Source organism: Elgaria multicarinata, chromosome 4 (genome assembly GCF_023053635.1).
Source record: "Elgaria multicarinata webbii isolate HBS135686 ecotype San Diego chromosome 4, rElgMul1.1.pri, whole genome shotgun sequence".
NCBI classification, from domain to species: Eukaryota; Metazoa; Chordata; class Lepidosauria; order Squamata; family Anguidae; genus Elgaria; species Elgaria multicarinata.
In genome coordinates, this window is record NC_086174.1 from 276,530 (window position 1) to 535,097 (window position 258,568).

General features: G+C 58.7%; 17 protein-coding genes across 26 annotated transcripts in view; 8 read left to right on the forward strand and 9 right to left on the reverse strand.

The window, feature by feature from the left end:
* The window catches only part of GCKR (glucokinase regulator), a 17,056-nt gene extending 7,551 nt beyond the window's left edge, over positions 1 to 9,505 (reverse strand). For 3 of the 4 annotated variants that reach the window (XM_063123648.1, XM_063123646.1, XM_063123647.1), the window contains exons 1-9: positions 9,378 to 9,505; positions 7,800 to 7,955; positions 6,894 to 6,962; positions 5,638 to 5,706; positions 5,198 to 5,271; positions 2,713 to 2,779; positions 2,078 to 2,131; positions 1,775 to 1,869; positions 1,162 to 1,267 (exon numbers count right to left, since the gene is read on the reverse strand). In XM_063123648.1, the coding sequence (XP_062979718.1) occupies positions 1,162 to 1,267; positions 1,775 to 1,869; positions 2,078 to 2,131; positions 2,713 to 2,779; positions 5,198 to 5,271; positions 5,638 to 5,706; positions 6,894 to 6,962; positions 7,800 to 7,955; positions 9,378 to 9,437 (750 nt within the window). In that variant the 5' untranslated portion in view covers positions 9,438 to 9,505. The remainder of the gene's footprint in view (positions 1 to 1,161; positions 1,268 to 1,774; positions 1,870 to 2,077; positions 2,132 to 2,712; positions 2,780 to 5,197; positions 5,272 to 5,637; positions 5,707 to 6,893; positions 6,963 to 7,799; positions 7,956 to 9,377) is intronic. The other variant, XM_063123650.1, reaches the window with a different exon arrangement.
* A 16,004-nt stretch (positions 9,506 to 25,509) lies between these two features.
* Positions 25,510 to 31,494, reverse strand: LOC134398248 (low density lipoprotein receptor adapter protein 1-like). 3 transcript variants are annotated; one of them, XM_063125500.1, is made up of 8 exons: positions 31,390 to 31,494; positions 30,432 to 30,574; positions 29,038 to 29,150; positions 28,425 to 28,536; positions 28,227 to 28,299; positions 26,718 to 26,818; positions 26,297 to 26,559; positions 25,510 to 26,130 (listed from the first exon to the last, which is right to left on the reverse strand). In XM_063125500.1, the coding sequence occupies exons 1-7, from the start codon at positions 31,490 to 31,492 to the stop codon at positions 26,494 to 26,496; spliced, it is 711 nt and encodes a 236-aa protein (XP_062981570.1). In that variant the 5' UTR covers positions 31,493 to 31,494; the 3' UTR covers positions 25,510 to 26,130; positions 26,297 to 26,493. The 3 variants fall into 3 exon arrangements, with proteins under 3 accessions (XP_062981570.1, XP_062981569.1, XP_062981571.1); XM_063125499.1 differs by having other exon boundaries at positions 28,422 to 28,536; XM_063125501.1 differs by lacking the exon at positions 26,718 to 26,818 and having other exon boundaries at positions 28,422 to 28,536.
* A 454-nt stretch (positions 31,495 to 31,948) lies between these two features.
* Positions 31,949 to 61,915, forward strand: IFT172 (intraflagellar transport 172). Its single transcript, XM_063123651.1, has 48 exons — positions 31,949 to 32,021; positions 32,307 to 32,450; positions 33,103 to 33,215; positions 34,263 to 34,302; positions 34,797 to 34,862; positions 35,130 to 35,209; positions 35,580 to 35,667; positions 38,140 to 38,354; positions 38,460 to 38,583; positions 38,755 to 38,850; positions 39,287 to 39,448; positions 40,431 to 40,484; positions 40,787 to 40,890; positions 40,973 to 41,058; positions 41,139 to 41,251; positions 41,356 to 41,523; positions 41,695 to 41,831; positions 42,071 to 42,178; positions 42,519 to 42,603; positions 42,840 to 42,932; positions 43,042 to 43,119; positions 43,247 to 43,495; positions 44,939 to 45,017; positions 45,320 to 45,440; positions 45,587 to 45,731; positions 46,741 to 46,830; positions 47,273 to 47,370; positions 47,493 to 47,628; positions 47,709 to 47,825; positions 47,986 to 48,128; positions 48,818 to 48,911; positions 49,018 to 49,082; positions 49,202 to 49,382; positions 54,307 to 54,416; positions 54,559 to 54,691; positions 54,931 to 55,029; positions 55,226 to 55,335; positions 55,624 to 55,687; positions 56,316 to 56,402; positions 56,881 to 56,997; positions 57,101 to 57,211; positions 58,284 to 58,403; positions 58,685 to 58,780; positions 60,071 to 60,130; positions 60,247 to 60,345; positions 60,557 to 60,710; positions 61,589 to 61,680; positions 61,761 to 61,915. The coding sequence occupies exons 1-48, from the start codon at positions 31,983 to 31,985 to the stop codon at positions 61,848 to 61,850; spliced, it is 5,253 nt and encodes a 1,750-aa protein (XP_062979721.1). The 5' UTR covers positions 31,949 to 31,982; the 3' UTR covers positions 61,851 to 61,915.
* Positions 61,916 to 62,249: 334 nt separating this feature from the next.
* KRTCAP3 (keratinocyte associated protein 3) lies at positions 62,250 to 64,621 on the reverse strand. Its single transcript, XM_063125031.1, has 8 exons — positions 64,600 to 64,621; positions 64,161 to 64,534; positions 63,794 to 63,853; positions 63,385 to 63,582; positions 63,167 to 63,301; positions 62,695 to 62,839; positions 62,363 to 62,451; positions 62,250 to 62,267 (listed from the first exon to the last, which is right to left on the reverse strand). Exons 1-8 carry the CDS (start codon positions 64,619 to 64,621, stop codon positions 62,250 to 62,252), a joined length of 1,041 nt encoding a protein of 346 aa, XP_062981101.1.
* Positions 64,622 to 69,353: 4,732 nt separating this feature from the next.
* Positions 69,354 to 93,838, reverse strand: NRBP1 (nuclear receptor binding protein 1). Its single transcript, XM_063123655.1, has 17 exons — positions 93,569 to 93,838; positions 81,825 to 81,947; positions 81,556 to 81,657; positions 81,369 to 81,458; positions 80,971 to 81,011; positions 80,448 to 80,542; positions 73,162 to 73,245; positions 72,717 to 72,775; positions 72,301 to 72,399; positions 72,060 to 72,192; positions 70,946 to 71,048; positions 70,696 to 70,746; positions 70,413 to 70,548; positions 70,238 to 70,291; positions 70,022 to 70,085; positions 69,870 to 69,925; positions 69,354 to 69,748 (listed from the first exon to the last, which is right to left on the reverse strand). Exons 1-17 carry the CDS (start codon positions 93,809 to 93,811, stop codon positions 69,650 to 69,652), a joined length of 1,632 nt encoding a protein of 543 aa, XP_062979725.1. The 5' UTR covers positions 93,812 to 93,838; the 3' UTR covers positions 69,354 to 69,649.
* Positions 93,839 to 96,473: 2,635 nt separating this feature from the next.
* On the forward strand, positions 96,474 to 102,334 carry PPM1G (protein phosphatase, Mg2+/Mn2+ dependent 1G). The gene is made up of 10 exons (XM_063123656.1): positions 96,474 to 96,699; positions 96,822 to 96,891; positions 97,299 to 97,384; positions 98,362 to 98,497; positions 98,834 to 99,309; positions 99,514 to 99,651; positions 99,853 to 100,087; positions 100,698 to 100,827; positions 101,075 to 101,177; positions 101,608 to 102,334. Exons 1-10 carry the CDS (start codon positions 96,580 to 96,582, stop codon positions 101,848 to 101,850), a joined length of 1,737 nt encoding a protein of 578 aa, XP_062979726.1. The 5' UTR covers positions 96,474 to 96,579; the 3' UTR covers positions 101,851 to 102,334.
* An 826-nt stretch (positions 102,335 to 103,160) lies between these two features.
* On the reverse strand, positions 103,161 to 116,453 carry LOC134397969 (E3 ubiquitin-protein ligase RNF19B-like). The gene is made up of 11 exons (XM_063125063.1): positions 116,410 to 116,453; positions 116,185 to 116,311; positions 115,718 to 116,004; positions 115,016 to 115,576; positions 109,272 to 109,516; positions 108,999 to 109,146; positions 108,327 to 108,489; positions 108,090 to 108,204; positions 107,780 to 107,917; positions 103,927 to 104,122; positions 103,161 to 103,498 (listed from the first exon to the last, which is right to left on the reverse strand). Exons 1-11 carry the CDS (start codon positions 116,451 to 116,453, stop codon positions 103,339 to 103,341), a joined length of 2,184 nt encoding a protein of 727 aa, XP_062981133.1. The 3' UTR covers positions 103,161 to 103,338.
* On the forward strand, positions 115,003 to 126,998 carry ZNF513 (zinc finger protein 513). 3 transcript variants are annotated; one of them, XM_063123659.1, is made up of 4 exons: positions 115,003 to 115,077; positions 124,196 to 124,417; positions 124,740 to 125,413; positions 125,802 to 126,998. In XM_063123659.1, exons 3-4 carry the CDS (start codon positions 125,075 to 125,077, stop codon positions 126,465 to 126,467), a joined length of 1,005 nt encoding a protein of 334 aa, XP_062979729.1. In that variant the 5' UTR covers positions 115,003 to 115,077; positions 124,196 to 124,417; positions 124,740 to 125,074; the 3' UTR covers positions 126,468 to 126,998. The 3 variants fall into 3 exon arrangements, with proteins under 3 accessions (XP_062979729.1, XP_062979727.1, XP_062979728.1); XM_063123657.1 differs by lacking the exon at positions 115,003 to 115,077 and adding an exon at positions 123,763 to 123,895; XM_063123658.1 differs by lacking the exon at positions 115,003 to 115,077 and adding an exon at positions 123,764 to 123,895 and having other exon boundaries at positions 124,740 to 125,399; positions 125,791 to 126,998.
* Positions 126,999 to 127,273: 275 nt separating this feature from the next.
* Positions 127,274 to 132,192, reverse strand: SNX17 (sorting nexin 17). Its single transcript, XM_063123660.1, has 15 exons — positions 132,025 to 132,192; positions 130,918 to 130,992; positions 130,618 to 130,735; positions 130,417 to 130,481; positions 130,222 to 130,332; positions 129,869 to 129,959; positions 129,681 to 129,768; positions 129,512 to 129,581; positions 129,309 to 129,401; positions 128,925 to 129,128; positions 128,580 to 128,702; positions 128,196 to 128,273; positions 127,970 to 128,044; positions 127,829 to 127,870; positions 127,274 to 127,713 (listed from the first exon to the last, which is right to left on the reverse strand). The coding sequence occupies exons 1-15, from the start codon at positions 132,100 to 132,102 to the stop codon at positions 127,594 to 127,596; spliced, it is 1,431 nt and encodes a 476-aa protein (XP_062979730.1). The 5' UTR covers positions 132,103 to 132,192; the 3' UTR covers positions 127,274 to 127,593.
* A 508-nt stretch (positions 132,193 to 132,700) lies between these two features.
* Positions 132,701 to 144,741, forward strand: EIF2B4 (eukaryotic translation initiation factor 2B subunit delta). Its single transcript, XM_063123661.1, has 12 exons — positions 132,701 to 132,761; positions 132,887 to 133,046; positions 133,185 to 133,400; positions 133,495 to 133,577; positions 134,596 to 134,687; positions 136,669 to 136,783; positions 141,370 to 141,446; positions 141,544 to 141,646; positions 141,983 to 142,110; positions 142,376 to 142,553; positions 142,998 to 143,178; positions 144,501 to 144,741. Exons 1-12 carry the CDS (start codon positions 132,708 to 132,710, stop codon positions 144,698 to 144,700), a joined length of 1,587 nt encoding a protein of 528 aa, XP_062979731.1. The 5' UTR covers positions 132,701 to 132,707; the 3' UTR covers positions 144,701 to 144,741.
* Positions 144,742 to 146,209: 1,468 nt separating this feature from the next.
* GTF3C2 (general transcription factor IIIC subunit 2) lies at positions 146,210 to 165,448 on the forward strand. The gene is made up of 19 exons (XM_063123662.1): positions 146,210 to 146,280; positions 151,427 to 151,851; positions 152,279 to 152,654; positions 153,074 to 153,353; positions 153,505 to 153,599; positions 155,227 to 155,304; positions 155,601 to 155,702; positions 157,128 to 157,355; positions 158,395 to 158,506; positions 158,650 to 158,767; positions 161,133 to 161,164; positions 161,595 to 161,724; positions 161,815 to 161,959; positions 162,529 to 162,690; positions 162,992 to 163,079; positions 163,193 to 163,321; positions 163,859 to 164,005; positions 164,463 to 164,570; positions 164,764 to 165,448. The coding sequence occupies exons 2-19, from the start codon at positions 151,497 to 151,499 to the stop codon at positions 164,980 to 164,982; spliced, it is 2,904 nt and encodes a 967-aa protein (XP_062979732.1). The 5' UTR covers positions 146,210 to 146,280; positions 151,427 to 151,496; the 3' UTR covers positions 164,983 to 165,448.
* A 2,029-nt stretch (positions 165,449 to 167,477) lies between these two features.
* On the reverse strand, positions 167,478 to 177,190 carry SLC30A3 (solute carrier family 30 member 3). Its single transcript, XM_063123663.1, has 7 exons — positions 176,997 to 177,190; positions 175,119 to 175,265; positions 172,943 to 173,096; positions 171,800 to 172,004; positions 171,186 to 171,291; positions 168,707 to 168,841; positions 167,478 to 167,660 (listed from the first exon to the last, which is right to left on the reverse strand). The coding sequence occupies exons 1-7, from the start codon at positions 177,130 to 177,132 to the stop codon at positions 167,515 to 167,517; spliced, it is 1,029 nt and encodes a 342-aa protein (XP_062979733.1). The 5' UTR covers positions 177,133 to 177,190; the 3' UTR covers positions 167,478 to 167,514.
* A 16,574-nt stretch (positions 177,191 to 193,764) lies between these two features.
* LOC134397210 (uridine-cytidine kinase-like 1) lies at positions 193,765 to 200,252 on the forward strand. The gene is made up of 11 exons (XM_063123664.1): positions 193,765 to 193,865; positions 194,036 to 194,206; positions 195,717 to 195,788; positions 195,975 to 196,164; positions 197,313 to 197,374; positions 198,615 to 198,713; positions 198,851 to 198,944; positions 199,104 to 199,166; positions 199,577 to 199,699; positions 199,820 to 199,927; positions 200,165 to 200,252. Exons 1-10 carry the CDS (start codon positions 193,848 to 193,850, stop codon positions 199,852 to 199,854), a joined length of 927 nt encoding a protein of 308 aa, XP_062979734.1. The 5' UTR covers positions 193,765 to 193,847; the 3' UTR covers positions 199,855 to 199,927; positions 200,165 to 200,252.
* A 5,071-nt stretch (positions 200,253 to 205,323) lies between these two features.
* On the forward strand, positions 205,324 to 210,647 carry DNAJC5G (DnaJ heat shock protein family (Hsp40) member C5 gamma). Its single transcript, XM_063123666.1, has 6 exons — positions 205,324 to 205,422; positions 206,981 to 207,099; positions 208,347 to 208,560; positions 208,725 to 208,878; positions 208,998 to 209,081; positions 209,935 to 210,647. The coding sequence occupies exons 2-5, from the start codon at positions 206,987 to 206,989 to the stop codon at positions 209,075 to 209,077; spliced, it is 561 nt and encodes a 186-aa protein (XP_062979736.1). The 5' UTR covers positions 205,324 to 205,422; positions 206,981 to 206,986; the 3' UTR covers positions 209,078 to 209,081; positions 209,935 to 210,647.
* A 6,888-nt stretch (positions 210,648 to 217,535) lies between these two features.
* On the forward strand, positions 217,536 to 232,955 carry TRIM54 (tripartite motif containing 54). 2 transcript variants are annotated; one of them, XM_063125503.1, is made up of 10 exons: positions 217,536 to 217,775; positions 224,743 to 224,915; positions 225,789 to 225,960; positions 226,105 to 226,200; positions 226,518 to 226,751; positions 227,055 to 227,077; positions 228,262 to 228,386; positions 230,832 to 230,939; positions 232,247 to 232,297; positions 232,818 to 232,955. In XM_063125503.1, exons 1-10 carry the CDS (start codon positions 217,608 to 217,610, stop codon positions 232,826 to 232,828), a joined length of 1,161 nt encoding a protein of 386 aa, XP_062981573.1. In that variant the 5' UTR covers positions 217,536 to 217,607; the 3' UTR covers positions 232,829 to 232,955. The 2 variants fall into 2 exon arrangements, with proteins under 2 accessions (XP_062981573.1, XP_062981572.1); XM_063125502.1 differs by having other exon boundaries at positions 225,789 to 226,200.
* A 1,477-nt stretch (positions 232,956 to 234,432) lies between these two features.
* Positions 234,433 to 235,250, reverse strand: UCN (urocortin). The gene is made up of 2 exons (XM_063125137.1): positions 235,165 to 235,250; positions 234,433 to 234,817 (listed from the first exon to the last, which is right to left on the reverse strand). Exons 1-2 carry the CDS (start codon positions 235,248 to 235,250, stop codon positions 234,433 to 234,435), a joined length of 471 nt encoding a protein of 156 aa, XP_062981207.1.
* Positions 235,251 to 239,154: 3,904 nt separating this feature from the next.
* On the reverse strand, positions 239,155 to 251,366 carry MPV17 (mitochondrial inner membrane protein MPV17). 2 transcript variants are annotated; one of them, XM_063125505.1, is made up of 7 exons: positions 251,283 to 251,366; positions 244,688 to 244,803; positions 244,386 to 244,478; positions 243,821 to 243,916; positions 240,586 to 240,618; positions 240,172 to 240,224; positions 239,155 to 240,057 (listed from the first exon to the last, which is right to left on the reverse strand). In XM_063125505.1, the coding sequence occupies exons 1-7, from the start codon at positions 251,359 to 251,361 to the stop codon at positions 239,988 to 239,990; spliced, it is 540 nt and encodes a 179-aa protein (XP_062981575.1). In that variant the 5' UTR covers positions 251,362 to 251,366; the 3' UTR covers positions 239,155 to 239,987. The 2 variants fall into 2 exon arrangements, with proteins under 2 accessions (XP_062981575.1, XP_062981576.1); XM_063125506.1 differs by lacking the exon at positions 243,821 to 243,916.
* Between the last annotated feature and the right edge of the window lie 7,202 nt (positions 251,367 to 258,568).

Consider the following 258,568-nt stretch of genomic DNA (forward strand, 5'->3'; position numbering starts at 1 on the left):
GGCTGAGGGGAGACCTGGTAGAGGAGGGACAAAGGGAGCATAGCTGGCAGGCGGCTCGCTCCCACTCGGCTGTGAACTGGCTTTCTCCTACACTGAATAAAGCTTTTGTATCGGACCTGCCTGCCTGGACGCTGTTTCATCTCAGCTTCAGTTAATTTCCCTGACGCTTAACCTGCCACCAAAAGATGACAATGTTGGTGCCAGGCGGACCTTGCTGGGAAGCGGATACCACAGCTGAGGGGCCACCACTGAAAAGGCCCTTTCCCTGGAGGACCTCGGATCTTGCCACACTGTGTGGCCACTTCACTCACCCAACACTTCTCCAGAGCCTCATCAATGAAATGAAATAAACACATTTTGAGGTAAATAACACTTTTTAAGTTTAGGCAATCTAACGACCCTCCCAGGGGGGACCCCCCCACCTGCCATGTTCAGTCTCCCCCTCCCCTGCCATTTATAGGTCATCAAGTTTCAGAGATAATTTTAAGAAGACAATTTTAAAATGCCATGGGCTGGGGTTAGAATTCATAGTAAATGCATTGTAACAGGACTGCATTGCATCATGGCCACCTATCAATGGCTATTAGTCCTGATGGCTGTATGATGCCTCCGGTATCCGAGGCAGTGTGTGCACCAGTGGCTGCTGGGGAACATGGGTGGGCGGGTGCTGTTGCACCGTGTCCTACTTTGTGGGTCCCTGACCGATGGCTGGTTGGCCACTGTGAGACGAGAGCGCTGGACTGGATGGACCCTCCGACCGATCCAGCATCAGGGCTCTTCTTTGCTTCACCCTCTCTGGAGCCAAAGCCAGTGGGCACAGCCTGCAGCTGGGAGGTCCAGGCTGGAAGGGACGGGCGGGGGTTGGGGGGAGGGATGCCTGCTCAGGTCCGTGGAATCTCTCTTCGGGGTGGGGGGAGGGAGCTGGCTGAGCCGTAGAGGGCTCGTCGCTCAGCCTGGGGGGTATGATTTCAAGGGCTGTTCGCCTCTCCCCCACCCGAAGTCCTTCCCCAAAAATCCCCGCCAGGGCTCCCGCTCTACACCTTTCAATCTCATCCAAAGCGCTGCTTTAGGCAGAAAGGCGGCGCTGACGGAAGCTCAGGGCAGGCGATCCGGCTCCGACCCACCGCCCCACCCCGGGCCTCCCTCCCCCGCCCCACTTGCCCCCACAGCAGGGTTGAGGACGAACGCCCGTTGCCTCAGCTGCAGCTTCTCCATCCGCTCGGCCACTTGCCGGAAGGTGCCGTGGAAGCCCTCAATCGCCTCGGCCCTGCGGGGAGACACACGGAGCGGGAGGCAGGCCGGGAGGGAGGGGGCTAGCTAGAGGCCGCGGGCCGGGGTCCCTTTCCCGGTGCTCCACAGAGCCCCGAGGGACGGAGGCATCCCGGACCTGACCCGGCCGCAATCCAACACCTGTTCAAGGCAGGCCGAGAGCAGGCCGCGCCCTCGATGTCTTGGGCCTGGAGATGCTCTTCCACGGGACGGGGAAGCGCCTCTGCCTTTGGGCGGAGCGGGGAGGGGGGCAGGGGAGGGCTCCACCAGGCGAGGGCCGCTCCGGCGCCAGCAGCACCGGCCTCGGGCCGGCTGGCTGAAGGGGGCCGATGGAGCGGACGTGGACCCCTCCGAGTCCGGGCCAAGGAAGCGGTGCCGTCGGGCCCCGGATCGCCCCCCCCCCACGAGCGGCCGCAGGGTCACCGCACCCCCCGCGGCACCGGCTTTCCGGGAAGGGCTTTTCAGCCCTACCCGGAGAGGCTGCCTAGTCCTCCCCGGCCAATACCTGGCCATGGAGACCGGGTTGAAGCCCACCAGCACCGGGATGTAGATGTCCAGGTTGTTCATGCAGAAGTCCAGCTGCCCGGCGACGTACGGAGCCTGTTGCGAGGAAGCCCCGTGAGGCCTCGGCCAGGCGCACGTACACGCGCGCGCCAAGCCAGGGTTGGCGGCTGGTTCCAAGCCGCGCCCCGCCAGGGCCGAGCCCACGGGGGGCCCTGGCGTGGAAGACGGGGGTGGGGCAGAGAAGGCGGGAAGGAGACAAGGCAGGCCCTTGGGGCTCTCCCCCAGCCCTACACGACGTACTCACAGACAAGCCGCAGGAGATCCCAAAGAAGACGACCCTCTTCTTCCCTTCACAGACCTGGGGAGAACGGGGGTCAGGGAGGGGGGCGTCATTCGTCCCTGGGGTTGCTGCAGGCGTTGTGCTGCTGCCTGCCTCCCTCCCTAAGGGCATCCAGGGCACCGCGCCATGCGGATGCCTCCTTGAAGTGAGGGAATCCCCCTCCCCTTCCGTGGCCATCAGTCCAGGGCGGGTGCAGCTCCACTGCTACTCTGGCCCAGGCCCGGGGAAAAGGGGCGCCGGGCGGGGCGGGGGGGGTTCTGCCAGGGACGCTGGGGCCGTAGCTCAGGGCATCTTCCAGAGGTAGCTGTGTCTCCCTTCAGCCCTCTGTCTATCTCCACAGAGCCCATGGTGGCAGGGCTCTTCTGGCTGTGAGGCCTAATGGGCCTGGGTGCCTAGACGCAGTCATCCTGCTCCATCCTGTGACTCCCAGAGTGCTGTGGGCTCATACTACTACTGGGGAAACTGAGGCAGAGGTAGCTGTTTTCCATGTAGAGGGGTCGTAGCTAGTATTGGCTCAGCATGTCAGATTTTTGGGAGGAGTGGAGGGACAGTTCCTGGCCAGGCTGCATGCGCCCAAGCCCCCCGCCACACACACACACCTTGTTCATATCCTCGACGCCTCGGTGCGCGCTGTCCTCGACTCCTTCTTGGCTTGCCACAAGAGACCTGTGAGAAGGAGCAGGTTCATGTTTAGGAGGCCTTCCAGTCAGATTTTAATAAACTCAGAACTATAATAAGTAAGGTCCCGTGGCAAGGGAGCCTAATGAGAAAAGGAGTGCAGGATGGGTGGGAGTATTTAAAAGATGAAATTTTAAAGGCACAGTTACAAACAATTCCAACAAGGAGAAAAGATAGCAGACAACAGAGGAAACCAATGTGGCTCCACAAAAAGCTTAGAGATGACCTGAAAACAAAAAGGGATACATATAGGAAGTGGAAGGAAGGCCAGGCTACAAAAGAAGAGTACAGACAAGTGGCGCAGAAGTGCCGAAATGGCGTCAGGAAGGCTAAAGCTGTGAATGAGCTGAGATTAGCGAGGGACACAAAAAGCAATAAAAAGGCTTTCTTCAGATACGTGAGTAGTAAAAGACAGAGGAAAGAAATGGTGGTTCAACTGCTTAATGAGGATGGCAAATTGATAACAGATGACAAAGAAAAGGCTGAAGTGCTCAATTCCTACTTTGCCTCAGTCTTCTCCCAAAACCTGGTCTATGACCCCCCTGGAAAAAGTGAAGCAGAAGTTGAGGGGGCAGGATTGCAGTTTGAGATTGATAAACAAATGGTCAAAGAACACCTAATTTCCTTGAATGAGTTCAAATCTCCGGGGCCCGATGAACTGCATCCTAGAGTAATGAAGGAGCTAGCGGAAGAACTCTCAGAACCTTTGTCTATTATCTTTGCAAAATCATGGAAGACGGGTGAGGTGCCAGATGACTGGAGGAGGGTTAACGTTGTCCCTATCTTCAAAAAGGGCAAAAAGGAGGAACCTGGGAACTACAGACCAGTCAGTCTGACATCCATCCCTGGGAAAATTCTGGAGCAGATTATAAAGAAGTCAATCTGTAAACACCTTGAAATCAATGCAGTGATTACTAGAAGCCAACATGGATTTGTCAGGAACAAATCCTGTCAGACTAATTTGATCTCATTTTTTGATAGGATAACCTCCCTTGTGGACTGTGGGAATGCTGTGGACGTCATATATCTTGACTTCAGCAAAGCTTTTGACAAAGTACCACATGACATTCTGATTAACAAACTAGCTAAAAGTGGGCTAGATGGAACAACTATTAGGTGGATCCACAGTTGGCTACAGAATCGGACTCAAAGAGTACTTATCAATGGAACCTTCTCAAACTGGGGAGAGGCAACGAGTGGGGTGCCGCAGGGCTCAGTCCTGGGCCCAGTGCTCTTCAACATTTTTATTAATGATTTGGACGAGGAGGTGCAGGGAACGCTGATCAGATTTGCAGATGACACCAAATTGGGTGGGATAGCTAATACCCTGGAAGACAGAAACAAACTTCAGAGTGATCTTGATAGGCTGGAGTGCTGGGCTGAAAACAACAGAATGAAATTTAATAGGGATAAATGCCAAGTTCTACATTTAGGGAATAGAAACCAAATGCACAGTTACAAGATGGGGGAACTTGGCTCAGCAATACTACAAACGAGAAAGATCTTGGAATTGTTGTAGATCACAAGCTGAATATGAGCCAACAGTGCGATATGGCTGCAAGAAAGGCCAATGCTATTTTGGGCTGCATTAATAGAAGTATAGCTTCCAAATCATGTGAGGTACTGGTTCCTCTCTATTCGGCCCTGGTTAGGCCTCATCTAGAGTATTGCGTCCAGTTCTGGGCTCCACAATTCAAGAAGGATGCAGACAAGCTGGAGCGTGTTCAGAAGAGGGCAACGAGGATGATCAGAGGTCTAGAAACAAAGCCCTATGAAGAGAGACTGAAAGAACTGGGCATGTTTAGCCTGGAGAAGAGAAGATTGAGGGGAGACATGATAGCACTCTTCAAATACTTAAAAGGTTGTCCCACAGAGGAGGGCCAGGATCTCTTCTCGATCCTCCCAGAGTGCAGGACACGGAATAACGGGCTCAAGTTAAAGGAAGCCAGATTCCGGCTGGACATCAGGAAAAACTTCCTAACTGTTAGAGCAGTGCGACGGTGGAATCAGTTACCTAGGGAGGTTATGGGCTCTCCCACACTAGAGGCCTTCAAGAGGCAGCTGGACAACCCTTTGTCAGGGATGCTTTAGGGTGGATTCCTGCATTGAGCAGGGGGTTGGACTCGATGGCCTTGTAGGCCCCTTCCAACTCTGCTGTTCTATGATTCTATAAGAACCCCCACAGCTCCGAGTCCCAATCAGCCCCCCTACACACACACACACAAAACCCTTCTGCCTCCACACACACCCCCATAGCATCCCTACATCGACAGGCCCCAGGGAGGGTGGGATGCCAGGTACTCTATGCACCAGACTAATAGCCCAGCTGCCCCCACCCACCCCCGGCAGCTGCTCCCACGATATGCCCATACCATTTGGGCAGCTGCTCCCACGATATGCCCATACCTGTCTCCCCCCGCAATGAGGTATGTATATTGTGGCTGTTGCCCCAGGCCCCTCAGAAGTTTGTTGAAGGACACCTGGAGAGACACAGGAGACAGTAAGAGGCCTGGACTATGACTGCCCCCCCTCCATGCAGCCCCCCCTCCACCAGTGAAAAGAGACCATTGAGAAGGAGACAATTAGGAGTCCAGGCCAGCACTGCAGCATCCTGGGTAGGAGCCCCTCTCTACACCACCACCCCCTGAACCAGGGCTAGCTATGGCCTCTGCAGTGTCCCCTTGCAAGAGGGTAGCCCCACAAATGGACCTCCATCCATGGGGCAGCCCCTCCTCCCCCCCAGTGCAGTTTCTGATGGCACCTGAGCCCCTAGAGCTGACCTTCACCAGGACAACCTTGACTCACAGACAGGAGGAGGAGGAGGAGGAGGAGGAGGTAGGACTCACAGCCATGAGGAAGGCCATGCGGCCAGAGGCTCCACCACCACTCAGCACAATGAGTGTGTTGTCTGGCTCCTGAGGAAGGAAGGGAGGAAGGAAGGAAGGAAGGGAGGGAGGGAGGAAGGAAGGGAGGGAGGAAGGAAGGAAGGAAGGAAGGAAGGGACATAAAGCTGGACCGCAGCAGCAGCAGCAGCAGCAGCAGCAGGATTCAGCCTGTGGCCTCAGCCAGCAGGCCAGAGCCCTCCCCCCAATTACCCACAGGTTCACTCCTGGAGCACAACAGCTCTTGAGCATGTGCTGAGTGCATTTCCCTCCTTGCTGAGTGCAAGCAGCCAGCCTCTCCAGTGGGGTTTCAGTTGAGAGAGCCCCGCTCACCCCACTCCACCCCCAGGAAACGTGGGCCCCAGCACCCATGCTCCTCTGGCCCCTGGCCTATTTCTCATGGTGCCTCCTCTGGCGGCCCCATCAAAGTGCCATTTTCACAGCTCTCCAGCTGTAGGAGCGAGGGGGGGGAGTCCACGTGGTCGGCGCCACTTCCCACATGTTGCATTTTGTAAGCCACATGTGGGCAACCCATAGCCCATAGCTGCATGTGGCCCTGGAAGGCCAGCAGGGTGACTCCACACGGGGCCCTGAGTCCCACCAGCACAGGCCCACCACTCAGAGATTCAGCGGGGGGGGGGACACAATTGTGAAGGGGAGGACAGTGGGGGAAGGGAGCTGACCTTCCCGGTGCACTAGCCCTCCCCATGAAGGGGTGTCTGTGAGAGAGAAAGGAGGGACAAGGCACGTATGACTGGAAGGGAGGAAGGCTCTGTGCCTGCCTGTGCACAAGGGGGAGAGGGACGCCAGCCCTGGTATGCGGCCCCTGGCCCCCTCCTCCCATGCTACAGGGGCCCCTGGCTGAGCCACGGCCCCACCACGGGTATCCCTGGCTGCTCAAGGGCACCGACTTTGTCTCGGGGTTGACCATCTGTGAGGCGGCCCTTTCCAGAGCAATGGGCTCGTGCAGGAATGGGCAAGTTTTATTCACGCCTTGACGTATTTAAACGGATCCCTAGGCCGCCTTTAAAGGTAGAGCCTTTGGGTCTGCCACTTAACCAGTGGGCTGAGCTCATGGGAGCATTGCTGCAGCAGCACTTCTGCTTCCTGGGAAAGGAAGGGGCCATGTTCAATTCGGGCCACCCCAAGAGCCCTGCGGGGCCCAACACAGCCATCTTCACATGCACCCCTCCCATCCCTGCCAACAACAGCTACCATACCTTTAGCACCTCCTGAACCTTCCCAATGATCTCCATCATGGTCTTCAGCATCGACTCACTATAGACCCTCTAAGGGAGGGAATAATAATAATAATAATAATAATAATAATAATAATAATAATAATTTATTTCTCACCCACCTCTTCCTCTGGATTGAGGCAGGGAACAACGTTAAATACAATATAATACATAAAACTGGTTAAAAGAGCATATAAAACCAATACAATATTAAAATAACAACCACAGCATCTTAAAATTCTTAGGTTTAAAATTCATCTGGGTAGGCGTGCTGGAAGAGACTAGTCTTTACGGCTGTCTTAAACTCAGAGAGAGCTTTAAGCTGACAAATCTCCTCCGTCAGGCCGTTCCACAGTCTGGGGGCAATAGAAGAAAAGGTCCTCTGGGTAACAGTTGTCAGCCTAGTTGTGGAGTCAGGCTGGGGAGAGGCTCAGTCACTGGACATCTGTCCCAGCCTGTGCCCAAAGGTGCCTAGGGCACAAGATGGGCAAAGATCCTCCGTTGACGGGGCCTCCATTCCCCATAGACCAAGAAGAGACCTTACTGGTCCATAGACCTTTTTGATCCAGGGTGGTCTGGGGGGCAGGTCAACACCTTCCAAGGGGAGGGCCGCCCCCACCATGCTAGTACAGCCACACACAACACAAAGGCATCTTCACCACAACGTGCCAAGCAAGATGGAAGAGTGTCTTCTGGGATTCAATCCAGACTAGATCCTGATTTGTGGGCAACTATTCACTGGTCCCTGGTGGAAGGATCCTGGCTCCTCCACCAATTGCTCAGGGTATGGTCCCAAGAAGAGGCTGCTCAGTCTAGACTCTAGAGCCTTGGATCCAGGCTGTGGGCCAAATCCAGACCACCCCTCAGGCAAATGGGAAGCAAAGTCACCTTGTAGTTGACCACGGCCTCATCCTCTTCCTGGAAGATCTCAGCATCACAGTCCCTCAGGAGCTGCACAATCTGTATTGGGTCTGCCCTGTCCAGCGCCCTGGTGAGGGGATTTGACTTCTCTGTGATGGGCAACGCTGCCTCATACCCTGCCAACTGGGAGACAAAGGCAACAAGGGAGCCTGGTCGTGCAAGGCCTGGGCTAGAGGGAGATGCCAGCTGGCCCACAAGGGCCACTCTCTGGCCGGTCACTGCAGGATGGGGCTGTGTAGTCTCCAACAAGGCCTTCAGGAGCTCCAAACGGCCCCTCTGCCCTATGGCTTGCACTTCTCGGACCATTTTTGCTGCCCTGTTTCTGGGGTTTTGGATAACGCAATTCCCTCCAGCAAAGCAGCCAGGCATGTTGAGACACACACCAGCTCCCAATTAGCACAGGCTTTGACTAAAGTTGTGTGCTCCTATGCTCAATGCTGCTGTGGTAGCATTGTCCAGAACCTGTAGCAAAGCAGCAGCGGCAACAGCAGCATTTCTTCTGGGATTGTTTGATGTTTTGAACAATGGGAGAAGAGCTCCGTCCCCACTGTAACTATTGGCCAGCCTAAGGGAGGGGGGGCTGCCTCCCCTTGGGAGTGTCTCTTATTCTCCAGGATCTGGCAGATGCTCCTCACCCAGCCTGTGTGCAGTTATGCACCAGTAGAGGACACAGACGGCCCACTGATGTTGTGCATCCAAGCACCTGGGCATCATAGTAATGATCCAATGAATCAATTCACTTTCTATCTTTATTCCGTTTCCTGTGCTATCGGTCCACTGTATCGGAGTGGCATACAAATATAGTCAGGTACATCAATATTGTACAATGCAACCATAAAAAATAATAGTAAACTGGTGTAAAATGAAACGAGAAAAGCAACGCATTTCCAAGCAAAAGTCTCAGGAAGACATGGAGAGACGGGGATCAGGCTGACCCCTGGGGATGGAATACTGCCCTGTACATGCTGCCGTGTCCAGCCAAAAGAGACAACCGGCCCATCCGTCTAGCCCAGATTTCTCTCTCTTGACAGGCAGCAACTCTCCAGCGAGGCAGGAGGCATATCTCTGATTCTCAGCTAGCAGGAGAGGCTAGTGGGGAGAGGGCCTCCTCTCCACTCAGCTAGTGGGGAGAGGGCCTCCTCTCCACTCAGCTAGTGGGGAGAGGGCCTCCTGCATGCCAGGCAGGCGCTCGGTGACTGACCAATGCCTGCCCACCCCTTAGAGAGACCTATGGACTAGGTGTCATTCCCGGAGTGTATGCTTCCCCCCCCTCCTCCCCCCTTCATTCCCTCAGTCATGCCACAGAAAGAAAGGAAACTTCCTTCCAGATCATAAAGGCTGTCCGGAATGCACACACACACCTGCCAATCAAGCCTGGCTTCCTTTCACAAAAGCAGCACAGCTGGGAGCCCCCATTCCACACATATCCCCTTTGTCAAAGCCACCCCTTCGCACCTGGCCTTGGATACAATGGCTTCAGCCTTTCATCATCTGTCTGAAGCTAGCACCCACGATTCCCTCCCCAGCTCCTGCTTCCCTTCTTACCTCCCATTTGCCTGGATCTGGGGTGTCAATGACATGAGGGTATTTCTTGGTGCCCGGCATGGTGGCTCGTGCCTCAGAAGCGGCTCTGAGCTCCAGGTGGTCACAGCTGTCTTTGCAGCCTTATCAGGTCTGTGCTGTAATGATTAATCTGGCCAGCTGCATTTGATATTGGCACTCTGTGTCCCACCAGTGGGCAGACCTCCCTCACCCCCGCTTATCTCCAGAGGGGCCCCAGACTCTGCCCCACCAGCTCCCAGGGGGCCGGGCGGGATGCTTGCGTCCCTCCTGGCTCAGCCTGAGGAAGCAGGCATTCCAGTCACGGCTGCGCAGATGCACCACTCTCAGGGCCGCAGGGGCTCCAGTGTGAGGCCCACCTGTGTGGGAGTGAGGCCCAAAGAGCCCTGTCCTCTGCACCTTCACCCAGGTATCTCTGGGCAGGCATGGAAATGGAGATGGTTTTCCTGAAATGAGAATGTCACACACACACACACACACACACACACACACACCTGAATGCCAAGGGGGTTCAGGGCCCAGATGACACCCCTGGGAATAAAATCATAAACTCTGGGAGGCGTGGAGCTGAGGTTGGGCAAAGACAGCACAGGGACGTCAGCAGCAGCAGCAGCAGCAGCAGCAGCGTGCACACTTGAGGGACGGAGATAAGCCAGGATTTATGTATGTATTGCGTTTCAATAGCCAAAGCTCTCTGGGTGATTCTTTGGGTGCTGATGTTTACAGCTTTGGCTTGTGGTGGCTTTCACGGTTTCCCTGGCTGTCTGGATTAGTTCCATGGAGGCTGGCGGGAGGGGCATTCCCTCAGTCAAAGGCAGGCATGGCGCCACACGCCCCCTGGGTGCATGCAGGGGGGGCTGGGACAGGTTGTTCAAAGGCAGCGCCTGCTCTGGCATGTGCACTGAGAACCAGAGCCAACATGGCACACGGCTAAGCGGGTTTGTTTGCAGCCAGCCGGCCAGGGTCAAAGGCCCCCTGCTGCTGTCGCATGATCACCTCAGGGGCCCTCATCTCCCAGCCGGGCCAGAGCAGAAGACAAGGGCGGGCTGGGCAGCTCCCTGTGCATTCAAATGGCCACTGCTCATCTTACCGGTTTCAACAAGAGGCCCCTTGAATTCTTTTTTCTTTTCTTTTTTGCTTGCCTCACCATCAACCTGCATTTGTTTTGCCAGAGTTTGTATTCAGAGTTTGTACTTTGAGCAACTTGTTTTGATTTACACACTTTCAAGGAAGCTTCCTTGACTCTGTTCATTAATCATGCTGATACTTTGTGGATTTCAGAACTATATTGAGGGGGAGGGGTCTGAATTGCCCCCTCCCAGGTCCTCTCTATGGGTGTGGCTGAGCTCACTGGCATCATTACCCCATCCTGCCCATTCCGCTCACTGGCATCATTGCCCCATCCTGCCCATTCTGCGGGGAGAGGCAAAGGGGCATGGCACCCTGTGCCTCTCCCCGCAAGGAGAAAGGGGCTCAGCTGGCTGCATCATGCAGCGTGTGTTGCCCCCATAGGGGTGGCAACTGCTGCACACAGCCCCTCAGCCCACACCGGGGGAATTGGCCACTGCCCGCAGCACCAGCCGAGTTCCCTGCCACTGGCCCAGATCCCTGGGGTTATTCCCACTTCCAGATCAGAGATAACAAGGGTGATTCCTCCATTGGGCAGGTCTTGGATGCTAAGCCCCCCAACCCCACCCCAGAGGAACTCCATGGGCCAGATGCAGAACCAGGTTAGACCTGCATCCTGAACGGCCCCCTTGGCTAATCTCTGGTTCTTACCCTGGATGAGCTTCTGTGATCCCCCCCCCTTGACTCTCTCCTTTGTAGGGGATTTTAAGCAGTCTTGCTGTTTTTTCAGAGCTTCTTCTAGCCGTGCTAAAGTCTCATGTTAGCAATGGATCAGGTGTTTGGTGTTTGGTGGTCCTGAGCATAAGCAGAACACTCCAGACACAGAAGACACAGGACACAAAAGGCAGCTTTTTACTCTGTGTGTCATAATACAAAGTAACATTCAAGCCTGGCAACAGTATCAGGTGAGACCTTTTATACCAATCAGTGTAACACTCAAATAAGGCCCCCCAGCAACACAAGCCAAACACACACATATCACTGCACCCTGGGCGCCGTTTCAATGTGTTCCCCTGGAGAGCAACAGTATGGCTGCAAGAAAGGCCAATGCTATTTTGGGCTGCATTAATAGAAGTATAGCTTCCAAATCACGTGAGGTCCTGGTTCCTCTCTATTCGGCCCTGGTTAGGCCTCATCTAGAGTATTGTGTCCAGTTCAGGGCGCCACAATTCAAGAAGGATGCAGACAAGCTGGAGCGTGTTCAGAGGAGGGCAACCAGGATGATCAGGGGTCTGGAAACAAAGCCCTACGAAGAGAGACTGAAAGAACTGGGCATGTTTAGCCTGGAGAAGAGAAGATGGAGGGGAGACATGAGAGCACTCTTCAAATACTTGAAAGGTTGTCACACAGAGGAGGGCCAGGATCTCTTCTCGATCCTCCCAGGGTGCAGGACACGGAATAACGGGCTCAAGTGAAAGGAAGCCAGATTCCAGCTGGACATCAGGAAAAACTTCCTGACTGTTAGAGCAGTACGACAATGGAATCAGTTCCCTAGGGAGGTTGTGGGCTCTCCCACACTAGAGGCATTCAAGAGGCAGCTGGACAACCCTCTGTCAGGGATGCTTTAGGGTGGATTCCTGCATTGAGCAGGGGGTTGGACTCGATGGCCTTGTAGGCCCCTTTCAACTCTGCTATTCAATGATTCTATTCCTTGTGCCACCATCGTCCACAGGCAGTGGTGGTGGGAGGGGGGAGCTGGTCTTGCGGCCAAAGACAGCCTGCCCTTTGCCAATCCAATGTGCTGCCAGGGGATGAGAGAGTCTGAGGAACGGGAGCACCCCAGCAATGTTGGGGTGCTGTGGTGGGGCAGTGCAGGGGTGACATGTCCACCCTGGGAAACACGACGCAAGTCTACTCCTTTTTAAAAGAGGGAAAGCCAAAGATGGTGTGGGCCCAGGGAGGAGGAAACGGTCACCAGTGCAGACACCCAGCAGCAGCAGTGATCCCTGACTGGCTATGCAATGCTGGGCTCCCATGCTGGTTGCCTCCTAAGGAAGCCTCTGCAGCAGCCCACAGAAGTGGCCATTTTCTCTCCTGCCAGCAGAGGGCTCAGCAGACCCGGTTTGCTGCTTCCCAAACAACAAGGGATCCACACACAGCAGCAGCACCAAAAGGGTTGTGCGCTGGTGCGGTGTGGGTGTGTGGGAGAGAGAGAGAGAGAGAGAGAGAAACAGGAGAGAATAGAGGTAATGTGAGCAATTGCGGATCTACCGATGAAGGAGCAGAGAACTATCCTGACTGTTAGAGCAGTACGGCAATGGAATCAGTTCCCTAGGGAGGCTGTGGTCTCTCCCACACTAGAGGCCTTCAAGAGGCAGCTGGACAAGCATCTGTCAGGGAGGCTTTAGGGTGGATTGAGCAGGGGGTTGTACTCGATGGCCTTGTAGGCCCCTTCCAGCTCTGCTATTCTATGATTCTATGATTCATTGCTTTTGGAAGAACGCCCAGGGGCAGCGCAGAGGCTGCCCTCGCACTGGCTCTGCCATGGACAGCATTTCCTCTGCTCCAGCCAGCATCCAAGGGGCAAAGACTCCAGCCACTGAGTCACTCCTGGCACTGCTGAAAGACCTTGGTGCCAGAGGCCGAGGCTGGGCCTGCTCCAGGGTCCAGCAGCCATGTTCTTTGAGGCCTCCCTTAGAGAATGGGACGGGCAGGAAAAAGGCTATGCTGAAGCGCACATACGCACACCCATTCTTGCTCCAGCAAGGTATCGAGGGCTCAGGCTGCTTATTTGGTATTAGTCTGGTGATGACTATCAGCTGCTCAACTACCAGGGACATTTGCAATGAGCCCAGTTGATACCTATTACACAATTTGGCTCCAATTGACCACCTAAAATCCAATTGTGACTTTTCTGAGATAAAGGCTGTCGGGCGTCTTGGCTTGTAGACGGTCGCAGGTTCAGTCCCCAGGCAGCATCTCCAGGTCAGGATGGGAACGGCTCTTGCCTGACAACCAGACGAGCATTGCTGCCAGTCAGTGTCAGCAATACTGGCCCAGCTGGGTTCCTGGGTTCTGCTCCCTCCCTACCCAGACACCCACATGCTTTGCCCAAGCCCAGAGGCAGCACTGAGTGACAGCTGGCCTGTAGGGTTTCAGAAAAGGGGCCAGCTAGCCCCGGCTTCTGCCTCCCAGAACGCTTTGCTAGGTGTAACCAGATAGTTGCAAGGCCTCCCAGGGACTACTCAGTCAATTGGACTGCAAGACCCATTTTGAGAGCAGTTCTGAACTGCAGAGTTCACAGCTCATTTGGGGACCTTTCTGTTTTCCCCACACATACGCGCACATGCATGCGCACCTGTCTCTCTGTACCGCTTAGACTGATAAAGAGCCCTGGAGCAGCTTTTGGGGAATTTGGGTTGGTGCTAGTAAAGGTATGGGGTTTGGAACCCCCTGCGCTGTGGGGTTTGGATTCTTCCCCCCTTCTCCCCCCCCCCCACACACACATGGACCAGCAGGCCTACGTGGTACAGCCCTTCCTTCTGCACCTTTGCCCGTTTTCCTCTCTTTGCTTCTAATATTCCTGTAACTGTTTTACAGGCCGCCCCACCCCGCAGGTGAAATAGGGGGCAGCCGCCAGGCAGGTGGGCAGGGAAAGCAGGCTTCCCTGGGCCGGCGCACGCCCTCAGATGTGCTGCTGCCAGCATTCGCTGCCGCCGGCTGCCGTGGACGCTGCCCGGGGCGGGGAGCTCGAAGCCCTGGCCCCGGCTGCTCCACAGGCCATCCCTTGGGGGACAGGCGGCAGGAGCCATCCCGCGCAGGAGGGCAGGAGCCGGCGGGCGCCTCGGCAGCCCCTCCCCAGAGCGCTCCCAGCTGAGGCCGCCCGCCCCCCGCAGGGCTGGCTGGCTGGCGGAGGGCCCGTCGCGGCTCGGCGGGCTGCCCTGCGGCTGGGACGGAGGGCAAGGCGGAGCCGGCGCGGCAGCGGAGCAGCAGCAGCAGGAGGAGGAGCCCAGGGGCGGCGCTGGGCGGAGGAGGCCGGCCGCGGCTTGGCTGGCCAGCCGGAGGACGCTGCCGACGCCGTTCCCGGTCCCCGCGCGGCGTTCGCTCGCAGCAGCAGCAGCAGCGGCAGCGGCAGCGGCAGCGCAGCAGGGCTCGGCTGGCGGGCTCCGGGCCGGGCCCGCCTGCATGGAGCAGCCCGCCGGTGGCGGCGGCGGCGGCGGCGGCGGGGCTTCCGCCCCGGGATGTGGCGCCGCCGTCGCGGGTGCTGAGCGGGCGGCGAGCTCGGCCCGCCCTCGCCCTCGCCTGCCCGGCCGCCGCTGCGGCTGAGACTGCGGCGGCGCCCGCTCTCAGCCCGCGAAGTCGCGCCGCCGCGCGCAGGAGCTGCTGCGCCGGCCGCCTCTCCATCCCGCCTGGCCCGGCTCCGGGGCCGCGTTTGGCCGCGGCCATGGCTCCGATCCCCGCGTACCTCAACCCGGCCGCCGTCCTGGTGCTGGTCAGCTGCGACCTCTGCTTCGTGCGTGCAAGTAAGTGCCGGGGCGCGAGGGGGGAGCGGGAGACAAGCCCCCGCGCCTCTGGGCCGCTCGGCCGCCTCACGCTGCGGGCTCCGCGGCCGCTGCCCTTGGTGCTGAACCGGCTCCTCCGTTGGCGCGCGGCGGCCGGGCCTTCCCCTTGCGCTTGCCTCGGGGACGCTCGGGGCCAGAGGCGGCCAGCCAGCACCGGCGCCGGGGGAGGGAGGGACGGAGGGAGAGAGGGAGGGAGGGGGGCTTCCTTTCCGGCCCCAGCCCCGCTCCCAGGCAGCCCCGCCGAGAGGGCCGCGAGTTCGGGGAGCAGCCGGCGCCAGCCTCAGCCCCGGGTCCCCGGCGAGGCTCCCCGGCCAGGAGCGGACCAACGGCCAGCCAAGTCCGTCAGCGGGGAAGCCCGAGTCCGGGGGGGTGGGCGCCGCCGCCACTTGGCCTTTCCCGAGCGTGCCGCCGCCGTCGCCTTCGGCCTGCTCCTCCTCCTCCTCCTCCAGTTGCAAAGTTCTTCAGGAACTCGGCACCTGGCCCCCTGCATGCTACACGCGTACACGCACTCACACGGGCGCTCACCGAAGTCCTTGACCGGCAAGGAGGAGGCGAATCCCGAGCGTGGAAAACACTCGGTCCACCTGAGATCTGAAGCTAGCTCCAGCCCCCAACCCCAGAGACACGGGGGGGGCACACACGTGAAGCAACAGGCGCACACACGCACGCGCGCCATGGGTGCGGCCATACATGCGCACGCACTCCTCCGTCCTTGCCTGATTTGCCGGTGAGCACGGCCAGAAACGGAGGCGGGAGGGATTTCTTTGCTCACTTCGAGGGGCCCAAGCCAGGGGGCGGAGGGGCGCACAGGCCTCGGCACCCCTGAGCAGCCGTGGGCCTGAAGGGCGCCGCCAGCGCTGCCGAGACACGTGTCCCGGAGCTGCCCGCCCTGCGGCCTCCTCCTCGCCTGCTTAACGGGTGTCATAGAATCATAGAATAGCAGAGTTGGAAGGGGCCTACAAGGCCATCGAGTCCAGCCCCCGGCTCAATGCAGGAATCCACACTAAAGCATCCCTAAAGTGTCCTGTGCTGGAGGCATGAAAGCGTAGGTCCGTTCGCACGCAACTTGCTGGGCGAGGGAAGAGCTGCTTTTTCGGGGGGAGGTAGGTGGGGGTCTGGAACAAGTGGGCCCGGAGCTGAGGCTCGCAGAGGAAAACCAGCCCTGCGCCTCGGCGAAGAGGCGCGGCCGAGCGCGGGCCAGGAATGTTCTCGTGTTCTTAATGGGTGAGATTGATCTTACGAGCGCCACATCCTGTTCCGAGCGGTGTCCTCCGCAGCCGTGTCTAAAAAAAACACCAGCCACTCAAATGAAATCAACGCGAACCGCCGCCCAGCCCCGCCCCCCTCCGGAGCAGGAAGACGAGCCGCTGCCTGGCCAGGCTTGGCCTGCCGCCCCCACCCCCACCCCCCGCGGCGCACTCCGGGATCCGTCCTACATGGCAGCGGATGAGCAAGGCTCGGCTTGCAGGAACAGCCGGAGCAGGGAACCACATGGCCGGCAGCTGAGCCGGACCGCGTGGCGGGGTCCAAACGTGGTGTTCGGGGGCGCTTCTCCTCAGGGGTAGCTGGGACTGGAAGGCTCCCGCGGGAAAAGCAGCGGCGGAGAGGCGTCTCTAGCCAGCTCAGCCCCACCCCCCCAACACCCACACCCACCCCACCACCCCCGAGCCCGTCCCTCGGGATGCCCGAACAAGGCAGGACAGCCCCCCCCCTTGGCCCCTTCAAGTAACCTGTGGACGAGGGGGGTCGCCTAGGCGCACGGAAAGCCCCCGGGGTGGCTGCGCGGGGTGCGGCGACGCAGCAGCCCCCTCGGGGCTTTCCTGCAGAGCTGTGAAGAAGAAATGCCGGGGGCTTCGCCCGGACTCAGCTTCCTCCGGAGCGAGGCGAGTACAGGGCCTCCGCCGTCCATCCCCGCTGCGGAGCGGAGGCGCGGCCGGGCGGGTGGCGACCCCTGATCAGTCCCCCTCAGGCCTGGGCTTGGCCCGGCCGCCGGAACCCCCGCGATCCTGCTGCTGTGTCGGGATGAACAGCCGCTGCCGGCCGCCCAGAAGCACCAAACGAGCGGGCGGGCGAGGGGCTTTTTGCTTACGAACATAGATGCAGCCCCAAGGAAACACGACGACTCTGTAGTAAAAGGTGGACGCCTTTTCAGATGACCATGAACAGATCTTATTTATTTATTTATTTATTTATTTATTTATTACATTTCTATACCGCCCAATAGCCGAAGCTCTCTGGGCGGTTCACAAAAATTAAAACCACAGCAAAACACCCAACAGTTTAAAACACAATTACGAAATACAGTATAAAAAGCGCAACCAGGATAAAACCACACAGCAAAGTTGATATAGGATTAAAATACAGAGTTAAAACAGTAAAATTTAAATTTAAGTTAAAATTAAGTGTTAAAATACTGAGTGAATAAAAAGGTCTTCAGCTGGCGACGAAAGCAGTACAGTGTAGGCGCCAAGCGGACCTCTCTGGGGAGCTCGTTCCACAACCGGGGTGCCACAGCGGAGAAAGCTGGAACAGCCGGAGCTGTTCTCTGGAACTCACTCCTACTGGATGGTCTGTAGAGCAGCCATCGCCAACCTGGTGCCCTCTGGATGTTTTGGACTTCCATCATCCCCAGCCAGTACGATGGTCAGGAATGATGAGAGTTACAGTCCAAAGCATCTGGAGGGCCCCAGTTGGGGAGAGGTGGTTTCGAGGATCAACAACAGGACTTGCAGCTTGAAATACACTCTCCCCTACCCCACCCCCAGCCCCGCTGCTGCTGCTGCTTTTCGTACCACCTCGCCTGATGAAGAGTCCTGGAGAACTTGAAAGCTTGCACATGTCTGTGGAATTTTGGTTGGTCCTAAGTAAGGTGCCGCTCAACTGTGGATTTTAAACGCCCATTTAATTAGAGTTCCTCTCACAGCGTCCAGCCAAGCAAGCCTCAGGTACAATGAAATGAGAGCGCCCCCCTCTGGCAGCCCCCTTCCAGGCAGCAGCTTCTTAAAAGGACCCCAAGCCGGGGAGGGCAGAGCAGGTGGAGAAGTTCACTTTTGATGGCTCCACGCAGGGCCCCTCCCCTCCCCTCCCTCTCCCCTCTCCCTTCTCCCTCTCCCCCTCCCCCCTAGTTCTAGCTGAGGAATGGCTGCTGCTGCTGCTGCTGCTGCTGCTGCACTCTCCTTGGAAACAAGGCAGCAGGGGCAGCAGCGAATAGACCAACCCTTGAGGTCCTGAACCAGCAGGTGGCAAAACAAACCAACAAACCCCTTCCAACGGGAAGGCTTGGCGGGGGCTGGGCGGGGGCTTGAGGAGTGCCCTGGAGCCGGTCCAGAGCCAAGGGGCCTCTGTAGCCAAACAGGCGCCTCCAGGGAAGCCCACAGGCAGGACAGAAACACCCGCAGGGGCACGTCCGCCCTGGAAGGGCAGAGAGGCTGCTGCTCAGCACCAGCATGCGGCTCATCCCGGGGCGAAGCAGGCAGCGTGACCGAGGCTGGAGCAGCGGGCCAAGCCAGGCACAAGCCGTCAGTGGAAGTGGGCTGCCAACACTGCTGCGTGCCTGGCTGGGGCGCCCGGGACTGCAGGCGGCCTTCAATTAGCAAATTAACACTCCCTGGGTGGTGGCAGCAGAGCGGCTCCTCACCAGAGGGCTGCTGGATGCTCCCAGCCAGGCCGGGGGGGCGGGGGGGGAGTTGGAACTGGAGAAGGTATTTCCTAGCCCTGCTGAGGGGCCCACCAGGGTCAGATGGGGGCGGGCAGGGCCCTGGGCTTTCTCCAGCATTGACGTTGTGCTGCCTCCTCTCTGCTTGTCCCCCAGATCGTCCCCCGTCCCCCGTCAATGTCACCGTCACGCAGCTCAAGGCAAACTCTGCCACCGTCTCCTGGGATGTGCCCGAGGGAGACGTCGTCATTGGGTATGCCATCTCACAGCAGGTGAGTGGGCCTGGGGAACACCTGGGCACAGCAGGAGGACAGCAAGACCATTGCCCCTCTGTCCCACAGCCCCTTGCACCCTGAGAGAGACCCCCCAGCCAATCCCAGCCCCACCCCATGAGAACACCTCCCTCCCAAATGCAAACTGGGGCCCTGGAGGAGGGCAGCAGGAGGGCCTCCTCATCTCCCCCCCCACGAGCTTTCCCCTCCCCTTCACCTGGTTGTCCGAGCTCACGGTCAGTCGGCTGGCCCTCTCTCTCCCGGCAGCGGCAAGATGGGCAAATGCAGCGGTTCATCCGGGAAGTGAACACCACGAATCGGGCCTGCGTCCTCTGGGACCTGGCCGAGGATGCGGACTACATCATCCAGGTGCAAAGCATCGGTCTCCATGGAGAGAGCCAAGCCAGCAAGAGGGTCCATTTCCGCACCCTGAAGCAGAGCGACCGGCTCCCCTCCAACAGCTCCAACCAAGGTAGGCAGAGCAGTGCCCGGCCATCCATCCGCCCCCCCCCCCGGGCCATTCCTTCAGAGAGCTGCTGCAGCTCAAGGAGGGCCTGTCTGGCGGGTGGGGTGGGGAAGGGAGGGGAGGGGAGGGAGATCAGGGCAGTGGCTGGCGGGGTGGGGGTCCATTGCGTTTCTCCCCCCTCCAGCCACTGGTCCCATCTGGATGCGCAGCAAGATCCCCGCATCAGTGCCCCCTCTCGCTCTGCCTGCCACCGCCTCCTCCTTCTCCTCTGCAATGTTCCCTCCCTCACCCCTGCCCCCCCCTCACCCCAGCGGGAGCCCCAGCCCTGCCCAGGCAGGTCTCTCGCAAGCCAGCCAAGGATGGCTGGTGAAAGAGGCACCTCCCAGCGTGCACCTTGCACAGTGGCCCATAGCCTCCGAGGGGCACCCAACTGACCCGCAGCCCCCTCGTGCCTCCACAGGAGACATCACCATGGAGGGGCTGGACAAGGAGCGGCAGCTGCAGACGGGCGAGATCGTCATCATCGTGGCCGTGCTGCTCATGTGGGCAGGTGAGTCCTGCCAGGGGCTCCGGCGGGAGGTGAGTGGGCGGCTTCCCAGGACACCCCCAGGCCGTGAGAGAGGAAACAAATCCTCCTCTAGAATACGCTCAGGGCAAGTCATGTCCTCCTTAATAAGGCTTTCCATCAAGTTACCTGGAAAAGACACTAAGCGGCTTGCAGTTCCCCGGGACACAGCCAGGCCGGGCCCCTTTGTAAAAAACAGCACCGCACCAGCCGCCCTCTGGTCTTCTGATCTTAGGGACAAATTGCGTATTTTTGTTAGACTATCAACATTTTCATCTTTGAGTTCTTTAAGAACTCTGAAAGCCCAGAGAGTTTCCAGGTGAAACTGCTGGCCATGCTGGCTGGGGATGATGGGGATTGCAGTCCTACACACCTGGAGAACATGAGCCCAGTGGAGCCCTACAGAGCCCTGGGGCTGCCATGACATGCAAGCGGAAGGAAGCACGCGTGGCCCGTCCCTCCTTCCCCTGAGGAGCAGCTTCAGCAAGGGGCCCTTGGTTCTTTCCAACCTGCTTTTTTTCTGGTCAAAACTGTAAAGGAAGCACGCCCCAGCAAAAGCTGGCCCTTAGACTGGATTTAGCACAGATCCCCAGAACGGACACACACAGCTCACAATTTGGAGGTTTAAGACCTTTATTTCAGGATAGGGGTAGGTTACATGGGATTAGCAACTAAAACTATTAACACATGCATATATATAAGAACCCAGAAAAAGCAAGCCAGAAACTAAGTTACATCTCATACATCACCCAACCTTGGAGTCAGCCAGTCCAGCCCCGCTCCCCCCACTAAGTATGCTTTATAGTTTCTTTTTCCAACTCCTTCCCCCCTGCCTTTGGCTTTCCAGGCGAAGATCTTTCACACCTCCGCCTGAGATGTTAATTTCTCTCAAGGCCGGCCGGACTTGCCCCAGGTGGTTCCTAGCTTCGCCCGACTCCCCCATGCCATGCAGCTGGGCTGTTTATCTCCCAGTTCCTATGAACCATAATAAAATTAACACATTAAAAAAACAGGCCATTCCCAGTACCATTCACACTGGTACTGGGAATGGCCTGTTTCCATTCCCTACCATTCACAAAAACCACAACTCATGTAAGAACAGAAGTGGGGCCCTGCTGGATCAGACCAAGGGTCCATCACACAGCAGCCCACCAGCTGTCAGCCAGGGACCAATGAAGCAGGACACGGTGTAACAGCACCCAACTACCCATGTTCCCCAGCAGCAGGGGCACACAGGCTCACTGCCTTGGATACTGGAGGTAGCCCATAACCAGTGGGGCTTGTAGCCATTGATGGCCTCAGCCCCTAAGCTGGCCGGAGTTTTGAGGCCAATTGCACAAGGGGCCAGGGCTTTTCCGGGTAAGGGAAACATTGCTGCAGCTGGGCCAAGAGAGTGTTGGGGGAGACTCTCAAGGGCAGGTGGGTGGGTGGGCAGGCAGGCAGGCGCCGGACGGCCCAAGACGCTCTCCCCAGGGCACCCTCCTTTCCCTTCCTTCCTTCCTTCCTTCTTTCCCTCCCAGCGGTCATTGCCCTCTTCTGCAAGCAATACGACATCATCAAGGACAACGACTCCAACAACAACAAGGAGAAGACCAAGCCGTCTTCGGAACACAGCACTCCAGAGCGGCCAGTGGGGGGGCTGCTACGCAGCAAGGTCGGTCCGGCCACTCAGGGCTTGAGCGGGAGGGCCAGGGGTGGAGGCAGGGAGTGGTGCCCATGGGGCTGTCCAGGGGAGCATGTGCCCTGGGCCAGCAGAGGGGGCTCGTTTGAGACAAAGCAGGGGAGGGGAGTTGACCTGAGGGGGCTCACCCCACCCCCACCCCCACCCGGCCCAGAGGCTTTGAGAGGAAGCCTCCATTGTGCAGGCAGGGCTGGCCTTCCCGGGAAGCAGGGCGAGGCTCCAGCATCAGGCAGAGGAGCGGCAGCGGTGGCCAATGGCACTGCTCCCCTCGCCCTGTCAGGAGGGCACACGCCACCTCCGGCCCCTGCTCTGGAGACCCCCGCCCGCCGCTCTCCCACCAGGCCGTTTGCAGCGGTGAGAAAGCGGGTCATGGGGCTGTCACAGGCTGCCGCCCCTACTTTTTCTGATGCTGCATTGGCTCTGTGGACAACCACATGACCAGAAGCAGCCGCTGCACAGCTCTCGTGGGTCCCAGAAGTGAGGAGAAATTTGGGGGGGGGGGAGTGATGCAGAGGTGCATTTTCTCTCCTCCTCCTCCCCCCCCCGGCTCAGTTGCCATCTAGATGCTTCAGTGCCTGCAACCTTATAGAGTAAATTGCAGTTCATAATAAAAATATTAACAACTAATAATTAACACTACTGAGATGCTCACAGGAACATCGGAAGCGCCATTAACAGGAAGCACAAGGCAGAAGCAAAGTCTGTGTGGGCTCCCCTTATCATTTCACAATGCTCAGAAATTAGGGAGCAGTGCAGGCCTCCAGCCCCTTGGGAAGGGGTGCTGTGCTATTTATTTATTTATTTATTTATTTATTAAATTTATATACCGCCCCATAACTGAAGCTCTCTGGGCGGTTTACAAAAGTTAAAAACAGTGTACATTAAAAAGTATACCAAATTTAAAACCATCAAAAATATAACAACAACAGTATAAAACAGCAGTATCCATTTAATCAACAACAGTTCTGGGGTCCATTAAAAACAAACAAATTTAGCAGATGTTGTTAAATGCTGTTAAATGCCTGGGAGAAGAGAAAAGTCTTGACCTGGCGCTGAAAAGATAACAATGTTGGCGCCAAGTGAGCCTCATCGGGGAGATCATTCCACAGTCGGGGCCACCACTGAGAAGGCCCTTGTTGCCATCCGCCGAGCTTCCCTCGGAATAGGCACTCTGAGGAGGACCTTAGATGTTGAGCGCAGTGTACGGGTAGGTTCATGTCGGGAGAACCGTTCCATCAGGTATTGCGGTCCCAAGCTTATGAAAAGACCGCAGCCAACGGTGCCCTCCACCCGCAGAACTGACGTTACCATTAGGCCAGGGTGCAGACCTCAGAGGGGCACAGCACTGACCTTGAAGGGTCACATTGTTATACAAATTAGCTATTTTAGGGGAAAAACATCATGAAAGGAAAATATAATAATAGTTCAGAAATTCTTCTTGAACAGCTGAATTGAAGTTGGCAATTCTTGGGCGGGGGTGTCTGCAATTAGCTCGCCTTGCCTAGGGCGCAAAATAGTCTGGCACCAGCCCTGCCCCCTCCCCACCAGGAACACAGCCAGAGGTGTGGTGAGCTGCAGGCGCAGGCTCAGCAGCAGAAGGAAACCTCCCCCACCCCCACCCCCACCCCCACCCCCACCCCCACCCCCCGTGTCACTCTGCCTGGGCAAAGCCGGGGCCTGGGAGCCCTTGGTGGGGGGCCGCTGAACCACGCAAATAATCAGAAACGGCCACGCGCACTGCCCACATGCAGGGATGCGCATGCCATCCACACAACCTAAAGCCACACAGGGGAGTCAGGGATCCTTTCCTGTAGACAGAACCACCTGATACCTTAAAGCGGGGCTGGGCAGAAGGCCGACCGGGCGATCGCTCCAGTGGGTAGCTTTACAGCAGTGACAGGCCGCCCCGCCCTGCCCTGATTTGGCTGCCTACATGGAAAGCAGTTTGGGGTGAAAAGCAAAAACGGACGTGGGCGCAACAGGACGGACCACTCAGTTCCGGTACTCAATCGTGTCCTCTTTCTCTGTCGTGCAGAAGAAATCACCGTCCGTCAATATCATTGAAGTGTAGCTGTTGCCACAGCCCAGGAGCATGCAGGGCGGCTGCCAGGACTTTGCTGGGCTCCTGGCCGGTCTCTTCACCTGCATGCAAAGCACACTCTCGCTTCTTGCCCCGAAGGGAAAGACCCGCATGGAGCCAGCTGCCGGACACGTGCATGCAGAAGCTGGCGTCTAGCTAACCCCTTGCCCGGCGGGAGACCGAGGCCAGGACAGGCCGCCTGCCTGGAGAACCCTGCAAAAGAAGTGTGGCCCCCCCAACAGCTGCTCTGGGGACAGGCAGGGCAGGGCCTCCAGAGCCCCTCTGGGCTGCCCCTCCCTTTCCCCTGACGGAGCAGGAGCTGAAGGACGGAGGGGAGGCGCTGTGCAGCAGCAGGGCAGGCCTGCGCCACCGCAGTTTTTCAGGACACAGCAGCCCTCTGAACACCTCCACTCAGGAGCAGGAAACAAAGCGAAGATCCCTGGTCTGGCCCCAGATCCACTGTTTCCCCATGAGTGGAGGGGGAAGGGCACGTGGGGGCCTGGAGGGGGGGGAATCCCACTGTTCCTCTCCACCTACCAGGCTTGCCACAAGCCCCCCCCCCCCCCCGCTGAGTAAACTGGGTTCCCACTGATCCCTCTCTTGCACGAAAGCTTCTGGGGCAGCCAGCGTGTTCCACCCATCCACCCTCCAGGCAAAGCCCTGCAGAGCCCTCCACCCACCCCATCAGGGTGGAGAGTTGGGCCCTGCCTGCTGTCGGGAGCAGTGACCCATGTCCCCCGTGGCTTGCCGACCAGCATGCCCTGGCTGCACCAGGCTCCCCTAGCAAAGTCGCTGACGCCGGGGGGGGGGCAGGCAGGGAGCCCCACACCAGCCAGCTGAAGTTGCTTGGCCCCCTCCTTCGGCACTGAGCACCAGCAGTACCACGGTCTTCCAGGAGCAATCCCGCTCTTCCAGCCTCAGCTCAGATTACGGGGCGTGGGGGGGGGGGGGGGCTGTGGTGAGGCCCTCCTCAAGGAAGAGAAAACGGTGCAGCCCACCAGCAGCTGGCACCTTCCCTCGAGCCCGGACCAGAGCAGACGCCCTCGCAGGTGGTGGCCAGCCAGGGAGCCACCAGGGCCAACGCAGGACGTTACAGCCACCCGGGGGCACCTTCCAATGCACAGTGCGCACATAGGCCCTTCCCCACAACCGTCAAGCAGGGGGGCGTCTGGAGCCCCGCCCCACCCCTATCTCTGCATCAACAGCTGCTCTCAGGGCAAAAGGCTGACAGCCCCAAGGCAGGAAGCAAGCCCCACCGGCTCCAGGACAGCAACAGCCCTGGCTCAAGAGGGCTTCTGCAAAGGAAGCTGGGTGAGGGGATCCCCCCCTGCTCTTCCCTGACTGCACAGCAGCCAGCAGAGGAGAGCAAGGCCAGCCTTCCTCCCCGCGGGGCTGGCTGGCTGGCTGGCTGGCTGGCTGGCCGGCCTCCTTGAAAGAATCTGGTCGTGCTGGAGGGTGGGGCGGCAGCAGCTCCGGCAGCTTGGAGAAGCAAGAGACGCCCCACGGGCACAGCACCAGCTCCATGCCAGCCGCTCCCCCAGTGCAGCCTGTGAGGAGCAGAGGCCCAAATGCTGCTGCCTCCCCACCTGGGTGAGGGGCAGCAGAGGGCAGGGCATCGCCCCGGCCTGGGGAGAAGACAGAAGCTGCAACGCCGACAACAAAGGCACACCGGCTCCCCAAGAGCAAGCCTTGCTACCCCACCCCGCTGCCGGCTCCGCTCCTTCCCCTGCGCCCTGCCCGGCCTGGGCCAAGGAAGACACCCAAATACAACAGTAGAAATGGTTTATTTCCCTCTAGAAAAGGACATTAAAAACTAGTCTTTTGCTACAAAGCTGTGATTTGGCAGTGATGCACGACGGGGTGGGGGGTGAGGTGGGGAAGAGGCCCATGGGAGGCAGGGCGGCAAAGTCCAGGCTGCCTCAGCGCCCCCCAGACCCCCCCCAAATACAGTGGAGCAGGAGAACTGGAAGTGCCACGGCTTCTTCTCACGCAGGGTCGCCCCTCACGGATTGGGGCTCACAGAGCTGACCTGGCTGGCGCCTGCCCAGCCCCCCGCCCGCCCCACGGGAGTTCTGGACCCGCTGCAGGAGGCAGCATCAGGCCCAGCACAGGTCCCCCTAAGTGCCTGGAGTGCTGCCGGGGCAGAGGCTGAGGAAGGCAATGAGGCGGTATGTGGGGGGGGGGATGTGGGGCTGGAGAGCAGACGGGGAGCCTGGCTGGTCCTTTGTGCAACGAGGGGCTGGAGACAGGCGGCGGCAGCAACACCAGCAGGAGCCTTAGAAAAGCGTCCCTGGAGGCAGGCAGCTGGTGTGGGGGCTGCAGCCCCAGGCCGCCACGGAGTGGAACGCTGCGGCTGGGGAGCCCCCCAGAGGAAGCCGCCCCAGAGCACCTGAAACACACAAGGGCATCAGCAGAGGCCCCCCACCCCACCCCCGGAGCAGGGCCATCAGCATCTCACAGAGACAAGGGGAGGGTGGGGCAGCCCAGCCCCGAGCCCCTTCAAGGCCCCCCAGGAGGTGGAGAAGCCGTCGCCACGGAGGGAGGGGGCTTGTTACCTGCGCCGGTGGGGCGGGGGCCCTCCTCCATGCAGCTTGAAGCAGAGAACAGAGATAGGTCAGAGGAGCACCTCTACTCACTCCACAAGGCCAGCAGCCATTTGGGGGCCAAAAATGAACTCCCGCCCCTCCAGGGGCAGCGGAAATCCTCGGCCCCACAGGCACCAAGGGCGGGGGCTGGCAGGGCCTTCGGAAGCCTACCGGGAGAAGGCCTCCCCGAGATCACCTTCCTCCTCCTCCTCCTCCTCCTCGTCCTCTTCCTCCTGGAGCCAGAGAAAGCCATGAAGGGTGGGTGCCTGGAGCGCCATGGCGGCTTCTGCCCACGGACCCTCAGCCACGCCCACATCCCATTTCTGAGGCAGCGTAAAGCACTAACAGGGCAGAGGGAGAAGGAAGCAGGGGCAGATGCCCAATGCAGTACCTCAAATTCTGTCTTGAGCGGGGGGCTGCCCACAGGGGGCCTGGCCAGCTGGCGGGTGCTTTCCATGGGGTGCCTCACCGCCTCCCCCTCCTCCCTGGAGCCTGGAAAGAAGAGCGGGTTCAGAGGAGGGCAACCAGGAGGATCAGGGGTCTGGAAACAAAGCCTTGTGAAGAGAGACTGAAAGAACTGGGCATGTTTAGCCTGGAGAAGAGGAGATTGAGGGGAGACATAGAATCATAGAATCATATAGAATAGCAGAGTTGGAAGGGGCCTACAAGGCCATCGAGTCCAACCCCCTGCTCAATGCAGAAATCCACCCTAAAGCATCCGACAGATGGTTGTCCAGCTGCCTCTTGAAGGCCTCGAGTGTGGGAGAGCCCACAACCTCCCTAGGTAGCTGATTCCACCGTCGCACTGCACTAACAGTCAGGAAGTTTTCCCTGATGTCCAGCCGGAATCTGGCTTCCTTTAACTTGAGACCGTTATTCCGTGTCCTGCACTCTGGGAGGATCGAGAAGAGATCCTGGCCCTCCTCTGTGTGACAACCTTTTAAGTATTTGAAGAGTGCTATCATGTCTCCCCTCAATCTTCTCTTCTCCAGGCTAAACATGCCCAGTTCTTTCAGTCTCTCTCCATAGGGCTTTGTTTCCAGACCCCTGATCATCCTGGTTGCCCTCTTCTGAACACGCTCCAGCTTGTCTGCGTCCTTCTTGAATTGTGGAGCCCAGAACTGGACGCAATACTCTAGATGAGGCCTAACCAGGGCCGAATAGAGAGGAACCAGTACCTCACGTGATTTGGAAGCTATACTTCTATTAATGCAGCCCAAAATAGCAGTTGCCTTTCTTGCAACATGATGGCACTCTTCAAATACTTAAAAGGTTGTCCCACAGAGGAGGGCCAGGATCTCTTCTCGATCCTCCCAGAGTGCAGGACACGGAATAACGGGCTCAAATTAAAGGAAGCCAGATTCCGGCTGGACATCAGGAAAAACTTCCTGACTGTTAGAGCAGTGCGACGGTGGAATCAGTTCCCTAGGGAGGTGGTGGGCTCTCCCTCACTAGAGGCCTTCAAGAGGCAGCTGGACAGCCATCTGTCAGGGATGCTTTAGGGTGGATTCCTGCATTGAGCAGGGGGTTGGACTCGATGGCCTTGTAGGCCCCTTCCAACTCTGCTATTCTATGATTCTATGATTCTAAGAGAGGCCCTGAGGCGGACCAGCCTGCTTGCCTGCCCCCTTCCAACTTGCTCATAAGAAAGCTAAAAATGCCTCTGAGCACGTGAGAACAGCTTTCCATGTATCGCTTCATAAACCATCCTCTGCGCACTAAACACGTACACACATTCCATCCTGGAAATTGAGCCCCTGGACTTTGCTCCTCCCTGACCCCCATCCCCAGGAAAGAAGGGCAGGCTCAGGAGGCTCAGCAGCAGGGGAGGGAGCGCTAGCTGGCCAGCCTCAGGGGTGCTTGCATGTGTGTTGGGGGCATTCCGTGAGGCTCGCCATACCTGCCTGTGCAGCTTCCCAGAGGTCCAGGGCCACCTGGAAGGCCTGTGCCACCGTGAGAGTCACCGCCTGGGCCTACGAGGAGGAGAGGCAGGAGGTGAGGAAGGGAAGGAAACACACACACACCCCAGCAAGAGCCCCTGGCCTTGGCCCAGCTGTGGGCCCTCTGCCCTCCCTGCCAGGAAGGGGAGTCTTACCACCTTCTTCTTCGGTGACAGGAAAGCGTGGCATTCCAGGGCTCCACTCTGTGGGTTCTGGGCCACGTAGGCAAAGACTTTGTTCTGCAGCTTGTCTGTGGTGCAATAGGAAATCCTGGACAGGGCAAGAAAAGGCCTCAGCCGCTGCTCCCTCGCCCAGGCCATCGCGAGGGGCAGTGGGGGCCGGGAGCAGGAGGGTCCCTAGGGGCATGGCACGGGCAGGCGCCCTGAGGGCGGAACCAGGGACAAAGCACCACAGGGCCCAGGCGGAGGCCCACTCGCTCCCAGGCCTAAGCCACGAGGCAGGCGACACGGAGCGACAATGGGGAGAGCAGTGTGGGTGTGGGCGTCCCCCCGTCCCCCCAGGCCATCTGAGCAGGAAGGGAAGGAGGCAGAACCACCCAGCAAGACCCCCTCCCCATCTCAAGAGGGGCCCTGAGCTGACCCAAGCACGGCGTCCAGCCTGTGTGCGGTTCACACCAGAACCTGCTCGGCCAACCAGCGGTGCTTTAAGGCCACACAGGGGACCGTCAGGCCAGGCTGGAGGGGCAGCTCCCTCCTCCTCCACTGGCAACGTCCTCCCAGGGGCGCCTTCTTCCCCTAACCCCCCTCCCACCTGTAAATAGAGATGGTCTCAATGGTCTCCTTGGTGTCCGCGTCTTGCAGAGAAAGCCCCCGCGGGGAGACGGTCAGCAGCACCTTCTGGAACTTCTTGGGCCCCACGCGAGCCTGAGGGCAGGAAGAGAGGAGAGGCTGGGCAGGGGGAGCAACACCCTGTGCCAGGCCAGAGCCCCCCCCCAAGGCCGGCATTCAGTTTGGGGCAGCAGCTTTCAAGAACCTCCCTAACAGGCCGGGACGTCAGGCACCCTCCCACACTCAGCGGGCTGCCTGGGCCGAGCCCACCCAACCCGATTCAGCCAGCAAGGCCAACGACCCACAGCAAGCGCTCTCCTCCTCCTCCTCCTCCTCCTCCAACCTTCGGAAGGCCAACAGCTCTTGTGGGAGCTCACCCTGTGCCCCGTGTGCAGCAGCCCTCCACCCTCTCGCCTGTCCTGAGGCGAGAAAGCCCCCACTCCCTTCATGGCACGGCCTGTTCCTCAGCCTCTAGGTGGTCGCCCTCAATCACCTAAACGAGAAGGCCCCAGGCCCTGATCCGTGGAACTGCCAATGGCTGCACCTTTCCCTGGGCCACAACTCCACTGGGAAGAGGAGCAGTAGTCAAAAGGGGCCCGGAGTGCTCAGCCTGGGCCTCTAAATACCCAGCAGCCCTAGAGCTGCACTCTCTGCCCCAAGGGCGAGGCTGTCGGTGGCCCCCCTGCCCCCCCTGCCTTTCAGGCAGATGAAGAGAACAGTTGCAGCCAGGGATGGAGGGACTGGATGAAATCCCTCCCGTCTGTACTGCACGGATTGTCAAACGCTTTCTGTTCCGCCATCTAGCTATTGACAGAACTGGACTTTTCTTTGTTTCCAAATTTGCGCAAAATTTCCGCTGGGTTAGGAACACAGCCTGCACGTCCGCGGCCTCCAGCTGACAGGGGGAAAAGCCCTTTCTGCTGCGGAATCCATCAGTCGGATTCATAAAAACCCAAACTCCTTTGATTCCGTTGTAGGTTCCTCCAACCTCCCCAGGTGCAGCCAAGCAAGGCGTCTTGCGCCACGTCTGCCTTTCACGGCCGCTGTTTGTAACGGCCATTTGTTTCAAATCCGGTTTTAATGCTGCATGTCAGGACGGACAGCGCCATCCTTTGCTTTTCTGTAAGCCATTCTGAGCGTTCGCTGAATGGCAAACCGTGGCAAGAGGCCGCAAGGCCGAACGGAAAAGCACCGGGACCTGCCACTGCCTGTGTGCTCCTTGAGAGTCAGAAGAATCAGGGCTTCAATCACGCCAGCACCCATGACCACAGGCGGCTGCCCAGACACCCTTTCCGAGCTGCCTTCGCCAGGCCTTGTTTTTATTCCGGGAGGGAGAAAGACCACCACCGGGTGGGGTGGGGAGGAAGGATCTCCTACCATGGCGATGATCCGGTGGATGGCTGCCGCTGCCATGTCCTCCCCTTTGGGCTTCTCCACCAGCGTCATGCCCAGGTACTTGAGGGCAAAGCCCATGCCCTCCAGGAGGGGCTCACGCATGTCGGCCCAACTCTCAGGCAGCTCTGCAAGGCAAGGGGAGGGGGGCTTGGCTCAGCGGGGCAGGGGGGCACGGCCGCCTCCAGGGCCAGCCTGGGGGGGGGGGGTGTTCAGAGAGCTTTCGCCTCCCCAGCAACGAAGGAAGAAGTTCTCCTAAAGAGTTCCTCCCCCTCCCCTTTTCGTCTCTTCTGCAAACCTTGGAATTGCCCCCAGCTGGGCCTTCCAACGCCCCCGGCCGGTGTGCGGGTGGTGCCGTTTGGGCTACAAACGCCACGGCCCCATCCACAGGTGACAGGCAGCCCGCTTGCAAACGCCGCCGTGCCAAGCGGGGGGGGGGTCGGAGTGGGGGGGTCGGACCAAGGGCCTCCTCCAGCGGGCGTCTGCGGGGCTGCCTGGCGGGGCTCCCGACCCCCGCGACCCCCCCCCCCGCCTTCGCGGAAGACAGACGTGGTGCTGCGGGGGGCGACCTCTTCCGCGCGCCCCCTCCGCTCGATAAGGGGGAAAGGTCGAGGGGGCCTGTCCCGAGGGGGGGTCTGCCCTCCTCCAACCCACCCCCCCGGAGCCCGTCTGGATCGTCCCTGGGGCTCAGCCGGGGGTGGGGTGGGCGCCGCCGTTCTTGGGCTCCCTTCTGCCGGGGGGGGAGGCGGGGAAGGCGAGAGGGGGGGGGGGCAGACCTCGCTCAGCAACGGCCCTGCTGGGCCACGGGAGGGCAGGGCAGGGGGGAGGGGGCGCCCAGGAAACCCCCTCCCCTCCGCAGCAGCAGCAGCAGCAGCGGCGCCTCTCCCCGGGGGGGGGGCGGGGGCCGTCTCCTAGCAACGGCCTGGCCCGGGCGCGGACTCACGGTGGCGGTGCGGGTGGCGGCGCAGGCGGGAGACGCCCAGGCGGTGGCGGGCGAGGCCGGGGCTCCGGAGCACGGCGCGTCCCGCCGCCCGCAGCGCCTCCATGGCCGCCGACGGGGGGGCGGGGCTCCGCGCTGCCGCCGGGGCAGCCGAGGAACACAGAGATAGGGCGGGCGGAGCTCGCCGCCCGCGCCGCGAGCCTTGGTTCCGGCAGACCGGGGGAGGAAGCGAGCGCTGCCGCAGGCCCAGAGGGGGAAGGCCGGGCTCTTCGCAGCGCTCCAGTTGAGCTCCGGAGTGACGCCGGCGCCCCTCCGCCCGCCCCGTCAGCCTGCCATATGCTGCGGGCGACTCCCGAGCTCCGCCAATCGAAACCCCCCCGCAGCAGATCTTAAAATGGCTTCTCCAAGGAGAGCCCGGAAACTCGCCATCCAGACGGCACGTGGCGTCGCTCTACCCCTTTTAACGTAGCTCTGCGGCTTCGCGCACGCGCGCTCCCCCTCCTTTCGGTTCCGCGCGGTGCCGGAGTCGTCATCACCGGTGGCCGAGCCGTTGCTGGGGAAACGGGCGGCGACGCGGCCTGCGGGAGGCGGTGGCGATGCAGCTGCGGCACGTTCGCACCCTGCTCGCCCCCCAGGTGGGCCCGGGAGGGAGGGAGGGAGGGAGGCCCCCGAGGCCGAGTGTCACCGGGGCTCACGGCCTTCGGGGATCCCGCGGACGGGGGCACGGGCTGCTCTGGGCCCGGCAGCGGCCAGACGGGTCCCCGGCAGCAGTGACGGGCGGCTCCAGCGCGGGCCCCGCTCCGCCCGGCAGGGGAGGCGTCGTCTCGGCCCCTGGCCCGTGGCGGTGGGGGCTGCCCGCCCCCTCCCTCTCCGCTCCCCCTCCCCCCCCGCCTCACGCTTCTGCTTCCTCTGCCCGGCAGGATGGAGCGGCCAAGGTCACGTGCATGGCCTGGGCCCCCAACAACGCCAAGTTCGCGGTCTGCACCGTGGACCGGGTGGTCCTCCTGTACGACGAGCACGGCGAGCGCAGGGACAAGTTCTCCACCAAGCCGGCGGAGGCCAAGGTAGCGGCGCCCGGGAGGGGGGAGGGGGTCCCGCCGGTCCGGGAGCGCGAGACCGGGAGCCCTGAGCCGCTTCCTCGGGTGGGGGGGAGGGAGGGACACTCTGCCAGGTTCGAGGAAGGCCATCTGCCCAGCCACGCCCCCACCCCCCCCACCCCCGGCAGGCAGGCAGGCAGGCAGGCAACAGCCCCTCTCCGCCGGCCCGGTCCCTTAGGGAGAGCGCGGCCGCCTCCTCCTCCTCCGCCTCTTCCTCCAGGGCAGGTTGGAGCACCGCTCAGCGGGGACGTTATCAGTGTGCTGCTGATCCTTTCTTGTTCGTGATGCTCATCCTAAGCGAAAACACCGGTTCCTCAGTCCTGCTTTGTGGGCCTCCGTTTCTGCCCCAAGAGAAATCCCGTTCTCGAAACTGACTAGACCCTGTGCTACTCTGGGTGTGAAGGGGGGGGGGGCATCTCTGATATTCACACGCAGCAGCAGCAGCAGCGCACAGAGCAATTGCCAGGCCAAACAGGGGAGGAGGTTCATCCCGCCACATGCAGGAGAGGAGCCTTTGCCATGGCCAGGGACCTGGTGGGCCCCCACCTTGGCAGTGAGCCTGCTCCTGGCTTCCTTCAGGCCCCTGCCCCAGCCGCTGGTGTTCCTTTTCTCTCTGCAGTATGGCAGGAAGAGCTATGTGGTGAAAGGCATGGCGTTCTCCCCAGATTCCACGAAGATTGCAGTCGGGCAGACAGACAACATCATTTTTGTCTACAAGATTGGGGAGGAATGGTAAGGCCCTTTGTGTGGGCAAGAGGCACCCCTGGAGCAGGTACCAGGCCACCTCCCTCCCCCCTGCATCTCCATCCTGAGATGGGGGACACTTGGCTCAGCAGTACTACAAACAAGAAGGATCTTGGGATCATTGTAGATCACAAGCTGAATATAGAAGCCAACAGTGTGATGTGGCTGGGGGAGGGGGGGGAAGCAAATGCTATTTTGGGCTGCACTAATAGAAAAATGGCTTCCAAATCACACAAGGTACTGGTTCCCCTCTATTCAGCCCTGGTTAGGCCTCATCTTGAGTATTGTGTCCAGTTCTGCGCACCACACTTCAAGAAGCATTGGGCAAAAGGCGGGATACAAATAAATATAATAATAATAATAAGGATGCAGCCAAGCTGGAGGGGGGGAGTGCAACGAGGATGATCAGGGATCTGGAAACAAAGCCCTATGAAGAGAGACGGAAAGGACTGGGCATGTTTAGCCTGGAGAAGAGAAGACTGAGGGGAGACCTGAGAGCACTCTTCAAATACTTAAAAGGTTGTCCCACAGAGGAGGGCCAGGATCTCTTCTCCATCCCCCCAGAGTGCAGGACACGGAATAACGGGCTCAAGTTAAAGGAAGCCAAATTTTAGCTGCATATCAGGAAAAAACTTCCTGATTGTTGGAGAAGTACAACAACATAACCAACAACCTAGGGAGGTTGTGGGCTCTCCCACCCTCGAGGCATTCAAGAGGCAACTGATCAGCCATCTGTCAGGGATGCTTTAGGGTGGATTCCTGCATTGAGCAGGGGGTTGGACTCGATGGCCTTGTAGGCCCCTTCCAATGCTACTAATAGTAGAGTTGGAAGGGGCCTATAAGGCCATCGAGCCCAATCCCCTGCTCAATGCAGGAATCCAACTTCCATAGTTCTATTCCATTCCTGTCCTGCTTGTACATTTCCTGAGGCCATTTGGTTGAGGAGAATGCTGGACTAGGTGGACCTTGGTCTGATACAGCCTGGTTCTTTTTATGTCCTTATTCTGCTCTCTGTCTCTTCTTACTCTGGTTCAGGGGCGACAAGAAGGTGATCTGCAACAAATTCATTCAGACGGTAAGGAGGAGCCGCCTTCTTCATAGGGGGCTCTCGGGGCTGCTCTTCTCCACGTTTTCCAGGGAATAAGTGCTGGGCCCTTGAGCTGGTCTACAGCCCTGTAGCTCCCAAGCTGCTCCCCAAAGCACGTGTTGAGCAAAACAGCCCTGTGTGCCTGTGGCTGGGGTGGGGAAAGGAGCTGTGGGTCGGAGCAGCGGTCCATTTCCGGCTTGAGCAGAGCTGAGGTCTGGGAGGGCAGGCGGCAGGTCCAGCCAGTATTAGCTTGGCTTGGCTGGAGACTCACTTTCCTCATGTGCCCGGTGTGTGTGTGTGTGTGGGGGGGTGTTCAGAGACAGGGAAGTCCTTTCTCTGGCCCCCTTCAGAGCCAGGCTGCTCTGTGCAGCTCCCTCTTATTGAGCAGCCCATCTGGTTGAGCCCAGCTTCTCTGTCGGCCTCGCATGGAGGGTTGTTCTCTCTTACCCCCAACGCTTCCCGTCTCCACCGTTCTCCGCTAGAGCGCTGTGACGTGTTTGCTATGGCCAGAGGAGAACACCATTGTCTTTGGGCTCGTTGAAGGCAAGGTAAGGGAGGGCGGCTGGCTGGCTGGCTGGCTGGCTTGTGGGCCTTTCCTTCAGGACCGGGGTTCCGGAGCTGGCAAACAGCACAGCCAAGTGCTGCTGCTTCAGGGTGGCCCGTCTCAGCTGGTGCTGGCTGGTGCCTCTCCCTCTCCCCTCTGATCCCAGTTCTCCGTGGCTCATTGTCTGGGGGGGTGGGGCTGGGCTTCTGGGCTCACCCCCTCCCTTTCCCCTCGCAGGCTGCTAGGCTGACCAGCGTTCTCTCCCTTAAAGGTTCGTTTGGCAAACACCAAAACCAACAAATCCTCTACCATTTATGGGACGGAGTCCTATGTGGTATCCTTGGCCTCCAAGTGAGTATAGGAAGAGGAGAAGTCCCCACTTCTTTCCCCGAGGGTGGGAAGCCCCGATTCCTGCCCTGGGCCCCTGCCCCCCCCCAATGGGCAGCTGTGCCCTGAGAGAGAAAGCCCAGCACCCGCCTACCTTCACAGCCCCTCCTCTTCTGAGCACCAATAGCCCAGCCTTAGCAGAGGGGCTTGTGAGCTGCACCCTCTCCCCTTGGGATCCTGGGCCCTGCTGCCCTGGCCGGCTTTGTCACTCTCCTCTCCGCAAGCTGGGGAGCCTGGGAAGAAGGCAGCTGTGGGGGGTGGGGTGGGCTTCAGGCTGACCCCTTCTTGCTTGCTTCCTCCTCCTCCTCCTCCTCCTCCTCCTCTGCTGCTGCAGCATCTCAGGGAAGGGGATCCTGTCTGGGCATGCGGATGGAACCATCGTGCGCTACTTCTTTGATGATGAAGGCTCCGGGGAGTCCCAGGTGCGGAGTGCCCCCCTTCCTTTCCCTAGCCAGGCCAGGCCTGTCAAGCACACATGTGGCTCCCCCAGGCAGGCCACCTGTTCTGGGAGGGGCAGGTTCTCAGACCTGAATGGAGGAAAGATGGATTCGTCTCCTGAGAGGAAGAGCGTGAGATGGTCAAGGTTAGGGTTAGGCTTGGTTGGCTAGGAGGCTTGGTTGGCTAGGGGGCTTGCTGTGATAGGTCTCCCCATGCTCCCCCCCCCGCCCTGTGAAGGATGTCAGATAATAATAATAATAGGTTTGCACACACTGCCTACGGCGTCCTCACACTTCAGTGCCCCCCCTTGCACACAGTCCTTGGGCAGCTCTGGAAATGAAGCAGAGCGTGTAGGGTGCCTCTGGCAAAACCCTCCCTCCACCACCACCCCCGCCATTCCATTAGCTCTTTTTCTTTCATTCGCCCTCCGCCCATCCCCGGCACCCCAGTCATGTAGCACAGGCCTCTCCCAGCATGTAAAGAAGGACATCATCTCATCCCGGGCCAGGCCTCCCCTCTGCAGCAACGCGCCCAGCAGGAACCCGGAGCGCGCTGCTGCTCATGGCAGCTGTGACTTCTGTGCTAGGAGCAGGGGCCTCTCCCTCGGCGCTGGGGAGAGGGTTTCTCTGCTGTTTTACCACGGCTTTCTTGGCAAGAGAACAGTCCCACTGTGCTTTGTAAATGGAAGGGCACCGAGCCTCAAAGGGGGCGGGTGGGGATGGGGCGTCGTTATTAACTTCCTTTGTGGACTGTGGGAGTGCTGTGGATGTCATATATCTTGACTTCAAAGCTTTTGACAAAGTACCACATGACATTCTGATTAACAAACTAGCTAAAAGGGGGCTAGATGGAACAACTATTAGGTGGATTCACAGTTGGCTACAGAATCGGACTCAAAGAGTGCTTATCAATGGAACCTTCTCAAACTGGGGAGAGGCAACGAGTGGGGTGCCGCAGGGCTCAGTCCTGGGCCCAGTGCTCTTCAACATTTTTATGAATGATTTGGACGAGGAGGTGCAGGGGATGCTTATCAAATTTGCAGATGACACAAAATTGGATGGGATAGCTAATACCCTGGAAGACAGAAACAAACTTCAAAGTGATCTTGATAGGCTGGAGTGCTGGGCTGAAAACAACAGAATGAAATTTAATAGGGATAAATGCCAACTGCTACATTTAGGAAATAGAAACCAAATGCACAGTTACAAGATGGGGGATACTTGGCTCAGCAATACTTCAAGCGAGAAGGATCTTGGAATTCTTGTAGATCGCAAGCTGAATAGGAGCCAACAGTGCGATACGGCTGCAAGAAAGGCCAATGCTATTTTGGGCTGCATTAATAGAAGTATAGCTTCCAAATCACGTGAGGTACTGGTTCCTCTCTATTCGGCACTGGTTAGGCCTCATCTAGAGTATTGCGTCCAGTTCTGGGCTCCACAATTCAAGAAGGATGCAGACAAGCTGGAGCCTGTTCAGAAGAGGGCAACCAGGATGATCAGAAGTCTAGAAACAAAGCCCTATGAAGAGAGACTGAAAGAACTGGGCATGTTTAGCCTGGAGAAGAGAAGATGGAGGGGAGACATGAGAGCACTCTTCAAATACTTAAAAGGTTGTCTCACAGAGGAGGGCCAGGATCTCTTCTCGATCCTCCCAGAGTGCAGGACGCAGAATAACGGGCTCAAGTTTCAGGAAGCCAGATTCCGGCTAGACATCAGGAAAAACTTCCTGACTGTTAGAGCAGTACGACAATGGAACCAGTTCCCTAGGGAGGTTGTGGGCTCTCCCACCCTTGAGGCCTTCAAGAGGCAGCTGGGCAGCCCTCTATCAGGGATGCTTTAGCGTGGGTTCCTGCATTGAGCAGGGGGTTGGACTCGATGGCCTTGTCGGCCCCTTCCAACTCTGCTGTTCTGTGATTCTGTGATATATTCCCTCTGAGCAGATCTCTCCGCTCCGTAGTTTCGCCAGCAGCCCTTCCAGCACAACTCCCCACACGGAGCCCCAAACTAAGTCTGGCTGCTGAAGCACCCCTGGCAAATCGAGCCCCGCCCCCACCCTGCCGCTTCTCATGCGGACTGATGAGCATGCGCCCCTGAGGACGGCGTGGGGGAATTGGGGGGCCCTTTTAGGGCGCTCTGTGGTCAGAGGTTGCGAGAGGGGGGGGCGGCTGAGAGGGTGTAGGCGGCTTGAAAGTGCCTCTCGAACCAGGCTGCTGCTGGAGGAGGCTGGCCCTGCCTGGGCCATGCCGGAGGTCTTAGGGAGAGGGGGCTCCCTGCATGCCAGCAGGTGCAGAGGGGGGCTCAGGCCAGGGCAATAGGCACAGCCCCACCTGCTCTGGCTTGGAATGGGGCAATGGCTGTCCTGCTCACCCACCCACCCCTGCGCTTCCGCTCAGTCCTGGCCAGACCAGCCCCCCCCATGCCCCATTCTGGCTCTTGACGACGCTGTGCTTTGGCCAGGGCAAGCTGGTGATGCACGCCTGCCCCCCGTACGCCCTGGCCTGGGCCTCCAGCAGCATCGTGGCCGCTGGCTGCGACAAGAAGATTGTGGCCTACGGGAAGGAGGGCCACGTGATCCAAGCCTTCGACTACAGTAGAGACGCATCAGAGAAGGAGTTTGCGGTGGCGGCCGCCAGCCCCGGGGGTCAGTCCGTGGTCATCGGCAGCTTCGACAGGTGTGGTTCCCGGGGGGTGGGGTGCTGTGCTGTGCTGTGCTGTGCTGACGGTCCAGCCAGCCGGCTCCTCCTTTGACTGCTCACTGCCCTCCTTGGTCCCCGCAGGCTGAGGGTGCTGAACTGGAGCCCCCGCCGGAGCGCCTGGGAGGAAGCCAAGCCCAAGGAGATCCCGCACCTGTACACCGTCACGGCCTTGGCCTGGAAGCGGGATGGCTCCCGGCTCTGCGCGGTGCGTTTGTGGCAAGTTCCTTTTCTCGGATTGGGCCCACTGGGTGGAGCCCCCCTGGGAGGCCTCCTGCTCCCCGCTGGGCATGTTGGGGGCAGACGGGCTGGAGGCATCCAAGTGTTTGTGGGAGGGGGGGCAGGCGGGGCCTGAAGGTGACCTTTGCTCCTCCCACAGGGCACCCTCTGCGGTGGAGTGGAGCAGTTTGACTGCTGCCTTCGCAGGAGCATTTACAAGAACAAGTTTGAGATGACCTACGTGGGGCCTAGCCAGGTAGGGTGGGGGGGTGCGCGTGTGCAAAGGGAGGGGGGGCTAAGTGCTCTGGCCCGGAATCTGGCTTCCTGTAATTATGTGGTTCTGCATTTTCCCTCATGAGCCAAACTGAGAAAATCCCTCTGTCTCTACTTACTTGTCCTCGGAGAAGAAAGGGATGCGTCCACCCTGGACCGCAGGTGGCCTCCTCCTAGCCCTGAAGGGCCTATGGGGTGAGCTCCCGGCCCCTCCCAGAAGCCAGCAGGGCATTCCTCTGGGAGCAGCTGGAGCAGTCAAGGGCCGCCGCTGCGTCCTCTTCCTCCTCGCTTCTGTTGCATCTGTGCATGCCTTGTGGGGGCAGGGCAGCCCCCCCTTTCTCCAGGGGGCTGCCTTGACCGGCTCGGCCTCTACCTCTGAGCGGCCAAGACGCGGCATGCCACCTGGTGTTCCCTCCCAGGTCATTGTGAAGAATCTCTCCACCGGCATGCGAGTCGTCTTGAAATCCCACTACGGCTACGAAATCGACGAGGTGAAAATCCTGGGCAAAGAGCGCTACCTGGTAGCCCACACCTCAGACACGCTGCTCCTGGGCGACCTTGGTTCCACCAAGCTCAGCGAGGTGTGTGCGGAGCGGGGGAGGGGGGCAATTGTCACGCCCAGGGCCCTGGGCCCTTGGGCGCGGCTGGCTCAGAATGGGCCGCCGGCTGGGTGCACCAAGGCCCCTGCTGAGAGACCCGAAGGTGGGTGGGTGATCTGTGAACGACACCCCCCCACCCACCCCGAGGCCTCTTGGGCCCTTTGAGGCCCCTTCCTTCCTTCCTTCCGTCCTTCCTTCCCTCCCTCACCATGTGGCCCCACCATTCTGCTTTTTATTCTTCCAGTATTTTAACAGTCTATAAATTAATTTTAACTTTGCTGTTTTAAATTTGCATTTTAAATTTGTATTTTTGCATTGCTGCTGTTTTTATCTTGATTGTGCTTTTATATTGTATTTTATATTATGTTTTTATACTGTTGTTTTATACTTTGAATTGTCATAATTTTGTAAAACGCCCAGAGAGCCTCAGCTATTGGGCGGTATAGAACTACAATAAATAAATAAATTGGGGAGGCTCAGGAGATCCCGGTTGTCCCTGGCTGCCCTCCAGAGCGCTCCGTTCGCTTCTCCAGCCCTGTGGCTCAGCCACCGCCTCTTCTCGCCAGGAACGGGGCTGCGCCTTCCCACCCTTTTTGATTTCGCAGCCAACCCTCCTTTGCACCCCTGTGCTCCCCACCCTGCCGCTTGAGCCTCCACCCTTCCGGGGGCAGTTCACACACACCCTTCCCTGCTGCCCCTGGCCCAGCACACTGCAGCCATTTCGGGGGGCCCAGGTGGGAGACCTTGCTGGGCCGGGGGGAGTCGGCCGCCAGGGGCGCCATGAGGGAGGGTCGGGGGTCTCCGGGGCCTGAGTGAGCAGCACGGCTAGGGAGGAGCGCCCAGGCAGGGGGCGTGCTGGGCAACAGGGCAGCCTGGCCCCCACGGCAGGCCCTCGCCCCCACCCTGGTGGGGTGAGCCGGACACGGCCGGCCTGGAGCTCAAGTGCCCTGCCCCTCTCCCCCAGGTGGCCTGGCAAGGTTCGGGCGGGAACGAGAAGTTTTTCTTTGACAACGAGAACGTAAGTGGGCCGAGGAGGGCGAGGCGGGGCAGGCGGGTGCCACACTGCTCTCTTTCTCTCTTGCCGTGGCTTCCCAGAACAGCCCTGATCTGCTCCTGCCCAAGGGGAGGCTGCGGAATCTCCCCAGGCCCGCTTGGCTTCCCCCTCCCCTGTGACCAGGGCCCTTAGGTGGGAGGGTGGGTGGGTGGGGAGGATTCGGCCGGCTGCCCCCCTGGAGGCTGCCCCTGCCCTCGCCCTCGCTTCTCTCCCTCCTTTGGGGCAGGCGGTGGCACCTGCCTCCCCCCTCGCCTTGCTTCCTCTAGGTCTGCATGATCTTCAACGCAGGGGAGCTGACTCTGGTGGAGTACGGGAGCAATGAGATTCTGGGCTCTGTGCGCACCGAGTTCATGAACCCCCATCTCATCAGGTGAGTGCGGGGGCCTCTGGCACGGGGGGGGGGAGCCCCGTCCTGACCGCCCCACCCTGACCGGCCTGATCCATCCCTGCAGTGTCCGCATCAACGAGAGGAGGCAGCGGGGCAGCGAGGACAGCAAGCGGCTGGCCTATCTGGTGGACATCAAGACCATCGCAGCGGGTGAGCGCGGCCCCTCCCCCCTCCCCCACCTGGGCGTTCGTCCCGAGCCCCCTGACCTCCCCCCCACCTCTTCTCTGCAGTGGACCTTGTGGGGAGCTATAATATCAGCACCATCAGCCACGACAGCAGGATTGACTGGCTGGAGCTAAACGAGACAGGTCGCAAGTTGCTCTTCCGGGACAAGAAGATGAAGGTCAGTCTTGGAGGCGGAGGGGAGGGGGTTGGGGGGGCAGGGGGGAGGCCCACCCCCGACCTACCCACCCCCGTCGATCCTGCGCTCCTTCTCTCCGCCTCCAGCTGCACCTCTATGACATTGAGACAGCCACCAAGACCACCATCCTGAGCTACTGCTCCTACGTGCAGTGGGTCCCCGGGAGTGACGTGGTCGTGGCCCAGAACCGGAACAGCCTCTGCGTCTGGTACAACATCGACACCCCCGAGCGAGTAACCATGTTCCCCATGAAGGTACTGCTGGCCCTCCAACCCCTGCACCACAGCCAGGCGAGCGGCTGCCCTCTCGGGCTGGTGAAGGGGACCAGTGGCTTGGTTTTCCGGGGGGGGGGGGGATTGGACTGAGCGCCCCCCTAGGTGAAGAGAAGGGCGGAGCCACGCTGAGGGGCTTTCCTCTCCTGGCAGGGCGACATTGTGGACCTTGAGAGGAGCAGCGGGAAGACGGAGGTGATTGTGACCGAGGGCGTGAACACCGTCTCGTACACCCTGGACGAGGGGCTCATTGAGTTTGGCACCGCCATTGACGACGGGGACCACCACCGGTGAGGGGCCGGGCAGCTCAGGGAGGGGAGTCCAGCCACAGCAGCAGCAGCAGCAGAGGGGTGAGGCAGGGAGCCTCCCCCAAGGAGCCTCCGGGTGGGCTCTCCAGGCAGCCAGTAGGGCTCAGGGCTCGCACGGCAGGCCCTGGTGGAGCGCGAGGCAGGCTTCTCCCTGCCCCCGCCCCCGCCCCCGCCACCCCTGCCGGGTGCTGGTCCTCAGCCCTTTTGCCTTGGACTCTCAGGGCTGTTGCCTTCCTGGAGACGTTGGAGATGTCTGCTGAGACGGAGGCCATGTGGAAGACACTGAGCCGGCTGGCGCTGGAGGCCAAGCAGCTGCACATTGCGGAGAGGTGGGCCGGGGGAAGGGTCTAGCTGGCCCGAGGGGGAGGCCCTAGAGCTGGCTGCTCGCCCAGAGCGCTGCGTGCATGCGGCCCTCCTGGACCGTGGGACTGGCCAGGGTTCGGTCGGCCGCCTTGTTTGAAAGGACGCCCGTGGCTCAAGCGCCCTCCCATGGGCGGCCCGGGAGAAGCGTGGCTCCTCGCGTCGCCCGGCAGTTACGCTTCTGCTGAGCCTTGTGCAGGCGGAGCCTCCCCCCCTCTTTCTCAGGCGGGGGCCTCTGGGCGACGTTTCCAAGCCCCGCCGAGACTTCCCAAAGCACCGCCTCCCCCTGACGCCTGGGCCTCTCCCCAGGTGCTTTGCTGCTCTCGGGCATGTGGCCAAGGCCCGATTCCTCCGTGAGACCAATGAGATTGCAGGCCAAGTGTCCAAGGAATATGTGAGTGGAACGCCGGGCAAGTGGGTGCTGCCTCCCCCAGCCTTGATGTCCCTCCTTGTCTTCCAGAGGGGGACGCGCCCTGCCCTGCCCTGCCCTGCTGTGCCAGCCTCGGGCCTCGGCCCTGCTCCCAAGCAGAGGCTGCCTGCAGGAGGTGGAAGCCTGCTCTCCTCCTCACAGCCCAGCAGTGGGGTGAGGGGAACAGGGGGCCCTGCCCTCTCTGACCCACTTTTTCCTAGGGAGGGGACGCCACAGACTACTACCAAGTCCGAGTCCGCTTGGCCATGCTGGAGAAGAACTACAAGCTGGCCGAGATGATCTTCCTGGAGCAGGTGAGGCCAGGAGCTGTGGTCGCCAGCCGCCCCGTCCGCCCCTGCCCCGTCCGCCCCTGCCCCATCTGCCCCACGCCCACCTTTGTTCTCTTCCCTGCTTCCCCTGTAGAACGCCGTGGAGGAGGCCATGGAGATGTACCAAGAGCTGCACCTGTGGGATGAGTGCATCTCGGTGGCGGAGGCCAAAGTAAGCGGGGCGGGGGGGAGTGCGCGCTGAGCGCGGGTGGTGGCTGGGGGGCGGGGGCCTGCAGGCAGGCGGGCGGGCTGCCTGGCTGCGCCCACTAGGCTACCTTTGCTGCCGTCCCGCCCTCCAGAGCCACCCTGCGCTGGAGAAGTTGCGCCACGGCTACTACGAGTGGCTGCTGCAGACCCAGCAGGAGGAGCGAGCGGCTGAAGTGCAGGAGACCCGCGGGGACCTGCAAGCCGCCGTCGGCCTTTACCTGAAGGCGGGGCTGCCGGCCAAAGCGGCGCGGCTGGCCATGAGCCGAGAGGAGCTGCTGGGCAACGCGGACCTGGTCAACCGCGTGGCCACGGCCCTCGTCCGAGGGGAGCTCTTCGAGCAGGTGAGGCCGTGTCCGGGGTGGGGGCGAGCAAGCGAGCGAGGAGGGCCGGGCCGCTTGACCTGTCCACGGCGCCTTTCCTGCCGAAGCCGCCTCGCGGTGTGCGGGACCGGCAGCCTGGGCTCCGGCAGGCCGTTCCTTCCGGGCTTGCAAGGAGGGCTCTCGTAGGCCACCGGAACCTGAATGCCGCGGCCTCCGCTTGTTTCCTCCGGCAGCGAGGGCCTCTGCCGACCTCTTGCCGCTTTCCCTTCTCCTAGCGCTCCTTTTCCCTTTCTCCTGATCAGGCGAAAGTGTTGCTGGCTAGGTGCAGAGGCTATCCTCACATGCCCCACCCAGCCATCCCCCAAGGGCTCTGGGTGCTGTGGTGGCTTCCCAGGAGTCAGGGCCCCAGGGCCTCTGCTGTTGCCCAGGAGCAGCTCACGTTCAGAGTTGCAGTGCCCCCCCTCCCACTCCCACTCCTAGGCTGGCCGAGGGGGGAAAGAATCTCCATCCCCCCCCAACCCCCCGTGCAGTGCTGGTTTTTCTCCTAACCTTGGGGCTTGTAATTGCTAGTTAGGGTTAGACATTTGCCCTCCCCCACCAAGGATGCCTGTTAAATTCAAATTCTGCTGGGCAAAGCCATTTCCACACACACCCCTCCCAAGTCATGGGCAGATGTTAGCAGTCTGACGTGTTGTTTCAACCGTTCATTGTAGTCCCCCGAGCACAGCTCACCCTCACGCCTTTGCCAAAGGCTTCAAAGGCAGACGTGGGCGCTTCCAAAGCAACCTTGGGCCATCTACGATGCGCTTGGGCCCGCCCCATTGTGATTGGGATGCCTTTCCAGCCCAACGAGTCGGGGTTCAGCTTGGGAGGCTGCAGGGTCAGGCTTTCACCTGGATTCTACTCGTGTTCTGGCTCCAGTGGTTGAGTTGGAGCCGTCTTCCACCCCTGCGCTGTAGGCCTGTGTCTGGGAAAGCCACGCTCCTTTCGGAGCTCACACGGTGCAGCCGTGGGCTTCTCGTCACTCTCACGCAGCGGTGTTGTGCCTTTAAGCAGTGCCAAATCCATCGCTTTGCGCCCTACTTTCCGCTTGCCACCTTTTGCTTGCATGGCAGCTCTTCTGCCGGATTTGCTCTTCTGTCCGAGCATCCAAACCACTTGCCTCGCGAGCAAAGCTGCCTGTGAAGGCACCACACAGAAGCCTGGTCCCTGAACCCTGCTAGAGTGAAAAGCGTTGCCCTGAACCTCGGCCGCTGCCCAGCCCCTGCCACGTCACGCCAGGCCTGTGCCATCATTGCCTTCCCCCAACCCATCATCGCATTCAGTAAGCAGCACATAGGGCAGTGGGGGGCAGGCCAACGCCTGGCCTGATGTGTCCGGTGTCAAGCCCACCGCAGGCGGCTCGCCAGTTCCTCCCCCTCCGGAGAACTTGCCAGTGACGCCCGCCCCTTCTCTGTGTCTCAGGCTGGGGAGCTCTTTGAGAAGATGCGGAACCCGCAGCGGGCGCTGGAGTGCTATCGCAAGGGCAGCTCGTTTCTGAAAGGTAGGGGGCGGGGGCTCCTGCGACTCTTCTGTTCTGGCTGCATGGAGCCTCCTGAGTCCAGGGCTTGGGGCGTCTCTGTCTCTCCTGTTCCCTGAAACCGCCTTGGTCTCCTTGATTCAAAGCCAGGCCCCGGAGGGGAAGAGGGGAATGGGCCTGCCTGCCTTGCCTCTCCAGCCCGGGAGCGGCATCCCTGGGATCTGAGCTGCTTTCCCAGGCCTTGGTGGTCTTGTCCCGGGCCCAGAAGGGACCGCCAGGTTGCTCCAGTAGCCTTGAGGCACTGCCTGTGTCTCCTCCCCCTGCAGCGGTGGATCTGGCACGTGCGGTCTTCCCAGCAGAGGTGGTGAAGCTGGAGGAGGGCTGGGGGGACCATCTTGTGCAGCAGAAGCAGCTGGATGCTGCCATCAACCACTACATTGAGGCCAGGTACATTGAGGCCCGGGAGAGCGGGGGAAGGGGGCACACCTGCCCAGCTGGGGGGGGTGCGGGGGGGGCCCTCTTGCTGGCTCGTGGCCTCCAAAACCTGGGTGGGGCCTGTGGGAGTCTTCCCTAAGGCATGCCCCCTGTTCCAGGTGTGCTGTCAAGGCCATCGAAGCGGCCCTGGGGGCGCGGCAGTGGAAGAAGGCCATTTACATCCTGGACATGCAGGACAGGAACACAGCGGCCAAGTATTACCCCAAGATTGCCCAGCACTACGCAGCGCTGCAAGAGTATGAGGTAAAGCCCGGCGTGCCCCCGCCCTGCCCTGCCCCATGGCGGGCCTTTGTAGTGCAGGCGCTGGTAACTTCGAGGCTCGACTCCTGCAATGCGCTGTACATAGGGCTACCTTTGTGCCTAGTCCGGAAACTTCAACTAGTGCAAAATAGGGCAGCCAGGTTTATTATTTATTACATTTCTATACCGCCCAATAGCTGGAGCTCTCTGGGCGGTTCACAACCTGGGTCACCGGTACACCTAGGGGGGATCACATCACACCAGTCTTAAAATCTCTTCACTGGCTGCCAATTAGTTTCCGGGCAAAGTATAAAGTGTTGGTCATTACCTGTCAGCTTGACAGTCTTTTAGCATTCAAGAAAGCTAACAAGACTGTTCTCTTCCAGCCGGCCTACCCAGTAGACTTTTAGGATGCTTTTAGGATCTTTTTAACAGTGTATACTATGTTTTTAACCAGTAATTTAAGTATTTTATGCTTCTTGTTGCTCCCCTCCTCAATCCAATCGTAGAGGCGGATAAGAAATATTATTATTGTTGTTGTTGTTGTTGTTGTTGTTGTTGTTATTCCTTTGCGGTTTGGGTGCAGGCTACCTGCGGGATCGCCTTCTCCCGTACAATCCACCCCGCACACTCAGGTCCTCGGGGAAGAATTTACTCCAGCCAACAAAAACAAGGCTGACAATGACAGCCGTTACCCAGAGGACCTTTTCTTCTGCCCCTCCCAGATTGTGGAACGGCCTGCCGGGAGACATTCGTCAACTTAAGAGTCTTCCAGAATTTAAGAAACCCGTCAAGACTGATCTCTTCTGGCAGGCCTGCCCAGTTGAATTTTAAGACGCCTTTTAATAACGTGCTGCTTTTAATAATGTATTAGTTTTATATGTTTCACTCAATCATATGTATTTTAGGAGGTTTGCATTTGTATTGTACCCCGCCTCGATCCAGAGGGAGAGGCAGGTAACAAATAAACATGTTGTTGTTGTAGTTGTTGTTATTATTATTGTCCCTGCAGATAGCAGAGGAGTTGTATGTCAAAGGAGACCACACCAAGGAGGCCATTGACATGTACACGCAGGCCGGGCGCTGGGAGCAGGCACACAAGGTACATGTGGGCCAGCCGCTGGGAGCGAGGCCCGCCCCCCCCATGCCACCCCTTTGAGGGGCACAGTAGCACTTTGGGCTCATTCTTCTGCCATTCTCTGGCTCCAGAGGTGGCCAACAGCAACCGAGCTGTTCCAGGCCTTCTGTTCCCGGCCTCTGCGGGGGGAGGGGGGTGGGGGGCCGTGGGAATCTCATCTGTGCCTGTCTCAGTCAGGTGGCGTTAAGGAGCCCACGTGCTAGCTGAGCTCTAACGGATTGTGGCCCCTGGCCTCCACCTCAGGGTAGATCTCCTGGTCTCTGGAGGCTGCTCCCAGAGCAAGGGCTTCCCCCGTTCATGGCAGCCTTCCCAGAGCTCTCCTTGCCCCGGGGGAGGCGGGAGGCGGAGGGCGGAGCTGTAGCCTTGGTCACCCTGAGCGGTGTCCAGCCCTGTCCTCTCCCTGCAGCTGGCGTCCAAGTGCATGAGGCCGGAAGACGTGTCCGTGCTGTACATCACCCAGGCCCAGGAGATGGAGCGGCAGGGCAAATACAAAGAGGCCGAGAGGTGGGTGTGGACCCCCGCCTTGGGCTGGGGGACCCCGTGGGGAGAAGGAGGGAACGGCGGGGGGCTCCAGGGCCGCACCCAGCCAGCCCCCCCCCCTCAGCGCCTGGCTGTGCCTCTCCCAGGCTCTACATCGCGGTGGACGAAGCAGACTTGGCCATCACCATGTACAAGAAGTGCAAGATGCACGGAGACATGATCCGCCTGCTGGCCAAGTACCACGAGGACCTGCTCAGCGACACACACCTGCACCTGGGCAAGGTAGGGCGGGCGGGGCGGGGCGAGGGGAGGCAAGGCGGGGCAGGAGGGGCTGTGTGGTGACCGGCTCACTTGGGCTGCAGGAGCTGGAAGCCGACGGGCACCTGCAGGAGGCCGAATATCATTACCTGGAAGCCAAGGACTGGAAGGCGGCCGTGAACATGTTCCGCGCAAACAACATGTGGGACGAGGCCTACAGGGTAAGGAGAGGCGCCCGGATGCTGCCCACGGGGGCGGGGAGGGGGGCGACGCCGAAGGACTGGCCTGCTGACCAGGATCGTGCGCGGGGAGGGGGGAGCTGCCTGGACGTGGCCCCCAGGCTCATCCCTCCCTCCCTCCCTCTGTTTTGGTCTGAGGCAGGTGGCCAAGGCTCACGGCGGAGCAAATTCCCACAAGCACGTGGCCTTCTTGTGGGCAAAGAGCCTCGGCGGAGAAGCTGCTGTGAAGCTCCTCAGCAAGTTCGGACTTCTAGAGACGGCTGTTGACCACGCAGCCGACAACAAGTGAGGAGAGGCGCAGGGATGGGTCCGGAGCGGGGCCGCGGGGCTTCTCTCTCTCTCTCTCTCTCTCTCTCACACACACACACACACACACACACACACAGGCATACAGTGGGATCCCACAAGTTCAATTGCAGCTTTTAAAGCTCAGCTAAAAACTTTTCTTTTTCCTAAAGCCTTTAAAACTTGATGCTGTTTGGACTTTATACTGTTAGTTTTACTCTCCCCTGTGCCTGCTTACCCTACCCAGTGCCTGTTTGCATTCTCTTCCCCTCCTTATCGCTTTACTATGATTTTATTAGAATGTAAGCCTATGCGGCAGAGTCTTGCTATTTACTGTTTTACTCTCTACAGCACCATGCACATAGATGGTGCTATATAAATAAATAAATAAATAATAATAATAATAATAATAATGCCTTGCTCCAACCCCAGTCCCAGAGTTCCCTGAGGGGCAAGATGCACCCCTGGTTTCCCACAAGGCCTGGAGGGATGAGAGCAGCCACGGCATGGCCCAGAGGGGTGGTTCTTGCCGTGGTATCCCCAGGGCCCAACACCTACCTTGCTGCCATCCCCAGCAGGGCCTGTGGCTTGTAATGTTCACTCTTCTGGAGATGGGAGGGTAGCATGCTCCCTCCCTCCCTCCAACTGTGCCGCCTCTTCCTCCTCCTCCTCCTCTTCTTCCTCTGTAGCATCTTTGACTTTGCCTTTGAGCTGGCCAGACTCTCACTGAAGCAGAAGCTGCCTGAGATCCACTTCAAGTACGGCTCCTTCCTGGAAGACGAGGTCAGGGCCCTTGCTGGGTGGGTGACTGAGGTGGGGTGGGGTGGGGTGGGGTGGGGTGGCTCTCTTGCGCAGTGGTGGTTGACACACACACCCCCGTTGCATGCAGGGCAAGTTTGAGGAGGCAGAAGTGGAGTTTGTGAAGGCCGGGAAGCCAAAGGAAGCAGTGCTGATGTGAGTTCTCCTGCCCGCCCACCCGCCCACCCGCCTGCCCCCCACTTCCTTGGGCCCTCTCCCCTGCGGGATGGCCTGGCCTGTGCCCACAGCTGGCCACCCTCTCTGTGCCCACCCAGGTTCGCCCACGCCCAGAACTGGGCCGCTGCCCAGCGTGTCGCCGAGGCTCACGACCCCGACAGTGTGGTGATTGTGCTGGTGGGTCAGGCCGATGCGGCCTTCAAGCAGAAGGAGTTCCAGAAAGCCGAGGCCCTGCTGCTGCGTGCTCAGCGCCTTGACCTGGCTGTGAAGCACTACAAGGTAGCGGGAGGGGAGGGGAGGGGAGGGGAAGGGTGGTTTCCCAGCAGCCTCAGCCCTCCCAGCGGCCTCCGGAGACTGAAGCCCCTGCCCAGCGCCGAAGGGCCTTGTCCTGGGTCGTCCACTCCAGGGCCTTGTGGGAGGCACCGTGGCACAAAACGGAAAGGGGCTGTGTCTGGCGGCAGCTGAATCCAGGTGGGGCCAAGAAGTGGGGAGTGGTGAGAGAACAGGAGTGTCCAGCTCAAGAGGAGGGGCGGGGCCTGGGCACACCCTCCAGCTGTGCAGCTGCTGCGGAAGAGCCAGGGCCTGTCGTCCCGTCCCCGTTCTCCCCACATGAGCCCGCTGACGCCCTCCGCACTGCCTGAGTGGCGTGGAGCAGGCCTGGGCAGGTGAGGCTCTAGAGACGAGAGGCCAATGGTTCACGTGGGGTTGTGGTGGTGCAATGCAGAGACACCCTAGAATCATCGGATCGTAGAACTGTGGAGTTGGAAGGGACCAGAAGTATCATCTAGTCCAACCCTCTGCAATGTGCAGAAAACCCACTTAAACCACCCATGGAAGGTGGCTGTCCAGCTTCTTCTTAAAAACCTCCAGAGATGAAGAGCCCACAAACTCTGTAGGAAGACCGTTCCACTATTGTACAGATCTGACTGACAGGTTTTCCTTACATTTAATCACAATCTAGGTAGCTTTAATTTAGACCCATTATTTCAGGTTCTAATTTCTGTGGCCATGGAAAATAGTTCTTCCCTGCGGCATCCTTTTATGTACCTGAACACTGCTCACATGTCTCCCCTCAGTCTTCTTTTCTCCAGATTGAGCATCCCAAGTTCCTCAAGTCCCTGTATCATCTTTGTGAACCTGTCCTAACCTCTCAATGTCCTTCTGGAAATGCGGTGCCCAGAATCGTACACAATACTCCAGGTGTGGCCTCACTAGTGCCGAGCGGAGAGGAAGAAGGGCTTCATGTGTCTTTGCTACAAAGCGTCTTCTGATGCAGCCCAGAACTGCGTTAGCCCTTCTAGCAGCCATCTCGCACGGCTGACTCCTATTCACCTTGCTGTTGACGTCCACATCCAAATCCTCCCCGATGTAGTGCTCCCTAGCCACAAATCCCCCCATTTTGTATGTGAACCCTACGTTTTCCCTCCCTAAGTGTCAAACCTTCCATTTCCCTCCTTGTTAAAGGAGGTCTTGTTCCTCTCAGCCCAGTCTTCCAACCTGTCCAAATCAGACTGCCGTCGCATTCTGTCCTCATGGGTCATGGCCAGACCTCCTAGTTTTGTGTCATCCACAAATTTGATAAGAAGCCCATCAATCCCGTCATCCAGGTCATTGATAAAAATGTTGAATAATCCCCAAGACAGAACCCTGTGGTACCCCGCTGGTTACTGCTCTTGATGTAGAGCCATTAGTGCCGACTCTCTGGGTGCGGTGAGCCAGCCAGTTGTGGACCCACCGTCCTGTAGTGCCATCCAAGCCAAACGTTAGCGGCTTGTCAATGAGAACGTCACGTGGAGCCTTGTCAAAAGCTTAGCTGAAATCAAGGCAGATCATGCCCACAGCCTTCCCCTTGTCCGCTAGAGTAGTTACCCAGTCAAAGAAGGAGACACGTTTTGTCTCGCGTGACCCGTTTTTGACAAAGCCATGCTGACTCTTCGCAAGCGCAGCATTGTCTTCAAGAGGCTTACAAACGGCCTGCTTTATGACCTGCTCTAGCATCTTTCCAGGGATTGATGCTAGGCCCACTGGCCGATAATTACTGGGATCGTCTCTTCCCTCCTTTCTTGAAGAGGGGGACTACATTTGCTCTTCCCCAGTCCTCTGACACCTCCCCAGTTCTCCTCAAGGATAATTGACAGAGGTCCTGACAGGTCTTCAGCCAGTTCCTTCACTACTCCAGGGAGTATTTCATGAAGCCCTGGGGACATCCAAGTTGGCTAGAAGTTCCTTACCACGTCCTTACTGATCTGCACCCTCCCCTGTTTCGTTTGTTCCCGGTCTATTCCATGCAACTCAGCATTTCCTTTGGATGTAAAGACAGAGGCAAACTAGGAGTGGAGTTCCTCTGCTTTCTCCTGGTCATCTGTTAAGATTTCTCCATTTGGTGTAAGCAGTGAGCCCACCGCCTCTGCGGTCTTCCTCTTGACGCTGACCTATTTGAACCCTTCTTGCTGGGTTTTGCCTCCCTTGCTAGCCTGAGCTCATTTTCTGCCTTTGCCTTCCTGGCCTCATTCCTGCATTTCCCGGCTGAAGCTTTGTAGACTTCCTTGGTTGGAAGCCCTTCCTTCCATTGCCAGTTAATATCCTCCTTTAGTCTCAGTTCATTCGTGAGGTGCCTCTTCTACCACATGTCCTGCTTGTTCAGCCCTGGCCGATGACTGAATGGCCACTGTGTGAACAGAGTGCTGGGCTAGATGGACCCTTGGTCTGATCCACCGTGGCCCTTCTCATGTTCTTATGACTGTTTTTTACCAAATTATTTGTCAAAATCACGAACTCGTAACAACGTGTGGTCACTTGTACCCAGAGATCTTCAATCCAATCTTCCTTGTCAGTAAGGACCAAATCCCAGGTAGCAAATCCTCCAAGTGCCCACCTCCGCCTTTTCACAGAGAAAATTCTCACTAATACAAGTCTGACATCTTGCGTTTGGCAGGTTTAGTTTTCCAACAAATACCTGGGTAGTTGGAATCTCCCCTCACAACCACTTCACGGTTTCTTGAGGCTTCGGTTGCTTGCTTTAGTAAATCTCCATGTAGCTCTTCTGACTGGTTTTGTGGCCTGTGGCAGGCTCCTAGCTAGATGTCCCTTCTGTTAGGTGGCCCTTTTATCATATTTATTTATTCATTCGTTTGTTTGTTTGTTTCATTTCTATACGGCCCCATAGCCGGAGCTCTCTGGGCGGTTTGCCCAGTGGCTTTCAACACTTGTGTTACCCTCAGTCCAGGGGACCTCTGTACAAGTAAGTTCATCCCTGATATACAGCCGCCTCTCTGTTCGGTTGCCTGTTGCTCTGAAAGGAGGTCTGCCCATCAAGCCTGAATGTCCCATTGGTGGGATTCATCGCACCACCTTGCTGGCTCATACTTGCCTTGCTGGGTCACCTTGCCTACTGTTTCCCCTACTTTGTGCATCAAGCGTAGAGACATTTAAGGGAACAGGTGAGACTCCCCTGCGTTTGGCCTTCTTCTCTCTTTATGCCCGTCTTACCTTTGTTCCTCTGTTAAACTAGCAATTCCGAATGCACTTTGCTTTCCTGCTGCATTTAATGCATGGCTTGCCAATTCCTTTCTCTCCTCCCCCCCCCCAATGGTCTTCTAACCCCCACCCCTTGAGTTCTAGTTTACAGCCCTCCTGACCAGGTTAGCCGTCCGTCTTCCAAAGGTGCACGTTCCCTCCTTAGTGAGATGAATTCCTTCACCCTCCTGCCCCAAACAAAGAATCCTCTCTTGATACGTTGGAGGTCATGCCTTGCGAGTATCATTTGTGCCCACGTGAATCAGTGGGAAAGGCCTGTGATCATAGAATCATGGAATAGTAGTGTTGGGAAGGGGCCTCTGCAGCCATCAAGCCCAACCCCCGGCTCATTGCAGGAATCAGCAGGTCCAATAAGCCTGGTCAGGCTTTCCGACACGTCTCGGATTCGCACACCTGGGAGGCCGCACGTGTGTCGCGACGAAAGGTCTGGTCATCAGAGGGCTGCTTCTGGGCCTCTCAAGAGGTCGTTGCCTACAGTCACCTTCGCCTTCCTTTTCTTCGTCTTGGTGATTGATGGCGGGTGACTTCCGCTTGGCTCAGGTGACGGAACTTCAACCATGAGGGTCTCCTGTAGGTTGCTCCTGTTCATGGATCCTTCCTCGGAGGCTAGAGGTTGGAAGCGGTGGCTCAGTTCTAGGGGAGGGGTCTGCTTAGTGGCCGCTCTGCTTCTGATGGTGACACTTTGCCAGTTGCCCCCGTTCTCCTCCTTTGGTGAAGTTGTCAATTTCACAGGCCCCTCCTGTGGCATCCAGTGTCCTGTTCAAGAAATCTTCATCTTGCCCAGTGAGGTGGAGGCCTGATACTCTGGCCTTTGAGCATCAGAAGAGCCCTGATGCTGGAACAGGCCAAGGGTCCATCTAGTCCAGCACTCTGTTCACACAGGGGCCAACCAGCCATCGGCCAGGGACCAACAAAGCAGGACATGGTGCAACAGCACCCTCCCGCCCATGTTCCCCAGCAACTGGTGCACACAGGCTTACTTTGCTTTCAGAACCTCCAGAAGCTCATACTTCACATACACAAAGGACACGGAATAATGGGCTGAAGTTACAGGAAGCCAGATTCCAGCTGGACATCAGGAAAAACTTCCTGACTGTTAGAGCAGTACGACAATGGAATCAGTTGCCTGGTGAGGTCGTGGGCTCTCCCACACTAGAGGCCTTCAAGAGGCAGCTGGACAACCATCTGTCTGGGATGCTTTAGGGTGGACTCCTGCATTGAGCAGGGGGTTGGACTCGATGGCCTTGTAGGCCCCTTCCAACTCTGCTATTCTATGATTCTTTGCTTTCTCTTCTGCGAGGAAGGTAAACATGGCACATCTGCTACAGAACCCCAACTCTGTCCATGATTTCTACTATAGAGGAAGAAAAGAAGATAGATTTGTTAACCTTTGGTGCACGGGCTGTGTCACGGTGACTTGTGCTTCCCAAAAGACCTCAGGAGGGTGCAAATGATCCTTGCTGCCTCAGATCCCAGGCCATTGTCTTGCGCTAGTCGGACAAAGTCCAACTTCTTTGCTGCTCGCAATGACTACTGCTGACTTCCCAGAATACCCAAGGAGTATGCAAATTAGCCCTGCCACCCCTTCCCTGCGGGGGAGTGAGCCCCCACCCCCACCCACCCCAAAGCAGACGTAGGTGACCCTGGCTGTGCTTCCTTTGCTCAGGAGGCGGCCATGTGGACTGACGCCCTCCGGGTCTGCAAGGAGTATCTGCCTGGAGATCTGGAGGCCTTGCAGGAGGAGTACGAGCGAGAAGTAGCCAAGAAGGGCCCCAGGTCAGCAGGGCACGGGGTGGGGGGGGGAGGGAGGGAGGGAGGCCGGCGCCCTCTTGTGCCCCCCCCCGCATGTGAGCTCTGGGGAAGGGGCTCCCCCTTCTAACTCCCCCCAGGCCTTGACGGAAGTTCTGTTGGCTGGCAGGGGCGCTGAGGGCCTCCTGGAGCAGGCGCGGGAGTGGGAGCAGGCCGGCGAATACGCCCGGGCCGTGGACTGCTACCTGAAAGTGCGTGAGCCCAGCAGCAATGGTGCCCTCCTGGAGAGGTGCTGGATGAAGGTAGGCTTGTCCTCTGCCTGGGCTGGTTGAGGACAGGAGGAGGCGGGAGGCAGGATCCGCTGCGGCTCCCACGGTGACGGGCAGGGGGTTTGCCAGCCCCTCGTGCCTCCCGTCTGCCCCTGCCCTAGAGCTCGAGAGCTCAGCCTTCCCGGCGTCACTGCTCAGCAGCCGCCAGCCCTGGGGGCAGGAGGCCAGAGGTCCTCGCAGCAGGGGGGCCTGACGTCTTCCTCTCATGGCAGGCCGCTGAGCTGGCCATCAAGTTCCTCGGCCAGCCCCGGAGCATCGAGGTCATGCGGACCGTCGGGCCCCAGCTGGTCAGCATCCGCAAATTCAATGCGGTAAGGAGACCTGGGCACGGGGTGGGGGGGTGGCGCCCCTGGGTTTGCATTAGTGAGTGGCCCTGGCCAGGGTGGGGAGGAGCATCCAGCTGTGCGCCTTGTCCCCCTGAGCCCTCCTCTGCCCTGGAGCCCCAGGCAGCCGCCTGCTGTGCCCCCCCACACACACACAGCCACACAGCGCCTTTTCTGTCGCCAGGCTGCAGAGCTCTACCTCAACCTGGACCTGGTCAAGGAAGCCATCGATGCGTTCATGGAGGGGGAAGAGTGGAACAAGGCCAAGCGGGTGGCCAAGGAACTGGACCCCAGGTATGGGAGGGCTTAGGGATGCCCTCGGGCAGAGAAAGGGGGGCGCTCGGCCAGCCCCGCCCCTCCCCAAGAGGAATGCCCCTGGAGCGTGGCCTGGACGCTGCCTTCTGCAGCCCACGGAGGGGTCTCCCTGCTCCACTTGCTCGCCCTTTCCCTCTGGAGGGCAAGAGCTTCAGGGCACTTGTGGGGCATGGGGGAGGGAGCACACAGAGGCTGGGTCTGGGGCCCTCCTCTGCTGGGCTACGATCAGCAAGTCCCTTCCTCCCTCCCTTCCTTCCACTGACGCAGGTATGAGGAGTATGTGGATCAGCACTACAAGGAATACCTGAAGGACCAGGGCAAGGTGGACTCGGTGAGCAGGAGGGAGGAGGAGGAGGAGGAGGAGGAGGAGGATCTGTTCTCGATCCTCCCAGAGTGCAGGACACGGAATAACGGGCTCAAGTTAAACGAAGCCAGATTCCGGCTGGACATCAGGAAAAACTTCCTGGCTGTTAGAGCAGTACGACAATGGAACCCATGACCTAGGGAGGTGGTGGGCTCTCCCACACGAGAGACAGCTATCTGTCAGGGATGCTTTGAGGTGGATTCCTGCATTAAGCAGGGGGTTGGACTTGATGGCCTTAGAGGCCCCTTCCAGCTTTCCTTTTCCATGATTCTATGAGGAGAGGCGCAGAAGCCATCAGTCTGGGCAGACATCTTCCCCACCAATGGTGATCCATGCGAGGTTTCCCGGCCCTTTAGGGCAAGCTGAACAGGCCCAGCGGGCTGGAGCAAGCAAGGCGCCGGCGGGGTGTTAGAACACAGGGCCCTGGGGGCCGTCTGCGGGGGGGCGGGCTGTGCGTGTGCTGGAGGCGAGGTGCTGTTCAGGTGGCGACTGTGTCCTGCAGGCTGCCCCACGCTGTGTGCGTTTGAGGGGGGGGGGAACGCGCGTGTCTTCCCCCACCCCACCCGTCCTCTCACTGCCTTTTCTCCCTTGACAGCTGGTGGGCGTGGATGTCGTGGCTGCCCTCGACATGTATGTGGAGAGGGAGCAGTGGGAGAAGTGCCTTGAGACGGCAGCCAAGCAGGTAGGGCGGGGGGGGGGGCAGGCCCCCCAGGGATCCTCCAGCAGCCCCTGGGGATTAGAAATGCTTATCCTAAGCAGCAAGCTCTGCCTCCGTTCCACCCCCAAAGCCAAGAACTCCCGGAGACATGGGCCCCACCACCACCGCCGCCCCTCCATTACTGTGGGCCAGGCAAAGCCCTGGGGTGAGACAAAAAAGGTGGGGACGAAGCTGCCCCCCACCCGCAGCTGCGCTGGCCTGCCTTCAGGGGGAGGAGAGCCCAAGCGCGGGAGGCCTCTTGCACCCCCTGGCTGGGGGAACGTGACCACCCACAGGTCTGCCGCAGGGACAGTGCTAGCAGTGACAGGTTGGCCGTCCCCATCCCCAAGGGAGGGTCAGCCTCTCTCCCTCTCTCCCCCCCACCCACACTAGTTCTCAGCAGCTGCAAACCTTCTACGCCTCTGTGTCTCCCTCTTCTGGCATCTGCTCCTTGTCCTTGCAGAACTATAAGGTGCTGCACAAGTACGTGGCTCTGTACGCCACCCACCTCATCCGAGAGGGCGGCTGGGATAAAGCCCTGAGCCTCTACGTCCAGCACGGCGCTCCTGCCAACGCCCAGGTAACGGAGGCGGCTGGGGCTGGCAGAGGAGAGGGGCCGGGTTGGCAGGCAGGTCTCTCGCTCCGACTCTGACCAGAGGCTCCTCCCCCCCACTCCCGCTCAGAATTTCAACATTTATAAGCGGCTTTTTGTGGAGATGGTGAACGCTGCCAACCAGAACCGTGCAGAGGCCTTTCGCAGCTGGGCGGACCTGCGGGACGTGCTCTTCAACCTGGTGAGTAATGAGAGGGGGCTGCAACGGGGCCGGTCTGTGGCTTCGCAGCTCCTGCTGCTGCTGGAGCCACCCAGCACCCCACCGCTTCCTTAGTCAGGGGCCTCCCAGAGGTCTAGCTCTCGCACGGCAGTCGTGCAGGAATTGGGCACAACAGACAGACGTAGAGAGGCTCCCTGCTCCCCAAGGACCCCGGCTCTCCCGACTCAAAGAGTGCTTATCAACGGAACCTTCTCAAACTGGGGAGAGGCAACGAGTGGGGTGCCGCAGAGCTCAGTCCTGGGCCCAGTGCTCTTCAACATTTTTATGAATGATTTGGACGAGGAGGTGCAGGGAACGCTGATCAAATTTGCAGATGACACAAAATTGGGTGGGATAGCTAATACCCTGGAAGACAGAAACAAACTTCAAAGGGATCTTGATAGGAAGAGATCCCAGCCCTCCTCTGTGTGACCTTTTAAGTACTTGAAGAGTGCTATCATGCCTCCCCTCAATCTTCTCTTCTCCGGGCTAAACATGCCCAGTTCTTTCAGTCTCTCTTCAGAGGGCATCCAGACCAGCCCCAGCCTGGTGCCCTCCAGATGCTTTGGACTGCACCTCCTATTAGCCCCAGTCTGCGTAGCTGGGGATGATGGGAGTTGTGGTCCAAGTGGGGAAAGCAGGGGGGTGTCTCTAGTCTCCCAGGCAAAGCAGGGGGTGGGGGGGCGTTGCCTTCACGGCCTGCGGCCCAGTCCCTTAAACAAGGATGCCAGTGCCTTGGGGGGGGCCCTCGGCCGCCTGCCTGTGGACCCCATGCTCAGCCCACTGAGCACCCCCAGGACCCATCGGCCAGGAGCTGCCCTGCTCCTGCACAGCCCTGGTGTTCCTTCAGGGGAAGGGACAATGAGCAGGGGGTTGGACTTGATGGCCTTTTAGGCCCCTTCCAACTCTACTACTCTAGGATTCTATGAAGGGCCCTCCTCTTCACCCCCCACCCCCTGGGGTGAGCCTGTCGGTTGCTGGGGGAGGGGGGCGTAGGTCCTGCCCTCCCCACCCCAGCCAGGCTGAGCTGACGTGCTTCCCTTTTCTCTCTCAGTGTGACAACCTTGTGAAGTCCAGCGAGGCCAACACACCTGCACACGAGGAGTTTGAGACCATGCTGCTTGTGTCTCACTACTATGCCACGCGAGCCGCAGCCCAGAGCATCAAGCAGCTGGTGGGTGAGAGGAGGGGGACTGGGGAGTCCTCCCGGCAGCGCCCAGCTCCCCACCCCCAGGCCCGGCCCGGCGGGAAGTGGCACCCGGGCTCAGCCCACGACAGCTGCCCTGCAGCCCCCATTCCAGGCAGCTCCCTTAGGCCGCGTTCTGCTCCCTTGTGAGGAGCCCCCTGGGCAGACCCCTTCCTCCCCTCCCTCCCTCGTGGGGTGGGGGGAGACCCTTGTGGGGGGAGGGGGCTCTTGTGGCACAGACCCCGAGGGATGTGGCTCTCTGCCCCCAGGACACTGTGGCAGCCAAACTCTCCGTCTCCTTGTTGCGCCACACTGAGATCATCCCGGCAGACAAGGCCTTCTATGAAGCTGGGACGGCAGCCAAGGTGAGGAGAGGCAGCGGCCACATCTCATGAACATGCGTCTCACCCCGGAGGCAGACCCCCACCGCCTCCAGGTCAAAGGGAGCCCAACTGGGAAAGGCCCTGGACAGCCCACGCCAGGCAAGCCGCGCAGGGAACTAGCCTGCTCCTGGGAGGCTCTCCTGGGCACACGGAGGAGGCGTTGGCCGGCCGGCTTCACCCTCCTCTGTTGAGGGAAGGGGTCCAAGAGCACCTTTGGGGCACAAGGGTCCCCACAGCAGCTTCTGGGAGTTGGAAGCAGGTCCAGGGGCTGGAGCGACTCTGCCGTGGGGGAAGGGGCAGCTGGCCACGGGACTCTCCAGCTGAGAGGGAGAAGCAAGTCTCCCTTTCATCCCACCCCACGTGCCATGAAGCTGGTTGGTGGGAAATGCAGGGCAGCTCAAAGGGGGCGGGCTCCTCCCTTACCCAGCACATAGATATACTACGGAATCCACTACCTCCATGGATCTATGGATCGCAATAAAGATGTATGTATGGTATGGAATCCGCTACCACAGGATATCAGGATGGCTTTAAAAGGGGGTCGGATACATTCCTGGAGGAGGAGGAGGAGATCCATGGCTGCTGATCCCGGCAGTGGAGTCTCAGCCTCTTCATACCAATCACTGGGGAGCATGAGCCAGGGGGGGGGGCTCTTGTGGGCTTCCTGTGGAGGCCTCCGGTTAGCCCCTTGGGGAAGGGCGTGCTGCCAGGGGGAGCTGGTCTTACCCAGTGTGTCTCCTACGCTCTTGTTCCAGAGACGGCATGGCGTGTGCCGTCCCCCCAGAGGCCTCCCCATGTCCTCTGAGCATGTGGGGTCAGCTTGATCTGGGGCTTGCCTGGCTGGCAGGCTGCGCACATCCCCTCTCCCAGAGGGGGGCTTGCCTGGAACTGCTGCTTCCGACCTGCCCTGGACCCCCCTCCTCCTCCTCCTCCTCTTCCTGCTGAGGCCTCCTTCCTGGCGGCCACCCAAGGCCTCTTCTTGGTCAGGAGCTGCCGCTGGGGATGGAACCTGGGATGGGCACACCGCCCCAGCCCAGCCCGTCTGCACCCAGGTTCTGCCAGTGTGCGTCCCGCACCTTAAGCTGCCTCTCCTCTGCCTGCCGGCCAAGTCCTGGCTGCCAGCTCTGGGCGGGCCTCGGTGGTGGCAGGCATGGCGGGGGCCCTCCTGGGGACCCACTCAGATGGGTGGCAGAGCGCCAGACCGGGGGTGGGGGAGCAGCCTGTCCTCCGCCCCCCACCCACCCAGGCCTCTCGTCTCTCCCTTCTCTCCAGGCAGTCGGTTGGGAGAACATGGCCTTCATCTTCCTGAACCGCTTCCTTGACCTGACCGATGTGAGTCCCAGGGCCGGGTTGCCCCTGCTTTCCCGCGCTGCCCAGGTGGTTGGGGCTGGGGCTGGGGCTGGGGCTGTGCTGCTTCCTTCCCCCCTGACCGCATGTGCTCTGCCCAGGCCATCGAGGAGGGCTCCTTGGATGCTCTGGACCACTCGGACTTCCAGAACACCGACATCCCCTTTGAAGTGCCGCTGCCTGCCAAGCAACACGTCTCGGTGAGCACTTCTGCACCTTCCCACCTGCCCAGCCCCGGCCTGCGTAGTGCGAGGTGGTGGGAGAGAGAGAGAGGGAGAGCGAGCACGCGTGGTCCCGAGGGGAGGACACGTGCGCCTTCCTCTCCTCGCTCCCACGAAGGCTGCGACCGCAGCTGCTGCAACTGTGCTACCTGCTGGCTCCCTCTGAGCGACGCTGGCCCTTCTGCCGCAGGAAGAGCAGCGCGAGGAGATCCGGGATTGGGTGCTCACTGTCTCCATGGATCAGCGGCTGGAGCAGGTGCTGCCGCAGGATGAACGGGACACCTACGAGGCTTCGCTGGTGGCGGTGAGCACGGGCGTGCGTTCCCTGCCCTGCCTCATCACAGGTGAGAAGACTGGGTGGGAGGGAGGGAGGGGGCTAGGGCCGTGAGCCCCCTTCCCCCACCCCCGCTGCTGCTGTTTCCCCTCCGTCCGGGGGCCGGGGGCGCTGGCTGGAGACGCGGCATCCCCAGGGGCGCTTGTGCAGCGCTCTCAGTCCCCGTCCTCTGGCAGAAGTCAGCAGGCTGGCACATCCGATGAAGCTCCTCAGGACATTTGCCATTGGTGAGAAGGGGCAGCAGCAGCAGCGCGTGTGAGGATTCTTTAACATTTAGAGACCTCAGGCAGCAAGAGGAGGCTCCATCTTGAAAGAGCCCCCCCTCCCCTCCCCCACAGGAGGCCTCTCCCAAAGTGGTGCCTGCTGCAGCCAGCGAGCACCAGCACCATCTTGGAGGAGGAGGAGCAAGAGGAGGAGGAGGAGGCCTTCCCAGCGGTGTGAGAGAAGGGTGGGGGAATGCTCCCCCCAGGGCCCTGCCAGTGTGATGATGGCAGAGCCGGCCGGCCTCGACAGGGTGGTTCCTCCCCCTAGCCGGGAGAGACCTGCCCTGGTGCCTGTTCCGGTTCTCCCTCAAAGTGGGGGTTCCTGCCGTCCCCCACACTGGCTCTCTACAGTGCAATCCTGCACTCGTCTACTCAGAAGTAAGTCCCACTGGTTTCGATGGGACTTCCCTCTCAGCCAGTGCATAGAGGACGGCAGCAACAATCCATTCACTGCCACCTAAGATGTGGAGAGATTTCTGCTCTGAGGGGAGGGGGGCGGACAGACAGACGGACAAACCGTTCCCTGCACTTGTCCTCCGGGCTTCTGCTGACAGCAGAGGGGGGGCAGAGGTCCAGGCCGGGCCCTGACAGCCTTCTCCTCCTCCTCCTCCACCACCGCCTCCAGGCTACCCTGTGCTGAGGAACAAGGTGGAGTTCAAGCGGCCCGGCAGAGAGGCCGACAAGGACAGCTGGAACAAGTTCCTGATGGCTGTCAAGGTGAGGGGGGTGGAGGGTGGCGTCGGGGTCGGGGTGGGCCCGGCGCTGCTCCCCACCTCACCTGCCTCCCTCCCTCGCAGATGTCCCACAGCCCGCCCTGCCAGGACGTCCTCCAGTTCATCGGCCAGTGGTGCGGGGGCCTGCCCAGCACCAGCTTCTCCTTCCAGTGAGCCGCTCTCTTGCCTGGGCTGGATTGCTCTCCTCTCTTATTAATAAAGGTCTTGTTTGTACAGCTCTTTTTCTGGCCCTCTCTCTGGGCCGGGGGGGGGGGGGGCACAGCAGCCGGGCAGCCTGGGGGCAAACAGCCCCTCCCGGGTGGCCCAAACCACACGCCTCTCGAGGCTTGGCAAGCGGGGCGCCCAAGGAAGGCGCTGGATGAGGCTGAGTGGTTTTCTAGGGATGGGCCGGAAATGGAGACCATGAGAAGAGGCATGAAGGAGCCTCGGGGTGGGGGCAGATCCAGGAAAGTCTGGGCCTGAGAACAGGGCAGGCAGCCTGTGAAGAGTCTGTTGGGAAGCTGTAACCCAGCGCAGCCGTACCGGGAGCCCCGGGCTGCAGCTCTCTGTGTCTCAGACTCCAAAGGGCTCCTGTGGAGAGGGAAGGGGGGGCGGGCAGGCAGGCAGGCAGGCAGGCGAGCGAGGGCTGCAGCTCCAGCCTGGCGGGGTTGCCGAGCAGCGCCCACCCGTGTGCAGAGCGGCCCAGGGCAGTGGGGCAGCACGGCCCTGCTCAGGCCCAGGCCAGGAGGCCGGGCCAGGAAAGGCCACGCTGAGGCTGCCGGGGAGCCGCGGGTGCCCGTGGGGAGGGAGGGACGCTTTTCCACAGCGTGAACGCTCTTTATTTTGGCTGCAGCACTTGCAGGCCCTCCCCGGGGTCTTGCTTCCTGGTCTGTTTGTTGGCCAGCTCCGCCCAAAGAGCTCCCTGGGTTGCCATTGCTGCCCTCTGGGAGGCTGCCACATGCAGGCGGCTGAGGAGAAGGGGGCCCTCTGCTTCTCCCAAGGCAGCCGGTGCTCTTACCCAGCTGGGGGCCTCCCCACACTGCTGGCAGTAGCAGGCCCGCTTGCGCTCCTTGGCCGGTACGGTTCTCTTTGAAGCAGGGCGCTGCTTCGAGGGCAAAGGCAGGCCCTGCTTTCTGCAGCTGCTTCAGGTCGGGGGGAGGGAGCTGAAGGCCAGTTTGGGCAGAACCTAATCCACACCGTCTAGCTGTCCACGAGTCCATCCAGGCCCCCCCCAGGGCAAGGGGCAGCCAAGCCCAGAAGGTGGCTGGCTCTCTTTCCCCCTAAAAGCAGCCCCGCCTGTGTGTCGAGGGTGGGGGCAGGTGCTCCTTCCTCTGCAGCCTCGGCTTCTTGGGCGCCATCCTGCAGCTGGAGAGAAGCAGAGACGTCTCTGAGCCAAGGCCCCCGGGGAGGGCTGGGCCCTCACCTCCTCCAGGCAACCAGGCTTTCAGCAGCAGAGAAGCAGGCATGTTGGGGCAGGGGACGTGTCTTACCAAAGCCTCCTGGCAGGGGACTGCAGAGGCCCTGATCCCACGAAGCGAGAGCGACGCCATGCAGCACCAGGCAGACAAGCCAGCCTCCATGGCGGCCATCACCAGGGAAGGAAGCCAGAGGACCAGGGTGGTGTCCTGAGAGGGAGCAGGACAGCATGAATTGGGGAAGGGTTGAGGGGGGCAAAGGCAGGAGTGACGAGTTGGGGGGGGCAACTCACATAGATCCGGGTGGTGTCAAAAGGGCACTCGTTGGTCATCACGCTGCGGGCATCGCGGGGCAGGGCAGAGCTGTTGCAACCCAGGAGCAGGAGGCGGCCACTGCTGGCCACGGTGAGCGAGATGGCAAGGAGCAGGCCCACGCAGCAAGCCCCCGAGACCAGGCTGTTGGCCAGGGCAGCAAAGAGCATGACCCAGGGCTGAGCAGGAAGGTTGGCGGGGAGATGGGAAGGGAAGAGGGTTACGCCTGGACTGCAGCTCCGGCTCCCCTTGCAGCAAAGGGCCCAGCAGACAGCCATGCCAGCAAGCGAACTGCCACAGCTGGGTCTGCGGAGGCGCCGCTGACACACCCGGAAGGGCAAAGGGCGCCCCGGGAGCAGAGCCAGCCCTGCAAGGAAGGAGGGCACTCACCAAGGCGCGCGGGGAGCCGCTCCGAGACAGCAGGATGGCCAACACGCCCGTCGCAATGCTCTGCGGAGGAGGACCCAAGGACACAGCTGTGGCCCCCACATCCCTGCCCTGAGGGATCGCGGCCCCCCTCAACCCCACGGCTTCAAAGTGGCTGCAGAGCGCAAAGGGGGAACCGGCCGCCCTCAGGAAGTCGCCCTAGGCAGGCAGCGCCCTGCAAACGTCCCCCACCCGCCCCCCATGAACCATCAGCCCGGCTGGGCAGCGTTTGGGCTGGAGACGCGCTCCCTGGCCAGGAGTCTCCGTGGCAGGATCAGGGCTCTCGAAGGCAGCCGGGGGGGGGGGGGGCGTCGCCCCGCCGCTCACTCACCAACAAGCCCGAGAGCACCGCGACGACGTTGGCCACGGCGTACTCGGAGGTGATGGCGCGGCCGGGCCGGGCCACGTGGCGCAGGACGGCGCCGTGGACGATGGCACCCAGGACCAAGGTCAAGTGGCCCAGCACCACCAGCGAGATGCCCGTGCGCACGAGCCGCTGGCGGCTCTGCCCCACGCCTGCAAGAGAGAGGGGGCGGTGGGCGGGTGAGGGGCACCGAGCGGGCTCTCGGGGCAGCGCGAGCGCGGCTGCTCGGGTGGGAGCCTCGGGTAGGGCCGAGCTGGGGGGGGGGTCGGGGGCGGCCACGGGGTCGTTCTCTCCGCCGGCGGTGGGGTTTCGCGGGCAGCGGCCGAGAAAGCGGGCCGGGCCTGGGCGCGGGGAGACCGGCGGGCCCCGGGCGGGGGACTATGGAAGGGGCAGCCGGGCCACTCACCGACGTCACCGCAGCGCCCCATCGCGTTTCCTGCCCTCCGCTGAACCCGCCTTCGCGCGGGGCGGGGCGGGGCGGGACGGGGCGGGACGGGCGACGCCGGCCGCGCGGGAAGGGCTCCTGCAAATCCCGCGTGGGAACCGGAGCTGCTGCCGCCGCGCGCTCTTGCGGAGCTGCGCTTCAGCGGGAACGCCGTGGCAGCAGCGGCCGCCGGGCCCAGGGGAGCACTTTGCCGGTCACGTTGGGCGGCAGCTGCGGCTTCTTGCCAGCCTTGCGGAGGCTTTCGACTGAGACGGAGGAGGAACCGGTCACTGTCCAGGTTTTAGGAACAGAAGAAGAGCCGCGATGCTGGATCAGAGCAAGGGCCCCTCTAGTCCAGCACTCCGTTCACCCCAATGGGAAGCCCACAAGCGGCACCCTCCCGCCCATGTTCCCCAGCGACTGGTGGATTTAGTCATGCTGCCTGATATGGGAGGAAGCACATAGCCATCAAAGCCAGTAGCCATTGACAGCGGTCTCCTCCGGGAATTCATCCAACTCCCTTTTAAAGCCATCCAAATTGGTGGCCATCACTACTTGTGGTAGCGAATTCCATAGTTTTACTATGTGCTGTGTGCAGAAATCCTTCCTTTTCTCTGTCCTGAATTGCCCACCAATCTCAGCTTCTTGGGATGACCCTGCTGTGTTCTAGTATTACGAGAGAGGGAGAAAAATATCTCCCTGTCCCCATTCTCTACACCAGGTATCATTTTGTACACCTCTATCATGTCTCCCCTCAGCCTCCTTTTTCCAAGCTAAACAATCCCAGTTCACAGGGAAGATGCTCCAGCCCCTTTGTCATTTTCATTGCCCTTTTCTGCACTTTTACCAACCCTACAATATAATTTTTCAGATGCGGTGACCAGAACTGTATTCAGTATTCAAAGTGTGGTGGCACCATAGCAGTATGCTTACATTGAACCACATTTGTCATTTAGATGCCCATTTTTCCAGTTGGGAGAGGCACCACCCAAAATAATTCAGTGAAATCAGGGCACTTGGGCACTTCACTGCACACGCCGAATTCCAGATGATTTATTCCAGATGATTTATGATTAACAAACTAGCTAAAAGTGGCCTAGATGGAACAACTATTAGGTGGATCCACAGTTGGCTACAGAATCGGACTCAAAGAGTGTTTATCAACGGAACCTTCTCAAACTGGGGAGAGGCAACGAGTGGGGTACCGCAGAGCTCAGTCCTGGGCCCAGTGCTCTTCAACATTTTTATTAATGATTTGGAGGAGGAAGTGCAGGGAATGCTTATCAAATTTGCAGATGACACAAAATTGGGTGGGATAGCTAATACCCTGGAAGACAGAAATAAACTTCAAAGGGATCTTGATAAGCTGGAGTGCTGGGCTGAAAACAACAGGAGGAAATTTAATAGGGATAAATGCCAAGTTCTACATTTAGGAAATAGAAACCAAAGGCAGTTACAAGATGGGGGATACTTGGCTCAGCGATACTACAAACGAGAAGGATCTTGGAATTGTTGTAGATCACAAGCTGAATATGAGCCAACAGTGCGATACGGCTTCAAGAAAGGCAACTGCTATTTTGGGCTGCATGAATAGAGGTATAGCTTCCAAATCACGTGAGGTACTGGTTCCTCTCTATTTGGCCCTGGTTAGGCCTCATCTAGAGTATTGCATCCAGTTCTGGGCTCCACAATTCAAGAAGGACCCAGACAAACTGGAGCGTGTTCAGAGAAGGGCAACCAGGATGATCATGGGTCTGGAAACAAAGCCCTATGAAGAGAGGCTGAAAGAACTGGGCATATTTAGCCCGGAGAAGAGATTGAGGGGAGACATGCTAGCACTCTTCAAATACTTCAACGGTTGTCACACAGAGGAGGGCCGGGATCTCTTCTCGATCCTCCCAGAGTGCAGGACGCAGAATAATGGGCTCAAGTGACAGGAAGCCAGATTCCTGTTGCACACCAGGAAAAACTTCCTGACTATTAGAGCAGTGCGACAATGGAATCAGTTGCCTAGGGAGGTGGTGGTCTCTCCTACACTAGAGGCCTTCGAGGCAGCTGGACAAGCATCTGTCAGGGATGCTTTAGGGTGGATTCCTGCATTGAGCAGGGGTTGGACTTGATGGCCTTGTAGGCCCCTTCCAACTCTGCTGTTCTATGATTCTGTTTCTATGAACAAGTTGAAAAGCATTGGTCCCAATACAGATCCCTGTGGAACTCTACTCTCTGCTTTCTGTTCTTTAACCACTTACTGATCCATTTATTCTTATTCCATGACTGCTAAGTTTGGTGGGGGACTTTGTCGAATGCCCTTTGGGAGTCCAAGTACTCAATGTCTAACAGATCACCTGTGTACATATTTAGTGACACTCTCAAAGAACTCTGAAATATTATTGAGACTGGACTTAGGTTTGCAGAGGCCATGTTGATTCTTTTTCAGCCAAGCTTGTCCTTCTATGTGCTTTGGGCACAATCTATCCAAATAGTTGGCAGCCCCTAAACTTGGAAGATTGCTGAGTGTCCAACGCAGGGTGGCGGGGTGGGGTGGGGAGAGCGAATGGCTACTACGCATTCCAGCTACCCTGCATTTCTGCTAGACAGATGATTTTGCCTATCTAGCAGCAGCACCTCAGACAGGGAGAGGACGCTGGGGGGAGGGGCATGAGAAAAGGAGTAACGCAGCTGTCTCTCTCTCCTAACCTCCCTGCCTCTGGAACACCTGCTTTGCCCAGTCTCCACGCTCTCTTTCTCAAACGCGGAGGAAACAGGCATGATTCTCTGTGTCAGCTATATTAACTCCAAGCATCAACTGTAAGCTAGGAGATAGAAAATGGAAACATTGGTAGGACTGCAAAGAGCCACACTTTCAAGTACCTCCAACACAAGCCTTGAGAATTAAAGGATTTGCCCTGTGCTTGGGGCAGACTCCGAAGTGAAGCACAGCCGGCTGCACCCCCTCCCACACTTCCAAGCTCGTGTTAAAATAGTAGTATTTGCCGTGGCACGTGGCACACCAGTTGCACTTCATACGGCTAATAATCATGTTCGTGTACCCAGACGCTGGCTGATGTGGAAGGGGGAAGGATGCTGCAATGACCCAAGAATTGCATCTGCCCATTTGCCCTCTCCTCCTCCTCCCCCCACTCCCCAAAACACGGGAGGCGGATGGGAGAGGTCTTGTTAATTGGTGCCCGAGAGCCTCGGGAGAAGGGACAAGATAAATCCACACGTCCAAACGAGATCGAGCTGGATGGGGTGACTTGTGATATGGAAGGAGAGTCTGTACGAAGGAGGAGAGGAAGCTGCAATGCGTGCGTGTGCGCTCTCTCTCTCTATGCTTTGCCTGCCTGGGACAAACTCCCGGCCCCCACTGTTTTTGAAGCCAGTGGGACTTCAAACGGCTGGGTTTGGGCAACTTGTGGCCTTCCAAATTTTTGGCCTACAACTCCCATCATCCCTAGACAGCATAGCCAATGGTGAAACTTCATGGGAGTTGTTTACAGATGGAGAGCCAGTTGCCCACTGCTGGGGAAAAAAAAGAGTGAAGGAGACTGGGGTTTAATCATAGAATAGCAGAGTTGGAAGGGGCCTACAAGGCCATCCAGTCCAACCCCCTGCTCAATGCAGGAATCCACCCTAAAACATCCCGGACAATATATCTTTAATCTGTGATTCCTTTTTATTCTTTTGACGTTACTTCCTGTGGAACTTCTATTTTCAGAAATCGTGAAAGAGCTTAAGTGAAAGATTAGGACTCACATCTTGGAGGGCTCCGAACCCTTCCATGTCCCGGGAATTATACCACTCCGCTTGCTGATCAATTTCTGCCCAGCATTAAATCTAACTTAAGAACCGCCGTGGTCCTGGAGAGCACACGGTCCGGCTCTTTGACACAAGGAACGGCTCCCGTGAGACAGCGATGCCTGGCAAAACGTCCGACAGCCAGAGCACGGTGGGAAAGCTCTTTGCCGAGATGGGGCGGGGAGGCGTGCACAGGACTGCCCACGCCAGGCCCCGCCATGGCGGACAGAAGCACGTCCCCGCAGGAGGCTCCGCTGGCAGGCAGAAGTCCCTCAGTCCCTCCTCCATCTCCCACCTGGCCCAGAGCCAGATCAGATGTTGAGCAGGCCCTGCACAGGCAAGGGCCAAGTCACTCCAGGAGGCCACAGCTGGAGCCCCGGCCAGCCGCCTCCTCTCCAAATTCCAGGCGAGGGCACACCAGGCACACACAGGCTGCAGTGGCTTATTTACAAAACAGTTTATTAAAAATAGGAACAGGAACGACACTTGGGGAGGCCCCAGCACAAGAAAGGGGGGAGCGCATGGCTCTGACCAACTGGCCCCCTGCCCTGCCAGTGACGGAGAGGGGCAGCCTGCAGGCAGCACACTGAGACGTGAGGAGGCGCGAGGGCGGGAGGGAGGGAGGGCGGCTCAACAGTCCCCCCTCCCCCCAGCCCCGGCCTTCTGCACCTGAAGCACGCACACTGCTCCACCCACATGCCTGCCTGCCTCCTCCGGGCCCCGGGGGAGCCCCACTGCCACGCATGTCAGGGCAAGGAGGGCAGCCGAGGCTGGTGCGGAAGGGCAGGAGGCTTGCCGAGAGCAAAGTGGGGCAGGGGAGGGTGGCTGTGGGGCTAGGGACAGTGTGTGCGAGGTATGGGGCAAACACCAACTTTGCCCTCCCCTCCCCTCCCCTCCCTCCTTCCTTCCTTCCTTAAATAAGAAGACAGACATCTCAGTGTTGTGCAAAAACTGTACAATTCAAGCAAAAGAAAACTCCATGCAGGTGAGCCAGGGAGGGGAGGCCACAGGGAAATAATACTGACAAGGCACACAGCCCCCTCCCCGCCTTGCCCCCTCCCTCAAACGGTGGCAGCGATTGTCTGCAGGGCCCGGCTACGACGCATGCGGGAGGCATAGCCAAGCTGGCAACGGCAGCGGCCGCCGCAGCAGGCCTGGGCAGGACCCTCCTACACAGAGCCCCAGCAGGGGCACCAATGGCTGCTGGGGGCGGGGCGGGGCGGGCGAGGGATCATTACGACGACACGGTGACAGCCGCCAGGGCCCCGTTCCGCGAGTAGAAGAACTTGCTGAACGCTTCTTCAAGTAAACAGCTGAGCCGGCTCTGATCAGCCTGCAAAAGGGGATTGGGGGGGGGGGGGGAGAGAGTGCAGTGAGAGGCAAGACTAAGGGGCCGTTCCTGGGCCCCAGTGGCTTGACCCCCAGGGAGCCCAGGAGCCCAGGTCAGAGCCTACCTCGCTGATGAAGCCCAGCTGGACCAGTTCAGCTGCCAGCTCCTGGATGTTGTCACCTGGGGAGGGAAGGAGAGCGATGAGCATTCCTGCCTGTGGCTTGGAGGGAGGGGCAGCGCGGGGCAAGGCAAGGCAAGGCAAGGCAAGGCACTTACTGGGCAGCAGGTCACAGCTCAGGTGCCGGTTCAATTTGTCTTCCAGTTTCAGCAGCAGCGTCAACTGTCCGGGGAGAGAAGTAAATGGCGTGGTCAGTCCAGCCGCCCAGTTTGCTTGCTACGAGACGCAGCTGCCTGCCCCCCACCCCACCCCACCCCCACCCCCAGCGGCCGCCCCAAGAGAGCGCAGAGAGCCCAGCCCTGCCCAGCGCATACGTGGTGCTTCACGCCTTCCTCCACAGACTCAATGTTGCACTGCATCAGCACCACCTGCAAGGAAAAAGGGAGGGGGGGGAGCGGTGAGCTGAGGCCTGGCAGGGGCATCAGCCAACGCGGGGGTGGGGGCGACACCCCCCCCACGCCACCCCCAGCCACCCCCCGCGCCACTCACTTTGCGCGTCTCCACTTCCGCAGGCTCCGGTGTCGGCGTCTTGACCGAGGGGGGCGCAATGGGGGACGTCACCACCTCCTTCTGGGGCTGCTGGGGACGGGGCAGGCCGAAGGCCGTGAGAGGGTAGATGCCGTTCCTGAGGGGGCAGGGGGGGGAGGGAAGGAGAGAGGGAGGGCTGTGACTCGGCCCCAGCAGCGGCCCTGGCCTCACCAGCAGCGCCCTGCCTTTGCCTGCCCCAGGGAGGGAGGGAGGGAGGGAGGGAGGAGAGCCCCACAGTCCTCACCTCACATCCTCCAGGAACTTGTCTAGCTCCAGTGCCGGTGACTGGGAGAAGCTGGAACAGGAAAGCATCCGCTCAGAGGCTGGGCCTGGGCTGACCCCCAAGGGCAAGGTCTGCCCTGGCCCCGGCCCCCTCCCCTCGCCCCCCACCGCCCCAGCAGGGGCCAATCCACTCCCGGCGTGGCCTTCCTTGCCCCCGCCCCCGCCGCCCCCCCCACCCTGCAGCAATTCCCAGCTCCTCAGAGAGGCCTCACATCATGCGGACGCCCTCGCGGTCCGCGTGGTTGATCTCCGCCAGCACAGCGCTCATGTCCAAGTTCTTGGTCATCTCTTCCAGGGCGTTCTCGGGGATCATGTCTGCCAGGGGATCGAAACGGGGGCACGGTTGGTGGGGCCTTGCACAAACTGCCTCCCCCCGACCTCGGCCTTAACCAGAGCCTTTGCCAAGGAAGGGCCGGCAGCCTCTGCATCCGGCGCTGCCTCTGAAGGGCCAGAGGGAAGGAAGCGGCACAATTCCGCGCGCTCACAAATGGCCTGAGCGGGAGCGGTCTGAGCCGTGGACACGGCCCACGCTTGCAGGCTGCTGGAAAAGGTCTCTCCAACTGGGGGTGGGGGGTGGGGCAGCCCAAAGGCAAGCGAGGGCGAGAGGCAGGTAGGCAGGCAGCACCCATGCTCATTGGGGCAGACCCTCCCCACTCCCCCCACCCACTGAGGGGGCGCTGAAGTGGCCCCGATGAACGTGGTGCCACACAGGGTGGCAATTTCTATGTTAGGCTTTGTTTGGAACAGGATATTCTTACGCCCTCGTGCAAATCTTTGGCACAGCTGTATTTGGAGTCCTCGAAAAGGAGTTTGCAGAGCTGGCGAAAGCACACGGCGAAGGCAGAGCAACATGTTCGGGGGGGGGAGAGGGGGCATCCCCTCCAAAAGAAGGAGCCTGGCACAGTCTCCGGGGCTTTCTGTTTTAGGAAGAGGAGGGGGCAGGAAGAGCTACCGCCTGAGGAGAGGGGTTTCTGAAGGCCTCCAGGGCCAGGGCCAGGGCCAGGGCCAGGGCCAGGGTGGGGGTGGGATCTTCCCCGCCGCAGTGGGCTCACGGAAGTAGAGTCATTTCATCGATTACATTTCTCACAAAAATTAAAACCCCGAAAGGCAACATGGAGCTGACTGGAAGCCCCCCTTCCTCCCTGGCGGTGTGGCTGGGATCGGAACCCTTCTGCGTGCAGAGGGAGCCACGCCGGGCCTCTCTCCGACCCCCCACGCCCCCACCAGAGACATCGGCCTCACGGAAGGGACGAACGCCAGGAACGCCAGGGTGGGGAACCACTCCGCACGGAAAGGAAGGCCTTGCACGCTCCCGCCCCTACTTACGCTGATGGCCCACAATGCAATGGGCTGCCAGGAGCTTCAGGGAGGGCACTTCGAAGAGGGCCTGGTGGAAAAGGAGCTCTCGGGCCGTGGGGCGCTTGGTGGGCTGGGGCTCCAGGCACTTCTGAATGAACTCCTGGAAGAAAGAGAGAGAGAGAGACGGAGAGGGAGAGGGAGGGAGGTTGGGAGGGAGGTTGGGAGGGGGCCGGGGCCGGGGCCGGGTGGGGAGGGGGGCAGCCCTCACCCGCTGCAAGGGGTCCTCCAGCAACTGGATGGCGTTGTTGATGGCTTCCTGCGGCACGTAGGACGACTCCCCGTTCCCCTGGATCTCCAGCACCGCCATCTGCAATGGGCATGGAAGGGGAGCTCAGTGGGGCTTATCCCCGCCCCTCGGGTCACCCACAGTGCCCAGGTGCTGCCGCAGGGGCAGAGACGGAAGCGACGCCCCCCGGGCCCGGCCAGCTCACCTTCCCCAGCCCCCCTCTTAATCCGCCCTCCCCTGGGGATCCAGACACAGACTGCCGGGTCTCTAACCCAAACAGTAAGGGAGCAATGAGGCCCGAAAAAGCCCTATTATCTCAGCCACCCCTCCCCCCTCAAACCCCAAAAGATCCGGGGGGGGAGAGATGCAACACGCCCCCCCCCAATAGCTTTCCTTACCTCCAGCGCACACATCCCAAAAGAGTAGATGTCCACTGCTGTGGTCACGTGGGCAACTTCTGGAACAGAAAATGGCAATAAGGAGCCACACATGGCCGGGGGGAGGGGGGGAGAGAAGAGGCCTGAAGCTGAAGCAGACGCAAGCCTGTGTGTGCAGCCAGATGCCCCAGGGGACAGCAGCCCCACAAGCAGGACAGGAGCCCCATCGAGCCCCTCCCCCCGCCTCCGCCTGTGTTTCCACAACTGGCATGCAGAGGTGCCTCTGGCCCTGGAGGCAATCTATGGCCCTCGTGGCGGAGAGCCGCCTCTCCCTCCTCCATGGGCCCAGGGCCAGAGTCGTGAGCCACCGCAAGCAAAGAGCGGGTCAGAGGGCCCCCGAACAGACTCAGCCAGCCCTGGCCTGCAGCACCCCCACCCCCACCACCCCCGCGTCCACCCTTCGTACCCCCGTACTCTGGAGCAAAGAAATGCAGGTTCTTCTGCTCCTCCCGACACGTCTTCACGTGGTTGTTGATGGTGTCTGGGGCAACTGGAAGAGAAGAGAGGCCAGCAGGTCAGGCGCTGGGCATCCCCATCCTTCCCGGAGGTGTGAGGCAGGAGGCAACTTCTTCCACGTACATCTTCACAAGGGAGCCCAGGCCCTACTGCCGCCCTCCCTCCCCTCCCCTCCCCCCTCCCCCTGCATCCAGCAGTCCCCGACAAAAGGTAGAGATGAGCGCAGGCCCAGCTCAGAGGGGAGAGGGACGCCCCCGTCCCTAGTTTCCCCGGGGGTCAGCTCCAAAGCGCCTCCAGCTAGCCCAGGGGAGGAAGAAAAAGGTTCTGCACTCACAGCCGCCAACCCGGCCCCTGGGAAGCAGGCCAGAGCCCTGGGCGCCAGTGGAAGAGGCTGCCCACCCCCTTGCCCTTCTGTCCGGGGGATCCCTTCCCCGGCAGGCCAGCCGGCCAGAACACAAGGCTGGAGGTGCCCCCACAGCCACTGCGGCAAATGCTTGACCGCCCCCCTCATTGCCCTGTGCCATGAATGGAGCTTCCCAGTGACCTCCAATGGCCCCTGAATGCACAGAGAACCCTGGATCTGACACATGCACGGAGGGGGGGAGGGACGACAACGACGACACGCTGTCCCCTCCTCCAAGAGGGAAGGGAGGGGCTCCCTCCACTGCCAGGGCTGCACAGCTCCATGCACCAGCTGCCCCCCACTCCTGCACAATTTCCCTAGATGGCCCCACAAGGAAAGCAACAAGCCGGGGGGGGGGGGGCAGCCGAGGCAGAGACCAACACGCGGAGCAGCAGCCCTGCTGAGCTCTGGCCAGGGAGCCCGGGGCAGCAACAGCCCTGCCAAGACAGGGAGACCCTCCCTCCTTCAGGCCAAGGCGGCAGCAAGCAGAGAGAGGAGGCCTGGGGCCGGCGAGATGCTCTAGCCATTCTGACGGCCTGGGACTGAATTCTTAGCCAAACAGCCGCCGCCTTTGGGCTCCAAGTCAGAAGGCGTCCATCCCCTTTCAAAAGTCACAGAGGCCTTGATCCCACAGAGCTGGACGCCTCTTGTATTATTATTATTATTATCATTTATTTATGTAGCACCATCAATGCACATGGTGCGGTACAGAGTTGCTTCTTGCCTGCTTCACATCCCAACATCTTCTGCCAGTGTTTGAAAAGTAACGAGCCAAATTCTTGAGGTAGCTCTTCCAGTTCACGTGAGCTTTCCTTGCTTTGAGGTCCATGAAGCACCAAACACAACTTCAGAACAAGGAACGACGGATCTGCCAGATGCTTGACAGTAATACACTCAAATCCTGCTAGTATTTTCAAGGCTACCGATGTTTACCAGGATGGAGGTGGACATAAATATGGATCCAGGTTGGGAACATAAGAAATGCCCTGCAGGGCCAGACCGAGCCTCCATCTAGCCCAGCCCTCTGTTCACACAGCGGCCACCATCCATCGGCCAGGGACCAACAAGGCAGGACACAGTGCAACAGCCCCCTCCCACCCATGTTCCCCAGCAACTGGTGCACACAGGCTCATTGCCTCTGATACTGGAGATTGCACCCAGCCATCAGGACTAGTAGCCCTTGACAGCCTTCGCCTACAGGAATTTAGCCAGACCCCTTTCAAAGCCATCCAAATGGGTGGCCATCACCACATCTTGTGGCAGCGAATTCCATAGTTAAACTGTGCATCGTGTGAAGAAGCCCTTCCTTTGGTCTGTCCTGAATCTCCCACCAATCAGGTTTACAGTTACAGCAATGCTCCTTTGATTTTACTACGAGGCGGCCTGTTTTCAGAGTTTCTCTTTCCAACAAGAATATCCGTTTCTTCTAAGAGGTTCTTCCTGCACGTATGCATGCAGTTTATATGCAGTTTGGGAGATAAAGAACATCGTTCTCGTGAATTACTGCTTTTCAGCCTCAGTTTTTAGTTCATTCCTATTTTCCCTCGCAGCAAAAACGAAGACACACGTTGAGTCTCTTTGGCTGCAGCATCATGCTGCTCCATCTCTTGACACCCTCAGCCATATCTACTTGCCTTCATGTGAATAAAATGAAGGCTCCGTTACACACGTTCGCGTTTGGCCAAGTCAAACTGAATGAGCTGGACCCTTTCCGTGCGCAGACGGCATTTCCCAGCCCTCAAGAAGGTGGCGTCACAGGGATCTCCTGCCAGAGCCTGGAACTCAATCCAGAGAGATTTTTCTGCTGGGGGGACATTCGATGGTTTGCACGTGCTCTGCAGGCAGAAGCTCCCAACTTCCCCCTGCAGCATCCCCAATGACAAGGATTTTGGCCATACAGGTGGGGGGAGAACTCCCCCGCCCCAAACCCTGCCCCCGGACAGGCGAGGCCCAGCTCTGGCTTGGCGTGCAGCAGCAGCAGCCGCCTGCCTTCCACACAACTGTTTTGCGAGCAGCTCTTTCTTCTGCCCCGGGTTCTCTGATCAAACCATTCAGCCCCAACAGTTCACTTTCTGACGGTTCATATTCCACCCGTGCATTTCCACTCTTCCCGCCGTTTTCTCAGCTTTAACACTTCCAGGATTTCTCTCTCTAGCCACAGCAGATGGAACTCCAGCCCTGAAGGGCAAGAGGCCACGCAGGCTCCTTGGGTGGAAGGCGGAGATGGAGCCCTTGCAGGGGAGTGCAAGGCAGCCGGGTCTCCGGCGGCTGCTTCTCTGGACTTTTGATGGCCGCCTGACGGAAGCAGCATCACGTCCACTTCCTGCCTTGTCCCAACGCAGTGACCACAGGCCTTCGTTTCACAGGGTTTGCTCTGCCTCTGGGCACGGCGTAGACTTGGCCAGGCTCCAGGATCTCAGCCCGTCAACACAGCGTCACAGAATCGTAGGGTTGGAAGGAGCCCTGAGGCCATCCAGTCCAACCCCCTACTCAATGCAGGAATCCACCTCAAAGCACACCTGAGAGGTGGCCGTCCAGCTGCCCCTGGAAGGCCTCCAGTGTGGGAGAGCCGGCCACCTCCCTCGGCCATGGGCTCCGCTGCCGTACCGCTCTACCCCTCAGGGTGTTTCACGGGTCCCTGGTAGCATCTGCCTGCAGGGCTGATTGCTTCGTCTTCTCCTTCTGCACAGCTCCCGAAGACGAGCCCCCTTACTGGCTGCTGCCAGCGCCCCTGGATGTGTCAGGAGGTGCCCTTCCCGCCGCCGCCTGGGCCCAGTCGTGTGATGGCATCAGCCGAGGCAAGCTGCTGCCCCAAAGGGCTCCGACAGCACGGACAGGGCACTGCGGCCGCGCCAGGACCAGAGCGGCACCCACGGCTCAGCCTGGCTCTCCGATCCAGCCGGGGGGCCCAGAGGCCTCTCCCTGGGCTGTTCCCCAGGCAGGCCCAGCGCACGGCTGCAAAGGGTCCAAGGTCCAGCGCCCAGCCCTGCCTCGGCTCCGAGCTCAGGGCCCCAGCGCTTGGCAGAAGCACAAGCAAGCAGCAAGCAGCAGCTTGGTGGCTGCAGCAGTAGCAGCAGCTCCTGAAGGCGCAAGAGCAGCCCAGGCCACGTGCAGGAGGCAGCATGCAGCAGGCAGGGCGCAGCAGAGGACCTGGGCTCCCTCCCCAAGCCCTGATGGAGGGAGGGCACAACCACGCAAGAGAGGGGCACAGGCCAGCCTCCTCGCAAGCAGGGGCAGGGGAGGAGCTTTGTAAATGTAAAAGTGATGCTAGATTTTAAGAAAAAGTATGTCTATAGATATGGACAGCTATAGATGTAGCTTGAGATGGTCGTGACCAGTGCTCAGAGAGATTTGCTCACCATTAGCAAAAATCCTATGAAAGACTGTTGGAAAGAGAGAGAGAGAGAGAGAGAGAGACAGAGGGGGGCAGCCCATAAGCAGGAAGGCAAGGCAGGCGGCCCAGGCATCAAGCAGGAGGCACAGCCAGCCTTCCACCTGGGCAGCTGCCCCCAACCGCACGGAGACGGCAAATTGCGAGGGCAGCTGGTGCTCTGGCCCCCGGGAGGCCCCCAGCCAGCCTCTGCGCCCCACCCCCCGGGTCCAGGGCAAAGGGCCACGCGCTTCCTGTCCTCCTCCCCCTCCACCTGGCTCAGGCCAGGACCGCCTCTCCCCTCCCCTCCCCTTGGGGAGAAGGGGCTCAGGCAAGGGAGGGCCCTTTCTTGCCTGGCGAGATCCGGCGCCTCCCCAAGGGCCCCAGGAAGGAACCCCGGGATGCTGGGCCGACAGACAGAGGAGGGTGCCAGCACTCTCCTCCTCCCACCAAGCCTGCCGGCCTCCGCGGACACCTGCCCCTGCAGACCCAAGCACCCACCCACCCTGGCCACCGCCCCCTCACAGGCAGCCTCTTGCATTGCACAGCTGTGGGAACCTTCTCGGCTGCAACAAGGGACACCCCTGTACCAGGGACGGATGGGGGCCGGGCGGAGAAGAGGAAAGGAACGGGAGGACAGGACAGGACAGGGCAGGGCACAGCTGTTCTGGCAGTCAGGGGAAGCCTCGTCACGAACACGGGGGCCGGGGGCCAGAGGGGGCGCCCCGAGGGGAGCAGGGATGCCCAGAAGGGCAGTGAGGAGGCAGCGGCGGCAGCAGCCCCACCCTCAGGCTCCCAGTTACCGGCGGGGGAGGAGGGCCAGGCTGGGCCCCAGCTGCCCCAGACAGCTCCAGCGGCCCAGGGGCTTTCGGTCACAGCAACGCTTCCCCTGCCCTGCGCCACACCTCACACAGGCCACAGGTGCACGGAGGGACTCGGGGGCTGCTCGTTTGTCCCTGCTTTGCAAACTAGGGGAGGGGGGCATCAACGGGGAAGGCGGCAGCCGCCCGCTCCTCCTTCTCCTGCCCACAGCGCAGAAGCAGCTTGTTGGCAGTTGCCAGCGGGCAGCCACGGGTGGCACGCGGGAGCAGAGCAGGGTTCAGCTGGCGGCGGCAGCAGCAGCCGAGCCAGCTGCGACGAAGCCAGACACGGCGGGGGTGCCGGTGAGCCCAGGTGGCCCACACTGCAGTAAGCCCCGAGATCCACGGGAATTCACCTGAGGGCCCTTCCTGCCAGCGCTGCCTCCTTCTCCAACGGAGGCTGGGAAGGGCTGCTGCCGGCTTCCAGCTCGGGGCCACCGCTTTGCTTCCTGACAAGGGCCCAAGGAGCGGGGCCCCAAGACGAGCGCCCGGCCATGGGACCCTGGTGTGACGAAACAGCAGCAGCAGCAGGCTCCTGGGTGAAGGTGCTGCCGTGCCCCCCGGGGAAGAGGAAGGGGGGAATTCCAGCCAGGCAGAGCCCTTCGTGGACAAGGGGGCTCCACCTGCCCGTCTTCCTTCCTTCCGGAAGGCATCCTGGTAAGGTCTGCTGAGGCAGATCAGCAACTGATGCCTGGAGCCTCCTACATGCCCCCCCCCTCCCGGCAGCCATTTGGGAACAGTTCAGGCTTCCATCAGTCACTGCTTTGCTTTTTCCTGCCGGAGGAGACGGGAGCGGCTGCCTGGAGCTCCCTCGCCCAGCGCCAGAACTGCCCGGGGCTCTTCCACAGAGAGTTTGCGGCGGTGGCTTCCTTTCCTTCCTTGGCTGGGCTGCAGAATGTTCCGACGCTCTGGCCTCAGGAGGGACTGTGCAGAAGCCGCAGCAGAGGAAACGGCCCGTGACGCTGCCCTGCCCACTCAGGGACCTTGGGCAGGGTGGGCTCCACAGCCAGGCGCCTCTTGGTCCGGGCAAGACGCTACTGCCCCCCCCGGCCCACAACTCCAGCCGAAGGCATGGAGGAGGAGGAGGAGGAGGAGGAGGGGCTGGCGGACCCAGGGCCGGCTGGGCTGGAAGCTGCTCTCTCCAAGCCGTCTTCCTTGGGAGCCAGGAGCTGAGCCGAGAATCTGGGTGCTCAGGCAGGCGCCACTTGGGACTAGGCCTTGGGGCATGGAACTCTGGGCTGCCTCAGGCACCACTGCTGCCTGGAAGCTGTGCTGCCTTGCGATGATGCGGACGGGGAGCCCACCCCCACCGTCTGCCTCCTTTCGGAGCCCCTATTCCGCCCTACAAGGCCCTTCAGAGGAAGTTCCCAGGGAGGTTTGCATAAAAGCAGAACACGAAAGTCAATTAAAATGCCACAAGCTCCTTCGAGGAAAGGCAGGGTCCAACTCAGAACACGTCAACAAACGAGAGCCTCTCAAAGCCCACGAGCCAAGGCAGGACATCCGCTCGCAGAGGCAGGGGGGCGGGGGCGGCCTCCTTCCACCAGGTGCAGCAGGGCAGCGGCGTACGAGCTTTCAGGCAGCATCTTGCAGATCACGATCACAGACTGTGCGCTCAGCCAGAGATTTTGGCCGATCCAATTCTGCGGCTCTCACAACCAGCAAAGAGTAGACTGGAAACTTTGCAAGCCTTGATGGATTTTGTTCTAGGACTCGGTGCTGCAGAGACCTGCAGTCCAAAATGCCCCACAGCCAAAGACACCCTCCCGTCCCCATAAGAACTCGCTTCCGGGGCCGTTCTGGGGGCTGCAGTTTGGCAAAGTGCTGAGCGTTACCGTGGTGATCCCCAGCCTGGGTGGCTTTAAAGGGGGATTAGAAAAATGCATGGAGGAGGAGAAGAGAAGAGGCCCCTCGGCCCCCTCTGTGTTGCCGACACGCCACTGGCTGAGCCCCAGGCGTGACCTGGGGCTGGGAAACGGAGGGGGAGGGAGGGAGGCGCCTGGCCGGCCTGTCTAAAGAGAGGGTCTGAAGGGGAGGGAGGGCAGGAGGGGGGCTTCCAAAAGGAGACTGCGACGATCCGTCGTTAGCAAAAGGTCTACACACAACCAGCACAAACAAAGCCCGCGGCGGACAGCTGAGCCCACACCCGTGAAACGACGCAACACCCAGAGCCCTGCGCGTGCTCACGAAACACTCCTGGGCCGGACGCACGAGGCTGTGGAGATCGCCTCAAGGGCCGCCCCCCTCCCCTCCCCTTCCAAGCAAGGGCCAAGAGCCTTCCCACCACCGCCCTCGGCTGCAGAGGGCCCACAGGCGTGGCTGGCTAGCAGAGCTGCTTCCGGCTCCTCCTCGGCCCGAGCAGACTCAACAGCATAAGGAGCGGCCTGAGACTGGATCAGACCAAGGGTCCGTCTCGTCCAGCACCCCGTTCACACTGCAGCCACAAAGCCGGGAGCGGGAGAGAGGCAGCGGCAGTTTCCAGGTTTCCAGAGGTCAGCAAGACTGGCTCCCGGAAGAAGCCCCAGTCGGAGGGCTCCCTGAATCCCAGGGCCCTCCCTCCAGCTGGCCTCTGCCCAGGCCAGGGCTCCACAGCAGAGCCTCACCTGACCCGATCTTGATCAGCCCGTTGTGCTGGATGAAGATGGTGTCGCACGTCAAGTTCCCATGGATGATGGGGGGCTCACAAGAGTGAAGGTAACTGAGAAGGCAAGGCAGGAAAGGTCAGGCAGCAGGGGCAGCCACGCCCATCGCCCCCAACGGAGGGCCAGTGCCGGAGGGCACAGCGCTCAATGCTCCAGGCACCCCACGAAGGAGGAGAGCCCTCCCAGCCACCCCACCCCGCGTGCGGAACCAGGGCAGGCAGCAAGGCGGATCCCACAGCCAGTGCAGGGGCAACAGAAGCCCCGCCCTGGATTGCTTTGGTCGTCAGGCCCCAAGAGAGCCTTCAAGCCCGCAAGGGAGACCGGTCCCTCGGCAGGCGCCCTCAAGGCCACGGAGTCAAAGCCCCAAAGACCAGCCCTCGCCCTGCAGGCTCAGGGACCTCGGGCAGGGTGGGCTCCACAGCCGGGCAAGACGCTACTGCTGCCCCTCAGCCCCCTGCCCACAACCCCAGCCAAAGCCACGTACCTGAGAGCAGAAAGGATCTGGGTGCACCAGCGCTTCCAGGCCTACAACACGAGACAGCGCGGATCACCAAGAGGGCCCCCGCAACATCTGCAGCGGCCATGCCCCTCCCCCTCCCCTCCGCCCCCGCCCGCACAATCCAGGCCCGGGCAGTCCTGGGCCATGCCCCTCCGCCCCCGCCCGCACAATCCAGGCCCGGGCAGTTCTGGGCTTGCACGTCACCCCACTGAGCGGCACCAACCAGGCCAGGAGCCAGCTGCTGTCTTCTCATGGCCCCAACAAACATGGGCTTCCAGGCAGGCAGAAGGGCAACACAGGACTCGCGGCCGCGCTGGAATGACGCCAGCACAGAGCAAGCGGGGTTTCTGGCTGGGAAGTGTGGGGGGAGGGGGGGGTGTCACCTTTTCATTCATGGTCTTGTGGTTTTTCTTTGTCTTCTTCAGAAACTGCTTCAGGCTCCCAGAGGACATGTACTCCGTGATGAAGATCACCTAGTCAGAGGGAGGAAGAACCAGTTGCTGCTGCTGCTGCTACTTCACAAGCCAGCCAGGAAGACGGAAGATTCTGCGCGGGCGTCATCCCACTTACCCTGGCCTTGTTCTCCTTCACGTCCGCCCAGTACTTGTGGAATTTCACAATGTTCAGGTGCTCCAGTTGGATCAGGTTGTCAAAGACTGCTTTGACCTTCTCCTGCAGCAGCAGAACACGGCATCGTCAGCCCCCACCCACCCGAGGAGAGCAAAGGTGCCCCAAGCGGGGCTGCCCCACAGCCTCGCCCTGCCGGCCACAACGCTGGCCTCCACGTCCCCCGCCACTCCCTGCCTGCCACCCCCCACCCCCCGCTCAGTCTCACCAACCTCCTGAAGCTTAAAGTTCTTGCGCTCTGAGAACTGGACCTCGTTCCAAACCACTTCCACCCCTTCTTCCGTATCCATGGCCAGGTAGGCGCTGTCAATCCCAGGAACATTGCGCTGGTTCACCTGGATGCAAGTGGGCAGAGAGAAAAGCCGAAGTTTTTTTTTTGGGGGGGGGAAGTGCGGTGAGGTGGCTGCCTAGAGCTGCCTGGCACCCACTGAGGGCAGCCCCCCAGAAACACCACCCCCAACCTCTCCAGGCAACCTTCCTCCATCTCCTAAATGACTGGGCCTTAGAGAAGCTGGCCCATGCAGCCAGGGGAGGGGAGGCAGCCTGAGTGTCCATCACCCAGAGGGACACCCAGGGCCTGGTGGCAAGGTCAGTGCTGTTGCCAAACAGATGGGGAAGGTGGGCTGCAGGGCTACCAAGCTCAATGTGTGAGGGGGAAAGTGCCAAGAACACCCAAGAGGGTGACTTTTGATTTGAAAGGGGGGGGAGAAGACCTCTGAAGGTGAGCGCATTCGTGAAACTGTTGAAGGGGGCGGGGGCTCAAGCGGGGGAGGACTTCCAGCCCCCGGGGGGCCTGGTGTGACCTACATGGCCCCTCCCCCTCCCCCATCTTCATCCCCATCGTGGCCCACTGGATGAGGAGGGGCTCTGATTTGTTCGGCACTGGGGAAGATTTCGGGACGAGCCAAGGGCCTGTGCAAGAGGGACAGGCTGCACTTGAGCCAGCATGGAACCGGACCGCTGGCGCTGAACATTAAAAAAAGGGTGGCAGAGCAGCTTTTGAGCTAAATCCTGGGGGAAAGTCGACAGGAGCTGGGAAGCATCCGGTTCGGATTAAATCTTCCAAAGAGGATGAAGATGAAAACGTTTTTGGTGGTCCAAATGCAGAAGGGGATAAAATAGGCCACGAGTACAGGGTAGAACGTGACAGCCTGTCGAAGAGGCCCAAGTGCCACAGTGAAAAATGCACACGCAAGTTGGCCACAAAGCAAATGAACAAAGAACTTGAAGCACAAAATGTTCCTAAACCATTTAAGACCAAATGTTAAAATCCCTGCTTTTCACCTGACTTGTTTGCCTTTTCCTTTGCAAAGACCTTTTTATTCTCCCAGGCCCTAAAAAACCCTGAAATATTTAAATGCTGATTGAATTTGCTGGGTTTTATCATGTTTTGCTGTTGCTGCTGCTGGTTTTATGATACTGTATTGCCATGGTTATGTTTGTTGCTCAAAGTGCAGTAGATAAATCCCCAAGATTAATAAAAAGGAGGCTAGAAGGAGGGCTGACAAGCCGAGCGAACTCTTTGGATCAGGAGGGGACTGAAGAACTGGGTCGACCTAAAAGGACAAAAGAGGAAGGCCGTTTAAGGGGCTATTAACGAGTTGCAAATGTACAAATCACCATGCCTGGATGGCATCGATCCAGAAGGCTTCCACGGCTGAGCTTTAAGACCACTTGCTCCTGCCTTCTCTCTGGCTTCCGGGCCTCGCAACCCCGCCATGATGAAGGCTGCCAGGGCCTCTGGGCGTGGAGGAACCGTTTCCCCAGCGTGGCTTTTGCATCATCAGGGTGCAGGAGCAGGGAGGCCGGCCGCCTCGCACGACTCAAGAGGCCGGGGTTTCCAGCCGGGCCAGGACTCTTCTCCATCCCACAGCTCAGAGCCTCAGCTGGCCCGATCCATTGACCCACCCGCTCCAGCTCAGAGTCCGGTGTGTGCCCTATCGGAGGTGAGGCGGCCGCCCACCTGGCAGCAGCAGGGCCACATTCTTGTCCAGGGCGCTCCCTGCTCCAGCTGCTCAGCCACTTCCTCTACTGGGGTGAAGCTACAGTGAGTCACACGACACGGTAAGACTGACAGCCATCCAGCCTCGTCAGGAACGAGCCACCCGGGGAACTTCAGAAGCACACACACCGCAGGAGGGGGACAAAAGGACGCGAGGAGGAGGAGGAGAAACAATGACAGGACTTCGAGGACAGCTGCAGAAACAGCGGCTGTGGAAATGCAGAGCCAAGGCTCAGGGAGCAGCACCAGCAAAGCAAAAAGATACTCCGGCAAACAAGGCAAGGCTGTGCTGGTTTGATTTCCAGCCGTCCCCTGGACTATTTCAAGAAAGGGAGACAAAGCGGGGGACAGGGGGCGCACAGAACAGCCAAAGATAGGGAACACACCGGACCCGGTTATCTAGCCCAAGGGTAGGAGGGATGCTACCCAAAGCAACCTACCATAAGAACATCAGAAGAGCCCTGAGGCTGGATCAGACCAAGAGTCCATCTAGTCCTTCACTCTGTTCACACGATGGCCAACCAGAAGCCCACAAGTACAGCATGAGTGCAACAGCAACTCCCACCCATGTTCCCCAGCAACTGGTGTACATATACTGCCTGTGACCCTGGAGGCAGCATGTAGCTGTAAGTAGTAGCCAATGACAGCCTTCCCCTCCAGGAATTTATCCAAACCCCTTTTAAAGACATCCACTGTGTGAAGAAGTCCTTCCTTTTCTCTGTCCTGAATCTCCCACCACTCAGCTTCATGGGATATGACTCTACTGGGTTCTAGTATTATGGGAGAGGGAGAAAAATGTCTCCCTGTCTGCATTCTCCACACCAGGCATCATTTTGTCCACCTCTATCATGTCTCACCTCAGCTTCCTTTTTTGCGAGCTAAACAATCCCAGCTGTTGTAACCTTCCCTCACAGGGGAGATGCTCCAGCCCCTTCATCATTTTATAGTTGCTCTTTTCTGCCCTTTTTCCAGCTCTGCAATATCCTTTTTTAGGTGTGGAGACCAGAACTGCACACAGTATTCTAAGTGTGGTCACACCATAGATTTGTATAAGGGCAGTCTGATATTGGCAGTTTTATTCTCAATTCCTTTTCTTATAATGCCTGACATCCAAAGGAAATGCTGAGTTGCGTGGAATAGACCGGGAACAAACGCAACAGGGGAGGGTGCAGATCAGTAAGGACGTGGTACAGGAACTTCTAGCCAATTTGGATGCCCCCATGTCCCCAGGGCTTCATGAAATACTCCCTGGAGTAGTGAAGGAACTGGCTGAAGACCTGTCAGGACCTCTGTCAATTATCCTTGAGGAGAACTGGGGAGGTGTCAGAGGACTGGAGAAGAGCAAATGTAGTCCCCCTCTTCAAGAAAGGAGGGTGAGGGAGAGACGATCCCAGTAATTATCGGCCAGTGGGCCTAGCATCAATCCCTGGAAAGATGCTAGAGCAGGTCATAAAGCAGGCCGTTTGTAAGCCTCTTGAAGACAATGCTGCGCTTGCGAAGAGTCAGCATGGCTTTGTCAAAAACGGGTCACGCGAGACAAAATGTGTCTCCTTCTTTGACTGGGTAACTACTCTAGCGGACAAGGGGAAGGCTGTGGGCATGATCTGCCTTGATTTCAGCTAAGCTTTTGACAAGGCTCCACGTGACGTTCTCATTGACAAGCCGCTAACGTTTGGCTTGGATGGCACTACAGGACGGTGGGTCCACAACTGGCTGGCTCACCGCACCCAGAGAGTCGGCACTAATGGCTCTACATCAAGAGCAGTAACCAGCGGGGTACCACAGGGTTCTGTCTTGGGGATTATTCAACGTTTTTATCAATGACCTGGATGACGGGATTGATGGGCTTCTTATCAAATTTGTGGATGACACAAAACTAGGAGGTCTGGCCATGACCCATGAGGACAGAATGCGACGGCAGTCTGATTTGGACAGGTTGGAAGACTGGGCTGAGAGGAACAAGACCTCCTTTAACAAGGAGGGAAATGGAAGGTTTGACACTTAGGGAGGGAAAACGTAGGGTTCACATACAAAATGGGGGGATTTGTGGCTAGTGAGCACTACATCGGGGGAGGATTTGGATGTGGACGTCAACAGCAAGGTGAATAGGAGTCAGCCGTGCGAGATGGCTGCTAGAAGGGCTAACGCAGTTCTGGGCTGCATCAGAAGACGCTTTGTAGCAAAGACGCATGAAGCCCTTCTTCCTCTCCGCTCGGCACTAGTGAGGCCACACCTGGAGTATTGTGTATGATTCTGGGCACCGCATTTCCAGAAGGACATTAACCCTAACCCTTTGTCAAAAGCTTTTTGGAAGTCCAAGTAAACATTGCACACACTTTGCAGGTCGTCACTGGAGAATCCTTTCCGTCCATTGTTTCTGTGTCCTTTTTTTAAATGCCCTTCCGATTGTACTGGAATAGCCTGTGCTTTGTCCTCTCCTCCCTGAAGGTTAACAACAGAGTTCCCCAGAGAGTTTTCTCATTCATCCTTCCAGTTCTTGGAAGAGGAATAGAAAAGGAAAGAAAAATACTCTGGGTGAATGACTGGCTACAAACGTGGTGCTAATGAGAGAGATTCAGATTCTGGGACCATGGGCTGTGCTACTTGGAAGATGGACTGCTGGCACCCCACAAGGGCTGGGAAGAATGTATTTGGCCACAGCATGAAGAACTTCATCAGGAGGACTTTAAACTGAATCCTACGGGGTTGGGAGATATAAACTTGGGGGCAACAATGAAGGCTTATGCACCATAACAGGGAGAACAGCTCCAATAGCGACCCCAAATAGTCTTCACAATAACATAGGAACGAAGCCAGACTACAAAGCACATGGTCTTCAATGTCTATATACTAATACCCAGAGTATGGGAAACAAACAGAATGAACTTGAACTCCTAATACATGAAGGCAAATACGACTTGATAGGTATAACTGAAACTTGGTGGGATGACTCCCATGACTAGAATATAGCAGTTGAAGGATATAACTTGTTCAAAAAGAACAGAAGTAATAGAAAGGGAGGCGGAGTTGTGCTATATGTTAAAAAATACCTATCCCTACACAGAAATACAGGCGGATCAGACCGGGAGCCCCACCAAGAGCATCTAGATTAAAAGAAATGGGGCAAGGAATAAAAAGAACAGGATAATCGGAGTCTACTACCAACCACCCAATCAAGGAGAAGACGAGGATGAAACTTTTGAGAAACAAATTGCCAGTGTTTCAAGGAAGTCTGATGTAGTAGTGATGGGGGACTTCAATTACCCTGATATCTGTTGGGAGACCATTACTGCCAAAAGCGGCCCTTCCAAGAAATTCCTGACACGTGCGGCTGATAACTTTCTCCTACAAAAAGTGGAGGAAGGATCGGCTATCGTTGACTTGATACTGACCAATAGGGATGACTTAGTGGATAAAGTGGCAGTTATGGGAACTCTGGGGGAAAGCAACCACGTCATACTTGAGTTCTTGATTTTAAAGTAAGCAAAAGCTGAGTGTAGCCATACACGTATTCTGGATTTTAGGAAAGCTGATTTTAATAAGCCCAGGGCAATGGTAAGTAAGATCCCGTGGCAAGTGAGACCCTAATGAGAAAAGGAGTCCAAGATGAGTGGGAGTTCCTAAAAAAGAAAATTTTAAAGGCACAATTGCAAACAATTCCAGCAGGGAAAAAAGATAGAAGACAACAGAGGAAACCAATGTGGCTCCACAAAAAACTTAGAGATGACCTGGAAACAAAAAAGGATACATATAGGAAGCGGAAGGAAGGCCAGGCTACAAAAGAAGAGTACAGACAGGTGGCACAGAAGTGCCAAAATGTTGTCAGGAGGGCTAAAGCTGAGAATGAGCTGAGATTAGCGAGGGATGCTAAAAGCAATAAAAAGGCTTTCTTCAGATACGTGAATAGTCTAAGGCAAAGGAAAGTAATAGTGGTTCAACTGCTTAACGAGGATGGCAAATTGATAACAGATGACAAAGAAAAGGCTGAAGTGCTTAATTCCTACTTTGGCTTAGTCTTCTCCCAAAAGCAGGTCCATGACCCCCTGGGAAAAGTGAAGTACAGTTCAAGTTACAGGAATCTGGCTTCCTGTAATTTGAACCCATTATTCCATGTCCTGCACTATGAGTTGATTGAGAAGAGATCCTGGCCCTCCTCTGTGTGACAACCTTTCAAGTATTTGAAGAGTGCTATCATGTCTCTCCTCCATCTTCTCTTCTCCGGGCTAAACATGCCCAGTTCTTTCAGTCTCTCCTCATAGGGCTTTGTTTCCAGACACCTGATCATCCTCGTTGTCCTCCTCTGAACACGTTTCAGCTTGTCTGCGTCCTTCTTGAATTGTGGAGCCCAGAACTGGATGCAATACTCCAGATGAGGCAAGCTGGACAACCATCTGTCAGGGATTCTCTATGGTGGATTCCTGCACTGAGCAGGGGGTTGAACTCGATGGCCTTATAGGCCCCTTCCAACTCTACTATTCTATGATTCGCGATTTGGAAGCTATACTTCTATTAATGCAGCCCAAAATAGCATTTGCTTATTTTCTAGCCGCACCACACTGTTAGTTCATATTCAGCTTGTGACCTAAAACCATTACAAGATCTTTCTCGTTTGTAGTATTGCTGAGCCAATTATTCCCCACCTTGTAACTGTGCATTTGGTTTCTTTTTCCTAGGTGTAGAACGTGGCATTTATCCCTATTAAATTTCATTCTGTTCTTTTCAGCCCAGCACTCCAGCCTATCAAAATCCCTTTGAAGTTTGCTTCTGTCTTCCAGGGTATTAACTATCCCACCCAATTTTGTGTCATCTGCAATTTGATAAGCATTTCCTGCACCTCCTCGTCCAAGTCATTAATAAAAACGTTGGCACAGGCATCTGCCCTGTATCTTCTGCAGTGAACGCCAATGTGAAGGATTCATTCAGCTTCTCTGCCACCTCGTTGTCTTCCTTTAGTCTTTCCTTAACTCTGTTGTCATCCAGCAGTCCAACTGCTTCTCTAGCTGGTTTCCTGCTTCTGATGTATTTAAAGAATTCTTTATTGTTGGCCTTGATATTATTTATTGCATTATTACTTGATATTATTACTGCCCCCAATAGCTGAAGTTCCCTGGATGGTTCACAAAAATAAATAAATTATTAGCGATGTGCTCTTCAAAATGCTTTTTTGCATCTCTTATTGTCTGCTTGCATTGCCTTTTTTGCATGCTTGTGCTCCCTTTTATTTTCCTCACTGGGGCAAGACTTCCATGTTCTGAAGGAAGCCCTCTGTTCTGGAATAGCTTCCTTGACGCTGCTTGTTAACCATGCCGGTGACCTCCTGGACTCGGTGCTGCCTTCCCTAACCTGCGGTGACCCTCCTGACTCCCCCTTTCAACTTCCTTTTCACCAGTTCCCTCATTTTAGAGAAGTTTCCTCTTCTGAGACTGTAAATGGACCCTGCCGGCCCTCAAAAAACCTCAGGGGAGGCCCTTTCCTTAACGAGGTAGGGCTGAGAACACCCAAGACCATAAGAGTCAAAGACGTGTCCGCTGGACTGCCCAAAGGCCTGCCTTGCTCAGCAGTCTGCTCCCATGGAAGCAGGACACGAGGAAGGCAAGGGGCCCCTCCCACTCACGTTCCCCAGCAACTGGCACTCCCAGGCATCCCGACTGGTACCCACTGACTGATGGGCTCCTCCTCCTCCTCCATGAATTTATCCAATTCGCTTTTAAAGCTGTCCAGGTTGGGGCCATCAGTTTAGCTATGTGCCGTGGAAAGAAGTGTCCTGGTACCACAGTGATCTTCACTGCTGGGGGACGATTTGAACCCATGATTCACACCCTCAGCCACAACATTATATTGGCTTGTAAGACCCAGAAGGCACAGCCGTGCTTTCAAACGCCATTTAGCATTCGGCAGAGAGCCCCGCTGTGTCCAGACAGACAAGTGCCCCAACAGGGTGGCAAAGGAAAAGCCGGGCAGGGAAGTGCAGGTGTCGCCTAGGGAGGGCCCCACTTCCACTGAAGCACCAGGCTAAGGACTGCATCACAATGCCTTGAAACCCAGGCGAACAGAGGCCAGTGCTCCTCACAGGCACCTGAGAAATTGAGGAGGGCTCCAATCCACAGGAGAGGCGGAAGGGCCCCTGGATTCATCTCTGCCAACCAACTGAGCCAGCCAGCTGCTCCTCAAGATCAGCAAGGTGAGCCTGTCCGATCTAGCTAAGCGAGACTTCCTCTGCAGAAGGGAAAGCTCAGCATCGCCAAGTCTGCAGGAAGAATGTAGCCATACACGTACTCTGGATTTTAGAAAAACTTCCTGACTGTTAGAGCAGTACGACAATGGACCTAGGGAGGTGGTGGGCTCTCCCACACTGGAGGCCTTCAAGAGGCAGCTGGACAACCCTGTCAGGGATGCTTTAGGGTGGATTCCTGCATTGAGCAGGGGGTTGGACTCAATGGCCTTGTAGGCCCCTTCCAACTCTGCGATTCTATGATTCTATGATCAGGAAAAACTTCCTGACTCTTAGAGCAGTACGACAATGGACCCAGTTACCTAGGGAGGTGGTGGCCTCTCCCACCCTAGAGGCCTTCAAGAGGCAGCTGGACAACCCTCTGTCAGGGATGCTTTAGGGTGGATTCCTGCACTGAGCAGGGGGTTGGACTCCATGGCCTTGTAGGCCCCTTCCAACTCTGCTATTCTATGATTCTAAGAGAGGAGGGGCCTCTGGAGGCAAAGCACAATCCTGCCAAGCAACTGGTCTTCCCCCCTGGAGGTGCCCCCCAAGCCCCTTCCAAAGGACAAACCGGCTTCCGGGTGAGCTGCAATTGCCTCAGCACCAGAGGCCAGGCCCTGGCACCCCTTGGGCTCTCTTCCTAGAAAGCCTCCCCAGCCCCCTGCTCAGGTGCACTCAAGGAAGCAGGAGGGAGCCGCAGCTTTGCAAGCTTTCAAGCCGCACCTGGGCACTGAAGCCACTGACCCTCAGCAGCCAGCCAGCCATCCAATGCAGCCGCCTGGTGGAGCTGTGGGACTGTCCCTCCCAGAGCCAGCTTGACCCAAACCATGGGCTGCCCTGGGCAGCTTTGTGGCAGCGCCCGAGGCACAGAAAGCGCTCCAGACACAAGTGTCCATTTCCCAGACCCAGTGGAAGGAAGACAACGCGACGCTTGCCAGAGCAAGCCAAGCCTCGGCGCAATTTTCCCTGCGTAAACTTGCAAGGCTCAAGGAAGACATGCAACTTGGTCTATGCGCCACCCACTATCTACCACTTGACCCCAACCAGCCACAAATGTGAAAAAGGAGGGGAGGGTTATGGGAACATGGCAAAGGTGCTGATACATCTGGCAAATTCTCTGTACCCTGGTAGCCTCTCGTTTAGACATACAATGTGCTCGAAGTGGGGCTGCCTTTGAAGACTGTTCAGTCAGTGAAAAATACAGCCACACATTGGTTAACTGGGGACCTATCACATGCAACGTCTTAGAGCGGTGCCCCCAGCCCATTTCCAAGAACAAATTGAAGCACCAGTGTTAACGTGTAAAGCTCTAGACAACTTCAAACCAACATACCCAGAAGCTCACCTTCTCTGTTAAGATTCACTTCTGGAGACCCTACTTCTGTTCCCCACTCACCCCACCTCCCAACATCATCTTCATCAAGTGAAAATCTGGGGAGTATTTCAAAACTAACAAGTCAATAAATAAAATATCTCAGTTCACGTCAGCCTTGCTTGTTTTGCGGGCCATAAAGTTCCAAACAAAACTTCAGACCAAGGAATCATAGAATAGCAGAGCTGGAAGGGGCCTACAAGGCCATGGAGTCCAACCCCCTGCTCAATGCAGGAATCCGCCCTAAAGCCTCCCTGACAGATGGTTGTCCAGCTGCCTCTTGAATGTGTCTCTAGTGTGGGAGAGCCCACAACCTCCCTAGGTAACGGATTCCATTGTCGTACTGCTCTAACGGATCTTTCAGACACTGGATTCCACTTAAGAGCAAACGCACTCCGGCCTGTTCAAGGCCATCATGGCTCACTAGGATGGAGCTGGACATAATTGCGGATTCAGGGACGTTAATTTTCTCTACAGTTCCAACGATGCTTACCGAAATGACAAAAGTCCCCGGGGGCACTTTCCCTATGGAAGCCTCTCTGCCCAAGGAAAATCGCCTGGAACCGATTCAGTCATATTTTTGACCCAAGGGAAAGACACAATCATTTCCCCAGGCATTCGGTCAGGAGTTATGGGCCAATTGCTGTGGGCAGCTTTTGTGGTGTTCATTCTAGGCTGCCGGGGTGGGGTGGGGGGAGGATTTTGTATAGTGTGGATGAATGCTTTTTGTATTGCGCTGCTTTTACATTACTTGTTCATGGTGTTTGTTTTGCATTATTTTGCTAATTAAGGTTTACATTGATTTGGGGCTTTCCCCTGTTATATTAATTATGGATTGATGTACTGTGTAAGATGCTTTGAGGTTGTTGGGGTTTTTTGGGGGGGAGTGCTCCCCACAAAAGGCTGGGGAGCCCGAGGGACGGGCAGACCCGCACCTCCAAAATCTGCTTTTAATCAGGAGTTCGTCAGGCCCCTTCCTTGCAGGTCTTCAGGAAGGCTCTGAAAACCCAACAGCTTTCACTGGCTTTTTCAGAATCTGTGGGCTGCAGGTTTTACTGATTTTCAGTATTTGACCAGATATTTATTTGCTGCCTCTTTGTCTACTTGCACATGCTTTTAATCTTGTACGCTGCTTTGAGAAGGTTCTACACTTAAAGGCAACCTAAAAACTATTTTAAATATATAATTTATAGCATAGGTTCTTGTGGACTAGAACCCACAGGCTTCCCTACTTGAAATTATGGCACCTACTGTGGGCGAAGAGGATGAATATGAAGGAGTTAACTGATCTTTCAAGCGTTATCGCTCCTTTAACTTTTTTACAGGAAAACATTTTTTCCTCTATATAGAGTCAAGTTTCTTCTTGTTCTGCGCATGGGATGTCAACGTGTCCCTTCTAATACCAGATAAGATCTTCCTTGTATTTGCTCCACGTCTAACCGATCCATCAGGGTTGGACAACTTGGGGGGGGGCAGGGCCAGTGGAAGGGTACCTGGCCATCTAGGGAACCCCAGAGAGATGGATTTGGCTGCTGGGTTCTGCACTCCTGATCTGAACGCCGTGGGGGGGGGGTGTTTGATGCCAGTTTTTGGCCCTCCTTAGATGAAGCAGTGTGGCCCATGGGTGACGGATCTTCCTATCGCCTCAAGATTCCTGAAGTTTTACACCTCCCTTCCTGCGGCTTCTCCCAGAAAGGAGGCATGGTTGTTGGGGGGGGGGGCACCACCGACGCAGCTGGCTAATGCCAGGCCACACTGTTTCCACCCTCGGCCAGGCGCTGCCTCGTATTCCAGCCTGCAGTGATGTAAAGAGGGGGCCGGAAGGCACCCAGGTCCCCTTCCTGGCCCAGGGCAGGAGAGCTCGGGAAACGGCAGAAGGCCAGGGGTGGCCCAGGAGTTTTAGGCGACCACAGCGAGGCGCCCACAGGGATTAGGGGGCACCCCACGCTCCCCCCCACGCCCTGCCCCTGAGGACCGGCGAGCAGCCCCACACGGCCTCCTCCGTCCCTCCCTCCCTCGCAGCGGCCCTTGGACGCGAAGCACAGGCAGAAGCTCCGCAGAGGCCCCCGGAAGAGGCCCGCGGGCGGGCGAACCGTCTCCCCATTCACCCAGAGGGAACGGCTGGGTGGCGGGGATGGCTCGGGGCGGTCTGCGGCGGTAGCAGCGCCGGTCGCTGGGGGTGGGGGGCAAGGCGGCTCCCTGCCCCCCAGCCGGAGCGGTGCAGGCCGGCCGGTGGGGCCCGCCAGCGAGTGCCCGAGCGCCCCGCCCGCCGCGAGGGCCAAGGGGCCTCGGGCTGCCGCCTCGGGCCCGGGACGCCTCCGCCGGGCCGGAAGCGCGGGGGGAGACCCGCGCCCTTCCTTCCACGCACCTCCTCGCGCCGCTTCTGCCACCGCCCGCAGGGCGACTCCTCCAGGATCTCCGACTCGTCCTCGCTCTCCTCTTCCTCCTCCTCCTCCTCTTCCTCCTCCGGGGCCGCCGCCGCCGCCGCCATGGGGGGAGACAGCGAGGTCAGGCCCGAAGCTGCCACCGCCGCCGCCGCCGCCTCAGGCTTCGGGTCGGAGGAGCCGCCGCCGCCGCCGCTCCCCGGGTGCTTGGCGTCGCCTTCGGACATCGCCGGGACCGGGCAGGCGCCGGGGCACTGCGCGGGCGGGCGGGCGGGGTCACGGGCAGCTCGTGACGCAGCAGCCGGGACCGGCGGACTCGGAGCCGCTCGCTCGCACGCGCACAGCCCGGCCTACCGCCGTCGCCGCCGCCCCCTTCACGGAGCGGACTCACCGGTCGCGGCCGCCCTCCAGCTCAGCCCGACGCCAACTAGCAGCTGCTACCGCCGCGCCTCCTCACGCGCCGCGGACGGAGCGAAGCGACGGCGGAGGCGGGGCCCGGCTACGGCCAATAGGCGCGCGACTTGCGCGCCACGGCATCTCCGGATTGGACAGGGCGCGGAAGCTGCCCCTCCCACCTTCATCCCAAGTCGGCGGCGGCAGGGCGGGTGGAGCCGAGTGCGCCTGCGCCACTCACGGAGCAGCTACCCCCCCGGTGCGCTTGCGCGGGGTGGCCAATGCCCGGATGCCGCGTGTCCCACCGAGCCCTGCCGGCGGAGAAGCGCTCTCTAGGGCCCGGGGCACCCTTCCCCTCCCCGTCCTCTCATGGCTTAGCGGACAGGCCACGGAGCGGGGAGCAGCTCTGCTCCGTCGCTCGGGCTCGGGAACGAGCCAGCGAGGAGGAGGAGGAGGGAGGGAGACTCGCTCGCTCCTTGGTTGCCCCGCTGAGTCCCGCCGCACTTGCTCGCAAGGAGTGCAGCGCGTGTGTGTGCAGCAGGGCCTCCCGAGCCCCGGCAGGAGCCCAGACGCGTCCTCCGCAGAAGGTGGCCTTTGCAGGAGGGACGCCGCCGCGTCAACCACCGCCCCTCACCTCCCCGTGTTTGTAAGCGGACGAGGGAGGAAAGTGCCCCTGAGCACATGCAGAGTGCCTTTCCCTCTCCACCCATAGAGGGGCTGAGCTCGGACGACACGCTAATCAACGATTGTTTCCCATTCTGTTCCTATTAACCCCAACACACACACACACACACACGGTCGATTAGCGTCTCGTCCGAACGCAGCCAGGGTGGGATTGTGTGGCCGAGCCCGCCCCTTTGCCTGGAATCAGGTCCGACTAACGGCGTTCTGCGAGAGCGACCAGTGCGGGGCTCTGGCGAGGGTGGCGACGACTTCCTCGCCCAGCACTCCTTGGTCGGAGAGAAAAAAAGGGCGCTAGAAAGGAAGCGGCCCCCGCCCGCCTCCAGCAAGCCGGCCTTGACAGGTTGCCCCTTCCTGCTTTAATTATAATCAACACAACCGACGATTGCCTCGTTACCCTCCCGTTGATTATCGTGTCGTCCGAACCCAGCCGATTTCTGAGACCTGGGTTGATGAGCTGGCAGGAGCGGGTCTCCCTCCGCCGTGGCTGAGTTCGGACGAAACGCTCATCAACGATTGTTTCCCATTCTGCTCCTATTACTCACCCCACCCCACCCCCGTTGATTAGCGTATCGTCGGAACTCAGCCCGTGTGTTCAGTGGGATGCCGGCACAGGCTTCTTGGCCTGGGGAGCGTTACTGTAGTTCGGAGGGCGACTTTCTTCTGCTCCCACTCCCCGGTCTGCAGCGGAGCTCTGGTGCTGAGTGGTGCTTGTGCCTAGCGCTGGGCAGCCAAGCGAGGCGAGGGGTTCGGTTACCATCGCGCTCGCCCATCAGCCTAGCGGTTCCCCGGCCTTTTTTAAAACAGAAACGAACATATACTTAAGATGCAAGAGCCGCTCGCATGAATGCAGGTATTTGAAACAACGGCGTCAAATCCGCCTTCCTCCCGTTCTCCTTCCTTTTACGCGATCACCAGGGGCCCTCGGGTGCTGCGGCCCTCGGGTGCTGCTCGTGGGCTTCCCGCTGGGGCAGCTGCTTGGCCGCGGCGTGAACAGCGGACTGGACCAGATGGACCCGGCTAGTCTCTCCTGCATTGTGCAGGGTGGACTCGATGGCCTTAGAGGGGACCCGTCCAACTCTACTGTTCCCCAGGGCCTTCGGCCTGATCCAGCATCAGGGCTCTTCTTGGGCCCATTTCCCCGCCTGAGCTGGTGTTGGAGATGGGAGTCGGCGGGTGGTCCTGGGAAGCCGCCGGAGCGCGCTTCAGGCCGGGCTGGAGGCGGGGCTGCAGCGAGGGCGCCCGGGGGGCCGTGAGGGGCGCTCGCTGGGCGTGGCTGGTGGTCCTGGGCCAGGGCCCGACTCCAGTTCCCATCTGCCACAGCCGGCTGTGCCCATTGGGCCTGCAGCCGGGGAAGGGTGGGCTAGCGTCTCTCTGGGCTGCAAAGGGCGCCTCGCTCCGCCGGGAAGCGGGGGTGACCCTGCCCAGCACGGGCGGCGGGGCTTCCGCGGCACGACCAGGCCCGCCGCGGCAGCGCGGCCGGAGGAGGAGAAGGGGCCGCGGAGGGGGGCCCGCCGCGGCGCCTCCTCTCCCTCCGCCTCCACCCCCACCCGTTCCCCGGGGCTCTCCCGGCTGCCGCCCGCTGAGAGGCGCCGGCGGACAAGCCCTGTTGCCTGGCAACCTGCGGCGCACACACGCTCGCCTCTCTTTCCTGGAGACTCAGTCTCCCCCGTGACCGCTCTACCCGCGAACCTCGCTAGCCACTGCCTTCCCTTTCGGCAATGACTCTGTGGCCAGTACTTCCGGTTCCGCCTGTTCCGCTCGGCGGGGACTCTATGGTGGCTGCTTCCGGTTCCGCCTCCCGGTCTCCTGGCTTCCCTCCCTCGCTCGCTTCGCTTCTGCCGCCGCCGCCGTCCGTCCTTCTCGCCTGCCGCCGTCGGTCCTCCGCCCGCCCCTCTCCGGCTCGGCCTGCCTGCGTGCCATGGGCGCCTACCTGTCGCAGCCCAGCACGGCCAAGAGCTCCGGGGACGGCGCCGGGGCCGGGCCGCGCCCGCTGCACTTCGGCTACAGCGCCATGCAGGGCTGGCGGGTCTCCATGGAGGTGAGGCGAAGGCGAAGGCGGGCGGGCCCGGGAGGGACCAGGAGCCCCGCGCTGGGGACGGCGCCGGGCGCCCCCTTCCACTTCCGCACCCCCCCTCACCGCCCCGCCTTCTCCTCTTTCAGGACGCCCACAACTGCATCCCCGAGCTGGACCCCGAGACCGCCCTGTTCTCGGTCTACGACGGCCACGGAGGTAAGCGAGGCAGGCGAGGCGGCTGTGGCCGGGAGCCAGGCCTCCTGCACGTGCAGCCTCCGCCGCGTGGCCCGGGGGGCGCTGGTGCGTGTCCGCCCCCTTCCCCCCCCAGCTGCCGCCTTCTTGGGTGGCGCCAGCCTCAGCCCCTTCCCCCCCCCCCGCCACCGCCTTGTGGCCTCTTGCCTCCCAAGGAGAGACTGACCAGGGTGAGCGGTCAGTGCCAGGGCAGGGGTCTGACAGGTTGTCTCCCCTGCACTGGGGTGGGGGCATGGTGGGCACTGTGAGGCCGCATCACCTGCGCACGTGCCCAGAAGGTTCCCCCCTACTCTGTGGCTTGGTTATTCTTTTTGGGGGGATGAATGGTAGTGGGGTGGACCGGCCTCTTATCGTCGGCTCCTTTGCTCCAGGGGAAGAAGTTGCCCTGTACTGTGCCAAGTACCTCCCAGAGATCATCAAGGACCAGAAAGCATACAAGGAAGGCAAGTTGCAAAAGGTAAGCATCGCCTCCCAAGGTCAGTGTGTGAGCGCCCCTCGCTTCCTTCAGGGTTCGTGGCCAGAAGACCGTCCTCTCTCCGGGCCTGTGGTTGGTGTGCCGCCTTTTTCACCTGGTTTGGGCCGTAAGGTGTACCAGGACAAGAAGGTGCCTAGGGCTTCTGTGTGGTGCCGGGGGGTGGGGGGAGGGGACAGACAAGGAGTATGTGAATCAGCACGGCCGCCTGCTCCTGCTCCTTCGGGGCTAGGCGGGAAATCTTCTGTTTTCAAGCCATATTCCTTTACAATTAAAGCCAGCTGGTATAGCAAAAGCTTCTGTAATTTGGCATTGGGTTACCTTTCGAGGTTCTGACCTTTCTTGCCGCAATCTTTGCTTCTTTATGCCTTTAATCCCCTTCCCAAGCGTAGTGCAGTATGACCAAGTTGCTGTTGAAGTAAAGAGTTCTCACAGTCACTCAATGCAGAATGGTTGAAGGGTTGCTAGACCAGCCATCAGATGCCTGCATGAGTAGCAGCCCCAAGAGCATAACACAATGGCCAGAGCAGGATCAGAGCAGCGGTGTCTGTTTCACTGCCTTCCGACAGCGACCGCCGAGATGCATGTCAGGGATGCTTTAGGGTGGATCCCTGCATTGAGCAGGGGGTTGGACTCGATGGCCTTGTAGGCCCCTTCCAACTCTGCTATTCTATGATTCTATGATTCTGGGAAGCGGGCAAGGAGGGTTCAACCACCCGCCCCTTCCCAAACGAGAGCCTGGGCGGGGTTTGCAGTGGCCTGTTCCCTTGAGCCGAGCCGAGCCGAGCTGAAAGCAGCACCAAATGTTCAAGGGGCATTGAGATGCAGGCCAGCGCGGAGGTGCCTTTCCCCTGGCACGTTACAGATGGCGTCGGGAGTCTGCACAGCTCTTCTCCAAAAGTGGTTCCCTGGTGGCACCCATCACAAACAGCTCCCCCCTCATTTCTTGGTGCTACTTGTAGGCCCTGGAAGATGCCTTTCTGGCCATTGATGCCAAGCTGACAACCGAGGAGGTGATTGAGGAGCTGGGGCTGATGGCAGGGCGGTCCCGAGACGACGGTGATGAGAAAGAGGAGAAGGTGGCAGACGAAGATGATGGTGAGCAAATCTGCAGCTCACTAACTAGGCGCCCCCCCCCCCAGAATAAAGGCAGAGGATTGGTGGGGGGGTGAGGAGAGATGCCTTGCGCTGGAATGCCTCTCCCCACCTCTGGGTTTCAAGCCATGAGGAAAGTGGCCTCCCTGATCTCAGACGCAAGTGGCATGAGCGTTGTTGGGGGGGCCCAAGCCTTACGCTGGGTTTCGTGGGGAAATGGCCCCGCGTGCGTGGGCAGCTGCAGGTGGCTGCTGTATTCCTGCAGCCGTAGCAGATACTCCTGCTAAGCTAGGAGAGAGGCTGCCCTGCTGACTGTTGCTCCCTTTTCCCCCTGCTCAGTGGACAACGAAGAGGCCGCCTTGTTGCATGAGGAGGCCACCATGACCATTGAGGAGCTGCTCACTCGCTACGGCCAAAACTGTGTCAAGGGCAAGCTAGGGCCCCCAGGCAGAGAGCTGGCCCAGGAGAATGCCCGGGGACCGAGTCTGAATGGCGAGGCGGATGCTGAAGAGCTCTCGAGGCGTTGCAAGGAGGAGGAAGAGGAGGAGAATGGCAAGCTGTGCCCTGAGTCCAGCAACCTCCCCCCTGGGCCGGATGTGGCTGCTGGAGGGGATGCCGGCACCCCCCAGAAAAAAGGGGCGGAGGGAGCAGCAGGAGCAGCTGCTCCTGCCACGGGGGAGGCTGAGCCCTCCTGCTCTTCTGCAAGCAAGGCCCAGCGAGCGGCCAAGTCCAAGTTCTTTGAGGACAGTGAGGATGAGTCAGAGGATGCGGAAGAGGAGGAGGAGGAAGAGGAGGAGGAGGAGGAGGACAGTGAGGTACTCAAGGGTGGGTGGGGGTTGTTTGCCATGTTGTTCTTCAAGCCCTGAGTGGGAAGAAATGTCATAGTTCTGCGCTCTCTGCTGACCCGGGAGCGGGCCTAGCTGGTCCGCTGTGAGCCGCTCCCGGGCTCTCCTTGTGGGACAGGAGCCTGTGCCCTGGCACTCAGATTTCTCTTTGGGGTGGGCCCCTCTTTTGGCTAGGAATGCAGCGAGGATGAGGATGGCTACAGTAGCGAGGAAGCAGAACACGAGGAAGATGAGGAGGAGGACGACACGGAAGAAGCGGAGGAGGAGGAAGAGGAAGACATGATGCTCCCGGGCATGGAGGGAAAAGAAAGGGTCAGTGCCTGAATGGGGGGAAGGCAGCGCTGGGGTCTCTCCCCCCCCCCCCCCCCGAGAGCGATCCAGGCTCCGGTCTGCCTCGTAGGAGAGGGGGAGGACGATGTGCAGGGCTCTCCATCGCTTCTTGCCCGGGCTCTGGGCACCCCCTTTAGGCCCGCCTTGCTGTCCTGCATGCCTCATGGCCCTCTTCCTCTCCAGCCCGGCTCGGACAGCGGCACGACGGCCGTGGTGGCGCTCATCCGGGGCGCACAGCTAATAGTAGCCAACGCCGGCGACTCCCGCTGCGTGGTGTCAGAGGGCGGCACTGCGGTGGACATGTCCTATGACCACAAGCCTGAGGATGAGGTGGAGCTGGCCAGGATCAAGAACGCCGGGGGGAAAGTGACCATGGATGGCCGCGTGAACGGCGGCCTGAACCTCTCCAGGGCCATTGGTGAGTGTGCGTGTGTGGCGGAGGCAGGCCTGGGCCTCGCTGGTGGAGGCACCTTTCCCGGTCCCAAGCAGCGGCCTGTGGCCCACTGCCCTTCTCTCGAAGGAGTAGCTGCCCCCATACCTGGCCTGGGGCTGAGCCAGGCTCTGGAGGGGAAGAAGACTCCATGGGTTTGCACTGCTGCTCAGAGCAAGAGCCCACGTAGTTCAGGGCTGCCTTTCCGGCGGTGCTCAGCAAAGAGGCTCTTGGCAGCTCAGAGGCAGGCCAGCAACAGCCTTTTGCTGAGCTCCTCGGCGCCTGATATGGCCTTGCAACGCAGCAGCTACGTGTGGCTGTCATGCCAACTAGCTGCCGATGGATCTGCCACCTGAGGCCACGATCTGCCCCGCGTGTTGTGGCAGCAACTTCCAGCTGCATGGGCTGGAGGGAAGGCGGTGGCCTGTGACTGCCCTGGACAGCAGGCAGCTGCATGGCTGCTTCCTAGGCCTCCTTGGGCTGTTGGCGGGGTTCTCCTTACAGCCCTGAGTCTGTATGGAGCAGCCTCCCTCCCCACCCGAAAGATGGGTTTTCTCCAGTGAGCCCTCGAACGGATCTCCCCCCCCCTCCTTCCCAGGAGATCACTTCTACAAGCGCAACAAGAACCTGCCTCCGGAGGAGCAGATGATCTCGGCGCTGCCAGATATCAAGACACTGACCATCAGCGACGCCCACGACTTCATGGTCATTGCCTGCGACGGCATCTGGTAAGCAGGCAGGCGGGTGGACAGGCGCTGGGCCTGGGCTACAGCTGGCCCTCCCCTCCTCCTGTTGGCTGGGTGGCAGCTGCTGCCGCTCCAGCTGTGGGAGAGCCCCAGAGGCAGCGGCTTCCCCCGTGAAGGGGGCGCGCCCCCTGTGCCGAGCCGGGACCCGTGCTGCACAGTGGGGGGTCAGTGGGGGGAAGCCCACCCTCCACCTGCCTTGGACAACATCCTTCCCCTCCCCCCGTCCCAGGAACGTCATGAGCAGCCAGGAGGTGGTGGATTTTGTCCAGGCCAAGATCACGCAGGAGAGGGAGAACGGAGCGCTGCGGTCCCTGTCGTCCATCGTAGAAGAAGTGAGTGGGGGGCTAGGAGAGGCCCGCGAGGAACGAAGGGGCTGGGAGGCGTTTGGCTCGCTCTCCGTTAAGATGCAGAGCGCAAAGGAGTGCAGTTGGGAGGGTGGCTCTCAGCAAAGGCTGGCGTGCCGGAGGCAGGACGTCCGTGCAGCTGAGCAGGCCCCGAGGGGGATCGCAGGCCTGGCTAATGCAGGCCACAGGCGGCCTCTTCCTTCTGTGGCAGAGGGCTTGGAGAGCTGCACCCTTGCAGCCAGCAGATCCCTGGCTCTCCAGCCCCCGAGGCCCTGACCAAGCCCAGCCGGAGCCTGCCGAGACTCCCTCCTTTGGGTCCAGCGGAGCTCCACGGGGTGGGGGGGAGGCTCTGGCGGGGGGATGCAGCTGGTGGGAGCTCACACAAGGCCACCTCCCCATCTTCCCTCCCCCTGCCCAGCTCCTGGACCACTGCCTGGCTCCCGACACATCTGGCGACGGAACCGGCTGTGACAACATGACCTGCATCCTCATCTCCTTCAAGCCCCGCCCCAGCCAGCCCTCCCCCATTGCTGCTGCCGCTGCCGCTGAAGGGGGCAAACGGAAACTGGAGGGAGACGAGGAGGAGGCTGTGGCGGAAGCAGACGCCGACGCCGCCCCCCCCACGGAAGAGAGCTGCAGCAAGAAGGCCAGGCAGGACTAGCAGCCGCGCCGGGCTGGAATTGCCAGCGCTGCTCTCACTGGACTCTGGTTTTCTAACGGATGCTGAACTGTCGCTGCCTCTGAGGCAGGGGCCTTTTTTAGCCTTAGGGAAGCCCAGTTGGTCTCTGTCGTTGGGGAGGGAGGGGGGATTCGTGAGGGGGGCCCACTGTTCTTTGAAACCATTCCAAAGAGTGAATGGTGGGGAGGGCCAGGCCCTGGCCGCAGAGCCCGGAAGCCCGCCCGCCCGCCCCACCCACCCCTCGCAGCCTCTCCGTGTGGTTGTTGCCATTTCCGTGCCTGTGATGTTTCTGTAGGCGGGGAGCAGTTTCTCAGTGTGGGGGTTTCTCGGCTGCGCTCACCCCCACCCCACACACCTCCTATTTAAGGCCTTCTGTTTTTTATTTGTGGGACTGGTGGCCAAGCCTCACTTTGTGTCGTTCACTTTCAACCTGAGATTTTTTCAAACTAAAAGCCCCAAAACCGAACAGGGACTGTGTGCTTTTGTGGGGGGAGGAGATGAAGGAGGCAAAGCCGTTCCTGGGATCCACTGTGTGCGCCCCCTCCTCCCCTCCGCCTCGCTCCACGGTCCCTTCTGAACTCATGCAGTGTCCCTCCCAGGACCCAATGCCTCCTTGCCTGGCTGCCTCAGAGGAAAGGTTGGCGGAGGCTGATGCTCCCCTCCCCCCCCCCGAGGAGCCAGGGGCGCGAAGTGTAACGTGCGCCCCCTGGTGTCCCCTCCCTCCAAAAGGCTAAATGGGCCCTGAGGCACAGACTCCGCCCCCCAGACCTCTGGAAGTTGGCCACCCCCAGTGTGAGGGAAAGGGCCCTCCTCCTGCATACCCAAATGGCACACAGCGTTCCCAGTGAGGCAGCAGTGGTGTAAACGGAAGCCACCCCCAAACACGGCTTCTCCCCCGAGAGGACCTTTAGACAGACTGATCCATCTCGGTCCTTCCGCTCATGGTTCCTGCTCACCCCTACATCCCGGGTCCAAGATGGGGCAGGGGGCACTGGGCTCCCTCCCTCGTGGAAAACGTTCCCATCTCTTAAGCCCTCACTGGGCTGCGAGGGCACCCCGGAGGGCAAGAGCTGCTGGCGGCCCCCAGCCTTGCTTGGGAGACTGGTGGGCAACACTGCTGGTTTGACTATTAGATGGGGACCGGCCCTTAGAATCGTAGAATCATGGAATAGTGGAGTTGAAAGGGGCCTATAAGGCCATCGAGTCCAACCCCCTGCTCAATGAGTGCGTTTCCTCCTGGCCCCAGGATTGGGGCCCAACCCCCACAAATCAGAGCGGTGAGGTCCGGTCCAGCTCCTCCGTCAGCTGCAATTTATTGCCTCAAAGCGCTGTGCTTGCACCGGAAGGCAGAGCAGGGATGGGGGTGGGTTGCGCAAGGTGTTCAGGCACAAGTCTGGAGGAGGGGTGCGCAGGCAAGCTGGGCGTTGCAGTGGGCGACCCCAGTCCGTGGTGGCTGTGGGTGACGTGGCTTCATTCTGTAGTCACTCCTGCCAAACTGCAGCTCTCGCTGGTGCAGGCTGGGGAATCGGCGGAGCAGCTCTGGTCGTCGGAGGCGGCGCTGCGGAGGCTGCGCTCGTGGGCGGATGGTGGCTCTGCCTCAATCTCCACGTGCACCACGTTCAGCCCGCCCCTGCATGGGACACAACAAGCTGTGGGCATTGGACGACGAGCCCATCTTGCCCCGGCCCTCTGCTCTTGTGGGGATGGGAGAGGCGGAGGGGACAGGGGTGGTGGATACAGGAGGTCAGCAAAAGTCAGGCACACACACGCACCCCTTGCTTGCCTGAGCAGAAACTCCTTCCGTGAGTGCAATGCCTGTGATCTGTGTGTGGTGCTGCCTCAGAAGCGGCAGGTGCCCCAAGCCCCGAGAGGGCTGCACCACAGGGCAGGCAGAGGCAGGTTTTGCTGGGTGGGCAGGTGCTGAGAAGACCGAGCCTCTCCCCTGATAGTGGTCCCGTCTCCCCATGGGGGGGGGGGGGGAACGGGAGGGCGAAAAGCTCCGCCCCAACCCTCTGCCCCTCCCAGCACTGGGCACGGGGGCTCCCTCGCCACACTGACCTGTGTGATGCCACCGCCTGGGCTTGGCTCCGCGTGCTGCCCGTCGGGGCGCCCATGCTGGCAGACTGGCTCTCCCGCTCCTTCTGACACGGATCCTCCCGGCAGCTGGCACTTCTGCTGGGCAGGGGCAGGGCTCCAGGTCGCCCCCCTGCCTCAGCCGCCCCGGGCGTGGGAAGCACAGCCAGCAGCTCGTTCACTGGGATGGGGAAAGAGATTGGAAGATTCCTGGCCACCGAGATCCCCACGCTGATGGCCGGCTCGCGTGGAAGCTCAGTCTACAAAAACCGCCCCAGTCGTGGCCAGCTCCTTAAAAGTGTCTCTGGCAAGAGCATCCCAGAAGGTGCTGCCGCAGCCATCAAAGAGCCCCTGCGCCTCGTGGGTGTCTCCTCTCGGGCTTCCCTTGGCAAGGGCTGCACAGCATTCTCCTCGGGCTCCATGCAGGGGCACGCTACCAGCCCCACGCCGTGTGGGGCATTCAAGGGTAAAAGCCCACACCTGAGTCAGGGCAGAAATAGGCAGCCCGTGCAGATCAAAGGGAATTGGGACCATGGGCCCCAGTCCTCTGCCTCCGTCGCATTTTGTGTGAGCCCATGTGCTGGATCGTGCAGAAGCAAGCGGCCTCCCTGCAGCCAGCATGGGGGAAAGGCCGGTGCTTTGGAGCCCACCACGGGGCTCCGAACTAATTAACGGTATTTATGGAGCTGAGAAGCAGAGAATACGTTTGGGACCCTCCATTGCCTTTTGTGTGTCCTGGAAAACGCAATGTTGGATTTATTTTATTTTATTTATTACATTTTTATACCGCCCAATTGCTGAAGCTCTCTGGGTGGTTCACAAAAATTAATTTAATCAGAGTGAAGGGAACACCCTGAAGAATCCATTTACAGCTTAAAAGGCTTGGTGCAATTTGATTTTCCCTTGTAAGAATTTAGCTATTAGATGGGGACTGGTTGATAATGAGGGGATTATTCTGAGATAATGGACGGCTTTTGTTTCAATTAACAGAACAGCTGAAATTCCCTGCGCCCATCTTGTGCCAACTGAGATTTGCCAGGTCCCAAAACCGCCTCTTTTAGGTGGCCCTGAAGAACGTGGGTTTTTAAGGTGTTTGGTTAAACATTTTGGTCATTCTTTGGAGAGGTGTTTTAGTCCTTATGATTAACTTTGATTTTTAAAAACTGTCCTTGTTGTTGCTTATTAATTTGGCTTTTTAAGGTTGTTTGCTGCCTCGTGATCCGTTTCAGGGAAATAAGCGGGATATAAATGCTTAAAATAAACAAAGGGGTGGGAGAGAGATGCGAAAGGACGGTGTCACGGAGTTGGAAGCGACTGTGGAGGTCATCCTGCCCAATCATAAGGAGAACAAAAGAGGAGGTTTTGTTTTAAAGAGCTTGTTATTGTATATTAACAATAATAAGCGCAGATCTCAGATGAAGTGAGCTGAAGTGAAGCAGGAAATGAGAACAGGAAAGACTAGTCAGAGAAATGAAACGGAAGAAGAGCTTGCATGTTCTATGGAGGAGCCTGAGGACAGACTGATGAAACAAGATTTGAAATTTGTGAGGCTCCTAAAGCATTCGCAGAAAGAAAAAGCAGGATTGTATGTGGAGGATAAGAACATAAGATTAGACTGAGGGTCCATCTAGTCCGGCACTCTGTTCCCACAGTGGCCAATCAGCTGTTGACCCATATGCAGGACAAGAGCACCCTCCCACCAACGTTCCCCAGCAAATGGTGTACACAGGCTTTCTGCCTTGAATGCTGGAGGGGAGCACATAGCCATTGATGGCCTTCTCCAGGAATTTATCCAAGCCATCCAAATGGGTGGTCATCACTACATCTTGGGGTAGTGAGTTCCATAATTTAACTACCTGCTGTGTGAAGAAGCCCTTCCTTTTATTTGTCCTGGGTCTCCCATCCATCAGCTTCATGAGATAATGTCCCCTTTGGGTTCTAGTATTTTGAGAGGGGAAAAATGTCTCTCTATCTACTTTCTCTACACCATACATAATTTTGTACACCTCTATCAGGTCTCCCCTTAGCCTCCTTTTTTCCCCAAGCTAAACAATCTCAGCTGTTATAATCTTCCCTCCTAGGGGAGATGCTCCAGCCCCTTCATCATTTGAGTTGCCCTTTTCTGCCCTTATTCCAGCTCTATAATATCCTTTTTTAGGTGTGGTGACCAGAACTGTATGCAGTATTCTAAGTGTGGTTGCACCATAGATTTATATACAGGCCGTTTTATTCTCAATTCCTTTGCCTTCTTTGGAGTTTGCCTCCTTTGCAGCGGCCGCACCCTGGGTGGATATTTTCATCGAGCTTTTCCACCACAACCCCAAGATATTTCTTGTTCAGTCACCACGAGCTCAGATCCCATGAGGTTTATACTTGAAGTTAGGGAGGGTTGCTCCAACATGCATCACCTTACACTGAACTGCAGAACTGCTTGGATCTACGTTTCCTGGCCTCATTGAAACAAAACATCGTATCTGCTCACTTTATGCAGTTCAACCACTGCGGAAGAGATCGGCAAGGAGTTTCTGTGGCACCCAATGTGGACAGAGCCGTTCTGCCCTCAGGGCAAGCTGGCCCTGGGGGTGGCGCTTTCACCTCACAGTGGCTAGGGGAATCGTGCAGGGTGGGGCACCGTGAGCATTGTGGGAGGGGAGCTGCACAGTTGCTTCCCACTCCGTGGTGGTGCTGGGCCCCCTCATTCCTGCAGTGTGAGCACTCGGCCCTGAATAGCACGAGAGAAACTGATGAGCACCCTCAAGGAGTTGAAAGCGGCCAGGCCAGCATCAGCAGGGGCGTGTTCCAAGGGGAAGCTGAAACATTACCATAGAAAAGACATTCATCTTACTGGGCCGATGGGACATTGGCTTGTCCAAGGAGAATTGTTTTCCATAGGATGGCAAAATTCTTCAGTCAATAGGGTTGAATGGAATTTTACATTAATGGGAATGTGTAGTATGACAATGGAACCCATGACGTAGGGAGGTGGTGGGCTCTCCCACACTGGAGGCCTTCAAGAGGCAGCTGGGCAACCCTCTGTCAGGGTTGCTTTAGGGTGGATTCCTGCATTGAGCAGGGGGTTGGACTCGATGGCCTGGTAGGCCCCTTCCAACTCTGCGATTCTAGGATTTACTCTGGAGGAGCAAAAATCCCAAGCGCCCCCAAAAGGTGGAAGATGCTTATAACACCTTGGGGGGTTGCAGGATCTGGACCAAACCCCATTGCCTGTCTCCTCTACACTACTGGCATCGTTGCTTTTCATGTTCCTAAGCAGTAAGCCAGTGAAGAGCTGCTTTGACCACTCCTGCCGCACAGCTCTGTACCTAGCCAAAATAACCCACGATGACTGCCACACAACACGATAACCCATGATGGGTTAAATAACCCATTCTGCAAACCGTGGGTTATCAGAGTGGGTTATTTCGTCTAAATAAGCCATCAGGTGTTAAAAACTCCCACAGATAACACAATAACCCATGATAGGTTAATTAAGCCAAAGTTAGAAGGATTTATTTTATGCAACAGGGCATACATTATTTATTTCATTTTTCTCCTCCAAGGAACCCAAGGCGGCACACATAACCCTCCTTCTCTCCATTTTCTATTCTCACCACAACAACCCTGTGAGGTGGGTTGGGCTGAGAGCCTGTGACTGGCCCAAAGTCACCCAGTGAGCTTCCATGGCCAAGTGGGGCCTAGAACCCGGGTCTCCCGACTCCCAGTCTGACACTTCAGCCACCGCACCACAGCTTGCAATGAAGAGAGGCTCCTTGCAAACTGGCAACTGCAAGGTGACCCCTGGACTGGACTTCCGCCTCCCTCCCACAATGAACTCACGTACATTTGGTGAAGTTCTCCAGTTCCGTCGTGCTGTGCTCCCCTGCTTTCCTTTGGGCGCTCCCACGCCCCCAGCGATTCCGGCACAGGGAGAGGACCACGACCCCGTACACGTAGGTGAGCAGCAGGGGCACGCCTACCCCTGCCATCGAAGAGCCCGCGGTGAGAGCCTGCTTGGCCAAAGGCCGCCCTAAGCGCCAGGCATCACAGAAGGGGCAAGAGAGCCGCCACCCCTCCTGGCAACGCGACAGGCTTCTCTGTGGAGCCACACGGGAAATCCCCCCCCCCCCCACCGCCCCAACGGTGGCTCTTACCAACAGTGATGGCTGTGATGACGGGAGAAACAAAGAGGGAGAGGAGGAAGCTGCAGCCTACAGACAGGCACTGCTGGCAACCAGACAGTTTGCTCTTGCGCCCGTGGCTCAAGACCTGGAGGGAGGAGGAGGAGGAGGAGGAGGAGGAGTGGTCAGAGCCCCCCCCGCCCCCAAACCCCAGGAAGAGAAGCAACCGCTGCTGCTGCTCCTGGCCCACCAGCCCACCGGCCTCCTTACCTTCTTGCCTGTGTAGATGGGGATCCCCAGGGTGATGACCGGCACTGCAAGGCCAGCCACAAGTGAGATCACCATGGGCGCGCCCAGCACCATGCCCAGCCGCCACAGGGCCTTCCGGGTCCGGGACCACGGCCTCTTCCCCCAAAAGGTGCAACCAGAAGGGCTGAAAGGAGGAAGAAGAGAAAGCAGCAGCGCTCAGCAGCACCGGTCCCGGAGCAACGAGGCTCAGGGGAGCCCCCGGGAGCCCCCACCCCCTCAGTTCTCCCACTGTGCACACTTTCTACATGGTATCTGTAAATTTTCTATATCTTTTTCCCCCTACGTGATACACACGCGTACCATGTAAAAAGTATGTGTCTGCATATACCGCTATCAAGTGTGGGAATTAACTGTATCTACTCTAGCAGAGCAGCCCAATAGATCTCTCTCTCTCTCTCTCTCTCTCTCTCTCTCAGGCACTATACGCACATGGCACCTAATCCTGGGCATGTTGACCCAGAGTTAGTCCCGGAGCTCACTAGGTCTTACTCCTGGGTCAGTGGCATAGAATTTCAGTCCAATCCCTGCTGCTCAGGCTGGCTTTGGCCTACTCTCCCCTGGCCCGGCTCGGGCTTCCCGCCGCAGCTCAGTTCCACGAGGGGCCCGGCCCAGGGATTCCTCCCCCAGCGATACCTGAGGAAGTGCACGTCCGTGATCTCTCGCATGCAGAGCCAGCAGAAGAGGCAGCCACAGACAGTGCAGCTCATGCGGTTGCAACTCCCATCATCCATCTTCATGATGAAGGCCCCGCAGCGGGGGCACAGCTTGATGGCCTCCAGGTCTGCGGGAAGAGGGAGAGAGATGAGGGCCGGAGCCTGCCCCGCCCCACCCCCCTGAGCCCGGAGGGCAGAGCAGCAAGAGCAGCTGGTGCTCCCATGGAGGTGAAGGGCTGCCTCGCTCGCTCACCCTGGGCAGTTGCCGTCATCGCCGCCACCGTCTCCTCCTCCTCCTCTTCGTCCCCCGGGGCCAGCTGCGTGGAGAGAGCCGTGGCTGCCGGAGGCGCCTGCTGCTGCCATTCGCACCAGGCCTGCTGGCAGGAGGAGTCGGGGTGCCAGAGCTGCCGGCAGTGGTAGCAGAATGCCGCCCCACAGTCTTGGCGGCCGCAGACCAGCCGGGGGCACTCGGCACAGCCGTAGGCAAGGACGGCATAACTGGAGGGAGAGACAAGCGAAGGGGCTCACCCCAGCCCTTGGGGCCCCCGCAAGCTCCCACCCCCCGGCTGCCCCTGCTCTACCCAAAGAACATGGGGGGGGGTCTCGCCTTGCTGCCCCCAAGCGCTGAAGGAGCCAGAACAGGGTTTGGCCAAGAAGGAAGGGCACATGGGAGCTCTGTGGCAGAGCCAGGGGTGGCCGTGGAGGTAGGACAGTTGCCCCCCCCACCACCTCCCGGTCACTTCAGAGGCAGCGAACGGCCCAGAGTGTCTCCAGATCTCTCTCTCTCCCGCAGGTAGCTGAAAGCTGGACGTCCAGGCAGAAGGTCGTTTGCCAAGGGAATCTGCCTCCTGGTTGTGTCCCCCACTCCCTCTGCTTGGCCATAAAGGCACGGCCCCTGAAATCCCACACATGGCATGCCCCCAGAGCAAGATTGTCACACCACGTGGCCCTGATTCCAAATGAGGCCGTTTGTTGTTGTTTATTCGTTCAGTCGCTTCTGACTCTTCGTGACTTCATGGACCAGCCCACGCCAGAGCTTTCTGTTGGCCGTTGCCACCCCTAGCTCCCCCAAGGTCAAGTCTGTCACCTCCAGAATAGCCTTCCATCCTCTGGAGGTCAGTAAAATGAGTACCCAGTTAGCTGGGGGAAAGGTAATAATGGCCGGGGAAGGCAACGGCAAACCACCCCGCTATAAGGCCTGCCATGAAAACGTCAGCGAAAGCTGGCATCCCTCCAAGAGTCAGTAATGACTCAGTGCTTGCACGAGAGGTTCCTTTCAAATGAGGCCGTAGCATCCATGAAAACCTGGAATCATCACCGTGGGGGGGGGGGGAGGGGGAGGGGCTCCAACTTTACTGTATCTGCTTTACTTTGGGCTAGAACCCCCCCCCCCGCCGACACACACACCCTACTGGAACTAGGGCCAACACAGCGGCCAGGGCGATGGCCCCCCACCTGGAATTATGAACAGGCGGGCCCTTTGAGCACATGCTTTTTTGTTTCGGCTGACTAAATTGGGGGATGAGAAGAGGCGCCCCCACGGCTACTGTAGACCAGTGGGCCTCAGGGAGCTTGTCTCATCTACTGCAAATCGCAGGTGAGCCAAGTGGGTCCGTGGCCACAGCAGGGGGCTTGAGCTGCCCTTCTACAGTCCTGCATCTTGAGGCACTAAAACAGAAACCCTTCATGCAATCATAGAAAAGTAGAGTTGGAAAGGGCGTCTGAGGCCATCAAGTTAAACCCCCTGCTCAATGTAGGAATCCAGATGTCCTGTTGGAATCTGGCTTCCTGTAACTTGAGCCTCATCTTGAGATTTGTGTCCAGTTCTGGGCAACACACTTCAAGAAGGATGCCGACAAGGTGGAGGGGGTTGAGAGGAGGGCAACGAGGGATCCCTGATCATAGAATCATAGAATAGCAGAGTTGGAATGGGGCCTACAAGGCCATCTAGTCCAAACCCCTGCTCAATGCAGGAATCCACCCTAAAGCATCCCTGACAGATGGTTGTCCAGCTGCCTCTTGAATGCCTCTAGTGTGGGAGAGCCTACAACCTCCCTAGGTAACTGACTCCACTGTCGCACTGCTCTAACAGTCAGGAAGTTTTTCCTGATGTCCAGCCGGAATCTGGCTTCCTTTAACTTGAGCCCGTTATTCCATGTCCTGCACTCTGGGAGGATCGAGAAGAGATCCTGGCCCTCCTCTGTGTGACAACCTTTTAAGTATTTGAAGACTGCTATCATGTCTCCCCTCAATCTTCTCTTCTCCAGGCTAAACATGCCCAGTTCTTTCAGTCTCTCTTCATAGGGCCGCCCAGAGAGCTTTGGCTATTGGGCGGTATAAAAATGTAATAAATAAATAAATAAATAAATAAATAAATAAATAAATAGGGCTTTGTTTCTAGACCCCTGATCATCCTGGTTGCCCTCCTCTGAACACGCTCCAGCTTGTCTGCATCCTTCTTGAATTGTGGAGCCCAGAACTGGACACAATACTCTAGATGAGGCCTAACCAGGGCCGAATAGAGAGGAACCAGTACCTCACGTGATTTGGAAGCTATACTTCTATTAATGCAACCCAAAATAGCATTTGCCTTTCTTGCAGCTCTATCGCACTGTTGGCTCATATTCAGCTTGCGATCTACAATTCCAAGATCTTTCTCGTTTGTAGTATTGCTGGGCCAAGTATCCCCCATCTTGTAACTGTGCATTTGGTTTCTATTCCCTAAATGTAGCACTTGGCATTTATCCTTATTAAATTTTATTCTGTTGTTTTCAGCCCAGCACTCCAGCCTATCAAGATCACTTTGAAGTTTGCTTCTGTCTTCCAGGGTATTAGCTATCCCACCCAATTTTGTGTCATCTGCAAATTTGATAAGCGTTCTCTGCACCGCCTCGTCCAAATCATTCATAAAAATGTTGAAGAGCACTGGGCCCAGGACTGAGCCCTGTGGCACCCCATTCGTTGCCTCTCCCCAGTTTGAGAAGGTTCCATTGATAAGTACTCTTTGAGTCCGATTCTGTAGCCAACTGTGAATCCACCTAATAGTTGTTCCATCTAGCCCACTTTTAGCTAGTTTGTTAATCAGAATGTCATGTGGTACTTTGTCAAAAGCTTTGCTGAACTCAAGATATATGACGTCCACCGCATTCCCACAGTCCACAAGGGAGGTTATCCTATCAAAAAATGAGATCAAATTAGTCTGACAGGATTTGTTCTTGACAAATCCATGTTGGCTTCTAGTAATCACTGCATTGATTTCAAGGTGTTTACAGATTGACTTCTTTATAATCTGCTCCAGAATTTTCCCAGAGATGGATGTCAGACTGACTGGTCTGTAGTTCCCAGGTTCCTCCTTTTTGCCCTTTTTGAAGATAGGGACAACGTTAACACTCCTCCAGTCATCCGGCACCTCACCCGTCTTCCATGATTTTGCAAAGATAATAGACAAAGGTTCTGAGAGTTCTTCCGCTAGCTCCTTCATTACTCTAGGATGCAGTTCATCGGGCCCTGGAGATTTAAACTCATTCAAGGAAATTAGGTGTTCTTTGACCATTTGTTGATCAATCTCAAACTGCAATCCTGCCCCCTCAACTTCTGCTTCACTTTTTCCAGGGGGGTCATTTTGGGAGAAGACCGAGGCAAAGTAGGAATTGAGCACTTCAGTCTTTTCTTTGTCGTCTGTTATCAATTTGCCATCCTCATTAAGCAGTTGAACCACCATTTCTTTCCTCTGTCTTTTACTACTCACGTATCTGAAGAAAGCCTTTTTATTGCTTTTAGCATCCCTCGCTAATCTCAGCTCATTCATAGCTTTAGCCTTCCTGACGCCATTTCGGCACTTCTGCGCCACATGTCTGTACTCTTCTTTTGTAGCCTGGCCTTCCTTCCACTTCCTATATGTATCCTTTTTTGTTTTCCGGTCATCTCTAAGCTTTTTGTGGAGCCACATTGGTTTCCTCTGTTGTCTTCTATCTTTTCTCCTTGTTGGAATTGTTTGTAACTGTGCCTTTAAAATTTCATTTTTTAAATACTCCCACCCATCCTGCACTCCTTTTCTCATTAGGCTCCCTTGCCACGGGACCTTACTTATTATAGTTCTGAGTTTATTAAAATCAGCTTTCCTAAAATCCAGAGTACGTGTATGGCTATGCTCAACTTTTGTCTCCTTCATAATCAAGAATTCAAGGATGACGTGGTCACTTTCCCCCAGAGTTCCCGTAACTGCCACTTTATCCACTAAGTCATCCCTATTGGTCAATAACAAGTCAAGGATTGCCGATCCTCTAGTTCCTTCCACCACTTTCTGTAGGAGAAAGTTATCGCCCATACATGTCAGGAATTTCTTGGAAGGACCACTTTTGGCAGTAATGGTCTCCCAACAGATATCAGGGTAATTGAAGTCCCCCATCACTACTACATCACACTTCCTTGAAACACTGGCAATTTGTTTCTCAAAAGTTTCATCCTCGTCTTCTCCTTGATTGGGTGGTCGGTAGTAGACTCTGATTATCATGTTCTTTTTATTTCTTGCCCCATTTATTTTAATCCAGACGCTCTCGACGGGGCTCCCAATCTCATCCGCCTGTATTTCTGTGCAGGGATAGGTATTTTTAACATATAGTGCAACTCCACCTCCCTTTCTATTTCTTCTGTTCTTTTTGAACAAGTTATATCCTTCAATTGCTATATTCCAGTCATCCTCGTTGGCCTCCTCTGGGCCCCCTCCACCTTGTAGGCATCCTCCAAAACCCATTCCAGAATTGGGGGTGCTTAAGCGTGCCCAATTCTGTGCTGGCCTTAATTTAGGTTGGAAAAGCAAGAAGAGATTGGGGACGATTAAAAGTGAGGCTGCCCCACCCCCACTGTCCTCCCCCCTCCACCCCTGAGGAGCTCCCCCTGCCTTTAAGAGGAGTCGGGATTTGATCCCTTCAGGGCTCGCCTGGGGGCATCAGAGTCTCACGCACCAACGGTGCCGTGACCTCACTCCTCAGACCTGCCATTGGGGCGTAGCTGGCATTTGCATACCTGCCTTTTTGACTAGCTTGTATTACTACTTTTTTCCTGATAAAATTCCTAACCGGTTTAAGATATTTTAGGTATTTGAGGGAGTTCGCACCCCCCCCCCCGTCAAATGGGACTTGAGTCCTCTTCTGAGAACCATTCAGAGCCACTGAGGTCACTTGAAGACCAGTGAGACCCACGTTCAATGCCCCCTCCAGGCATTGTCGCGCAGGGCGGCCTCGGGCAGCAGCAGCTGGTGGACGTGGGCCAGGGGCTCTCTCTCTCTCAGCCTAACCTACTTCACAGGGTTGTTGTTGTTGAGAAGGTAAAACAAGCGGGGAGGATGCCAGGTTTGCCACTGGGAGCCCCTTGGACGTCAATATCAGAGGTCGTTGAGCTCCTGCGCTGCCTCTTGCCATGGGGGAGGGCCTGGGCAAACCCCCCAGGAGTGGGGGGCTCCGTTCCGGCGGCATCCCGGAGTCAGAAGGGAGCAGAGGGGGGAGGGGAGGGGAGTTGCCAAGGCCAGCCCCAGCCTCTTCCCCGCCCGCGCTTGGGAGGGCAAAAGGCAGCGCGCACGTATTTTCAGCGGATGCCCGCACGCAGGCACGCGGTGCCCCGCTGCCCTGCTCCAGGAGGGCAGCCCCGTTGGGTGAGGGGCGCGCTAGGCCGGGGGCCGGCCGGCCTTTCCCCAGGGCTCCAGCCCAGCCCCTCGGAGAGCGGGGCTGGCCTTGTACCCACGCCCCCGCCGCGAGAGGCCCAGCAGAGCCTCGGATGCAGCCCACCCCGCCGCCGAGGGGCGGCCGCTCCCTGGGCTCCGGAGGCCCGGGGCGCTCCTGGCTGCCCCTCGGCCGGAAGCGGAGGCTCGGGGCGCCGCCCGCAGCCCGGCCACGCGGGTCCAGGCAGGATGCGGCCAAGGGCGCGCGGCGCGCCGGCCTTCCCTGCCGCGGGGGCGGCGAGCGTCAGGCCCGGGGGCCGCGCCCCGGCTCAGCGGCCCACCTGCAGTCGGGCGCCGGGCACCAGCGCGTGGCCGGGTCGGCCGCCAGCAGCCGCCGGAGCAGGTACTCCTCGTACTTGTCGCGCAGGGCGGCCTCGGGCAGCAGCAGCTGGTGGACGTCGGCCGGCTGGAGCGGGGCCGGGCAGTGCGGGCAGGCCACGGGCACGCGCCGCTCGCGGATCTCCAGGCGCAGGTAGCGCTGCAGGCAGCTCCGGCACGCGCGGTGGGCGCACGACGAGAGCGCGGGGAAGGCGCCCGGCGGCTGGGCCAGCAGGCACAGCGGGCACTCCAGCGGCTCCGCGCCGGGCCCCGGCGAGGCGAGGCGCTCCTCGGTCGCGGTCGCCGCCTGCTGCCTGGCCCCGGCCCCGGCCCGCCCCGGCGCAGCCCGGTCCTTCTGCGCCAGCAGCCCCGGGGCGCCGCCCGCGGACGGAGGCCCCACCTTGGGCCGCTTCATGGTGCCTGCGGCGCGGAGCTCAGGCCGGGCGGCGGCCGCCGGGCTCCCCATGCAGCCTCGGCGGCGCGCGGTCCTCAGCAGGTGCCTGCCTCCCTTCTGAGCGCTGGAGCTGGCGGGCGGCAGGGGAAGCCCGGCTCTCCCGCCCCGGGCTGGAAGCTCCCCGCAAGCGCTGTGCTCCGCGCGGAACCCCGAGGGAGAGCCCTGGGCCGGGCGCGCGGGCCGGCCAGCCAGCGGCGGGGCTCGCCTTCACCTGCCGCGGGCCGCCGCCGCCGCCGCCGCTCCTAGCCGAGCCGCTGCCACGGCCGACGCTCGGCATCCTGGGAAGGGTAGTCCGTTGCCCTGGACTGCGCGTAGGTCAGCGGCAGGGCTGGCCGCCCGCCGGGCGCCGACGAGGAGCAGAGTCAGCGGCAGGGCGGCCCGAGAGGAGGCTCGGAGCCGCAGCGCCCGACGCCCCTCAGCCGCGGCCCTCCGTGGGGAAAACGTGGCTCTGGCTGCCCGTGTCCAGCGCAGAGGGGGAGAGGCCGCCTTCGGACGGCACTTTAATCAGGGGAGAGGAAAGAGCCCGCTCGACGGAGGGCAAAACCACGGGCTGCCTTCGGGCGGCACGAAAGTGGCGCCCCGTGGAGAGGAAAGGGCCTCCTCTCCGTTCTCCCCCCGCCGCCGCCACCTGCAGTTTCCTCCCCACCGAATGGCAGCGCTGTTGAGCCCTTACGTTACCGGCAGGGCCGTGAAAGGGGGGAGGAGAGACGAGGCTCCTGGAGGGGGATGAATGGCAGCCCTCTCCCCTGTTGACAGCAGAAGAGATTCATGCGCTGTCGTCGCTAGGCAACCGAGGGGGCCTCCGCTGGAATGGGGAATCAAACGCCCTGACACGCGAGGAGACCGGCCCCAAGCCTCCCTGCCGCAAAAGCTCAGATGAAGGAGGTGTCATCGATGACTCACGTTGGCCCTCTGAGGGACGCTGTGGCCATCGGCGTCGGGCCCATGGGAACAGAGAAGGGGGCTACCCCTTCTCTGTTCCCATGGGCCTGATGCTGAAGGACGCGTCTCCGGGAGGGGGGAGCATCTCCAGTGTGATGGGACCCTTTTTCTTGCCAGCAGCTGTTCCATCTCATAGAATCATAGAATAGCAGAGCTGGAAGGGGCCTACAAGGCCATCGAGTCCAACCCCCTGCTCAATGCAGGAATCCACCCTAAAGCATCCCTGACAGAGGGTTGTCCAGCTGCCTCTTGAATGCCTCCAGTGTGGGAGAGCCCACAACCTCCCCACAAATCTCCCACAACCTCCAGTGTGGGAGAACCACCTCCGAAGGCGATGGAGATGGAGCAGCTGGGGAAATGGGTCCCGTCGCACTGGAGACTGTCCCCCCCCCCGAGATGCATCACTCCGTCACCCCGATCTCCATGGGAACAGGGCAGGGGGAGCTCTACGAACACCGGAACCTGCCCTGTTGCCATGGTGATTGCTGAGAAGGACACTTTGTTGGGAGGGGGGTTATCCTTTCCCTGGGCAGCGCCTCTAATGAGCCCATTGAGTTGGATCCCCAGATGGATGAGGCTGGGCGGGCAGGTGGTGCCTCAGGACATGCACATCCCTGGCAACATGTGGGGCGTCACGATAGGCGATGCCCCACCCAGGGATGGCATGTTCTCGTGCAGGCCAGCGTTTCAGAAGCCCCGATCACCCCAACCCGCCAAGGGATGGAACGATCAGGGCTCCAGAAGCGCCTGCTGGCACAGGATTATTCTCCCTTGCCCATGGAGCCCTGTGGGGCTAGAGCGGCTGGTTTTCTGCCACTCTTGCCTCGCGACTCTGTGGACAGGGGAGAATAATCAACGCAGCCAGCCAGATGACACACTACCTAACAGTTGCTGAGATAGTCAATGGAGCAGCCTGTTGTTTTTCTCTGTTGACTATTCTGGCAAATTAGTCAACCGTCCATTGCATGTCCATTGTGTGTTGCCCACCAGACAACACAACAAGCAACGCAGCAGACGGTTGACTCTTTACTCCCAACCTATTGCTTATCATGTTGTCCAAACCCAGCCAGGGACCCCGCCAACCCACGGGCCTGAATGGGCTCCGCTACCACCAGACCAGGAGACCCTCCAGACAAACACGTTCCCAACTGCAGGGAGAGAGGAGGGCGTGCACACACCCCGGCTGGCCATTGTGGACTCACAAGGCCCACAGCGGTTGCCTGCTGGCTGCCCCTCAAAGCGGCATCCTCTAGAGGCCCTGCTGGCTGACGAGGAACGGGACAGGACAGGCAGTCCAGCCCCACTGGCGGGTGCCTTGTCTGGGCCCACTGCTCCACATGGCTGGTTGGCCACTGCGTGAACAGAGTGCTGGACTAGATGGACCCTTGGTCTGATGCAGCATGGAATGTCTTATGTTCTCATGGGGGTGGGGGAGGCCAAGCCAAGCAGCCACGATGACTGCAGGGGGCAGTGGCTGCCTGGTGGGAATTCATCCCTGATGCAGCAGTGCTGCTCTTGTGCACAGTGCAGCCATGCCTTTGTTCATGTGGGAGTGGGCAGGGCCAGTTAAGCCCCTCAAGAGCTGACCATCAGGGAAGCAGCACCAGTGACCAACCAGCTGTCGACCAGGGACCAACAAGCAGGACATGGTGCAACAGCAGCCTCCCGCTCATGTTCCCCAGCAACTGATGCACACAGGCTTACTGCCTGTGAGGTTGCACACAGCCATCAGGACTAGTAGCCATGGATAGCCTTCGCCTCCTCCAGGGATTTATCCACCCCCCTTTTAAAGCCATCCCAATGGGTGGCCATCACTACATCTTGTGGTAGTGAGTTCCATAATGTAACTATGCGCCGCTGTGTGAAGAACTCCTTTCTTTGATCTGTCCTGTACCGCCTACCAATCGGTTTCATGGGATGATCCCACTGGGTTCTAGTATTATGGGAGAGGGAGAAAAATCTCTCTTGATCCACATTCTCCACCCCAGGCATCATTTTGTACACCTCTGTCAGGCTCCCCTTCGCCTTTTTTCCAAGCTGAACAACCCCAGCTGTTGTAACCTTCCCTCATGGTGGAGATCCTCCAGTCCCTTTCATAGGCATGCGGACAACGTGTGCCTGGTGTGCCCAGGCACATCCTAATACCTTCAGGGGAGTTCTGCTTCCCCCCCTCACTGCTCCCATCAGCAACGGCGGCATGTGACGCTTTCCAGAAATAAAGCAGGCGCAGGGGCCGCACCTCCAGCTCCCATCCCTGCTAAGGAAAGCCCAGGTCTTAAAAGAGGCCGCGCACACTGGCGATATGGGGTGCATGTCCCTGACACACGAGGAAAGTCAGCCAGCGGGCCAGCAGGGCTGGAAGCGGGAGGCTTGTTTCCAGAGCCTCTGGAAAAAGGCCCCAGGACCTCTGCCCCCTCATGCGATCCTCCCCCTCACATGCACATGTCCAGGGAAGGTGCGACCAGCCACTCAAAGTGGGCACCACGCCTTCCCTCGCCTCCTGACCTTGCCTGCCCACTGTCTCATTCAGCGCTCTGATTCCCAGTGGGAAATACTAGGCTGCACCTTCTGTATCTGAGCGAAAACCGTGAGACTTGTACCACCAAGGTAGGAAGTTCCATCTGTCCTCAAGTTCAGCTAGGCAGTAAGATTTTTACTCACAGCATGGAAAAGGAAGCTCCTGTGTAATGTGAGATATATGTAGCAAATACAAATTTGTATATCAAACAAAGAGACAATGTGATGTAAACATTCCCACTGACGTTTTCATGCAGACACTATTTATTTATTTATTTATTAAATTTATATACTGCCCCATAGCCGAAGCTCTCTGGGCGGTTTACAAAAGTTAAAAACAGTGAACGTTAAAAACTATACAAAATTTAAAACCATCAAAAATATTAATACAACAGTATAAAACAGTATCCATTTTAAACGACAACAGTTCTGGGGTCCATTAAAAACAAACTTAGCATGTGTTGTTAAATGCTGTTAAAATGCCTCGGAGAAGAGAAAGGTCTTGACCTGGCATCGAAAAGATAATGTTGGCGCCAGGCGAGCCTCATCGGGGAGATCGTTCCACAATTGGGGGCCACCACTGAAAAGGCCCTCTCCCTTGTTGCCCTCCCTATTGGTACTCTTTGCTTGGCTGAAGTTAATGTGCATGTAAACAAAGTTCTATGAGGAGACACTGAAATAACTGGGCATGTTTAGCCTTGAGAAGATGAAGGGAAGACATGAGAGCACTCTTCAAGGACTTGAAAGGTTGTCCCAAAGAGGAGGGCCAGGATCTCTTCTCGATCCTCCCAGAGTGCAGGACACGGAATAACGGGCTCAAGTTAAAGGAAGCCAGATTCCAGCTGGACAACAGGAAAAACTTCCTGACTGTTAGAGCAGTACGACAATGGAATCAGTTGCCTGGTGAGGTTGTGGGCTCTGCCACACTAGAGGCCTTCAAGAGGCAGCTGGACAACCCTCTGTCAGGGATGCCTTAAGATGGATTCCTGCATCGAGCAAGGAGTTGGACTCGATGGTCTTAGAGGCCCCTTCCAACTCTACTAGTCTATGGTTCTATGATAAACAAGTGTGCTTTGTTTTCTGGTTCTTTTCCAGCTGTTCACGGCCTGTTTTCAATTTGTACTCTTTTTCTAGGAACATAAAATTTTGTATGCTCGTTTTAATCTTAATTTTAGAATTTCTGTAAACTGCCCAGAGATCCCTGGCTATGGGAGCGGTATATAAGTGCAATAAATAAATAAATAAATTTTCCTGTTGGTGGGGGTGAAACCCTAATGAAATGTGCTGTGCATGCTTTATCATTTTGGTTGGCCTTTTCTGCATTTTTTTCCAGCTCTACAATATCTTTTTTTTAAAAGTGTGGTGACCAGAACTGTACACAGTATTCCAAATGTAGTTGCATTATAGAATTGTACAAGGGCAGCTTGATACTGGCAGTTCCTTAGCAAGGTGTGTGTGTGTGTGTGTGTGTGTGTGTGTGTGTGTGTGTGTGTATAGCTGTAGTTGATCATGGAGAAGGGGGAAGACTGTGTGTGTGTGTTTTGGGGGGAGAACTTTCATACTGAGGTGGGAGAACTATTTTGGAGGATTGTGAGAGAGTTTCAAAGGAGGGGGTTAGAGCAAATGCAGTGGTTTTGGAAGGAAGTGGTGGAGAAGCATCAAAGAGCAAGAGGGAACTCGTGTCTGGAATAGGGTGAAAGCATAAGAAAAAGGGAGGAAAAGAATATGGATTATGGCCCACTTTTACCTTGCCTTATCTGCTAGCTTGGGACGTGATGAGAAGCTCTGTTGAGCAGTTCCTTCTCTGGAAAAGAAGGGGAGGAAAGGGATGGGAGTGGAGGTTGCTCTCCCAAGCAGAAAGTGTGAAAGTCCTTTTTGGATGAAAGTGACCCCACCCACCCACCGCTCTCTCTCCCCCTCTGAAATCCATGGATTTGGGTTACTCTTTTATCCCTTCTCTCAGTATTTAGTAATCAAAATAAAACAAGTTCTTCCACTGAGATTGCTCATCAGAAGTTGGGAAATGGATGTTTGGGTGTCAGGCATTGAGAGACGGAAGAAGACAATTGCTTCCTTTTTGGTTTGTGATATGTGGAAAGTGGGGGCTGTGGCTATGGGTAGTTCTTTTGCATTAATATATCTGGCTAAAGCACCGGTCCAGGTAAGCAAGATATCCAGGTGGTGGTGTTGTTTTGGTGATTGTCCGAAAGAAAGTTGACAAAAGTCCCTTCTGTGACTCCTGGAGAAAGGAGTACCTTGCAACTCTGCAAAGATGGCACACATGGCTGAGCAGCACTCCTGACATGAGAGGAGGCAAGATTGTTTTGTACACCCGTCGTGAGCAGCGGCCCATGGGAATCCTTAGCAGGACCACGACCAGCACAGATGAGAAGGCTTGCAAGATCGAAATCAAGACAACAAAACAAGCAGTAGTAAAAACATTTAATAGACCCTGTCACTGACGTTGCGTGGCTCCTGTCTTGTGAAGAGGCACACACATAATTAATGTGGTCTAGTTAGTTGGTAATTGAGTTATTATATGGCATAGTTAGAGAGAGAGAGACACAGCCCCGCAGGTCTTGAGCCAGACCAGCGGGAGCGCTCCATGGGGCAGGACGGTAGGCCTGTCTTCCACCCCCACCCCACCCGTTCCTCTTAGACACAGGGTCCACCTGGGGGTGGGGCTGCCTCTTCCGTGGCTGAGGCTCTCTGCCTAAGCAGCTTCCCTACCTGCCTCTGGCCACGTGAGCTCCGGGACAGGTCCTGCAGCCCCCACAGGTGGCCGGGCCACTACGACCAGGGCAAATGAGGCAGGCAGCTGTGGCCCGAGCAATACAGAAGGCTTGCAGGGGCAGTGAGCAGCAGGCGCAGCTGATCAAGCCAAGGAACATGGAGTGTGGAGCTGCCCTGGATGCAAATGGCAAGGTGGGGCATGTAGCAAGCAGGGCTGTTGGCCTTGGCAGCCCTCCGCTGGATGGGCTGGTGCAGCACGCTCTCAGTTATGTCTGCCTGCATCCTGCCACATCCAGAACTTGACCCTGGGAGGCCGTGGCTGCTCCGCAGGGCCAGGGCTCCTTGTGCAGCTGAGCTTGTCCTGGGGCATATGGCAGGGTGTCAGGTGGTGACAAGTGCTCCCACTGGCTCCTGTGCCCAGGGGGGAGACCCACCGGGAGCAGGCCCTCTCCATCTTTCTGCCCCTCCTTTGCTCCCTCTTCCCTTTGATAGACTATTGCTGCCCATACAAATGGTGCTGAGTGGCGCCTTGCGCCTACCAAGAACCTGGTGAGCCCTCCTGGCTCCTGATAACATCTCAGACCAGCACCGTGCGCTAGAGGGGTGGCTCTTCAATCAATGTAGCTGTCGGTCCCCTCGTTGCTTGCCCTAGACCAGCCTTCCTCAACCTGTGGCGCTCCAGATGTGTTAGACTACAACTCCCAGAATGCCCCAGCAGCTGACTGGGGCATTCTGGGAGATGCAGTCCAACACATCTGGAGCGCCACAGGTTGAGGAAGGCTGCCCTAGACGCTCCATCCTTGGAACATAAGAAGAGCCCTGATGCTGGACCAGACCAAGGGTCCATCTAGTCCAGCACTCTTCACACAGTGGCCAACCAACCATCGGCCAGGGTTGAACAAACAGGACACGGTGCAAAAGCACCCTCCCACCCATGTTCCCCAGCAACTGGTGCACACAGGTTTACTGCCTGTGATACTGGAGGTAGCACACAACCACCAGGGCTAGTAGCCATTGATAATAGCCTTTGCCTCCAGGAATTTTTTCAAAGCCATCCAAATGGGTGGCCATCACTACATCCTGTGGCAGTGAGTTCCATAATTTAACTCTGCGCTGTGTGAAGAAGTCCTTCCTTTTATTTGTCCTGGATCTCCCACCCATCAGCTTCATGGGATAATGACCCCTTTGGATTCTAGTATTTTGAGGGAGGGAGAAAAATGTCCCCCTATCCACATTCTCCATGCCGTCCTTGCCTGCCAAAAGACCCCTCCCTGGGCCTGGTTCCAGAGGAACCCTCACCCTGTGGCTTCTCCAAGGAAGCCTCCTCAGCGCAGCCGGCGCCCCCGGGGATCCTGCAGGGCAACGGGCCGCTCCTGCCTGGAGTAGCGAACATGCATGGTTGCACGGGAGTGTCTTGGGCGAGGGCCCGGGAGGCCTTTCGCCGGCACTGCTGCTGTTGGGAGCATCGCTGCCACGCGGCTCTGGGGCTGGCGTGGTGGGACTGGCCTGCGGTGGGCTCCCACGGGCGGGGGGGGGGGCTTCCTTCTCCCGTGGGTGTTGCGGGGGTCGGGGCGGTGGGACCTCCCAGCACACTTGGCGCGTCGGACCAGGCTTTCCTTGAAGCCCGGCTTCTGGATGGGACGCCTCTTCTGCTAGCACGGAGGCCCTTCCTATGTGAACCCCGAGGAGCCGAGGCGGAGCGGGGGGGCGAGGCGGGGGCCGTGCTGGGATCCCCCCCGGTCCCCGGGCTGCAGCCCCAGCCAGCGGCTCTGCAAGGGCCGCCGCCGAGAGGGGGCCGAGCCGAGCCCTGGCGGGAGGCGGCGGCGGCGGCTCTTCCCGTGCTGGGGGCCCCCTAGCGGGCCGAGCCTGGGGCCGCGTCCCTTCCGGCCCATCCGCTGCCTTTGTGCTCCTCGCGGGGGCGGACTCGCGTTCCCGGCATGCTCCGGGGCCGGAACCGGAAGCGCCGCAGCTCTGGCCGCCCGCCCCGCGGATGGGCGGGAGCGCCGGGAGGAGCGGCGGCGGCGGCTGTCGGGGCGTCGCGGACGAAGAGGCGCCGGTGGCGGCCCAGGCCCGACGGCGCTGAGCGGCTCGGCACCGGGGAGGCGCCCAGCGCCGCAACGGCCCGCCGCCGCCGCCCCTCGGCCGCTGCTGGGCAAGATGCCCCGCCGGAAGCAGCGCCACCCGCAGCCCGTCAAAGGTCAGCGCCGCCCGCCCGCCCCGGCCTCGCTCCGTCGCTCTCGGGGCCCCGCGACCGACGGGCGGGCGGACGGAGGCACGGCCCCGCCGTCCCCCCCCCCCACGGCTCCCCCCCCCCGCAGCCCGCTCGGGCAGGGCAAGTCCCCGCCCCCGCCCCGGGGCGCCCCTGCTCCCCATGAGGGCTAGAAGCACCGCTTTCCAAAGGGGGAGGGGGGAGGAGGCCCTTCTCCGGGTGGGGGCTGGGTCGACGCAGGGGGCGCCCTGGCGGAAGGCCCTGATCCCCCTGCGCTGTCCGTTGCAGTGGACGCGGCTGGCGCTCCGGCCGAGCCTCCGGGAGAGGAGAATCCGGCGCTTCCACAGCAGCAGCAGCAGCCGCCTCCGCCGGGCAGCTGCTTCCTCTTGAAGCCTGACCTGGAGCTCGAGCTGGAGGAGGAAGAGGAGGAGGAGGAAGAAGACGACGAGGAGGAGGACGACGACGAGGAGAACAACACCCCAATCCTGGCCTTCGAGAAGGAATCGGAAGGTGGGTCCTCTCGGGGGCCGCAGGCAGGCAGGGACTTACTGGGGCGTCTCCTCTGAGCTGCTGGGGGTCCCACTGTGCCCCGATCTCCTTGCCCCATGACGGCACTGGGTGGACCCTTTCCACCAGGGCCGAGGGTGGGGGGAGGCTGCAGAAGGGCTTTAGGTGGTGCTGGTGGCGGTGGCCTCCCTTTGGCGCTGAAGAAAGGGGTGCTCGGACGTAGCCCCCCACGCCGTAACCCCCTATTGTACCAGCAGGAAAGGGAGAGGCCAAGGTGAGGACCCCCCCAGCTGCCCACCTGATGCCCCCTCCTTGTGTGCTGCAGACTCCTTCGGGGGAACGCCTGGCAGGCTGCCAGCCTACGCGCTGAGCGAGGAGGAGGAGGAGGAGGAGGACTTCCCGCCTCTGGGCCGGGCACCAGAGGAGGAGGAGGAGGAGGGCGGCGGCAGCGGCAGCGGCAGCAGCAGCAGCGGCAGCGGTGAGAGCGAGGGGGGGCCGGGCCAGGCTTGCCAGCACTGTGGCCTGCCTGCTCCAGGCCCTGCTCCCTGCTGCCCCCCTGGGGCAGGGGATGAGGAAGGCCCCCCCTCTGGGCCACGTGTGGTCTTCTCCTGCCAGCTGTGCCCCTTCGCCTCGCACTACTCCAGTCACCTCAAGCGGCACATGAAGACCCACAACGGGGACAAGCCCTACCGCTGCCCTCACTGCCCTTACGCCTCGGCCCAGCTGGTCAACCTGACGCGCCATCTGCGCACCCACACTGGCGAGAAGCCCTACCGCTGCCCTAGCTGCCCCTTCGCCTGCAGCAGCCTGGGCAACCTCAAGAGGCACCAGCGAGTCCACGGCCAGGCGCGTCCGCTGCGCTGCGGCTCCTGCAGCTGCCGCTGTGGCCATGACAACCCCCTCCAGCCCCACAGTGCTGCGGGCACCCAGGGGGAGTCGGAGGCAGAGATGGAGGGCCCCCCTGTTGCGGAGGAGGAGGAGGCAGGTACGTGGCAGGGGGTGGGGGCGGACGGCGCGTACCGGCAGCCTCTCTGTAGCAAAAGCTCCCCGCTGGGGTAAGCAGCTTGCTACCCCCCAGAAGTCTGGGGCTACAGCTCCTTTGAGGCCTGACCATACTGGCTGGGGTTGATGGGAGTTGTAGTCCCGAACATCCAAAGGGCACCCGGGGAGGTCTCAAGCATAGCCTTGAGCCCCCCCCCCCCCGATTGGAAGATATCCACACCCCTAACGAGAGTCGGACCTGGTCTCTGCCTGGCTGCTGGTCCTACCTGGCCCACTCAAGGGACAGACGTGGGGCTGCCAAGGGGTGTGCTGGAGGGAGGCGAGGGCTGTGCAGGGCAGCAGCTCCAATTTCTCACTGCCCTTTTCCTTCACAGAACAGCAGCAGCTGCTGCTGCCGCCACCTCCGCCCCTGCTGCCCAGCTCCCCTTTCCTGCGGCCTGAAGACTCCGGCCCTGTTCTGCCTGAGCTGCTCTTCCCGTTCACCTGCCGGGCCTGTGGGCTGGTTCTGGAGGCAGACGAGGGCCTGGGCGAGCCGGTCTGTGGGCGTTGCAGCTTGGCCGTGCTGGGGGCCGAGCCGGCCTCTCCGAAGGGATTCTCGTGCCAGCTGTGCCCCTTTGTGACCACCTACCCGAACCACCTGGCCCGCCACATGAAGACGCACAGCGGGGAGAAGCCCTTTGCCTGCGCCCTGTGCCCGTATGCCTCAGCCCACTTGGACAACCTCAAACGCCACCAGCGGGTGCACACGGGCGAGAAGCCCTACAAGTGCCCCCTGTGCCCGTACGCCTGTGGCAACCTGGCCAACCTCAAGCGCCACGGCCGCATCCACTCCGGGGACAAGCCTTTCCGCTGCCGCCTCTGCTCCTACTCCTGCAACCAGAGCATGAACCTCAAGCGCCACATGCTGAGGCACACGGGCGAGAAGCCCTTCCAGTGCCGCATCTGCCCCTACACCACCGGCCACTGGGACAACTACAAGCGCCACCAGAAGGTGCACGGCCAGGGCCTGGCGGAGGAAGGGGGGCCCGGCCCGGACGGCAGCCGGCCCTGACGGGGCGGGCAGGAGGACTCCCAGCGCCGCCTGGCGCTCTTGCCGCAGCTGCCTGCTCGCAGCCCTGTGTACAGCAGGCTGCTGGGACTGCCAGGGGCAGGTGGGAGAAGCAGCTGCGAGTCCCGGCAGGGGCAGCTGGGGCTGACGGAGGGCGACCCCGCCCCTTTGGAAAGGACCTTCTGGACTGAAAAGCATCTTGCGGACGCATCCTGCCCGGATGCTGACGAACATAGGAAGGAGGAGAGAAGGTGCCTTCTGCTCCTGAGCGTGAGGGAGGTTTTGTCTGCAGCTCAGCGGGGCCGTGGAAACCGGCAGAGGGCCATCCGAGGTGCTCTTCTTTTAGAAACTGGCAGAGGGGCGTCTGTGGTGCTCTTCTTTCGGAAACCGGCAGGGGGGCATCCGAGGTGCTCTTCTTTTCTGTCCTCTTTCTCTCTCCCCCACCCCAATCCTCCTGTTCTTTAACTGTGGTTGCTGCTTGAGTCTGTGTAATTTATATGGTGTATTAATGCATTAAACTGTTTTCTTATCTTGCTTTATTTTGGCTGGGGGCAGCAGGAGCGGGGGGAAGAGAACAGCAGTCAGACCCCACAACACAAGGAGAGAGAACTCTTATTTTCGAGAGGGGGATCTACTGCACGGGCTCTGGGATCTGTTCAGCCATTCCCACATCCTCTCAAGCCACCTCTGGATCCGACAGAGGCACCTTTCCCCTGGAAGAAGGAGTTTGTGTTTTAGGGACCCAGGGGTGGTGCAGCTGGGAGCTTGGGAAGCCGGACGGCGTAGAGGGAGGGGCTCACAAGACCCAATCCCAATCATGATCTATTTAATCATTGTCACAAACATTTGTTAATGTTCATCTGTAAACAGCAGAAAGATAAACAAGGTTACAAGCCTAGCGGTTATGCATTGGTCTACGGGGAGGCACCCGAGCCGTGTCCACTCCCGGTGCAAAAGTCCAACTCTACCCTAGTTTGGTGCGTACGGAGCTGAAGCCACCAGCCGCCGCCGCCGCCCCGCATCCCTCCGCTGTTGGAGGCCCGGCAGCTGGCTGGGGGGTGTTGAGGCACGTTGAGATCCGCCCAGGAGGAGGCTGTACATTCTGTGGAGGTGGGCTAGGGCAGGGGCCCTAGAGGTCCTCCTCGCCAATGCCCTCAAAGGCGTAGTTGCCGTGGAAATCATCGGCCCCCAGGTCGGCAGAAGAGCTGGAATGGCTGATGGCCCGCAGGCTGACTGAGCCAAGTTTGCTCTGGGTAAGGGGGAGAAGAGACGGGAATGAGCACGGGGGGGGGGGGGGGGGGGCGCTTGGCTTTTTTTGCTGCCACAGTCAGGGGGGAGGGTAGGGGAGCAGAGCAGGGACTCACCGAGACCTTTGCAATAGATTCCCTGCTGCCGTCGGGAGAATCCTGGCAGGAGAGGTAAAGGTGTATGAGAAGGACAAAGGCTGTGCAGACAGACAGACAGGTGGGCAGAAGTAGCTGGGGGGAGGGGCAGGACGGGCTTACCAAAAGAGGGGGAGACTTCAGGGCTTGCTGGCTGCCTGGCTGCTGCAGGGTTCCGTTGGGGCGCCTGCGGAACATCTAGGAGGAGAAAGGAAGAGGGCAAAATAGCTCAGAGAGCTGAGCGCTTCCCCCCCCTCTCCCCAGGGTATCCTGTTCCTACATGAGGTGGGCAGGCGTTGTCCCCCGTCCCCGTCCACTAAAGGCTCGCGGAAGCCAGCCTGAGCCCTACCTTCCGGATGCTGCCTCCTGACTTCTTCACCATCAGCTCATCCACCATAGACTGCAAGCAGATGCTCAGCATTATGGCCTGGAAAAACAGAGGGGATGGGGTGGAAACAGGGACGCTGTTCTGTGACCTCTCTATGTAATATTATCCCCAGCTGCTGGAGCCTTGATTTTGTAAACTCCGCACAAGAAATCCAGATTTGGCAGCAGAATTATGACCTTCCGCCAAACCAGAATAAAATCCAGTTTCTTTGCATTTGAGGTGTTCTAAGTGCATTATTTGCAGGGAGCCTGTTGTCAATCAGGCATGGAAACGGGGGCAGGGGGCCGAAGCTGTTGCTGCCCTCCCCAAGCTGGGATCCCCAACACGTGACCCCCGCCTGCCTACCTGTGGGCTGGTGATCGTGACCCACTGCAGGCGATCCTTACTCATCAGATACTCAAAGGCAAGTTCCAGCTTCACCTCCGACTTGCCGGCAGTGGTGGCGGACGTCCCATTGTGCACAGGCACCTGAAGGAGAGCAAGGAGCACGGCTGACACTTGCCTGCTGGAGCTGGGATGGTGGCTGGGCGGCCCTTGCTTTGCATGCAGAAGACACCCAGCTCACTGGCACCTCTAGTCACGAGGATCTCCGAGCAGCATGGCCAGGACAGAGCAGCCCACCCTCAGCAAGATGGAGCCACGGTCGTCCCGTCCCGTCCGAGGCAGCAGCGGCTTTGCACAGTCACTCACCGAGGACGTAACCCGCCAGCAGCGCATCCGGGTCACCTTGAAACTCCCCTCCTTGATCTGGTCATTGGGCAGCTTGACCTGGAAGTTCAGCTCACTGTTCCCTGCCCCAACAATGACATGGCAGCCCTTCTCGGGGAAGTCCGTGACACAGGGGTCGAATTTGAGATAGCCGTAATACTTGAGGGTCTGTGCCAAGCGGATGAACTGTGGAAAATAACAGAAAAAAGACGAGTGCGCATGGGAACCTGGGTGCCCTTGGGCCGGAGCCCGCTCCCGCTGGCCACCAGCAAGCGCAGCGCGAAAAGGCTCAAGCGCCTCAAGGCTGGCAAGGCAGGTGGAGCCCTGCCCGCCCCGCCCCGCCCCGCCCCGCGTGCCTTGGCCCACCTCCTTCTTGGAGACCTTCTCCTGCAGGGACTTCAGCTGACGGTGCTGCTCCTTGTTGGCAAGGATCCAGCCCCTCTCGATGTCTGCAACTGTCTGAGAGGGAGCAGAGGAGGAGGGTAGCTGCCGGCCATTGTTTGCCTGGCCAGCCCCCCCCCCCCCCCCCCGTGGCTCAGCAGGGGCCTGGCGCCTGGCCCGTCACTCACCTGGGCGTAGAGCAAGTTCAGCCCCACCTGCTGCTCCATGACATCCTCATCATAGGCAGAGTCCCAGTAGCTGGCAGGGGAAGCAGAAACAGGCATTTAGTAGAGTTTTGCCAGCTGCTGATCTGGCTGGGGTTGGGGCTCTCACTGCCCCCACTCTGCCCCCGCTCACCTCTTGCGCAGGAGGATCTTGTACTCGGGGTTGCGGAGGCTAGTCACCGACACGTAGGGCAACTCAAACTCTTGCAGCTTCCGGATGACTGGAAGAGAAGGCAGCTCAGGTCCACTCCCCCCTTCCCTCCAGACCACCTCCTGGTCCCCCTGGGGATTAGGGCAGGGTCCGGGCAGGCGGGCACTCACAGGAAAAGGCTCCGTCCTTGGCTTCCCGCACCAGGAAGAGATGAAAGTAGCCAATCAAGTCCTCTGGCAAGTCCAGCTTCGAGGCCACAGCCTGTGAACAATGCGGAGGTGAGGGAAGGTCACCCCAGGCGGAACTCTCCCTCCAGCAGGAGCTCAGGAAGGGCTGCCGGCCGGCCGGCCCACTGCATGGAAGACCCCCCTTGGGCCACCCTCGGCCCAGCTTCCCTCGCCCCCGAGAAGAAAGATACATCCCCCGGTCTTATCTTTAGCAAGGCGGGGGAGGGGAATAAATAAATACCAAGCCCCCAAGGCATGCCGCTGCTGCCGCTGCCACCCCCCTGGGAAGCGCTCACCTCCAGGACATCTTCCGTTTGGTCTGACGTGAGGATGTTGACTTTCACCTTCTGCCCGTTGGACAGCAGCACCTCCAGGTGCGCCTCCTCAGTGGGGATCTGCTGGGTCTCCTGGGGGCACACGAGGACTGCCGTCAGCCGATCTCCGCCAGGCCTGCCCCCCCACCCCGCTGCCACGGGCTCCGCCCACCTTACCTGCTGGGCTTTGCGCAGGAAGCTGTTGAAGATCTCGCTGCCTCCCAGCAAGGGGTCCTGACGCACTGTGGGTTGACAGAGGAGAACGCGGCTATCAGCCCGGGCGGCTTCCTGGCTGGCCTTTCCTCCAGCCAAGACTTGCGCCCAAAGACTCTCTCGGCCCGCCGCACGAGCCCCGCTCCCGCCCCTCAGAACACTCACCGGCTTGCATGTACTTCTCCAGCTGCTCCCGCCGCTGCTCCACCTCCACGGGGGTGAGGGTGAAGATCTTCTTTGGCGGAAAGGCAGGCACCACGTTGGCGCCATATTCTTTCCTCAGCTGCAGGAAGACAACCACCGCCGGTGCTCAGAACGCAGCCCCAAGGGAAGCGGCGCCCGCCTGCTCTGCCACTTGCCACCGCCCCCATCCCTGTGGCAGGCCGGTGGGGGAGAGCACAGGCCAGGGGAACGCCAAGGCTGCGATGGGGCGGCGTTGCGGGCTGCCACCCAGCTTCTCCTCACCTGTTCGTGCAGGCCCAGCAACTGGCTGTAGCGCACTTGGCAGTGCAAGACCCCGTTCACGTGGATGCTGTAGGCCTGTGAGGAGGAGAGAGTGCAGCGTCAGCAAACGGGGCAGGGCAACAGAACCAGGCTTGGGGAGGGGGAGCCCGGCCAGCCATCCTGCCCTCAAAGTTGCACTGGGGTGGCAGGACCCTCGTTTGGCATGAGTCCCCAGGGAGCGGCTCCCTTCTCCTGGGCCAGGGATCCGCTGCACCCCTTCCTAATCCAAGAGCAGGCAGCTAAATAAATAAATACATGGACCCAGCCAGCCCAGTACGCTGCCTCTGCCCCCCTGAGCTGCTACCCAGGCTGAGGAAACAACAGCCATGCTAGAGCAGAAGGGGCCTGCTGGGCACAGCCACAGCCAAGTGGGAGAACGTGCAGGTCCCAACCGCCAAGGGAAGCAAGCTGCAGGCCCAAGCCAGCCCGCCTGCCTGGGGGCGCCTGCCCGGCAGAGACCCCCCTGCAGAGGAGTGCCCTGCCCCCTCCTCCGCCTGCCTCAAAGGCAAGGGCCGGCCAAGCCCCGCTTCCTCCTCCTCCTCCTCCTCCTCCAGAGAAAGGCCTGCAGTGCTGCCTCTGCAGCAGCCCGAGAGCCCGCTGACCGGGGTGGGGGCGCTCGGGGGCAGCCAGGCCCCCGCCTTGCGCATCTGGACGGCCTTCCCGGGAGGCGGCGGCGGCGGCCTTCGGTCTCGCGCAGGCGCAGGGGAAGAGTGGCCCGGGAGCCTCCTCTGCAGCCGGTGCCCGCGGACGCTTCGCGAGGGGCGGCGGAACCCCGGGGCGCGCCAGACGCAGCCCCTCCGGCCGGCGCCTGGCCTGGCGACCCCCTCCTCCTCCTCCTCCGGGCCCTCCCCGCGGGGACAGGCAGGCCCCGCGCCCGCCCGCGCAGACCCTGCCTGCTGCCCGCCCGAGAGCCGCGAGCGGGGCGGGGGCCAGCCGGGCTCCCCTCGCACCGGCCCGAAGGCGCCGCCATCGCCCCGCCGCCCTGCGGGCTCCTCCGGGCAGAGGCCGCCTTTCCCAGGGGCGGGTCCCGGGGAGCCTCCTCGCTCTGCTCTCCGCCCCAGCACCCACCACGTAGGCCGCGGTGCTGCTGCCGCCCCCGCCGCCGTCCCCGGCGCGGGTCTCGGTCTCCGGGATGGAGAAGTGCATGGCCGCCGCCGCCGCCTCGTCTCGCCGCCGCCGCCGCCGCTACCTCCGAGCCAGGCCGGAACCGAGCCCGGGCGCCGCCGCCATGTTGAGGGAGGCAGGCAGGCAGGCAGGCAGGCAGGGGGGGCGCCGTGGGCGGGGCAGGAGGCGCCGCCGCCACGCCCACCCCGTGGCCACGCCCCTCCCCGCGGGACGGTCTGGCCCAGGAGGGATCCGGTGCCGCCGCCGCCGCCGCCGCCGCGGCCTCGGGCGGGGGAGGGTGGGCGAGGGAGACGCAGGGGAGCGGCATGGGCGCCGCACGGGGCGGGGGGACGCGCGTCGCCCTCCCCGGCCGCTGAAGGCGCCGCTCGCGCGGGGCCACCGGAGCGCCCAGGGGTTTCGCCATCACCCCCGGGGGGGCTGCGCGGAGGCGCGGGCTCGGCCCGGGGGGGATCCCAGGGGCGGCCGCTCGCCCTCCTGCTCCCCGGCGCCCCCACGAGCGGGCGCGGAGGTGCGCCTGGCCGAGCTGGCTCGGCGGAGGCGCGCGGAGCGGAGGGGCGTGTCGGGCCGCCCTCGCCCGGCAGGGGGCGCCGGAGCAGCGCCGCGCAGCGGGACAGACGGCGGCGAGGATGATGGCGGCGCGTGGTGGTGGCGGCGGCGGCGGCGGCGCGGAGCCCGGCCAGGTAAATGCGGGGGCGGGCGCCGGGGTTGGGCCGCTTGCCGGGCTGCGTTTCACCCTGCCGGCGGCGGCGGCGACGGCGTCCTCCGTTCCTTCCCTCCTTCCTTCCCTCCGTGTCTCCGCCCGCAGGCGCCCGGCGCGGAGCCGCTGTCCCGCGAGGAGAAGCTGCAGCTCCGCAAGGAGAAGAAGCAGCAGAAGAAGAAGCGGCGCGACGCGGAGAAGGACAAGGAGCCGCTCCCCGAGGCGCCTGCACGCGCCGGCACCGGGCCCGGGCCGCCGCCATCGCCAGGTGCCGGGACGGGGAGGGCGGAGGGCGGCAGGGAGGCCGGGCCGAGGCCGCGGGCGCTGCTGGGCGGCGGCGGCGGCCTCGGCGCCCCCTCGCTGACCTCCGCGTCTCCTCCCTTGCCGCCGTGGGTGGGGGGTCTAGGGCCGGAGCCTTCCAAGCCCGAGGAGCGCAGGCCGTCATGCGGCGGCGGCGGCGAACGCGGCGCGGGGCCGGGCAAAAGCAAGGCCGAGCTGCGGGCGGAGCGCCGGGCCAAGCAGGAGGCCGACCGGGCGCAGAAGCAAAGCCGGAGGGGCGAGCAGGGCCAGGCCCCGGCCTTACCGGCCAAGCCCCGCCCGGCGGCCGGGGAGGCCCAAACAGGTGAGGCTCCGCCACCGGGGGGGGGGAGCGGGGACTGGCACCCAGCCCGCCCACCCGGCCCTGAGCCGCTTCCGCCCGTCTTCCCTTCCGCCAGTGGTGAAGCGGCTGCCGGAGCACGTGCAGGTGGATGATCCCGCCGCCCAGAAGAAGCTGGCCAAGAAGCTGGAGCGCCAGCAGGTAGGGGGGCTGGCGGGGGGCGGAACGGGGAGCACATCCGGGAGGGTCGCTGTGAGCTTCTCTGTCTGAGGCGGGAAGCAGCTTTCGATGGGGTCGAAGGGGGGAGAGCCCTGAGCCTTAGGAGGAGGCGGAGGAAGGGGTCTCTGAGCATGCGGAGACTGCCCTGGTCTCTGTGGTGGCATCCAGCATATACGGTTAGGAGAGGCCCCGAGCCAGAGGGCAGGGACCCAGGGAGCGCTTTTGCCAGCCCCAGGGCTGCATTGCCTTTCCAGGGGCCCATGCCAGGAAGGGGCCCTGGTGCCCTCAGGGCTGGATTAAAGCCCCCACCCCCGCACTCCTGTAATCATAAGGTCTAAAGTTACATGGCTAGACCGGCGTTTACATTGTGCAAGCCCCGTAACCAGAGATGTATTTCCCCCGACCACAGAGACACCCAGCTCCTTGCCCTCATCCGCCTGCGCACACCCCTCGTGTGCACGCGCCACCCATGCACCCACCCATGCACACGGCAGCAGCAAGAGGGAGTTGCTCTCTGAGGAGCAGCCACTTCCAGGCAGCCCAGGGCTCTGGGGGCGGGGCGACAGCTTTCCTCACCTTTCCTGAGGGGCAGGGCTTCAGTGAGAGGGAGGGGCTTCCACATTGATGGTGCTATATAAATAAATAATAATAATAATAATAATACAGGCTGCATGAGGGGGTCTGGCAGGCCACATCCAGCCTAGAGGCAGGTTTCCCCACCACCAATTTAGGGGGCTGGCCCTTGCAGCCTCAGAGGAATGGTGCTTTGGCCCCGGAGGAGGCGGATCTGGGCCTCCGTGAACTGTTGCTCCCCACCTCAGCTCTCCTTTCTCCTTCCGGTTGGTAGCTGGTCCCGCTTTCTAATAGGGTTTGCAGCCACACAAATGGTTCTGGGGCAGGTGGCGCTGTGAGCGAAGGATTCCTCGTAGGCAGGGGCCCAGGGCTGGAAGCTGGGGTGTGCAGCCGTCCACCCGCCGCCTGCTTTTCTCCCTCTGTCCAGGTGCCTCTGAGGCCAGATTATGGCGCCAAAGTCAGCCTCTTCTCCCACCTGCATCAGTACAGTCGCAAAGAATTGCTGACACAGCAAATGAGGTGGGTGCCTGTTTGGGGAGGGGGTTGCAGGGGCTCAAACCCACCGAATAGGCTTCATTCAGACAGGCTGGAACTCATACAAGCGATGCCAGGACAGCAGGGCCCTTTCCAGGCTGGAAGGGAGGCCGGCAGGGAGGGATGAACCCAGCCATCCCCTTCCGTCACGGCTAGATCTGAGCTGCCAGGCCAGCATTCTCCCCGCAGAGGTCACTTTTGCCGGAGTGTCACCCTCCTCCTGGTTCCTGCCCAGAGAGCTTCGGCTGTGGGGCGGTATATAAATGTAATTAAATAAATAAATAAATAAATTCCCCCGCACGATGGGAAGCCTTTGTGTTCCAGACGCTTCAAGATTTGCTATTTCTGTACCGCTTTCTGGCGCGTCGTTTCAGGTTTCTCTTCCATTTTGGTATTTCAAAAATGGAAGGTACTTGAGAGGGTTTTGGCAGAGCACCTGCAGGCACTCTTGGATGTTATTGGTTACCTTGACCCATTCCAGTCTGAGTTTCGATCTGGTTATGGGACTGAGTCAGCCTTGGTCGCCTTGATGGATGACGTTTATCGAGAGAGGGAAAGGGGGGGTGCAACCCCGTTAATTCTTCTCAATCTCTCTTTGGCTTTTGCTACCATTGACCAATGGTATCCTCCTGAATCAGTTCCGTGGGATCATGGGCATCGGAGTCACTGCTACAGAGGTTCTGGTCCTACCTACAGGGTCGTTTTCAGAGAGCAGTATTGGGTGACCGGTCCTTGGGCCTCTTGGCAATTGAGATATGGGCTGCCACAGGGCACCATCTTGTCCCCAATGTTATTTAACGTCTATATGAAGCCGCTGGGAGTGGTCATTTGGGGGATTTGGAGCTAAATGCCATCAATACGCTGATGACACGTAGCTCTATCTCCCTGTGACAACTGAATCAGGTGAGGCTGTGCAGGTCCTGGACTGGTGCCCAGACTCAGTAATGAGCTGGATGAGGGCCAACTGCACCCTGGCAAGACGGAAGCCCTGTGGGTGAGTGGTTCCCGAGTCCGGGAGGGAGGCTCATGGCCTGTTCTGGAAGGGTTGCACTCCCTCTGAAAGATCAGGTTCGTAGTTTGGGGGTACTCTTAGATCCGTCTCTCTTGCTGGAGGCTCAAGTGGTCACAGTGGCTTAGAGTGCCTTTTACCAGCTTCAGCTGGCTCACCAGCTACGGCCTCTCCTGGACAGGGATAGCTTGGCCACGGTGGTAAAGGCATTAGTAGCCTCAAGACTGGATTACTGCAACGATCTCTATGTGGGGCTGCCCTTGAAGATGCTCTGGAAGCTGGAGCTAGTGCAGAATGTTGCAGCTCAGCTGTTGTCCAGATCTGCCCCTTTCCAGCATGTAACTCCTCTGCTGAGGGAACTGCACTGGCTGCCTATTGGCTACCAGTCCAGGTTTAAGGTTCTTGGGTCCAGGATACCTGAGAGAGCGCCTTCTCCCCTGCCAACCTGCCCAGTCACTGAGGTCATCCGAGGGCCTGCTCCTGGTGGTTCCACGTGGACCTGTGGCCCAATTGGAGTCCACCAGGAGAAGAGCCTTCAGTGTGGTGGCTCCCCTCCTACGGAGGTCAGGCAGGCACCAAGGTTGTATTCCTTTTGGCGCCTCCTGAAAATGTTGTTCCAGGAAGCCTTCCTTTAATGACCAGCTGTGGTTTTATTCATACTTTCTTTTACAAATGTATTTTAATGTGTTTTATTTTGTTTTTATTGTTTTATTCTGTTTGTCCACTGCTCTGAAATTATTGAACGAGGAGCAATATATAAGTATTGTAAGTAAACAAAAACAGGTGAACAAAAAGAACGTCGCAGCAGCTGTGCCCCCCCCCCTTTTAAGCATTTCTCCTCGTTGAGCTTTTGAGTGACTGTATGTGTGTATTAGGGCAACGTGCCCCAAGCACTGCTTTTGGGGGGGAGCATATAAACGATGCCCATTATAACGTATGGTGAACTTCCCACCGCAGCATCCCGGCGTCCGCCATCCACCCCGCAGTGGTGCGGCTCGGTCTCCAGTATTCCCAGGGCATCGTCAACGGCTCCAATGCCCGCTGCATTGCGCTCCTGAGGGTCTTCAAACAGGTGTGTGCCGGGGCAGGGAGGGCGCTGCCGGGCTCAATCTGGGCCTCTCCACACTGGCCGACTGGGCAGCAAAATGGCAAATGAGGCTCAGCATTAAGTGGGCGTGAAACGATGCGGCAGCATGTCCTGACTTCATGTGGTTGAGGCCTGAGCTGGCAGGCAGTGGCTCCTTGCCAGTAAGACCTAGTTGTGGGCTCTCCCACACGGGAGGCCTTCAAGATGCAGCTGGACAACCATCTGTCAGGGATGCTGTAGGGTGGATTCTTGCATTGAGCAGGGGGTTGGACTCAATGTATAGGCCCCTTCCAACTCTACTGTTCCATGATTCTATGAAGCCCTGAACTACTTCAGCCCGGAGGCCCTCGGAATTTATTCTCCTGCAAGAGCCAGTCCCCAAATTAAGATCTACCTCGGAGGTCAGAGGCAGAGAGGGCTATTGCCCGGGTGGTGCCTGGCTTTGCAGTTCTATCCCCAATGAGGCTGGACGGGCACCAGCATTTGTAGTCTTTTGGATGCTAGGCTTTCCTAGGCTTTCATTGTCCCAGGCTTTTTAGATCTCGGCCTTTGTTCCATCTAGCAAAATTGCTATTGCATTTTAGTGATTTATATTTTATACTGGAAGCTGTCCCGAGGCTCTGTATTGCAGAGTGGAGTATTCAACGCCCAAACAAGCAGGAAGATGATTTGGGGGATATGGGGGGGATGATGATGATGATCATCATCATCATAGAATTATAGAATAGCAGAGTTGGAAGGGGCCTACAAGGCCATTGAGTCCAACCCCCTGCTCAATGCAGGAATCCACCCTAGAGCATCCCTGACAGAGGGTTGTCCAGCTGCCTCCTGAATGCCTCTAGTGTGGGAGAGCCCACAACCTCCCTAGGTAACTGATTCCACCGTCGCACTGCTCTAACAGTCAGGAAGTTTTTCCTGATGTCCAGCCGGAATCTGGCTTCCTTTAACTTGAGCCCGTTATTCCGTGTCCTGCACTCTGGGAGGATCGAGAAGAGATCCTGGCCCTCCTCTGTGTGACAACCTTTTAAGTATTTGAAGAGTGCTAGCATGTCTCCTCTCAATCTTCTCTTCTCCAGGCTAAACATGCCCAGTTCTTTCAGTCTCTCTTCATAGGGCTTTGTTTCTAGACCTCTGATCATCCTGGTTGCCCTCTTCTGAACATGCTCCAGCTTGTCTGCGTCCTTCTTGAATTGTGGAGCCCAGAACTGGACGCAATACTCTAGATGAGGCCTAACCAGGGCCGAATAGAGAGGAACCAGGACCTCACGTGATTTGGAAGCTATACTTCTATTAATGCAGCCCAAAATAGCATTTGCCTTTCTTGCAGCCATATCGCACTGTTGGCTCATATTCAGCTTGCGATCTACAACAATTCCAAGATTCTTCTCGTTTGTAGTATTGCTGAGCCAAGTGTCCCCCATCTTGTAACTGTGCATTTGGTTTCTATGCCCTGAATGTAGAACTTGGCATTTATCCCTATTAAATTTCATTCTGTTGTTTTCAGCCCAGCACTCCAGCCTATCAAGATCACTTTGAAGTTTGTTTCTGTCTTCCAGGGTATTAGCTATCCCGCCCAATTATGTGTCATCTGCAAATTTGATCAGCGTTCCCTGTACCTCCTCGTCCAAATCATTAATAAAAATGTTGAAGAGCACTGGGCCCAGGACTGAGCCCTGCGGCACCCCACTCGTTGCCTCTCCCCAGTTTGAGAAGGTTCCATTGATAAGTACTCTTTGAGTCCGATTCTGTAGCCAACTGTGAATCCACCTAATAGTTGTTCCATCTAGCCCACTTTTAGCTAGTTTGTTAATCAGAATGTCATGTGGTACTTTGTCAAAAGCTTTGCTGAAGTCAAGATATATGACGTCCACCGCATTCCCACAGTCCACAAGGGAGGTTATCCTATCAAAAAATGAGATCAAATTAGTCTGACAGGATTTGTTCCTGACAAATCCATGTTGGCTTCTAGTAATCACTGCATTGATTTCAAGGTGTTTACAGATTGACTTCTTTATAATCTGCTCCAGAATTTTCCCAGAGATGGATGTCAGACTGACTGGTCTGTAGTTCCCAGGTTCCTCCTTTTTGCCCTTTTTGAAGATAGGGACAACGTTAGCCCTCCTCCAGTCGTCCGGCACCTCACCCGTCTTCCATGATTTTGCAAAGATAATAGACAAAGGTTCTGAGAGTTCTTCTGCTAGCTCCTTCATTACTCTAGGATGCAGTTCATCGGGCCCTGGAGATTTAAACTCATTAAAGGAAATTAGGTGTTCTTTGACCATTTGTTGATCAATCTCAAACTGCAATCCTGCCCCCTCAACTTCTGCTTCACTTTTTCCAGGGGGGTCATAGACCCGCTTTTGGGAGTAGGAATTGAGCACTTCAGCCTTTTCTTTGTCATCTGTTATCAATTTGCCATCCTCATTAAGCAGTTGAACCACCATTTCTTTCCTTTGTCTTTTACTACTCACGTATCTGAAGAAAGCCTTTTTATTGTTTTTAGCATCCCTCTCTAATCTCAGCTCATTCACAGCTTTAGCCTTCCTGACGCCATTTCGGCACTTCTGCGCCACTTGTCTGTACTCTTCTTTTGTAGCCTGGCCTTCCTTCCACTTCCTATATGTATCCCTTTTTGTTTTCAGGTCATCTCTAAGCTTTTTGTGGAGCCACATTGGTTTCCTCTGTTGTCTTCTATCTTTTCTCCTTGTTGGAATAGTTTGTAACTGTGCCTTTAAAATTTCTTTTTTTAAATACTCCCACCCATCCTGCACTCCTTTTCTCATTAGGCTCCCTTGCCACGGGACCTTACTTATTATAGTTCTGAGTTTATTAAAATCATCTTTCCTAAAATCCAGAGTACGTGTATGGCTATGCTCGACTTTTGTCTCCTTCATAATCAAGAATTCAAGTATGACGTGGTCACTTTCCCCCAGAGTTCCCGTAACTGCCACTTTATCCACTAAGTCATCCCTATTGGTCAATAACAAGACAAGGATTGCCGACCCTCTAGTTCCTTCCACCACTTTCTGTAGGAGAAAGTTATCGTCCATACATGTCAGGAATTTTAATAATAATTTGTTACCCACTTCTCCCTCTGGATTGAGGCAGCCTTTCACCACCGGTGTGAAATGGGTGTGTTTCATGCTGTGGTATCCCTCGGGCAGAGGGACCATAGGGGTGAGCTTACCTGCTCAGCCTGTCGCTCGCCCCAGACCTTGACCGCCAAGCAATAACTCCAAAGCCTCTTGCTTGACGGTTTGGTTTCCTTTATTGTTAAAGCGTCTAGGAGCAGCCCCGCGTCAAACCGCCTGCTTCAACTCCCACACCAAGAAGTGCATAGAGCAGAAGCCCCACCCAGGCCTTGGAGGAGGAGGAGGAGGAGGACCTGGAGACATAACAGCTGCAGACCCCTTAAAGAGACATTCACACGTGTCACACATGCGGAGGGATTATTAGGAAACGGATTGGAAGTGAGGCTGGTGGTGGTGTGGCTGTGCCCACATACAGCTCTTTGGTGCAGCCGCACCTAGCTTTATTTTGTTTTTGTAACTACTTGAGATCACTTCCATCCTGTTTTTCTGATAAAAATAATAATTTACCTACATTATTTTCATAAAATGTAAATATTTATTTATTATATTTCTAATCTGCCCAATAATTAATCTTTTTTAGGCAAATTACAAACAGCTACCCTAAAATGCCATAGTACTGCCCAGTATTGGGCAAAAGGCGGGATACAAATAAATATAATAATACCGTATTTCTTTGATTCTAAGACGCACTTCCCCCCCCCCACAAATAAACAGCTCTAAAACTGGAGTGCGTCTTAGAATCGATGGCGTCTTAGAATCGAAGAAATACGGTAAGAGGAAAAGAGGAAGCTCCTGCAGCAGCCGCGAGGAAGAGGGAAGAGACAAACTCCTGCAGAAGAGAATTCCACAACCAGCTGAAGGGTCGCAGAAGAGGCCTCCCTGCCTCTCCCAGCCGGTCTCCCCTGAGCCTATGCTGGGAGGCAGAGAATCAGAGAGTTGGAAGGGACCTATCAGGCCATCGAGTCCACACCCACCCACACCCACACACCCTGCTCAGTGCAGGAACCCACCTCTCCGAGGGCACTGGCAGAAGGGGAGGGGAGGAGCCCTCCCCCCCTGGACTACTACTAGTCTCAGTCCAGTTCGCTAATGGACTTGAAAATTGGAGGAAAGAGGTTCTTTTCCCTCTCTCGTAGCACTCTGGGGATGCATGGAACTCCCTGCTACCCCACAGGACTGTGGTCCTGGCCAGCTGGTTTAAAAGAGAGGGGGTCACACTGATGGAGGAGGAGGAGGAGTTTGCCAGTGGCTACTAGTCACAATGGCTCTAAGCAGCCTCCAGGTTCAAAGCAGCCTGGCCCCTGCGTTAGAACAGGCTCTTGCCACCGCCGCCCCTTTAAGGCGGCATTCCCAGAATGGCCTCAGGTCGCTGGCCTCAGGGGCCCCCTGGGGCTGGAGGCAGGAGGGCTCCTCTTGGGCCCTAGCGGCCCTCAAGCTGGCCTTGCTGGCTTGCAGCTTCCCTTTCCTTCTGCCCCGCAGGTGATCGGGGACTACAGCACCCCAGCCAACGAGGAGCTCTCCCGGGACCTGGTGAACAAGCTCAAGCCCTACATCAGGTGACTGGGAGCCGGGGGAAGGGCAGGGGCACCTGGGCGGGGAGACGGGAAGGCACCCTGGCAGCAGCGCGGGGCTGAGCCTCTCTTTCCCCCACAGCTTCCTGAACCAGTGCCGGCCCCTCTCCGCCAGTATGGGCAACGCGATCAAGTTCCTCAAGAAGGAGATCTCGGCCCTGCCTGGCTCCATGCGAGAGGAAAAGGTGAGCTCTGCAACTCCGGGGGAGGGGGGCGGCCCTTTGGGAATTGGGGGTCCCCCCCATGGTAGCCTACGAAGCCTTACCCGTTCGGTAGAGGAGGGCGCTCCGCCTCCCCTCCGCTCCTGGCACTTCTGCACTTCTCCCTCCCTGGAGCTCTGGAGGAGCTGTGGTTCCGTGGCTGCTCTTCTTCCCCAGAAGGGCTGTGAGAGCTAGGGTGGGAGACCCTCCCCACACCCTGTTGGGAGAGGAGGGGGCTCTGAACGTGAGCAAAGCGATGCATAAGGCGGGGCGGGGGCAGGGGGCTCTGCCAGAGTGACCAGCTCTGTCTCCCGGCCACAGGCCAAGGCGGCCCTTCAGGATGCCATCGACAAGTACGAGCGGGAGAAGATCATCCTGGCAGCCAAGGCCATCTCCAAGTTTGCCTTCGAGAAGATCAGCAATGGAGACGTCATCCTGGTCTACGGATGGTACGGGCTGTGCCTGGGGCCGGGAGCTGCGTGGGCCAGGGAGCCACGGCAGCCGCTGCAGAGCCACTGCGTGCCCTGGGCCCTGCAGGGGGAAGGGGGCACCTCCGCCCCCGACTGGTCCAATGCTTCAGAAGGTGGGGTTTGGAGGGTGGGGAGGCCGGGCTTCCCACCTCCATCTGCCGGGGGTGGGTGGGGGCTAGGCTCACAGAAGGCCCCTCCTACTCCTCCCTCCCCCCTGATTGCCCCGTGTCCGTTTGCCTGGCAGCTCGTCCCTGGTGAGCCAGACGCTCTGCGACGCTCACGGCAAGGACCGTGCTTTCCGGGTGGTGGTGGTGGACAGCCAGCCACGGCTGGAGGGCCGGGAGACGCTGCGACGCCTGGTGAAGCAGGGTGTTCGCTGCAGCTACGTGCTCATCAACGCCATCTCTTACGTCTTGCCAGAGGTGGGGGGCACTGCAGGCACCGGGGGGAAGGGGGGCGCGTGGGGCTGGCAGGCCTTTGCTGCTGGGTCTGGGGCTTGGGGGGAGGGGGCTGGAGAGACTGCTGCAGCTGCTGAGTCACAGTGGGCATCAGGTGGGGCCCCTCCCCTTCCAGCCCTCCCCGACCTCCGCCAGTCACCCTACTCCACCCAGACTGCTCTGGGAGCTTGAGGGTTGGGCCTGGTAAGGAATGTTCCCCCACCTGGCCCCCTCCCACTGCATCTGCTCCCTCAGGGGCCACTCATTCAGCACAGAGCAGGCGCCAGCAACATGGCAGGTACGTGTATAGGTTGGGGGGGTGGCAGCGGTGGTGGCGAGCACAGGCCCTCCTCCGCTGACGGTGCCCTTCCTCACGCGAGGGCCGGCCCTACCAACACTGCCGCTTCCTCCCCCCCCCCCCATCCATAGGTCTCCAAGGTGCTGCTCGGAGCTCATGCACTGTTGGCTAACGGCTCCGTAATGTCCCGGATGGGCACCTCCCAAATCGCGCTGCTTTCCAAGGCCCACAACGTGCCGGTCCTGGTCTGCTGCGAGACCTACAAGTTCTGCGAGCGGGTCCAGACGGACTCCTTCGTCTCCAATGAGCTCGGTAGGCCATGGCCTGGCTGGGAGTGGGAGGGAGGTGGCCGGGGACTGCCGCTTGCATGCGGAGAAGCCCACCCAGCACGGACCGTGCAGCACGGACGCGCACATTTCTCTCGCAACAACCTGTGAAGCAGGATCGGCTAGGAGCGGGGTGAGCCCGGGACTCCGTAGGGCACTTCCGACCTGGGCAGGGACTGGTGCCGAGTTCCGGGAGCGCTTCAGAGAGAAGACGCAGACAAGCTGGAGCATGTTCAGAGGAGGGCAACCAGGATGATCAGGGGTCTGGAAATAAAGCCCTATGAAGGGAGACTGAAAGAACTGGGCATGTTTAGCCTGGAGAAGAGAAGATTGAGGGGAGATGATAGCACTCTTCAAATACTTGAAAAGTTGTCACACAGAGGAGGGCCAGGATCTCTTCTCGATCCTCCCAGAGTGCAGGACACGGAATAACGGGCTCAAGTTAAAGGAAGCCAGATTCCAGCTGGACATCAGGAAAAACTTCCTGACTGTTAGAGCAGTACGACAATGGAGTCATTTACCTAGGGAGGTTGTGGGCTCTCCCACACTAGAGGCCTTCAAGAGGCAGCTGGACAACCACCTGTCAGGGATGCTTTAGGGTGGATTCCTGCATTGAGCAGGGGGTTGGACTCGATGGCCTTGTAGGCCCCTTCCAATTCTTCTATTCTATGATTCTCTGAGAGCAAGGGGCCACAGGGCAGCCGTCCGGCCAAGCAGAGGTTCTGTCCAGGGGGCTGTAGAAGGCCTCGTCCTCTGCAGATCGGGCAAACAGGCTACCATCGCAGCAAACAAAATGGGCCCTGGGATGTGTGGGAGAAAGAGGCTGGCTCTCGGTTGCCTATGCCCCTACGGTGGGAGGCTGGCCGCTTGCCCTCTGAAGCGGTTTGCGAAGAGTGGCCGGGGTCGGCTGCCGCCACCTTCAGAAGACCTGGAAGGGGGCTGGGATTTCCTGCCTTTCTCTGGGAGACCTTCCCCCCTGGTTTTGCCCTAGTGCTTGACCTTCACAGGGGGTGGGAGGGGGAGCCATGGTGCCCACTGTGTACTTCTCCACACAGCATGTAATTAAATTATGGAATTCAGTATCACAAGATGTGGTGGTGGCCGCCAATTTGGCTGGCTTTGAAAGTGGGTTGGATAATACACCAGTGGCTGGGGAACATGGGTGGGAGGGTGCTGTTGCGCTCGTGTCCTGCTTGTGGGTCCCTGGTTGACAGCGGTTCAGCCCCTTTGTGAATGGAGAGGTGGACTGGAAGGGCCCTCGCTCTGATCCAGCCTCAGGGCTCTTCTGATGTTCCGATGTCCCTGCAGATGACCCCGATGACCTGATTGGGTCGAAGCCAGGGAGGAGCCCGCTGGCCGGCTGGCAGGAGAGCAAGTCGCTGCGCCTCCTCAACCTTGTGTATGACGTGACGCCCCTGGAACTGGTGGATCTGGTGATCACAGACTTGGGGATGATCCCGTGCACCTCCGTCCCCGTTGTGCTGCGTGTCAAGAACGTGGAGCAGTAATGTGGGCGAGAGGGGAGCGAATAAACCTGCGTGTGCCCTGCCCTGTGTGTGCGTGTGTCTCAGTGAAACTGCCGCCCTGGCCACGAAGTGGCTTCCTGGGAGGAGAAACCCCCTCCGTGGCCAGAAGGGATAGAAACACATTTATTTATTTATTGCATTTCTATACCGCCCAATAGCCGGAGGTTTCTGGGCGGTTCACCAAATTAAAAACATTCAAAGTATAAAACAACAGTATAAAACCATAATATAAAATACAATATAAAAGCTCAACCAGATAAAAACAGCAGCAATGCAAAATGACAAATTTAAAACACCAAGTTAAAATTTATTTATAGACTGTTAAAATGCTGGGAGAATAAAAAGGTCTTCACCTGGCGTCTAAAAGCATATAATGTAGGTGCCAAGCGAACCTCCTTAGGGAGCTCATTCTACAGCCGGGGTGCCACAGCAGAGAAGGCCCTGCTCCTCCTGGTAGCCCCCTGCCTCGCTTCCTTTGGCAGGGGCTCGCGGAGAAGAACCCCTGAGGATGACCTTGGGGTCTGTTTACACTTCCCTGTGCCTGTTTGCATTCTCTTTCCCTCCTTATTGTTTACTACAACTTTATTAGATTGTAAGCCTATGCGGCAGGGTCTTGCTATTTACTGTGTGGTCTGTGCAGCACCATGTACATCGATGGTGCTATATAAATAAATAATAATAATAATAATAATAATTCGGGAGGAGGCGTTCCTTCAGATCGCCTGGCCCCAAGCTGTTTAGGGCTTTAAATGTTAATAATAGTACTTTGAATCAGGCCGGACCTGGACTGGCAGCCAATGAAGCTGGAAAAGGACTGGCGTAATGTCTTGTCGGCCAGTCTGTGCAGCTCTTGAAGAAGGGAGCCCACCCAAGGGGCTGTGGAGGCCCCTGTCACCAGCACCACTGAAGGGCGCAGGCTTCTGTCTGGAATTTGTGAAGTAGTCATCAGAAATGGCTTGGAGCATGTGCAAAGTGCCTTTCCCCCACCCCTAGCAGCAGCAGCAGCACACATACACCCCGGTGGCCTTTGAGGCCTGAGCCCCAGCACTTCTCCCTCTACTGCCGCGCAGGACTCGGTCCGGAGCGCCCGTGGAGAGGCAGGATGCCGGGCTGCCGGCGGCCCCGAGGCGCCCTCCCCGACCGGCCTCCTCTGGGCACAGGCAGCGCCTCTGAGGCGGCGTGTCGATAGTGCCGCTGCCCCCGCCTTGCCGGTCACGGCGGCTCGCCCCGTGGGGAGCAGCTCCAGGCCCGGCCAGCGGCCGCCTTGAGAAGCCCCCAACGCCCCGGGTCGTCTTCCGCTCGCGGCTCCTTTTCTCGGGCCGAGCGCCCAGACCCGCCCGGGCCGATTTGCGTCCCATCATGCTCCGCTGCGGCGTCATTTGCATTGGCCTTTCTCAATCTCCAATGGGAGTTGCGGCGAGGGCGAGCCGCGCCCTCATCACGTGCAGGGGGACATGAGCTGCCGGAAATGACGTCAGGTCTTCCGTCATCTCTAGGAGCCTGTACACACCGCCATCTTGGCTGCTCCAGCCTGGGACCGGTTGCCGTGAGGGGGAGACCAGGTGAGACCGGCCGCACGCGACGCCCCAGCCCCAGTCTCCGCTGACCGGGTGGGGGGAGGAGGAGGCAGTGAAACACACCCCCACACACCCCCGTAGCCTTTCGGGGGGGTCCCTCTCACCCACCCACCCGCGGGGGGAGGGGCAGCGCCCTGAACTGCCCGGGTGCGGCCTTCTCGTGGTTGCAGTGCGGCCCCGCTTCTGAGGAGCCCCTGCCGCCCCCGTTATCCTCACAACAACCCTGCGGGGTGGGTCAGGCCGGGAGAGAGCGAGACTCGCCCGCGAGCTGCATGGCCCGTTCCAGGGGCCAGCACGGTATGGCTGCCCGGGTGCAAGTCCCATCCCCTTTCACCACTGCCCATGCTGGCTAGAGCTGATGGGAGTTGCAGTCCATCAGCATCTAGGGATCCCTGTGGTCCCCACCCCTGGCTATCCCACAGTCGGCCAGTTTTTCAATCATAGAGTTTGAAGGGACTCCTGAGATCACCTAGTCTAACCCCCGCTCCCCGCAGGCTCTGCTCTTAAGGGTGCAGCTGCGGCATCCTTGACAGGTGGCCCTCTGGCTTCTGCTTCAGTAGCCCCAGCAAAAGAGAACCCGCCACCTCCCAAGGAAACCTCTTCCATTGCTGAACAGCGCTCGCTTGTTAGGAAATTTCCCTTAATGCTAAGCCAAAATCTGCCCCTCTGCAATTTCCACCCATTGGTTCCAGTCCTGCCTTTGGGAGCAGGAGAGAACAAGTTCTGTTCCATCATCTGCATGATGGTCTTTCAGATATTTGAGCACCACCGTCATGTCTACCTGTAACCTTCTCTTCTCTGACCTGAACACACCCAGTTCTTTTCACTGTTCCTTGTAGAACTCCTTGCAGGAGTCAAAACAGGGTTGAGAAAAGGGCCAACAATCAATGATCATAGAAGCATAAAATCGAGTCCAACCCCCTGCTCAATGCAGGAATCCACCCTAAAGCATACCTGGCAGATGGTTGTCCAGCTGCCTCTTGAAGGCCTCTAGTGTGGGAGAGCCCACAACTAGGTATTACTGGCAAGGAGCCACTGCTTGCCAGCTGAGGCCTCGACCGCTTGAAGTCAGGACATGTTGCTGCTAAACATGCTCAGTTGTTTCAGTCTCTCTTCATAGGGCTTTGTTTCCAGACCCCTGATCATCCTGGTTGCCCTCCTCTGAACACGCTCCAGCTTGTCTGCGTCCTTCTTGAATTGTGGAGCCCAGAACTGGACGCAATACTCTAGATGAGGCCTAACCAGGGCCGAATAGAGAGGCACTCTTTGAGTCTGTTTCTGTAGCCAACTGTGGATCCACCTAATAGTTGTTCCATCTAGCTCACTTTTAGCTAGTTTGTTAATTAGAATATCATGGGGGACTTTGTCAAAAGCTTTGCTGAACTCAAGATATATGATGTACACAGCATTCCCACAGTCCACAAGGGAGGTTATCCTATCAAAAAATGAGATCAGAATAGTCTGACAGGATTTGTTCCTGACAAATCCATGTTGGCTTCTAATAATCACTGCATTGTTTTCAAGGTGTTTACAGATTGACTTCTTTATAATGTGCTCCAGAATTTTCCCAGGGATGGATGTCAAACGGACCTGTCTGTAGTTCCCAGATTCCTCCTTTTTGAGCTTTTTGGAGATGGGGACAACGTTAGCCCTCCTCCAGTCGTCCGGCACCTCACCCGTCTTCCATGATTTTGCAAAGATAATAGACAAAGGTTCTGAGAGTTCTTCCGCTAGCGCCTTCATTACTCTAGGATGCAGTTCATCGGGCCCTGGAGATTTGAACTCATTCAAAGAAATTAGGTGTTCTTTGACCATTTGTTTATCAATCTCAAACTGCAATCCTGCCCCCTCAACTTCTGCTTCACTTTTTCCAGGGGGGTCATAGACCCACTTTTGCGAGAAGACTGAGCCATGTAAGAATTGAGCACTTCTGCCTTTTCTTTGTCATCTGTTATCGATTTGCCATTAAGCAGTTGAACCACCATTACTTTCCTCTGTCTTTTACTACTCACATATCTGAAGAAAGCCTTTTTATTGCTTTTAGCATCCCTCAATAACCTCAGCTCATTCTCAGATTTAGCCTTCCTGATGCCATTTTGACGCTTCTGCGCTACCTGTCTGTACTCTCCTTTTGTAGCCTGGCCTTCCTTCCCCTTCCTATATGTATCCTTTTTTGTTTTACAGCACCATGTACATTGATGGTGCTATATAAATAAATAAATAATAATAATAATAATAAGGTCATCTCTAAGCTTTTTGTGGAGCCACATTGGTTCCTTCTGTTGTGCTTAGGGCTTAGGGCTTCTGTGCGGTGCCGCGGGGAGGGGACAGACAAGGAGTATGTGAATTAGCACGGCCACCTGCTCTTGCTCCTTTGGGGCTAGGCGGGAAATCTTCTGTTTTCAAGCCATATTCCTTTACAATTCAAGCCAGCTGGTATAGCAAAAGCTTCTGTAATTTGGCATTGGGTTGCCTTTCGAGGTTCTGACCTTTCTTGCCGCAATCTTTGCTTCTTTATGCCTTTAATCCCCTTCCCAAGCGTGGTGCAGTATGACCAAGTTGCTGTTGAAGTAAAGAGTTCTCACAGTCACTCAATGCAGAATGGTTGAAGGGTTGCTAGACCAGCCATCAGATGCCTGCATGAGTAGAAGCCCCAAGAGCATAACACAATGGCCAGAGCACTATCAGAGCAGCGGTGTCTGTTTCACTGCCTTCCGACAGCGACCATTGAGATGCATGTCAGGGATGCTTTAGGGTGGATTCCTGCATTGAGCAGGGGGTTGGACTCGATGGCCTTGTAGGCCCCTTCCAACTCTGCTATTCTATGATTCTTCTATTTTTTTCCTTTCTTCTATGTTCCTCCTCCTTTGACATTCAGAGTAACACCACCTTCAGTAGACCCTTCCCTGTTCTTCCTATAGATTTTGTGTCCAGACATAGAATCACAGAATAGCAGAGTTGGAAGGGGCCTACAAGGCCATCGAGTCCAACCCCCTGCTCAATGCAGGAATCCACCCTAAAGCATCCCTGACAGAGGGCTGTCCAGCTGCCTCTTGAAGGCCTCTAGTGTGGGAGAGCCCACAACCTCCCTAGGTAACTGATTCCATTGTCGTACTGCTCTAACAGTCAGGAAGTTTTTCCTGATGTTCAGCTGGAATCTGGCTTCCTTTGTGTGCCTCTGGTTCTCTCCATTCTACTAGGTTTCCCCACTAAGATAAGTTCTCCTTTAAATCCAGGTCCCCCAACTCATCCTGTTTGGCTTGGAGGACTCTAGTATTTGCATGGAAAACTCTACATGGTGTTCCTCCCCAGATCCTTGTGGAACAGTTTAGCATTTTGGAGAAGGCTGCCTTGGAGGCCTGGCCTTTCGGCCTTCCGCCTGGCAACCAAAATTTGGCTTCCAAGACCTCATGACTACATTTCCCCTCTTCATTGGGAACAGCATGCACCACCACCACTGATTCCACCACCACACTATGTTTAAAGCTATCTAGACGGCTCGCGATGTTCGCAACCTTCACACCAGCAGGCGATTCACCATGTGGGTCCAAAGCCTGGGAAGAGGCCTTAATGGTCAAATCTCTACCCACCCCCATGAGCCAGAGGCACATCTTCTGAGGAATGGGTCCTTTCTAAGGGATAGTTTTCCCCCTTGCCCCAAATAACAGCCTCTTCCCCCAAGACCCAATGCAGTGTGGATTCCTGCATTGAGCAGAGGGTTGGACTCGATGGCCTTGTAGGCCCCTTCCAACTCTGCTATTCTATGATTCTATGATTCCATGACAGCATTGGGACGCCTCAATCAGGTCCCCGAAGGTCTGGTCCACCAGCCTCTCTCAGCTTCTTCTTCTTCTTATTATTATTATTATTTATATAGCACCATCAATGTACATGGTGCTGTACAGAGTAAAACAGTAAATCGCAAGACCCTGCCGCATAGGCTTACAATCTAATAAAATCATAGTAAAGCAATAAGGAGGGGGAGAGAATGCAAACAGGCACTGGGTAGGGTAAACAGGCATAGGGTAGGGTAAAACTAACAGTGTAAAGTCCAAACAACATCAAGTTTTAAAAGCTTTAGGAAAAAGAAAAGTTTTTAGCTGAGCTTTAAAAGCTGTGATTGAACTTGTGGATCTCAGATGTTCTGGAAGAGCATTCCAGGCGTAAGGGGCAGCAGAGGAAAATGGACGAAGCTGAGCAAGGGAAGTAGAGACCCTTGGGCAGGTGAGAAGCATGGCATCAGAGGAGCGAAGAGGACGAGCGGGGCAATAGTGTGAGATGAGAGAGAAGAGATAGGAAGGAGCTAGACCGTGAAAAGCTTTGAAGGTCGACAGGAGAAGTTTATATTGGATTCTGAAGTGAATTGGAAGCCAATGAAGAGATTTCAGAAGTGGAGTAACATGGTCAGAGCGGCGAGCCAGGAAGATGATCTTAGCGGCAGAGTGGTGAACAGAAACCAACGGACTGATGTGAGAAGAAGGAAGGCCAGAGAGAAGAAGGTTGCAGTAGTCCAACTGAGAAATAACCAGTGCATGAACAACCTTGGCTTCCAGGGAAGAAAACTGGTCCCTGAGGGCCGGGAGCCCGTTCCACTGTGCACCCATCCACCCACCCACCGCTTCTGTCCCACTGGCCAGTAGTTGTCCATGTGGCGCTGGAGAACTCCTTTACCCCCTTCTGGCTTTCTGCATGCATAGCTATTTCTTTATTGATATTGTTGGGCGGGTTTAAAGACTGCTTTTAGATTAATGTTATCTGTGTGTGTGCGTGCATAGTTTTGCATTTTGTATTATGTATGTTTAATGTTTTTTTAATGTTTATGAATTGCCAAAGGAGCTTTGGGTATGGGCTGGTATAAAAATATAATCAATGCTAGCTAGACCTAAGGTTTATCCCTGGATCATCCATGGGTCAAACCTGTTCATCTAGGTGACACACAGGGGATCCAGTGCTCAGGCAGGGGCGAACCCTGGATGATCCCAGGATAAACCTTAGGTCTAGCTGTGGCCCAAGTCTCCTGCCAGCAGGCTGCCCTGGCCTCCTCCTCGGCCAATTGCTGAACTCGCGCGGGTGCGGAACTCCGTACTTCCTGGTTTGTCTGCCTCTCCTCATTTCCATCTCGTTTCCGCAGCCAGAGCCTGGTGCGAGATGGGAGGAGGAGGAGGAGGAGGAGCACCTGCCTGAGCCACTGGGGTGCCTTCATGGAACCTTGCCCCACGCCCAGCTGTGCCATGGGGATTGCCAGGGAGACCGTAGACCCAGCGGATGAAGGTGCCGGCCAGAGCCTTTGCGCAGAGCCTTGCTTGAGGAGTCCTCCTCCTTGGGCAGAGAAGAAGGATGCCACTACCGGCACGCAAGCCATGGAAGGAGCAGGTTTGGCTGAGGCAGACCCTGCAGCAGCGGCGCCCCCTACAGGGAGTGGTCTGCAGGAAGAGCGGCCGGAGAAGCAGAGCCCCAGAGGGCAGGGCAGGGGACCCAATGAAGCAGGGGGCCAGCTGCTGCCTCCAAAGCCTGGGAAGAGGCGAGCAGAGGAGGGGGCCCCTCCGGAAGCCTGTGGTACATGTCCAACGTTGTCCTGCCACTCAAGATGTTCCTCAAGAGGAGGGAGGGAGGGAGGCTGGCCTGCTTGGTGGGGATCCTATGGTGTGGAAGGCCAAGGCAGCGGCGAGGTTTTGGGGCCTGCCACACCACCAGCGGCAGCCTCATTGCAGGGAAGGCTCTGCAGAGTGGTGGTTCATTGGGTCTTTGAGGGAACATGGGGCTCCCTGCTGCAGCTGCCGGGGCAAGCAGGGCGGCCAAGGTTTGTCCTGGATGCATCGGCCGGGCTGTGCAGGGAATGGAGTTGCCTAAAGCCTGCTGGGCCTCTGGAGGCAGATTGGGTGAGGGCAGCAGGCTGGGCCTGGGACCCGGGCCTGGCCCCTTTCCCCTCTGGACACAGGTGGGCAGCTCAGCTGACCCCCCCCACGTCTTCCTTTCCCAGCAGATGAGCGGTACGCTCCCCCTGCCCCAGCCTTGTCTTGGCCCGAAGAGGTGCCGGCCACTGCACCATCTGTACGGAAGCGTTCCCGTGGGCGGAAGCCCCGCAAGAAAGCTGCTGTCCGTAGAGGCCGCGCTGCCAAGGAGCCTCCCAACGTGGGGCCAGGTGAGGGCCCGGGGCCTTCGCAGAACGGCCCCTCCCTTCCCGCCAGAGTGCCGAAGAAGCGAGGGCGCAAGTCCAAGGCGGAGCTGCTCCTGCTGAAGCTGTCACAGGGGCTGGAGTGCCCGGCGCCCGACCCGAAATCACCGGCCAGCAAGGAGGGTCTCGACGACCTGGAGACCCCGCCGGAGGGGGGGCGGCCCAAGCGCCGGGCAGCCAAAGTGTAAGCCAGGGGAGGGGCTCGGTGGGCCTTCTGTGGGAGCAGAGGGAGGGGGGCAGCGTCTTCCTGAGAGGAGGCTGAGCAAGCTGGGAGGCTCCGCCCTGGCCCTCTGCACAGCACCTCAGAGGTCCCCAACGCTGCGGCCAAGACGGGTGGGGGAAGGGGGTCTGGATTAGAACTGTCATGCTATTAGCCTGCTTTTTTATGGAAGTGTCCTGGCAGGGGGTCAGGAGTGCCAGCAGTGGGGGGTGGGGGTCCAGATGCAGCTTAACAGGCAGCGGGTGGGTATTCCCCTGGTGAGCAGAGCCTCTCTGTGCTTCCAGGACTTTGGCGCAGTGCAGTCGGCTGCTGCTCTGGCCTGGTGGTGAGGGGGAGTCTTGCTCCCCCCCCCCAAGCCCCTGACTTCCTCTCCTGCTCCCCAGAGCCCTTCTGTACCTCCAGGAGCTGGCTGAGGAGCTGACCTCTGTGTACCAGCCCCCCCTTTGCCACGAGACCTCCGAGGGCAGCCCTGGGCCCCAGGAGCCCGGCCGGAAGCGGCGAGGCCGGAAGGGGCATGAGCCGAAGGTGGAGGATGAGGACTTTGTTCCCTCGGAAGAAGGGCTTCTGCTTGAGGAAGAGGAGGAGGAGGAGGAGGAGGAGAGCGACCTGCTCCTGAGTGACGCCTCGGAGTCTGAGCTGGAGCCTGGCCTCTGTGGAGCAGCAGTAAGCCAGCCCTGTGGGGCCTTCCCTAAGCTCCTGGAGGGAGAGAGGGAGGGAGGCCTCGCTGGGCAGGTGGCTGAGAGGCTCCCTGCCTGAGTTTGGGGAGGGGGGGCACTCTGTGGGCCGCCCTTCCTGACCACCTCCTTTTCCCTAGAGGCCCAAGGCTCAGTGCCGCGGATTCGCTTCCAACGGCCTGCACAACTCCGTCATGGCTCCCCTGTGGAAGTCCCTCACCGCCACGCACCGCTTGTGAGTAGAGGGCTTCTGACATGGGGTGTGTGTGTGTGTGCGTGTAGGGGTGGGGCGGGGGAAGCAGGGCTCGGTTGCCATGTTGTGCAGCCACCCCGGGCTCAGGGCCGCTGCAGCTCATCCACCAAAGGACTCTTGAGCAACAGGGCCAGGGGAAGGCTTGGCAGGGTTGGGGAGGGGAGGGGGTGTAATGGCAGCGCCAATGGGGCCACATGTGGCTGAAGGCAGGGCCCGCTTGGTGCTGGAGATCCCTTTACCTGGTTGAACTCAGAGATGGCCTTGCTCTGAGGGAGCTGCGGTGCTCAGCTGCGTGCTGCCCAGTTGTGGGGAGGCGGCTCTGAGAGGGGACCTGTCCCGTGGCAGCATCTCATGGGAGTTGAGGAATTTGGCCTGTCCCAAGAAAGGAGCCGTGTGGCAGGTGGGTGGTCATTTGGCTCTACAGAGTGGGAGTTCGCAAAGGATCTTGCATGTAGTCGAAAGGCATTCCCTTCGCCCTAGAAGAAAGGCAACAGCATTGACGTTCTTATACAGTTCCAAAAGAGGGGGGGGCACTGGCCCCCAGGCAATGGGCAGCAGTCATGGTCTTAAAGGGAAACACCGCAGGGGGATGTGTCAGCTGACAAGGCTCATGGGGGGGGGGGTGGAGCAGGGGGCTCCGTTCTCTTCTTTATCCTGCTGCTGCCTCCAGGGGAGCTTTTTCAGGGGAAAGTGAGCCTGGCGCCTGGCAGGGGCCCTTCCAGAGGTGGAAAGGTTCCAGAGGTGGGCCGGGAGCATTGCTGTCCTGGCACGATCCACCCCCAATGGGACTGCTGTTTATGGAAGGTGACTGACAGCCAGGCCCTTTAGAATTCATGCATTTACATGTTACATTTCTGTACTACCCAAAAAAACTTATCTCCAGGCAAGCCTCACTGTGGTAATTATCCACAATCGGGGGGCCACTCCTGAGAAGGCCTTCTCACTGCCACCTTCCGAGTTGCCCTCAGAGGAGGAGGGCAACACACCAGCCAAACATGGGTGTACTAGAAACCCATAAAATCAAAGGAGCTGTGTGTTCTAAAGGCCTTTGCGGCGACACCCTTCAATGAAGTCATCAGCGGTGATGGGGGATGGTGTGCACAGAACATTCATTCATGGTGAGGCAAGGGGTCCAGGGTGCTGCAGGTGCTGCCTTCCCCCTGGGCTACCAGTGTGCGCGTGTGCGTGTGTGTGTCTTGGCCTGCCTGAGTGATGCGTGGGAGCTCTGCGTCATCCGCTGCATCCCTATAATAATAATACATTTATTTCTTACCCGCCTCTCCCTTTAGATCGAGGCAGGGAACAACATTAGAACAGGAATCAATACGTCTTAAAAATTCTTGATTTTACATTAATCCGGGTAGGCCTGCCGGAAAAGGCTAGTCTTTAAAGCTGCCTTAAAATCACACAGAGAGTTAATTTTATGAATCTCCTCCGGCAGGCCGTTCCACAATCTGGGGGCGACAGAAGAAAAGGTCCTCTGGGAAACTGACGTCAGCCTAGTTTTAGCTGACTGAAGTAAGTTCACCCCAGAGGACCTGAGTGTGCGGGACGGACTGTATGGGAGAAGGTGACTCCATGGTTGTGCTTCTTGCTTCCCCCACCCCAGGCGTGAGCAACTCTACTCCCCCTGGGTGTTTCCAGAATGGGTCCCCTCTGCCCGGAAGTGGGTCGTCCTCTCGGAGAGGTGAGTGCCCCAGTGGCAAAGCTGGCCCAGGTGGGTTCAGGGAAGGGGAGCGCCATGCCAGCGGCAGGCCTGCTGAGGGGAGCCTCTCTGTAAAGGGCCCCTGGACCAAACCAGGGAGGGCGGGAATATGAGGGCGGGGTGGGTGGGGGGCGTGCACTGTAGCAGAAGCTGCTCTGCCTGCCATCAGCAGGGCTGTGAACCCCCTACCCAGGGGGAGGCTGAGCTGCTTGGCCTTGGAGGAGAGCGGGATCTCCTGGAACGGCTTCCCACACGCAGCTCCCCTTTCCCTTCCAAAGCGAAGCAGACCAATACCTGCCTGGCGAGACCAAGTCTCCGCTCTTCTCCATCCAGCGGGAAGGGCTGCAAGAGGATGGCAGCACCCTCTACCGGATTAACAGGTGCGTGCGAGCGAGCGAGCGCTCTTACAGCCCGTTCTCAGCAGAAAGTCCTCAGAGCAGCTCACAACATTTATGCACTGCAATGGAAACACCGGGAAGCATTCATTCGTTTCCTTATTTTGTTACTTCATTTATAGCTCGCTCTTTTTCTTCTTGCAAGGAACAGCAGTTAATTTACACAGTCCTCCTCCTGCTGTCCATTTTATCCTCACAACAACCCCATTAGGCTGGTTAGGGTAGGAGCCAGGGACTGGCCCAAAGCGAGCTTCCATGGCTGAGGGGAACCGGAACCCAGGTCCTCCCAGGCCCAGACCAACCCTCTGGCCACGCCGGCTCTCGAAAAGCAAGCACTGCAAAGCAGGCCTGCTGGGCTCAGCGGGACAGCGGCCTTCACTTCGCCGGTTCCTGCCCAAATACGGGTGCGCTGTGACGGGCTGGGTTTGTCCCGAGTCCCCACACTGGCTGGGATCCAAAGATGCCTCCGTGTGGGCACTTGAGTCATTCCGGTTCATTTCTTAAAGACCTCGACTGAAGGCCAGAGGAGGGGAAGGATCTGGGCAGGCGTCGAGATGGGTCTGGGAGATCCAGGGAGACCCATCCCGCCTGAGTTTCCAAGGCGACCAAATGGGAGCTTGAGGGGCTGAGGCCTCCAGGCGTGGCAGGAGGCCTTTGCCAGAGGAGAGCTGCTCTGAGTTGCATCGCAGTTGATATCAGCCTTGTCTCAGATGCAACCAGGGGAGGGGGCTGTGGGTTTTGGGGGGTCGCAAGGAGGAGCTGTGGAGGCTGAGGGGCTCTGTCTCTCGTGGGGGGGGACATGGAGGCTCTTGTGGGCCCACAGTGGTGTGTTTCTGTCCATTTCCCAGGAGGGAACAGCGGCGGCCCCCTTCCGCTGGGTTTGGCCTTACTGCTCGGTAACCCCACACCCACAGACGCACCCTTCCCTGGTTGGTTACTGGAATGATGAGTTGGAGGTGGGGTGTTCTCCATGGGAGGGATGCAGGGAAGCCCAGTCCAGCGCTCCCCTCCATCTGCAGCAGCAGCAGCAGTGCATCAGTAGCCGGCAAGGGCAGGTCTAGGATCTGGGGCCAGGGGCACCACTCCTCCTGTCTGCTGAGAGCTCCTTGCCCCCCTCACACCTTTAGGTTTGGGGGCCCAGGCTGCCCGCAGGCCCTGCTCAGAGAGGCTCTGCTGTGTAACCCCTCAAAGAAGCAGATCCTTCCTGACGCTGAGTTCCCCCTCCCTTAGTCTACCTAGCCCAGAACGGCTGCCAGAGGGGAGGCAGGCGGAGGCCTTTCTCAGCCCTGCTGCCAGAGGTACTTCTCAACGGGAAGCCCAGAGTGGGCCTGGAGAGGCCTCCTGCACGTGTTCCCCCCCCCCTGCCTTGTGCCCTTGAGCAATGACCCCCCCTTCTTTCCTGCCTGGCAGGTTTAATGCCTTGCAGCCCCACGAGGGGCGCCTGGATATGACTTTCTTTGTTGGGGGGCCCATCTGGGCCATGGAGTGGTGCCCAACCCCGGAAGGCTCGATGGCATCCCAGCACGTGGCTGTCTACTGCAACCCCGGCATGGACGACCGGCACAGCCTGGTGGGGATCCACACGGGACCAGCTCTGCTTCAGCTCTGGGACGTTGGACCTATTCAGCAAGACTCAGGGTGAGGTGGCGGTGGGGGTGGGGGGGGAGGGAGAGGTGGATCCCTGTGCTCCGTCCCCAGGGAGGCCATGTGTCCCAGCACTGCAGCGCGAGGGTTGTCACTCAGTTTCTGGATGCCCTAAACGACTGTGCCCTGGAGCAGTTGGTCATGGAACCCACCAGAGGAGAGGCGGCCCTGGACTTAAGCCTAAGTGGTGCCGCCCAGGACTTCGCGTGGCCACAGTGCTAGCAGATTTCCTTTAAGTTCAAGTGGCAAATTGCCCAGGAAGTCCAACACAGTCACTTTTGAATTCAAAAGAGGAAACTTCTATAAAATGAGGGAACTGGTGAAAAGGAAGTTGGAAGGGGGAGTCAGGAGGATCAAATCCCTTCAGAATGCTTGGAGATTACTCCAAGCCACAACGATAGAAGCTCAACTGAAATCCTAGAATCCTAGAATAGCAGAGTTGGAAGGGGCCTCCAAGGCCATTGAGTCCAACCCCCTCCTCAAGGCAGGAATCCACCCTAAAGCATCCCTGGCAGAGGGTTGTCCAGCTGTATGTTTGCTAGTTGCTGGGGAACATGGGCAGGAGGGTGCTGTGGCCACCATTGTCCTGCTTGTGGGCTTCCCATTGGGGCAACTGGCTGGCTGCTATGTGAACAGAACAGTAGACTCGATGGGGCCCTTGGTTCGATCCAGCCTCAGGGTCCTTCGTACTGCATTGGCTGCAGACCCAAAGTCAGTGCCTGGAAAGTGGGGTGCATTAGGCACATGTCTTGGCCCCCAGGGGCAGGCCGGGAGGCCACAGGGTGGAGAGACGCTGGGCAAGGGAGCACCAGGGAGAGTGAAGGAGGAATGGTGACAGAGGAGTGACCACCAAGACCCCGATGGGATCCCCTCCCTCCCTCCCGTCCTTGAGGGCTGCTGCTGCTGCAGAGCTGGCCAAACCCTCTCCGGCTAGTTCTCTGTATGGGGGGGGGGGGGGATGGGGCCGAACAGCAGGACTGTGCCTGTGAGGCCGACGGGGCTTCCTCTGCATCGTGACTCATTCCCTCCCCAGGTCAACCACCAAGCCAAGACTGGTGTATGGCATTGCTACGGACCATGGCTGCATCTGGGACATGAAGTTCTGCCCCAGCGGAGCCTGGGAGCCCCCCACCACCCACCGCAAGGTAAAAAGGGCCTGGGGGCCTTCCACCGCCGCCCTGCCCTTGGGGCTCAAGGTTCCCCAGGGTGGAGGCCGGAGCCCCTGCCCCTGCGGCGGCTGCAGAAGGCCCCACGCCCTTCCTGGGGACTCTGTTTCTCTCCTGTGCAGCCCCCCCAGATGAGCCGGCTGGGGCTGCTGGCGGCGGCCTTCTCTGACGGCAAGGTGCTGCTCTACAGCCTTCCCCATGCAGAGGAGCTGCGTGCCTCCAGGAGAGCCCAGGTAACAGGTAGGAAGAGGAGCTGTGAAGTCACGGGGGCGGGAGGGCGATGGGCTGGCCGGCCCAGGGTGCCTTTGGGCCAAGGGACACCCACTCGGCCTTCCCTCTGCTTTCTCGGGCACTCCAGGTGTTCACAGCTGTCTTCTGTGGGGCCCTGGGGATGATCCCCTCCCTGGCACGGGAAGCGGAGACCCTGGCGGCTCGGCCCACGGAGCGAGAGGGTGGCCGGGGGAGGGGCTGCCGCTCCCGCTGCACCCGTTGGCAGAGCAGCGATGCGCCACGGCCCTTCAGGGTGGAGGCTTGTGAGAACTCCCGGCGTGGCCTTAGGTGGTGTGCTGAGCGTCCGGCAGCGAAGGGAAGCGCATCGCCCTGTGCGTTCTTCCTCCTCCTGCTCAAGCGATGGCCTTGCTTGATCTGCAGCTCTGCCAAGGGGGGGCTGTACCCCTCCCCCTTTCCTGTCAAGCCCATGAGCTGAGCTCCCCCTGCTGCTTCCGCGTGCAGAGTGGGCCTGGTCCTTTCCCAGCAGCCCTCCTCCTCCCCCCCCCTCACTCTCCACCTCTGTGCGAAGCGACAGCGTCGTCCAGCTCTTGCTGCTGCGAGCAACAAAGGATCCCAACCCTAAACACACACACACACCCCGGGGCCCGGTGCAGGGTGAGCAGCCTGTGTGCTCAGCCAGCCGGATCAGCTAATGGCGCTTGTAATTATATCTGTCTGCAGGAATGATGGATGATGATGATGAGAGGAAGGGCGCTCGGCGTGGGTGGGCGCTCAGCCGTGGCCTCTCCGGTGGGGACAATGGCCAGCCGCTCCCCAGGGAGTCCGGCCTGGACCCTGCGCCCCCTCCCCCGTCGCCACGGAGTGGGGAAGGGACCCTCGCTCATGGCCTCCCGCTCCCTTTCTCGGGCCCGGGCCTGGCAAAGCTCCCGAGGGCAGTGCGGAAGCAGAGTTGAGCAAAGCCACGCATGCCCCCCACCCCCGGATTCCCCGGCTGTTCCCCCCGCTGGACACCCTCCGCCCTCCCCCCGCTTCAAGCACCCAAGAAGCCCTCCCTGCAGGTGGATCCGAGCCGAGGTCTCCAGGGCGCCCACCGCAGCCGTTCCGCACAGGGGCCGTCTGAACGACAGCTGCCTCTGAACGGCGGGAGGGGGTGGGTTCCGATTCAGCCCTGATCCCTGCAGGCTGTGGGTAGGGCCTCCTGCGTGCCAGCTCTGGTTGAGATGCTGCTCTGGGGCGGCACAGTCCAGGGCACCACCTGGTCCAGTTTTGTGGGATGAACGAAGAGGACGTTGTCCAAGTAGAATCACAGAAGAGCGTGGTCGGGAGGGGCCTCCGGGGCCGTCAGGTCCAATTCCCCCACCCCCACCCCCTGCACGCCATGCAGGGATCCGCCTCAAAGCACCCCTGGCAGATGACTGTCCAGCTGCCTCCGGGAGGCCTCTGGGACTTGCAGGAATGCGCCCCACCCCCTCTGGCCTCGATCCTGGCCCTTTTTGCTTGCTTGCAGTGGAGTAGGCGAGAGGCAGCTGTGCGGCCGCAGCTCCCTCGGACTCTGACAGTTGGGGCAGTCGCTGGCATCCCTTCCTGGGCCAGCCATGGGAGGCAAGGGTGCGCCCGACTCCAGGCGTCCATGGAAGGAACGGACTGCCTGGAGCCCAGGCGCTTGGGTTTCTGGCCGCTCCCCCCCCACTCCCCCCCCTGCTCCATGCAGGAAGCCACTCGGAAGCACCCCTGGCAGGCAGCCGTGTCGCTGCCTCCGGGAGGCCTCTGGCGCGTGGAAGAGCCTCGGTGACCTTTTATGCCCTGAGCCCCCATCTCCCCCCCCCCCCCGGGCCAGCTCTGCGGTGTGGGGGCTGGGCAGTGGTGCTTCCGCTCTCCCTTGCAGGATCCTTTCCCAGAGGTGGGGCTGGGGGGGCTCCCCTGGCTGACCTGTTCCTCCCGCAGGGGCTACCTCCGCCTGAGCCTGTGGCCACTTGCCCTGTATTTCGAGCTGGAGAAGGTGCAGATCTTGGCTGAGCTGTGCCACATGTGTGCTGGCCTTGGCCCTGGGGTGGGGGGTGGGGGGAGGGGGGAGGGGAGAGGGGAGAGGGCACACCCAGATCTCTCCATCCATCAGGGGAAACAGGCAAGACAGGTCAGTTGCAAAGACGGTTGCCTGTGGGACAGTCACTCCCTGAGCTGCCACTGGGACCGAGAGAGGGGCGGGGGAGCCCTGCGCCCTTGAAGGAGCCGGTGGGCCCCATCCTGCGCTTGAGGTTCATCGGAAGGGGGGGCTTTGACCAGCATGGGCCTCTCAAGGCCTTGGGTGTCGGAGGGCTTTGGCTGGATTGCGCCGTGCCCCCTCGCCTGACTGCTCCTCTCCTCTCCCCCTTAGGTGAGCCCTCCCCCCGGCACGCCATCTGCAAGGTATGTCCCCCGGGGGCCTGATGGGGTGAGACGCCCACGCTGGGGCCCCTCAAGCCTCCCTCAAGCCGCCAGTTCTCCCAGGAGGTCCAAGGTCCACTCGGAATGGGAGGAGGAGGACCGGCGGCTTCTCTTGGGCCAAAGGCTACTCTGGAGAGGCCGGCCGGCCGGCTGGGCCCCTGCTTTCTCTTCTGTGGCCAGCAGGGAGGAGAGCCCATATGGGAAGCTGCCTCCTCCTCACTCACTCACTCAGGCTGCTTCTCCCTGTAGCCCCGCACTGACAGCTGGTCTCCGGCCAGGCCTGGGCCGCCTGCCTGCCTGCTGTGCCGGGGCTGCCCCACTGAGCCCTTCCTCCCCTGGCGGCTGCTTCCTCCTGACGGCCACCGCCACCGCCACCGCCACCTTCTCATCTTCTTCTTCTTCTTCCCGGCAGGTCCAGTGTGTGGCCACGCTGCAGGTGGGCTCCGTCCAGGCGGGGAGCCCCTCCGAATGTGGGCAGTGCTTCAGCGTGGCCTGGATGCCAACCAAGCCTCACCAGCACCTGGCAGCCGGCTTCTATGACGGTGAGAGGGGTGGGCCTGGGGGCGGGCGGGGCGGGGGGGAGAGGGCCCATGCTCCTGACGCCCAGCCCACCTGCTTTCCCCCCTCCCCAGGCACCGTGGCCCTCTGGAACCTGGCCAGCCAGTCCCTGCTGCAGCGAGTGCGCCAGCCGGACGGCTCCCTCAAGCTCTATCCGTTCCGCTGCTTCCTGGGCCACGACCACGCCGTGCGCAACATCCAGTGGTGCAAAGCCAACAGGTGAGAGGGAGGAGGAGGAGGAGGAGGAGGAGGAGGAGGAGGAGGCCAGTGGCCCGTGAGAGGCGGGTTCCCTCCCTCCCTCGCCGGCTCCCAGGGTGGGCCCCTGCTGCAGGGTGGAGTTCTCTCCCAGCCAGGGCAGGTCTTCCCCCCCTGCTCCCTTCCCCGAGGAGGAGGAGGAGGAGGAGGAGGAGGAGGAGCCTCCTGCTGGGGACCAGGAAGGTGATCTGGAGCCTGAGGAGCCGGCTCAGGGTCCTTGCAGCCCAGCTGGGGGGGACGGGGGGGACTGGCCTGGCAGGCAGCTCCCTGGACTCTGGGACCAAGCAAGTCCTTCCCTCGCCCTGCCCAGCCCAGGGTCCTGACCCCTGGCTCCCTTCCTCCTCCCTCGGAGGCCCCGGGAGCCTGCCTGAGGCAGCAGAGGCCAGCTGAGGTCTGCTCTGCGCGGCTGCCGTCCTCCGAGGCCGCAGGCGAAGAAGGCCTCCGCCATCCCTGCACTCCGCCTTCCCCATGCAAAGCAGCCGCTCTGCCGGGGCTGGGGGTTCAGGCCCTCCCTCCCTCTGGTTCACTCGTAGCGACTTCATGGTGACGGCAGGGAACGACCGCAAGGTCAAGTTCTGGGACCTGCGCCGGCTGCACGAGCCCCTCAACAGTATCAAGCGCTTCCTCAGCACGGAGATCGCCTGGCTGCTGCCCTACAGCGGGATCACGGTGGCACAGGACAACTGCTACGCCTCGTGAGTGGGGCGCTGGGCGGGGGGCGCCAGGCCGGACTTTGCGGCAGTGGGCCAAGCCCTGCTGCTGCTGCTGCTGCTGCTGCTGCTGCGGCGAAGGTCCTTCCTCAGGGCTCCGGGGCATCAAGCTCTCCTGAGGCCTCCTGCACAGCCCGGACTTTGCTCTCAAGGGGAAGGGCAGTGTGGCCCACCAACCACCCCCAGCCCCCCAGAGCCCCGAAGAAGGGGCGGCAAAGAGGAGCCCCTGCAGGGGGAGGGGGAGGCCTCTCACGCACTGAGCAGCCCGCCCCTCCTGGTGTTGCAGGTATGGCCTCTGCGGGATCCACTACCTGGACGCCGGCTACCTGGGGTTCCGGGCCTATTTTGTTGCCCCTCGCAAGGGCACAGTGTGGGTAAGTCAGGCACGCCCTGCCTCAAGGGTGGCAGCGTAAAGAGGGCCGGGCAGGGGCCGGGCAGGCACTCTCCCCCCACCCCACTCACACACATGATTCCTCCCCTCTTGCAGAGCATCTCTGGATCCGATTGGCTGAACACGGTGGCGGCTGGTGACGTCACAGGGGAGCTGGTGGCCGCTCTGATGCCCGATCTCTCGGTCAACCCGCACAACGTGAAGCGGCCGTCAGAGCGCCGATTTGTAGGTGTTGCTGCTGCCACCGCCATGGGGTGGAGGGAAAGCGGCAGCAGGCCGCCCACACACCCCTCCCTTACCCCCCTCCCCCCAGGTGCTTTTGTCCCCTCAGTCACTCAGAGGAGGGCAACAGAGCACTCAAGTGTCTCTCCCCCCCCAAAGCAGTGTCAACTTGAACAACCTCTGACCCGCCCTGCTCCCCTCCTAGGCCTCAGCAGTGTCCTGTTTGATCTGCAGCCTTCAGGCTGTGGGAAAGCCCGGGGATTCCAGTGGGGCGTGCGTGAATGGGCCAGGAAAGGCTTTTCGGGCGTGGCGGGGGCAGTGTCTTGCGGGCCATGGGACCCAAATGGATTTCTGGCTGTGCCTCTGAGAGGGGAGGGAGGGTGGGTGGGCTGGGGCAATCCCTTTTGTTGCTTGTGGCTTGGCTCATTTGTGTGAGCCGTTCGTAGAGCACGGGTGGGAGAGCCCCTAGCTTGCTCTGGGAGCCTTGGCCTCAGGCCCCTGTGTCTGAGAGCGTGGCTTCCTCTGCCTCTGCCCCCGCAGCCCATCTACAAGGCAGATCTGCTTCCCTGCGAGCCCCTCAGGAAAGAGGCAGCGCTGACCGGAGCCAGTGAGAAGGCCGCCGTGGAGGGCAGGACCTATGGCGCGTCGGTGGCCCAGAATTACATTCTCTTCCAGGACACGGACCTGGTACGGGCTTGGATGAAGGGGGGGCGGGGGGAGAGAGAAGGAAGCGAGAGGCAAAGGGAGCCCTGGGACCGTCTTCTGCCTGCCTGCCAGCCAGGCCAAGAGCAAGAGTTGGGGGCCTCGGTGTGGGGGGGTGGGGGGGAGGGAGGGGACACACTGGTGTTGCCAGAGCCACTGTGGCGGCTGGTCCTGAGCTTGCCTGGATGCTCACGCCGGGGAGTGGCCCAGGCAGGGTGTGCCTGTCGCGGCACGCCCACCTCCACTGCAGAGGCCGGCATTCCTATCGCTGATTTCCAGCCCCCCCGCCCCTCCCTCCTGCGGTGTGTTCCTGGCTGATAAGGCTCCTTCCTGAGCCATCCATCACCCACGGGTTGACAATGGCAGCCGCGAGGCCTCCTGGGACGCAGCCGCTGGGAAGGCCAGGCCTGGGCTTAGCTCCCTTCTCCCCGTCCCTCCGCAGAGGAGCTTCAAGCACTCCTTCAGGCGGAAGTCCCGGAAGCACGTGCCTGGAGCAGAGGCCAAGGAGGGCGACGGCCTGGGCCGACTGCAGCTGGAGGCGGTGCACAAGGTGAGGCGAAGGGCAGGAGGCGGGGTGGGGTGGGGGGCTTCCGCGGAGGAGGCTCTTGAGGCCAATGTCCGCTGGTCATATCCCCCCTCCCCCAGCAGCCCCTGGGGACTCCTCTCGATCAGGCGGAGGGTGGAGGTGGGCCAGAGGGTCTGCCTCCCGCCTGGGCCCTCACCGCTGGCCCTCCCTTCCACAGGTCCGCTTCAGCCCCAACCTGGACTGCCACAGCTGGCTGGTGTCCGGGGGCCAGTCCGGCCTGGTGCGGCTCCACTGCCTCCGTGCCTTGGCGTCACCCCCCAGCCGCAAGCTTCTGCTCGAGTGCCAGGCCGAGTTCAGCGCCATGTTCGAGGCCCAGGCACCTCCGGGCGGTGGCCCTCCAGCCAGCCCCCCCGGGGAACGGGCCGCCGTCAGCTGAGTTGCGCCTGGGACAGGTCTCTTTGGCGGAAGCGGCGGCATCCCGGGACGAGGGCTTCGTTCGAGACATCTGGAGCTGCAGAGCAGAAGCAGCAGGCCGGCCGGCCGGCGGTTCACAAGGACGGCAGGCGTGGACAGATGGGCCCGCCGCAGACCCCCAGGGGGTGCTGGGAAGCTGTCAGCCCGCCCCCCTGGTGCACGTGTCTTCTAGCTGCGGGGCTCAGGCGCTGTCCTGGCCTTGCCTCCGGGTGATGGACGGGGGTGGGGCCGTGCCTGGCTGGTCCAGTGGAGTGGTGCTCTGCGCCCAGCTCCCAACAGGATTCGGGCTGGGCCCAGACCGGCTCTGAGCAAGACCCCAGGAGAGCTGGTGACCCAGCGCCCCCTCCTGCCCCTCTCTTTGGGGGCCACGATTTCGCTCACATTGAGCTGTTTTGTTGTCTTAACCGTTATTAAAGTGTGTCCTGCTTTGTGCTGGTGTGCTCTCTCTCTCTCCCTCCCTCCCTCCCTCCCTCCCTCCCCTCCTCCTCCTCCTCCTCCTCCTGCTCCTCACATGGCATAGGCTTGACGCGCCCCTCCTGGTGGCAGGAAGGCAGGTGAGGGATGTGACCAGGTGAGGTTTGGACTCGATGGCCTTCAGGCCCCTTCCACCTCTACCATTCTCTGATTCTGGGGGCGTCTTCAGGGAGCCGGGCCTGACTGGGTCACGGCTGGGGTTGTCCTGCCTGGACAGCTCAGCAGCCTCCGTGACGAAGCTTTTACTTTTGCAAGGCAAGACAGTCTCCCGTTCCCTCTGTGAGGGGGGTAGGGGGATCTGCACTGTGGAGCTCTTCGGAAGCCTCGTGCAGGACTCCTGTCCCCCCGCCTGGGCCGGGTGCCCTCCCCTGCCCCCCGCTTCTCTTCCTCTGCCCGGGCAATCTCCTTTCCGGGACCCAAGGACTGGCCGGCTGGCTGGATTGAGGCAGGTTTACTTTATTGGAATCGCGGGCACTTTCACGACACTGGGACACGCAACACGGTAGAAACACGCACACACGGACTCCACAAGATCACGGGCAAAAGGCATGAGTGCAGGAAAGGCCTGGCTTGCGCACTCCCTGGTATGTGGTGTGGAGGGGGCTCCAGGCAGCGGGGGTGGCAGCCCCCACCCCCACCCCTGCTGCCAAAGCCATGGGGGGGAAGGGCTGCTTTGCCCTGGTGCTGCTGGGGACAAGGCTTTTGGAGACGAAGCCGCCTGTGACCGGCCGACCAGCTAGGAGGCAGCAGGGGGCTGTGCAGCGTGTGCCCTTTGGTCCGACCCTGCATGGCTGGCTGGCTGGCTGGTGGGGGTGGGTGGGAGTTGCGTTCTCCCCAGGGGCAGGGGTCTTGGGGCGCATGGGGGGGGCTCTGGCCGGGGGACATTGCAGAGGCTGCAGCTCCGTGCTGCAGGCAGCAGCTGCTTTTGACGGCACCAGCTGCATCCTGGCCAGCTTCAAGTTCTTCTGGGTTGCCGGCCAGCTAGCCAAAGAGCAGTTGGCAGCTAGCCCAGGAATGTCTGCCTCTCGGCTAATGAGGAAGAGCTGTCCACGTGGAATGGCCCCCAGGCCACCTGCCCTGCGCATTCTGGTGCTGCTTGCTCCCCCCCGCCCCCCGCGTCCCAGTCGTGCTTGCTCTGCCCCTGGTGGGTCTGCTCTCTTCCCTTCCATTCAGGCCATCGGACTGGCCCGCGTGCAGGGCGCCCACAGCCCTGGCCCAGCACAGTGGCCCAGCAGCAGCCGCCGCCGCCGCCGCCGTCTGCAGGCCCAGCTGGAGTTTGTTCACCTCTCCTCCCCTGCCCCAGATAACCCTTGGGTCACCACAAATTGTGCACGCACACGCAGGCCCGTCTCACTAAGGGTCCACAAGCACTGCGGCATCTCACTGTGTGGGGAGGGGCCTCTTACAGCAGGGGCGGGGGAGATAGCGCTGCCGCGGTGGGAGTGCCGGCCCGGCCTCAGGCTGCTCCTGCCATGTTGGAGGAGGCAGCCAGGCAGCCGTGAGGCCTTTTTGAGATACCGCGGGTGCCATCTCCTGCCCTGCAGTTTGCACAAGTGAGGAGGGGGGAGCTGCAGGCGCCCCTCCATGGTGGTGAGTTTTCGTTGCTGGTATGGTGCACACACACACACACACACACTTACGTGCAAAACAGAGGCATGGCCGCAATGAAGGGCCGGGCTGGCCCTGCGTACCTGACCTCACGAGCAGGGGGGCCCACCCACACGCGTGGCGCTGGATCCCCTTCCCACTGAGTGGGCACATCAAAGACACTGAGGCAAATGAGCATGGGAAGCAGCGGGGGGAGGGGGGCAAGGAAGCCACAATGGGCCCCCCCACCTCACCTGCCAGGAATGTAACAAGAAGGTGCAGAGAGGTGGGTCCGGCCACGCGCAGGTGCTCAGCCGCCAACAGCCTCCTCCATGGAGGCCCCTGCTGAGTGTGTGGGCAGAAGAGGCCGGCCCGGGCCGCCAGGCCCCTCCTGGTGTCGGCAGTGGAAGGCGAGGCGGAGCAGGGCCCGGCCTCAGTCCTGGGGGTCCTGGCACTGGTGACAGGTGGCCATGGCATCCAGGTAGCGCTCCACCTGGACGGTGCACGAGACGAAGCCCAGTCTGTGCCGGAGCAGGGCTGTGGCTTCCTGGAGAACAGCCGCCGTGTCCGCATTGGGCTCTGGGGACGAAGGGCAAAGCCAGTCAGTAGAGCAAGAAGCAGGAGCCCGGCCCCCACGCTGCCTGGCAGGGAAAGGCTGCTGCCCCAGGGACCGGGGCTCCGTGGGAGAGCAGGTTCCGTCTCGGGAGTGGGGGACAGAGAAGACCCTCTTTGGCCTGGAACCCCGGGAGAGGCTGCACTGGGTCAGAAGAAGCACGGGCTGGTTCCATGGACCCATGGCCTGACAAAGCCGACCCCCTTCACCTTATGTTGCATCAGCTCAGGTGGTCGGAAGGGGTGTAGTGGTCAGTTTTAGATATTCCCCATATTAGACAATATCATCCAGCTGTCCCGTCGTCTAATGGGTGGGGGAGCAGTCCAACATGCAGTCTGAAGTGGCCCAGTCTGTTCTATGGGCTCCTTCCCACGTCCTTGAGCCCAAGGGAGACGGCTGGCCTGGGACACCTCTTTCAGCCCAAGGGCCAGATGCCATTTCAGAGAAGCTGCTGGCAGGGGTGGGGGGTCAAAGGCAAAGGGGCCAAAATACTGGCATAGCGTAGCAATTCCATCTGGACCAATTCCTGGAGGAGGAGGAGGGCTGTTATGATCCACAGCTCCTAGTCCTGATGGAACTATGCTAGCCCCATGGCCAGGGGCAGCCTCTCTCTGTACACCAGTTGCTGGGGAACATGGGCAGGAGGGTGCTGTTGCCCTAGGGTCCTGCTTGTGGGTCCCCCATCTGCGGGTCTACGTGGCTGGACGAGATGGAACCAACACACACACACACACACACACACACACCTGGGTCTGATCCCCTTCAGGGCTCTTCTGTTCTTAAGCTGTCACTGCCAGTCACTCAGCCTGAGGAGGGGGTGGTGGCATTTCAGCCTTTTAGAATGCGGGGGTGGGCTGCACAAAGCTGGGAAGCCCCCAAGCGGTTGGGGAGGAAGGGGGGGGCGCGGACAGCAGAAGCAGGCCCTGAAGGGCCGGATTTGGCCGCTGGGCCTGAGGTTGCCCACCTGTGCTACGGGGAGTCCAGGGAGCTCAGGGCGAGGGGAGGTGCTCACCAACGGCCACGTGCACAGCCACGACGTGATGGCTGAGGGTCAGGGCCCAGAGGTGCAGGCTGTGGGCGCCCTTCACGCCCTGGATGGAGAGCAGCAGTTCCTTCACAGCTTGAAACTCCACGCCCCGTGGTGCCCCTGCAAGAGAGGGAGGGAGGGAGGGAATGAGGGAGACCACGGGCCCAGAGGCTCCAGGGCGCCCCTCCAGCAGCCGGAGCCCAGCTCCCGTCCTGGGCCAAGTGGGGGTGTTCCCAGCCCCAGCCCTCCTGGAGGGCTCCTTGACAGCAGGCCCTGGGCCGGCTGGAGCTGAGGGCAGTGACTGCAGCCAGGCAGGTGAGGCCTGGGAGGCCCCAGGGCAAACCGTGCAGCGCGGCCCCGCTGAAATGGCCGGTTGTAACAGCACTCCTTGCTTCGGCCCCTGCCAGCCGCCGTGAGGAGGGGCGCCAGATCTCAACGAACGGCCAGGATTAGGCCAGCTCCGCTGCCTTCACGGTTTCGTCAGTCTTGCACTTGCTTTATCAACACGCACTAAAACTGGAAGAGGCCAGGGAAGACCGGGAGGGCGGGGCACAGCTCCAAGGCAGAGGCCCTGCTGTGCAGGCAGAAGCGCCCAGGTTCAATCCCCGACAGCAGGGCCAGGAAAGGCTCCTGCCGGAGGCCTGGGAGGGAGAGAATCTGCCAGTCAGTGCCGACAACACTAGTCCCGGCTCCCTGCGTTCTTCCTCTGTGTTCCACCAGCGTGTCTGTTTATGGCATCCCCACGTGTGGGTCACGGGGTCAGGAAAGAGTTCTGGTAAGCAGGATCCTCCACAAAGACCCTTCCCTGAGCAGGCAGGTGCTGCTCTTACCTTGAGCACCATTTCAGAGCCCTCAGCCGGGTGGAGAGGTAGTGCAGAAGGGGGGCGGTGGCAGCTGGGGGGGGGGCTCCTTTGAATCCCAAACCTGCATCAGAGGCAGTGATGGGGTTCCCTTCCCTCCCACCCACCCCTGGCCCAGCCGTTCCCCATCAGCTGTGCACAGCCGCTCTCACATGAGCTGAGGTGCAGACAGAACTCGGGCCAGCAGCTGATGGAGGTGAAAAGGTCTCAGTGCTGGCAGGCACAGCACGGAAGCAGGTTGCCCGGCTGGCCGGCCGGCCGCCTCAAGGCAGAAGACACGGCGGTACGCTCCCTAGCAGAGTGCCCCCGTTGTACGCAGAGATGAGGGGGCAAATACCCTGAGCCCATAACAGTTGGGGCCAAGGATAACTCCTCTGTAAGCATCACCCTGACGCTATTGGCTGGTACAGAGTAAGATGGAGGGGAGACATGAGAGCCCTCTTCAAATACTTAAAAGGTTGCCACACAGAGGAGGGCCAGGATCTCTTCTCGATCCTCCCAGAGTGCAGGACACGGAATAACGGGCTCAAGTTAAAGGAAGCCAGATTCCAGCTGGACATCAGGAAAAACTTCCTGACTGTTAGAGCAGTACGACAATGGAACCGGTTCCCTAGGGAGGCTGTGGGCTCTCCCACACTAGAGGCCTTCAAGAGGCAGCTGGACAACCCTCTGTCAGGGATGCTTTAGGGCGGATTCCTGCATTGAGCAGGGGGTTGGACTCGATGGCCTTGTAGGCCCCTTCCAACTCTGCTATTCTATGATTCTATGATTCTATGCGCCCCATAGGACTGCCAAGTTTGTCAAATGGGCCCTGGAGAAACAAAAGTCACTGGCTGCCATAAAAGACTAAACTTATCAATATAATATGACAAGTTAGCAAATACTGTACAGGGTTACAAGATGTTTTAACTTGCTCTTGTTAGCCATTTTGTTAACACTTTGTATTTGGGTATTTCCTCTGGTTGAGAGGAGTATTTTATTATGTCTCTGTCTGCTGCGCATGGCCTGACTGGCTAATAAGCGATCTGTTGTTGTTGTTGTTGTGTGAAAAATGGGCCGGGCCGGTGGAATGGCAGGCTTGAGCTCTTTACATGGGGGAGGGGGAGCACAGCTGCCTGGGCAGGAGGGGGATGCGCTGCAAGACTTTGTTGCAGGGCCCACCGCTTGTGGCTCCTGTCCTGCGTCCTAGAAGGTGGCTGCCTGGAGAGCAGTGGGTGGGCATCCAGCCGGCTCCCTGGCTGTTTCTGGCCCTGACTGGTGCACGACCCACCTGGGCAAGTGTCCGCTGCGGAAGCCACAGCTGCGGGGGCTCCCTGGGCCTGTCGCCATCTCAGGCTGCAGGTGCTGGGCCGGCTTCCTCCCCCCTCCCCCCCCAGCAGGACACGACGCACCTGAAGCGGCCTTTTCTTCTCCTATGCTGCCTCCCGGTGCTCCAGGGCCCCCTCTCTTGGTTCCCCTCCTTCCCCTGCTGTGCCTGTGTCAGTGGGTCTGTCATCCTTCTGTGTTGTTCGTTTTACATAAGACAGGCTGAGTGTTATCTAGGACTCTGCTACAGGAATAAAACCCGCCACTGGGATCGTTCCAGGACTGGGGCTCCCACTCACCTTCCATGAGCACTCGGAAGACGTCGCGCAGAATGGTCAAGGTGGAGCCCAGCACAAACACCGAGAACAGGAAGGTGCTGACTGGATCAGCAATCTTATACTGGGGCTGCAAAGAGGAGGAGAGGCAGTGCGGCGGTGCGCCGTGGCCCCGCTCCCGGGCCAGGGCCAGAGAGCAGCAGGCTTGCCAGGGCCTTCGGAGAAGCCTCCGCCTCCGCGTGCATCAGGACGGCAGCTTCCCACCAGCTCCATGGGGCACGGGGCTGTGCGGGGGCCTTGTTCTGCCGGCTACCTTTGCCCTTGGCGGCATCCCCCACAGGGGTGGCCTCGGCCCTTTCCGCTGCGCTCTCAGCCCGCCTGCCCAATGGGCTCTTTGCAATGAGCTTCCCAAGAGCCCTGGGGAAGGGCAGCCCGAGAGCCCCGAGGGAGCATTGGTGGGGCTGGCAGGGGGAGGTCAGACTCTGGCCCCCACCTGCCGCATCCCCCCCCCGCCCTGCTGGGGTTCTGAAGGGGCCGACAACTGCGCTGAGTGCTGGAGGAGGAAATGGGACTAAGAGGAGGAGAGTCTCAGCCCCGGGACAGGGAAGAGAAGCACGGCCCTCCCCCATCTCCCTTACCTTGAAGTAGATGACGGTGGCCGCCACGAAGACCCCCACGCTCTGCAGCAAGTCTCCCACCACGTGGACAAATGCAGCCCGGACACTGGTGTTGCTGTGGGGGGTGCGGGGGCCCCCACAGGGACTGTCGCCAATCCGCTCGTAGCCCCCTGTGCCCAATCCGTGGCCGTGCGCAGAGCCCGATTGGTGCAGAAGGCAGGCCATGCTGGGGAGAGGGACAAGAGCCGTTTCCATGGAAGCGGCGGCGGCTGCCCCAGGCAACGCTTCCCCTCTGCTGTGTGCCCTGTGGCTTTCCCTGGGGCCCCTCAGGTAGCCGTCCCATCCCTAGTGACCCATCCCTAGTGTGGGAGCTGGAGTCAACAGCCAGCCCCATCAGCTTCAGTGGGGGGGGAGGGCGCGCTGCTGTCCCTCGCCTCAGGCAGGGGACTGCCTTTGGCCAGCCCTTTTGCCCATGGCTCTGGTCCCCCCCCCACTCACCCCTTGGGACAGAGGCTGGCGCTCATGGGTTCTGTGCTGCCCCCCACCCCTGCACTCAGACGGTCAAGCCGGCATGGCTGGGCCACTGCCGAGGAGGGCCCAGGCCCAGCAGAAGGGACCCTCTGGCAAGCACCCTCTGGCAAGTACGACAATGGAACCAGTGACCTAGGGAGGTGGTGGGCTCTCCCACCCTAGAGGCCTTCAAGAGGCAGCTGGACAACCCTCTGTCAAGGATGCTTTAGGGTGGATTCCTGCATTGAGCAGGGGGTTGGACTCGATGGCCTTGTAGGCCCCTTCCAACTCTGCTATTCTATGATTCTATGCTTCTAACTCCCCCCTGGACCTGCTCCCCCTCTCTGCCATGGCCCCCTGCTTGCCCCCTGCCGCTTCTCGCTCTGGCCAAGGAGGAGGAACAGGCGCCACTGAAACCCCCCCCCCCGGCTTCCTGGCTCTGCCTGTCAAGCGAGCCGGTGGGGGCCATGATGGGAAAGAGAAACAGGAGGAACAAGTGCAGCAGCAGGTGGCCATGGCGGTGGGCAGGCGTGCCGGATCCGCAGCGTGCTCAAGGGCAGCCCGGACTGGGGTTTCCTCTGGGCCCCTCCCAACCGGTGCAGCAGAGCAGCGTGGCCTCTGGGGGCCGGCTGGCCCAAGCCCAGCGCTCCTTACATGATGTTCACGCCCACAGCACAGGCAGAGGTGCCCAGCATGGCCGAAGCTTCGATCTCGTAGTCGTTGCTGATGATGCGGGCTGAGGCCAAGTAGACCAGCACTCCCGTGACGATCCAGATGGAGAGGACGGAGGCCAGCGCTCCCAGTGTTTCTGTGGGGGGAGTGGGGCAGTGAAGGCACTGGACTGCCACCCAGTTCAATGAGACCAGGGTTCAATCCTCACTTAGCCATGAAGCTCCTGCAGTAACCTTCAGCCCATTACACTCTCTTGGCCTAACTGACCTCGCAGGATTGGTGCTGAGTGGAAGAAAGGGCGGAGAAAGGGGGCTGGGATGCAGCACCCAGTTCTGGCCTCTGAGGGGGGGCCAGGAGGAAGTAGGCAAGGGTGCCCTGTGGGGTGAGCGCCCGGGTCAAGTGCTGGCAACGGGAGACCTTCGAAAGCTGCTCCCTGGCAAACACTGGTGGTCCATCCCCTTTGGGTTCTGAATCTGCTTGCTCCAAAAGAGGCTCCTCCAGTCCCCCATCGGTCCTTCCATAGAAGGAGACCCTCCAATCCCCATCAAGCACTCAGAGGCAACTTGGATCCATCATCGGTCCGCCTCCATCCGCAGTCATCCTGCCCACCTCGTTGCCTTGTGCTTATCCTGTGGAGCACCCAGAAAGCCTCCCAGAGATGCCTCCACTGAGGGAGGGGAGTTGTTCCCCCCGCCCCGCAGCCTTTGAGGAATGGCAACGGGAGAATCAGGAGATGCACCTGCTGGAATCCGCCCACCAGCAATGCAAAAGTCATTCAAGTCAGACCTTCAGGGGGCTTTGGGCACAATTTCCCCCAAAATGCTGCTGGAAACATCTGTTTTGAGGAAGTACAAAAGCACAGCAACTTCTGTGTGTGTGTGAGAGAGGGAGTCTTTTGTTTCCTTTGGAGAGATATCCCAGATGTTCAAAAGCACCCTGTGGTGGATGTTTGGACATTTGGGCAAAGATGTCAGTGACAGCAGGGACGGGACTCGAGGGGCCAAATAGAGAGGAACCAGTACCCCATGCGATTTGAAATGCAGCCCACAACAGCATTTGCCTTTCTTGCAGCCACATCGCACTGTTGGCTCATATTCAGCTTGTGATCTACAACAATTCCAAGATCCTTCTCGTTTGTAGTATTGCTGAGCCAAGTATCCCCCATCTTGTAACTGTGCATTTGGTTTCTTTTTTCTAGGTGGAGAACTTGGCATTTATCCCTATTAAATTTCATTCTGTTGTTTTCAGCCCAGCACTCCAGCCTATGAGGAGGGCAACCAGGATGATCAGGGGTCTGGAAACAAAGCCCTATGAAGAGAGACTGAAAGAACTGGGCATGTTTAGCCTGGAGAAGAGAAGATGGAGGGGAGACATGATAGCACTCTTCAAAGACTTAAAAGGTTGTCACACAGAGGAGGGCCAGGATCTCTTCTCGATCCTCCCAGAGTGCAGGACACGGAATAACGGGCTCAAGTTACAGGAAGCCAGATTCCGGCTGGACATCAGGAAAAACTTCCTGACTGTTAGAGCAGTACGACAATGGAATCAGTTACCTAGGGAGGTTGTGGGCTCTCCCACACTAGAGACACATTCAAGAGGCAGCTGGACAAGCATCTGTCAGGGATGCTTTAGGGTGGATTCCTGCATTGAGCAGGGGGTTGGCCTTGTAGGCCCTTGATGGCCTTGTAGGCCCCTTCCAACTCTGCTATTCTATGATTCTATGAAGATCCCTTTGAAGTTTGTTTCTGTCTTCCAGGGTATTAGCTATCCCACCCAATTTTGGGTTGTCTGCTAATTTGATGACACCCCCAGGAAGCAAAATTGCACACAGACGCCCCACAAGCATCCCACAGCTTCCCCCCACCCGCTCCACTCTGGCCTCCCCAGGCAAAGACCGCAGAAACAAAGCAGAGCCACCCCCCTGGCCCCTACCTGGAGATGCTGCCAGCCACACTCACTCCTGTCCTGCGTCCAGCAGAGGAGTTTGTCTTGGGCTATGTGAAGCAAAATGCTGGGGTCTCTGCTGGTGGCTGGGGGACAGATGGAGCGCCTCAGAGAATGTGCATGGGCGGGCGGCTGTGGCGCAGTGCCACCATGTGAGCACAGGCCTTGCCTGGGGTCAGTCAGATCTTGGGGTGGGCGGGGAGAGGGAATGTACCTGAGCGGTGCCAGCCGAAGGTCATGGTCTTGGTGGATGGGCGCGTGGAGACCCAGAGGGAGAAGAGGCTGACTCCCATGCTGCCCATGTCCGTCAGCAGGTGGGCCGCATCCGTCATGATAGCCAGGCTGTGTGCCAGGTACCCACCTGCAAGGCAAAGAGGAAGGCCTCAGGGTCAGGGATAGTTCCGGCCATGTCAGGGACAGGGCCTTCTCAGTGTCCCCCCCCCCCCCCAATTAAGGAACGATCTCCCTGACGAACCAGGTCAAGACTTTTCTCTTCTCTCAGGCATTTAACAGCATATGTTGAGTTTTTTAACTGACCCAGAATAGTTGTTTTAAATGGATATTATCTAATCTTTATGGTTTGAAACTTTGTAAATCGGTTTTAATGTTCAGTGTTTTAATCTTTGTAAACTACCCAGACAGCTTTGGCTATGGGGCAGTATATAAATTAAATAATAACAACAACAACAACAACAACAACAACAACAACAACAACAACAACAACAATAATAATAATAATAATAGGGCCTTGTAGTTTTCAGCTAAGCTTTAATTAGAAATAGTCTGGAAGGGGCTGGGCCTATTCAGCTTCTGAAAGTCAGAGTCTGTGTGAGCTGATCTCTGTCGGTGTTCTCAGAGCAGAGCAGCCCCTCGTGGCCACCCACCTGCAGGCTTCAGCCTTGGAAAGACAGGCCTGCCAAGCTGTCTCTGAGAACCTGACAGAGAAAAGGGTTGGGAGTTCACGGAAGGATCGCTCAGACTGAAGCATCACCCTGGTGGGCTGAGCAGTGCTGCCCTGTTTGGACAGGGGCATTGCTGAAAGGCCAAAAGCCCCCGGTCTGCCCAGGGGTCTGGAAGAGGCCTACGCCTCCCTTTTTAAGCCAAGGCTAAGGCAAGGAGCCTTTGCTAGGAACGTCGGCTCTGCATTCCCAGAAAGCCTCTCTGTTTGAATTCATCATCATTTGAGACTCGGGAGGGGACGGGACTCTGCGTTGGCCTCCTCCTCCTCCTGAGGAGGTTAGAATGGGCTCAGGCAGGAGAGAATGAGAAAGGAGCGTGCTTCCTCCTCACCGGTCACCCTCCCCAGTGGAATGCCAAGGAGCTAAGATAATTCTGCCACTTGGCTGAGGAGGTTTGGGGCTGACTGCATCTGCAGCCCGAGTCATGGAGAAGCCACCTGGCTCTCTAAGGTGCTGGCAGTGGACTATCAAAACCGGCACTCCCACCCGGCGGGCATTTGAGGCAGCTTGGGGCCGATGCGATGGTGTCCTGTCCATAGAAAGAGAGCTACACTTGGGCTCCTTCACCCAGAGACCACCTTCCCCTGCTCCAGTGAAGAAAAACAAGTCCAGCATGTGTCTTCTGCCACGTGTTGTGCCAGGTGCCATTGGAGACGGACCCACAACGTGGCCTCAGCATGAACACTGAAGTCTCCCGAGGCCAGGAGCCTTGGAGTCCTCCACACAACCGCCAGCCCAGGCAGGGAGGCTGGTGGGCAGCAAAGAGCACAGCTGCCCCACCCTTGGGGGAGGCCAGAGAGACGGAGCCCTCGTGGACCACAGCAGCCCCTCCCTCTCCCCCACCCTTGAGCCTTGGACAGTGCTGCCCTTTATGCCTTGGCAGGCGCAAATGGAAGGAGCTCACACCTGCCTATCCAGCCAGCCAGGTGTGTCCTACCCATCAGGTCGGCCCGCCTCTTCTTGGACCAGACCGCGCATGGCCTCGCCCTTCACTGTACCCAACTGGGCACTCCGGAGCAGCACCTTGAGTCTGCAGGGACTGCCGGGAGGCCATCCGCGTTATCCCGGCTGCGGGGCGGGCTGGAAGAGGAACGAGCGCATGGATGCCGGAACAGCCTTTCGGCAGCACTGACCTATGACCTCTCCGATCATGAAGAGGAAGCAGACCACGCAGGCGAGGCTGAGCTTCCGCTGGGCCTGCAGCTTCTGCTGGCTTTGGCTGGGGGAGCAGGGCCCGAGGTGGCAGTGGGGGTCCAGGCGGGAGTCCATCTCAAGGCCCACCACGGCCCCTTCTGCATGCCTGTTCTCCGGGGGCAGGCCAGGGAAGGCCTCCTGGGACCCTGCAAACAGACTGAGAGGACACCGGGCACCCGTCACCAGGGCGCTGCAGCCGGATCAGCTCAGCATTCTGCTTCCCACAGGGACCAGCCAGATGCTGCCATGTCCTGCACCATGAACGTCCTGCATGAAGGCGCCAGATAACACGGGCGAATAGCTCAGCCAAGGAGGCATCCTGGAGGAGGGAAACCCCATCTCCTGACACGGGCCCATCGGCGCCCCCTTGGAGTGCCTGCAACCCAGCAGCCCAGCTGCAAGCAACTATCCTTGGTTTTAAATGCAATCCACTTCCCCAGTTTAGACACCTTTTGGCAAACTGTTCTGGTCATAGAATCATAGAATAGTAGAGTTGGAAGGGGCCTCTAAGGCCATCGAGTCCAACCCCCTGCTCAATGCAGGAATCCACCCTAAAGCATCCCTGACAGATGGCTGTCCAGCTGCCTCTTGAAGGCCTCTAGTGTGGGAGAGCTCACAACCTCCCTAGGTAACTGGTTCCATTGTCGTACTGCTCTAACAGTCAGGACGTTTTTCCTGATATCCAGCTGGAATCTGGCATCCTTTAACGTAAGCCTGTTATTCCGTGTCCTGCACTCTGGGAGGATCGAGAAGAGATTCTGGCCCTCCTCTGTGTGACAACCTTTTAAGTATTTGAAGAGTGCTATCCTGTCTCCCCTCCATCTTCTCTTCTCCAGGCTAAACATGCCCAGTTCTTTCAGTCTCTCCTCATAGGGCTTTGTTTCCAGACCCCTGATCATCCTGGTTGCCCTCCTCTGAACACACTCCAGCTTATCTGCGTCCTTGAATTGTGGAGCCCAGAACTGGACACAATACTCTAGATGAGGCCTAAACAGGGCCGAATAGAGAGGAACCAGTACCTCGTGTGATTTGGGAGCTATACTTCTATTAATGCAGCCCAAAATAGCATTTGCCTTTCTTGCAGCCATATCACACTGTTGGCTCATATTCAACTTGCGATCTACAACAATTCCAAGATCCTTCTCGTTTGTAGTATTGCTGAGCCAAGTATCCCCTATCTTGTAACTGTGCCTTTGGTTTCTATTTCCTAAATGTAGAACTTGGCATTTATCCCTATTAAATTTCCTGCTGTTGTTTTCAGCCCAGCACTCCAGCCTATCAAGATCACTTTGAAGTTTGTTTCTGTCTTCCAGGGTATTAGCTATCCCACCCAATTTTGTGTCATCTGCAAATTAGATAACCGTTCCCTGCACCTCCTCGTCCAAATCATTAATAAAAATGTTGAAGAGCACTGGGCCCAGGACTGAGCCCTGCGGCACCCCACTCGTCGTTTTGCTAGGGTAAGTTCTAATCAGTTGGTAAGTAGAGCCACCTTTTAAAGTAATTTCTGATCAGCTGCATTGACCCAGAGATGGAACTTCTTTTGCCATGGGTGCAAAATGGACCCTCTTTCTTTAAAGGCGGTTTCTGCTCATCTCAAATCCCCATAACTACATGAAGTACAGTCCCAGTGCTTGGTCTCCTCTGGAGCCTTTTGCTCTGAAACACAAGACACTCTTTAAGAAGAAAGGGAAAGGGTTGAGCTTACCTGGCCGCTGGGCTTGCGGCTTGCAGTTCCCATTGGCTGGCTCAGGTATTGCAATGCTCTCAAATTTTTGCATCTTGCCAGAGCAAGAGAAGGAGGAAATGTCTGGATTAGCTGTCCAAAGGACAGAGACTTCCTGCATTGAACAGGCGGGTAGGACTCGATGGCCTTAGAGGCCCCTCCCAACTCTACTATTCTATGATACATCTAGACTCTGAGAGGAAATGGGATGCTTTGAACTTGGGAGTGTTGGGGTGGTTTTATCTGTACTGCCATTTTGGTGTTGCTGCTGCTGCATATTAATTAGAATAAATGCTATAGCATGGTCATCTCATACCTGAGATGTGTACCTTGGGACAGGGATGGGCAGCTATCCAGACATTTAAATTAGGACCAAGGCTTTCCAACTTGTTCATAAGTGCACTGGAATTAGGAGTGAGCAGTAAAGTTGCCAATGACACCACATTATTTAGGGCGGCTAAAACAAAGAGGGATTGTGAGAAGCTCCAAAGGGATCTCTCCAAGCTGGAAGAAAAAGGCATCCAGGTGGCAGATGCGGTCCAGTGTAAGTGAGTCGGCATGTTGCGCCTGGAGAAGAGAAGATTGAGGGGAGACATGAGAGCACTCTTCAAAGACTTAAAAGGTTGTCACACAGAGGAGGGCCAGGATCTCTTCTCGATCCTCCCAGAGTGCAGGACATGGAATAACGGGCTCAAGTTAAAGGAAGCCAGATTCCGGCTGGACATCAGGAAAAACTTACTGACTGTTAGAGCAGTACGACAATGGAACCAGTGACCTAGGGAGGTTGTGGGCTCTCCCACACTAGAGGCCTTCAAGAGGCAGCTGGACATCCATCTGTCAGGGATGCTTTAGGGTGGATTCCTGCACTGAGCAGGGGGTTGGACTCCATGGCCTTGTAGGCCCCTTCCAGCTCTGCTATTCTATGATTCTATGAGTGTAAAGTGGTGCACGTTGGGGCAAAGGATCTGAGCTGGCTGTGATGGAAAGGGGATTCGTAGGGCTGGGGGAGGCATAATGGGTTACTTGTCAAGGCCCCTATCCCAGCCAGGTCCACCGCAATCATCTTGAAACCCTTGCCCTGCTGCTGCTGCTGCTGCTGCTGCTGCTGCCTGTTCTAGCTGCCTTCTCTGATCCAGTGAGCAGTGACAGGAGCTGGAGGCAGAGGCTTCTGTTCACCTCGTCCACTACCTTGGAGGGCTGTGGAATGGCTGGCGGTCTTCCCCTTGGGCATCTGGTGGAAGGCAGGAGCTTGGATCAGATCCCTCCCACACACACGCCCCCATGGCATGATGCAGCTCCAGCAGGCTCTCCCCATGTTCTTGTGTTTAGGAGAGTTGCCCCCCCCCCCACACACACACAGCCTGGTCTGGCTCATGATAGTTCACTGACTCGCCTGAGGAGAAAAAGAGCCTCTCCGTTGTTTTAAGTCCTTGGATGCTGCTGGGTGCATCCCAGAGAACAGCCCCAGTCCCATCGTCAGAAACCAGGGCCAGGGAAGCCTTCCAAGACCAGCCCCAGACCAGGGATGCAAGTCTCCTGGTGCAGCTCAGTCCAGGGACGGCTGCTGCGCACCTCCTCTCCTCTTCCCCCCACCCCCAGCTGCCTCAGAGCATGCCAGGATGGGCCTTTTGTCACTGGACGGCCTGGCAAGACAGATGCTGGGAAAGCCCTGCAGATAAAGCAGTGGGAAGCCACAGGGGCGGGGCGGAAATTAATAGCAAAGAACGGATCATTGAACACAGAGCATCTCTGGGGTCTCCGGGCAGACTTCATCACCCAGGAATGGGAAGCCACAATGCACATGCCACGGGGGCTGCACATGGCGAGGGAATGGCCTCCCGCCAGGAGAGCTCGCCTGAGGAGACGGCTGGGCCCAGGGGCAGGCAGGAGCCTACAGCACAGCCCTGCTTGGCCACCTGGGTGGGTGGGCAGGAGGAGGCGGGCAGGAGGCAGCCGCCTCTGCCTCTCTGCCTTTCCTTCTTGGGGCTGCCCAATGAGCTTCCTCCATATAAAGCTCAGAGCATTGGGGGGGGGCACGACTGCTGCCCCGTTCAGCCAGGAGGAGCCACAACCAGTAGGTCACAGTTGCGCCATCCACAGGCCTGGCAGGTTGGATGAGGCTGACACTGGTTCCCAGTTCCCTACTCTTCATTCCCAGTCCAGTGCCCCCAAACAGGGCATGGGGACAGAAGCATCCTCTTGCCAGGGCATGGTGACCCTGGAGCTGGAGACAACATTTAGCCAGCAGGACGAGCAGCCATGAATAGCCTCCTCCTCCTCCTCCTCCTCCTCCTCCTCCTCCTCCTCCTCCTCCTCCTTCTCTAGGAATGTATCCAACCCCCTTTAATGCCATCCAAGTTGACCATCACCACATCTTGCGGTAGTGAATTCTTTTTCCAGTGATGCTTAACATGGAGTTTTCCTTCTTTACAGCATCCGCACACTGGTCACCACAACCCCAAGCTCTCTTTCTTGTTCAGTCACCACCAGCTCAGATCCCGTTAGGTTGTACTTGAAGTTGGGGTGGGTTTTTTTGCCCCAATGTGCATCACTTTACACTTGCTTACATTGAACTGCATCTGCCATTTGGACGCCCACTTTCTCAGCTTGGAGAGATCATAGAATCATAGAATCATAGAATAGCAGAGTTGGAAGGGGCCTACAAGGCCATGGAGTCCAACCCCCTGCTCAATGCAGGAACTCACCCTAAAGCATCCCTGACAGGTGGTTGTCCAGCTGCCTCTTGAAGGCCTCTAGTGTGGGAGAGCCCACAACCTCCCTAGGTCACTGATCCCTTTGGAGCTCTTCACAATCCCTTTGTGTTTAAACAACCTTAAATAATCCGGTGTCATCGACAAACTTGGCCCCTTCACTGCTCACTCCTCATTCCAGCTCTTTTACGAACAAGTCCGAGAGCCCTGACCCGAATGGTGTTCTACAGGAGACGCTGCAGTTCACACCACTCGTGTGCTTGGCAGTGCAGGTGGTGTGTGCGGCTGCCACCCCCCTACGTTCTGCTCCCTGCCCACCCTGCTCCAGATCCCCAGCCAGGTGGGAGCCCCAGTCCTTGCCGGGACCGTTGACCCCAGTGACCTTCAGGGCTTCTCTCCTCGGCCAGGCCAGGCTGCTCTGGAGGACCGATGGGCTGGGCTGGGGTGGCTGAGTGTGGTTTTGGGTGCCTGCCTCTCCCCAGCCCCCAAGCACCCCCACCACACACGCAACTGGCAGCAGCACAAGGAGGCAGAAGGGAAGCAGCCGGGTGCCCAGAGAGCAAGCATGGCCAGCCCACCGCTCAGCTGTCCCTGGCACCCAGCAGGGATCGGGAGGCAGATGGGTGCTCAGGAGAGGCAAGCCAAGCCAGGCACAGCACCCCGGAGGCTGCCAGAAAGGCAATGGGAGCAGCAGCAGTGGAAGGGAGGGCAGAGGCCCGGGGGCAGCGGAAGCCCGGCCTCCACCCCATAGGACACCAGCCCTGCCCGAGGGGCAATTTCCTAGCCGGACCTATTTCTACCCCACCCCTACCCCGCAAGCCCTGCAGGACACCAGCCTGGTCCTGCCAGGCCATATTTATTTATTTATTTATTTGTTTATTGCGTTTTTATACCGCCCAATAGTGGAAAGCTTCCTGGGCGCCTCAGGTTGTCTTCCAGCACCAGCCTCCCCAGAACACGGCAAGGAGCAGCAGCAGCAGGTGGGGGCGGGGGCGGGGGCGGGGGCGGGGGTTTCCTTCCTGCCTCACATCCCACTGTGGGCTCCGTAGAGCAACAGTCCCCTGCCTTTGGTGCAGCATCCCTGGGCAAGTGGAGGGGCCCCACTGCCGCGGACACGGAAAGGCCCCTTCGGGCTGCCTGGGTAGGGCACTCAGGACTCGCCCCGCAGCTACTTATTATCGCCTCCCCCCCCCCGCCCCATGCGCACCCTGCACGCTTGACTGCCGAGAAAGGCCAGCTCCGCGCGGGGGGGGGGGGTCAGCAGAGCAAGGGGGAACCAAAGCTCCGGTCGAAGCCCCCCTACGCCCGCAGCAGGAAAAGAAGCCCCTCCCGGTCTCGACCCCTTCCCCCCCTCCCTCCGCGGGCGGAATTCTCGGCGAGCCGGCGGGACGGGAGGGGACCGGACGGGGCTCAGCAGCGGCAGCGGGACTCCGGTTGCAAGGAGCGGGGCTGCAGCGCGAGCGCCTCGAGGACGCGGGAGCGGCGGCGGCGGCGGAGGGAAGGAGAAGCAGCGCAACTCTCTGCCGGACGCCGCCGAGTGGCAGCCGGGCAGCAGAGGCGCCTCCGCTGCGCGGGACGGGAGGTGGCGCGGAGGGGAGGGGAGGAGGGGAGGGGAGGGGGCGAGGCGGGCCCGCAAAGAAGGGCCCCGAAGCCGGACAGCTGCAAGCCGCGCGAGCCCGGGCCAAGGGCCCTTCGCCCGGCGGGGCTCCCGGGCCGCCTCTGGCAGGGCGCGCGGGCGGGGGGGGCGGCGGGCGAGGCCCTCACCTCTTGAGGCGGAGGCTGCTGGCGCTGCGGAGGCTGCGGCTGCCCACCAGGCGAGCGCTCTCCGAGGGGGCCCCGCCGGGCCCAGGGGGGGGCTCCATCGCGCCGGGAAGGGGCGGCGGCGGCACCGACGCGGCCCAGGACGCTCCGGGGCGCTGCCGCTCTCCAGGTGAGGCGCGACCGCGGTCCTCCAGGCGCCCGCTGCTGTCGCCGTCGAGAGGTCCGGGCAGCAGCAGGCACAGACAGGTGGGCGGCGGGGCGGGGCGGGGCGGCGCAGGCTCCGCCCACCCTAGGCTCCGCCCCTGCAGGCAGCGGGCAGCCCGACCCCCCCGCCCGCCTGCCCGCCCGTCCGTGGGACCTGCCATTCCGTTCCAGCGCCAGCCAGGGCGGGCAGCGCCGCGAGGAGCAGAGACGGGGTCCCGTCGCCGGCCCGCCACTGCGGAGCCTGCCCCTGCCCGAGCAAGCGAGCGGCGTGGCGCTGGCTGCTCCCGAGGGCGGCCGGGAGTGCCCGCGGCTCGGGCTCGGTGCAGGAGGCGGGCGCGGCTGCCGGGCGCTCCTCTCCCGCTCAGCCCTCGCCGGGCCCGCCTGCCCGGCCCTTCGTGGGTCCGCGGCGCTTAGCTGCTGGGCGGCGGCGGTGGCGAGACATGGAAGCAGTCGGGGCGGGGGGGGGGGGTGCGTGCAAAGGGCCTCCAATCGCCGCCGCCTTTCTCTGTGGCGGCAGCAGAGGCGCGTGTTGCGGGGGGCTCGCGGGGTCTTCCGCCCGCCGCTCTTGCTGTCCCTACAGGGCGAGGGAACGGCGGGGCGAGCGGGAGGCCGGCATCGAGGCTGGAGCCGCCCTCGGTCCGGCGACCAGGCCTGGCGAGGGCGGCGCTCTTGCTGCCCCCGCCGGGGCGGCCGGTCGGTCCGCCGCGGGGCTTCGCTTCGGCTTGGCAGGGCGCCCTTTCTGCCTTCGCGTGGCCGAGTCTCGTCTGCACGGAGGACGCGCGGAGGACGGGCCGCTCGAGCCCCGGAGAAAGGGACTCAACGAATCCGCCGGGGGCCTGGATCCCTTTGGCGTGGCGTCGGCGCCGTAGGCCCCCAGGCCGCCCCGGCAGCCTTCGGCCGGGGGTTGGCCCGCGGAGCGCTGCGGGCGGCGTCGGCGTGAGGCGCGGTTCGAGGAGAGGCAGGCGCCGGCGGAGGGCGCGAGCAGGCTGCCCGGAGCTCGCGGGAGGGGGCCAGGGAGGGATGCGGGGCTCGCCCGGGACTCCGGAGCGCCGTTCGCAGGAGGGGCGAAGAGAGGCCCGAATCCCGCGGGCGCGGGCGGCGCATTGCGGGAGGGGACGGCATTTCCTTCCCCGCTGCGTCGGAAGGGCCTCCGGGCAGGTAAGGGAAGGCGCCTTGGTTGGTTGGTTGGTTGGTTGGTTGCGCCCATTCGCCTTTGGGCCCGGCAGGCGCCCAAGGCTGCGGGGGCCCAAAGGAAGCGCTTCCGGGCGGCCGTCCACCCGTCTCCGTGGGCTGCCTGCGGAGACCAAGGCCGGAGCCACACGGCTGCTGTAGAGCGGTATTGAAACGCGCGGACAGCTGTTGCGGCCCGCCGTGGACACATCCCACAGGCTGCTTTCCTACCGCTTTCAGAGTGCAATAGCCTGCTTGGGGTAGCTGGGTCCTGACCGGGCTGGACGGGCCGCCCCGAGGCATCCCTGGCCAACTCCCCGGTCAGAGGAGCCGCGGCTGGCCAGGTCGCCCGTCAGGGCCACCAGCAGTCCTGCGGGGCTCCGCTGCACAGCAGCACGTCTGGGCCTGGCGGGGGGGGGGCAGCCAGGATCCCTCTGACCTGAGTGATGGGCGGCCCGGCCAAGAGAGACGGAGCGCCCGGGCAGGGAGGCCCCGCAGGGAGGCCTGCTGCTCCTGGAGCCCAGGCTCCGTCTCTGGCAAGGCACCCACTGCGGGGGTCCCCACCAGCCTCGGCGGCTGCCTGCTCCCGCTGGCGGCAGGGGCCTTCTCCACGCCCCAAAGAGCCAAACCCACCGCGTCGGCGAACTAGCTCCATGGGCCCCACAAAACAGAGGCCAGTCCCGGAAAGTCAAAGCGATGACCCGTGAACTGACTGGTGAAATCCCAAGCAGCGCTGCGCGGGCTGCGCCTCGCCCTTGCGGTCCTCGCCTCGGCCTCGCCAAGCGCCCCTCGCCGCCCAGGCCCCGACGCCCCCGTGGGAGGCATCCAGTCCCATTCCTCTAGAGCGCAGAGGCGCTGCATGGGCCCTGCCCGCCGGCCCGCCCGCCCGCCGGTGTTTCCAGACAGTGGGCCTGGAAGCTGGCGAGCGCCGGCCGAGCCCCGCGTTTCCTTCTCCGTCGGCCAAAGCCCGGCGGAGGAGGCGGCTTCCCGCTGCTGCCCCCAGCGCCGGCATGTGCCCCCCTCCCCCCACGACACCGTAGCGGAACGCGCCGTTGCGGCTCCGATCCCCGCAGTCCTTTAACACGCTGAAGATCGCCAGCCGGTGTCGTTTAACCTCGGGACATTATTCCCAGGCGGCGCGGGCAAACCTGCCGCTTTCCTTCCGCCGCAGCAAAACGGCTCAGCCATACTGGGACACAATGGATATATTTTTTGCGATTTGTTCAGGTGTGAAAGGCGGCCATTGTGGTCAGATCTTATGAAAATCCCCCCCTCCTGCCTCCATCGCTGGCTTATTCCGTGTGTCTCCGGCGTCCTGCTTCAAAAAAAGGGTCTTGTGGCACCCTGGAAATTAGCAGAACAACCCGATGGCTCCATTGAGGGGCGGTGGGGGTGGAGGTGGGGTGGGGACGGACGGACGGACGGACACGCAAGTCAGCGCCGTCTGCGTCCAGCCGTGCGGCAAGACCGCCACCCTCCCCTCCCCTCCGCGCCCTCAGCGGTCGCATCTTGTGGGCTTCAGTTCGGAACGGAATTCGCCCGGTGTCGCCTTTTATAGCGCGTCTGTGTCGCAGGAATCGTTTTATTGTTTGCACTTCGTTTGTTCTGCATGTGGGCAGCTCAGGTGGGGATGAGCCTTTCAGGGCTCTGTCGAAATCCGTCGTGCTGCGACCCTAACCCCGACTTACCCGTGGACTCAGTGCGGCTCCAAGCAAAACAAAGGACCAGCAGGCTCATTTCTGAGTAGATACATGTAAGCGGGGATTGTTCAGCCTGGAAAAAAGGAGGCTGAAGGGGAGACGTGATAGAGGTGTTCAAAATGATGCCTGGGGTGGAGAATGTGGACAGGGAGGCATTTTTCTTCCTCTCTCAAAATACTGGAACCCAGTGGGGACATTATCCCATGAGGCGGATTGGTGGGAGGTACAGGGCGGATAAAAGGAAGGACTTCTTCACACAGCGCAGAGTGAAACTATGGAATTCACCACCACAAGATGTCGTGATGGCCACCCATTTGGATGGCTTTCAAAGGGGGTTGGATAAATTCCTGGAGGAGAAACCTGTCCATGGCGATATGCTACATCCAGTCAATATGCCTATATATGTGCCAGTTGCTGGGGAACATGGGGGCGGGGGAAGGGTGCAATTGCACTCCTGCCCTGTTCGAGGGTCAACAGCTGTTTGGCCACAGAATGCTGGGACTAGGCGGATCTTTGGTCTGATGCAGCCTCAGGGCTCTTCTGACATAGGTTTATAGAGAAGACGTGTAAAATCCAATGCAATCCTGTACTTCATAGATGGTGTGTGTGTGTGTGTGTGTGTGTGTGTGTGTGTCAAACTCACACGACTTGTAACCACACAGACTGGGTTCTGCCAGTCCTGCGAGGTTTCCACCCTCTTCTGTGCTGGTGTTACCATTAATGTAAGATTGTGCACTTAATTCTGAATGGAATTAGTTTTATGCTGCTTTTACTGAGTGTTTTTTTTTTAAATATTGATGGTTTTAAAATTTTCTTTTTCTTTTATTCTTTCTTTCTTTTCTTTCTTTCTTTTCTTTTCTTTTCTTTTTTTTTTTTGCAAAGAGGCTGCTGCTAGTGGGCATTTTTTAAATGCAGGATGCCTAAATAAATAAAGTGCAAATGCAGTCCATTGTCACCATATTGCATGCTGGGAGTTATTGTGAACAGCGTAGCCCACTATTAATATTGCAAGTTGTGGGTCAGCCTGAGACTGACGAGTAGCACACCACAGACCTGCAGTGTTGTCCAGGGCCATTATCATGGTTTGGGAGAGGTTGGTACACCGACAGCCCTGTGATGGAGTTGGCTCATAGAATCATAGAATAGCAGAGTTGGAAGGGGCCTACAAGGCCATCGAGTCCAACCCCCTGCTCAATGCAGGAATCCACCTTAAAGCATCCCTGACAGATGGTTGTCCAGCTGCCTCTTGAAGGCCTCTAGTGTGGGAGAGCCCACAACCTCTCTAGGTAACTGATTCCATTGTCGTACTGCTCTAACAGTCAGGAAGTTTTTCCTGGATCGAGAAGAGATCCCTGCCCTCCTCTGTGTGACAACCTTTTAAGTATTTGAAGAGTGCTCTCATGTCTGCCCTCAATCTTCTCTTCTCCAGGCTAAACATGCCCAGTTCTTTCAGTCTCTCTTCATAGGGCTTTGTTTCCAGACCCCTGATCATCCTGGTTCCCCTCCAGGATAATCAGGGGTCTGGAAACAAATATTGCAGGTCAGGAGTGGGGCTGAGGTTGGTGTGTATTTCCACCACCACCTCAGCCAAAATGGCAGTCGTTAATATGCAAGCAGGCATTAGACAAGGATGCTTTCCTTTCAGTATTTGCATAGAGAGAGAAGGGTGCTGTGGATTAGGGAGGATGGAAATAGTAAAGGTACGGAAATTAATAAGAGGTCAAAGAAGAAGAAGAAGAAGCTCTCTGTGGAGGAGAATGTCCTCACTCTTCAAGAGCCAACGCCTTTGGCTATAAATCTGATGAAGAAAATGGCTCTATTCAGCAGGATTTCTAGATACAAAATAAACTGGTGGAAACCTTAGATACTACCTTTTCAAACAGATGATCAGCAAAAGATAGCTGACCCCGACAGGTTCTAAATGCAAGCAAAAAGGTTTGCGCTATTTAGGATTTATTTACTTATTGCATTTCTATACCACCCAATGGGTGAAGCTCAATTCACAAAAATTAAAACCATCAAATACAATTCAAGATATAAAACAAATCACAATATTATTACACTTCTCAGATGATATTGAGAACCCGCTGGGACTAGGAGGCGCCTTTATGCCTGTGTTAGAGAAAGCCAAGTAGGACACCACCGGAAGGGCAGAGTTCCCACTCTTTTGGCTAGGACAAGTGGCAGTCATAGAAATGAAGGAACACCCCCCCCCCCCAAAATGATATTTTTATTTCTCTCTCTTCCCATCAAGATTCTGAGGAAGACTTTGGAAAAAAAAACTGCAGGCAGAAATTAATAAATGCTTATGGAACTACGAAACCCCTAGAATCAAAACAAGGGTCAAACGACAACAAACCTCCCGGGGTGGGATACGAATACCAAATTTTACAGACTATAAATGCAGCAGTATGGGTGGGCGGGAACACGAGTCCGTGGTTTCACACATTCAGAGATGTCTTGCCCTGGATGGCCGAGCAGGCAGGGACAGGATGGATATTCCTTCATCAGTCTGCATATGGGGGGGGGGGCGGTGGTCAGGGATGAGAAAAAGAGTTCAATTTAATGAGATTAAAGAGACAGTAGCCAGCATGGAGGATAAGAATGGGCTAATTTATTAATAGTAGCTCCAGGTATCTCCCTTCTAGCACCAGTAGGAAGAAGTGCAGCAGGGTTTCGAGCAGCAAGAGAGGGAGGAGGAGTAAGCACACCCCGCTTTGATTGTCCGGAGAGTAAAAACTGGATGGCGCAACCAGTTTGAAGAAGCTTCTTTTCCTAAAGTATAATTCTGTCACATGACCAGATCATACCCAGATGTTCAGCTACCATTTCCCCTAATATTTGAACATTTAAAGCCATTAAAAAAAAAATGATGGATATGAACAGGTCATCGGGGTTTGTTTGTTTTTTAAAAAAACTGTGTAACCCTCAGAAAACATAATTTTTTTCTCCCAAATAGAAAAGCGGGGTGTGTGCTCTTTTTGCTGAGCGAACTTGCAACATAAACCCCACTTGTGCGTACAAGATGGAACTAACTAATCCAGGTCTGGTCCCAAAATAGGCAAGCCAGGCGGCTGAAACCCGCGAATTCCAAGGCCGGTGGAAACCAACAAGTCCGCTTGCTTCAGGACCAACCAAGGGAGAGCGAAGATTAGGCAGCAGCAACGCCAGCAGCTCAGAATGTTATCCATGAGCCAAGAGGAAGGCGGCTTCCCTTTCATCCAAATGGACACTATCAGCAGGATTGGAACTGTCAGCCTGGAAACAGCCCCTTTGGCTCTTGGACTACAAGAGAAGGCAAAATCGGCACCAAACGCCAGGGGATGCTTTCTTGTAAGAATGTTTTGCATTGAGATAGGAAACGTAAAGGAACAATTCCCTCTAAGGAACAAGACTTTGCCTTAAGGGATTAAGATAGGAATCGCCATCATTGGCACCAGCTCAACAGGGCAATAACTTTTAGACTGCATTTTACATAATCTCCAGCCATAGTCCGGCTGTTTGGGGTGATGGGGGCGGGGGGCGGGGTTTGTAGTCCAACCTCTGAAGGAAGGCTGGTTTTGAGAATATTTTCTCTTCGTGCTTGTTTGTTTGTTTTTTAACGTACCCCAGAATAGCTGGTTTTATGAGGATACTATTGTTTTTATGCGTTTTATGTTTTTAAACTTTGTATATTTGTTTTTAATGTTTACCGTTTTAAACTTTTGTAAATCGCCTAGAGAGCTTCAGCTATGGGGCGGTATATAAATGCAATAAATAAATAAATATTTGTGTGATTTATGCAAAAGAATGTTAGAACTCGCGAGGGAAGGCAAAAGCAGAAAGGCAGGATGCGTTAAATGAAGTCCGCAAGAGTGATAAAAATAAAACTTTGAAATCCACCCTGATATCCTCTTTCGGATAAAGGCGTGGGGCTTATGTAAGGGAAGAATCAAACGAAATGAAACCCTTACCCAGCAGTGAAAAACGTGTCAGGCTCTGTTGGTCCTCCCAAAAGATGGCCTTGACCCTCAGTTTCTTGAGAAGGCGGCTGTCTGACCACCGGTTTTGGGCCCGGGTGTTATTGGAGATTCGTTCGCATTGTTTCACCTAGCAGCCCCTCCCGCCCCCGCGCCCCCCAAACCCCAGCGAGGCCCTTAAAGAGCGGCAGAGCCCAAGAGCCTCGTGGGCCTTAAGGGCGATCCCGTGTATTTGGGCGCCACCTTCCAGGGACGCGCCTCTCTCCGCTTCACGGCATGCGTGGAAGGGTGAGCGCAAGTGGGCAGAGCGGCCGGGCGTCTCGATGGGCCCAGCCGGTGCGTTCAGCAAGGCGAGCCTGGATCCACCCGCGCCTTCCGACCACGGAGCCGCCGCCGCCGCCGCCGCCGCCGCCGCCATGCCGCCGCTTCCCGACGCTGGAAGGGCTGGGCGCCGCGGCCGTGTGCCAGCCAGCCCCGCTGCCTGCGCCGCCTCTCTCGCCAAGAGCCGAGCAGGGCGATCCGCGGCCCGGGGGTGGGCTGGGGGAGCTCCCGCCCTGCTGGCCGACGCGCGCGGCGGCCCCTCGAAGGGCTCCTGCCGCCGGGCTGAAGCCCCTGCTCGGGCCCCCCGCGCCCACCTGCCCCTTTCCCCCGCCACGGCCACGTTACGCACTGGTTCGTTGCATGCTTATAGCGCCCAACAGCCGAAGCGCTCTGGGCGTCAGCCTCCCCTGGCCTCCGTGAGGAGGGACGCGGACGGCTTTTGCGCAATTCCGCCCTGAGCGGGGGGCTTCAAAGCGAGCCAGGGTCCGGGCTGCCTGCGCGCTCACCCTAGCCGAAACACGCCGCTGAGGCTGGAGAGCGGAAAGGCTTGAGAGCTTCTGGCCCGGGGCCCTTTCTTTCCCATCAACTGCTTGCCCCAAATCAGAAGCTGCTGTGAAAAAGTCCTGCACTATATCCCGGGGCAGCCTCCAGGGTTTTACAGTGTAAGTATTTTAGTTGCCTGCTTTGCAGCTGTACAACACCTAAAAAAAGACATCGCAGAGCTGGAAAAAGCGCAGAACAGGGCAACTAAAATGACCAAAGGGCAGGGGCATCTCGGCTATGAGGGCAAGTTACAACAGCTGCGATAGTTTGTTTGGGGGAAAGGCGAGTAACGGGACACATGATAGAGGTGTGCGAAACTACTCATAGCCTCGAGAAAATGGATTTGGAGACGTTTTTCTCCCTCTCTCAAAGTACTAGAACCCAAAGGGGACATTATCTCATGAAGCTGATGGGTGGGAGACCCAGGACAAGTAAAAGGAAGGGCTTCTTCACACAGCGGGTAGTTAAATTATGGAACTCACTACCACAAGATGTAGTGATGACCACCCATTTGGATGGCTTTAAAAGGGGGTTGGATAAATTCCCGGAGAAGGAGAAGGCTATCCATGGCTCCTAGCCCTGATGGTTGAGTGCTCTCTCCAGTATCCGAGGCAGTAAGCCTGTGTGCACCAGTTGCTGGGGAACATGGGTGGGAGGGTGCTGTTGCACCATGGCCTGCTTGGTCATCCCTGGTCGACGGCTGGTGGGCCACTGTGTGAACAGAAGGCTGGGCTCGACGGCCCCTTGGTCCGATCCAACATCAGGGCCTTTCTTAGGTTCTTAATATGAAGAAAGGGGGGGGGGGGCGAGCGCGAGGTCAAGGAGGGCGCAGCGCGGCTCATATCTGAACTCAGACTTCCCAGATCGATAACGGACATCGTCGGAAAGTGCTCAGGCGACAGGCCGAGGGCGGCTCAGTGAGGCAGCGCGGCCTGGCATGCGGAAGGAGGCCCCGGGCTCGGTCCTGGCAGCCTCTCCGGTCAGGGCAGCCAAGGAGGACAAGCCTCCCTCCTGCCGCCCCAGTCCTCTGCCGCCGCGGGGGGAAGCAGCCCTGGACAAGCAGGCAGCGGAACCAGCCCTGGCCCGTGGAGGGCGCCCGGCCAGCCCTAGGGTAGAGGCCGCGGCAGCGCCTGCCCGCCCGGCCCAGTGGCCGCCCCGTCTGCAAAGACATCAGGCCGAAGGACCACGACTCAGGCTCCGCAGAAGGCGGCCCTCCGACGGTGGCACCACGACTCCCGTCAGCCCCGCCCCTCGGCTTCACTCCTTCTTCCCTGCCTCTGTGAGCGGTGCTGCCTGCCTGCCTGCCCCGGTGCCGGACGGGACTTGTAGTTTGGCCAGGGAGGGGACGGCGATGACGTCTGGCGGCGTCACGGGCGCGCGCCCAGCCGCCCGCCTATCCTTGGCTGCCTCCCGGCGGGCTGTGCGGCTGCGGGCGGAGGAGTGGCGGGAGCGCGACCAAGATGGCGGCTCCGGGCGGCGGCGGCGGCGGCGCTGAGGACGGGGAGCCGCTTCCGGCGGCGCGGCGGCGCAGGTGAGGCGGGCGAGGCGGGGCGATGCTGGGGCTCGCGCCCCGGCGGCGACAGCACCCACGGCCGCCCTCCGCTCTTGCAGCCAGGGGGCCGGGCTCTCTGCACGTGCTCAGAGAGCCGAGCCCCGGCTGCAGCGAGAGCGCGGCGGCGGCGGCGGCGCCGAGCAGGGCGTGGGGAGCGAGAGGGCCGGGCGGGGCACGCGCACGCGCACGCCCCGCTAACCCGCTCTCCCCGCGGCGAAGGACCACCAGCCAGTCCCGGACGGAGCCTCCGCTGCTCAGGACCAGCAAGCGCACCATCTACACGGCCGGCCGGCCGCCCTGGTACAACGAGACGGGCACCCCCTTCAAGGAGGCCTTCGTCATCGGTGAGGGGGGCGAGGGGGGCGCCCTGCTCTTCCCGGGCAGCTCTGCCCGACCCACTGGGGCTCAGCTGGCCATGCCGCCCCCGGCCCCATTTCCCTGCCTGCCTGCCTGCCTGCCTCGGTGGAGCCCAGCCCCCCACCCCCACCCTAGGAGGCCGCGCTGCTCCCTGGGCTGCGGCACCCGCTGGGTTGGGCTGGCGCCTGTGGCGTGGCCTGCGGCCACGTCTGCCACTCTCTGCGGCAGGGGGTGGGGTGGGGTGGCTGCATGCTGGCTGCTGTCCCTGCGGTGAGAGGAGGGAGGGGACCAGGGGCTACAAGGCGGCGTTGGGGAGAGTGTCTGTCTGGGACTGCCCTCCCCCCCATTATCATCCCTTTCATACATCTGCCTGCAGGGTGGTGTGGGGCTCTGGGGTGAATCTCCAGCCCCTCCTGCTCTCCCTGACCCCCTTCGACAACTGTTTGCTTCGTTTTCGGGTTGCACACAGAGAACAACCCCGCTTGCTTTGGGTGGTTGGGGGCGCCTGCACCACAGAAGGGCGGGTTGCAGCCTGCCTGGGCTCCAGCCCAGCGGTTGGCAGCGGCAGCACTGCCCCTTTCTTCTCGAGCCCTCCAGATGCCCCCCTTCCCCTTGGCTGAAAGGTCAGGGGTCCAGGCAGATCAACCGCATTGCAGCCCTTCCTGCCACCTTCCCTCCCTCCCTCTCTCTCTGCCAGGCTTGTGTGGCGGCAGTGCATCCGGCAAGACTACCGTGGCCAACAAGATCATTGAAGCTCTGGATGTGCCTTGGGTGGTGTTGCTCTCCATGGACAGCTTCTACAAGGTGGGGGGCAGGATTAAAACACCCTGACCCAACCCCTCCTTCCCCGGGGCTCAGCTGTTCTCTCTGGGACCCGGATGCGAAGAGGAGATGTTGAGCCCCCCATGTGGCTCTGGCCGAGCCCCTCTCCCGTCTGACCTCCCCCTCCCGTCGTGCCCCTGGTGCTCTCCCAGGTGCTGAACAAGGAGCAGCAGCACCAGGCCGCCTACAACGAGTACAACTTTGACCACCCCGACGCCTTCGACTTTGACCTGCTGATCAGTGTCCTACGGAAGCTCAAAGAGGGCAAGAGTGTCAAGGTCCCGGTGTATGACTTTACCACACACAGCCGGCGGAAGGAGTGGGTATGTGGGGAAGAGGGCGATGCACACACACATACACCCCCTCCTGCTGCTGACCCTGTCATTCTCTGAAAGCCAAAGGAGCTGGCTTTCCGTCAGGCCGCGTCGCCTCCCAGAGTGCGGGGCTCAGTGACTGGAAGGAATTGCACAATCACACAGAGTCTGAGGGGGCCTGGTAGCCCCTTGCTCCAACCCCGTGCTGGACGCAGGAAATTCAGAGCATCACCAGCTAATGGCTGTCCGGTCTCTCTGCATCTACCTTGTTTATATGGCAATTCCTCAGTTTTGTAGGGAACTTAAGTTTGGGTTTTGTGATCGTGGGGAAGAGAAGTTTCTTTATTTAGAGCTATTTTAACCCATAAAATAAACAACAAGAAAGCTGTCGTGTTTGTGCAGCTGCCTTGCTGTTTGTTCTTTAACCTGCCCCAACAGTGTTTCTGGCCTCTGTCTTCTTCCTTGTCTTCAGCTGGTGAAAGAAGTGCTGAAATGCCTGAATGGCAAAGAGGGCATCACTCCTTGCCCAGCTTGGCCCCAGCAACACAATGGTTCTGCATCCCCAGAAACCTTGTCTTGCTCCTGGGGCCTGCTTGGTTTGAGGCCTGGTCTGAGCCTTCGGCAGTAAGGGCCTGAGTGGCCTCGACTGGGGCCTACCTCAAGGGCTCCCCACCCCACCCCCTCCTCTCTCTTTCTCTCTCTCTCCTCTCCACCCAGAGCCTGCTGTGGAGACCCTGGACAGACCATAATTCTTTAATTCCTGCCTCTAAAGATGCACCTCCATCCAAGGCAGCTTGACACACAAAATCAAAATACGGCAATAGAATCACAACAACACTGCATTGAACCCTAACTCACCCACAAGGCAGTTGGTGTCAGTTGCCCCTGGGATGGAAGGGGCAGTCTCCTTTGCTCACCGCAGCATGGAAAGGCAGCAGGCTGGCCATGGGAGAGGAAAGGGATTGCGCTCCCCATGGGACGTTGTGTGTGCGTCAGAGGGAGAGATTGGGGAGGGGCTGGGGTGTCCAGGCTTACATGTCAGGGGCCAGGTAGCAGCAGTGGGAGCTGGCCTGGAGCCAAGTGGCCCTCGAGAGCCGAAAGGCTCCCCAGCCCTGTCCTGGTCGGAGGTTGCCGCCTGGTCCGGTGCCAGAGGGCAGCAGGCCTGTCTTTGACAAGCGAGGGCAGGATATTCCAAGCAGATCCCCGTCCGTTTTGGGATCGTTCGCGGAGACTGTGCAGCCTTAGGCAATGTTTCCCTCAGGCGCTTTTTCTGTGAAGAGAAACGGAGGCTTTTGACCTGCTGCTGCTCTCACCTCCATAAGTGCCTTATGGGCTGTGTTTGTTAGGGTGAGGACGTGGGGTGCCCTCCCATGGGAGATCTACACAGAGGCCCTGATGCACGAGGAAGGGCTTGGCCTGAGAGGCAGGGTAGTGGAGCGGAGGCCTCCTGTGGCTCGGCCCTACGCAGCCAGGAAGAGGGCTTTTCCCATGCTGATTCTGACACGTCCTTTCTCTGCAGAAAACTGTTTATGGGGCCAATGTGATTGTGTTGGAAGGGATCCTGGCATTTGCCAACAAGGAGCTTCTCCAGGTACTGAGCTGACAGAAGTGAAGCGTGGCAAGGGGCCACTTGGCAGCAGGGGCTCCCTCTGGGCCCTGAGTCCTGGCTGCCGCTCCTTCCTGGGAGTGGCGTGCCGCTGGGTCTCGCCATGGGACCTGCCCTTGGGCTGGGTGGAAGCTGAGCCAGGAGGGCTTCCTTTCCTTGTGGCCTCTCCAGCTCCTGGACATGAAGGTGTTCGTGGACACGGACTCGGACATCCGGCTGGTCCGGCGGCTGAGGCGGGATATCGTGGAACGTGGCCGGGATGTGGCCGGTGTCATCAAACAGTACAGCAAGTTTGTGAAGCCAGCCTTTGAGCAGTACATTGAGCCCACGGTGCAGGCCGCGGACATCGTGGTGCCCCGAGGTGAGGGCAATGGGTGGGAGGCTGTGCGTTGTGGGATGGGGGTGTTGGGAAGAACGGGAGGCGTGGCTCTTTGGGGATCCCCAGGAGGGTCTAGCCGGCATGTTCAGCTCTGTAGGTCACAGTGGGCCTGAGGGCTCACTTAGCATCGTGCTGGAAAGCAGGACGCCTTTACGAAGCCTATAATCGCCCTGCTGCAGACATGGCCTTTAGTTCCTTCTGGACTCTCCGTCCCATGTGGTCTTTTCAGCCCGTGGGCCAACAAACACTCCACATCTAGCACGCCCTCTGGAGTGTTGTGAATGCAGTAAAACGAGTCTCAGCGTGGGCTCTGTTCATTCCAGGCGCGACGGGCCCCATTCCCTTGTGGCTGACCTGCAGGCAGCAGGTCAGGAGTGGGTGCCCCCCCCATCCTAAAGGCCAAAGTTCAAATGGGCCGGGTCACCCCACACTCACATGCACACACACACACACACACCTGTATGCATAATGAGCACACATCCCATGACACACACACGCATCCCTCCCCCTCCCAAATACAGCAGTTAGGGTGAAAAGCCCTCCCCCCATGGGTTTCAGAGAAGGGATGGGGCAAGCTCGATGGCCTTGTAGGCCCCTTCCAACTCTGCTATTCTATGATTCTAAGCTCCTTCTGTGAATGTGTGTGTGAGAGAGAAGGAGAGAGAGAGAGCGGGAGGGAGGGAAGCCCTGTGGACCAGTCCCACCTCTGCTGCATTCTGGCGCTGCTGCAGAGACCAAGAATTCAGGGACTAGGCTGTATGCAAATGCCAGAAGGACAGAAGCGCAGGTATGATCAGGTGTGTGGGGCGTGCTGGTACCGGCTTCATGCGGGTTGTTGAGACATTCCGCAGGGCTTTGTCGATGTTGTTGTTACGGCTGCAGAGATAAGCCTTCCAAGCTACACAGAGTGTTGCAGGGATCAGCCGGGGAGTGGGTGGGGTGTGTGGGTGTGCAGCCTGCCTCAAGATCCTTGGTGTTTCCACCTGCCGCGTTGTCTCCTTCCAAGGCCTCTGCTCCCACTGGCTGCGTGCCAGCACCCAATCTCTCCCCACTGCCCACCAGTGCTACCTGTGCTATGCGAGCAAATGTGGGGCTGACCCTCCTCCTGTCCCCCTTGGCTTCCTTTCCAGGTGGGGAGAACTTTGTGGCTCTGGACTTGATTGTGCAGCACGTGCACAGCCAGCTGGAGAAGGTGAGCAGGTCAGAGGAGGGGCTGTGGGAAGGGGGGCGCGGCATCTACCCCGCCTCAGGGTGGTCCCCTCTTTGGCTGCTTAGCCCCCCGCCTCTTCCATTCGGCCTCCCGGTGCCCCCCTGGCCTCTGCCTCTCCCCAAATCCGGAGCAGGCATCCCTGTTCCAGGAACCCTGAGACCCCCGCCCCAGTTCACCCAAAGGAGGCTCTGTCCCCACCCGCCGCTTCAGCTGCTGACCCATCCCCGAGGTTTCCTCTGGATTTGTGGGTGGGGAGCGGGGGAGGCTGGGGGTAGAGTGGGCCGTGTGCAGTGACTGGCTGTTCTGTGTTTCTCTCCCCTTGTGCGCCCCCCTCCCCGCCTTGTAATGACTTCGCTGCCTCCTGGCATGGGCTCCTCCTGCCACCGCTCAGCGTGAAATCACGGTCAGGTATGACGGCAGCCCTGAGGGAGCCAAGCTGGGTGCCCCCTCCCGCCCCGCCACCTTCCTGGTGCTTTCCTCAGCCACACAGCCAGCGGGAGAGCAGTGGGGGGGAGGCGTTGATAGCCGCGTGCAAAGGGCTGGCTGCGTGGCCTCCCCCTCTTCCTGGCTGGGCTTGCATTGCCTCTGCTTTTGGGGCCGCTCCAATGTGCCCGTGCTGTGGTCTCTGGCAGAGGTGTTGTGGGGAGGGCAGGTCTGGCCAGTCCAGGGGTGCTCCCCCCCCCCCGGGCTCAGAGCTGTTTGGGCTCTGCCCCAATGAGGCCCCGTGAGCTCCCAGAGGGGCTCCCCCGCTGCCGTGGGCAGGCTGGCTGGAGCCGGTGGGCTGCTCTTGGCCTCCCTGTGGCCGATTCCCCTCCTCTGCCTTCCTGCCCCTTCTCCTCCCCCTCCCCCCACAGTCTCTTGTGCTCAGCTTCAGGCGGGGGGGGGGCAGGGGAGGAGTCGGGTCTCTCCCGGAGTTGGGCAAGGAGCCGCTTCTCAAAGTTCTGTCCTGTCTGGCTTTGCTTGGGGAGACAGAGCAGCCTCGGCACTGCCTCCACCTTTTGGGCAACAGCGCAGCAGAGCGAAGAGCAGCACCCCACCACCCATCCTGCAGTTTTCCCCCTGCTGTAGCGGGCGTGGGGGGGCTGAGGATCCAGGCGGTGGCGCTGCCCAAGTGCTGCTTTGCTGGCTGGTTAGGACACGTCTTTGGAGGCACGTTTGGCCTGGGTATCGGGGGAGGGCCGGCTGGCCTCCTGACCCTCCTCCTCCTCCTCCTCTTCCACAGAGCAGCCTTGGCCTCGGCCCACCAGGGGCAGCCGCTGCCCAAGGGCCTGAGTGTCCTGGAGAGCACCCCGCAGGTCCGGGGGATGCACACCATCATCAGGTGGGTGCTGGGGGCGGGGCGGGCGCCCTTCCTGCCTCCGCGGCAGACGGCAAGCCCAGTGGGGGGGGAGAGCTTGCATCAGCCTCGGCTGCCCCCTAGGGAATGGGCCCCCACCCCTGCCTCTGCTTGCCCCCCAGGAACAAGGAGACCAGCCGGGACGAGTTCATTTTCTACTCCAAGCGCCTGATGCGCCTGCTGATCGAGCACGCCCTCTCCTTCCTGCCACTCAAGGTTCAAGCCCCTCCCTGGAATGCTGGGGGTCCCCTGCGGAGGGAGGTGCCTGTTGCCCCCCCTGCCGCTCGCTGGTTCTGAGCAGCGCTGGGCCCCTGCCTTCCCGCTCGGCCATCCCTCCCTGCCTCTGTTTACCGCTCTCTTCTTTGGCTTTTGCAGCCGGTGACCGTGGAGACGCCGCAGGGGACGGTCTACGAGGGGAAGCGGTTCCACAGGCAGCGGGTGAGCTCCTTCCCTCCCCCCCCCCACGAAGGGTCTCTGTTGGGGAGCACCCAGAGGCTCCCTGGGCGGGGTGGAGGGGGCCGCCTGCCCGCCTGCCTGCCTGCCTGCCTGCCTGCCTGCCAGCCAGCCAGCCCTCGGTCACTGGCTCGGCCTGCTGCGGAGCGATGCCCCTCCTGCCCGCGGGGCTCTCCTCTGGCCGGGCCCCGAGGCCTGGCGGCAGGCGAATGCACTGCTCCTCCACCACTGAGCTGTGGGCCCCGTCCCTCCCTCCCCTCCCTCCCTCCCCATCCATGAGAATTGCAGCAGGGAGGCCCCATCCCCTGCTGAGCACCAAGGAGCTGAGTGGGGGCCTGGAGAGGGGGCGGATCCCTGGGCCAACTCTGAGCCACCACCCATCTCTCCTCTTCCAGATCACGGGGGTCTCCATCCTGCGCGCAGGCGAGACCATGGAGCAGGCCCTCACGGCCGTCTGCAAAGACATCCGGCTGGGCAAAATCCTCATCCAGACGAATCACGACACAGGGGAGCCGGAGGTGGGGAGATGGGGGGGGAGGGAGGGAGGGAGGGAGGGAGGTCGTTGGGGAGGGGGCTGTGCGTTAGGAGGGGAGGGAGCCTCGCATCACCCCTCCTCCTCCTCTTCCTCCTCCTGCCAGCTGCACTACCTCCGCCTGCCCAAGGAGATCAGTGAAGACTACGTCATCCTTATGGACAGCACGGTGTCCACTGGAGCGGCTGCAATGATGGCCGTGCGGGTGCTGCTGGTACGTCAGAGCGTCCGCTTCTGGGGCAGGCTGGGGCCCGGCTGTGCCCGCGTGGCCCTCCGAGAGGGACCCAGCCGTGTGGTAGCCGTGGGCCGGGTCTCTGGGGCTCCAGCCAACGCTGCAGGGAGTGGGGGGGGGGATTGCAGCCGCCCGGGGAGCGACGGGCCGCCTGGGCTGCATTGTAGGCATGGGCGGGCAGGCAGGCAGGGGGGCTGCTCACCGCCGGCTGCCCCACAGGATCACGACGTGCAGGAAGACAAGATCTTCCTGCTCTCACTGCTGATGGCAGAGATGGGGGTCCACTCCGTGGCCTACGCCTTTCCCCTTGTGCGGATCATCACCACGGCAGTGGACAAGAGAGTCAATGAGGAGTTCCACATCGTCCCTGGCATTGGTAAGGGGGAGGCGCTGCCCTCCGCAGCCCGGCCTGGCTCAGGTGTGCAGGAAGCTGCTAGCCAAGCCGGAAGGGGGCAGAGCGTGGGGCCTTGCCTGGCGGGAGGAGCGCTGGTGTGGAGGGGCTGGTGCAGCAGCAGTGCTTCCAAGTTGAATGGGCGGGGGCTCTCCCACCCACATAAGATTGCCGTGGCTTGACTCTCGCATTGCTTGCTGGAGCGGGGCCTTCCACGGGCCAGAGGGAGCCCTCTCTCACTTCTCTCTCTCTCTCTCTCTCTGTGACTTCTGTTTCCCCAGGTAACTTTGGAGACAGATACTTTGGCACCGATGGTTCCATGGCCTGGTATGAGAGTGACGGCATGGACTGCTGAGTTGGCCCCCAGGGCAGGGCAGCTCTACCAGGGACCCAGTGCCACTGCACCAGCCCCCTCTGCCGCAGCTGCCAGGGAGGGCCGTGGTAATGCTCAGCAGAGGCCTCCGTCGGGGCTGCACCCGCTGCTCCTGCACGCCAGCCGGGGCGGATGTGCTGCCTCCTCCTCCCGGTGCCGAGGCCTGGTGTGCCCTTTCAGGGGCCCTGCTTGAGGACCGCGCCTCTCCTGCCTCCCCCTGGCGGTCCTGGTGACATTGTGAGCAGCCTTCCTTCCTTCCTTCCTTCCTTCCTTCCTTCCTTCCTTCCTTCCTTCCTTCCTTTTTTCCTTCCTTCCTTCCTTCCTTCCTTCTTTCCATGTTGTCTGGCCAGGAGCAAGACTAGCAGGCTTCTGCCCGTTGGGCCAGGGCTTTCCCTTGGGCAGGGTCCCTGGCTGCCAACTTGTCCTGCGAGCCATGTGCAAATTGCGCCCATCCCTCCCTCCCTCATGTGTAACTGCACGGACCTTTGGGACCACAAGCCCAGCAGCCTGGGATTTCACTCCAGAGGCAAAGCTCCAGGCCAGGACGCCTCTCCCGCACTGTGCCCAGGGCCGGGCTGGGCCTGCCTTCCACGAAATGGCCGTGGGCCTCACTCGGCCTCTGCACTCCCTGGCCCTGGCCTGTTTCTCAGTACTGTACTCGGCTGCCTTCCTTGCTTTTTGTACATGATAATAAAGGTCTACAGCACCTTCTGCTTCTTGTTGGGGTAGACCAGCTGTGAAGGGGCAACAGGAGGGAGGGGCGGAGGGCTCCAGGATGGCTCGTGCCACTTGGGGGCTCCCCTGCCTGGCCACTAAGATGGACTATGAATGGCTCCTTGTCATGAGAGCCATGGAATATATTGGTTTGGGCGGTGGTGGTGGGGCTCTGTTCCCATAGCTGGGAGCAGGAGTAGGAGGGTGTCACTGCACTCACGTCCTTCCTGCAGGCAGCTGGCTGGCTCTGGTGCAAACTCCACGCTGGCCTCACTGGGCCCTTGGTCTGAGCCAGCTTTAAAGCCCAAAGCCCTTGGGGCCAGGTAGTTTGAAGGGCTGCTTCCAAAGGCCAGCCCTGAAAGCCCTGCTCAGGAACCTGCCAGTCAGGCCCACTGGCTTGGTGGAACCTGGACAACCACTGAAGAGCAGTTGCAGGGATGGGCGGTCGGCTTTATGCCTTGCATATGGGCAGCATGTCCATTACTGTAGCCCATCTTTGCCAACGATACACCTCTGCCTGTGCTTGGTGGACCACTTCTTGCTTGCAGACAACCCTCCAGTATTTTGAACAGCTCTTCAGCAGCACCAAGGGCCACCTAGCAAAGGCAGGAGCCTAGAATGGCTGGTCTCTGCGCCACCAGCTTTGCCCTGCCTCCACTCTGGCGCCACTGTTGTCAGCCCAAAGAACATCCGCCGTGCTGTCAGGTTGCTTCATGGTCTGGGGTGACCTTGGCCATCACCTGCCTGCAGCTGCAGTCCCCGTTCCCCACATAGGTCAAGCAGGCCAAGAGATAAAGATGGCCAAGAGCCTGACATCAAAAAACAGAGGCAGAATGTTTCACTTACACTAGGAGACCAGGGGTGGGGAGGGGGTGGGGGCTTCTCCCTGTCAACAGGGGCTATATTAGCATCACCAATCTATTGAGCTTTGTGCAGAACATACATTTCCACCTTCTGTGTGCAGTGAATAGGCAAAGCGACTGAGAAGCCTTTGTCCACGATAACGAGGCGACCAGACGCATGGTTGCTTCCCCCCCCCCCCCGCCCTCCTCCTGCAACTGACTAATCTTGGTGCCTACGCAAGTGGCTCTGCTTGTTGTGATGGGGGAGTGGCTCTGAGGTTCCTACTGGGAATCCCACATTGGACGGATGTCCTGAAAATGGGGCACGCAGCCCTGTATCTGTGGGGAGCCACGTCAGGCTGATGTGCAACTCAGCTAGTCCTTGGAGTGCCTTAGGAATGCGCCATTTGTCACACAGTGGCATTGCAGAGTGGAGACCCTTCCCCGCCACTGCTGCCCATATTAAGGAATTGGCGTCTTCATGAAAACGTTGCCTCCATGGAGCGTTGCTATGCTCTAGTTCTGTATTTAGGAAGCTCTTGGGTGCCAACTAATTAGAGGAAGAGCACGCCATGACATGTTGGGTTCAATCTTGATATTGTAGTAACAAGAATTAGCGAGGGGGCAGGAATCCTGTAGGCTAAAACAGTAGTTACAAGAAATGCCTAAGAACATAAGTGCCCTGATGCTGAATCAGACAAAGGGACCATCTAGTCCATTACTCTTCACACAGTGGCCAACCAGCCATCGGCCAGGGACCAACAAGGCAGGACATGGTGCAACAGCACCCTCCCACACATGTTCCCCAGCAACTGGTGCACACAGGCTTACTGCCTGTGATACTGGAGGTAGCACACAACCATCAGGGCTAGTCGCCATGGATAGAATCAGAATCATAGAATAGCAGAGTTGGAAGGGGCCTACAAGGCCATCGAGTCCAACCCCCTGCTCAATGCAGGAATCCACCCTAAAGCCTTAGAAAGGATAGCCTTTCTAAGATCTAGAATCATAGAATAGCAGAGTTGGAAGGGGCCTACAAGGCCATCGAGTCCAACCCCCTGCTCAATGCATTAATCCACCCTAAAGCATCCCTGACAGAGGGTTGTCCAGCTGCCTCTTGAAGGCCTCTAGTGTGGGAGAGCCCACAACCTCCCTAGGTAACTGATTCCACCGTCGCACTGCTCTAACAGTCAGGAAGTTTTTCCTGATGTCCAGCCGGAATCTGGCTTCCTTTAACTTCAGCCCGTTATTCCGTGTCCTGCACTCTGGGAGGATCGAGAAGAGATCCTGGCCCTCCTCTGGGTGACAACCTTTTAAGTATTTGAAGAGTGCTATCATGTCTCCCCTCAATCTTCTCTTCTCCAGGCTAAACATGCCCAGTTCTTTCAGTCTCTCTTCATAGGGCTCCTCTGAACATGCTCCAGCTTGTCTGCATCCTTCTTGAATTGTGGAGCCCAGAACTGGAAACAATACTCTAGATGAGGCCTAACCAGGGCCGAATAGAGAGGAACCAGAACCTCACGCGATTTGGAAGCTATACTTCTATTAATGCAGCCCAAAATAGCATTTGCCTTTCTTGCAGCCATATCGCACTGTTGGCTTGCGATCTACAACAATTGTTGGCTTGCGATCTACAACAGCTTGCGATCTACAACAATTCTTGCTAGCTTAATATTTCGGGGTGGGTTTCCTCCAAGCCTGAGTTCCTTACCCAGCTCTCAGTACGTTCCTTGTCCAGCTGAAAGGTCGGTCCACAGACACTGGTGAGCTTCAGGGTAGGAAGGAGGTGATATGCTCAAATCTCCGGACACACTTTCTACAGCATCTCTTCATCGCTTACTATTTGGTCTCAACTTCTCAAAAATCTCAATGAGCTTAAAACTCACAAATAGGCTTCACGTTAGACAAGATTGTTTTTAAATCCTGTCTTTGTGGAAAACATCTCGATCTGTACGACTTCGCATCTAACGGCATAAACTTCCTTAAACGTTGATAGTTCAGATTTGCTAGTGTGCATCTTATAAATATGTATTGACCATGAACTAATAAACCAACTTCATACAACCTCCGTTCCTATTTGTTTACACCTCCAAATGCTTAATTATGCATCATTTGGCATTTTCGATGGTTCCACACTTATTTATTTATTTTTATTTATTTATTTAAAATATTTATATCCCGCCCTATATCACTAAGATCTCAGGGTGGCGTACAGATAAAAACATACAGTATATTCCTCCCGGAGTGCAGGACACGGAATAACGGGCTCAAGTTAAAGGAAGCCAGATTCCAGCTGGACATCAGGAAAAACTTCCTGACTGTTAGAGCAGTACGACAATGGAAGCAGTTGCCTAGGGAGGTGGTGGGCTCTCCCACACTAGAGGCCTTCAAGAGGCAGCTGGACAACCACCTGTCAGGGATGCTTTAGGGTGGATTCCTGCATTGAGCAGGGGGTTGGACTTGATGGCCTTGTGGGCTCTTCCAACTCTACTATTCTATGAAAACAATAAATATATACAGTTACAAACAAATTAAACCATGATCCAAATTAAAACAATATAGAATTTAAAAGCAATAGATGCAGTTAAGACAATGTGCCAGTTGTTTGGCCTTCTATCAAAAAGATCTCAGTTATTCCCTAGAGCAGCCTTCCTCAACCTGGGGCGCTCCAGATGTGTTGGACTACAACTTGCAGAATGCCCCAGCCACCTCTGGCTGGGGCATTCTGGGAGATGCAGTCCAACACATCTGGAGCGCCCCAGGTTGAGGAAGGCTGGCCTAGAGAGCGGGGGGGGGGGCTTGGCCGTCCCCCAGCAGCCACACATCCCGCCGCGCCCGGCCCCGCCGCGCCCCGCCGCTGGCTGAATCCGGGCTGAGTCTCTTCCTCGCTTTCTCTGCACCCCTCTCGCTTCCGCGGGCAGGACCCGGAAGTCGTGCTGCGTTGTGTGAATCTGCAATCTAAAAGTCTGCCGTCGAGGCGTCCTCCGCCGGCTTCAGTGCGCATGCCCAGCATCAAAGGTCTCCAGGCGAGCGTCAAAACACTTCCGCGCATGCGTAGTGGAGCCTGGCCGGCTGGTCGGTGTCCCGGGAGCGCAGCGCAGCGGAGCGCGAGAGCGAGAGCGAGAGAGAGCGGAGGGGCCGCGGACGGAGAGAGGCCGTAAGGGGCCGGGCGGGCGCGGGGGTGGAGCGACCGTGGCTGTGGGCCTCCGGTGATGTCATACCGCGGGCATTGCGTCACGCAGCCCCCCCTCCCCCGGCGATCCCCTCCCCCCTCCAGGCTCCCCTTGGGTCGGGGGGGAGGGGGCCTCGCCGGGAAATCCCGAGGAGGAGGAGGAGGAGGAGGAGGAGGAGGTCAGCCCCCCCCCCCCCCACATACATACTAACCCGCCTCGGTTCCGCCTGAGCGAGGAGGCGTCGGGGTCGTGAAGGGCGTCGCCCCCCCCCCATTGCCTGCCTGCCGTGTCCTACCTCGCCGGGTTGTTGTGACTGCTGGCCGAGGGGAGGGGGCACCGAGGGCGCTCCTGGGGGAGGAGGAGGAAGGGGCCTCCTCAGCTTCGGCGGCCTCGACTTCTTCTACTCAGTCCGTGCCGCCGGCGCCCCATCCGCCACAGGTCGCATTCCCTGGGCAGGTGTGTCGAGGGCAAAGGGCAAGAAGCCAAAGCAGCGAACAACAAAACGCGCCCAGAGTTCCCCCCCCCCCCCCGGTGCTGCCCGCGGTGTGTGCTGCAGCCCGCAGTGACAGGGGCCTGGGGAGAACAGCGCTGCCCAGTCTCTGCTCAAGAGCAGCTCCCCCTCCCACGCCCCGTTCTCTGCCAGGACCCATTGCGATGTGGAGCTGGGCTCAGCGTGGCCAGGGGTGCCCCCTTCCTCCCCCCCCCACACCCAGTTCTCTGCCAGGACCCACTGCCAGGTGGAGCTGGGCTCAGCGTGGCCAGGGGTGCCCCCTTCCTCCCCCCCACGCCCCGTTCTCTGCTGGGGGCTCAACGTGGCCAGGGGTGCCCCCTTCCTCCTCCCCCCCCATGCCCCCTTCTCTGCCGGGACCCATTGCCAGGTGGAGCCGGGCTCAGCGTGTCCAGGGTGCCCCCTTTCTCCCTCCCCCCTCCCGCCACCGGCAGCCAAGAGCCCAGCGGGGCCATTCCATCGGCCTCTGGCGGACTAAGCTGACTAAGGCGCTCAGCCTCGCAAAGCCTGCTCAGGCGGCTTAACCTTGGGGGCCTGGCAGCCCCTGGGCAGGCAGGTGGGGGGGGGAGGAAGCCTGGGAGAGCCCAGTGGTGTCCTGGGGGCTCAGCCCTTCCCCTCCGGCTCAGGCAGCACAAGGCTCTCTGGATGGGGCTGCCGGGACCCTTTGCAGCCCCTGGGGAGGCAAAATCCATCTTGGTTCAGACGGCAAAACTGCCCCTTTAGAAGTGCCTTGCCCTGCCCTGCCCTGCCCAGGCAGAGCCCCGCGGGGCTTCAGAAGAGGGGCTGGGTGCTGGGCCCAGGGGCGCTGTGGGGTCTGTTGCGCCCCTTCCCTAGGAAATGGGAGGGGCGCCCCCCCAAGCCATCTCATCTCGGGCTCCCTCCAATGTGGGGCTGCTGGTCGTGGGCAGGATTCCCCGGGCGGAGTGCCACGCCTTGCCTCCCCCAGGCAGAGAAGCGCGCTGGCCAGTGCCTTTGCTGGGCTCCCCGTGGCCGAGCCCCCTGACCTGATGCTCTTGTGCTCCTGCTGGATCTAGAGCAAGATGGGGGACCCGGGTCGGCCACAGCGGAAGATGTCGCGGGCCGGGGAGAGCCTATATCGTGTCCTGGGGCTGGAGAAGGGGGCCTCCGCAGAAGACATCAAGAAGGCCTACAGGTAGAGTCCCTTCGACTGGCTGCCCGCCCTCTTCCTTGAGCTGGGCTTTCAGGTGGTCCCTTTGCTGCTGCCCCTCTGTCCCGTCCCATCCCCCCGTCCCCTGTGGCTCTGTGTTCTCCAAATCCATGATGCCAGACCTGCCAGGAGTCTGGGCAGTGTGAAGCAAGGGCCAGAGATGCCTGGGGCTGGCTGGCGGAGGAGGACGAGGAGGACGAGGAGCAGAAGGCTCCATCCATTCTCCATGCCCACCGAGCACCTAAGCAGGCTGCTATCGGAGGGCAGCCCCCGCCTCTCTGCCCTATGGAGCAATGCAGCTCTGCCCCCCCTCCACCAGCCTCACAGCGGGCTTATAACCCTTCTTAATCTGTGTAAAATATGGATGAGTTGCAAAAGGCAGTTTTATTTGGCCCAGAAGCTTTAGTTGCATGCTGTTTGGACTACTGTAATGGCTCCACGTGGGGCTGCCCTTGAACAGTATTAAGAAACTTCAGCTGGAATAATGTTGTGGCCAGACCTCTGACTGGAGCCGGCTTCAGGGACCACGTGACGCCCCTTGTTACAGCTTCGCTGGCAACTCGTCCATTTCCAAGTACTGGTTATGACCTATGAAGAAGTAAATTATTACGGTATTATTTTGTTATTACTATCACCTTTTTAATTGCAAAGTTGCCTTGCAGGCCCTATTTGGGCCTAACGGCGACTCCTACATTTATAAAATAAATAAAGCCTTTGGAACCAGCTATTAGGAAGACCACACTCTTCCGTATGAGCTTGCCCAGGTTTTAAAATCCTTGGGAGAGGCTCTTTTCTCTGCCTCACCACTGTCAGAGGGGCATTTTTCAGGAATGTGAGATGGGGCCTTCTCGGTGGCTGCTCCCCGTCTCTGGAACTCCCTGCCAAAGAAGGCCGGAGAAGGGCCATCTTTGTCGTCCTTCTGCCAAAAGGCAAAGGCATTTTTATTCAGACAGGCTTTGGGCATCTAAGCGGACGTGCTTCTTACGGAAGTAGGTTTTCATCTGTTGGGTGTTTTTTTCCCTTCTAAGTGCAAAGGTTGGACAGGTAAGTCGTGTCCTCTACATCCCCACCCCCCGCTCCCCACGACACGTGGCTGGCCGGCTGCTGGCCTGGCCAGGGGGCAGCTTCAGGCAGGAGTGGCCCAGCTGCCCTGTGGCGGTGGAAATGGCAGCTGCCCTCCAGGATGTTTTTGAGTAATGATCCTTCCCACGTCCCCCCCCCCCCCCCCCCAGGAAGCTGGCTCTGAAGTACCACCCGGACAAGAACCCCGACAATCCGGAAGCTGCCGAGAAGTTCAAGGAGATCAACAACGCCAACACGACACTCAGCGACGAGACGAAGCGCCGGATCTACGACGAGTACGGCTCCATGGGGCTGTACGTGTCCGAGCAGTTTGGGGAGGAGAGCGTGAAGTACTACTTCCTCATGTCCAAGTGGTGGTTCAAGGTGAGTGGGGCGGGGGGCGGGGGCGCAGCAGATGGAGGGAGGGGACGGCCAGGCCCCCTCCCCCCCAGGCTCTCTGGTCAGCCCTGGGTCCAGAGCAGCGGGCCTCTGCTGCTGGCTGGCCACGGAGGGCAGGCTGAGCTCTGTCCCTGTGCCCCTGTTCCCAGCCGCTGATGGTGTGCTGCGGCCTCCTCACTTGCTGCTGCTGCTGCTGCTGCTGTTGCTTCTGCTGTGGGAAGTGCCACCCGCCCGAGGACGAGGAGTCCTACAAGTACGTCAACCCCGAAGACCTGGAGGCCCAGATCCGTGCCGAGGATGATGGTGAGCCTTGGGTGGGCGAGGGAGGGCCTTCAAGCCCCCTGCTGGCACCGTGTGGGGTCGGGAGAAGCGGACCGGGCAGCGGGCGCTCTAACCTAACCCTGACCCCGTTTGCTCCCCAGGCGTCGGAGCCATCCGCATGCAGCCTACCAGCAGCGCCTCAGTGCACACCACAGACGAGGCTCCGCCCCGCAAGCCGTGACCCCGTAAGCAGGGCTGGGCCCCATGGCCGGGAGGGCTGGGGGGCAGCAGCAGGCCCCTCCCAGCACTTTCGGGGGACCCTGGCAGGGCGGAAAGGCCCCTTGCCTCCCCCTCCGGCGCCAACTGCAGCTGCCCTTTCCTTGCTCCTGGGGTGGGCGGGTGGGGCTCCCCCTGCTGCCTTCCACCCGGACACGGAACAGCCCCCGGCAAGGCTGGGCCCCCGGCCTGAAGGGACGGGGACAGGGACGTCCTGCCCAGCCCAGCCCAGCCCGGCCCGGCCTTCTTCTCGTCCACTACGGCTCCACGCCTGCAAATGGTTGGGCATGTGAAACCCACAGCCCGGGTGGGCGGAGGGCTCAAACAAAGCCCCTGCCCAGCAAAAAGTGTGGAAGGGGGGGGATGCATCTGGCACATGAGGGTAGAGGGCACCGCTTGCTTGGGTTGGGGGGGGGGAGAAGCCGGCTCTTCAAATGGCCCCCCTTCCCCGTCGTTTGGAGCAGGGTGGCGAAAGTAGCCTTCGGCTTAGACTGGCCGCCTCGGGGGCGCTCTGTCTTGTGGTGGCTGCTGGGCTGGGGCTTTCAGCGGCCACTTGGCTGGATAAGGCCCCGGTGCTGAGGCTGCCCTTTGGAGGTGCCCCAGCGGCGATCTCTGTGCCCGCCCCCCCTCCCTCCCGGTTGGTGAGTGATCTGTTTGCTAGCAGGGCACAAGCCCCCCTCCCCCCCCAACAGAGAGTGCTACAAGCAGTGGCTGATCTCCGGCTCAGCCCCCCACCTGCCCTCCACCCCAGGTAAGGGCGTCCCTACCCAGCCCAGCCCAGCCCAGCCCCTGATCTTCCTCTCTCTTCTCTCCTTGCTTCAGGGTTCGGCTGCCGGTCACAGCACGACCCCCCCACCTTCTGCAGCCATTCCACAGCCCCCCTCCCTGGCCCGGACTGCTGAGGAAGGGCTGCCATTGGACTCTGGGCAGGCAGCCCCCCGCCCTGGAATTGTGATGCCCCCAATCTGCGGGGGTGCCCAGCGTCGTGCGTCTTCTCAGGGAACCCGGGCATGGGCTTGCCCCGACCTCACCAGGCGCTGGCTCCAGAGCGAGAAGGGGTCGGCCTCCTCTGGCGGGGAGAGGGGGCGTCTCGGCCCCCGCTGCCTCGGCAGCAGCAGCAGCAGCGGACTCTCTCCGCCGGGCCAGAGGCTCCTTAGCCAGCTCAGTGGCAGGAGGGAGAGAAGATGGCGGAGAGTCGCCAGTCAGCAGCTTCCCCTCCACCACCACCACTTCCAACCCCCGCCCAGTTTCTCTTCCTCAGCCTCAGCAGACGCCCCCTGGGACATGAGCCGGCCGGGCACTGCCCACTGCTGGGGCCTGGCCCATCAAAGACCGGCAGGTGGGGTGGGGCTTGGGGTGGGGACGCCTGGGCCTCTGACTCCAGAGCCGCCCTGCTGTGATCATCCCTGGGGGGCTGGCCCAGCCCCTCCAGTCCCGTGCGTTGGTGCCAAACTGCGTAGGAGGAAGTGGTGGCCAGAGCAGCAGGTCCGGGAGCGCTGGCCGGTTCGGGGGCTCGCCCCCCTGCCCCCCACCCCCACCCCCTGCTGGCCTGTCGCTCCAAGCAGATGCAATCACTGTGCGGCTTCTTCTATCCCCTTCTATGGGGCAGCCCTGGGGGGAAGGGCCGTTCTTCACACTGTGACAAGGAATTTTGCTAGAGTTTTGTAAGCACAATTAAAGGTTTCGGAAGGATGCAGCTTTCCTTCTGGCGGTCTGTCTCCACGGCGAGGCGTTGTTTCTGTGGGCCTGCGGAATAGTAGTGGGTGGGCCGGGCCCAGAGCTGAGCAGCTGCTTGTTTTCAGTTGGGGGGGGGGGGGCGCTTCAAGGCCTCCCCAGCTCAGGGAGCTCCATTGGGCAGGCGGGGGGGGTGGGGGCTGGCATCGCTTGCTGCTCCCATGTTTTCCTTTTGGACAAAATGGAGAAATGGGGGTTGGGTGGTACCTCTGTTAGGTGGGTCCACAGCTGGTTGGGCATCCTCACTCAGCGTCCTTCCAGAGGGGAGGCCTTGAGCGGAGCCCTGTCCCAGGCCCCAGGCTGTTCAGAGCTTTTTCTCAGGGCCCTGGATGAGAGCGTACACAGGTTATTTAGCCAAGTTGCAGATGAGATGAGGCTCAGAAGAAGAGCCCACGCCATAGAAGGCAGGATGGAGGTCGAAAGGGCTTGTGCCAGGCTGGGGCGAACCCAGTGATGTTGCAGCAGCAGAAGTAAGTGTGAAGCCCAGCATTGAGATACGAAACACCGAAGCCACAAGTATAGGACGGGAGAGGCCCAGCATAGCAGCAGGACATGTAGAAAGCTCCAAGGCATCTCTGTGGATTGCAGCCTGACTCTGAGCCAGCGGTGCGGATGCTGTAGCCAAGATGGCCATCTCCGTCTCGGGCCGCGTTGGCAGGAGCCCAGCTTCCGTCCTGCACTGGTCAGGCCATGTTGGGAGAACTTTGTCCAGTTCTAGGTGCCACATAGAATAGCAGAGTTGGAAGGGGCCTACAAGGCCATCGAGTCCAACCCCCTGCTCAGTGCAGGAATCCACCCTAAAGCCTCCCTGACAGGTGGTTGTCCAGCTGCCTCTTGAATGTCTATAGCATGGGAGAGCCCACAACCTCCCTCGGTCATTGGTTCCATTGTAGTACTGCTCTAGCAGTCAGGACGTTTTTCCTGGTGTCCAGCTGGAATCTGGCTTCTTGTCACTTGAGCCCGTTATTCCGTGTCCTGCACTCTGGGATGATGGAGAAGAGATCCTGGCCCTCCTCTGTGCGACAACCTTTCAAGTATTTGAAGAGTGCTCTCATGTCTCCCCTCAATCTTCTCTTCTCCAGGGTAAACATGCCCAACTGTTTCAGCCTCTCCTCATAGGGCTTTGTTTCCAGACCCCTGATCATCCTGGCTGCCCTCCTCTGGACACGCTCCAGCTTGTCTGCGTCCTTCTTGAATTGTGGAGCCCAGAACTGGGCACAATACTCTAGATGAGGCCTAAGAAGGACATTTAGGAACTGGAGAGCACTCAGAGAAAAGGGTGGCTGGGGTATTGAAGGCTCTGGGAGTGAGGTCCCTTGAGGAATGGTGGGAAGTGCTGGGTGTGTTTAGGCCAGCGCTCAGGAGATTGAGGGGAGGCCCTGGAATAGTTGAACTGCTGCCATGCAGAAGAGGGAGCAGACTTGACTGTGGCTGCTCTGGAAGGCTGGACTAGAACCAGGGGGTGGAAACGGCAGGGCAGCAGCACCACACGGCTTAACGGCGGGAGGAAGTGCTTGCCAAGGAGGGCGGTTTGCCCCTGGGACAGGCTGCGACAGGAAGAGGAGGAGGAGGAGGCGGGTTCTGCTTTGCTGTAGCTGGTGGAGCAGAGGCTGGGCGGCCATCCGACAGGGAAGCTGAAGCTGCACTCTGCATGCAGGGCCAGCACTGAGCAGGCAGCGGGACTAGATGACCGGCAAGGTCCCTTCCAACAACAGTTTATTAGCATTTCTTGAATGCTAATAAACTGTTATGTTGGCGAGTCTCCTCCGGCAGACCATTCCACAGTCTGGGAGCAGCAGAAGAGAAGGTCCTCTGGGTAATGCCTGTCAGCCTAATTTTGGCAGACTGAAGTAGATTCTTCGCAGGGGACCTGAGTGTGCGGGGCGGATTGTACAGGAGAAGGCGATCACGCAGGTAGCTGGGACCCAAACCATGTAGGGCTTTAAAGGTAATAACCAACACTTTATACTTCGCCCAGAAACTATTTGGCACCCATTAGTAAGCATATAGAAGGGCAGGTCCTGCTGCAGAAGAGTCAACACGGCTTCCTCAAAGGCAAGTTGTCTCACTAATCTACTAGAATTCTTAGAGAGTGTCAACAAACATGTAGACGGGTGATCTGGTGGATATAGTTTACTTGGATTTCCAAAAGGCTTTTGATAAAGTCCCCCACCAGAGACTCCTGTGTAAACAGTAGTCGTGGAATAAGAGGAGCGGTCCTCGTGTAGATCAGTAACTGGTTAGAGAACAGAAAGCAGAGAGTAGGAATAAACGGTCAATTCTCCCGATGGAGGGAAGCAAATAGTGGGGTCCCACAGGGATCGGCATTGGGACCAATGCTTTGCAACTTGTTCATAAATGACCTGGAATGAAGTGGCCAAGTTTGCCAAAGACACCAAATTATTTTAGGTTGTTAAAACACAAAGGGATTGTGAGGAGCTCCAAAGGGATCTCTCCAAGCTGGGAGAAAAAGGCATCCAGGTGGCAGATGCTGTTCAATGTAAGCAAACGTAAAGTGATGCACATTGAGGCAAAAAAACCCAACTTCAAGTATAACCTGATGGGATCTGAGCTAGCAGTGACCGAACAAGAAAGAGACCTTGGGGTTGTGGAGGACAGATGGATGAAAACGTCCACCCAGTGTGCAGCCGCTGTAAAGAAGGCAAACTCCATGTTAGGCATTCTAAGAAAAGGAATTGAGAATAAAACGGCCAGTATCATCCTGCCCTTATACAAACCTATGGTGCGACCACACTGAGAATACTGTGTACAGTTCTGGTCCCCACACCCAAAAAGATATTATAGTGCAGAAAAGGGCAACTAAAGATGATGGGGCTGGAGCATCTCCCCTAGGAGGGAAGGTTACTTCAACTGGGATTGTTCAGCTTGGAAAAGAGGCTGAGGAGAGACCTGATAGAAGTGTACAAAATTATGCCTGGTGTGGAGAATGTGGGCAGGGAGACATTTTTCTCCCTCTCTCAAAATACTAGAACCTGTTGGGGTCATCCCATGAAGCTGATTGGTGGGAGATCCAGGACAAGTAAAAGGAAGGCCGCCTTCACAAGTTTTCAACCTTATGGATAAATTGAAAGCAAATAAATCACTGGGCTCAGATGGTATCCATCCTAGTGTTCTTAAAGAACTCAAATATGGAATTGCAGCTCTTCTGACCAAAATATGCGACATGTTCCTAAGCTCAGCCTCTGTAAACACAGTTTTTAAAAAGGGATCGGGGTGGGGCGGAATCCTAGAAATTACAGGCTGGTTATTTAATGTCTGGTCCAGGTAAATTGGTTGAGTGCATTATTAAAAGATAAAATTAGCAAGCATGTAGATGGACAAGCCCTGCTGTGAAAGAATCAGCATGGCTTCTCCTCTTATGTAGGTGCCAGGGCCTGCCAGGGCCAGGTCCCCAGGGTCCCTTAACGCTGGTTTTCTCTTAAGAATCTTGGGGCAGGGAAAGGGAGGGGCTTCCAGGCCAGCCCATAAGGCAAGGAGGGGAGGGGAGCAGGTCCTTCACAGGCTGGACGCAGCACCTTCTGGGGCCCCCACCTTTGGGTGGAGTTGTGCTTCTGGGCAGGGCTTGGCCAAGGAGCCTGGCCTCCCCTTCCTCATGGGGCACCTTGACCAGGACATCTTCCTCCTCACCCCATGCCCGGTCCTTGTGTGCGTTTCCTTTGTTGGCGGGGGTGGGTGGGTTACAGAAACCTCCACCAGCTGGGTGCCTCCAGATGTGTTGCACTACAAGTCCCAGCATTCCCAGTCAGCACTCAGCTTTGCAAAAGGGCGAACTAGAAAGAGGAAGATCAGATTCCCCACCCACCCACCCACCCTGTGTCTGCTTGTGTGTGTGTGTGGAGACCATGCTGGTTTCCTTGCTGGTATGAGAAGCTCCACCCCCAGCCACCCCAATGGCTTGAGCAAGCCAGCAACTGGGTTGGGTTTAAGCAGAGGCTGTTTGGCCACCTATGAGGGATACTCTAGCAATTAATTTCCTGCATTGCCAGGAGTTGGGATAGACAATCTTTGAGGTACCTTCCAACTCTAGAATTCAGTTATGTTGGGGTCATGTCTGGTCTGGAGCACAGGAGTTGGAGGAAGCCAGGGAGGAGCTGGACTCTTGATACGCTGGGCCTCCTGGGGGAAGGGTGGGGCGGGGAGTCCTGTAGCAGATCTGACAGGCTGTCCCATGGCCTAAATACAACCAGAGCAACTGGGGGCCAGATCCAGCCAAGCGCCAGAGTGGCAGTGGGTGGGATCCAGTTGTGGTTCGTTCTGGCACTCTCCAGCCCAGGTGTCTAGGACGGGGGCTGCCTTCCCTGCCCCCTGGAGACTGAAAGAACTGGGCATGTTTAGCCTGGAGAAGAGAAGATTGAGGGGAGACATGAGAGTACTCTTCAAATACTTAAAAGGTTGTCACACAGAGGAGGGCCAGGATCTCTTCTCCATCCTCCCAGAATGCAGGACACGGAATAATGGGCTCAAGTTAAAGGAAGCCAGATTCCGGTTGGACATCAGGAAAAACTTCCCGACTGTTAGAGCAGTACGACAATGGAACCACTTCTCTAGAGAAGTGTGGTGGGCTCTCCCACACTAGAGGCCTTCAAGAGGCAGCTGGACAACCGTCTGTCAGGGATGCTTTAGGGTGGATTCCTGCATTGAGCAGGGGGTTGGACTCGATGGCCTTGTAGGCCCCTTCCATCTCTGCTATTCTACGATTCTATGATTTCCATGCAAACAAGAAAATCCCTCTTGTGTGGCAGGGCTGGGTCTGCCTGCGGTCTCTGTCTCCCTACCCCTGCACCCCAGCCCCAGCCCCAGCCCCAGGTACCTCTTACTCCATGCTGATTGTAAACCACCTAGAGAGCTTCGGCTATTGGGCGGTATAGAAATGCAATAAATAAATAAATAAATGATTCCGGCCATGGCGCTGGGCACGTGACTTGTGCCGAGCAACGTAGAATCGTAGAGTTGGAAGGGGCCTGCAAGGCCATGGAGTCCAACCCCCTGCTCAATGCAGGAATCCACCTTAAAGCCTCCCTGACGCAACACTCAAGATGAGGCCTAACCAGTGCTGAGTAGAGGGGAACCAGGACCTTGCCTGCCTTGCACTGGATCAGACCAGGACGTGTCTCACGTGTCTCACTTTGACCGCTTGCTGTTCTCCAGATCCAGCTCTTGCTTTCATTGCAATTTTGCCGGTTGCTCAGAGCAGGAACTGCACCGTTTGGGGCAGCAGGGATGAAAGCGTCCATCCCTGCTGGCAGCTGACCTGCTGATGAGGCCCATGCAGGCAGCTCCTCCATCAGGCTTTTTCCATGCCAGGCTTCGGATGGGAGGGACGGAGGGAGGGACCCTGGTCTTGCTGTGCTGCAGAAAGTCTCTGGAAGCGGCTCTAAGGCTCTCAAGCAGCAGAGCTGGGAAATCGCCCCGTGCCAGAAACCCATGAGGGCCCACCGACATAAGGACAGCAGAAGAGCCCTGATGCTGGATCTGACCGGCGGTTCCAGCTAGCCCAGCACTCCGTCCACACGGTGGCCTTCCAAATATTGACCACAACCAGGACTTGGGTACCACAGAACCCTCCTACCCATGTTCCCCAGCGATTGGCGTACATAGGAGGGAGCATTTAGCCATTGGGACCAGTAGCCATTGTGACATCTTCTAAAGAAGTGATCTGAATACTGCCAGGCATTTCAGGTGCTGAGTTGTACCACTAACTCTCTGATGACATAACTGCATAGATGCCTTCTCAGGATTTGTGCAGAAGAATGTGAGCTTAGAGGGGCCATCACTGCAGCTGAGATTACCCACAGCTGGAGGGGGATTTGGGGGAGGGGGCTGCTGACTCTGGAAGTGACTTCGTCAGGAGCGAAAACAGGCCCATTGCTTGGGCTGAGAGAAGCAGAGGGGACGTTCTGGTGTCCCAGTCTTGTGCCAGACACAACGGAGTAATTTCATTCCCTCCTGAAGTCTCTGCTGTAACACATAAAAACGTAAGACCATCAGAGGAGCCCTGAGGCTGAATCAGGCCAAGGGTCCATCTAGTCCAGTGCTCTGTTCACACAGTGGCCAGACAGCTGTCAATGGAAAAACCACAAGCAGGACATGAGGGAAGCAGCAGCCTCCCACCCATGCTCCCCAGCAAATGTTACTCCTAATGTTTTGTTTTTCTGGATGGGGTCTCTATGTTTGGATCATTAGAATCCAACTTGGAAAAGAGAAAGCCAACGGGTTCCAGAGCTGAGTCTTTCTCCTGGCAGGCCGGATTGTCCCAAGGGCCCCCTGGGCAGACCCCTCTCTCCCGAGGCCGCCGTGGCCAGGAGGTGTCATGGCCCTGTTGGGGAAGAGTGACTAAGCGTCTCCTGATGCCATGGACAGCTGCTGCCCCCACCCACCCCGCTCACTGGGACGAAAATGGCAGCTGGGATTCCTGGGGAGTCAGGTGACCTACTAAAAATAGCCTGTAGGCCCAGGACAGGGGCTGGCGGTCCGAAGCGGCTCCAGCCCTGACAGGCAAAACAGAGGGAAGGCAGGAAGGAAGAGTAGGCAGAGGGTGAGGACAAGTGGGTCCTGGAGCCAGTGGGTCCAAGGCAGGCAGGCAGGCCAAGGAAGTGAGGCCGAGGCTGCCAGCGGCCAGGCAGCTGAAGACCGAGAGGCAGCAGGATAGAGGGAGGAGGCCGGCCAGCCGGCAAAGGGAGGGCAGGTCGTCCGCGGAGCCCGTTGGAGTGTCTGGAGGGGCCGGTGCTGGTGCCGCGGGGATGAACTTTGCCGTGGGCTTCAAGCCGATGCTGGGGCCCTCGCAGAGCATGGACAGCCTGGAGAAGCAGCTCATCTGCCCCATCTGCCTGGAGATGTTCACCAAGCCGGTGGTGATCCTGCCCTGCCAGCACAACCTGTGCCGGAAGTGTGCCAACGACATCTTCCAGGTGAGCGAGGAGAGCCCGGGGAAAGGGAAAGCAGTGGGACTCAGGCCTGCCTGGATGAGGCCCTGCCCATTACATCTCGGGGGGGGGGGGGTGGCGTGTGTGTCTCTGCGGGGGGCTTCAACGGTTAAGTGGCGCATGACTTTACTGTTGATATATCGCCGTTAGTTTTCATGGCAAGATAAGCAGGAGTAATCCAAGCAAAATGAATAAATATGCATTTTTAAAAAAACTAAAAATAGCAAGATGACAAGGCCCTGCCCCATGAGGCTTACAATCTAAATCATGCCACTGAGGGAGATGCCAAAAGGGGATGGCGAAGCCCCAGGGAACGAGGGCTATGTGTGAGCCAAGGCAGCTGTGCTTTGTTGCGGGTGGGAACCTAGGGGTTAACGTGGGGGGGGATTGGGGGGAGGACTCGGGGGAGGGGCCTTTGGAGAAGGAGCGCCAAGTAGGAGGAGCATCAAGTCTCCAGGACAGGGCCCCTGGCCGGCCTCCCCGGCTGGCCTCGGTCCTTCCTCCGCCAGCATGGAGATCACCAGCCTCTCTCTGGAGGGAAGGATGACAGGGTGGGGGTGCAGGTGCTAAGGAGGATTAGAGGGGGGCTCCTGTACCTTTGAACAGCTCCCATAGGGGTTGCTTCAGATGCAGTTTCACGAAAGTGGCCCCTGCTGAAAGCCCTGCTCCTGCAGAACACCCCACAGCGCCGTGCAGGAGCCTCTTCCCTTCAGTGTTTGGCAGTTCTCAGTGATTCAGATTTGCATATGACACAAAATTGGGTGGGATAGCTAATACCCTAGAAGACAGAAACAAACTTCAAAGTGATCTTGATAGGCTGGAGCGCTGGGCTGAAAACAACAGCATGAAATTTAATAGGGATAAATGCCACGTTCTACACCTAGGAAAAAGAAACCAAATGCACAGTTACAAGATGGGGATACTTGGCTCAGCAATACTACAACCAAGAAGGATCTTGGAATCGTTGTAGATCACAAGCTGAATAGGAATCATAGAATCATAGAATGGTAGAGTTGGAAGGGTCCTCTAAGGCCATCGAGTCCAACCCCCTGCTCAGTGCAGGAATCCACCCTAAAGCATCCCTGACAGACGGTTGTCCAGCTGCCTCTTGAAGGCCTCTAGTGTGGGAGATCCCACCACCTCCTTAGGTTATTGGTTCCATTGTCGTACTGCTCTAACAGTCAGGAAGTTTTTGCTGATGTCCAGCTGGAATCTGGCTTCCTGTAACTTGAGCCCGTTATTCCGTGTCCTGCACTCTGGGAGGATCGAGAAGAGATCCTGGCCCTCCTCTGTATGACAACCTTTTAAGTATTTGAAGAGTGCTATCATGTCTCCCCTCCATCTTCTCTTCTCCAGGCTAAACACGCCCAGTTCTTTCAGTCTCTATTCACAGGGCTTTGCTTCCAGACCCCTGATCATCTTTGTTGCCCTCCTCTGAACACGCTCCAGCTTGTATGGACGCAAACTGGGAGCAGGAGGAGGCAGAGTCACAGGGAGAATGCTAAGAAGCTGGAGCATGTGCAGGTGGGGGCAACCAGGATGGCGCGGGGGCTGGAAACCAAGTCCTTTGTGGAACGGTTGAAAGAGCTGGGAATGTTTTGCCTGGAGAAGAGGAGATTGCAGGGAAGCAGGATAACAGTCTTCAAGCATCTGGAAGGCTGCCAGAAAAGGCCCAGCTCCTCCTCAAAGGCCCTCCTCCTGCTGGCAGCTACAAAGGACAGGCCTTTTTGGTTCAGCTTCCACAGGATGTAGTGATGGCCACCAAACTGGATGGCTTTAAAAGGGGATTGGACACATTCGAGGAGGAGGAGGAGACAAGCCATGGCTACTGGTCCTAAGGGCTCGGTGGTCCCTCCAGTGTCACAGGCATGTTGGGCAAAGGAACGGACTGCCACAGGAGGAGGCAGGTTCTCCTTCACAAGAGGTATTTCGGAAGAGGCTGGATGGCCACCGGTCAGGGATGCTGCAGCGCAGAGCCGGTGTCTGGCAGGGGCTTGGAGCAGAGGACTGCCACCAAGGAACTCTCTCCTAATGCTCAGTTTCTGCGTATGCTTCATCCAAAACCACTCAGGATGGAGCTTCTAGAAAAAGAGGTTGTGCAGCTCACCTCCGTCTGGGAGTGCAGTGACCCCTTGAGAGAGAACGGCACTCTTCACGGACTCAGGGGTCCTTGGATCAGCCCTCCTTCACCTGTCCCAGGAGTGACCCTTGGCATAGCAAGCAAGTGCTGGGGCCGCACCCTTGTGGAACACGCTCCACAGTGAAGCTGCCAGGATTGGGACCCTCGCAAAGGCCGGGCACGAGGTTGCTTGCCATATCCTCTGGCCAGGAGTTGTGAGCCCGCCTTGCCTTCCTGCAAGCAGATTGGGGTGGGGGTGGGGGCTGTGCCCCAGCACACTGTGGCTTGAGGAGGGGCAGCGCCTGTGGACTCCACCCCTGGGAGGCCGCTTTAGGCATGGAATGGGGCAGAGGCTGAGGGACTTGGGGAAGGCAGCCCATCCTATGCTTCCTGGGCCCAGGCGGCCGGCCAGCCTTCCTTCCCTGCCTTGGTGGGAATGGATTTGTGGCTTTTGGGAGCCATTCCCTTGCCAGGCCCTTAGCCTTGTGTGGCCACCAGCCTCCTCGTCACTTGCAGCCCTGAATGGGCTGCGAAGGAAACGGCCATTCTTGGCAGCTTGCTGAAGAGGTCAGGTCAGCCTTGGCAAGAGCCCAAGAGGAAGGCAGGCTCCAAAGCAGGCAGCGAAACCCTAATTGTGTCATCGATCCAGGCAAGGCTCCAGAGACAAGGCAGCAAATGCAGAGCAGGATGAGGGCCCAACCTGTCTCCTGGGATCTGGGTTCAAGAGACACAGCCCTTGATGATGCTCGTACCTGGCTTTCCCACCCATGCCCCCCCCCAAAGTGGCACTGGCAGCCAGGATTTACCTGATTAGGTCCAATAATGACGTGGGATTCAGTCTTCCCCCCTTGCCTGCCTCCTCCTGATTCCCTTCTCGCTCTGCCCTCCTGCCAAGAGCACGCAGCTGCTCCTTTGCCTGAGGATCAGGTCCAGAGAAGAGGGCCTACAGTCATTTAGCATTGCCCCCACCTCTCCGCCCTCTTGCACAATTTTGTGGCATTTTGGTTGGTCCTAGTAAAGATATTGTTCAGGTGTGGATTAGGGGGGTGCTCTGCTTTTTAAAGCCCAACACACCCCTGCCTATTCCTGTCCAAGTTCTGGGGTCCCTTTGACTGAGAAGGCAGCCCTTTCTGAGAAGGCAAAGCCACTGAGGCCATCCCAAGGAGTACAGGCAGCCCAAGAGCCATCCTGGGACTCCTTAAGAAACTATCCTATAGTATATAAAATGCCAGACTGGTCCTCCTCACCAGTTATAGTTTTTGCCCTTTGGCGTCACCTAGCAACATTTCTCAGAACTGCGGCCTTCTAGGGAAGTTCCAGAAAAATAACCCTAGCAGAGGGGCCCAAACCCACTCTCAGTAAGTAATTTGTCTCATGAGGGTAAATTTGATAGAAGGCTAACCTCCTCACCAGTTATAATTGGTTCAAAATCTTAGAAAAGTGTATACCAAAAATATAGTATTCAAAGAAGTCCTAACAAAATAAATACACCTGTTGTATGATGGGCTTTTTCACGAGTGGGAGAATAGAAGACGAGAGTCGGGAGGGGCCTCTGAGGCCATCGAGTCCACCCCCCTGCTCAATTGTATGGCCTGGTGGCTTGGAAACCATGGCTGCCTGCAAAGGCTTCTGGGTGAATGGCTGCTTCTGTTTCTAAGCTAGCAAACTGTTATTTTCCTTCTGTACGGGTTGTGAAGGAAGGCTGGGGCCCACCCAGCGCCCCTGCATGGTAGGCTCCCGGACCAAACATCTAGATTCCCAGGTAGCCCCCTCCCTAGCCCTGTCCTTAGCCAGGAAGAGCCAGCCCTTTGAGAAATAAACACACACACACACACACACACACACACACACACACATTAAGGACCAAAGCAGGTTTATTTACACAAACTAAAATCTAACTTGTAATTGATGATTGAGAAGAGATCCTGGCCCTCCTCTGAGTGACAACCATTTGATAACTTGAGGAGTGCTATCATGTCTCCCCTCAGTTGTCTCTTGTCCCGGCTAAACATGCCCAATTCTTCAGCCTCTCTTCATAGGGCTTTGTTTCCAGACCCCTGATCATCCTGGTTGCCCTCCTCTGAACATGCTCCAGCTTGTCAGCATCCTTCTTGAAGTGTGGAGCCTGGAACTGGACACAATACTCTAGATGAGGCCTAACCAGGGCCGAATAGAGAGGAACCAGGACCTCACGTGATTTGGAAGCTCTACTTCTATTAATGCAGCCCCAAAGAGCATTTGCCTTTCTTGCAGCCCTATCGCACTGTTGGCTCATATTCAGCTTGTGATCTACAACAATTCCAAGATCTTTCTCGTTTGTAGTATTGCTGAGCCAAGTATCCTCCATCTTATAACTGTGCATTTGGTTTCTATTTCCTAAATGTAGAACTTGGCATTTATTGCTATTACATTTCATTGTTATTTTCAACCCAGCACTCCAGCCTTTCAAGATCACTTTGAACATGTTTCAATCCTCTACAAACCCTGCAGAGAATGTGTCCCATGCTCTGATGAAGGGACCCCACCACACACACACACACACATATATACCCCCAGTGTCTTGCACTTTTGGACAAAGAGGCAGGGGCTGCGTTAATGAGATGGGTGGGTGGTCAGCCAGTATGGCTTTTCCTGGGAGGGGGCAGAGGGAGAGCCAAGGTTGGAGCCCAGCGAGTGCCACCTGGAGCCCAAACACCTGTACTGTTTTACTCTGTACAGCACCATGTACATTGATGGTGCTATATAAATAAATTAATAATAATAATAATAATAATAATAATAATAATAATAATAATAATAATAGAGGCAAAGGGCTGTGTGTGGACAGATCAGTCCCCCCTGCACCCACCCAGCTGTTTCAACAGCTCTTCAGAGAACGTGGTTTCCTAGCCGACCAACTGGGCCTTTGCCGGGGGACTCACTCCTGTTTGTCGATGCCCTCCTTAAAAGGTGGCACCCAGGACTGGATACCGTCACAGCATGTGGTGCTGATTAACATGTAACTGCACTCTGACCTGTAAACCCACACATGCAAGAGAGCATTTTAAGTTGCCGCATGCCACTTGAAAGCGGCCACCTTGATGTTAGGGGAATTCTCTTTGGCCAGAAATAAAACCTTGGGTTATTTGAAAAATCAATGTAAAATCCTTTAAATGAGAAATGCCACCTGAAAGTGTCATAGAGAACATGCCAACGATCTTAGGGAGCAGCTAGTAAGCACAAATGCTGTGGTTTCCTAGGATGCTCAGGTGTGAGGGCTAAAGGGGGAGAGGGGTGCACGCACGCACACATGCGCACCAGCCCTGGGTGCCTCTAAAGGCCTTTGTATTAAAGTCTGCAGGGGGTTGGGGCCCGTGCTTGGCTGGACAGCGTCTGCCCACAAGCCTTTCCACAACTGCCCCTGCTCCCCTCCTCCGGGGCTCATGGGGAAGTTCAGCTGAGCCGGCTTGCAACCCTTGGTGCTCACGGCCGAGAGATCTGCAGAGCCGCGAGGGCACCAGCGAAGCGTTGCACATGCGCTGGGCTCCCACCCTGAACCCTCCCATGTGCTGGCAGAACACAAACTCTGTGGGGCTGACTATGGGGGAAGGAGGAAGGCAAGAAAGGAGGATGGGTGCAAGGGCTTCAGGGGTGGGAGTGGGGCAGGGATGTGCCAAAGGAAAGGACAAGCAGGGCCACAGGGAAAGGCGGAAGGGATTTGGCAGCAGAGGGGGTGGGGGGGGGGGAGAGGGGAGTGTCAAAAAGTGCCTCATCCTGCCTGGAGGGGAGCGCGCCTCTAGCATGCCTCACCAAGAGGTGCTGGGGCGTGGGGGGGCGGGGAGAGTGGGGCTTGGTCGCTGTCCGCTGCTGGGAGGGGGGAGCCCCATGCTGCCTTACCTTGGCCCCGACTCCCTCCGCACGTCCCTCTCAGGAAGAGAGTCGTTCTCCCAACTGCCACACGTCGCAAGGCAGAACCTGTGCATGGCAGCGTCGGGTGTGTGCGTGTGTTTGTGGCGGGGTGGGGGGAGAGGTTTCGGCTCCGCTTGCTTTTCACAGAATCATAGAATAGCAGAGTTGGAAGGGGCCTCTAAGGCCATCGAGTCCAACCCCCTGCTCAGTGCAGGAATCCGCCTCAAAGCATCCCTGACCGAAGGTTGTCCAGCTGCCTCTTGAAGGCCTCGAGGGTGGGAGAGCCCCCCACCTCTCTAGGTCACTGGTTCCATTGTCGTACTGCTCTAACAGTCCGGAGGAGGCTTTTCCTGATGAGCTCTTCTCCCAGCAGCCCCCTGCCTCAGCTCAGGAAGGGCCTCCTGGAGGCGGCAGGAGACAAGAGAACTTCCCGAAGCGCGCGGAGGTGGGGTGGGGGTGGGGCTCCTGGGGAAGGGGGGAGGCTCTCCAGCCGAGCCCTGCCGCGTCTCAGGCTCCCTCCGGCGAGGAGCCCGTCCCCCCACCGCCCGGCCTGGCGGATTCCAGGCAGCGTTCAGCGCCCCGCAGCCCCAGCCAGCGTGTCCGTGGTCAGGGGGAGGCTGCGGTATGCTCTTAGCCAGATGGAGAAGCGGGGAAATTGCGGGGGGGGGGGGCAGCCCTTGCTTGGCCGGCATTGCCGGGTGAGGTTTGTGGGGGCCCCAGCGCCAACACTTCGGGGCAGGGATGGACAGGAGGGGGCTCCGACCGGCCTTCTTGAGCTGCCCCCCTTCCCGATTGCCCGCCGGTGCCTCACCCTGGCTCGTAGCAGAGCCCGCCCCGCGGGGCAGCCGCTGGATGAGGGGGTGGGGTGGGGGGGCGCGGGTGGTGAGCAGCCGCCCTGGCACCCCAGCCCCAGCAGGGACCCACCCAGGTGCCTCCGACCCCCAGGCCTCCAACCCCCTGTGGCAATCGCGCGGGTCCACGTCGGTGTCCTCCGGAGGCCGGTTCCGGTGCCCATCCTGCCGGCACGAGGTGGTGCTGGACCGGCACGGCGTTTACGGCCTGCAGCGCAACCTCTTGGTGGAAAACATCATCGACATCTACAAGCAGGAGTCGTCTCGGTAAGCGGCAGCCAGGCGGAGCTCCCGGGGCGCGTCTCTCTCCTCCGGCATCGGAGGGGGCCCCGCCTCCCCGGCCCTGCCGGAGCCCGCGCAGCCCCGGACCAGGACCTGGGCCAGGCAGGCGGGTGGGCGCGCCGCGTGGCTGGACGAGCAGGGCGCCGCCGCCCCCTCCGGCCTCCCCACTTCCTCGGGGCTCGGCTGCAGTCCTCGCCGGAGCGGGCCGGGCCGGGCCGGGGGGGGGGCACGGGACGGAGCTCGCTGGGTTCTGCGGCGCCTTGGCCATGGGCGGCCAATGAAGCCCCGTCCGCCTGGCCTGAGTCCTGCCCCCGGGAGATGGGAACGGGCCGGAGAGGTCTGGTGGGGGCGCACCAAGGCAGCCGCCCGCCCGCCTTGCCGTACTCTCCTTGGGCGGGGGGGGGGGGGCTGATGGGCGCCTGCGCTCCAAAATGAACCGCTGCCACCTGGACGGACGGGGCAGCCCTCCCTGCTGGCACGGAAGGGGCGGACGCCGGACCTTGGCTCGGGCTGCCAGCTTCTGGAGAGTCCGCTTTGGCTGGCGGTGGCCCTTCCCTGCCTCCCCCCCTTCCCCAGGGGAGGCGGGACTGCCTTCCCAGCCCTGCGGCAGGTGGCTGGCCACGCCAAGGGATAAGAGCGTGGCGCTCTCCACGCGTGACAGGAGACTGGCCTCTTGCCATGCTGCTGCCCTGGGCAAGAGGGAGGCTTGCCAGCTCCACCCTTGGCTGATGGGTCTGGAGAGCAGCCCAGAGCCTTTTCTGTCCAAATCCGGCCAGCCAGTCGGGGAGTGGGAGTGGGGGGCATTCCTCCGGGGTTGGCCTGGCCCCCACCTGCACCCCCTCCTCTGTGCTGGGCCAGGCCCCTCCATGCCAAGGCGGAGCAGCAGCTGATGTGTGAAGAGCATGAGGATGAGAAGATCAACATCTACTGCCTGAGCTGTGAGGCCCCCACCTGCTCCATGTGCAAAGTCTTTGGCGCCCACAAGGACTGTGAAGTGGCGCCCCTCACCAACGTCTACAAGCGCCAGAAGGTACTGGGGGAGGGGAGCGGTCCTGCCCTGCCCCCTCCTTGTCGCCTGGCCCCCTCTCCCTGGCCTGGGCAGCTGGGGGCAGGGACGGCCTCCGAGGGGGGAGCAGCAGGCTCTTTGATGAAGTCCCCCCCACTTTCTCTGCAGGGGGAGCTGAGTGATGGCATCGCCATGCTGGTGGCAGGGAATGACCGCATCCAGGCCATCGTCTCCCAGATGGAGGAGATCTGCAAGACCATCGAGGTGAGGGAGAGAAGGGGCCGGACTCTTTCTAGGGCCTCAGATGGGGCCCCATCCCTCCTTCCCTCCTTCCCTCCCTCCCTCCCTCCAGGGCACCCCCGCTTTCCTTAAGAACATGAGAAGGGCCCTGAGGCTGGTTCAAACTGAGGCTCCATCTAGTCCAGTACTCTGTTCACACAGTGGCTAACCAGCCATCGGCCAGCGTCTATGCAGCAAATGGAGGGGGCATGTGGCATTGGGGGGGGGCACTGTGCTCGTGTTGTGCCCCTGGAAGTGGGGGCAGGCCTCCAGGGTGCCCTCTCCCCTCTCTCTCCCGGCAGGAGAACGCGCGGCGCCAGAAGCAGCACCTCTGCCTCCGCTTCGACTCTTTGTACGGCATCCTGGAGGAGCGCAAGAAGGAGCTGCTGCAGGAGGTCGGGCAGGAGCAGGAGGAGAAGGTCCAGCGGGTGCGGGGGCTCATCCGCCAGTACGGCGACCACCTCGAGGTCTCCTCCAAGCTGGTTGAGTCAGCCATCCAGTCCATGGAGGAGCCCCAGATGGCTGTCTACCTCCAGGTGCATACAGGGCAGGGGGTGGGGGTGGGGTGGAGTGGGCTGGAGCCTGGAGCCAGGCTGAGCCAGGAAGCAAGGGAGCCTGGAGCCAGGCTGAGCCAGGAAGCAAGGGAGCCTGGAGCCAGGCTGAGCCAGGAAGCAAGGGAGCAGAGGCAGCAGCTTAGGCCAGCTCCAATTGGGTGGGGTGGGGGGGGAAGCAGCAGGGGCCTGCTCCAGACAGAGCAGCATGGGTGAGTGAACACCTCACTGCTCAGCTACAGCTGTGCCTGACCCCTCTCTCTCTCTCTCTCTCTCTCTCCCCTGCAGCAGTCGAAGGAGCTGATCAAAAAGTGAGTGGCAGGCATGTGAGCAAGGACAGGGGGTGGGGCATTAGCCAGGCTGCTTTCCTGGCAGCATGGGACAAACTGATGGTGTGGAGCAGCCCCCTTTGCATCACCCCCCTCCCATGTGCTGCCTCTTGACTGTCCCTCCCTCCCGGGTTCACCTGGTTATCTCCAGCCCACAGAAGCTTCCCTGCACTGCTTGTGGCCACACCAGACATCTCTAGGGATAGTTTCGAACAAGAGCTCTGGTGAGGAGGGCTAGGAAAGAGCTCCCTTGGCCCGAACCCCTGAAGTGCCCACTCTGCTCAGCCCGGGCCCAGGTGGAACAACGCACCAGCTGCCAGGCCTCATGGGGTTAGTTCTAGATGTGGTCACTGGCAGGCAGAGGAAGCTGTGACATCCATGGCCTGAATTGGGACAGGACTTGTAGTCTCGAGATGTTGGCGGACTCCAACGGCCATCAGCCCCAGTCATCACCCAAGCCTCCACCCACTCATTCCTGCTTCGGCAGGAGGGCTTCCAACAGCACCTGGGAGACGACGAGGTGCCCACTGAGGCTGAAGACCTGCGTCTGCTTTGCCCAGCCGCCTGGGAAGGCCTGGCCCTGAGCACAGGCCAAGCAGCCCGCGTTCCCAGCAGAGACAAAGCAGTGAATCACCCACAGCGAGATATTTCTTTTTGCTTTATTTTACTTTAAATATTTGTATCCTACACATAGAGATAGATAGATAGATAGATAGATAGATAGATAGATAGATAGATAGATAGATAGATAGATGTTCTTATTATATCTCTAGAGTCAAGGCTCGGGTCGCTCTGTCTCTTCCCTGCTCTCCCTCTGGACCATTTTGGCCTCACACACCCCTCTGGAAGCAGCCAAAAGCAGCAAAGGGGAGCCGTGAGAAGATGCCGTCTGTGGTGGGCAGCTGGGATGGATTTCCCCGGCTCTGGAGTTGGGGGCTCTTATACTAACGTCCCTTTGCTCCAAGGTGGGGAAGGTTTCGAGGCCCCCTTTGGCTGGCTTTCTTGAACTTCACACTGAACTTTCTTCACCTGCTCCTTCCCACTCTAGCGAGAGGCAGGGAGGCAGGGACCTCTGGCTGGCCACTTCTGCCTCCGTGTTCAGTCTTCCAGCAAAATGGGGAGCTGCCCTGAGGATGGGCTCAGCCAGGGCTCATGTCTCTCCACAGGATCACAGACATGTCCAAGGTGTCCATGAGCAGCCGGCCGGAGTCTGGCTATGAAAACATGGACCACTTCTCTGTTAATGTGGAACACGTGGCTGAAATGCTGAGAACAATCGGATTCCATACAGGTGAGGGCAGCTGGACTGAAGGATGCTGGGAAGTGGGGTGGGGGTGGGGGTGGGATGACGGCAGTCACAGCTAGTATGTTACATTCTTGGACTTCCAGAAAGCTGTTGGCAAAATAATTCACCAAAGGCACTTGAGGAGACTTAGCAGTCATGGCATAAAAATAAGGGGGGGTGTCCTCAGATGAATTCATAACTGGTTAAAGAACAGGAAGCTGGTTGAGTAGTTAGACGTGGGCAGCTCTTCCCGAGTGCCAAATTGGTTCTTCGTTCACAGATTCCTGAATTGTGCAAGAATTCAAAACAGAGCTACATCAGCAAACCAAATCAGGACTGAAGCGTTAGATGCCCCCCCCGACCCTGAAGTCAGCTTTGTCTGCCCCCACCTCATATATTGCTGTGACAGAGCAATGGCCCCTTCAGGGTAACCCATTATCTGCAGCCCCAAACCGTCCTGATATGGGCGGGTTCTAAGGTTAGGGTGCCGGGCATGTAAACTGTAGGTCCTTATTTAGTTTATTGATTAAGCTCCGTTCCACACAGATCACAAACTGTGAACTAGTAACCGACTTTGGCATTGCAGCTCTTGCACTGCAAGGAAGCCGTGGGGGTCCTGCCGGATCTTAATTAGGGCCAGTGCTCTTTGACTTGTTCATAAATGATCTGGATTTAGGGGGTGAGCAGGAAAGTGGCCACTTCTGCGGGTGACCCCAAATGGCTCAGCTTAGAATTCCAGAAAATTGCAAACAGCTCCGAGGAGACCCATTAAAACCTTGTGAATGGGCATTAAAATAGGAAATGAGGCTGAGGGCATGTAAAGAGATACATGTTGGGGCAAAGAATGCCTAACTTCACACAAGCAATGATGGGGTCTGAGGTGGTATAGACTGACCAGGAAAGGGAACTCGGGGTTATGTTGAATATCCCACTAAAAATATCAGTGGCTGTGGAAAGGGCAAACTCCGTGCCAAAGAATACTAGGAGGCCTGCCTTCACGGCACCGAGTTGCTGCAGCTTTTGAGAACACCCCACACTTTCACTGCTTCGGGGTGGCAGGTGGCACAAAATCCCAATGCAGAAGGCAGTGTGAGTCTTCTGGCGGCCATTGGGCTTGCTGGGATAGCCTCTGCCCAGGCTTCCAGTGACGGGTCAGGGGTTGCCATCTGCCCAGCAACGCCTCTGCCTTGACACCAGAACAAGGACATAGAATCATGGAATCATAGAATAGCAGAGTTGGAAGGGGCCTAAAGGGCCATCGAATCCAACCCCCTGCTCAATGCAGGAATCCACCCTAAAGCATCCCTGACAGAGGGTTGTCCAGCTGCCTCTTGAAGGCCTCTAGTGTGGGAGAGCCCACAACCTCCCTAGGTAACTGCTTCCATTGTCGTACTGCTCTAACAGTCAGGAAGTTTTTCCTGATGTCCAGCTGGAATCTGGCTTCCTGTCACTTGAGCCCGTTATTCCGTGTCCTGCACTCTGGGAGGATCGAGAAGAGATCCTGGCCCTCCTCTGTGTGACAACCTTTTAAGTATTTGAAGAGTGTCATCATGTCTCCCCTCCTCTTCTCCAGGCTAAACATGCCCAGTTCTTTCAGTCTCTCTTCATAGGGCTTTGTTCCCGGACCCCTGATCATCCTGGTTGCCCTCCTCTGAACACGCTCCAGCTTGTCTGTGTCCTTCTTGAATTGTGGAGCCCAGAACTGGACACAATACTCTATGTATTGCGTAATACTCTATGACATGTGTCAGGGATGCTTTGAAGTGGATTCCTGCATGAAGCAGGGGGTTGGACTCGATGGCCTTGTAGGCCCCTTCCAACTCTGCTATTCTATGATTCTATGACAGACAGTGGAAGAGCCGTGTTCACTCACCTTACTCCAGTGTAAAAAGTCCCAGACTTTTTCAACCTGTAGCTTTGTAGGAAAGCCCCACAGTGGCTTAAAGGATGACTGCTATCTTGCTGTGCCATTGCAAGGCTTTTAAAATGTATAGGGCAGCCCCCAGAAAAAGGACAGACAATAAAGTGTCCAGTACGGTAACGCTCTAATGCAAGTACTTGTTGCGACCATATTTGGAATCCGGTGTACCCTGTGGTTGCCTGATTATAAAAAAGATCTTGTGATCTGGGAAATGGGAAAGCATTTAGACTGCTTCTGTGAAGGCTTTATGTTGTTAGCTGACTTGTTGGCAAGAGGGATTTTAAAATAATATAAAGAGTAGTTGAGTCCAAGTATGATGAGAAAGGACATGATCTAGTTTCCTAAAATGATGAAGGGCAGGAAGGGGGGGAGGTTTGATGCAGATAAAAATCCCTTCCCCTTATTGCTGGACTTTGGAGACACCCATGGAATGGGTAGGCAGGAGGTGGTGGGGTGGCCAAAGGAAAAAGACCCCCACTTCCTCCCTCACAAGCAGCTCTCCGCCCCACCCCCACCCCCTCCTCTCTCAGATACTGCTGGGGAGGATGCTGAGCTTGAAGGACTTGGCCCAGAGGGGGCTGGTGAAGCAGGAGAGGCAGAGCACCTGGAAGGGCCGGACGCCCCCGAGGGGACAGAAGGTGAGTTCAGGGCTGGACGTGAGAGACGGGCAGGGACCAGTTCTGGTCTGGGAGTGGTGGGGGCCTCCATCCCCTACAGAGCTCCACTGAGGAGCTCAAGAGGGGTCAACCTCCTGCACCCTCTGTTTGGGGGTGGATGGAACACACGCACACAGACACACACCCATTCTGAGAGAGAGAGCAAGGAAAGGCGTGACCTTCTTGGTTTGGGTTTTGGTCCCATTTCCCACCTCCTGCCCCAGTTGAATGTTTCCTTTGGAACGAATGAGAAGGGACATTTCTGAACATGCTTTTTATCCATTGGCTCACCTGTGTTTAAGTGTGAGGGGGAGGGGCGAATTATTCCCACTTCATCGGACTAGCTTGTTCTTCTTACCTGAACAGGTGTGTCTGTGACTTACCTGACCAAGAAAGCAACAATTTGCATACACCCCACAGAGATATACATCTCAGCTGAGTGTTTGGGGCTTCAAGAATTAATGTATGCAGTGTGGTCCTTAAAGCAGGCTTCACACAGATAGTACGAAGCAGTAAGGCAAAATATATATTTATGGCACAAAACAGTATTAGAGAATAACAAAACTTCGCAATGGTAAAACAAGCAAAGACACGTGACCTGCATACAGTACAATTAGGGTGACCAGGAACGGCCATCGGAATAGTGAAAGCGCAATGTCGCCTGCCTCCCAAGCCGTGACGGGGCGGCCACCCCGAGCGCTCAGCGTCCCCCCCCCCGTCTCCCCTGGCAGGCGGGGCTGGCAGGGCTCGGGCTGCCAGGCCCCCTCGCCGGCCCCCCAGCCTCCTGCTTTATGGTGGGGGGGGGCAAAACCTCCCTGCGGATGTCATCCGACCCACCTGAGCTCTAGTTCCTCATCTGAAAGGCCCCGCCATGCAGCAGCCGGGCGAAACCGGCAGTTTCGGACCCGCCACGGTTCCTGCCCGTAGCCTCGCGGGGGGTGAGGTGGGGGGCTCGCCGCTGACGTCAGGAGTAGCCCCTTCACGAACGCCCCCCTTGCGAGGCAGGCAGCGCCTCCCCGCCTGGCCCTGGCAGCCTCCGCCCGAGCGGCCCACGGGCAGGCCCTCCGCACCCGCGCCCCGAGAGGCTCCCGAGTAGCACTCGCGGCCGGTGCGGGGGATTCCCCATCCCTGATTCGGCCATAAGTTGTGACGGGGCAATGGAGCATCTCGGGGTGGGGGGTGGGGGTGGGGGGGTTTCCCAGTGGAAGCGGGCCCTGGCTTGCGGGCCCTGGATTCCCCCGCGCAGGAGGCGCGCCTCTGACGCCGCGCCGCCTCTCTTCTCCCCGCAGATGGAGACAGCCTGCCTCGGATCCGGCCCAAGCCGCCCGGTGGCTCCCATGGTAAGCCCCCCCCCCCCCCCAGGGCCACCGGCCTGGCAGCCCTCGGCTCAGAGTGCCCGGGGTGGGGTGGGGTTGTGCTCATCCCGCAATGGAAAGGGGCCGAGAGCCACGGGCAGCAGGGCTGTCTTCTGGGGTGGGGGTGGAAAGCAAACTCGGTCTCGCCTGCTGCCGCCCACCTGAGCAGCGGGGGGGGGGGTCCTCTTTCTCCGGCACCCCCCTTCCCAGGGCTGCCGAGTGCGGCTCTTGGGGGCTTCCCTCACGGCATTTCCCAGTGGCCACCCGGTAAGACCCTCCACCCACCCCCACCCCTTAGGCAGGCCAAGGAGCTGGAGCGTGAAGGGTGGGGTGAGCCGCGGAGGGCAGGCCCTGCCACGGGGGCCTTTCCTGCGCCGCTGCCGCCGGGGAATCCAGGGGTCCCGGCAGCGTCCTCTCAGCCAGGGCTCCGGCGAGCGGGAGGGCCCCGGCGGAACCTGCCCCCACCCCCGCCGATGCTGACTCTGCATCTTGCCTCCCACAACAGCTCAGCACTGAGGAGGCTCCGTCGAGGCACCAGGAGAAGCCCCCCCCCCGCTGCTCCACCCTCCGCAGCCCCCTCCCTACCCTGCCCTTCTCCGGGCGAAGCTCGCTCCTGCTGACCCCCGCTATGATCTCCGCCCCCCCCCCCCGCCCCCTGTTTGGGCTTTTTAACCTGTGGAGAGAATAAAGTTGTGTCGTCTTTGCTAAGGCCACGCGGGTCGAGATCCTCTTTGCCCTGGGGCGGGGCGGGGCGGGGCGGGGCGGGCAGCAAGGAGCCGGGGAAGGAGTGCTCGGGCTGCTGCAGGCTGCGAAGCGGCGGCGGGGCGGGGAGCCCCACGGGACCGCCTGCCCCGGCGGCGCCCTGCCCGCTCAGCAGCCCTGCGCCAGATGAAGGCGGCCCCGGGCCGAAGGGAGGGAGACTCCCCCAGGGCCGTCTCTCTGCTCGCCGGCGGCGGCGAAGGGCCCCGACGGAGGCAGCCTGCCTGCCTGCCGCCCAAGCGGGTTTCATCCAAGCTCGAGCGGGGCCGGGCGCGATCCCCAAGGCTGCTCGTTGGAAGCCTCCTTGGGCGTCGAACCGAGGACGCGCCCTGGCGCCGGTCCCACAAGCGGCCCACCTGTTTGCCCCGGGCAGCGCGAGCCTCCTGCGGTGCGCAGCAGCTGGCTGCCCCGGTCCCCGAGGGCACAAATCGTTCCCTTCCCAGCCCAGAGAGAAGGCCAAGCCCCCTCCCCCCGGCCATTCCTAGATCCCGAGACGTCTGTGGAGCTTCCCGGGCGGCTCTTTCTGTGGGACGGGGGAGGACGGGCTGTGCTTTCTCAACCGCGGCTGTGGAGCTGCCGTCGACGAAAGGCCAGAGGGAGTGCGGCGCCTCGAGCGCTCGCTTGGCTTTGGCGGCGGGCCCGCGAGGAGCGGAGTGCGCTGCGCGCAGTGGGGCAGGTTGGGCAGCGCCCACCCGCCCTGCCTCCCTCCCTCCCTCCGTCCAAGCAAGGGGCACGAGATGGGAAGGAGGCGGCGGCGGAGCACCCAGAGCGAGAAGGCGGTGCCGGGAACGCCGGGCATGCTGAGCGGGGGAGGGAGGACTCCCGCTTCTGGCCGTGTTCGTCGGGGGTTCCACTCGCCCCAGTTTCCCTGCTGCCCCCAAACACGGCTCTTGTCCCGCGTGCCTCTAAGTACCCGTGGCTGAGCGGGCAATGGGGCGCCCCTCCTGCCAGCCGCTTGCTTCTCCTCGGGGCAGCTGGTGGGCACCTCTGCGGACCGAAGGCTGGACGTGGTGGTCTTGGGCCGTAGCCAACCTCGGGGCTCTTCCGTGGAGCCTCCGACTGACCCTCAAGGGCCCCTGTGCGCTGCCTGGCCCAGCCAGCGGATGCCCTCCTGCAAGAGACCCGCCCCACAGCTCAGGAGCAGGGGCAGCCCCACTGGAAGCCCCCACCCCCGCTCGACGGGGCTGGGCCCGGGGGCTCCCCTCATCCCGGCAGGTGGCGGCGGTTGGGGCGGGCTGTTCGGAGCTGGGCACGGCGCCGCGGGTGCTGGGCGGCTCTTCGGAGCTGCGGCGGGCGGCGGGGGCGGACTCACTTGCCCACCGGGCGGCTCTTCGGAGCTTCGGCAGGCGGCGGGGGCGGCCTCACTTGCCCACCGACTCCAGGAGGCGGCGGTTCTCCTCCGCCTGGGCCGCTAGGCTCTCCCTCCGGGCGCTCTCCATCAGGCGGCGCAGCAGGTGGAAGGTGAGGTCGATGGAGAGCGGCGGCTCATGGCGCTTCAGGCGGCGGCGCAGCTCCCCGTCCGGAGCCACGCGGTGGCGCTCGGCGCGCACCGGCAGGGCCGCCACGTCGGGGCCAGCAGCAGGCCACGGCCAGGGGGCAGCGCCGTCCTTTCCTGGCGGAGGCAGCAGCAGCATCAGCCCCAGGTCGCGGTGGTCCGGCACTGGCGGGACTCCTCGGCACAGCTGGGGGAGCAGCAGGAGCGAGGCCACCAGGGCGGGCAGCCTCATGCTGGGGCTCTCGGGGGGCCTAGAACGGGGGACACGGGAGAGTCAGGCGCGGGGGAGGGGAAGGGGGAGACTGCCGCGCAGCCCCGACGGGACGGGAAGCCGAGCAGACCGAGCCCAGCCGAGCCCGACGGAATGCTCCCGGGGAACTCTCCGTGCCCCCCCCCCCCACGCCCGCCTGCAGGGGCGACGCCGGGCAGCCAGCCGCAGAGAGACGGGCGGTTGCGGGAGAGCCTCGGCCGCCCCGAACTTTCTCTGCCGGCCTCCGCCGCCCTGGCAGGACCCAAAGGACGGCGGGCCGGGCGGCGGGCGCTGCCTCCCTCCCTCGCTCGCTCGCTCCCTCACTCACCAGGCGCGCCGTGTCCTTGCCGAACCGGGAAGAAGGATGCGGGAGCCGCTGGCGGGGTCTTTATATAGAGCGCTCCGGGAGCTCCATTGACGTCAGTGCGGGACATGGGCTGATTGTCGATGGAGCGGACGCGGCCTCTCCTGGGACCGGGCGGGCGGCTGGTGGGAGAGGGGTCGCCGCCTAGCCACCGCCGCCGCCACCGCGCGCCCCTTCCCGCCCAACCTCCCCACGTCGGGCTCTACGCCTCTGTCCGAGTTGCTGCGGCTTGGGACGCCGGCGGAGCCAGCGAAAGGAGCCACTGGGCGGGAGAGGGGCCGCGGCCGCGGGACAGCGCCAGTCCCGCGCTCGGCGGCCGCTAGGGTTACGGCGGGCGGGCGGGCAGCAGAGCCCAGAGAAACGAGGAGAAGCGCGCCGCTCACCACGCGCCGCTGAGCTGTCCAAGGTGCTGAACCCTCTTTCCCCAAATAGGTTCAGCCTTTTGGATCGCGCCTTGCGGGTTCTGGCTGCGTCTGCTTCTAACCCGCCCTGCTTTGTGAACCGCCCAGAGAGCTCCGGTTATTGGGCGGTATAGCAATGTAATAAATAAAATAAATAAAAATAAATAAACCCAGAGTGGACTCGCAGCCCCACGGCTATAGGAGCCACCAGCCTCCACTGCTGGCCCTAGTCTGGAAAGGTCCAGAGGGAGACGGGGCCGCAGAGGGCCAGCTGGCAGCACCTGCGGCCACCACTGGAGTAGGCTGCTCCCCATGGCTGTCCTTCGTGGGGGTGGGGTGGGACGGGACACAGCAGCTCGCTCGCTCTGCCCTCGAGGGAGGGTTGGGGCATGAGGTTCCCCTTGGTGTTTGGGGCTCATCGAAGAAGTGCGGGAGGAGCTGCACTGCCATTTCTTTTACTCCAAGGACAGCTGGGAAGGGGGTGGAAGTGGGGTGCCCCACACCCCTTCTCCACAGGACCATATGAGAATGAGTTTCTTCACATTTGGAGTGGGCTGGCAGGAAGAGGCAGGAATGCAGGCCCCTTTGAGGGGTGGGCATGGGAGGGGGGTCTGCAAGAGCAGGCCAAAGTCCCTCTCCAAAGACCCCTGAAGGTCGCAGTCCAGGAACAAGACGAGAGGCCCAGGGATCAGGAGCTAAGTTAAAGAACCGAAGCAGCGACAAGGAATTCTCCCAATGGAGAGAAGTATATCACGGGATCCGTGTTGCGACCAACGCTTTTCAATGGGTTCATAAATGATCTGGAATTAGGCCTGAGCAGTGAGTTGGCCACGTTTGCTGATGGCTCCGAATTACGTAGGGTGGTTAAAGCAAGGCTCTCTCCAAACTGGGGGAACGGGCCTCCAAATGGCAAATGTGGGTCAATGCAAGCAATGTAAAGTGATGCCCATAGGGCAAAATATCTCAATTTCACCTATAACCTGATGGGATCTGAGCCAGTGGTGACTGACCAAGAAAGAGATCTTGGGGTTGTGGGGGACAGCACAATGGAAGAGTCAACCCAGTGTTTGGCTGCTGTGAAGAAAATATAAACTTCAGGTTGAGGATCATTAGGGGAGGAATCAAAAACAAAAGTGATCATTTATAAGAACAGAAGAAGAGCCCTGACGCTGGATCAGACCAAGGGTCCATCCAGTCCAGCACTCTGTTCACACAGGGGCCAGGCAGCTGTTGACCAGGGGTCCACAAGCAGGACCTGGGTACAACAGCTCCCTCCCACCCATGTTCCCCAGCTACTGGTGTATACAGGCTTTCTGCCTCTGATACTGAAGGTAGCACATAGCCATCTGGACTAGTAGCCATGGACAGCCTTCTCCTCCAGGAATTTATCCAACCCCCTTTGAAAGCCATCCAAATTGGTGGCCATCACTACATCTTGTGGTAGTGAATTCCATAGTTTAACTATGCTCTGTGTGAAGAAGTCCTTCCTTTTAATCTGGCCTGAATCTCCCGTCAATGAGCTTCATGGGATGAATTCTAGGATGTTGGAAAAGGTGTAGAAAAGTGCAACCCATGTGAGCAAGAGGCTGGAGAAACCCGTTTAAGGAAAGATTTGGGCCTTTTTACCTTAGAAACAAAAGCAGGTCATGGGAGAGGTGTTCAGAAATATGCACTGCATGGAGAACTTGGAGAGGGAGACATTGTCCCAGTGGGTTCATATCGTGAAGCTGATTGGTGGGAGATTCAGGACAGAGAAAAGGAAGGACTTCTTCACACAGCGCAGTTACACTATGGAACTCACTTCCACAAGATGTAGGGATGGCCTCCAATTTGGAGGGCTTTAAAAGTTTGGGCAAACTCATGGCCTTTGGGCCAGGCATCTCTGTGGTTCTTGGCTCAGGAGGAGCTCATCCATTGGAGCAAGGAGCCTGGGTTCTGCCCCCCCTAAAAGTCTGCGAAGGGTGGCACATGGCAGCTTGTGGGGCCTCTGGGGTCCACTGGAGCTGTGCTGCTGACGGCAGCAGTGCTACTTTGCAGGAAACATGGCACAAAGGCCTTGCACCCCTCCCCTCCTCCCCTGGAGGCTAATCAGAAGATGCCAAAATGGATGGATTGATTGTATTTTTATACCGCCCAATAGCGGAAGCTCTCTGGTCGGTTCACACATCAGGAGCTCAGCGCCTCCTCGGCTGAATCTGGGAAAGTACAAAACTCTCCAGGAATCTCTGGGGTGGTGGTCTTGGTTTGAGCCTCCAGGTGGCCTTGGTCCAAAGGGCTCCTGCTTGTGGTCTCGCAGGAGGCCTGGGGGAGAGCAAGGGCCAGTCTCTGTGTGCTGAGCTGGCCAGGACCATGGCTGAAGCGCAACGGCCTCCCCCCACCCCAAGCCAGACAGAATACAAACAACAGCTGCCCGGCCTTTGGGCAAACAGTAGCCGCTCGGCAGTGAGCCCAGGCAGCTGTGTTGATTGGCTGCCATCAAGGCCGCCCGGTGTCCTGGGAAGCGGTGGTGACGGCAGGATGGGCTGGAGATGGCTGCCCTTTGCCTTTGCTAACTCAGCATCGCTTCTCCGGGCTCTAGTGCAGCCGGGGGATGGACGACACAGGGGCCCCCCTTACCACCCCCGGGGAAGGCAGGCGAAGCACTCACAGGTGGAGGAAATCAGGGGCAGGGCAAACCAGCACACACACGCCAAGAGCTTTGCGACCACCACTCCCAGAATGCTTGGCCATTTGTGACAGTGGCCGGGGCTGATGGGAGCTGTAGTTCAAGAGCTGTGGAGGGCTTCCCCTTCCTTAGCCCCACACCTCCTCCAGGACTGCTCTGGACAGGGGCGCTGCGCAAGGAGGCTGCCAGTTTGCCCGCTGGAGCATGGGCACAGAGGGACCCAGCCTGTTTAGAACAAGGCAACCTCAGTGATAGGCAGGGCTCTGGAAACAAAGCCCTATGAGGAGAGACTGAAAGAACTGGGCATGTTTAGCCTGGGGAAGAGAAGATGGAGGGGAGACATGGTAGCAGTCTTCAAATACTTGAAAGGTTGTCACACACAGGAGGGCCAGGATCTCTTCTCAATCCTCCCAGAGTGCAGGACATGGAATAACGGGCTCAAGTTAAAGGAAGCCAGATTCCAGCTGGACATCAGGAAAAACTTCCTGACTGTTAGAGCAGTACGACAATGGAACCAGTTACCTAGGGAGGTTGTGGGCTCTCCCACACTAGAGGCCTTCAAGAGGCAGCTGTACAACCCTCTGTCAGGGAGGCTTTAGGGCGGATTCCTGCATTGAGCAGGGGGTTGGACTCGATGGCCTTAGAGGCCCCTCCCAACTCTGCTATTCTATGATGCAGCACCAGAACGATTCCTGGGCTTCTCTCCCCTGTGGGAGCATGAGACCTCAGGGGCTCCCTCAAATGCAGCATGGCTTTTCCCACAGGGCCCTGCCTGTTTCCAGGAAGGCCCCAACTTGGGCATAAACCTTCAGCCGCTTTTTTGCTGTCCTGAACGTGGAGGCATGGCCGGATCCCCCCTCCCCTGCAATCTATCTATCTGATCAAATTTAATCCAGCACAAACCAGCAGCCAGTGAGTTCTATTTATTGAAGTGTACACTGAGGGTTGCCTTTCACTTGCCATTGGATGGCCATGAGTGTTACACCCCCATCAAATGCTCTCAAGCCCTGCGTCAGTGCTGTCCGTGGCGTGCTGGGGCCGAGGCACCGTTCCTGTCCCTTCCGCTTCAGGGCTCCACAGACCCAGCGCCACCCCACGAGCAAAGCAGGCCCCTGCGTTCAGAGCAACCCTGGAAGCCACTCATGACCACAATGGATTCATTCCACGCAGCAGATCACGGCACAGGAAGCGTCCCCTGCCGCACCAGGCCCAGGTGGGGGCCACGTCGCCGCTCAGCATCCTGTTCCCTGGTGGCCTTGCAGGTGCCTCTTGGGGGGGCAACGGTTCACTTCTCCCATTTCTTCTGGCAACAGGGATGCAGAGGTAGCCTGCCTCTTCACAGGGAGGCTTCAGGGAGCTGCTCACTGCCACGGCTCGCCAAATCCTTTCTGAAAGCCAGCAGCGCTGGGAAGCGCACGGAGGCCGTGGGCCGGGACTCCCAGGGTCTCCGACTGACACACACAAGGACTGTGATGCGTTGGCCCCCAAAACATGCCACGGACACACCTGCATTTTCTTATAAAGCTGCTGCAGCCCCCACCCCACTGGGGTGGAGTGTCCAGGGCAGAAGGGTGGTTGTCCAGCCCCAGCTCAGTGCCTGGGCATAGGCCCAGCTCCAGGCCACCACGAGGGATGAGGAGCCAGGCCCTTGCTGGAGGGGGCACCCAGGCCCCAGCTCTAGGTGTGTGCGCTGTGGGTGGGGGGCGGGGGGCAAAGGGAGCTGGCAAGACGCTGTGCTGCCTCACTGCCGGTTGGCCTTCCAGGAGAGGTAGGAGTTCCAGACGATGGCAACGCACTGGACCACGGCCAGCCTGGGGTCAGAGAAAGGGGGAGGGGTCAGAGGCTGGGGTCAGCTACACAGTGCAGGCTGGGGGTGGGAGGGGGTGCCTTTGCAGCATGGGGTGGGGCAACAGGGCAGCTCGTACCTGTGGTTCAAGGGGACGAAGTAGAAGTTTGCCATTTGCACCGCTGGCCAGATCTGAAAGGCAGAGCGAGAGGGAGCGTGAACCCCATGGACGAAGGGGCACAGGCCAAAGGCAGCGGCAGCACCCAGGACCTGTCCCCTACTGAGGCAGGCCCTCCAAAAACCTCTCAGCAATGCCTGGCCAAGGAGGGGTCCCATGAGGAGAAGGGAAGGCGGCCGGACTTTGGGCCAACAGGCGGGAGGCAGTCAAGCAACCGCCACCCACCCCGGATCCCTGCCGCCCACCCCTTCCTGACCATGTGGTCTTTGCAGGGACGCCACAAGTGCAGGAGGGAGGTGTGGAAGTGGCAGCCACCGGAGGAGGAGGAGGAGGAGGAGGAGGAGGAGGAGGAGGAGGCGGAGAGATGCCACTCACGTAGTAGTTGGTGATCAGGGCGTCAGGGTAGTCCTGCAAGGAAGCAGCAGGGAAAGGTCAGGCTGGCTGGGGTAGCTGGGACCCCTCTTGCCCTCGTCCCCTGCCCCCCCCCCTCACCTTAGCCAACGGAGTCTCCTGCCTGAGGGGTCTTGCTCCTTGACAGGCAGCCTCCGCAAAAGCTGTGAGCCGGCGCGTTCGGCCCACTGCCCCGCCTACTCAACCGCCCTGAGTTTCCTGTGCCTTGCCGTGAGGGTGAACAACTGGAGGAGTGGTGCCCACCCGAGGGTCAGCCCTCCCCTTTCCTAGGGGGATAAGCAGGCCAAGTTCCTCTGGAGACACACACCCCCTGGCATCCTCACGGCTCTTCCCTCGTGGCGTGTCCTTCCGGGTGCTCCGCTGGGGGCCACTGTCCAAAGTCCCTGCACGCTGGCACTAGCTTCCCTTGTGGCGTGCACCTGCGCTCAGGCTGGGTGGGGTCCAGGAGCGGGCAGGCCTGAGCCCCCCTCCTACCGAGCGGCCAGCCTGAGCAAAGAGGCCCGGCTGAGGCAAAGCCCAGGCTGTCAGGAGGCGGCAGCTTTGGGGAACGGCTGAAATGGGAAGCATCTCAAGCCCAGCCTGAGCCTTCCTGGCAGAAGCAGAGCACCAGGCCGGTTCTGCGGGGCTCGGCAAAGCCCCCGCAGGGAGCGCCGTCTCAGGGGCAAAATGCACCTGAGGCCACAAACTGTGCCCAGGTGGGGAAAGGCACCTGCAGCCCCTCGGGATGGAGGGCCTCTCCGGGGAAGACAGCCTCTCCCATGCTGGCTTCGGTCAGGGGGGCCGAGCGAGGGGCTTCTCTATCCAAGACCCTCCCTCTGAGCCCTGATGGTTGATGGATTCCTAGGTCGATAGTTCCTTAGCAAATGTGGACTCTGGGGCGGGTGGGAGCTGAGACCACGGCAGGCAGGCAGGTGTGTGTGTGAAATTGTGTCAAAACGCCCCCCCCAATTTTGAGGATACATCTTGAGGCTCCTCATCAGCCCCCTCCTCTCCTGCTGTGAGAATGGGGGCCATCAAACTCCTCTGGAGGAAGAGAAGGAGGCACACGGTGGAATTTATCCTTCATGACTCATCTCTGCTCAGCAAACAACAAAACGCTTTTACTCTACGCAGCCGGCCGGGAGAGTCCTTCGCCGGGCAAGGAAAACAAAGAGGACGCATCTATCTGGGTGAGGCATCAGGCGGCTGCCATAGCGGGGAGGGGGAAGGGGGGCTCACACTGGTTGGCTCCCTTCGGCGGGCCGCCCCTGGCTGACTCAGCCACACGGACCGGGGGCAGGCGGGCAGCACCTCACCCTGCCGAAGGCGGCAGACCGCTGGCCAAACAGCAGGGCTTTCAAGGACAGGCCGAGAGCGAGGAGGGACGGGCGGACGCCAAGAGAGCTCCAGCTATTGGGCGGTATAGAAATGTAATAAATAAATGAGCAGGCAGCATCCACAACGTGACGGAAGATGCTGCCGTGCAAAAGGCCAAGCCCATCCGAGGCCTTGGCTGTCCTGGCAGGGGTCGTACGCCAGGGCAGCCGACCTCCGCCTCTTCGGGCTTCGTGCAGAGATGTTCCGGACGGGGAAATCTGCTGCCTCCCCGGAGTTCTCCAAAGTATCCTGAGAGCAGAGGAAGCTAAGAAGAACCTGATGCCAGATCAGGCCAGCGGCCTCCCTGGCCAGATGGAGGTCCGCGTGGGAAGCCCAGAAGCAGCGCAGGAGGGCCCCAAGCACCGCCCCCGGTCCTGGCCCCCAGTGACTGACAGGCACAGACACGCCGCCTTGGGTGCCGGAGGGAAAACAGAGGTAGCCTCCAGGACTAGTGGCCATTAACAGCCTTAACTTTCAGGAATTTGCCACCATGAGTGCTATGTTATCCGAGAGGCAAATCAAAGAATAAAGATTTGCTTTTATTCTTTGCTGCTTCCTTTCTTTTTTGTTTTAATGTTTGTAATGTATGTTTCTAACATATTGTAAACCACCCAGAGAACTCTGGTTACTGGGCAGTTCAAAAGTATGGGTAAACAGCCCCCCCCCCCAGCCCCCCAAAGGGGTTACCAAAGGCCCTTCCCCACTGGCCCATTCAGTACTTGAGCTTTTGCCGGGGCTTTCTAGAACGCCCTCGACTGAGTTATGTGTGTGTGGTGGAGGTGGGGGCAGTTTAAGCTTAGGAAAACGGTAAGGGAGGGGAAACAGGGTCTCATAATACCACACCCCAGCGGGGTCATCATCCCATGATGCTGTTTGGTGGGAGATCCAGGACACATAAGAGGAAGGACTTCTTCATGCAGCACATACCGTATGTCTTCGATTGTAAGACGCACACTAATTTCTGTACCACCAACAGAAATAAAGCTTTGATTCTAAGAAATAAAAAACGCACCCGCGATTCTAAGACACCCCCCGTTTTTAGAGATGTTTATATGGGAAAAAAGTGTGTCTTAGAATCGAAGAAATAGGGTAGTTAAATTATGGAATTCACTACCACAGGATGCAGTGATGGCCACCAACCTGGCTGGCTTTCAAAGGGAGGGAGGGTGGGTGGATACATTCCTGGAGGAGGCGGCTGTCCATGGCTCCTAGTCCTGATGGCTATGTGCTACCTCCAGCATCAGAGGCAGGAGGATTATTTACACCAGTGGCTGGGGAACATGGGCGGGAGGGTGCTGTCGCACCATCTCCTGCTTGTGGGTCCCTGGTCGACAGTGGGTGAGCCCCTGTGTGAGCAGAGTGCCCGAATAGGTGGACCCTTGGTCTGATCCAGCATCAGGGCTCTTCTTGTTCTAGGTGTGTAAATACTACGCGTGGTGTGGAGGACGTGGATAAGGAGACATTCTTCCCCTTCTCTCATCATGCCCGAACCCAGCGGGGTCATTATCCCATGAAGCTGACAGGTGGGAGGTGGGCACCACTTTGGATGCCTAAAAAGCGGATTGGACAAATCTGCTCCCCTTCATGGCTTCTGAGGCTCACCTGCCTTTCCAGGCAAAATGGCGGCAGCAGCAGCAGCGTTGTTGTCAGCGTCCTCCATGAAAGAGGTCTTACTTTGGCCGGTTCTTTCACACAGAACCAGGTGCACTAGCCCTGCAAGGCCAGCTGGCTGAGGGAATGCTGGGGGGCTCAGGCCCAGTGGGGCAGCTTCCCTCCAGCTGACCTGTGGCCTTCCCACACCCTGGCCCGGCCCGGCGCAGCAGCGTCACCTGGCCCAACTCACCCGCTTTATCTTGCTCCAGTTCTCTTCCACGGACAAACCGTTGAGAGCTCCCACCGCAGACAGAAAACAGCCAAGGAAGCAGGGGGCAAAGCCTCCCTGAGGGAGAAAGGGTGGGGGGAGTCTTCAGGGAAGGAGGGGGGATTTCGCAGCCTGCCTCCCTCCCACCCCAGTCAATGCAAGCCGAGAAGAAGGGCAGGAGTGGCAGATCTCACCCCCCCGGAAGGGGACCCAGGCAGGCAGCCCTGGGGTCCAGCAGTCCCTGCCAGGTCTAACACAGAGACATGGTCCAGGACCTCCAGTCTGGGTGCTCCAAGCCCAAGTCATGAGCACCCTCTTCTCTGCCCAGAGACAAGACCCACCCCAAGCCAGAGGAACCAAGGGGCAGCAAAAAAGGCTTGCCCCCAGACAGGCGGTGGGGGGGCAGCCTGGCCCTGGACCGCTCTCTCAAAGTAGGGGAAACTGCGGGGCCAGGACTGATGGTGGGGCCGGGGCGGGAAGCGTGTCCTTTAGCAGGGGGTGGGGAGGGGGTCGGCCCCCTGCTCGGGGCCACAACGGCTCCACTGACCTGATCCAGCAGCATCTTCTGGAGTGCAGCCAGCCTGGTCCCGCCCGGCACTAGACGATCCAGAACCTGGTACCAGCCTCCAATGACTGGGCCCTGCAGAGAAGGTGCAATAAGGCAGGCCTTGGGGGGGGAGCCCCTCTCCCCTCCACCCCCCTCCTCGGCCCAGCTCAGCCCAACCACAGGGGCAAGGACAGGGGCAGGGCGTCCCATCTGCACCAGGCCAGCTTGAGAGAGAAGGATCTCCCCAGAGCGGGCACAAGACCCCCAGCTCCGGCCCAGGGCTGCCGCACCCCAGTTCTCACCACAAAGCAGAAGCCGACAGCTGTCATCTTGAGAGTCCGCCGGGTGCTGTGCCTGGCCAGCCCCCTCCTCTCCACCAGCTGCTGAGAGATCACGTCTCCGGCACCCACCAGGGTCCCTGGACAGAAGGAACAGCTTTGGTTCATGGCCGGCCTGGAATGGGAAACGTTCCTACAGGGCCCGGAGCGTCCCTGTTCCAGGCACAGCCCTGCAGAATCCACGAACCCCGCCGCCCCACTGGAGCAGGAATTGCTCACTTTCTGGCTTGAGGCAAACCAGAATTTGCTGTTCCCTTCAAAATGGAAAGTACTGGGTCTGCGCACAAGGAAGCAGGACGCCCTCCAGGGATCCCAAAGTGGGCAAGTGCAACTGGTCTGCCAACCGACAGCAGCGGCAAAGTCTCGCCCGCTGGAGCGAGGGGAATGGGGGTGGGGGTGGTCACCACAGAGGGACCCATGAGGCCACAGTTCTGTCCAGGCTCTTCCATGCGGCGCTACGCCATGTCGAAGCAGCCCACCTGGGACAGCCCAATGCAATCAGGTCACTTCAGGAAGCGGCAGCCCTTGCTAGGCTGCGACATGCCAGACTTGCGGGGGGAGGAGGATGTGTCCGAATGCCCCCCCCCGCTAGGCGGCACGGACACACACGGAACTAGTGGGCTTCCTGCTTGCACTGTCCTGATTTGGCTCCCCTTTGCAAACGGGAGCACGAAACGTCCCACCCGCTGAAGCGGCTCAGGCCTGTTGCAAAGGGAAGCTCAGCTGTGCCGGCTGGCCCAGGAGTGTCATAGCAGAGTTGGAAGGGGCCTACAAGGCCATCGAGTCCAGGAATCCACCCTAAAGCATTCCCGACAGAGGGTTGTCCAGCTGCCTCTTGAAGGCCTCTAGTGCGGGAGAGGCCACAACCTCCCTAGGTAACTGGTTCCATTGTCGTACTGCTCTAACAGTCAGGAAGTTTTTCCTGATGTCCAGCTGGAATTTGGCTTCCTTTAACTTGAGCCCGTTATTCTGTGTCCTGCGCTCTGGGAGGATCGAGAAGAGATCCTGGCCCTCCTCTGTGTGACAAGCTTTTAAGTATTTGAAGAGTGCTCTCATGTCTCCCCTCAATCTTCTCTTCTCCAGGCTAAACATGCCCAGTTCTTTCAATCTCTCCTCATAGGGCTTTGTTTCCAGACCCCTGATCATCCTGGTTGCCCTCCTCTGAACACGCTCCAGCTTGTCTGTGTCCTTCTTGAATTGTGGAGCCCAGAACTGGACGCAATACTCTAGATGAGGCCTAACCAGGGCTGAATAGAGAGGAACCAGGACCTCCCGTGATTTGGAAGCTATACTTCTATTAATACAGCCCAAAATAGCATTTGCCTTTCTTGCAGCCATATCGCACTGTTGGCTCATATTCAGCTTGTGATCTACAACAATTCCAAGATCCTTCTCATTTGTAGTATTGCTGAGCCAAGTATCCCCAAGTGTCCAAGGAGCAAGAAGGGGGACCGGCTCTTCCTGCAAGCCCAAATCAGCAAAGAAGCGCCAGGCTGCCCCCAAAGCCCTCCTGGCCAGGAAAGATGAGAGCTACACCGTGTGTGTGTGTGTGTGTGTGTGAGAGAGAGAGAGAGAGAGAGAGAGAGAGAGCTGCCCGTTGGCCCTGGGTGTGAGCGGGGCTGGGAGGAGCCAGGCCAAACCTTGGCTCACCCTCCTTAGTGACGTCTGCTCTGGGGACAGCACGTTTGGCCCACGGGCGCCCTGCCAGTGACGTCAAGCCTTCCTTCCTTCCTTGGGTGAAGCCCAAGCCAGCTGGCAAAGGGAGCAGCCACGGCCCTCTGCCCGGGACACCTGCCAGCCTCTCTCTCTCTCTCTCTCTCTCTCTCTCTCTCTCTCTCCACCCCCTCTCTCGGGCACGGAGCCCAGAAAGGTGCAGGCAGTGCTGCTGGCTGACCTCCGTTCCTCTGCCTGCTCAGAGTTCCAGGCCACCAGTGATCCGCCGGAAACACAAGGCGGACCATTGGCTTGGCAGAGCAATGCGTCCGCCTGGGGTCCTGCTCTGCCCCAGCAAGGACTTCGCAGCCCAGCTATGAAAAACAAAGCGGGCCAAAAGGGGGTGGGCTGTCGGGGTGGCAAAGCGGGAGGGCAGCCCAACGGTGCAAACGTCCAGCGCCCTTCCTAGCTGAAGCACAACCCCCACGCTCCATGGGAGGACGCCAGAGGCCCCCGGCTGCCCAGAAAGCTCCCTTCCGCCCTCCGCCACACCCTTTGCGGTGCAAGGGTGGAGAGAGCCAGGGAGGCCAGCGGGCGCCAACGGGGAGCCCTCTAAGCCCAGCGTTTCCTGCACTGCCGGCCCCTCCCTTTCCCCAGGCACAGGCAGGTTTGCTCGGGTGGCCACGCTCCCACAAGTGCCGTGGGCCTGGCTCCGCTTCCTCACGCGCTCATTGATAAATCTGCCACCGCTGGCAGAAGCAGCGGCTCCTGCATTCATTCATCTCCACTGAGAGGGACCACGGAGCAGGTGGACACCTGGATGACGCAGCTGGCAGGCCGGCCGGCCGGCCAAGAGTAATGGGATGACAGCCGCTCCGTGCCAGCACCCGCGCCAGAGACGGACGGCTCCCCGGGCGATGACTTCACCCGCCCACAGGGAGCGTTGGGGAGCTGCCAAGACCGCTCTCTGGCCATGCCTGCAGCGGCAGCCAGGCACATTCCGGGACACCTGATGGATGGAGACGGAGGGACGGAGGGCCCGGAGAGGCTGCGACTGGCAGAAGAAATGGGGGCGTGGGAGGCACGCAGACAGGTGCACGGACCGCAGCACAACGGCTCCAGAACTTCTTTGGTGCAAGGAATCCACACGGCGAAGCCGCTGGAACAACCAACCAGGCCAACCACTAGCCCAGCGAGCCGGCCTGGCTGCAAGTAGCTTAGCACCGCTCACCTGCTGGACGGGCTCTTCCCAGGCCCACACCTGGCTGGTAAAAGGCACAACTGCACCCCCGTGGGCCCCCTCCCCCGCCTGCCCCACTGCCAGTTTGGCTGTGTGCAGTTGTGGAATTCAGCCGGTGTTGGGAGGGGAGAATGGGCCTGGTCATTTTTTCAAGGGTGGCCCCAGTGCACCTAGTGACTATTAGCTTGGAGTCTCTGCACTGATGCTTTTACTTGCAGCAGGTTAACAGAAAACAATAGAAATATTTAGAAAACTAAAATTTCAGCAGTGTACAAGAGGAAAACGTTTCTCCTAAAGGCCGGCTAGAAAAATGAGGCCGTTCTAGCAACACTAAAGTACAAACGGCGCAAGACCAGAAAAGCCCAGCAGCAGCAGCAGCAGCAGCAGCAGCAGCCGGTCCCCTACCAGGGGGACTTCCCAGCTCCCAAAATGGCCGAGTGGGGAGATGAATGTCCTTGAAGCAGGTGGGTGGCGAGCCAGAGCCCTTTGCGGAATTGTGCTGTGCAGACGTGGCTTGGAGCCAGCAGCCACTGCCACGATTCACACCTCACCCACTCCAGCCAAAGGTGGCGGCGGCGGCAGCAGCAGCCCCTCTAGGGAGACCAGACCCAGCAGCTAAGCACAGCCCCGGATCAATTCTGCAGGTGCCCATGCGGTGCAGCAGCGGGTCTGACAGGGGGCTGCATCCCCCCTGAGCCGCGCTGCTCACTGGGTGGCCCCAGGCCTGTCACCATCGCTTGCCCTGGCCTGCCTCATGGGGCTGGGCTGCCTGCCTGGCCAGGGAACAAAGGTAAGGCAGGAACCATTTTCAGGATTCCGCAGCCGAGTTGCAGGCCCTGAAGCGAGATTCCAGCCTTACAGCAGGGCCTCCCCCCTCCCACCACACACACAGGGAGCTCCGGTTCAGGCTTCTGGGACAGCAGCGTCCCTTTACTGACTCCTGACCGGCGGCCCCGTGCCTCAGGGCCAAGCTCCAGGGGCCTCCTCCACACCCTGCAGTAGGGGGAGCAGCCACAGCAGCAGGCTCCAAGAAGAGCAAGCCCCACCCCACCCCACCCCCCTCACCTAAAGGGAGCAGACAGGCAAGCGAGAGCGATTCAGCAGGCTCAGGGCAGTGGAGAGGGAGGGGGCCTTTGCTGGAGTGGCCGGAGGTGGGGAGAAGCAGCTCAAGAAACAGAGCAGAGCAGGAATGGAAGAATCCATTGATAAGAACCCATTGTATTTCGCAGGTGAGCAATTCCTAATTTTCTGTGCATGCTGCCTATAGGTGATCAGAAAAGGACGTGATGAGTTCAGTGTGTGTTGTGAGAAAACTGTGAGTAAGGGAATGTATTCTTGGAAATAAGGGGAAACATTCCTGTAAGTGGAGCAAGGTTGCCACCAGTGGGTCGGTCAAGTCCTGGAACCAGAAACCTGCTTCGCTTAGCAGGGATGCCTTTTCCTCCGGGTGCTCCTGGCGCCAGTGGCAGACCTGGCTACACTGGGAAAAATAGGAATCGCGGCCCGGCCGGGTCCAAAACGAAGAACGAGGGTTTATAAAAAGGCACGGTTTGATCTCATTGCGCAGAGAGATCAAGAACCCGTCAGCCATGGTTACCTCAGCTCTGCCAGCCGTGCTTGCCAGATTGGTAACCGTAAGCCCTTAATGAGGACTGCTTTGTTGGTTGAGAGGAGCAGAACTTTAACTTTACCGAGAAATACGTTAGCCACGATTTCTATTATGCTTCTAACCATCCCAATTGCATTGTACGTAGTAATGGGGTTTGCTTGTTTTAGCATTGCAAAGATTTGTTATTCTCTTAGACACTGAGCAATAGATACATATTTTGTGGTACCACTTTGTGTTGTCTGGCTTGAGAGAGGTTTCAGGGAGCACCACTCACACATTGAAGCCCCAAACACATGGTAAAGATTTGTAATCACCCAGTGAGGTCTGTCCTTTAAAGCCGTTGCGTTCTCTCTTGTTCTGGGGAATCTCAGAGACACCCTTCAAGGCTGAGAAACAAGCTAGTGGGATGGAGCGGGAAAGATTTCCCCGCCTGAGCTCCAGGCTTAGCAGGGCGCTTGGCCAGGTCCATCAGGACTCACAAGCTCCGAGGTGCGTTGCTCACCTGCTTCAGGCAGCACTATTGGGTGGGGAGAGAGGAAGGCAGGGGCAGGTGTCTGCACAGAGCAGCAGTCCTTGCTGAAGCGTTGCTGATGGGAGGGAGGGGACGCCATTTGGGTTTTGCTTCAGGTAGCAAAATAACTTGGGCCTGTAGTTCAGTGGTAGAACGCCTGCTTTACATGCAGGTCTCAGGTTTAGTATTTGGCACCTCCAGGGAGGGCTGGGAAAAGGGCCTGCTGGAAGCCCTGCAGAGCCATTGCTGCCAGTCAGTTTCAACAATACTGGTTCAGATGGACTCAGTGGGGCTGTTTGCACGTGACAGCCCACCGCAGGTTACTTAGACCATAGTGAGTCTGCAGCATGTCCAGTTGCCATTTTGAACATGCAACCCCTGCTCAGGGGCTGTTGTGTCACGCAGACCCGGGGGGATGGGTTATCTGAGGGCTAAACAACCCTCGCAGACCCCATGGCCTTCTCTGCTGTGGCACCCCGGCTGTGGAATGAGCTCCCTAAGGAGGTTCGCTTGGCACCTATGTTATATGCTTTTAGATGCCAGGTGAAGGAGACCTTTTTATTCTCCCAGCATTTTAACAGTCTATAAATAAATTTTAACTCGATGTTTTAAATTCGTAATTTTGCATTGCGGCTGTTTTTATCTGGTTGAGCTTTTATATTGTATTTTATATTATGGTTTTATACTGTTGTTTTATACTTTGAATGGTTTTAATTTTTGTGAACCGCCCAGAGAGCTCCAGCTATTGGGCGGTATAGAAATGTAATAACTAACTAAATAAATAAATTTTCTGTGAGGGTTGTTTAAGCCTCACAGAATCCACACTCTCTGGGTTTGCACAACACAACCAACCCTGATCAGGCCCGCATTGCGAAGGCCCCTAAGTCACCCATCACCTCCACCTAAGGGCCTGGGACAAGCCTCTCCCCTCCTGTCAGGCCAGGGGCCCTTGCTGAGTTCTACGACTGCTGCGGGCCACTTGCAGGCAAAAAACTCTGCAGAGCCACCATCCCCATCAGCCCCAGCCACCATAGCCAGTGATGAGGGACGATGGGTGTTGTGGGCCAAAACATCTGGAGGGCCACCCGTCAGAAAGCGGGAGCCTTCACACCCACCTCAGTCTGCCCCTACGCTAAGATCCGCTTCCGGGGCCCAACTCAGTCTGCCCCTCGAAGCAAGTAAGCTGGTGGGCAGAAGAGGGGGCAGGGGCTTTTCCTGTGGTGGCCCCACACTTCTAGAAGTGGGCTCAGTGAGGGACTGAATGGAACCCACGACGGAGGGAGGCGGGGGCTCTCCCACCCTGGAGGCCTTCCAGAGGCAGCTGGGCAGCGGGGCTTTCGGGTGGGTTCCTGCCTGGAGCAGCGGGTGGGACTCGATGGCCTCAGGGGCCCCTTCCAGCTCTGCTATTCTATGAAAGGGCTCCACGAGGCAGGGCTTTCCGCGGCTTGTTCAGAAGGCGGCGGATCTTCCTTGGCTGCTGCTGCCGCCACTGAGACAGACACACACGTTCACGTGGAGGCCGCGCGGCGGAGAGCAGCTCCCTTACCGGCCGTGAGGATCTGCACCTTCCAGGGGTGCCGGGCCAGGAGCCTCTGGTAGCCGCGCCACAGCCGCCACGCCGCCATGGTGCTTGCGGGGAGGGAGGGAGGGGGCGGGGCCTGCCCCGGGCGGGCAGCCAGCCAGCCAGCCGCGCTCTCCGCCAGGGCAAGGGGGCGGGGCCTCTTACTTCTCGGCACGTGCCGCAAAGGGCCTCCGGCGCAGGGAGATGACGCGAGGCCGGGAGCTCCTGTTGGTGGAAAGAGAAGTGGGCGTGGCGAGGGAGCAGAAGGCGGACCCAAGTTGCCCGAGGGGGAGGGGCTCTTCTCGGGAGCTCCAGGGGCCGCTACTTCTCCCGCCCAGAGACTCAGCAGCGCCCCAAGCGGAGGGCGCGTGAAACAGAGAGGCTGCTGGTCCCCTGGGGGTCAGGGGGCCCTTGGGAGGCAGCAGGGCCGGCTGGGAGTCCCCGTCCCTGTCCCCGGGGGGGGGGGGGGTGTGAGGGAAGGAGGGAGGGCGGCTGCCAGCCTGAGCCCAGCGGCTGGGTTTCCTTTAGTGTGACCCTATGGAAAGGAGGACAGGGCTCCTGTATCTTTAACAGTTGCATAGAAAAGGGAATTTCAGCAGGGGTCATTTGTATGGAGGACCTGGTGAAATTCCCTCTTCATCACCACAGTTAAAGCCGCAGGAGCTATACTAGAGTGACCAGATTTAAAAGAGGGCAGGGCACCTGCAGCTTTAACTGTTGTGATGAAGAGGAAATGCATATATACAAAGGACACCTGCTGAAATTCCCTTTTCAATACAACTGTTAAAGATACAGGAGGCCTGTCCTCCTTTCCATAGGGTCACCCTAGCTAAGCAGCCAGGCTAGGATCACCTCTTATTGGGATACAGCAGGGCTGGGGAAGGTGTGGCCCTCCAAATGTTGTTGGACTCCAACTCCCATCAATCCCAGCCAGCATGGCCAATGTCAGGGATGATGGGAGTAGTAGTCAACCAGCATATTGAGAGCCACAGCTTCCCCGGCCCTGGGCTAGAGATTCGTCTCACCACCAGAGCATACCCCGTGGGGGGGTGAGGGAGGGGGCAGCTGCCAGCCTGAGCCCAGCGGCTGTGTTTCCTTAACTAGGATGATGTCGTTTTTTCCTGTATAATATTTATTATTATTATTATTATTATTATTATTATTATTTATTTATATAGCACCATCAATGTACATGGTGCTAGGATTCGATCATTTTGTCTGTCTCTTCTGCCAAGATGCTTGTTCATGGACTGGTTATTTCTCGGCTGGACTACTGCAACCTTCTTCTCTCTGGCCTTCCTTCTTCTCACATCAGTCCGTTGGTTTCTGTCCACCACTCTGCCGCTAAGATCATCTTCTTGGCTCGCCGCTCTGACCATGTTACTCCACTTCTGAAATCTCTTCATTGGCTTCCAATTCACTTCAGAATCCAATATAAACTTCTCCTGTCGACCTTCAAAGCTTTTCACTGTCTAGCTCCTTCCTATCTCTCCTCTCTCATCTCACACTATTGCCCCGCTCGTCCTCTTCGCTCCTCTGATGCCATGTTTCTCGCCTGCCCAAGGGTCTCTACTTCCCTTGCTCGGCTTCGTCCATTTTCCTCTGCTGCCCCTTACGCCTGGAACGCTCTTCCAGAACATCTGAGATCCACAAGTTCAATCGCAGCTTTTAAAGCTCAGCTAAAAACTTTTCTTTTTCCTAAAGCTTTTAAAACCTGATGCTGTTTGGACTTTATACTGTTAGTTTTACCCTACCCAGTGCCTGTTTGCATTCTCTTCCCCTCCTTATCGCTTTACTATGATTTTAATAGAATGTAAGCCTATGCTGCAGGGTCTTGCTACTGACTGTTTTACTCTGTACAGCACCATGGACATAGATGGTGCTATATAAATAAATAAATAATAATAATGTCGAGGAAATATGCGAATGGGCTATTTTATCTGTGCCCACCCTGTTTTGATGTAAGCCCCCTCTATTAGAAATTAAGTTCTATAGCAATTTGATCCAAACTGTAACTGAAAATATATTGAGTGACACTTGCTCAACCAACAAGAAGTGTTGACACATTAGTCAGAGTGTGAGCCTCCCGACGAGGACAGGAAGGGTAGTAACCACAAAGGAACAGATGTTCCAGGATTACAATACCCATCTACGTATTGTTTTTCTAGTCTTAGAATTATCTGCACTCTGCACATGCATAAATGCCTTGTCTATCATTGGTTACTGTATTGCAAAACTGTATTATAATTGGTTTATTATATGTTTGGTTTATTATATATTTATTATATGTCCAGCTGCATTCAAGAGGCAGCTGGACAACCATCTGTCAGGGATGCTTTAGGGTGGATCCCTGCATTGAGCAGGGGGTTGGACTCCATGGCCTTGTAGGCCCCTTCCAACTCTGCTATTCTATGATTCTATGAGAAAGTTCTGTTGTTGCTTCTGAGGATGTTACCCTATAAGTATCTTAGCTTTGCCTGCAACTAGTGGGCAGTCCTTCAGATCCTCTAGGGTTTGCCACCTTGCAGCGCTGCAGCACTGCTCGAAATAAAACTTTTCCAAGATGAGAGAAATTGTGTCTTGAGAGTCTTTGACCGCCACTCAGCGAACCAAAGGAACCTGCCCTTTCGGGTTCCTCGACAGTGACCCTATGAAAAGGAGGACAGGGCTCCTGTATCTTTAGCAGTTGCATAGAAAAGGGAATTTCAGCAGGTGTCCTTTGTATATATGGAGAATCTGGTGAAATCCCCTCTTCATCACAACAGTTAAAGCTGCAGGAGCTATACTAGAGTGACCAGAGGAAATGTCATATATACAAATGACACCTGCTGAAATTCCCTTTTCAATACAACTGTTAAAGATGCAGGAGCTCTGTCCTCCTTTTCATATAGTCACCCTACCTTAACGCCCTCCCTGCCTGCCTGCCTGCCTGCCGTGAATGTGGGTGGCAAAAAGCTGGTGTCTGAAACCTTATTTTCAGGGCTGCACAAGTTGCCTGGGCACAAAATGCAAAACCCCACCACCACAACAGCCACTGCCACCCCGATCGTCCTTCCATTGGCTTTAAAGGACGTTTTTCTTTTTCAGCCCCCACTTGGATGTCATTTGTGCTAGGGTGGCAATTGGAGGGACACGGCTTTGCTTTGAGGCGATGCTACCGAATGGAACAACGATTAAGTGGATCCACAGTTGGCTACAGAATCGGACTCAAAGAGTACTTATCAATGGAACCTTCTCAAACTGGGGAGAGGCAACGAGTGGGGTGCCGCAGGGCTCAGTCCTGGGCCCAGTGCTCTTCAACATTTTTATTAATGATTTGGACGAGGAGGTGCAGGGAACGCTGATCAGATTTGCAGATGACACAAAATTGGGTGGGATAGCTAATACCCTGGAAGACAGAAACAAACTTCAAAGTGATCTTGATAGGCTGGAGTGCTGGGCTGAAAACAACAGAATGAAATTTAACAGGGATAAATGCCAAGTTCTACATTTAGGAAATAGAAACCAAAGGCACAGTTACAAGATGAGGGATAGTTGGCTCAGCAATACTACAAACGAGAAGGATCTTGGAATTGTTGTAGATCACAAGCTGAATATGAGCCAACAGTGCGATATGGCTGCAAGAAAGGCAAATGCTATTTTGGGCTGCATTAATAGAAGTAGAGCTTCCAAATCACGTGAGGTCCTGGTTCCTCTCTATTCGGCCCTGGTTAGGCCTCATCTAGAGTATTGCGTCCAGTTCTGGGCTCCACAATTCAAGAGGGACGCAGACAAGCTGGAGCGTGTTCAGAGGAGGGCAACCAGGATGGACAGGTCCATGCAACCACCTCTGCTCTGGATCCTTGCCCCTCTTGGCTAATAAAAGCTAGTAGGGATGGAACAGCCGGCTGGGCCAAGGAGGTGATTAATGCCTCTCTACAAGAGGGAGTGGTCCCAGACCGTCTGAAAGAGGCAGTAGTGAGACCACTCCTGAAGAAAACTTCCTTGGACCCGGAAAATCTTAGTAATTACAGGCCGGTAGCAAATGTTCCATTCCTGGGCAAGGTCCTTGAGCGGGTGGTGGCGGGACAGCTCCAGACACTTTTGGATGAGACTGATTATCTGGATCCATTTCAGTCGGGTTTCAGGCCTGGTTTTGGCACGGAAACAGCCTTGGTCGCCCTGTATGATGACCTATGTTGGGAGAAAGACAGGGGGAGTGTAACTCTGTTGATTCTCCTTGATCTCTCAGCGGCTTTCGATACCATTGACCATGGTATCCTTCTGGAACGTCTGGCTGAGCTGGGAGTGGGGGGCACTGCATTGCAGTGGTTCCGCTCCTACTTAGCAGGACGGCTCCAGAAGGTGGTGCTTGGGGGACATTGCTCCGCCCTGTGGACTCTTCGGTATGGGGTTCCACAGGGGTCGGTCTTGTCCCCCATGCTGTTTAACATGTACATGAAACCGTTGGGTGCGGTCATCCGGAGTTTTGGAGTGCGCTGTCATCAGTAAGCTGATGACACGCAGCTCTACTGCTCCTTTTCAACTTCATCAGGTGTGGCTGTGGATGTGCTGAACCGGTGCTTGGCTGCGACAATGGACTGGATGAGGGCTAATAAACTGAAACTCAATCCAGACAAGACTGAGATGCTGCTGGTGGGTGGTTCCTCTGATCGGATGGGGGGTGTTCAACCGGTTCTGGATGGGGTTGCACTCCCCCTGAAGGAGCAGGTTCGTAGCTTGGGGGTTCTCCTAGAACCATCTTTGTCACTTGAGGCACAGGTGGCCTCGGTGGCACGGAGTGCCTTCTACCAACTTCGGTTGGTGGCCCAGCTACGCCCCTATCTGGACAGGGATAACCTAGCTTCAGCTGTCCATACTTTGGTAACTTCCAAATTAGATTACTGCAACGCCCTCTACATGGGGCAGCCTTTGAAGACGGTCCGGAAACTGCAGCTTGTGCAAAATGCGGCGGCCAGATTGATAGCTGGATCAGGAAGATTTGAGCATATAACACCGATTCTGGCCCGCTTGCATTGGTTGCCTATATGTTTCCGAGCCCAATTCAAGGTGCTGGTTTTAACCTATAAAGCCCTACATGGCTTGGGACCACAATACCTGATGGAACACCTCTCCCGACATGAACCTACCCGTACACTGCGCTCAACATCTAAGGTCCTCCTCCGAGTGCCTACTCTGAGGGAAGCTCGGAGGATGGCAACAAGGGAGAGAGCCTTCTCAGTGGTTGCCCCCCGACTGTGGAATGATCTTCCCGATAAGGCTCGCCTGGCGCCAATGTTGTTATCTTTTCGGCGCCAGGTCAAGACCTTTCTCTTCTCCCAGGCATTTTAACAGCATTTAATAACGTTAAGTTTGTTTTAATGGACCCCAGAATTGTTGTTTTAAATGAATACTGTTGTTGTTTTTATACTGTTTTTATGTTTTTTAAATTTTTTGTATACTTTTAATGTCTACTATTTTTAATTGTTTTAAACCGCCCAGAGAGCTTCGCCTGGGGGGCGGTATATAAATGTAATAAAATAATAAATAAATAAATAATAATAATAAATGATCAGGGGTCTGGAAACAAAGCCCTATGAAGAGAGACTGAAAGAACTGGGCATGTTTAGCCTGGAAAAGAGAAGATGGAGGGGAGACATGAGAGCACTCTTCAAATACTTAAAAGGTTGTCACACAGAGGAGGGCCAGGATCTCTTCTTGATCCTCCCAGAGTGCAGGACACGGAATAACGGGCTCAAGTTAAAGGAAGCCAGATTCCAGATGGACATCAGGAAAAACTTCCTGACTGTTAGAGCAGTATGACAATGGAATCAGTGACCTAGGGAGGTTGTGGGCTCTCCCACACTAGAGGCATTCAAGAGGCAGCTGGACAACCATCTGTCAGGGATGCTTTAGGGTGGATTCCTGCATTGAGCAGGGGGTTGGACTCGATGGCCTTGTAGGCCCCTTCCAGCTCTGCTATTCTATGATTCTATACTGAGCACTTATAAGCTCTTCAAACACTGCAATAATAATAATAATAATAATAATAATAATAATAATAATAATAATAATAATAATAATGCTATAAGAGGTGGTGGGCTGCATACCTTTTTATTTGTTTTTAAAGACAAAAATAATGTATATCTAAAACGAAGAATGCGTACCAAAAAGATAGGAACTGCTACAAAACAAAACAAAAAGATTTTAAGCAAAGCCTGTGGAAGTCCTGCTGTGTTGCCATAGAAGCTCAGAATGGAGCTTCTGGAATTTCGGCTTGTGCAAACTAAACCGTCAGTCTGATCAGTCGGTTTTGAGCCACGTCGTTCTCAACGGACATTGTGCCTGTGATAGACCCAGGGAGAGATTAAGGCCCCATGAACCCTCTGGGTGGCCCTCCACAAAACGGTCCCTGGGGTGCAGTGCGGCGCCAAAGACACCCCTCGCTCAGGCCACTATTTATCCCAGGCCGGCCCTGGAAGGCAACGCCCAGCTGCAAGGGCTCCAAGGAAGGTATCCTTCCGAACACCCCTTGAAGCACATCTGCATTTGGAAAAGCCTGGCAGGAAGGGAACCAGTACCAGAACAGCCCTCTTCGGGCAAGAGAGCTGCCCCCTCTGCTGTGGGCGTGGAGACTGAGCACAGGCCAGCAGCAGCTGAAGGCCCAACACAGCGCTAGAAGGGCTGGAACCAACAGGCAAGGCTGGAGCGGGGAGTGGGGATTAAGAAGAGCCCTGAGGCTGGACCAGACCAAGGGTCCATCCAGTCTGGCACTCTGTTCGCACAGGGGCCACCCAGCCATCGACCAGAGATGAACAAGCAGGACATGGTGCAACAGCACCCTCCCACCCATGTTCCCCAGCAACTGGTGTAAATAATGCTAGTAGCCATGGATAGCCTTCACCTCCAGGAATGTATCCAGCCCCCTTTAAAAGCCATCCAAATGGGTGGCCGTCCCTACATCTTGTGGCAGTGAGTTCCATAATTTAACTCTGCGCTGTGTGAAGAAGTCCTTCCTTATATTTGTCCTGGATCTCCCACCCATCAGCTTCATGGGATGTCCCGTGATTCCTACCGGACCGCCACAAGGTCTCTTTCCCCACCCACTGCAGCTAAGGGGAAGAAGGGGAGGCCTGGGTGGAGAAAATGGCACCGTTCCCCAGACCCTTGTCACACATTTGTAGATGCCACAGCAGGGGTCTTCTTTGCCCCTTTTACCTCTTTGCAGCCGGGCTGATACGCAAATACAATCTTTCTCTCTCTCATCCTCCATGAGCAAGCTAGACCCCGCC

Excerpts from the sequence above, each read along its gene's own strand:
- LOC134398248 (XM_063125499.1), bottom strand. The coding sequence starts at position 31,492 with ATGGAGGCGCTGCGGGCGGCGGGACGCGCCGTGCTCCGGAGCCCCGGC. Across the intron at positions 28,537-29,037 it reads GAGACCATCTCTATTTACAG|GATTTCCTATTGCACCACAG; the intron begins GTGGGAGGGGGG and ends TGCCCTGTCCAG. Across the intron at positions 26,560-26,717 it reads CGCTCAAGACAGAATTTGAG|GAGGAAGAGGACGAGGAGGA; the intron begins GTACTGCATTGG and ends CTCTGGCTCCAG.
- IFT172 (XM_063123651.1), top strand. The coding sequence starts at position 31,983 with ATGCAGCTGCGGCACGTTCGCACCCTGCTCGCCCCCCAG. Across the intron at positions 40,891-40,972 it reads ATGAACCCCCATCTCATCAG|TGTCCGCATCAACGAGAGGA; the intron begins GTGAGTGCGGGG and ends CCATCCCTGCAG. Across the intron at positions 47,371-47,492 it reads AAATACAAAGAGGCCGAGAG|GCTCTACATCGCGGTGGACG; the intron begins GTGGGTGTGGAC and ends TGCCTCTCCCAG.
- KRTCAP3 (XM_063125031.1), bottom strand. The coding sequence starts at position 64,621 with ATGGGGCGCTGCGGTGACGTCG. Across the intron at positions 63,583-63,793 it reads GCGGCTCCCCGCGCGCCTTG|CCCTGGGTCATGCTCTTTGC; the intron begins GTGAGTGCCCTC and ends CTTCCTGCTCAG. Across the intron at positions 63,302-63,384 it reads TTGACACCACCCGGATCTAT|GACACCACCCTGGTCCTCTG; the intron begins GTGAGTTGCCCC and ends GCTCCCTCTCAG.
- NRBP1 (XM_063123655.1), bottom strand. The coding sequence starts at position 93,811 with ATGTCCGAAGGCGACGCCAAGCACCCGGGGAGCGGCGGCGGCGGCGGC. Across the intron at positions 81,459-81,555 it reads TGAAGGAGAACAAGGCCAGG|GTGATCTTCATCACGGAGTA; the intron begins GTAAGTGGGATG and ends CCCTCTGACTAG. Across the intron at positions 70,086-70,237 it reads AGGAAGGCGTGAAGCACCAC|TTGACGCTGCTGCTGAAACT; the intron begins GTATGCGCTGGG and ends CTCCCCGGACAG.
- PPM1G (XM_063123656.1), top strand. The coding sequence starts at position 96,580 with ATGGGCGCCTACCTGTCGCAGCCCAGCACGGCCAAGAGCTCCGGGGAC. Across the intron at positions 96,700-96,821 it reads GCTGGCGGGTCTCCATGGAG|GACGCCCACAACTGCATCCC; the intron begins GTGAGGCGAAGG and ends CTCCTCTTTCAG. Across the intron at positions 97,385-98,361 it reads AGGAAGGCAAGTTGCAAAAG|GCCCTGGAAGATGCCTTTCT; the intron begins GTAAGCATCGCC and ends TGCTACTTGTAG.
- LOC134397969 (XM_063125063.1), bottom strand. The coding sequence starts at position 116,453 with ATGGGCCCGACGCCGATGGCCACAGCGTCCCTCAGAGGGCCAAC. Across the intron at positions 115,577-115,717 it reads GCGGCGGCGGCCCGCGGCAG|CTCCAGCGCTCAGAAGGGAG; the intron begins GTGAAGGCGAGC and ends GCCGCCCGCCAG. Across the intron at positions 109,517-115,015 it reads TGCCCGGCGCCCGACTGCAG|TTATGCCGTCCTTGCCTACG; the intron begins GTGGGCCGCTGA and ends CTCTCCCTCCAG.
- ZNF513 (XM_063123657.1), top strand. The coding sequence starts at position 123,856 with ATGCCCCGCCGGAAGCAGCGCCACCCGCAGCCCGTCAAAG. Across the intron at positions 124,418-124,739 it reads CTTCGAGAAGGAATCGGAAG|ACTCCTTCGGGGGAACGCCT; the intron begins GTGGGTCCTCTC and ends TGTGTGCTGCAG. Across the intron at positions 125,414-125,801 it reads AGGCAGGTACGTGGCAGGGG|CTGCTGCTGCCGCCACCTCC; the intron begins GTGGGGGCGGAC and ends GAACAGCAGCAG.
- SNX17 (XM_063123660.1), bottom strand. The coding sequence starts at position 132,102 with ATGCACTTCTCCATCCCGGAGACCGAGACCCGCGCCGGGGACGGCGGC. Across the intron at positions 128,703-128,924 it reads GCTGGCGGGTTACGTCCTCG|GTGCCTGTGCACAATGGGAC; the intron begins GTGAGTGACTGT and ends GCTCTCCTTCAG. Across the intron at positions 127,871-127,969 it reads TGAAGTCTCCCCCTCTTTTG|GATTCTCCCGACGGCAGCAG; the intron begins GTAAGCCCGTCC and ends CTCTCCTGCCAG.
- EIF2B4 (XM_063123661.1), top strand. The coding sequence starts at position 132,708 with ATGATGGCGGCGCGTGGTGGTGGCGGCGGCGGCGGCGGCGCGGAGCCC. Across the intron at positions 136,784-141,369 it reads TCCTGAGGGTCTTCAAACAG|GTGATCGGGGACTACAGCAC; the intron begins GTGTGTGCCGGG and ends TCTGCCCCGCAG. Across the intron at positions 142,111-142,375 it reads GTCATCCTGGTCTACGGATG|CTCGTCCCTGGTGAGCCAGA; the intron begins GTACGGGCTGTG and ends TTTGCCTGGCAG.
- GTF3C2 (XM_063123662.1), top strand. The coding sequence starts at position 151,497 with ATGGAACCTTGCCCCACGCCCAGCTGTGCCATGGGGATTGCCAGGGAG. Across the intron at positions 153,354-153,504 it reads CTGGCCTCTGTGGAGCAGCA|AGGCCCAAGGCTCAGTGCCG; the intron begins GTAAGCCAGCCC and ends CCTTTTCCCTAG. Across the intron at positions 161,960-162,528 it reads CAGTGGTGCAAAGCCAACAG|CGACTTCATGGTGACGGCAG; the intron begins GTGAGAGGGAGG and ends GTTCACTCGTAG.
- SLC30A3 (XM_063123663.1), bottom strand. The coding sequence starts at position 177,132 with ATGGACTCCCGCCTGGACCCCCACTGCCACCTCGGGCCCTGCTCCCCC. Across the intron at positions 171,292-171,799 it reads CCACCGTCATCTACTTCAAG|CCCCAGTATAAGATTGCTGA; the intron begins GTAAGGGAGATG and ends TCCTCTTTGCAG. Across the intron at positions 167,661-168,706 it reads GGCTGTGCACGTGGCCGTTG|AGCCCAATGCGGACACGGCG; the intron begins GTGAGCACCTCC and ends CTTCGTCCCCAG.
- LOC134397210 (XM_063123664.1), top strand. Across the intron at positions 194,207-195,716 it reads ACAGCCGGCGGAAGGAGTGG|AAAACTGTTTATGGGGCCAA; the intron begins GTATGTGGGGAA and ends CTTTCTCTGCAG. Across the intron at positions 198,945-199,103 it reads TCTCCTTCCTGCCACTCAAG|CCGGTGACCGTGGAGACGCC; the intron begins GTTCAAGCCCCT and ends TGGCTTTTGCAG.
- DNAJC5G (XM_063123666.1), top strand. The coding sequence starts at position 206,987 with ATGGGGGACCCGGGTCGGCCACAGCGGAAGATGTCGCGGGCCGGGGAG. Across the intron at positions 207,100-208,346 it reads GACATCAAGAAGGCCTACAG|GAAGCTGGCTCTGAAGTACC; the intron begins GTAGAGTCCCTT and ends CCCCCCCCCCAG. Across the intron at positions 208,561-208,724 it reads TGTCCAAGTGGTGGTTCAAG|CCGCTGATGGTGTGCTGCGG; the intron begins GTGAGTGGGGCG and ends CCCTGTTCCCAG.
- TRIM54 (XM_063125502.1), top strand. The coding sequence starts at position 217,608 with ATGAACTTTGCCGTGGGCTTCAAGCCGATGCTGGGGCCCTCGCAGAGC. Across the intron at positions 226,752-227,054 it reads AGATGGCTGTCTACCTCCAG|CAGTCGAAGGAGCTGATCAA; the intron begins GTGCATACAGGG and ends TCTCCCCTGCAG. Across the intron at positions 228,387-230,831 it reads AACAATCGGATTCCATACAG|ATACTGCTGGGGAGGATGCT; the intron begins GTGAGGGCAGCT and ends CTCCTCTCTCAG.
- UCN (XM_063125137.1), bottom strand. The coding sequence starts at position 235,250 with ATGTCCCGCACTGACGTCAATGGAGCTCCCGGAGCGCTCTATATAAAG. Across the intron at positions 234,818-235,164 it reads GCATCCTTCTTCCCGGTTCG|GCCCCCCGAGAGCCCCAGCA; the intron begins GCAAGGACACGG and ends CCCCCGTTCTAG.
- MPV17 (XM_063125505.1), bottom strand. The coding sequence starts at position 251,361 with ATGGCGGCGTGGCGGCTGTGGCGCGGCTACCAGAGGCTCCTGGCCCGG. Across the intron at positions 244,479-244,687 it reads CTGTCGGCTTCTGCTTTGTG|GGCCCAGTCATTGGAGGCTG; the intron begins GTGAGAACTGGG and ends CCTTCTCTGCAG. Across the intron at positions 240,058-240,171 it reads TTCGTCCCCTTGAACCACAG|GCTGGCCGTGGTCCAGTGCG; the intron begins GTACGAGCTGCC and ends CTCTGACCCCAG.